We start from the raw sequence: 288,358 nt of genomic DNA, 5'->3' as shown, positions 1-288,358 counted from the left end.
AACATACAACAAGATATAGAGGTGCTTATGAATATGGACAAAGGCCCTATTCTTGACGTCGCAGAAAATTGCTTCATTCACTTAGACCAGTTCTTCAACTCCAATTCGAATCTAAACGAAGTCTCAGAGAAAATTAATATTCTATTTGATTTTTAATTAAAGTATTTAAGTATTTTAATCTTCCGAATAGGTCAATACTTACTACGATACACAGTACCCTATCATGTTACAAACCCCCACGACATTGTTCACAAGATCCACCTTAAACCTACTAATCCCCTAACAATATATTTTTCTTCCCCCATCTTCCTCACCTCCATACCTACCACATTTTATATCTCCTTCCCACAAGACTAATGTCTTTTACCACTGACAGATTTTATATTCATCAGTATTAAATTATTATCAGGTATAAATTACAAGTGACTCAAATATGTTCTCGACACTCTGGTTGACGCATATCACGTGTGTGTGTTTTAAATGACTCTTTATATTGGAAGCCTATCGGAGCCTTCTATTGAACGGATGCACAAAGACTACATATCGAAGAACCTTCTTTTATTCCTTGAATAATGAGAGACTTTATGTTTACTTCAATGTGTCACTGCGCCAGACTTAATTATTAAGCTGTTACTCTTCTGTTATGACACATGGTGTGAATAGTCATTTACAAATTGTGTCCTTGCTTATATATTGTGATCTTTTTATGGCTGATGATGACATTATGTATGTCGAAAACGGTCCCAAAGTTGAATAAAAGGTATTTGTAACATAAACACGTACCTAATTAGTATTGAAAAGGTTGAACCTAATAGATACCTTATCGTTCATCTCTCAGGTGGCAGATTCCCTATCTGTTGTTTTCCTAGGCTTTTCTTAAAATATTTCAATGATATTGGAAATTTATTGAACATCTCCCTTGGTAATTTATTCCAATCCCTAACTCCTCTTCCTATAAATGAATATTGGCCCCAATTTTTCCTCTTGTATTCCAACTTTATCCTCGTATTTTGGTCTTTCCTACTTTTAAAGACGTCACTCAGACTTATTCGTCTACTAATGTCATTCCACACCATTTCTCCGCTGACAGCTCGGAACATACCACTCAGTCGCGCAGCTAGTCTCCTTTCTCCCAGTTCTTCCTAGCCCAAACTTTGTAACATTTTTGCAACACTATTCTTTTTTCGGAAATCACCCAGAACAAATCGAGCTGCTTTTCTTTGGATATTTTCCGGTTCTTGAATCATCCTGGTGAGGGTCTCATACACTAGAACCATACTCTAGTTGGGGTATTACCAGAGACTTATAAGCCCTCTCTTTTACATCCTTACTACAACCCCTGAACACCCTCATAACCATGTGCAGAGATCTGTATCCTTTATTTACAATCCCATTTATGTGATTACCCCAATGAAGATCTTTCCTTATATTAACACCCAGATACTTAAAATGATCCCCGAAGGGAACTTTCACCCTATCAACGCAGTAATTAAAACTCAAAAACTTTTCCTATGTGTGAAACTCACAACCTGACTTTTAACCCCGTTTATCACCATACCTTTGCCTACTGTCCATCTCACAACATTATCGAGGTCATCTTGCAGCTGCTCACAATGTTGTAATTTATCTATCACTCTATACAGAATAACATCATCCGCAAAGACCATTACCTCTGATTCCACTCCTTTACTCAAATCGTTTTTATATATAAAAAACATAAAGGTCCAATAATACTGCCTTGAAGAATTCCCCACTTAATTATCACAGGGTCAGATAAGGCTTCGCCTACTCTAATACTTTGAATACTATTTTCTAGAAATATAACAACCCATTCAGTTACTCTTTTGTCTAGTCCAATTGCACTCATTTTTGCCAGTAGTCTCCCATGATCCACACTATCAAATGCTTTAGACAGGTCAATCGCGATACAGTCCATTTGACCTTTGAGCCAGATCTTGAGTAATCAGCCAAAATTCAGGTTTGGCTCGTGTTCTGAGAGATAACTGCAGAATACCTCCAATCTTTCTATCTAAAATTCCAGCAAGCGTTTGCGGACATCTCGGGCTAGTTTTCTGTATCCCACCCGATTGGCTGGGTCACGGTATTTTTTGCTATATTTTCATATATCGCGCTTTAATATGGATCAAATCCTAAAAGAGATCGGGAGTGGTGTAGTCTTGGGAGTCGTGGTTGTACTGAAACCTGGGCCGGACAGTAGTCGAAGGGTAAAAATTTTTTCTAAAACGAAGGGTGTTGAGTCAGCCTTTTCGCACGATTTTCTGAGTTGTGAAGCTATGTAAGCTCTAGGTCATTGACTTAGTAGTAAAGCTATGTAAGTTCTTATCAGGGTTCAAAGACCTCTCGGTGATGTTAAGAAGCGGAATAACAGCATAACTTTGCGTACGAGAGCAATCCTAACCACACAGACTCTATTTGAGAGGGCTAATTTGTCAGGGAATGATCTGGAGTGCTTTTGACCACTAGGTGGTGTTATGACGTCATACCCATACGGACAATGGCAACACTAACTTCATGAGCAGCCTGGAGTGTTTTGACTCATAGGTGAGGTAATGAATGATGAATGTAGTATGAATAATAAGACTGAGTTTATTGGTTTAGCACCAACAATGTATGCATACGAGACAGAAAGTTCACAATCTGTGTGAAAAACAAAAGGTTTGCGTTCTAGTGTAGTTAGACGTTTACAAATACAACACTATCGTAATGTTCTGGCTTTTAATAATGTTGCAATTGTGGACAGATGCGAATACTTTCACGCAGACATCAAGTTTTTACTATTGAAGAGAATAAATGTAAATTAATTGTATTTGGTAATGCATCATTCCCGCGTCCAGGTGAGGATACATGAGATCCAGACTAGCTCTTGATATAAATGATTCTATCTGATTAATGTTTCCGGGCTGTGAGTTCCACTTGAGAAAGTATGCCGATGGACTATGGTAAATCTCAACCTACGCAAAAGGACGTCTCCTACACGCTATCAGTCGGATACCATACTTGCATGTCGCCAAATTAATCGCAAATATATCAGGTCAATACAGTATTTCAACTGATTCACATGTGTCGCCAACGAAATCGCAAGTAAAAGTAAGTTATTATAGTCTTGCATCTAGTTCTTATACTAAGTAGGCATTAAAAGAATTATGAAGTTTCACTATTCAACATTTATTGACTATTCAGTCCAAATACTAAGGAAATGTTACCTAAAATCTCATTGAAAATGTCTCACACAACGTAGGTAGCTTCGTAATGTAGTAAAAATTTCGATCAGTTACTATTAAGTTGAGATAAAATAAAGAATAAGTTTGGAAAACTTGTAATAAGTAACTGAAATCTAGGCCATAATTATCGATTCATTAATACCTTGGCCTGTTGAAAATCTAAGTGATATATAAATAATGTTCCAAGAATCAATTGAAAAATTAAAAATATTAATTAAGTAAAACATACTAAATAACGTTGAAAGTATTAGATGCATCTAATTGGTTAAAAATGAAAAAAATTACATCATTCCAGATTATAGTCTTTTAACAGAATGTGGAACGCAGTGTAAATTGCCAAATAAACAATTCATTAAGATTTGGAAACTCTTCTCTCTGAGCTGAATTGCTCCTCAAAGTCATTTAAAGTTCTGTCATTCAACCTTTAACTCAAATATGACTAGTGCAACGAATGTCACTTTGGGCTAAACCTAATATCTGTGTCCATACACAGTAGAAAAACATATGGGAAAGCAATATCTGTTTTCTAAGGACTTCACTTAAATAATATGCTTGAATGTTCCCTTTATCTTCATGTTTCATAGAATCCGATCTCCATATAAGCAAACTCAGGTCCGCTCTAAGTCGTGATTGATTTCAAAATAATACTATCATATGGCTTATGTGGTTAATTCACATAATTATTACCTTAATCCATGGTTAAAATTTAATTTAATTGCGTATCTGGCTGAATGTAGCGTTGCCAAGTGTATTGCATTACATTTCTAACAAATTATACCACAAGTGGAAAACTGGCATGTTAGAAGACTCTACCTTCATCTAAAAATCCCTATATGAATGACTAAGTCACAAGTGATGTGTCAACATGCTCACATAAAGTCAGAAATTAGGTTATCATGTGTGAGAGTACTTGAAAATTGGCATAAATAACTCAGTGAAGGCCTAAATATTATCATTACTAGCCTCCTGGCTCATTTGATGTTCCTAAATACTCAAAACAACACTGTATTGACGGCACTGAGATCGCATCCTAACCTACTTTGAGTGTATCTGGGAATAAAAATAACAATTGAAAGCAGTAGGTTTCAATATATGTCTAAGAATGCATAATTTGCACATATCATCTCACAGAAGACTACTAAGACCAACCTCTCAAATAAAAATAAATATCACCATCACAACTTAACATCTGCTTATATTATTATTATTCTTATTCACCATTTACCATTCCAAATATCACATAATATCCATATCAATGCATTACAAGCACCCCATCTCATTAAATACGATGCATATGTGCCATAACCTTCACATATTATAACATTATTCCTACCGTCATAGTGTCAAAGAAAAGTGTATCATAATACTAAGCTGTACTACTATATTTCGTCGCAGACATTCCCTAAATACGATCTCTTAACTTGCTATTCCGATAAAGCCATCACACATGTATATTGACACTCATATTACACTTTAACACTCCACTAATAATGACTAAAAATATCTATTACCTTCTCTCACACCACATTGATAATGTTGCGAACGGCTTTCACTGGTATATTACGACTACATGTGGAATTGACAGTAACATCAGATGAATACCTACATCCATGTAATCTCACTTAGATATATTTATACGCACGCACAATGTCACAAAACATATCAACACATAGCCAAAAATGAAGGTTTCTACTTACGAAAAACGACTCATAGGGGACTTAACTTTGCTTATTGGACCCTATTTGCCATCTCGCTTCTGGTCATCGGAAATGGTAGGCCTCGCTCCATGGTTCTGCTTCAGGTAATTGGGTCCATCTCGTCTCCTCTCAGCTGACTTTCAATCCTCCTGGGTCATCAACGTCGTAAAGCGCCACCATAGTCGGAGTAGTTTTGCCTTGATCTTTTACATCATAGTGGTCTCTCGTACGTTTGGAACAGAATAATACAATGTATTAGTTAGTGTCGTCATCTTGCAATTAATCTTCGTTTTGTAACGCCTATGATATCAGAATAAAATGTGCTCTGGGACGATTAGTCTCAATATAGTAGTTCTAATTATGCTATTATTGGTAAAAACTCTCTCGCTTGAAGAGCGAATGTGATTTCTCCGTGTTTATTAGAAAAGCACTTGACAGCTGGTTGGACTCTGCTGTCTACGATGTGCAGTATCAGACAAATATAAGACTTCTAAGTCCAGCCGTGACGTATTGCTGTACCAGACTTGCTAACTCCTTTTGCTGGTCTTTAAATTTCGCGCAGTTATTTGATCTTTAAATTTGACGTTGAGCGGGCTGCCGCGGATTTTATCCTCCGTCAATATTTCATCTTTAAATCTGATAAGCTGATTTCTTTCTTTGCTCGACTCTGTCTTGCTTACGGTAGTGCAGAATGATGAAGAATGTTCTAATGGAAGTCTCTTTTTTTAATAATTGGTTTTTAATCTGCTTCTGTCATTCTTTTTTCACAGCCTTCTAAGTATGGTTCTTTCGGTGACTACCTGTTGAAAAGATTGTCATTTCGGTTCGTACCGATGTTAGTTGCTTTCACAATGTCATTTTAATGGCTTGAACTCCATTTTTGTTCCTACTCATGCAAATATAGAACGGTGAAATGGCACAGTAATAAACGGCAGTGGAAAACTGATAATCTTACAAGCGTGCAATGGAGATATAAAAATATATAGCTGTTTGTTATGCTGCTTGATTTTCTTTTATAACATATAAACAGAATACAATAAGTAATTGTAGTTTACGATGTTATAATATATTTTAATGAAGACACTTACATTGTTGAAAACATGATGTTTAAGTGTAAAAGGATAATGAATATTGAATTTTCACGACCGCATTGTAATCGAAACCAACTTTTACCTTATTAGGTCGTGTTACGTACATTTAGTACGTGTTGAAGAGATGTTAAGTACAGAACAAAAATGGCCAACCAGACACCAGTGGGATCCGAACCCACAACTTCCCGATTTCGCGTCGGTTGCTCTACCAGTTGAGCTATGGTGGCCTAGGCCATCTTTGTTCTGTTGGAAAGGATCTGAGCTACAGGTCTGGTACTACTACCATCACACTGTAGAGTGCGTCTAAGTTGCCCGTTGAGGGCCAAGTCAATGAATATTGAATTTTCACGACCGCATTGTAATCGAAACTAACTTTCAACTTATTAGGTCGTGTTACGTACATTTAGTACGTGTTGAAGAGATGTTAAGTACAGAACAAAAAATGGCCAACCAGACACTAGTGGGATCCGAACCTACAACTTCCCAATTTCGCGTCGGTTGCTCTACCAGTTGAGCTATGGTGGCCTAGGCCATCTTTGTTCTGTTGGAAAGGATCTGAGCTACAGGTCTGGTACTACTACCATCACACTGTAGAGTGCGTTTAAGTTGCCCGTTGAGGGCCAAGTCAATGAATACTGAATTTTCACGACCTCAACGGGTAACTTAAACGCACTCTACAGTGTGATGGTAGTAGTACCAGACCTGTAGCTCAGATCCTTTCCAACAGAACAAAGATGGCCTAGGCCACCATAGCTCAACTGGTAGAGCAACCGACGCGAAATCGGGAGGTTGTAGGTTCGGATCCCACTGGTGTCTGGTTGGCCATTCTTGTTCTGTACTTAACATCTCTTCAACACGTACTAAATGTACGTAACACGACCTAATAAGTTGAAAGTTGGTTTCGAGTAAAAGGGATAAGTTTATCTGACATACAAAGTTTCTACATTTGTATTAACACATTTTCTACATTTTAGATAAAAATATTGAAAATGGATGTAAATACAAAAAATCACAAAAAAGTATTAAATCATTAATCATTTTAAAATTATATCTTCATTTCTATATTGAAGATGTAGTATTATGTGAAATATGATAATCTCAACATATTTCATCTCATTTAACTTCCTTATTTAAAAAAGTATGCGTGTAAATACAAAAGAAAATATATTTTAACGGTTCTATATTGAATATATATGAACGCATTATACTAAACCTCTGATGCTGTTGATGATATGACATCAATTATTTTTTCTATCTTCATTCACATATTGAATATGTAACATTATGTTCTGCTTTATTTTGAAATATTGAATATGTATGTAAAACATAAACAGAAAATTATATAATTTCTATATTTGATTACATTATACAAAAATCTCTATTGATGCTGACGATAATGGTGACAATGACGAAGATAATGAATAATACATAAAAAGGAAAAGGTATATTTTTTTATCTTGCCACAATAGTTCAATTTCTTGCTATTAGTCATCACACATTCATTCCTCTTCTTGTATCCTTCCATTTATATTTTATTAATTTTATATGTCGAAAAATGCATCTAAAGGTGCATACAAATAGGATTCGAAAGGTTATATTCCTGATATGAAAGACTGAAATGAATAAAAGGTAAGTGTAAATGTAACATAATTCAAACAATAATAATATTTCACTTCATCCACCTAATAAATCTAGTAGAGCATGGCAAAAATTTTCTCCACTTTGCCTTATACACTTAGATCTAAAAGAAAGGAGAAATAATTCCTTCTCCTCCTAATATAACCTAGTAGCGTTTTACAACTTTTCTGTCCTCATAGTCTTTTTTTCCTTCTCCAACATGGAAAGTATTATTTCATATGTACGTTTGAAGCTTATGTTCCAGTTCGATGACTTGTCAATAACGAAAGTATAACAGACTTGTAAATGATATAAAAAAATTAACCAAAATGGTTGTGCTTTTTATCCATGAGTTTAATGATTTAATTCTTCTAGGCCTCACCTAATAGTTATGCTAAACAGGATCATAGATGACTTGTAAATAAGGTTAACATGTGTGATTACCTAACCGTCACATATAGGGCCTTTACCGTCTGATCTTAGAAAAAATAATCCGATGATGAGATGTACGTAAGGATAGAATGATGATATAATATTATAACCTGATTTTCTTACTAGAAACATGAACATATCATTCTTCACGATCTTTATGATCTCCCCTTAAAAGAAATAAACACATGAGGTGACTTATAGATGTGGGTAACAAGTGTATTTACCTTCTCTATTAACGATAACCTAACCACAATATCTCCTGTTTAAATATGCCTTCAATTACCGTATCATGTTAGAAGTGATAAACTTATAGACTTCATTCAGTGTATGATTGAAGTCAGAAAGGCACCCGACCGTAAAAGTGTAAAATCCACACGACACCTTCATGTATAGAAGAAAGTATTATTATCAATGTTTATCTCCTTTGCCGAATGGTTAGCGATGTGGTCTTGATGCACTGCCACCTCAGGTGAAATATTCTACGTTCGAACGAAGTCATTTATTTATTTATTTATTTATTTATTTATTTATTTATTTATTTATTTATTTATTTATTTATTTATTTATTTATTTATTTATTTATTTATTGGTGATAGAATATCAGAGTGAGTTAGTGGCTCAAGGAGGAACTGGCCTCTACAATCACAGCTTGGCAGCTTTCAGTTTCATTTAACAGATAAGGTATACATACAACAAAGAATGTTTAAAAAATTGGTTTACACCATAATATTATTTTACATGGAAAAAGAAGATATTCAAAATCAACAGGTGGAAAAATAAGAACACAGTGGTTGTCGATTTATTCTCCAACATACTGTTCAAGGTTGTACCTGCGTACTTCTTTTTTATATCTGTACATCTTACAGATTTGTTTCGATTCTGGAGGTAGATTGTTAAAGGCTTTGCTTGCCGAATAAGAAATACTTTTCACACCATATTTGGTAGTGTTAGGTGAATCTTTGTAAAACTGAATTGCGATCGTGTGTTATGGGAGTGAATATCTTAGTGCACCAATTACACCAATATTTATTCCTTTAGGTTTGAGATATGCTCATTCCAACTTAAGTTATTACCTAATGCCAGGCCTAAATATGAAAACTGCCTTACTCTTTCAATGGGCTCATTGCCAATTTTAACTAAATTACATGTATTGGTAATTTGTGTTTTATGAAATAACATGTTTTTTGTGAGGTGCTTATTAATCGAGTATTTTTGTTCAGCCATGATGTTAGTATGTCCAGATGTTTTGCATATAACCCATAATTTTTGTTCGCAACTGCTGTCATAAAATATAGCATCTGCAAACAGTAAAATCTTACCAGTAGACTTAATTTAACCTATAACATTTATAAACATTAGAAACAGTAATGGATCCAGCACTGACCCTTGTGGGACACCGTGTTTAACACTGTAGATGGGCCATTTAGTTTCATTGATATTAACATATTGCCTCCTATCCGTTAAGTAATTTTTATACCACATAAAGCCTATTCCTCTAATTCCTGCTTTTGCTACCTTTTTAAGTTGTAGGATATAGTTAACTGTGTCAAATGCATTCCTAAGATCAATGAAAAGTCCAGCTGCTATTTTATTATTATCTAATGCATTCTGTATAGGGGACACTATTTCAAAAGCAACTGAAATTGTACTATGTTTGGGTAGGAAGCTATAATGAAATTTGAAGAAATATATTTTTATTAGGAAATTCAAGACATTTTTTCATTACTACTGTACCCGCCCGTACACCAAAGTGGCTCCGGCAAGATATCTAAAGGGCGTTAACGCGTGGAAAATATAATAAAATAGGCGCTTAACTAACATTACCTTAATGGCATACGTAACTAAAATGAGAACACATTCAAATTAAAGTTCAAATTTATTCAACCGGTTTATTAAACCTTGATGATGATGGGAATGATGCATCTATAATCACAAATGAATTACATTAATTATTAACAATCGTTGTGGATTATTTATTGACTTGTAGTCGTGTGTGATAAATCCGAGTATTGTTTATCGCAAAGCGATTTGCCATGACGTGACGTGAACAGAAACATTGACCATAAACACTGAGGCTATATGACATTATTGGCAAATGAAATTAACATTCATGCAACAAGTCTGAGCGATCCCTATTCTAAAAGCACACAATTATTTCCCAACGAAATACCATGAAGGAAAATATACAAATGTTGAACAAACAACCGGATTTGAACCGAACCTCACTGGAATACAATTCCCCGCGCCGATGGGGTAGAACCATCGCCGACGCTAATTATAGTCAACCCATGTCACATAAAACAACATAAATAATCACATATTATGTACAATAAAGACGTGAGGCACCCCAATCTTCATTTTAGCAATGTGAAATACAAATGCCTGCGTTGGGAACCGAACTGACGATCTCTAGGATGAAAATATGCCACTGAGATCCCTAGCTAAATTATACTCAAATGAGTAACAATAGTAATCTAACAAATACTAGTACCAATCACCGTGTCATTTGTCAGCGAATACTTCATTTTGACGTGTTGAATATTTCCCATTATAAGCCGATTCCTACAGGCCTCCTTTTCTTCGCTCAAAGCTCCCCTCCTATAAAGGCGGTCACACACACTAAACACGTCTGGTTGCAAGGTCAAGCGCCTCAACCCCTACCACGTGCGGTCAATAGCCTTGCCCTCCATAAGCATAGCAAGCCATTTCTTTGAACAAACCACCTCTTCCCGAGGTACGTTCACAATAAACTGAGGCTTGTATGTTGGGTATTCAGCCCGAAGGCTGATTTGATCCTCTGCAGCTCCGCCAACAGCTGTCATAAATAGCCTAGGCGTCACTGAAGAGGCGTACTAGGGAAATGAGGAGTGAGGTAGTTTCCCGTTGGTTTCCTCTATCCCTCATTAATCAAACTGCATCGGCTTCAAATAAATCACCTCGATTCAACACATATATTTTTCATGGCTCAATCAGGACTTCAAATATTTCACATATCTTATAACACGACAACGGTATTTATTATACCAATATTTTCATTATTACTGTCATCATGATTATTATTATTGGTTTCATCATTACACCATCTACCTACGTGATTTACCTGGCAATTAGATCATACTGAGTCATCACACCGAACTTCTTCGTAATTACGATGTAATTAAATAACCCAGCTGTAATTAATTCATAATTAAACCCTAATCGATTTATGATTAACACATAATTATTTTATATTTAAATACAATAATGAATTAAATATTCACACGCTAATCAGCTCAATCAAATATTCACACTGTAATTAACTTCTATTTAAATATTCACACAGTGATTAACCCAATTAAATATTCATACGGTAATTAACTCACTCAAATATCCACACGATAATTAACTCTATTAAATTTCTACACGGTAATTAAATCAATTAAATCTTCACACGGTAATTAACTCAATTAAATATTCACACGGTAATTACTTATACGCAAATTGTAATTAAATTATGATAAATCTGATCAAATAATCCAGCTTTAATTGTAACACTTCCTAGTTAAATATTTCAAAGGAGGCCTGGGATATCAGTTCCGTATACATTTCTCGTGACTCTGGGACCTCACGTAGCATACTTATATTACTTACCAGTCATGCATTTAATAATACTGGATCAACTACAACATAGCTCGAATTACCCTGAATTAACTAAAATACTAGTCTCCTGACGCATTAACTAACCACAAATCTCCCAAATAAAGTAAATAATTAGGTCTTCTATAGCATGCAAACCTATTAGATTATTGTTTCCCTTATATACAATTGAATCACTCAGACCCGTTACTAATTAAATAAAATAATAAAAGCTACGTGCCCCATTTGGCACTACTACATTTAAATAAAGTCATCCCTAATATGATAGCGTCAGCTTATGATAAATAATTCGCGTCCTTCTAATCAGGCCATATAAGTATGAAAAATACGCATCTCCATCACATGACGACACCATGGTCAACTCGGGAAAACCATTTAAGGTTTTACTGCTGACCCATTGGCACCAAGGCGATCACTGGTAGTTCCATTCCTCCTTCAGACTGGAAGTCCATAGTTCCTGGTAGATGAAGTCGCTGGCAGTAATCCTGAGCAAACAACACGTCACTATTTATTTCAAAATCTGTTTAATCGCGTTCAGCGTGAACGTCCGGCACGTTTTCGGATATTACTTCGTAATCCGCGATTCAGTATCGAATTGCGTGTACCCGACACAGTCGTGCCGTAGTAATAATAATACGTTTCGCACTGAATGTTCGCGACACGTCAAAATTTTTTAAAAAATTAATAACCGGCGTCATGTACATCAAATCTATACAATATTTACATGAATTACACTATTTCACTTGAAATTTAAGTTTAAATTCACTTAAACAAAGGATCATTGGAAGCTTAGCTAAACAAAGCTCCGCCCTTGGTAAGCTGAGAGTACCCAATGAAGCGCGTCGCCCTCGGCAGTGCTTTTTACAAGGAGGCAATTTCTCCCACACCAAATTTGTATCTAGCCTATCCACGGCCTACTAGATGTCAAATAGCACGACCATCAGGTGACCAGTATTCACCTGATGTGATTGAGACATCTCCGTTCGATTATTCCTCGTAGGATCTCCTGTAATTAATTCAAGTTTGTCTTGCTTCCCCTTCCGTGCGAGGGTGAATTCCCGCTTCAAGGAGGCGTGATGACACAAAACAGATGGCCCCAGTATTTTTCCACGCAGAAATAACACAGTCTTCGTTCTCCATCCGAAAGTTACCGAGTAAGGGGATATTCGATACTCTAAATAAATGCCCCGATTATAGTTATCCATTTTAAATCGGAAGGCGACTCCAGATTTCTGATTTCATTAAATTTTGCATCGTAGATAATTAAGTTGGCTAGTCTGAATTAAGGATTGCTCCCATATTCCGTTTCGAAAAAGATTGCATAAGAAAGTACTTCAATGAGTGAAAGATACATTATACATACATACATTATAATTATAGACTGTTATGCCTTTCAGCGTTCAGTCTGCAAGCCTCTGTGAATTTACTAAACGTCGCCACAATCCTCGATTTGCAACTAGTGTTGTGGCGTCGTTTAGTTCTACACCTCTTATCTTTAAATCGCTAGACACCGAGTCTAACCATCGTCGTCTTGGTCTACCTCTACTTTTTTACCCTCCATAGCAGAGTATATTATTCTCCTAGGTCACCTATCCTCCTCAATTCACCTCACATGACCCCACCACCGAAGCCGTTTTATGCGTACAGCTTCATCCATCGAGTTCATTCCCAAATTAGTCTTTATTTCCTCATTCCGAGTAACCTCTTGCCATTGTTCCCACCTGTTTGTACCAGCAATCATTCTTGCTACTTTCATGTCTGTTACTTCTAACTTATGAATAAGATAGCCTGAGTCCACCCACCTTTCGCTCCTGTAAAGCAAAGTTGGTCTGAAAACAGACCGATGTAAAGATAGTTTCGTCTGGGAGCTCGCTTCCTTCTTACAGAATACCGTTGATCGCAACTGCGAGCTCACTGCATTAGCTTTACGACACCTTGATTCAATCTCACTTATTATATTAACATCCTGGGAGAACACACAACCTAAATACTTGAAATTATCGACCTGTTCTAGCTTTGTATCACCAATCTGACATTCAATTCTGTTGAATTTCCTACCTACTGACATCAATTTAGTCTTCGAGAGGCTAATTTTCATACCATACTCATTGCACCTATTTTCAAGTTCCAAGATATTACACTGCAGACTTTCGGCACAATCTGCCATTAAGACCAAGTCGTCAGCATAGGCCAGACTGCTTACTACATTTCCACCTAACTGAATCCCTCCCTGCCATTTTATACCTTTCAGCAGATAGTCCATGTAAACTATGAACAGCAAAGGTGAAAGATTACAACCTTGTCTAACCTGTAAGTACCCTGAACCAAGAACTCATTCTACCATCAATTCTCACTGAAGCCTAATTTTCAACATAAATACCTTCGATTGCTATTAATAATCTACATTTAATTCCATAGTCCCCCAGTATGGCGAACATCTTTTCCCTCGGTACCCTGTCATATGCTTTCTCTAGATCTGCGAAACATAAACACAACTGCCTATTCCCCACGTAGCAATTTTTAATTACCTGCCGCATACTGAAAATCTGATCCTGACAGCCTCTCTGTGGTATGAAACCACACTGGTTCTCATCCAACTTCCTCTCAACGACTGATCGCACCCTCCCTTCCAAGATGCCAGTGAATACTTTGCCTGGTATGCTAATCAATGGGATACCTCGATAGTTGTTGCAATCCTTCCTGTTCCCTTGCTTATAGATAGGTGCAATTACTGATTTTGCCCAATCTGAAGGTACCTTACCAACACTCCATGCTAATTTTACTACTCTATAAAGCCATTTCATCCCTGCCTTCCCACTATACTTCACCATTTCAGGTCTAATTTCATCTATTCCTGCTGCCTTATGACAATGGAGTTTATTTACCATCCTTTCAACTTCCACAAGCATAATTCCACCAACATCATTTTCCTCCTCCCCATGAGCTTGGCTGTTCACAACACCACCAGGATGATTTCCTTTCACATTGAGAAGATGTTCAAAATATTCCCTCCACCTCTCCAGTGATTCCCTGGGATCTATTATGAGTTTACCTGAATTACTCAAAACACTGTTCATTTCCTTTTTCCCTCCCTTCCTAAGTTTCTTTATTGCTGTCCAGAAAGGTTTCCTTGCTGCTTGACCTAGCCTTTCCAGGTTGTTACCAAAATCTTCCCATGACTTCTTTTTGGATTCAACAACTATTTGTTTCGCTCTGTTTCTTTCATCTACATACAAATCCCTGTCTGCCTCGGCCCTTGTTCCTTCTTTTTACGTTTACAAGCTGTTCTCACTTCATGATTCCACAAAGCTGTTCGCCTTTTCCCATCTTTACACACAGTTGTTCGTAGGCATTCCCTTGCTGTTTCTACTACAGCATCCCTGTATGCCACCCATACACTTTCTATATCCTGAACCTGCTTACTGTCTACAGTTCGAAACTTCTCACTAATCATATCCATGTACTTCTGTCTAATTTCCTCGCCCTGGAGATTTTCTACCCTTATTCGTTTGCAGACAGATTTAACTTTCTCTAACCTAGGCCTAGAGATACTTAGTTCACTACAGACTAGATAGTGGTCTGTGTCATCGAAAAATCCCCGGAATACTCGTACATTCCTAACAGATTTCCTGAATTCGAAGTCTGTTAAGATATAGTCTATTATGGATCTGGTACCCCTAGCCTCCCACATGTAGCGGTGAATAGCCTTATGCTTGAAGAATGTATTCGTAACAGCTAAACCCATACTAGCACAGAAGTCCAGCAAACGCTTCCCATTCCCATTAGCTTCCATATCTTCCCCATATTTATCAATCACCCTTTCGTATCCTTCAGTTCTATTCCCAACTCTCGCATTGAAATCGCCCATTAGCACTATTCTATCCTTGCTGTTCACCCTGACCACGATGTCACTCAATGCTTCATAAAACTTGTCAAGTTCATCCTCATCTGCACCCTCACATGGTGAATATACAGACACAATTCTAGTCCTAATTCCTCCAACTGACAGATCTACCCACATCATTCGCTCATTTACGTGCCTAACAGAAACTATGATGCATGCAATGGTATTCCTGATAAAGAGCCCTACCCCAGACTCTGCCCTTCCCTTTCTAACACCCGTCAAGTACACTTTATAATCTCCTATCTCTTCCTCCTTATCTCCCCTTACCCGAATATCATTTACTCCTAGCACATCCAGATGCATCCTCTTTGCTGACTCAGCCAGTTCTATTTTCTTTCTTCCATAAGCCCCATTAATATTGATAGCTCCCCATCGAATTTCATTTCGTTCGCCAAGTTGCTTCTAAGGAGTCCCTCGCCTGTCAAATGGGAATGGGACTCCGTTACTCCCATAGGTCCGAGGCTTGCTTAAAATGTTCTGAGCTCGGTAAATTCATGAAGCAGGATGCTACCCTACTTGCACATAGTCCAATTGGGGTTCTCTCCTCTAACGGGTTATGGACCACCGGTGGATTGCATAGTCCTAGCCGCCTGAGCACAAGGAGGGCCACGCCTCAGAATATGTCCGAGATGAACACTCCCATTCCATAGCAACTGGTATCCCGACTCTCAGGACCACTTACTAGGCCACTCAGCCGTTGCCCATGGTTCACGAACTAGGACGTGACTACAGTAACCCACAAACATGAACCACGAGTGAAGGATATAGAAAGAAAAACAATAAGGGCAGAATGCAACAGCAAGAGTGAAAGATATAGAAAGAAATATAATAAGGGCAGAATGCAACAGCAAGAGAACACTAATATAATTTTGTAAAATAAATGAGAATATGACTATAAGGGCACAAATATTAACAAAATTGGAAATGAGAGGAATAATCTCGTGGTTAATGGGTTGTATAAAAATAAAGCTTTAAGAGAAAAAATGACGAAAATTAATGTATTTTATGTAATTCAAATATGGAAGTGGCACATTTGATTAAGGACTGTAAAGAAACAAGAAATATTAGAGAGAAATACATAGAAAAGAAAGAGTTGGATAAAATTCTAAATGAACATGAACTTTACACACTTTAAAGGCTATTAAAGAGAAAAAGAAAAACCGGGGAAAATAACAAAATTATTTAATATTATTAGAGGTATTTGCAAAAAATGTAAAGAAAACAGAGATAATCACATGTAGTTACGGAAGAGGTATCCTGGACTCTACAACTTAGTTAAAATCCAGGAAATTCCTCATAAGGATAAGATATATTTAAGTAACTATTAAAGAATCTGTCTGTGGTATTCAACTATAATTGAATGCGGTATCAGTTACAAGTGAATTTCTTTTCGAAATTGAACAGAACCAGTGGGATGTGATAGCGATGGTTGCGATGTAATCAGAAAGAATGTTTTCCCTGCCACAATAACACAACACAATACACGACATGTACTCGCACATACCTACCTCAATTACCCCTCTTCATAAATTGCCGTGGACGAACCCATGCGTAGGAAAAGGGGAGCGAAAGGACAGAAAGGCAAGAACACGTAACCTCATGAATAAAAGAATGGATCAGAAGACAATGCGGTTTATTACCAACATACATAATATTAAATTGAAAACAAAAATGGGAAGATGTATTCAGTGGCTTAGTAAGTTTTGTTTTATACGGCGCCAGTGCATGCGATCGCTCTATTCACTTCCAAACGTCCACGTACAAATACAGACCCGTTTCAGAAAAATAATGTGACGTGGAACACGTTATCGAAGGAAACAAAAAGGGAACCACCGTAGGGATAATACAATCGTACAAATGCGGACCGCGCACATATCAACAGTTAGCATACCCGTGCTCCAAGCGAGCGTTCATTCGATGCTAGCGTGTCACAACAACAATGCCAAACCCATTTTCCCAAAGGAGCAGAAGCAAGAACTACTGTTGCCACAGTTACAATGCCAAAAACTAAGCACCGACAATGGACTAGGTAACGGCCTAGAAATATAAAATAGCACACCACCACAAATGCCCCAAACCGGCCAACTAAAATGAAAACAGAAAAGAAAAAGAAGGAAGCATTAAAATTAAGATTACGAGATACGGAGAGTACTATAAACCGTACAAAGGCAGACATCACAGGCACGCGCGCGCGCACACACACACACGTATGAACAAGGATAGAGACCAAATAGAAAATCGACCCAGACCATGCCGGCGTGTCAAGGCAAGGCACGCGACGTATACTTTCACGCAGGATTGCGACAGATATCATGGACTCAAGAGCTTAGTTCGAACACCATAGATACAATGCTGGACCGCCACAAAAACAGGCAAGTCTGATCGAAATATAATCGTAGCAATCATAACTTTTGTCGTAGGAAGTGCTGAAACAAAATAGCCCAGGAGGAGACTCTGCCTTTTCCATTCAGGCTTTCATGTTGTCCTCTTTACATTCAGACACTAACGATGTAATAGGCCTTTTCCCTGTCAGAAACATGAATTCAAATAACTCTATCTATTGATGTCTTAACCTTCATGGACGAGCTTCAATTTGATGTAGCCTACTTGATATCAGATAACCACAGCATGAATCGCAAAATGTTTGAGCTCTTGGGTGGTGGTACCCTAAAATCCTGCATTGAAAACCCAACTAATCCTTCCAGGTCACTATTTCTTCCGTTCGACTGTGTACATTTGCTAAAATGTGTAAGAAACAATTGGTTAAATAAATCCAGTCAATTTTGTCATTCCTAACACTGAGCAGACATTTCCCAAAATAGAAAGCATGCTACACTCTATTGCAAACCAATCTACTTTTTAGTACACACATGTTGAGGTAAAGTTATCTGATATTAGAGACCTGTTCCATTCTAAAGAAATATTATATTAAAACCGGCTCCAAACTTATCAATAAAGGCATTGTATCCCACCGCTAGAGAGAGAGAGAGAGAGAGAATGTTGCTATTCCTATGAGAATATTTGATACCAGAGACACAGTGGCACTGGATATGCTTAAAAGTGAGTGTGTCGCTATTTCTTAGGAGACTGTCTAGTTTTGAAAATTAGTTTCTAAGTGGTGGACAATTTCTAATGTTCAGCATCCAATAAAAGGAAAATACACACAAAATGATGATAATAGCCCAATTAATGGCCCTGGTGATGCTTGTCTTACTAGAAACTATTAAGACGTATGTTGATTTATGGTATGGCAGAACCTCACACAATGAGGGTAGATTTAGTAATGAAACATTCTTACCTTTTACACACACATTGACTGCAGTTGTTCAGTTATGCAGATATATTTTCTATAAATATAAATGGTCCTACATTCTAACAGGTAAACTACAGACAGACAGACAGACAGACAGTCTAGAGAACAGATTCGGAGCGTACAGACGGTTAAGTGGCTGCACATACAATGTCTCAATAGAACAAGTGCTAGAATCTGAACGAAGACTCAAGGTGATACGTTTGTTAAAACTTCATTCTGCAAAGTTGGGGGGAATTTATTCTCAAGGATCTGATAATTACTTTCAGCCATGGCCTTGGATGCCTTGGATGAAATATGTTTAGTGTCGATTTCTCTTGAGATACTAAAAATAATTGTATATGTTGCAAGTTACAGGAGCATGAAAGTTTCGTTAAAGTTAGAGAAAAGTGGAAAGTGCACACAGTGTAAGCAAGTATTACAATCTGAAGACGACTTAATCATCAATTGTGACAAGGAGAATCTTCTATCTTACTTCAGTGAACTCAACAGGGGTGGATTTAAGTGTCCTTCATCTTAATTGATATGTTTATTTTTCGACATTTATAGACTTGTTCAGGTACACATTAGCAGCAGGTTTGAACCTGCATTTTTTAACTTGAAAAATCAGAGAGATGCTTTGATTAAATTATGGATTCAGTTTATAGAGAGCAATGTAAGCAATGTAAGTGATGAATGCAGTTGTGGTATGCCTTTGATAAAAATTGTTAAGAAATGTGTGAGAGTGTGTGTAAACATATTTGTTAATAACTATTCAAAAGTGCTACATGATAAAAATGTTCCAGGGAACTGTCAAAGAAATTTGAGAATCAGGAAAATAAAAGGAAACTTACTGAGGAACTTGGAATTAAAGTGAACAAACGTAAGGCGTTAAAACTCAGCAGTAAATAAGGTAGGCCTAAAGCATATTTTACATTCATTTATTATTCTGTAGCATTTGCACCCATTTCCCTTGGCTGTCTTGATTACCCCCTTTCACCTTTAAACATCAGCTTCATTCATTCCAGGAATATTCCATCCCCACCTCCTCACCAATTCACTCTGCTCTGTAATATTCTTGTTAAAATGTTTGATTCTCTCAGACCAAAAGTTATGCTTTCATACCTCTCATGCATAGGAATAAATTGAGAAATTTTACACCATAATTTATTTTTTAATGTTCAAAATGACGTTAGAAAATTATTTAAACATTTTAAAAATATTTTCCCATTGTCCTGTGAAGTGAAATTGAAGAGAGAGCGTTATTTGACAAAATGAAATTTCTAAATAATCAACTTGCTGTTCCTTGTTTTATTTTTGGGTTGTTCATTTATTGTAGCAAAACATATGTACATCTATTCGCAGTCTTTGCTGAGCTGAGCTAGTGAGCAGACGTGCGTGGTTACGGTCCGGAAGTGCAGGAAAAGCAGTATGAGCGTAACAGTGCAGCAGTATAGGAGTGTGATAGGGCGATGGCACAACCGGGTCAAGTGGATCAAGACGGAGTGTAAATTAGGATTTAATAAAGAAATAGGACTGACAGAACTGTTGTTGGCGGCAGCTCTAGTGGCTACTCTATTAGTCATCGGAGGCGTCGGGATGAACACAGGCCCATAGACATGGGAGGACATGGGAAAAATCAAGCAAATTATCCGTGATGCTTCTCAGGCTGACCAGACGAAAGAAATGTTAGAGGCACAGTTCCAACAAATCACCGATAAGAAGGACAGCATAACCAAAGATCTAACAGAAATAAAGGCGAAGATAAGACAGGGAAGAAAGAGCTATAATAAATCAGAGGATAACGGCGCTAGAAGAACAAGTACAGGTACTTCAATGGCGAGATAGCAGAAGAACGGAGGAGGAGAAGAGAAGAAATATTATTTACGGACTGGATGAAACGGAAGGAGAATCTAAGATGGAGTTGTTGAGCTCAGTCTTTAACCTAATTAGAGAGAAATTAGGCATTGATTGTACTTAAAGGGAGCTGGATGATGTGTAAAGGGTGGGAAAGAATAGGGGAAGAAGACCTGTTAGAATTTTGTTTCCTTATTAATGGCAAGCGGAATTTTGAATAGTGCAGGGAACTTGAAGGGCAGCAGAATTTGGATAAAAAGGGATATGGACAGCAAAAGCCTCCAAGAGCAAAGAGTTCTACAATTCCATTTACGACAAGCAAGAAAATCGAATCTACGGGCATTTATAAGAGGAAACCGTTTGCATGTAATAGGAGATACCTAGGCGAGAACGTGGACGGTCAGTGATCTGGGTGATATGTTTAAAGAACGAAGTAAGCAGTTTGGGTCATCAGCGGAAGTGCATGGTGAAGGAGTGATGACGCAAGGGATTCCAGAGTATACGTGCGGTGTTGGTGTTGATAACCCTGGACAGGTGATTCAACGGTCTACGTCATATCTTCCATTGGAGTTAAATATCAGTGGGAGGAACGACGAGGCGAGCCGGATGTCAACAGCGGCGCCACGTGGAGGAGCTGAGGATACTTCCAGGCGTAGGTTAGTGAGTCTAAAAGACTTTTTTTCAGAAGAAGGGGATGGGTTCAGGTAGCAGATTAAAAATCACAGAGGAACTATCTGAGAAGGACGTTATTTGCTCTCCGGAGGGGAGTATAATGGAAGTGGAGAGATCTAGAATGACTAGAAGTAAATCAGGGAGTTTAGAACATAGAAGTAAAAAATAACTAGAGTTAAAGGTATCATGTGTTAATATTGAAGGAGCATGGGGCAAAATAGGTAACGAAGACTTTAAAGATCTACTGGAAGAAATGGACATCCTTGGGCTTGTAGAAACTTGGGCTGATTACAATAAAGACTTAAAGATAGAAGGGTGTATCGTATGGAGTCAATATGGATCAAGGAGATCCAATAGAGGAAGGATATCGGGCGGAATTTCAGTGGTAATCAAAAACAACTTAAAAGATAGAATACAGCTCTTCGAATCTGATTTTATGGAATTAATCTGGATAAGAATATTAGATAGGGTCAATTGGAGGAATGAAATATGTATAGCTTTTATATATAATCCACCTTTGAGCTCCCCATTTGCGCAGAATGAATTTTTTGAGAATTTAACGACAGAAATTAGAAGAATGAGAAGTACATATGATCAGGCAAGCATTATTATTATGGGCGATCTTAATGCGAGGATAGGGAGACAAGAAGCCAGTTTAAAGTCAACTTTAGGACGGGGTATTAGTAGTTAATAGAAATAGCCAGGATAAAGAATGTAACAGAAATGGAGAAAAACTACTAGAATTGTGCGCGGTAGAGGAGCTTTATATATTGAATGGGGGGTGGTTTGGAGATGAGAGTGGGAAACTAACCAATTTAGTAGAAAATGTGGGCAGTACAATTGACCTAGTGGTAACCTGTAGGGATAGTTCGCAAATTATCAAAGAGATAAGCATTAAGGATTGGGCAGAGGCACATCATATGCCAGTATCTATAAAATTAATGATTCAACATATAGGAGCGCAAGGGATCGTTTACGATAGCGTACAGGAGAGGAAAATACCTAGGTATCGTTGGAGAAAAGAATTAGGAAATGAACTCAGAGAGTACTTCAATGAAGAACATTTTGAGATTTGGAAAATAGGTATTGTAAAATTGATAGAAGAGAATAGAGTGGAAGATGCCCTAACCAGGATAGAGAATTTAATAGGAATGGCAGGAAAAGGTATGAGGCAAAATCTACGTAAAACGCAGATAAAAGGTGGATGGTATAATACATAATGTGTAAAGAAAAAGTCACTAGTTATGAAGGCACTTAGGAGATACAGGGTGGATGGTGGTCAAATAGCTAGAAAAGAATTTTGTAAAAAGGACAGAATACAGAGAATTGTTAAGAAAGACAAAGTCGGAATGGCAACAAAAGATGTCTGCAGACATAAATAAAAAATGTATGGACAATGACAGTAGGAAAGTGTGGGATAAAATAAATCAAATAACCAATAAGATGTCGGGTTCTGGGGGGACCAATATAAGTCATAGCACATGGGTCCAGTATTTCGAGAAATTATTGAATAAAGAAGACAAATGGAGAGCTTGGAGAGCTCATCATGAGGGGATTACTGTTCTGGGGGGTTTGAGTGTCACTCTGCCTGAATTAGATGAGGGAATTTCGACTCACGAAATAAGGATCATGTTACAACGAGCCAAAAAGGAATTATCAGGAGCTATTTCGGGTATCACATATGAATTTTGGAAAGAGGTGGGAGAACGAAGGGACATGTTGGAAATTTTGACAAAGATATTCAATAAAATCTTCGAGAAAGTAGTATTTCCAAAAGCTTGGAAAGAAGGCATAATATGCCCTATATACAAAAATAAAGGGGATAGATTAAATCCAGGAAACTATAGGGGAATTACCTTATTAGATACATTGGGGAAAGTATTACGGGTATACTAACAAATAGACTAAGGAACTGGGCGGAGAGGCATTCAATCCTGTCGAAATTTCAAAGTGGTTTCAGAAGAGGGAGAACAACACCAGATAATGTTCTTTATTGTGAGAACTCTTATTGACAAATATGTAAAGAAAAAGGTGGAAAGCTCTATATTACTTCAATAGATTTAGAAAAAGCATTCGATACTGTGAACAGCAGTCGTTACCAGATTGAGACAAGTAGGAGTGTCATGTAAAATGATAAGGGCTATAGAAAAGATATATGCTGAAGTAAAGGGTGCTGTGAGAGTCAAAGAAGGAGTAGTAGTATGAGAGATTATCTCTAAAATGGGTCTGAAACAGGGGTGAAAATTGTCACCGATTTTATTTCTATTGTTCATTAACGATATACTAGAATCTGAAGTTGAGGAAAGATTAGCACTGCCATGTTTAGAAAATCAGGATATTCCTGGTCTTGTCTTTGCTGACGACATACTCCTGTTCACACTAACGCCAGTTGCAATACAAAAAAGTATTGATGGTATCGAGAAGTACTGTAAAGAATGGAATATGAAAATTAACGCACATAAAACTAGAGTAATGGTGTGCAAAAACAGGAACAAATTAGCAAAAAAGGAATAATGGTATCTTGAAGGAGTAAATCTGGAAGTAGTCAACAAGTTAGAATATTTAGGAATTATCATATCAGGAAATGGAAATTCGTCTGAACACGTCAAGAGAGCAAAACTTATTGGTGCAGCAGCCCTAGCTAGTATAAGAATATTAGATAACAGGATGCCTACTATTGATTTTAGGGTACAAAGAAATGTATTCAACGCTGTGATTAAATCCAAAATGCTATACGGTGCAGAAGTATGGGGCACAGAAAAGGAAATAGTAATGCTCGATTCAGTCACTAGTAGATTTATTAAAATAATTACAGGCTTACCAATATGTACAAAGAATAGTGGAGTAAGATTAATGTGTACAGACATTAATATAAAAGTGGATATAATTAAGAGACTAATGAAATATTGGTTTAGGTTAAAAAGGGGAGGAGGGGGAGAAATTCTAGATATAGCTTACCAACACCAAATGAGGTATTGGGATGGGTACTGGGCGGGCAACTTAAAGAAAATACTAGAAGGAATTGGGATGGGGAACTATTGAGACAACGATTTAGAAGAAAGAAATGTCCGTGGGAGAGTGGCACAGAGGGTAGCAGATATAGAAATACAAAGGCTAAGAGTTGAGGGTAATAATAGGAGAACTCTGGAGGAAATCATGAATATATATCCAGGTATGAAAATTATACATGATAAATTAACCAAAAGAGAATACAGGGGAATGATATGGTGGTTGATGGGAGTTTATAAAAGTAAGGCATTTACAGAAGTTGGAAATACATGTTTATTGTGTGAAAAGGAGTTACGAAATGCACATTTTTGAGACAGTGTGGAAGTACAAGAGCATTACGGGTTAAATACTTAGAAGCGGAAGAGATAATAAAATGGAAAGAGAATCTGAGTACTATACTCTTGTCAAATTAATAAACAGGGAATGGAGAAGGCCAGGAAAATTATCGAAATTATTGACAATTGTAAAAAGCTTGTGGGAAAAAAATGAAAATGGTGAATGAGAGAAGGGGCATATGCTGCTGAAAAAAGAGAAACAGCGAAATCAGCACGAGTACACAAGGTTAAAAGGATATTATGGTATTCTTAAACTACACATACAGGAATGTATGCTAGTATTTCAGGATGAACCAAGTCTCGGCTCTCCTACCTCGGACGACCGAAGTTGGAAGAGGGAGACTCCAAATCGATCAGTTACCTGTACACTGAATAAGAAGTTTAAAATTGATTATAGTCAGTAGAAGAAAACATACGGAAAGTATTTATCTCTGAAGTATCATCTCTGTATGGGTTAATAATAAAGAAATTTTGTAACCATGTATGTACATAAAACAACTTTGATACACAGATACGGAATATTATAGAGTTTAAGTCACTAATAAGTACGGGCGAAAATAATTATAAGTTTAGTATTATGTTTCGTTTTTATATATGTTTAGTTTTGTTCCTTTGTTCCTTAGGTACTGTATATTCATAATTAGTAGATTCAGTTCATTGATATGTAAGCCGTACTGTATTCCTTCTAATGATGTTGTTTGTTGTTTGTCTGCCTGTTTTTTTTACTTTGGTTTTTGTTAGTTTGTTTTGGCTGCTGACGTACAGTAGAGTTGTAAGAAGGTGAGATAGGCCTGACCTATCTCAAGGTAAAGTGTTAATTCGGTACGTCTGCACGTATAGAGTAGAGTAAGGTAGTAAATAGTGTTAGGTTACAGGAAATAAGTTGTCAATGAGACAGCGAAAGATGAGCCGAGTTATGGAATCCGTCTCGGCAGTAGAATACAGACGTGTCAGCCTACATGTAGAGCTAGGCAATCCGCACACATGTGGGCTGTTACATGAAGGAGTGGTGAGGAAATAACATTAACAGCTTAAGGGGTCTATGACGTATCGGTTTCCGAGCCTCATGAGACATGTCTGGTCGTGACATCCCAGGGAAGGGTGGTAGGAGTTCCTCACCAGGGGTGATGTCGCGGCCAGACAGATTTAGGATAGAGTTAGTATATATTTAATGTAGTAAAGTAGTTTAGTTATAAGTAGAGGTGGTGTGTTGCATGTGGAGCTGGCGATCCACCCATGTGCAAGATGCTACATAGTAGATTTATAGGTAGTTAAGTAGTAAGTAGTTAGTCCTTAGCTATAAATAGTCTGGAAGTGTTTATTTTGAATTGCATATTTGGAACATTGTAACTTGGCGAAAGCCTGTTATGTTCAGTTCAATAAATACAATACAATACAATACAATACAATACAATACAATACAATACAATACAATACAATACAATACAATACAATACAATACAATACAATACAATACAATACAATATGATACGATACATCTAGTTGATTATATGTGATGGGTGGTGGTTGCCGACGTGTTTTCGTACGTGCAACAGTGGTTTTCTCCATGATATTACATTTCTAACGTTAAATTATCGCGTTTATAAGTGATAATTTCGCGTTAGCCAATCCCAGCAATCCGGCGGCCATGTTTTTATATATTACGGTCTGAGGATTGGAGTCGGTTTTGATTCGTTCCCGAATCGACCCAACTCTACCCTACGAATATGAAACTGTAGTATTTTATTTATTTATTTATTTATTTATTTATTTATTTATTTATTTATTTATTTATTTATTTATTTATTTATTTATTTATTTATTTATTTATTTATTTATTTATTTATTTATTTTGCGAGTCTTCTTCGTGCAGAGCGCTACTTTATGTCCAAGTAACTACTCATCTTCTATAACGACTTCCTATTTAATTTCAATCGGTATACATTTTTCAACCATCCGAAGCGCATAATCTTAAACAGAAAACAGCAGAGCGCATCGTATTCAACTGCCTCGGTAAATAATAATTTAGTCCGAGCGTGTGTGGGCAACAGCATACTTCCGATTTACCTCCCGGAGGCAAGTCAGTGCAGGTACAAGTACGCGAACCGTTTCGTGATACCTGAGCTCCCTCATGCTGCATCGGTAGACCTCGGTTATCTTCGAGATTCGTATTGGCAACCTTTGACCACCGCCGTCTCGATCTTCTTATACTGCTGCTTTATGCCACTAGTTTTACATTTTACATGTTTCAATCTGATCTTCTTAGAACAAAGGTATCCACTAACATGTTGTATCGAGTACAGTGTTCGGTTCTAGTCTTGTTATGTTTCAATCTAATTTTCTTAGAACAAAGGTATCCCCTGACATGTTGTACAGTGTTCGGTTCTACTTGTTTAGTGATCTGAACACATCGATCAATGTTCTGATCACATGTTAAGGTTAACGACATCGAGTGTAGTGTTCGATTCTAGTCTTGTTATGTTTCAATCTAATTTTCTTAGAACAAAGGTATCCCCTAACATGTTGTACAGTATTCGGTTCTACTTGTTTAGTGATCTGAACACTTCAATCAATGTTCTGATCACATGTTAAGGTTAACGACATCGAGTGCAGTGTTCAATTCTAGTCTTGTTATGTTTCAATCTGATCTTCTTAGAACAAAGGTATCCCCTAACATGTTGTACAGCGTTCGATTCTACTTATGTAGTGTTCTGAACACACCAGACAATGTTTTAATCACATGTTGAATTTAACGACATCGAGTGCAGTGTTCGATTCAAGTCTTGTTATGTTTCTTTCGTAATCCGCAAGTCTAAACATGCATATCGCTGCACACTCTTGCCTTCGCGATGCGTGTTCGATAAAGCTATGCCTTGACGGAGGAGTAGGAGGAGGAGGAGGAGGCGGAGGTGGAGGAGGAGGAAGAGCAGGAGGTAGAGGGGGTGTCGTATAGTCTCCTTCAAGATAGTAGATGAGAGGTTAGGTTAGCGAATGCACTAATGTTTAATGATGATAGCTAACGGAATTTCAAATTATCCGTCACCACAATTCAAAGGGGTAGCAGCACGGTGCTCTGTTGATTAAAGGTGGGATCTAGATAGAATTTCAAATTGCCGCCACCACATGTTAAATGTATGTAGCTAGAGATAGCAGCACGTTGCTCTGTTGAATAAAGATGGTAGATGATAGCTAACGGAAGTTCTTTTTTTCAAATTATCCGCCACATGTTAAATGTATGTAGCTAAAGATAGCAGTACGATGCTTTGTTGATTAAAGATGACGGATGACAAGTAACAGAACTTTTCAAATTGCCCGCTACTACAGAGAGCAGCACGGCGCTCTGTAGATTAAAGATGGCGGATGACAGCTGACGAAATTACCCGCATGATAGCAGCACAGTGCTCTATTGATTAAAGATGGCGGATGATAGCTGTCAAAAAAGCACGTGGCTTTGTTTACTAAACAAGAGCACGTGGAATTTGCCGCCACCACATTTCAAAAGTATCTAGCTAAAGATGGCAGCACGGTGCTCTCTTGATTAAAGATGGCGGAAGACAGCTGTCAAAAAGCACGTGAGTTTGTAAAGCACGTGGAATTTGCCACCGGCATAAAGAGGGCAGCACGGTGCTCTCTGGCGGTTGACAGCTGTCAGAAAAGCACATGGATTTGTTTCCAAACAAGAGCGTGTAGAATTTACTACCACCACATAGAGGGCAGCACGGCGCTCTCTGGATTAAAGATGACGGATGATAGCTGACAAAAAAGCGCATAGGTTTGTTTCCAAACAAGAGCATAAAGAATTTTTCAAATTGCCGCCACTACATTTCAAATGCATCTAGCTAAAGAGTGCAGCACTGAGGTTTGCGATGCAGGATGGCGGATGACAGCTGTGACGTGCCACATTTCCTGTACGCTATCGTAAACGATCTCTTGCGCTCCTATCTCTTGAATAATTAATTTTATAGATACTGGCATATGATTTGCCTCTGCCCAATCCTTAATGCTTATCTCTTTGATAATTTGCAAACTATCCCTACAGCATACAACTAGGTCAATTATACTGCCCCCATTTTCTACTATATAGGTTAGTTTTCCACTCTCATCTCCAAACCACCACCCATTCAATATATAAAGCTCCTCTACCGCGCATAACTCTAGTAGTTTTTCTCCATTTCTGTTACATTCTTTATCCTGGCTATTTCTATTAACTAGTAATACCCCGTCCTCAAGTTGACTATAAACTGGTTTCTTGTCCCCTATCCTCGCGTTAAGATCGCCCATAATAATAATGCTTGCCTGATCATGCGTACTTCTCATTCGTCTAATTTCTGTCGCTAAATTCTCAAAAAAATCATTCTGCGCAAATGGAGAGCTCAAAGGTGGATTATATATAAAAGCTATACATATTTCATTCCTCCAATTAACCCTATCTAATATTCTTATCCAGATCAATTCCTTAAACTCAGATTCTAACCGCTGTATTCTATCTTTTAAGTTGTTTTTGATAACCACTGAAATTCCGCCCGATATCCTTCTTCTATTGGATCTCCTTGATCCATATTGACTCCATACGATACACCCTTCTATCTATAAGTCTTTCTTGTAATCAGCCCAAGTTTCTACAAGCCCAAGGATGTCCATTTCTTCCAGTAGCTCTTTAAAGTCTTCGTTACCTATTTTGCTCCATACTCCTTCAATGTTAACACATGATACCTTTAACTCTAGTTATTTTTTACCTCTATGTTCTAAACTCCCTGACTTACTTCTAGTTATTCTAGATCTTTCCACTTCCATTATACTTCCCTCCGGAGAGCAAATAACGTCCTTCTCAGACATTTCTTCTGTGAGTTTTAATCTACTACCTGAACCCATCCCCTTCTTCTGAAAAAAGTCTTTTAGACTCACTGACCTACGCCTGGAAGTATCCTCAGCTCCTCCACGCGGCGCCGCTGTTGACATCCGGCTCGTCTCGTCGTTCCTCCCACTGTTATTTAACTCCGCTGGAAGATCTTTCCCAGCCAGAGTCTTGGTTCTGTCATCAGGTGTGGCGCTACTTCCTGGATTCGTGTCGACTCGACAGTCAGCTGTTTGTCCATCCTCTTCCACTAGGTGTTCGTCCCTCTGCCGTCTTCTGTTCCTCTGTAGAGTATGCAGATCGCTGTGGTCATCAGATTGTACGTTATCAGCCACTGTGCAGGCAGCTGACTGCCACATTCCTTCCTCTACAGGCCGTTGCACTTCTGGTTTGATGAACTCAACTGTCTATCCAATTCTCGTAGCTGTGCAATTGACCAGATACGCGACCAGTTACTGTCACCTACTATAAGACGTTTGCCTCTTATGTATGCTTTTAGTCCATAGTTCCTAGCTTTTACTAGGTGAAATCGCAAGACTCTCTGTTCCATGATTGTCTCTTTATCCATATCTCTTCTTACCCAAATCCTTTCTCCTTTCAAGTTCTTCCCATTGAGGATAATTTTGTTCGCCTTCAAAGCAGAAATCAATTTAACCTTAATAGATCTTTTCCCTTTGACTCTCCCCAGCCTATATATTTCATCAATATCTACTTCTTTACAATTTATCTTGATATGGTTATTTATAATATCCAACACTTTATTCGTTAGATCATTCGAATCCTCCTTTTCCTTCTCTTGAATGCCGTATATGAAAATATTTTTCCTCTTTGCGTCCTGGATAATCATTTTCAGTTGCCACTTTAATTTATCAGTTTCTCCTTCAATCTCCTTCATATTCGACTTCAATAATTCTGTTTCCCTAGAGTTTTCCACCACCTTTTCTGTCATAATTCTTCTCTCTTCTTTTATGCAGTCTTTCATTTCTGTCATGTCATTTCTCAGCTCGCGAATTAACTCCCTCGTTTGCTCAAACTGGCAAGCATCTCTGACTATTTCCCTAATCTTATCTATGTCCTCCCAGCTCAATGAACCCGTAGGTCCAGGGTTCATTTCTATGCCTCCTATTATCAGAAGAATTGCCACCACTGCTGCTACCATCATAGTTCCCTCAAGCCCAGATTTTCTTAAACGCACCTTATCACTTGGCGTACACACACACTTCACTCGCCCGTGCCATCGACCTATGGCCGCGCGATATTGCTCTAAAGCAATATTCATACTTCTCACTCAGCACTCACTGCACAATACAACCTCTCGCTTCGCTAGCTCGATTACAACTGTGCCACATTTCAAAGGTAAGTAGCTAAAGAGGGTGGCACGGTGCTCTCTGGATTAACGATGGCGGATGACAGCTGTCAAAAAAGCACGTGGCTTTGTTTCCAAACAAGAGCATAAAAATTTGCCGCCACTACATTTCAAAGGTATCTAGCTAAAGAGTGCAGCACTGAGGTTTGCGATGCAAGATGGCGGATGACAGCTGTGACGTACCACATTTCAAAGGTAAGTAGCTAAAGAGGGCAGCACTGTGCTTCTGGATTAAAGATGGCGGATGGCAGCTGTCAAAATAGCACGTGGCTTTGTTTCCAAACAAGAGCATAAAGAATTTGCCGCCTCTACATTTCAAAGGTATCTAGCTAAGGAGTGCAGCACTGAGGTTTCGGATGCAAGATGGCGGATGACAGCTGTGACGTACCACATTTCAAAGGTAAGTAGCTAAAGAGGGCAGCACTGTGCTCACTGGATTAAAGGTGGCGGATGTCAGCTGCACGTGGATTTGTTTATCTCACGCTAGTGAGGTTAAGTTGGTAGCACTAAGGTTTAGGCCCGCCAAGATGGCAGCACTGCGGATGACAGGTGGCGAATTTGCAGCTACTACGATAAAGAGGGCAGCACGGTGCTCTGTAGTTTAAATATGGCGGATGACAGCTGTCAAAAAGCACGTGGCTTTGTTTACCACGCGCTAGTTAGGTTAAGTTGGTACTACTGAGGTTTAGGCCCGTCAAGATGGCAGTACTGAGGTTAGCGATGCGTTGTTGTCTGTCAAAAAGCACGTGGCTGTCAAAAAACACGTGGCTTTGTTTACCTCGCGCTAGTTAGGTTAAGTTGGTACTACTGAGGTTTAGGCCCGTCAAGATGGCAGTACTGAGGTTAGCGATGCGTTGTTGTCGATGACAGCTGTCAAAAAGCACGTGGCTTTGTTTACAAATTCCAATTTCCCGCGGGTGGTGGAGGAGCCCTCTGGGAGGCCTCTGGCTGTGGTGGTGGTGGAGGAGGCCTCTGGGAGGTCTCTGGCTGTGGTGGTGGTGGAGGTGGCCTCTGGGAGCCGGTGGGGTTGGTGGCGCCCGAACCCGCTTATTACACTACTCATATATTTTAAATTTCATATTAATCTAAAACTAAGGTTGTCGTATTGGCTCCTCTAATTAATTGTAGAGACCTAGTCCAGGCGACCTGGGTTCGATTTCTAGTATCGGCAGTAATTTAGAAATCTATGAGGTCTGGAACGGTGTTGACCCAGCATCGTGAGGACAACTGAGAAGCTACAGTGAGCAGGGGTCACGGAGGCAAGGCAATACGGCTGAGGGATGTATCGTGCTGACCACACACCACCCAATATCTGCAAACCATGAGCTGGGCAGCAACCGTTATTGAAAGCCAAGGCCCTTCGGGGACTGTAGTGTTCTTGTTCTTAATGAACTTTAGAGTAATAATGGCTTAATTTAAATAGTTCAAAATTACACATTTTATTCAATAGCTCACCTTTTCTATTCATCACCTTAGTTTCTGATTGACATCACTTTATCGTGTTTTAGATATCACATGAGAAAAAATGCCACCTTCAGCAGCATGCAGATACTGCCAGTCACAAAGCGAAAGCAGCCATGAAGAGTAACATTAGACAGACTCTGCTCACACAAACTATATCTCCTACAACCCATAATGGTTTCTACGCTGATATGTGTAGAGCCCTATTTGCAGCAAATATCCTCTGGAATGCTGTGCATAATCCTGTTTTCTGAGATTTTTTACAGAAATACACCAAGCAGCACATCCCATCAGCATCTACATTAAAGAAAGCTACTTAGATATTTGTTACAATGGGGTCATTTTGTCAATCAGGGAGGATATTCAGGAGTCATGCATATCGTTATGTGTGGACGAAACCACCGACTCTGTGGGCACGTACATTGCTAACCTTATAGTAGGAAAACTGGAACCCAATCAGGCATCTACCGCTCACCTCCTTTGCTCTAAACAGCTTGAGAAAGTCAATAGTCAAAGCATTGCATACTTCATCAACAAGGGGTTGCAATTATTGTATCCTGGGAGTGTTGATGATTCTAAAGTCATTCTCCTTGTCTCCGATGCTGCTTCCCACATGATTGCCACTGCACCTCTCCTGAAAACTTTCTATCCTTCTTTAATTCATGTTACTTGCATGTCCCATGCCTTACATAGACTCGTAGAAACAGTTAGGGCCGAGTTTCCTGCAGTGAATACTCTTATTTCAACAATGAAGAAAGTGTTCTGTAAGGCTCCATCAAGAATAGCCATCTTTCGAGAGAAACTCCCCTCTATTCCCCTTCCACCGCAGCCAATCATCACCCGTTGGGGTTCCTGGATGGAAGCTGCCCTGTATTATGCAGAACATCTTGAGGAAAACATGACTGTGATAGGCAAATTGCCTTTAACAGACAACTCTGCATGAGTGTCGTCTGTCGAAGAGCTGTTAAATGATCGTTCCAGTGTTCAGAGAGACATTGCGTATATTCAGACAAATTTTTCATTTCTTCCAGTCACCATTACAAAAATGGAGGAAAAGGGAAACAGCCTCAAACAGAAATTTTCTCTAATTGAGAAAGCTGAGAATAACAGACAAAGTGCTAGGGGCAAGGTAGGGGATAAAATAAGAGACAAGTGGTCTATTGTACTGCAGAAGAACCCAGGTTATTCAGTACTGAAACGGGTACATCAGGTAATGGATGGGGAAAAGGTAGACTTACCAAGTGAAATTGAATTGAAAAATGTAGGTAAATTTCCCTATGCCCCTCTAACATCTGTGAGTGTGGAGCGCTCTTTTTCTGATTTCAAAATGATTTTAACAGACAAAAGATACCGCCTTACTGTGGAAAGTTTGGAGAAGATTATTGTTATGTACTGTAAAGCAAACTACGAATGAAAGTACTGTAGGAATGTTCCTCACAAATACTAAACACATACTCCATTCGCGTTTACACCGTTATTGGATGCCTACAGTGCTGTAATTGTGTACAGAGATTTTAGTATTAAGGTTTTAGATCAGTACTGATAATGATAAATCATATAGTCCATAAGTTTTTTGACACATGACTTTTTTATATTGTTTTTGATAAAGGTCTTCTTTATTCTGTCCTAATTTTGCAGGTATTTCGGTTAAGAATAGGGATACCACGTTTGTTAAAGTAAAAGAGTATAACGTTACACTTTAAGTGTATACTGTAATATTTTAAAGTCTATTTCCTGCCTATCCACACATTTTAAAAACATATTTCAAGTGCCTATTTTCTCTTTTAAAAGCCTATTTACTTGTTTTAAAAGCCTATTTTAGGTGCCTAAAACTAATTAGTTTAGAGCCTAAAATCCCAGGTCTACTCATAACCTACGGTCAACTATAACCATATTATAGACTAATTCATCTGTAAAATTTGTTTAATTCACTCAATTAATGACTCCAAGCCACTAACTAGTGCCTCTATCTATTGAAATTCTTCGGCCTAAGTATTCAATCAATTTATTTCCATCATAAATTATTACCATGAAAAAACAAACTGGTTACTGAACTCCAAATTCATCCAACTACATCTCACTTAATTGAACTCTTCTTACATCTCGTTATTATATACCGACATTAATTTAATCAACTTGTTCCTTTTATACATCTCGGTTTTTATATTTGATTATCACCATATTTCAAAAAATTATACGGATGACCATTATTACATCAATCACTTTAATTAGAGTGACCTTTGAAATAAATCCATGAATCATTGACAAATATTAAGTTCTTTCTGAATGTAAATTATTGAACCAGATACTGAATCACTAAATCATTAAACTTTCATAATGATTAAATTATTAAATTATTAGAACATTATTATTATTGTTGTTATTAAACATTATTAAATCATTACAAAATTTCAATAATTTAAATCAGGAAGCTGTTACAAATTATTAAATCATTCAAAATGTTACATCTGTTAAAATATTAAGTGTTAAAATTATTAACTCATTACATTTATTAAATCATTCATTAAATCATTCTTTTATATCGGCTCCCTCCTCCCATCTATATACGCTCAACACGGAACGCGACCGGGTCGATAACTACTCCTGATGCAAGTAAATTTAAGTTAACATTTTAAATTCCACTACGACATTTCTTCACATACACATAATCAGCTGTTTCACTAATACATAAATACACATGACCTTGTAGCGAAGGGACCGAAACTAATTTGGATCGCAACATTAGACCTATAATTTCCTATCTTACAATGGAATGCCGCGAATAATATTATTAAATCTGTAAGCCTCAATGTGCTGTATCTAAGTCATTCAATCGGAATTATATAATAAATGACATTTACTCTTTCATTTTATGACCCTAATATTGTAGGTTAAATCTCCCTTTAAAATATGCGCAGAGCAGTACGAACGCCTTATCTGGGACAGCAACTCATTTATTTATTTATTTATTTATTTATTTATTTATTTATTTATTTATTTATTTATTTATTTATTTATCTATTTATTTCACACGCACGGCATTCTTTCTGTCAACACAGGCTAATATCTCTCCGTTCTAATTAACTCCATATGTTCCTCTTTAAAATCATCTTCCATATAAATGAGATCCCCTTGGGCTATAATACCAATTATTCATGAGCATACAACGCTTTCAATACACAATATTTATCTCACAATTCACAAATCTACTGGTGCAATTCTTACCAGGATTCGCCATAACATATCGAGAAACACTTTACTTCATTTGCCGGCACTCTATTCAAATATCACGTTCCATAATATCACCGGTTCGTTACCTGTTACTAGCGTTCGTATGTTAAAGGTCTTACTTCAAAGATAATCTCAACTAAATCACAAAAATGAATTATATGACAGAATAACTATTCCCTCACAGCACATTTTCATTTAATGGTCAAACGCATGTTACTTATTGATGAGACGGACTCTCAATATCTACTGTAATGTGGATGACTGGTCATTGGTTCATATCTTCATGATGTCAATGAACTCTCTCTCGACGATTAAAATTATCCATGCAGCATGCCACAATCTACACACGTTTCTTATTCTACACATATTCACGCCCCCAAGGCATCAGTATTGAAATTTACTCCCTACATCTAGTTAACCCTTGCCACATTGAAAAATAAAAATTGAACTTAATTATTTCATGCAAGAAAAATTATTTACAAGTTTTAACTACAGCTTATCATGCATATGTGAAAATAATCTGAATCAGGAGGTACTTATCGAATCTGGCATTGTTCCATGGTCAGCCGTACAGCATTTTTGGCCCTCAGGTAGGCCCCATTATTTGATTCACACCATCATAACGTTAGCGTTATCGTGTAATTAAATGCCTTCCTCGACATCCATTTCTTCACTCTTGTTTGGTACAACATTGCACACGACATCACTCGCATTTTTACACTAAAATACCAAAGAAGAATATGAAGACGGAAGTGTTATGACAAACACAAACACCCAGTCTCCGAGCCAGAGGAATTAATCAGATGTGATTAAGTCCCCAACCCAGCTGGGAATCAAACCTGGGACCCTCTGAACCGAAGGCCTCAACGCTGACCACTCAGTCAATGAGTCCGATGTAACTTTCATTTTCTGATTAGTGTTAATAGAGGATAGTTGCCCAGTTGAACTTCCCCTCAAAACAATAATCACCACTACCATTATCTCAACTGAGAAGATATTACTATATTCTTCTTACTTTTGTTTCTTTTTCCTCCGGATTGAGAGAATTTTTATCATATTTGTTTACTACCATGGAGATATTCTTTCAACAATATATTCTGGGTGTCTTTCAGCTTCTTATATATGAGGCCGATGACCTTAGATGTTAGGTCCCTTTAAGCAAGCAGAAGCAAGCTTCTTATATAAGTTGAAGTCATATTGTGAAACTTGCAAATTTTCAATTTATTCACTAATATGACTCTTCTTTTCATACATGGATTTTCCTTCATCTATAAGAAGTGTCATACCTTTAAATATTTTTCAGTTGACTTCCTTACTCAACCATACTCCCCTGAGTTTTTCATGTGCTATTCTCCTCTGATGAACTGTTTTCTTGTGTTTAACAAGTTTTATTTTGAGGGATGCTAACAGAAGCATTGCGATCAGATGGCACCACAAAACCTTCGTACATCTGCAATGGTATTTTGTTATTTCGTCAGAGAATATGCATGTCCTGTTTGGTATTTATCATCCCATGCCAGACTGGTGGATGTGGCCATCAACGAGACATGCAGGATAGTGCCTGACTGCTTAAAGTCTACTCCAGTTGACAAACTCTGTCTTGCAGGGATTGTTCCACCTTGTATTTCAAGGAGAGAACTAGAGTGGAGCGACAAAGTACTCATTCCCTGCATGGCTATATACCTCCAGCCCAGAGACAGAAGTCAAGAAAAAGTTTCCTACGAACGTCTGAGGAATTAACTGGATTACCTGACACTACAAGAGTACAGCTTTAGAAAGCCAAGGTCGTCATCCCAGGACAGAAGACTGTTGCAGAACGTTTGCCACCTGAATGTCATGAAGATGGGTCTGTCTGGATGTCTTTGAACAGACCGAATATTGGAGTGGGCAGTGTAACGGACTCGTCACTTCACCGGCATCTACTGCAATGAAATTCGCCATGCACATAACCTTTATCTTTCTATTACTAATATGGACTCGCCCTCTTTTGATAAAACGCCGTATTTTATTCTGCAGCTGGGACTCAAATATCTGTGAATATATTCATTTGTACATCGCATACTCTGCACGGACTAAGTTTTGTCCATCTTCACTATCTGTTGTCAACTGACTACATCTGGCCTGCTGACGTCATACGATAATGTTTGGTTTGTTGCGCATGCTCCAGTAACATCTGGAATCTTCCAGACGTATTTTTCTTCAACTATTTCCCCTCTAATCTAGCGTATACGAACCAGGCCTTTCTCCGGATTAACTGAGATGGAATTTAGCCTGTGTGGAGGGTGGAACACTAGACGTCGTCTCCGTCATTTAGGAACCTTGTGCACATGAGTTCTCTTTCCGAGCTAGTACTACGAGCATCAAGATGAGGTATGACAAACAAATCATCGATTTTCTGTAAATATTAGCATCTTCAAAAGGAACAAATTTCCTCTGAAAATTTAATAGTAAGATTGGCATTTCCAGACCAAGATTCCATCTACTTTCAAACTATTTAATGTCTCCATTCATGAACTTAGTTGCAATTCTCTTTCGAGCTGGGCGTGTTCGGTATCCGGCACTTCGCGGGTCCTACATACGCTTGTTCGCGAACAGTGCCTCGCATTCATGTTTACAGTTGCTCATATTTCAATGTGACTGTTTTGGAACAGCTTTATTCAGATAATTGTGATTTCGGCCTGCTTGATTATCTTACTTAGTGTGAATTATTGCCGTGACTGGCTGGTAACTGATGAAGTTCTAATTCATATTTGGACTTCACTTCGAAGGACTTTGGTGTTGTGTAACATATTTTTAAATTCATATTTCTTGCTACTCTTGACTTTTCAATAGGTAGGCGGTTTTTCCTGCTTTCTCCTTTTCATTCCTGCTTCACTGTTCCTCATTTGGTTTCTTTCTTTCTTTCTCGTAGCTTATATTTTGTATAAAGTTCCGAATATTAAGGTTTTTGGTTGGGAAAACACCATAGTTGTATGTTTCTTGCTCTTTGTAAATATTTGTAATGAGTTTGGTCTAGGTATTTCAATATATGTCCTCAAAATTTATAATGCTTTCCTCTTATTTTATAATCTTGCCTTATCATGTTCCTAACTTGTTTTCACACTCCCTGTTTTTTCTAATTCTCATATGCACAATTTCCACTGCGCTATTTCATTAGTTGGACGTGAATGAAATTAATCATGGTACTAGGAAATTACCATCATTACCACGGCCTCTATTTATCAATCTGGCATAAATGGATGGTGTGAATGCCATTACATACTGATCCGGAAACTTCTGGATGTTGTGCATATTTATGGGGATCTTGCCTTAGTATAATTAATAATAATGATTATTATTCATTTGAACGTATGTATTTCCCATTGGGTTACAGCAGATCCAAAGTCAACCCAGCAAGCAACTTCAAATGTGACAGTGGCAAAGTACAAATTATTGCAGCATGTGCTCCAGTGTTCATTGTGTCCATCTTTCTCCACTGGAAATATTTTTAATGCAACACAGAATGCAGTTTATATTGCTAGGTTCTGGCCGAAAATGGTGTGAAGTGCTTCGATTTTAATGTGTATAGTTTGTTAGGTAGTTCAGTATGTATAAATGAACTGTGTAAATGATATTTTTATATAATAATAATAATAATAATAATAATAATAATAATAATAATAATAATAATAATAATAATAATAATAATAATAATAATAAACTGCTGTTGAATAAATGCATACTCTTGTGACTGAAGTACCAAAACTTTTATGAATTAATAACTTAATGGACTATTCCCTGGCTCTAGACGCAGAAATTCCTCTTTCACACCATCACTTGAAGATGAAGAAACATCATCTAACCAATCAATCACTGATGCACTAGCTGCCTCTGCGGATCCGTGGTAGAGTGTCGGCCCCCGGATCCCAAGATAGCGGGTTCAAACCCTGCAGAGGTAGTCGGATTTTTGAAGGGCGGAAAAAAGTCCATTCGATACTCCATATCGTACGATATCGGCATGTAAAAGATCTCTGGTGACACATTTGGTGTTTACCCGACAAAATTCATTAAATCTCAGCCATAGACGCCCAACAGAGATCCGGTTTACTCTGTCTGCCATCTAGTGGGCCTAGAGTAAAACGGAACGTCGAAATTGACGAGCAGACAGCCAGATGGCGTCAAATCGAAATGTCTGCACACACTAGCTGAGGCCAAACGATTATTATTATTATTATTATTATTATTATTATTATTATTATTATTATTATTATTATTATTATTATTATTATTATTATTATTATTATTATTATTTACTGATGCACTGCTGTTGATATTAACCTACTATCTGCATTTTTTACCTACACTTCCTACATCAAGACTGAAAGTCTGTCAAGATTGCCCCTCAGTGAGTGTTGAAGCCCACATCTGACTGAACGAGGGAAGTAGAAATGAAGAAATGGGACAAAGAAAGAGAGAGAGAGAGCCTATCCATTTTCTTTTTACAGTAATGTACAAAGATGTAGAGATTGTCCTTGGCTCCTGGAACCGAGGGACTGCCGATGATAACAGTTTTCCGGATATTAGGATGCCGTTTCATCATCACTTTCATAATATACCATAAGCAATGCCACAACAATCCTGTCTCATTGGCATTACACTTGTAACAGTCTTAAGTGAATAAGAGCTCCCTGGTAAACCTTTTCGGTCTGGTATTATTACCATTCGAATTCGTATCAACGGGCTTTTGCCAATGAACACTGTTATTTCCGAATTAGAGTGCAATATCTTGCCATCCTGGTATGGTATTCAACTATCTCATTTACTCGGTCTAGGTGGTGCTGCGCTCTTGTGCCTAGCCTTTGAACTCTCGAGGCCGCCTCAGGCAGTCTGCGCCAGCGCGCTGTGAGCAGCAGAGTAAGCCAAGCTTATCGGCGTGGGAACGCTCTGAGTGCTAGTCGAGCTGCCATGAAGAGTGGGTGTGTGACAACGACATTAAAGATATATAGCCTGCTAAACATACTCGTTACAGCGCCCCTGTCTGAAGCTCAGTGAACTACGGCCGCCATGACAGTTGTAGGCATGAGAACTTGACACTTTGAGACTCGCCAAGCCGCGTGTCACTTTAGCCTCAGTCGTATTATCAGTTCATGAGTAGATGTGGTTATTTTTGTTGCAAAAATCAAGTCCTATTTAAAAATAACGAGTCCAGACGTTTTGAAGGCACTGTTGACATTAATAATTAAACGACTTTTAATGAAATAAGCCCACAAAATCTGGCGGCCATTTGATTGGAAGAAGATGAACAGTAGTATGTTGTAAAAATACGAGTTTTTATTTTTCAAGATGCTCACGTCGTGCGCAGCATTTAACTGCACCAATAGCCATCAGAAAGGGATTAAAGTTACATTTCACAAGTATGTATGAACAATTAGGTATTTGCGAATTATTTCAGTATAGGCCTAAACATAATTTCATATCCCATAGGCCATTCTAATCATGACACATTATTTTCCTTCAAGGTTTACTTTGAACAATCCGCCTTTGTTAAAGAAATGTTTGATTGCAGTAAGGGGAGACCATTGGGAGCCAACCAATGCAAGCAGATTATATTCAGATCAGATTTCAGGTAAAAATTATTATTAGCCTACAGCAATATAAACTCTTATTAGGGGAAAGATGCTTAGCTCCTCCAATATGTGGAGCCTAACATGTAAAATAGAGAAATGAAATCTAGAAGTTAATCTCTTCATTTATGAATTAATGAATTTAACTTTAAGCTCCTGTTGTAACTGCTAGGTCTTTCACAGGATTAAAGTCAGTGATAATGAGGTGAATGCCTTAATGGCTTTTAGTGCCGGGATATCCCAGGACGGGTTCGGCTCGCCAGGTGCAGGTTTTTCTATTTGACACCCGTAGGTGACCTGCGCGTCGTGATGAGGATGAAAATGATGATGAAGACAACACATACATCCAGCCCCCGTGCCATTGGAATTAACCATTTAAGGTTAAAATCCCCGACCCGGCCGGGAATCGAACCCGGGACCCTCTGAACCGAAGGCTAGTACGCTGACCGTTCAGCCAACGAGTCGGACACCAGACACTTATCAAATAAGGGCAGGCGAAAATCTCTGATAAAATCCTGAACCTGGTAACTAGGTTTGACAGCAGCTTTAACCTAAGCAGGCATTTTAGCAACTGAGCCACCACAGTGACCACTTCAGTTATGATCAGAGAAACCAGTAAACTGAGATTCCAACAGGGATAGAACTGAAGTGCCATGACATATTTCTTTCATTACTGCTCTAACTGGCATCAAAGATTAGTAAAATACAGCATATAAACAATATCAATTCAAATCTATTTATGTTTTTCAGGTATGCTAATGACAGAAAATACCTGAAGGATAATGCTGTACCCTCAAAGTTTGACTTCCCTTCAAATCGAAGGAAACTAATCAATGGTAAAGCAGGACTATGTAGTTCCTCCTATAGTCAGTGGCGGCTCGTGAAAAAATCGTCCTACGTGCTACAAAAAAACCTAAATACGCTGTTTTCAATCTGCTTATTGCCATGATGAACAACTCACAAGTTACTTCAAACTTCTTAATAATAATAATAATAATAATAATAATAATAATAATAATAATAATAATAATAATAATAATAATAATAATTTCTCACAATTTATAACACAGAACAAACAAAAACATTAATTTGGAAGCAGATGAATACTTCGACAACTATCTACGAGATAAATAGTTATTTCGAGAAAGATTGTTTTTACTCACCTAATGGCGAAATACAAAGTCCATACGGCGATCTTTCTTGCTGCAAAACTTGTCGATCACCTTTTGGTTAAAGTTCTTTATTTCCGACATAAGCTTTTTCTCTACTGATAGCATCGCTAATGCATTCAACCGTTCCTGACACATAGTATTTCGAAGGAACGTTTTAATCCTTTTAAGACTCGAAAAGCATCTTTCCGGTTCGGAAGTAGTCATTGGAATCGTAATCAAAATCCTGAGCAATTCTGTTATCTGGGCGAAGGTATCCTGCAGTTTGTTCTTCAGGATCAGTTGAAGTAAAGGAACTGCACCGTCAATTTCTCTGAAATCAGTTCTTTCATACAGAACGCTGAGCTCAGTCATTAGTCTATTCTTGTCTGGGAGTCTGTATACGTCACACACAGTATTCACTGCTTTTACAGGGAACTGTTTTGAATATTCGCTAAAATTCATCGAATCTAACAAATTTGCAACCTCTAAATAAGAAAGAGACTCAAATCTACGATCTAACTCTTCAGTGATTCGATCACAAACATCCTTAGCATCAGCCGTCCTGTAGGATTCCGTTCTGCGTTTTTTGCTTTGTGGCATTTCTAAAGAAACTTCATTTGCTATTTTATCGACAGAATCCCTGACTAAAGCAACAGTCTTCTTAAAAATGCCAACAGCTTTTCCTATTTTTATTGCATCTGTCGATCTTGCTTGTAGCTGGGAGTACAAAATATCCACATGAGGCATAATTCTGTGAAAGAAGGACAGCCAAAATAAGAACTCTTCGTCCTCCAAATTGTGCCTGAGTCCACGTGCTTCTTGAACTGTCCTTACAGATTTCGACTGTTCCAGGTCCAGAAAGCATTGCAACAAAGCATCTTTGTGTTCATGCACGACATTGACGGTTCTAGACTTGAAGTTCCACCTTGTTGATGAACATCCTGGAATTCTTCGTGCTACCACTTTCTCCAAAGCTGCCAGACGTTGAGGAGATCTGGAAAAGAATGCAGGAAATGCAGATAGGCTGCAGAAAAATACGCGCGCAGCTTGATTTTGAGAGGCCGCGTGTTCTAATACGAGGTTGAGCTGGTGGGCGTAGCAGTGAATGTAATTGGCTAGGGGATAGTGAGCTTTGATTTTCTTTTGAACTCCACCTCTTTCACCACTCATCACGGATGCTCCATCGTAAGTTTGGGCGATAATTTTATCTGGATTAACCTGAAAAATGCTATTGACCTGCTGCAGTATGCACTCAGATATTGCATCTGCAGTTTGTCCATCTGGATTAAAGAATCCCCAAAATCTTTCAAGTGGTTGTCCATTTAATACGTATCTGAACACAATTGCTAACTGTAGCTCTTCAGAAACGTCAGTAGTTTCATCTGCTATAATAGCAGTGTACTTAGAGTTATGTATTTCCTCCAGTATCTTTTCACGGCAGACTTCCAGCATACAGTCTAGCAATTCATTCTGGATGGTTTTTGATGTGCCCTTAAATACCTTATTGGATTCCATGTGTTCCTTAATGGCACTGTCTAGACTGCTCATGAAATCAACTAATCCCAAGAACACTCCTGGATTTTCAGATACGGAAGACTCATCATGACCACGTAAAGCTAGTTCGAATGCCCCACAAAATTTTATACAGTCAATGATTTTAGACAAAATATACCTATTCTTCTCTATTTCTGCATTATGTCTCTGCAAATTGTCGTGATATGCCCTACTAAGTTGTGTTGCAATATTCACATTTCCTAGAGCACTTAGGTCCACTACATTATTGATGTGTTTTCTGTTCGACGAATGCTTCTTCATATACTCGTTCAAATGCCCCAGATCCTTCACACCTTTCGTACTCCAGATATCATTATTTCCAAATAAGACGCAAGGAAAACAAAACAAAGCATTTCTTATATCACAGCCACATATCCAACTGTTATTGTCGTAAACTTTACAGTTGAAATGCCTGATATAACTGGAATTTCGCCCTCTCGAAGACTTCTGAGTTAAATTTAAGACTGGAGTGGGACGACCTATTCTTTTTATGTTCACTTTTTCTTCTAATGTTCTCCTAGAAAATGGTTCTTTCATCAAACTGTCCACACTATTCATGCTGTATACTCACTTCCCAAATTGGATGATGGAAATATAAATCCTCACTAAGAATAATTTAATTTCACTTGATATACACTGTAGAGGATAAATAATTGGATAATTCTCCGTATGAACTTAAGCACCAACACAGTGATAGAAAAACACGCACCAACAATATAACCGCGAGATCAAACACCGCACAAAGCAACTGAAAGTGCTACCAACAGAATCATTGAGACCTCTTCTATTACCAGCATAAATACATTCTAATGCGGGATAACATTTAGGGTCAGTCCAAGATTCTTTTAATCACGTACGAATTCCTTATTTTTGACACAAAAGGAAGATGGATATTTTAATAAGCATTGGTTGGTTACCTTAATAACAACATTATGTTTGTGATAGATTGCCCCCAGTTACAGTTTGAGCCCAGACGATGCTACTCTCTGGTGGCAGAATCGCTTATCACGTTCAACATCACACGGCCGACTGGATACCTCACTGCGCTCCGCTAGCTAGAGCGACGCATCAAGTCGGCCGTGAACATCACGGTAGCAAGAGGCATCGAGCATTTCTACCCCCTTGCGGGAGAAAAAGTAACTATAGACGGGATCAGAGAAAGTTGATCCCGGTTGACGGTATACTCCACCGGCTACGGGGAGTGTTTCAAACTTGGCTGCGCCTGCGTATTGCTTCCTTCAGGCTACACGCCCGAGCTCATTTCTCGTGAGCACGAGCCAGGTTCCGCGGGAGAACGGCGCTAGTTGTTCGACAGATCTCGCCCTGATTTTCACAAAGCACAAATTCAAACTGTACTCAAAACAAAGAAAAGACACCAGAATAATTGTACTGAATATAATTAATTCCTTACACTTCCAAGCTACGTGCTGTAGCCCGGTAGCACGTATTGACCGGCCGCCACTGCCTATAGTGGTACTAATCACAGGTAACGTAGGCTCATGGTACTATCATGGGCACTAAATTTCATATTATTATATTGGTGGGTACTAATCACAAGTAATGTAGACTCATAGTATGTCACACATAATGGTTCCACTCACAGGTAACAAACCTGTGGTGTTTTGCACATAAGGTTTCTACTCACAAGCAATGCAGAACCATGGTGTTGCTCACATAGTGCTACTAATCATAGGCAATTTTGATCCATGCTGTATCACATTATGGTAATGCCCGCAGGCAACACAAATCCATCGTGTTCCTCACATAATGGAATTACTCTTGGGCAACGCAGACCCATGGTTTTCATCACAGTGGCACTTATCGCGGCGCCAGTCAAACCTGTGGTGTTTCTCACAAAGTGATGCCAACCACAGGCAACGTAGACCCATGGTGTTCCTTATAACGTGGTACTACTTATAGGTAACACAGTCCCATTCTGAACACAGTGGAACCGACTGGTGGAATGCATGCGATGACACTTATCACAAACAACACCCAGACCTGTAGAGCTTCTCGGATAATGGTACTGCTTCTTTGTAACGTAGACCTCGCAAGGTGGTACTAGTCGCAAGTAACGTCGACCCAGGGTGTTCTGCACATAATGGTACTAATCACAAGTAATCACATGGGTTTAATATCATCCCTTGGTCGCCCCCTTCAGTGGGCTCTTATGACAGGCAGGGGATACCATGGATGTATTCTAAATCTGCGTCCCAACCACAGGGGGAAATCTAAATCATGGTTCATTTGAGATATTGTATTAGTTTTAATTATCTGATTTGTACTTACTGAACTAGCCGTTAATAATCTGATGTTAAGTTCAACCCCTTATATTTGTATAGGCCTATTTGTGTGTGTATGTAGATACCAAAGTACAAAATATGGTGTATATTTGTACAATTATTTTAGTTTTAGTTTTTTTATTATGATCAGGAACTGTGTCAACTGTACTTGGAGATCCTACAGTAGGTAGGCACTTACAAAGCAGTATATCATTATGTCAGTTATAAAGTGATATTTACAACATAAATTGTGCTTATAATATTGTTTAAGGTATATTACTTTTGTATATTTGTGTTCAAAATCTACAAGAGGATTAGACATTTAATTCTACTATACTAGAAGTAGTTTGTTTGTTTGTTTACATTTTTATATAAGCTACAGCCGACACGGTATCATAGCAATTGTTCCTTAAGTATTATGGAGATGGCACTTATAATCTACTTTTGAATAGGCCTGCTTGTGTATATATAGAGACCACAGTGTAAAATATGGTGTATATTTGTACAATTATTTTAGTTAGGTTTTTTATAATGAGCATAAACTCTTCCATCTGTACTTAGAGGTTATAGGTGGTATAATAGAATACACAATTATGTCAATTATGAAGTGATATTTTTAATAGAATTTGTGTGTATAATATGGTTTATGGTGTATTAATTTTGTATATTTGCGTTCAGTACCTACAAGATGATCAGATATTTCATCCTATTGTAATAGTTTGAGGTCTTGTTAGTTTACATTTTTATATGGACTAACAGCTGACATATCCTAGCAAACTGTTCCCAAATGAACATATCTAATAGCTTTTCACGCCACTTACGAGTGAACTGGCGATGGTTGGCTTGTGTACCGTAACCCCCTACTTACTTTGAGCATTCAACATTATTTCATTAAATATTGTTAATTACAGGAATCTGGAGCTACCTTACAACCAACAGTCTATTGTCACATAACCACAGGAATTATTCACATTCGTTAAAAACTGTCATCACACAACTTCTACTGTACATTTTTATCATAACTAAGGTCGGTTTTATTGCATGAAACACAAAGAATAACGAATTTAACGTATACGTCTATACAAGTACCGTCACTCTGCCATGACACTTGTCGTTTGTTTTGCCTACAAGTGTCATGGCTGCCAGAAGTTCAAAGTGATTCAAAGATGGTCGGCAGATAGCAGTCTATATCTTTTATGTCGTTGGTGTGTGATGGAGCTTAGCTGCACGATGACGTGGGTTTGTAATGTGGACCCAGGTTGAAAACGTTCTTCGCTGGGCATTGTAGTAGAGTAGTATAATAGGACAGTTCGGCGGCCACTACTACCACCGGCTCCCAGAGGCCACCTCCACCACCACCACAGCCAGAGGCCTCCTCCACCACCACCACAGCCAGAGGCCTCCTAGAGGCCTCCTCCACCACCACCACAGCCAGAGGCCTTCCTAGAGGCCCGCTCCACCACCCGCGGGAAATTTGAATTGGTAAACAAAGCCACGTGGTTTTTGACAGCTATCATCGACAACAACGCATCGCTAACCTCAGTACTGCCATCTTGACGGGCCTAAACCTCAGTAGCACCAACTTAACCTAACTAGCGCGAGATTTGAATGGGTAAACAAATCCACGAGTTTTTGACAGCCACGTGCTTTTTGACAGACAACAACGTATCACAAACCTCAGTACTGCCATGACAGCTGTCAGAAAAAAGCACGCGAGTTTGTTTCCAAACAAGAGCACGTGGAATTTCCCGCCACCACAAAGAGGGCAGCACTGTGCTCAAAGATGGCTGCTGTCACGTGGAATTCTCTGCCACCACATTTCAAAGGTATCTAGCTAAAGAGGTCAGCACGTTGCTCAAAGATGGCTGCTGTCAAAAAGCATTTTTCAAATTATCCGCCACCACATTTCAAAGGTAAGTAGCTAAAGAGTGCAGCACTGTGCTCTATAGATTGAAGATAGCGGATGACAGCTGTCAAAAAAGCACGTGAATTTGTTTACCGATTCAAACCTCGCGCTAGTGAGGTTAAGTTGGTAGCACTAATGTTTAGGCCCGTTAAGATGGCAGCACTGCCGATGACAGGTGACGAATTTGCAGGTACTGCGATAAAGGGGGCAGCACGGTGCTCCCTGGATTAAATATGGCTGATGACAGCTGCACGTGGCTTTGTTTACCGATTCAAATCTCGCGCTAGTGAGGTTAAGTTGGTAGCACTGAGGTTTAGGTCCGTCAAGATGGCTGCACTGAGGTTTGCGATACGTTGTTGTCTGTCAAAAAGCACGTGGCTGTCAAAAACTCGTGGATTTGTTTACCCATTCAAATCTCGCGCTAGTTAGGTTAAGTTGGTGCTACTGAGGTTTAGGCCCGTCAAGATGGCAGTACTGAGGTTAGCGATGCGTTGTTGTCGATGATAGCTGTCAAAAACCACGTGGCTTTGTTTACCAATTCAAATTTCCCGCGGGTGGTGGAGCGGGCCTCTAGGAAGGCCTCTGGCTGTGGTGGTGGTGGAGGAGGCCTCTAGGAGGCCTCTGGCTGTGGTGGTGGTGGAGGAGGCCTCTGGCTGTGGTGGTGGTGGAGGTGGCCTCTGGGAGCCGGTGGTGGTGGTGGCCGCCGGAACTGTCCTATTATACTACTTAGTAGCCCATTGAGGTTGTGAAGTTTTCCTTCCTTTAATTTACGTCATCAACGCTGAGTTTCCTGCAATTTTCCTCAGTTTTCGTCAGGTGGAAAGTTGCGTCCTTCGGCCTCGTGTATGGGACATCTGGTATTCTACAAAAACTGTAAGTTCATCTGATCTTTCCTTGTGAAATCCATCAAGAGTGTTTTTTAAGGAAATAAATGATTCTTTGTTCTGCGGGACTCTAAATTGAACCTATGATACATCGCATCTCGACCATAATACTACTACTACTACTACTACTACTACTACTAATAATAATAATAATAATAATAATTTTGGTGTTGACATGAGTATTTGTTCGGCTAATAGCTTCAACCTGTTTGACCAAGTGACTTCATCTAAGCTTCTAGAAAATGCGCTTTATCGAAGGTTTTTCAAAATTTTAACTTCACTTTAATTAGTACAATTATAACCTTTGTGCAAACTGATTGTTTAAAATCGAGTTGTGAGTCAAGGGTGGTTCACGCAAGGACCCATTTTTAAACTGCCTATCCTTTTCTAAATTTTATTTCTCGTTTGGCTTTAAGGTTTAGTTTCACCTTATTCTTTTCTGCTTATGTTTTTGGCATTTATATTTATAATTTTGGGCCGGATCTGTTTCGTTTCGCCTTGGGCGGCCATATTGTTGGTTGTTGTTGCTATAGCAACGTGTTGTTGATGGGATTGTTGTGTAAGCTTGCAATGGTTAAGGTCCAGGTGTTGTGATTTTACTTCTTGCCTGTAAATTTTTTATGGAATTCTGGTTTTTCTGTTATTACTTTGCTCTAATTATATCCTTTATTAATTAATTAATATTTTGTGTGAGTTTTGGGGTGTATCTGTTCTCGCCTGGTAAATTATTTTTCGTCCTTGCGCTGACCAGCTTGGTGGAATTAAGAGTCAAGCCACGTAATGACATAAAGAATCCGAATGGAAAGTTACTTTCCCGAATTTCATATATTGTAATTATTGCTTATTAGTAGTAAGTTTCTAATTTAACCCTTTACTGAATACTGTTGCCCTCAGGCAACATATAACTTTTCACCTGTATAAATGGATACAGATTGTGGAAAGAGGTAGTTTTACGGCAGACCTTCAACTGTACAGTCATTTAAATATGTACACCAGCAATGCCTTGTTTGTTAGATAACATAAGACAAAACAGCCCTACAATAAAAGGTACACCTTCCACCCCGTCAACATCCACGCGTACCAACCACCGTTTATTTTACGGGGGCCCTCCCCATCACATTACCACAGGCTTCAGGAGTACCTCTGGCTTAACCTCCAAAGACATTACCGACCTATAGACGTGCAAGTTGTACTTGCGTCTTGCAGTACGTACATAACGTGCAGTAGAGTTCGGTCTTTGAATGTTAAAAGCTTAGCGTGAAATCGTGAAAAATCGTATATATAACCCATTATGACAATCCACATCACATACGAGTGTTAAACTATTATCCCCAGTTAAGAATTGCTACTAAATGTAAAACACTGAACGTACGTTGGACATTGAAGCTTGAAATTTTCTCCATCAAACGAAAACGAAAAATCATTCATGCAGTAAAGTGTTTAAATTTCTTGATAGGTGACCGATCACGTTTACGAGTGCAATGTAGGTTGAATCATATTAATTTCTTGGAGGACCACTACCTTTTATTTTATTTGTTTTCCTTTTGAGTTAACCTAATTTAATTGTATATTCATTTATTTATGCTTGCTAATTTCGGGTTACTGAAATTAATTGAACGGCATTTAGCAACTTATTTTATACCTTTGAGTTTCCCTTATTAATTTAACCACTTAAAGTTTTCTAATGACCTCCTTTGAGTTGTGCCAACCAATTTATCCTTATGAATTAAAGTTACTTTGTGTTACAAGAATGATGTTGATTTTCACTTCATTGGATCAATGGAGCACTGTCACTGTTTCTTTTTCTCGATATTTACCACGGCCTTAAGCTAATTCCTCCCGCTTCGTCAGGTAAGTGTTTGTTTTCCTCCTATTTGTTGGTTGCTGTGTTATTTTACTGTTGTTTGCTTTTACTTTTTGTATCTTTTGTCCCTCTTTTGTGTTCGCTTTAACTCCCTTCTGGGGCGAATACACTGCCAAACTTCTCACCTGGTGGCCTCACGTCTAGGTGTGTAAGGTTAATGCCAACCATCCGAAGGGTTATTTGGGTTGCCCTGAGGACGGTGCCGGTTTGAGTGGTAGGAGAGCATTGCTGTTTTTTGTTTCACTGTTGATCTGTGCCTCATATAAGTTGTTTCCGCTGAGGGCAGCGAAATTCCTCACCCTTTCCTTTGTTATATATACAGTGCAGTGCTGGGTTGATTTGAGGGTGAATGGAAATCAACAACAAAAACAACACTAATTGTAACCTAGAACTGTGAAAGGAAGTGCAAGTATCTTGGGTGATTCTTTTCTTAATTTTGTTTCATGTCTACAACTATGTTGCGTTCTGTTCCTTTCCCGTGTCATCTCCGTCGTGCTGAATTGGAATACGAGCTAACTGTTCGGGGCCTTGAACCTGTCCGTACTGTTACCGAATATGCTGCCTTGCTATCAGCTAACTTCCAGGTCCCTATTAAACTATCTGTAATTGACAGGAACCGAGTTGGTGAGTACCTCAATCTGATTTGTGACAATTTAAACAAATTTAATATAATTCCTGAAGAAGTTATCGAGCTGCCTTCATCGAAATCTGAGGGCCAGAGCAAGCAACCAGTCGGGACGAATTCAAGATTTACTATCGATCAAGCCCGATGTAGAACTAATATCGGAATGTGCTCGATTGTTGACGGTTGTTTCCGGTATTTCTGCTGAACTGGACCTGTTCTTAGTCGGCAGGGATATCGAGAATTGGTCGATTTCAGAAAGACATAATCCTGTTGTACCTACCTCCAATATTCCCTCAAACCATATTGTGTCCTCTCCCTAGAATCAAGGTTCATGCTGTGTATCACCCCCCTTTTTAGAAAGTTCGATGTCCAGGTTAAATACTGTTTCTTCTCCAAACTACTTAAAGGAAGTTTTTCGTAGAGTTTTTCTTGCTCTTGAAAGTTTAATTCCGCACCACTGCTTTAGGACGCAGTTCCTCCACGAAAACTTGCTTGCTTATGTTATGGATTTAAGGTTCTACCGTAAGGTTTTCAAAATCTGTGTTCCCGAAGAGGAAATGTTAGCTAGGATCCTAAAATGTATCTCTCCTTCATACCGCAACTACCTTTCATTATCTCAGTGTCCAAACAATTTCCAAGAATTAGAAGAAGCGTGTCCGTTTGCGGAGGACGTGACACAAGGGCATGCTTCGAGACCTGTCAATGTTCCCCCTCCTAAGGTACCCGCCTATCCAGTTGTTTCTCCAGCCATTAAAGAGGCGCATGGTCGTAAATGCTTCAATTGTGGGTCCAAGAATCATTTTAAAAACAATTGCCCGAATTCCAGACGTAATTCTAGTGGTTGTTATACCTGTGGATCGAAACAGCAACTTAAAAACAACTGCCCCTTTTCAATTCAAAATTGTGGCCGATGACCTGAAGCCAAGATGGTGTTTGACCACCCTAAACCCCAAAATTCAGAGACTTCCGAAAAGTCGATCTACCCGTCTTTGTGCAATAAGATTTCAGCTCGTGTCCCCTCCATTGGTACTTGCGATTTTGTTGAGGTTAATAATAAACCGGTGGATGCTCTGCTTGATACTGGTAGTGTGGTATGTTTAATTAAATCTGCTTGGTACTATCAGATGAAAACCTCTTGTAAACTGCCTGAATTGGAACCTGCAAACGTCAAACATGTTTCAGCCAATTGTCTGTTCTTGGAAATCTTGGGTTCGGTGAAGGTCAATTTAAAAATAGGTAATTTTACTTGGGAAATCAAGTTCTTGGTGACCCATAACTTTCCTGTAACGTGATTCTACGTGCCAATTTTCTGTCTAGTGCTGGACTTGTTTTGGATTTACAAAGTCGAAATTTCTTTTTCAAATTTTCTCCTAGTCTAAAATTTGACTTAATTAACATTCTATTGAAGGTCGCTATTGCTTCTTGTGTGGTTTACCCTCAGTATGATGATCCTAGCGACATTGATGGCCTTGACCTTAACCATTTACGGGATGCTGAAGCTAATCAAGTTTTCACTCTGTGCAAGGAGTTTCCGGAAGTTTTCACTAACAAATTAGGCTTGACCGATGTTCTGGAGTACGATATTGAGTTGTCGGACTACGAGCCTGTTCGATCACCACCTTACCGTCTTTCCCCACCCGAATGCTGGAATTGAAAAAAATTATCGAACAAATGGAGAGGGATGGTGTTATCAGACCCTCTACTTCACCATATGCTTCCCCAGTTTTCTTGATGCCCAAGCCTTCTGGCGGCTTTAGAGATGTTGTAGATTATCGTGACCTGAGCAGCAAGATTGTGCTTCAATCTATCCCGTTGCCGGACCTACATACTTGCTTTGGGTGGTTTCCGGGAGCAAAATGTTTCACTGTGTTAGACGTGAACCAAGTGTACTACCAAGTATCCTTATCCAAGAAATCTACTCCCCTTACTGCTTTCATAACGGATTGGGATCTGCGTGAGTTTTTAAGACTGCACTTTGACTTCTCGTGCGGTGCCGCAGTGTTAACTAGACTGTTACATTCCATTCTGTCGGACATACAATTTAAATTTGTATTCAACTAGTTGAATGATGATTTGGTAAATTTCTCCAATACCTTTGAGGAACATATGGACCACGTTAGGGAAGTAATGCAAGAGTTAAAGAATGCCGGACTGACGGTGAAGTTATCCAAGGTTGCATTCGCTAGACCTAGCATGCCCTGCCTAGGACATGTAGTTTCCTCTGAAGGAGTTTCAGTTTATCATTACGGGACTCAGGCCATCGTGCATTTCCCACCACCTAGGGATGTTAATCGTGTCGCCCGCTTCATCGGTATGGTGAAATTTTTCAGAAAATTTATCCCTAACTTTGCAGAAATTGCAGCTCCGTTGAACTATCTTAGGCGGAAAGAAGTTCACTTGGGATAGTCCCTAACAGGAAGCCTTGAATTCGTTGAAAGTTGCCCTGAGCAATGCCCCATTATTGGCAATTCCAGATTTTGAGAAGCGTTTCATTGTTCAAACGGATGGCTCTGGACGAGCTATTGCTTGTGTCCTCCTACAGGAACATGAAGATGGGCGTAGACCTGAAGCTTATGTATCCAGGGTCCTCAACAATCTGGAGAGTAAATACTCCATCTACGAGCTGCAATGTCTAGCTAGACTATTTGCGCTGGAAAAGTTAAGGCCCTTTATCGAACATGTTAACTTCGACCCGGAGACCGACAATCAGGCTCTTTCTTAGGTGTTAAATCGGCCCAGAAGGATAACTAGATGGGCACTTCGAATCTCATCTTTTAATTTCAATGTTCGGCATATCCGAGGTTCCGAGAATGGCATTGCCGATAGCTTGAGTAGGATGTTTGATGGGAATTGTGGTACTGACGTGAACCCTGATGTGGATGAAATTCAAATCAATGCCGTTGGTTATTGCCATCCTTACTGACCTTCCTCTCTTGTATCACGAATTTGGGGATCTTCGAAAAACTGATCCAGAATTGAAAAGCATCGTCGACATAATTAATAGTGGAACCAGAGTAAAACCTTACTCCTTATCTAAGGGCATTCTCTGTTTTAAGGATCGGAAGGACCATAACCCCAAAATTGTTGTCCCAAAAGTTTTGGTACCAGTCATCTTTAGGTATTATCATGCTCTCCGATTGGAGGTCTTTTAGGTAATTTCAAAACCAGACAGAAAATTAGGCAGTTCTTTGTCTGGAAGAAAATGGACAGTGACATCTGTGATATGATCAAATCCTGTAAATCTTGTGCCATTAGTACACCTAACATGAATAACCGTGTTGGATTATTGTCATCGTCACAAGCCTCCCGTCCCATGGAAAGGCTTTTCATCGATTTCGTACGTCCCCTCCCTCGTTCTTATCTAGGAAACACTCACATTTTTGTCTGTACACATACATTCTCCCAGTTTTGTTGGATCTTTCCCACCAGATCCACTAACTCTCGTACTTCTATCACCTGTATAAATTCTGTTTTATATCTCCCAACGTTACTACCACCCCGTACTATCCTAATCTTTCATATGCTGAGAGGTTGAATAGGAACCTAAAGTCTGCACTGATTGCGTATCATGATAATCAATCCAAATGGGATTCCTGTCTGCACTGGTTGGCCCATGCCTTCAACTCCGCTACTCATGAATCACATGGTAGGACACCTATGTCTCTCGTGTTCAGCTATACCCCATACTCCCCCATGTCTAATTTTCTGTGTATCGAAGATCTTCTACCTCAATTGTTAAAGCCTAATGACGTTAGAAGGATCTAGAATGAAGCCATGAAGAATTTATCTGGGTTGTATGAGGTCAGTGACATGCTGTTTGATTTATTGTAGCCTGAATTCAGTGCAACCTTGCCTGTATTGGTGCAATGGAACTATTTCTTTAAAATATTATCTTTGTGTATTTGAACCTTGTGCTTGTGTGGCGTGTAACTAGGTTACCATTTTGGGTGCTTAACCTCATCTACCTTTAAATTGTGCTTTTGGATTGATTCCCTGTCTACTCATGTGTTGTAATGTAAATTAACGGAATTATATCTTACCTGGTTCTACATGGATTTCCTTGTGCTGGATCCATCTATGATCGAGTGGCTCAGTCATTACTTGGCTATAGTGCGTTTGTGATTGAGTGAGTGGGAGTGTGTTTGCTTTCATTGTATGTGTGTAGGTGTGTGAGGCGCTTGGTGAGGGGTCTTAGTTGCACTCTGTGTCATTTTTGTATTGTGCGATTACTGGTTATGGTGAAGTATGGCTGGTCGGTGTTGGAGATGGTGTCCTGCTTGCCTAGTGCATGGACTGTGCGTCTTAAAGGTATTTCATTTTCTGACCACTTATGTCTTGTATTCATCTGACAAAGGGATAACATTCTCTTTTTCGGTCAACTGCTTCTGGTGCTTTATTCTGTGTGACCCATCGCTATCCCAATTTTCCTGTAAATGTCTTGGTGTGGCATTTATTGCCCTAACATATTCGATTTGAAGTTGTGTCGAAATTCTGTCTCTCCGTTCTTTATCTGAAGGTGTTTGGTTGGTGCACTACTGAGAGCATTGTGGTTGAATCTCCTGTCTTACAACTTGGTAAAATCAAAGTGGTTGGTTTTCATCGTTTGAGTTGTAGATTGTTAGTGATGAAGTGTAATTTACCTTATCTACTAATTGCTGTTTGGTGCTGAATGTGGGACTTCTTATCTGAGGGGTGTAACCCCTTTGAACCTAGATGGTATGGTTTAGTCCTCGGTCTGTGCCTTGTTTCCGTGGTGTAATATCTATTTAGTATTTTTTGATATTGTGTAATGGCTGGTAAGCACGTGTTGAGTGGACTCGTGCATCTGGCTAGTCACTATGGAATGGTGTTAGTGCGCCAGGTGTTAGGTTGTCAGGACACTTAGGTAGGGATATGAATTGTCCTTTAGTTTACTCTGTTGCAGTAGATTTGTCCATTTATTAGTTTGGTCTACAAATCTGGTTGAATAACCTTCCTTATTGGAAATTATGCTCCATTCTTAGTGGGTTCTGGTTTCTTCAACTTATGCTTTCCTGCTTGGTCTTTGTCACCATATCTTATAATTATAGGTTCATCTTAAGTATCCTGCCAGCCTACGACATTTTCCTTAGTGGATCCCTTGTATCGGTTGACTCTGTGTACTAGTCCTTACCATTCCGTGGTTTTTGTAGGTGAGTATGGGATCACCTAGGATCTCCATGTTGGTACCATAGCCACACTGCTGAAGAATGATGGGATCTTTTGGTTGTTCTTTCCTTCCTCATTGTTCTATCGAGCGTTTCCTATCGAACTGCTTCATTATCAACCCTCTATACCTTATTGGCCTATCCTGCCTGTGATCCCTTTTGGGACTATGTCTATCCTGTGTTTCTCATGGTGTTTATGGTGAATGGTTCGTAAGTTAGATTCCTTCTAGCTTTGAGTTTTTCCTTGCATGGTATCTTCGATGTGACTGTTATGGATGACCTACTGATCGCGAACCCTGCATCTTATAAACTACAGGAGTTTCGTAACATGACCGTCAACTCTACCATTGCTCGAATTTATGCTATCTTTTACCACGAGTTATTTTCAAGTTTCCTGGTTGTTTCAGTTGTATTCTTTGGGTCTGTTAGTAAGTGTAAGTTGAATCTCCTTGATTCTTTCCCTCGATTAAGTGGGTAACTATAGTATATGCATAAGTTGGTGATCCTATCCTAGTGAGTGTGTTTGTTAACTGTGCATTTCTGATCTTGGGCAAATTGATGAGTTCTCCACTCTGTAGTTATGTGTGCATTACCCATGAATACATATATGTAATTTGATGTTTCTTGCCCTGCTTATCTTACTCCAATTATTCTGTGTACGATTAGCTAATCTTGTTGTCTTATCCTGTGCTTTTCTATTTTGTCCATTTCAAAAATTTGTGGTACCACATGTTCCCGCAGCGTTATTACTCTTGTATGTCCCTGTGCCTTTAATTGTGAGACTACCAAATTGTGATCTGTGATCATCGGAACATTTCTGTTGCTTCTTCGTTCTTGTTTTACTGACATTTGTGCTATCTATTCTGGTTCTCTTGTGTAGTACTATGTGTATGTATGTATATGCCCTAATATGTTCTGGGTGACAAGTTTCTATGTACCCTTTTGATTGGTATGTATTCTTGTGGATTAAACTAATGTATTAGTTGTGGTCACCTTCCTTTGCTTCTTGATTGCTGTTGTATTGCCTCTTTCTTTCCTTCCGGGTCTACCCATGTCTGTGGTGCGCTCTGAGCCTCGGTTAGTTTATCGTTAGCTAATGTTATGTAAGTTTAATTTGTGGATCTGCTGATCCTTGTAAACATATACTCACCAACTTTATTCCTGTTTCTTTTAAACATGCCCTCCTCGTGATCTTTGCCGTCCCCTGGGCCAATTATAAGTTAGGTTAGCCTGTTTCTGCTAACTAACGACATGCGATGATGCATATCCTTAAAACCCAAGGAGATTTGTAAGTATGATATTAGGGTTAGGCATTAGTAGTGGTACTTAAAACCTGAAAAGATGGTAAAAGGTAAAGTTGTGCTATATGATTAGGATGTTACATCCGTGCTTCTGGGAAATAATCCGGATGCATGAACTAGCAAAGAAAAATAGTTTATTTAGGTCCTGCATTGGAATCTTTGAAACCTACGAAGGATTTTTAACCCCGCAAGTGAACTTGGTATGATATTTGAAAATTATACTCTGTGACACTTTGAATGTATACCGTGTGCAATCTGTGATTCGGAAAACTCTGGAAAAACTCTCTTGACCTCCAGTGAAATTTTACAACTGCAACTTCTTGGGTGGTTGATAAATGTGACTGGTTATCTAACTAATTTTGATCGCACCCCGTCTGCTATATTGAAAAGCAATGTGGAACTGTAATTGGTACTACAAATTTGGTCATGTGGAACATTGAAAGGGACGAATTTTATCCCGGTGGTCATTGTTCATTGGAATGCTTCAACTAAAACTAGTTTGCTTACAGACCACCACCTTGTTATAGAAATATGCATAAGAATATGTTGTGCATCAGGGAGGGAGGACTGTAACAGTCATAAGTGAATAAGAGCTCCCTGGTAAACCTTTTCGGTCTGGTATTATTACCATTGGAATTCGTATCAACGGGCTTTTGCCAATGAACACTTATTTCCGAATTAGAGTGCAATATCTTGCCATCCTGGTATGGTATTCGACTACCTCATTTACTCGGTCTAGGTGGTGCTGCGCTCTTGTGCCTAGCCTTTGAACTCTCGAGGCCGCCTCAGGCAGTATGCGCCAGCGCGCTGTGAGCGACAAAGTAAGCCAAGCTTGTCGGCATGGGAACGCTCTGAGTGCTAGTCGAGCTGCCATGAAGAGTGTGTGTGTGTGATGGAGCTTAGCTGGACGATGGCGTGGGTTTGTAATGTAGACCCTAGTTGAAACCGTTCTTCGCTGGGCATTGTAGCCCACTGAGGTTGTAAAGTTGCTCTTCCTTTAATTTACTTCATCAATGCTGAGTTTCCTGCAATTTTCCTCAGTTTTCGTCAAATGGAAAGTAGCGCCCTTTGGCTTCGTGTATGGCACATCTGGTATTCTGTAAAACCTACAAGTTCATCTGATCTTTCCTTGTGAATTCTATCAAGAGTGTGTTTTTTTAAGAAGAAGAAGAAGAAAAGGATTCTTTGTTCTGCGAGACTCTAGATTGAACCTATGATACATCGCGTCTCGACCATAATAATAATAATAATAATAATAATAATAATAATAATAATTTTGGTGTTGACATAAGTATTTTTTCGGCTAATAGCTTCAACCTGTTTGACCAAGTGAACTTCATCTAAGTTTCTAGAAAATGTGCTTTATCGACGGTTTTTCAAAATTTTAACTTCACTTTAATTAGTATAATTATAACCTTTGTGCAAACTGATTGTTTAAAATCGAGTTGTGAGTCAAGGATGGTTCACGCAAGGACCCATTTTAAACTGCCTAACTGAAAAATGTGGCAAATGCAGAAGAGTAGTTAAAATGGGATTCTGTGTCGTAAGTGTGATGAATGGTACCATTTTCGTTGTGCAAATATTGTAAATAGGTCTGATATTGAAGAAAGTGTGTGGCTGTGTCCCGAGTGTAAACAAACCGATAGTGAGGTAGAACAAGAAAGAGACTTACGAATCTATGCTTAAGATACTTATGTGCTCTGAAACTTGAATATGAAAGCTTAAAGGACAGAATAAAGAAACTGGAAGATAAAGAATACAGTGGAGAAGAGAGATCGCCGTGGACGGAAGTGACGCGTAGCCATTTTAGGCCTAATGTTAAACATATGGGAGAAACTACGTACAACTTAAAACGGGGAAAAAACTCTTTGCAGTGCCAATATAGATTTCAGTCATTGCAACAAGTTCCAGAAGAAGACACATAAAGTTATCCGAATAATTTTAAATCCAGTGGAGGTAACCTACAGAAGAAAAAACCAACCGGAAGTCAAGATCGCCAAAAATTCATCTCTACACAGACAGTCGAGGGCGGGGTATGGCAGAAGGCATCAAGGATGAGCTGCATAATCCAGAAACTGAGGTTTTAGGACTAATAAAACCAGGTGCCAAAACTGAAGACGACGTTTCAAGTTGTGATCCTGTGTTAGAGAAGGACAACTACGTGGTGATTGTGAGTGGTACAAATGACATTGCTGCAAATGAAGTTGAGGAACTAATTACGACCCTCAGAGGTAAGATTTCGAAACTATCTGACTCAAAAGTAACTGTAGTTAATGTGCCACCCAGGTATGACCTTATAGAAGACTCGTGTGTGAACAAAGCTGTACATGATGTAAATATAAAAATCAAGAGATTATGTAAGAGTTTTAGAAATGTCTACGTAGTAGATACTTTAGGTCTTGGCAGGCAAATTTCACTAGGCATGGGTTACATCTGAATGGTAATGGAAAAGCAACTCTCTGTAGACAAATTGCTACAATTATCAACAGAGATTTGCAAACTAATATGCACTTAAGAAAATCCATACCACTAAATTGGCATATACAGGGAAACTTGCCAGAAAACCCATATCCTTAAATCAAGATCTATGTACAAAGATCTGGGTTCCAGGGACGTTCTCAACTCATGAGTCAAATGTTACCCAATTACAACAGTCATGTTTTAGGGAGGAAGGGGGTCTGAGATTGCTCTTGGTAAACTGTCAGTGTAGAAAATAAACAAATAAAACTCAGTACATTGATGGAATCTTATGAGACTGATGTGGTGATAGGAGTAGAATCATGATTGAGAGAAGGGGTGGGTAATAGAGAAGTATTTCCAGAAGGGTATACAATCCATCGTAGAGACCGAGGAGATAAAAAGGGTGGGGGTGTGTGTGTTTATTCTGGTGAAGGAAACTTATTGTTCACATGAATGGTTTACCAATGAAAGGGATGAAATATTAGGGATAAAATTAGTTTGTGATAATATGAAGGAGGTGGGAATTACAGGAACATATAGGCCTGGAAGAGAGGAAAGAGGCATGGAAATATTTCAGAAAATAATAGATTATACTAATAGAAACAATAATAATGATATGGTAATAATTGGGGGAGATCTAAACTTGTCTGAAATTGAATGGAATGGAGCTGCAAGTGAAGCCCATGAACAGAAACTGGCAAATAAATTAATTTGGGAGGGAGGATTTACACAAGTAGTACAAGAACCGACTCGTCTCAACAACTTGCTAGATGTATTCCTGGTTAAACCATGGGAAATTGTTGATAAAACTGAGGTAATTGAAGGAATAGGTGACCATAAGGCTGTAATAATGGATGTAGGACTTGTACCAAAAATGCTTAATAAGAGGGTCACACAAGACAAGAAATTATACAGAAAAACTAAAGTTGATGAATTTGGGACTTACCTTAAATCACAATTCAGTTGTTGGATAAGTGAAGGGAGTAATGTGGATACACTTTGGGCTAAATTTAAAGGAATCATTTGGGAAGGAGAGAAGAGATTTGTACCTGTTAAGAAGGGTAAAATGATCTCAGACCCTCTTTATTATACAAGGGAAATAAGGAAATTAAAAAGAAAATGTAGAATAGTAAACAGGAAAATCAAAGAGGGCAGGGAGAATAGAGAAACTAGAAAGCAGCTAATGAGGGAACTGAATAGAGTGAAAAAGGAAGCGAAAGAGAAATATATGAATGGCATACTTCAAGAGGGTAATGACCACACAGTGAAGTGGAAAAAGATGTATGTATTCATATATTAGGAATCAAAAAGGAAAAGGAATCCAAATTCTGACAATGGTGGGAGAAGGGGGTGAACACTATTCAACGGATACTGAGAAAGCAAATCTATTTAGTAAGAAATTCAGAGGTTCAGTAGAAGATTGTCAGGAGTTGGAAACAGTAACAGAAGATAGAGAGGGAGAGACACATAGGGAAACAAGAAGCTTCTCATTCACAAATAAAGATATTTTCAGAGAAATCCACTGCTTCAGCAAGGAAAAGCAGCAGGAAGTGATCAAATTACTGGGGAGGTATTAAAGACAATGGGGTGGTACATAGTGCCTTATTTAAATTTTCTCTTTGATTATGTCATAAATAATAGTGTAATACCAAAAGATTGGAAGGAATCTATAATAATACCAATTTATAAAAGAAAGGGTGAAAAAAGGAAATCAGAGAACTACAGACCAATCAGCCTGACCAGTATAGTTTGTAAAATACTGGAGAGTTTAATATCAAAGTACATCAGAGGGATATGTGATGACATGGGCGCCCGCAGGATCTTTTCCAGGGGGGGGGGGCACATTAACAATTTTCTTGAATATAAAAACCAATATAACGTCAGCAACATTAAATTGTTTACAGAAACACCCAGTTATAACATATGCTAGATGACTGTCAGTAATTTCAGTTTATGAAATAATCTGGTATGATATTAAACAATTGAACATCAACATCTTTAGAATTCCAGGGGGGGCCAAGTGCCCCCCCTTGCGGGCGCCCATGTGTGATGATAAAAATTGGTTCATGAGGAGCCAGTATGGAATTAGAAAGAAATTTTCTTGTGAGACACAACTGGTGGGATTTCAGCAGGACATATCAGATCAGTTGGATTCAGGAGGCCAGTTAGATTGCATAGCCATAGATCTTTCCAAAGCCTTTGATAGAGTGGAGCATGGAATATTATTAAAGAAATTGGAGGGAATAGGATTGGACGTAAGGGTTATACGTTGGATAAGAACATTTCTAAATTCAAGGGTTCAGAAAGTCAAAGTAGGGAATAATATATCACAGGAAGAGAAAGTTTGGAATGGAATCGCACAGGGTAGTATAATCGGTCCGTTACTTTTCTTAATATACACAAATGATTTAGGGAAAAATATAACATCAAAAATAAGATCGTATGCAGATGATATAATTGTTTATAGGGAAATAAATAACATTGAGGATTATTCAGAATTACAAAGGGACCTTGAAAGTATCCAACAGTGGGTTGAAGAAAATAATATGAAGGTTAATGGAGGCAAATCAACTGTTACAACATTTACAAACACGAGCTTTAAAACTGAATTTGAATATACTTCGGATGAGGTAGTTATCCCAAAAGATGGCAAGTGCAAATATTTAGGTGTGAGATTTGAAAGTAATTTGCACTGGAAGGGTCATGTTGATGACATTGTTGGGAAAGCATACAGATCGTTACATGTCATAATGAGGCTACTTAAAGGATGCAACAAAGAATTAAAAGAAAAAAAGTTACTTAAGTACGGTTCGTCCATTATTGGAATATGCAAACAGTGTTTGGGATCCTCACCAAGAATACCTAATAAAAGAAATAGATAGCGTGCAGAGGAAAGCAGCAAGATTTCTAACAGGAGATTTCAGGAGAAACAGTAGTGTCTCAGAAATGCTAGAGGAACTTGGGTGGGAAACTTTAAGAGAAGGGAGAAAACTAGACTTATAGGATTACAGTAGAACCTCGATAATTCGAAATCGGTTAATTCAAAATCTCGCCTAATTCGAAGAAGCTCTCGTTCCCGAAAACATGAGATACAGTTTTGCATGTTATTTAAATTGTTTAATTCGAAATACGGATAATTGGTAATTCGAAGTACAATGTCGGCCCCATTACCGAAATTCAGACTTTTAATTTGAAACTGCTTTTAATTTTAAAACAATAGTATGTTACAGAGTAATTTCAACTCTAAATTTATTCGCTCCGCGTTTCGGAACGTGGAAGGGTAGCTTTCCGCACTTACACTCGCTTCGGTGGGTCTACAATGCGCTTCATGATTGCTAAGTTGAATGAAATCGAAATTCTTTTGTATTCAACCTTTTAAGGAATGCCGTAATATCACGCAACAGGCAGTGTGCGGAAAAACAGAATCCGCGAACACTGGTGATGCTGACAGTTGACGAAAAAACGTAGCTCATATAATAAATTCGTAGGCACCGAACAATATTGTCACTGCCGGTGAAACTGCATTGCTTTATTTTAATGCAAGCCCAAACGGTCTTATGGTTTTAAATGGGCCATAGTAGTGCGTTGCAATGCACATGTGTTGGAAACGAGAAACTTTATCCCCTCGTCATAGGAAAGTTCGATAAACCACAATGTTTTAAGAGCGTCGGACACTTTCCATGCCAGTACAAAGCATCAAAAAATGCAAACAGTACAGAAAAAAATGCATTTGCACAAGGGGACCGGCATAATTTATCCTCGTCTTTGAATTGTGTGATTTTTTTTCTTTCGTTGCGTGAGGTTATGTTTGTCAGTGATTTATCCAAGTGCATTATTTGAACACTGTAAATGCACCTTGTTGGATACATTTCGGAAGTAGTTTTTTCCAAGGCATTTGAAAGGTTTAAACTGTGAATCGAGGTGATTGCATGTATTAATGGGTCTTAGAATACTTCGTGACGCGGCAAGTGTTTACATTTATGAAGTACGAGAGAGGTGCCATGGTGGGAAATCGTACAAAGTTCGATTTTAAGGGCATCGGGTACTTCCTTTGTAAATACAAGGCATCTACAATGCATACAGTATAGTAATCCAATTAATAAAGCACTTGCACATAGGAGCCAGCATAGACTTCTCCTCGTCTTTGAATCGTGCTGGTTTTTTTTCCCTTTCTTTCTTTCTTTCGTTGCGTCAGGTTATGTTTGCCAGTGAGATATCAGAGTGCATTACTTGAATACTGTACATGCACCTTCTTGGAGTTCTTTTTTCATAGCATTTGAAGGGTATAAACTGTTGTGAATCAAGATTAACTGCATGCAGTAACGGGCCATAGAATATTTTGTAACGCGGCAAGGGTTGGTACTTCTGAATTGAGAATTAGCGGTTAATTCGAAATCACGTAATTCGAAGTCCGATTTTTGAGTCCCAACAACTTCGAATTAACGAGGTTTTAGTGTATATAGAGCCTATACAGGAGAAGAAGCATGGGGAGAAATCCGTGAGAGGCTTCAGTTGGAAAATAATTATATTGGCAGAACTGACCACAAGTATAAAATTAGAAGGAATTTTAGCAGAAGCGACTGGGGTAAATTTTCATTCATTGGGAAGGGCGTGAAGGAGTGGAACAATTTACCAGGGGTAGTGTTTGATCCTTTTCCAAAATCTGTACAGGTATTCAAGAAGAGACTAAACAGCAACAGGGAAAATAAATGAAATGTTAGAGGGCATTCGACCAGTGCAGGCTATTGTAAATAAAAAATGTGTGTTAAAAAGAATTAATTCCATCCCCTGGTCCATGGAGTTTGGACAGCCAAAGTAGGGGACTGCCTGTAGGGGTGAAGTACAGTGGGGACTTCGAGGGCCCTGGGACCGCTACGGTAGCTGCAAAGGCCCTTCAGGAACTCTGAAAAGTGGTGGCAAAAGGGGGCTCTGGTTAAGACGCAGCAGGTCGTTATGCTACTTAGGTTCCAAAATGGGTAAAAAAAAAGTAAATAAATGCAATGTAAATTTTAATCTTATACCAGTTGCATAGTATTATTTGAAGTAATTCCACAAACTGTATATGAGTTGACTATGTTTGTAAGTATAGGAAATATTATAAGTAGAATTTTGTAAACAATATAAATTTATTAAGGATGATCTGTTTGTTTAATAGAAAAAAATTGTTAGCATAAATTGTATATTCTTCTTCTTCTTCTTGTCCGTTTCACCCTCTTTGGGGTACGATAGATCAATCAATGGTCAGTGAGTCGTGTTTTCCTGTCCTCCCAGTACTTTTTCATTCTTTCAGATCTTGCTTTTCTCTCTTCTTCAGAAATTCTGTATAGTTGCTTGGGCTTCACCCTGTCCTGAAACCTCATTTTATCTTTGGTTATTTTCTTTGCAGATCCATCTACAAGCATCTCTTCTGTAATTTGGAATTCTCGTAGGTCCTTCTCAGTTTCCTTAAACCAGTTCGGCTTGGTTTTCTTATTACGGAAATAGTCGAAGATTCTTTTAGTTATCCTTTTCGGATCCATTCTTAGGATGTGGCCATAGAAGTCAATTCTCCTTTTCCTTATTGTGTCGGAAATCCTTTCTGATTTCCTATACAGAGTTTCATTGCGGATGTGTGAAAGTTCGTTATTATGAAATTTGGGGCCTAGAATTTTCCTTTCCTTCATCTCTAACTTTTCCATTGGACCATGCATAGTTATAGATAAGAGTTTCTGCAGCATACAGGGCTTCAGGCTTTACTACTGTATTATAATGTCTGATCTTGGAATTCCAGGAGAGGGATTTTTTATTATAGGTGTCTTTCGTAAGCTGGAAGGCTGTTTCTATTTTGGTTCGCCGAGATTCCATTGCTTTCTTCTTCCATTGCTTTCTTGTATTCTAGAAAAAAAAAATTTCTTCTCTTGTTAATTTAAAATTTAGTGCTTGACAATAATGTATTTTAGTGTACCATTTGCCACCGAGGTAGACACCTCATTTGCAAATAAAGAGATTTTGATTTGATTTGATTTGATTCTAAATTTTATTTCTTGTTGGGCTTTGAGGTTTAGTTTTACCTTATTCTTTTCTGCTTACGTTTTTGGCATTTATATTTTTAATTTTGAGCCGGATCTGTTTCGTTTTGGCTTGGGCGGACATGTTGTTGGTTGTTGTTGCTACAGCAACATGTTGTTGATGGGATTGTTGTGGAAGCTTGCAATGGTTCAGGTCCAGGTGTAGTGATTTTACTTCCTGCCTGTGAATTTTTTATGGAATTCTGGTTTTTCTGTTATTACTTTGCTCTAATAATATCCTTTAATTAATTAATTAATATTTTGTGTGAGTTTTTGGGGCGTATCTGTACTCGCCTGGTAAATTATTTTTCGTCCTTGCGCTGACCAGCTTGGTGGAATTAAGAGTCAAGCCACGTAATGACTTAAAGAATCCGAATGGAAAGTTACTTTACTGAACTTCATATCTTGTAATTATTGCTTATTAGTAGTAAGTTTCTAATTTAGAATTTCTTGATAAGTGACCGGTCACGTTTACGAGTGCAATTTAGGCTGAATCTTATAAAGTAATTTCTTGGAGGGCAACTCACCTCTTAATATATTTGTTTTCCTTTTTAGTTACGGTAACCTAATTTATTTGAACATTCATTTATTTATGTTTGCTAACTTCGGGTTACTGTAATTAATTGAACATTTTTAGCAACTTATTTTATACCTTTGAGTTTCCTTTATTAACTTAACCACTTAAAAGTTTCTTAATGACCTCCTTTGAGTTGTACCAACCAATTTATCCTTATGAATTAAAGTTACTTTGTGTTACAAGAATGATGTTGATTTTCTTTTCATTGGATCAATGGAGCACTGTCACTGTTTCTTTTTCTTGATTTTGACCAAGGTCTTAAGCTAATTCCTCCCGCTTCCCCCGGTAAGTGTTTGTTTTCCTCCTATTTGCTGGTTGCTGTGTTGTTTTACTGTTGTTTGTTTTTACCTTTTGTCTTTTGCCCCTCTCTTGTGTTCGCTTTAACTCCCTTCTGGGGCGAATACACTACCAACCCTCTCACCTGGTGGCCTCACCTCCAGGTGTGTAAGGTTAATGCTCATCTTCCAAAGGGTTATTTGGGTTGTCCTGAAAATGGTGCCGATTTGACACTTTTGTTTTGGTTTTATATTGTGCTCCTTCACCATTCCCTCAAACTTGTGAACATATTCTTTTGGTGCTCCACCGTCAATGATTTCTTTTTTTGCCAGTTATATCTAATTGTTGTATACCATGTCAAGTCTTCAAACCACTTAACGAACCATCTGAAAAGGCACCCAACTCTGTTCGTTCAATTATCTTGTGCAATTCTTTAGTCTTTTCTACAATCATAGGTTTTGAGATAGGTACTTCCTCCAACCGTTTAATAGTTTTTTTTTTTGATTTTCCACATGTGGCATCCAGAGGCCTGGTGCAGATTTGTTTGAAGTCCATAGGTAACCTGCACATCGGGGTGTGAGATGATGGTGATGAGGTAGTGAGAGGGTGAAACCCAGTATCACCACTTAGCTTACTCTTGACAAATAATATCAAAGCATTTGCTCAGGGCTTAATATCTCCATCCGATGGATGAATCACTATCTATCCATATAAACATTGTGGAGAGGTTTGAAACTGAACCCAGGCTTTTGGCATGCGATCTAGTGATTAGAAATATTATACCACCACCTTCCCTACCCCAATGGCCAACATTCTGATGGTGAAAATATTTTTCCACCAATGGAACTCTTGAACTATCTAATGAGTGTCAATCCTTATAAAAACTAATACCTTATTGATCATGACCAACAGGCGGGCTACCATTTAAACAAAACAACATCAAGTTGCTCCAGTTTACGTTTCCATAAAACATGACATACAATGATTGCCTTGTTTGATTCTGTGGTTAAATGGAATTACAGTCTCATATTTCTGCTTACATACATCATAGATAGTAGACAATCCAATGCCGTCATCATTCATTAATTGTTATAGTTTTTGCCAAGCTCAAGTCTATGACATGTCAAGTATTTCTTTTACTGTTAACACTACTATTTTCCTCTTCATATTTTCTCCTTCTGTGATACTACAGTAGTGCTCAGATAACAAAACAACATAGAATACATTGAGCAAAAAACTGTAATGACAAAGAAAATACAGTACTTAGTTACATTGCACCATCTGGTGGGCACTTGTAGAGTTGCAAGAAGTTTTCAAATTATTGCTGCCAGATGATGGGAGAGATAAAACAGTTTCTACTGGAACATGCATGTGGATACATTCTCTGTCAAAGACCAGTCAGCTATTCAGTACTTGTTATCCAACATCTGTAGAAATGCATGATATTAAAGCTCACAACCACCATTTAAATAGGCCCAAAAGCTTTACAAAATGAAAATAAAAATTAAACAACCACTAAATACAAACTTAAGACACATTTATTGAACCGATGCAAACTTTCACAGTTGGCAGTGAACAGAATGTTGTTGTCTTCCAGGCAATTGTGCTATGGGCACAGTTTCACAAATGTCAACATCATATCTACAACTATGCTTGTCAAGATCTACTGTATGGTAGGTGAACAATGGCACTCCTCAAATACAACCAAAGCCAAATAACCTGGAAACCAGAAAACTTCCAAACATATTTCATTTCAGTAAGTTATCATACAAAAGTATGTCTATATGACTTTCCCCTCAAATGTTGGATCTATTATGTAGCGATGTTAACAATTGTTATTAATTATTCTGATATCACTACTGTTCTTGATGGCAAATAAATTGCCTTGCAGAATCACTTTTAATTGTTTTGGAAATGGCTGTCCTCAACAACTGACTTCTAGGACAAGAACCTTCAGTTTTTGGTCCACAACATAAACTGAAAAAGAGAGAGCGCACGTGCGCGCACATTTTTGCATGTTTCTAAAAATAATGTTCTGTTGTGTTAAGAAAATGCACTTTACGGATGATGGAGAGAATTTTCATGTTCATGACTGTGTATTCACGCCATGTGAATAATAAATGGTTATACAGTACAGATTCTAAGCTATAGTTTTGTGCTCTGATGCGTTCTTGCAAGTACATGAGGTTGATTTTGCTGTATGGGAATGGAAGCTGAGGACTTGAAATCATAAGCTGGAGGTAATGGACAAGAAATTATAATTTCTGGTAAAAAAAAAGAGGTAATCATGGTAGGAGAAAATTCATAACAAAGAGATAAAGATCAAATCAGGAATAAACATACTTTACCAAATTAACCTATTATGATATGAATCAGCTGTTGCAGTAGGGTCATATGGGGCCAATGCAGAAAAACAGGTTATGCAGGAGAATAATGGACTTCATCATGAAGGATAAAGGAAGCAAAGGAAGTTCTAGGAGATAAAGACAATGGCTACATAAAGCTTTTAATTATACCAAAGCCAAAAATTCAGATGCAGAAAAACCACTGTGCCAGTTGCAAACAGAGTAATATGGAGGTGTTTACTTCATTCACAGAGCCTTACAGACTGAATGCCAAAAGGCACAACAATATTTTCAAAGAGGTGTATCATATGAATATGTATATATGTATGTTTACTCTTTTCAATTGTAATGTGTAAATCCATAAGTCAAAAGATATAAAATTCCCATTTTTACACAAAATTAAAAAAAAAAAGAGTTCAGCAGAATAACAAGTCCAAATACCATCAGACTATTTATAACGTATGCTATACTGTCAGGCCAGAGATAAACATCTGAACTTCTTGCTGTCAGAATGGAAAATAAATAAAAGTTTCACAAGAGAAAACCATAACAACTCAAGATCTGAAAAATAATCATTGTGGTCAGTAGCCTATATAAATAGAAAGCAAATCTGCAATCTTTAAAATGTTTTATTTCAAAAAGATAGGTTTTGGATTTTCTACGTTTTTTTATGAGACTGTTGAATTACAAAATTCATGAAGGCATGATGTACAGATTTTTCAATTTAATTATTTGTCTTGCTGGGTCCTCTCTTTTCCAGGTTTATTTAAAAATATCAAAATCCAAGTAACGATTTTAGATGAGCAACACGATAATTCCTGTACTCTTTTAGGAAGAACTCCAACTAATCTTAAAGCTAAAGGTATTTATCGCATTCCTTCTTCCCCTGACACTTTTTTACAAGGTGATGCTTCGCATGATTACATGTAATATAAATGTACCGAACCTAAAACAATATTTACAAATGGTAAATAAAATTGCCACTGAACCTTCGATGTATACTCAGATGAACTGAAACAAGATTGTAGTTTTACAAAACTGTTGATATCATGATCATAACCACAGGACTTTCAGGCGTTTTTACAAGTAATCTCAATCAAAGGATGTAAATTTCAAAAATTCCCCACACAGGTATTGGGCAAAATTCGAACTGCAGCTGCCTCGGCGAGTAGTCAGTGACGAATGAGATACACGTGTTTTACTTGAAGCTTTTAAATACGTGCAATCCATCACAGTTTTTACACTCATTCTTGGTAAATTTCTGAAACAAACATGCACAAGTTTAGAGAACGTAAATCAAAATGGTGTTAACTGAACGTTCAAATGTCCAATTGTACAATTAGCGGTAAGGGTGTGATTCAACAATTATTGGAACAAAATGTAAGATTTTTAATGGTTTAACTTCAAAGAATTCTCATCAGACATGAACTTCTCAAATGAAATTCTCCTTCATTATGAAATGACCAACTCTAATAAATGATATGAGAAGAAGAGTATATCTGGAATTGTGGTGTACAAAATAAAATAAAATTAGTCATGCTGATATGTTAGAACTTGCTTTAATATTAAATGTAGCACAAAATATATGGTAAGTTCTCTTAGTTTCTCAAGGTATGCTATTTGAGATGCTAGTGAATCTGGCATTAATTTCATTTAAGACTAAAATGTAATTCCTTATTAAAGTGTTTGACCTACAGTGACTTAATTGACCCAAAGGAAAAACCATATTACAGCAGGAGTGGAATGCTCTTACACCTTCAAGATGACATTATCTTGCTAAAAATACAGCCTACAAGAACCAAGTACAACTGGTCTCAGAAAGCCACTGACATAATGGATTCTCATAATGGTAGTCTGGATAAACATAGAGATGATTTGCTGTAAAATCCAATTCTGGACATTGACAAAGCATATGACTATGTATCGTGCATGCATTTATGGGAACTAGCTGATATACCCATGCTTCACTATGTAATTCTACATTGTATACAGAATTCTAGGTTAAGTAGTGTACACGTTGCGGGTAAGACTGTATTAAATTGAATAGCTCTTAAGATTACCCCCAGAAACACAACGGGGAAGTCACCATACATCACTTCTCATGTGAAGACCAGATTAGGGAATTTTCATTGTAATGGCAGGCCCTACTGCCTATTATCAGTCACAATGAAGTTGGGCAGTTTTCATTGTAACGGAAGACAGTCACTCTCCACCTGCCTTTTTACATCCTCAGTAAGACTGTCTTTGTGATTTTCCCCAACTGAAATCAACATAGGTCAGTACAATGACCAGTACCATGACGTCAGTAGGAATGTCGTCATTAAAAGCAATGTTATCATATGAAATATTCGATCAAATGAAAAACTACTCATTTTCTCACTTTCAACGAGCAGTACTACGCAGCTGATCTAACAGTCCAAAGTTCCAGAGCTGGAATAACCAGGTTGCAGACAGTCGTAAACATTCCTCTGCCATTATTCCGTTAAGTGTGTACACTGCTTATTCCAATCAGTGCCTCAGAGTAGGGATCGAATAGCTGGAATACTATGATGAACCGGTATGTTACATACTAGTAACATCAGAAAATTCATGAACCAGAGGAATGGCACGCTAAAGAAGAAAGTTATCTAGTTCCCCAGCTACTTCTTACCAATGTTCAGGCACGCTGTAATACTGGATACAAAGCAGTCATCCCTCTGTTGGAAATGAGTGGCAGCAGAAGAGAGAAAGCACATCACAGCAAACAATGGTCAATGTAATGTTATTTTTGATCAATTTTGTGAGCTTTCAATATTGTAGGTCTTCAAATTTAGTGTTCTTCCAAATCTGTGGTATTAGGCACCTTCCCCTAATCTAGCACATCATCCAGTGTGAATAAAATTATTTATAGCTTAGACTTTAGTACCTGTACTACTAGACTGTAGTACACCAATTTACATTAAATTTTGTTCACCTATTTTCTTGTGGCTCAGCATTGATACGGACTTAGCAATAAAAATTCAAATTCATGAATATCTCTGTTAATCATGGCTGGTAGGGGTCTACTGTAAAAATGTAGAAGATATAAATGATCTGAAATTTAATTCTCTATAACTTTCATTATGCAGTATTTATCGATAGGACCACTAATAACATAAATGTTTGAGAATTAAATTTTAGGCCTTCCCCTATAAAACGCCATTTCACTCAGCATGAATAAAATTATTTATAGCCTAGATTGCAGTGGCTCTTTCCCCGACTTCACATACCGATTTTAATGAATTTATCTTCAGCCATTTTCTCGTGATGCCTGTACATACATACATACATACATACATACATACATACATACATACATACGTACACACATTTGGATAGACAGAGACAGAAATGACGGAAGATTTATAAGTGCATTTCCTCGTTACTGTGGACATGACCAATATATAAATACCATTCTTTTTAAATTCTGAGCATTTTATTTTATATATATAGAATTTTCAGACATAAAGAAGTGCCCGATGACATCATGGCACGAGTACAACGATTATATGATGAAACCGAGAGTTGTGTCTAGATCCAGGATGGAATGTCAGGTTGGTTCGAAATGATGAGTGGAGTCCAGCAAGGAAGTTGTCTTCCACTACTCCTCTTCATAATCATAATGGATGAAGTTCTAAAAACAGTTAAAAGAAAGGATCCAACAACTAATGCCTGGTTTTTGCTGATGTTATAATGGTATGGGGTGGGACAGAAGCAGAAGTACGAGCTGGACTAGATCTTTGGTATGAAGCTTTTATAACCTCAGACAATACCATACATCAAGAGATTAGCAACAGAATACAGAAAGCTTCAAAATTCTATCATGCTGTACGTCAAATACTTTGGAATGAACATTTCCGTAAGTTTCCAAGATCAGTTTGTAAAAAATATATTTAGTACCCATATTGACGTATGGTCTGGAAGCAGCAACACTTACTGGATCTGAGAGTAAAGAGGAACTACAAGTTGCCATGGACTTAATCGTGGAGTGGGCAGAAGAAAATAAAATGGACCTTAATGCGAACAAAACTGAACTGGTTGTTTTCAAGAGGGGAGGAAAATTATCGAAGGATGATTATATCCCATGTAAAGGACAAAAGTTACGAATTAATAACCAATACAAATATCTAGGGATTACAATACAGGTAACAGGAACAACATTCACAATACACCTAAAGAAGAGAGCCATCGCATCTATACGAAGCATTAGTGATATTAAACACCTTCCACAGCTATCACTGGGGACAGCCATGGTTGTGTTTAATACGAAAGTTGTTCCAACAGCCATATATGGTCTAGAGCTAATATGGGAACATCTCTCGAAAAGACAACTACAAGAGCTGGAAAGTCTGAAGGCCAGATTCTTGAAGAGAGTTCTACATGTTTCTAAATGTACATCATCAAGGGTAGTATACATTCTTGCAAAGAAGACGTACTTCACTGAAGACATATTTAGACTGTTACTTTCAGCGACAAGGAGTTACACGGAGTTGCTACAGGAACTGCAATGAAAGAGGGCTATGATATGGGATGAGTTTTACTCAACTGATGTGATGATAAACAGGGATTGGACGTGCGGAGGGTATGAGGCATACAGAGACCAGGTTTGCCATACACTGGTTCCACCATAAGGTATGCTGAACCTTGGGATTTCACAAGCCGGGACCAGGCTGCGCATGTGTCTTCTGCGACCAATGATGTGATATATGCCATGCCATCGAATGTGTCCATAGAAAGGAACAACTATGTCAATAACTGATGATGTTTTGCATGCATTGATTGTATATTATCATTACTGATGTATATCTAATTGTATTTAAGTGTATATATTATGACCATTTGGTTGCAATAAATTTATTATTATAACCTTAGGTCTTAAAAAATCAGCAAAACCAAGACAGTTGGCTTGGTGATCAGACTGATGAGTAGAAATTCTCCAACTGTTCATCTAAGAATTGGAGATGAGGAGATGGAAATTGTAGACAACTTCCAATACTTAGGTAGTGTACTGTCCTCAGACAATACCATACATCAAGAGATTAGCAACTGAATACAGAAAGCTTCCAAATTTCATCATGCTGTATGTCAAATACTTTGGAATTAACATTTCCCTAAGTTTCCAAGATCAGATTGTACAAAATATATCTAGTACCTATACTGACATATGGTCTGGAAGCAGCAACACTTACTGGATCAACAAAGAGTCGTCTTCATGCAATAGAAATGAATCTCCATTCTTGTCTACAAAAAATAAAAATGGATAAAATAAGGAAATGTGGATATTTGACAGCAACTTGGATTGGAAAGAAGCTGGCTGGAGACCCTAGAAGTGAAAAGATCACAATGGTATGGTCACATGAAAAGAATGGACCTCACAGGACACTTCGAGCATACTTTGACCGCAGTGTTCCTAGGAAGAGACCAAGAGGAAGACCTTGTGAAACTTGGTAGAAGCATATTTTCAAGGACCTTGAAAGTAGAGATGTAAATTGGCGTTGTATATATGAACAACATCTGTGGATGGACAGGACAACTGGAGGAGGCTCGTACATAACTGCACCCGGCTTGCTAGAGCGAAGAAATTATGATGATGATTCAATACCACCACAAACCATACTGCCTTGTGCAGATGCAGTATATCTAGTATAATTACTGTCCTGCTGATTGCTGCTCACCAGTTCATTATCCGACAAGGATGCACCCATCATGTTCCTATACACAGAAGGATGATTCATTGAAAAAACACAACATTCTGCCATTTTATACCGATTATTGCACTACTGTAGCCAGTCGTGTGAAGGTATGTCAACATAGCCTTGGAGAGGGAGATGAGCAAGCAGGTCATACCATTATAAAATGGAATGAAGGTTGTAATAAACGCAGTAAATGAAGCACAACAGTCAATCGCAGGCATCTTTACAAAGCTTGGCTATTCTCTCCAGCATATGTGAATGACAAGATATCCAGAATGTTCTTTCATGTTCTCCAAACTACTCTCTACACACATTCTGCATAACAGAAATACTGCTACACACCAACGGAGTAATTTTGCAGCAAAGCACATTACAAACTTTTCATGTCAATAATTATTTATTTGATGTAGGCTTTTGGGCTCATGCCGGTGTGAAGAAAATAAGGTGAAATTTTGTAAAGTTTCGCAAAGAACTTTGCTCTGTGTCATCAGAAGAAAATCTCGACTGTTAATGAGAAGGGCTTCTCAAGGAATGAAATTAGAAATTAGAAGTTATAATAGAAGTGGTACATTCATTCGTCACCAGGTGGTTCACCGGACGCAGTACAGTGCTAGCGTTCGAAGTGTAAGCTGACAGAATCATCAGAATCAGTCTGAGAGGGAGTCGCATAACAAGAGGAGTACACACGTGTATTCCTTGAGAAGCCTTTCTCGTGAACAGTCGAGATTTTCTTCTGATGACGCAGAGCAAAGTTCTCTGCGAAACATTAAGAATTTCACCTAATTCGCTTAACACGGCATAAGCCCAAAAGCCTATATCATGTCTATAAGTATGGGCTGTGAAAGCATCAATGGCAAAATTATTTATTTATTTATTTATTTATTTATTTATTTAGCATATGGCTTTTAATGCCAGGAGTGTCCAAGGACATGTTCGGCTCATCTGGTGCAGGTCTTTCTATTCGACGCCATGGTCAACCTGCATGTCAGGGTGTGAGATGATAATGATAACGATGACAAAATGATGAGGCAGGAAGGGTGAAACTTGGTGTCGACACTTAGCCTACTCTTGTCACGTAACATCAAGGGATAAGGCATAACATCCCCAACCAATGGATAAATCAGCAGACAACATAATATACCCTAACTCCATATAAACACTGTGGGAGGTTTGAAATTAGATCCAGGCTTTTGGCGTACAATCTAGTGATTAGAAATTATATACCACCTCCTCTCTTACCATGCTGGCCAACATTCTGATGGTGATAGCAAATTTTCTTTTCGAACAACAGGACTTGAATCGGCTAACCACAGTGTCAGACCGTATACGGTGAGAGTCTTCGGCCCCTTTGACTGTACTTTTAGGCCACACATCACACACATGCATTTTATAGACAACCTACAAACATCAGGCCATGCCAGTGTACAAGTACTATGGATGTTATCGAGTACATTCCGTAGAACCCGATGGCCTTATGCCATGGATTTGTGAGTAGTAGTGCTCTTGACTGAACTCATTAGCCATTCACAACAGTGGATGAAACATTCATACACATGGTCTACGCCAAATATATTGGATAAAGTGTAATCTTCCGATGACCACCTAGGTCCTTGTTAGCTCAGTTGGAAGTGCAAACTGGTTTGAATCCTCAGAGGTGCTATTTATTTGTCACAAATAAAGGTTTTCAGCGAGTGGATATTTATGTGGCCCTGAAAAGGGCCGTTTAATGACCAGGTCTGGTTGGGAACACTTATGGCTGGTGGAAGAGACTTGAGGTACATGAACACAAGTTAGCTAATGCAGTATGTGCTCTTGAATAATGCACATTTGGGCATGGCATTGAACTCAGACTCTGACATGCTGGAACATGTTAGGTGTAATGGATTTGCATGCCTCTGTAATTAGATTTCGAAGGCGCTCACCACCTCAAAGCCTCCCATTTGTCTCAAGTGTGGCAAGTTGTTGTTTGTCCAGTCCACGATCATAACCTTTGTTTTGCCAATACTGATCTCTAACTCCCCGCTCTCTCTTGTAAGCCGGTCCATGATAATCTCTATCTCCTTGGCGCTCGATGCTATGATGAGGGTATTGTCTGCATACCTCAAGTTGCTGATTATCTATCTTCCCAGTCTTCCAGCACCTTCCTCATAATGTGTTCTGAGTAAATGTTATAGAGCACAGGTGACAGGATGCACCCTTGTCTCACACCAGCCTTGGTCTTGAATGGTCCTAAGAGAGTATCGTTGACATGAACTTGTTAACGTAAACTGCCTTAACTTGATATTTGAGGTCTTCTGGAGTTCCCATGCCCTGCAGTATATCCCAGAGTGCATCCCATCTCACTTTGTCAAAGACTTTCTTGAAGTTGACGAAGCACAGAAACATCATGACAATGATTCCCTGGCTTTTTCAATAATGTCAGAGATGCCAAATTTCATGAAAGTTTCATGCAGCCTTTAGGGCACGAGGAGGGGAGGGGGTGGTGGCGCGGCGGCAGCGGCCGTATAATATTTTTTTTCGAGATCACACTAACTTATACATAATTGAAAAAATCAATGAACAACATACAATTTAATCAGATGTAACGTATTCAAGGACTAGTATATAAACAGTGTATGATTCTTACCTGATAGAGTAACAGATGATCTGCAGTACATATCTGAGTGGAGGTTGAAGGATCATTTCTATTGTTGAGTACTGCAGTTGCCCCCTTAGCAGCTTTTAGTTCCTGTATGGTAAAAGTACACTGGTGACATACTTTCTCTTTTGATATCATGTGCATCTTCTGAACTAACAGAGCACTTAACAGTTCGGTGTTCATATTAGTACGGAATTCAGTCTTGTTCTTCCTCACCAAGCCAAAAATTCTTTCCAATGGAGCATTGCTATGGGGTACTAGAAGAACAGTCATCATTACCTTACTCAGTGATGGGTACTTTCCTTATACTTGAAGCATCAGTGATCTCTGATATTTCGAACCAACGTCTGTCAGCACTTTCATCCTTGTCAAAAGGGAACCCATCAAATTGGAAACAACTAACCTCTTCAAGGATATTGGCACACATGTGACCATTAACTATTTGATCTGTATATGGCTTAGTACTGGGTTCCCAAAAGGATGAAACATACACACGCGTCCTTTAAAGTATGCGCAAGTTGGTGGCACTGGTCTGAGCTGTCGATATTCCATTGTTTTCCCGCAGTTCATTGACTAAATTTCTGGCGCCCGTTTTTCGTGAATATTAATGTGGCCGAGAGTTGAATACTCGGTAATTCACTTTGTGTTTGGATACAGATGCTAGAAATTTTTATTTACATGTTGGATTGTTCCTGTATGTGCTAAAAACACAGCGATTGAGCTAACAATGCATATTTTCCTAATATCTGTATTACTGTAACATACACTTTTGTGTACAACGTGCAGTAGTGGCTACATATACAACATAACCTCAACACAGGTAGATCTCAGGCAAATATTGATTATTTAGTCACTTTGGAGGTTTGTGTTCAAATATATGCCGTTTTATGTTATTATTATTATTATTAATAATAATAATTAATACGACCTGGATGATGCAAATTGCTCAGACTTGGAGTAGATTGTGAGTGATGATGAAGAGGTCCCAGAAAACGAATGTTATGATAGTGACAGTGGCTCAAGTAATGGTGATACTAGGAAAAATGAAAATAATTTAGGTGATTGGCCTATATGTAGGCCTACATCACGTGTCAATCAACTGGGCCCTTCTCAGCCCAAACATAAACTTTACGAACAGATTCTCAGCCTCTAGCAGATAGTTCACTGTATCAAGCTCAGGTTCATACAGTGAATGCTCCTACTGCACATAGCAGTATATGTTATGCTAGTAAGGACAATGAACACTGTGGTAAACCTCCAGTATTTTCAGGCACGTATAATTGTAATGCTGACTGTGAGACTCAGAAAACACCATATAAATTTTATCATAAACTTTTTCCAAACATCATTCTTGATTTGATGACCAGGGAAACCACAAGATACACTATTCAAAGTGGGGAGCACAATTTCACCACCTCTGTTTTAGAAATTCATACATTTTTGGCCATGAACATTGTTATGACATATGTAAAATATCCTGATTATAGAATGTACTGGACCTCCATTCCATCTCTAAGAATGAACTTAATTGCTGATGCAATGCCTCTAAAGAGATTTGAAAAACTGAAAAGATACTTGCACTTTATTGATAACGACTCGATTTCTCAGGACAACAAAGATAATAATAATAATAATAATAATAATAATAATAATAATAATAATAATAATAATAATAATTTGTATTTTAGGATCATGGGAAGCCACAAAAAGTTGACGGAAACGGAAATTGCAAAAATTGTAGACGACCTGGATGATGCAAATTGCTCTGACTTGGAGTAGATTGTGAGTGATGATGAAGAGGTGCCAGAAAACGAATGTTATGATAGTGATTTCCGACAAAAGAGTAGCGTTACAAAAATGTTGCAAAGTTTGGGTTGGGAAGAATTGAGAGAAAGAAGAAGAGCTGCTCGACTAAGTGGTATGTTCAACAATGATAAAGGTGTTTTAATTTATTCCACCTATTCAATACTTATATTATCACGTATAGTTGTTACATAATTAAATTCTTAGTTACATGGGACATGTTTCGCCCTCAATTAAGGGCATCTTCAGCCTAAATACAATAATCAAAAATACAACTAAATTAAAAGTGGACGTTAAATACAATCATCAAAAATACAACTAAAATAAAAAGTGGAAGTTAAAAGTTTAGTCTGTTCTTAAAATTCAGAACAATAAAATTGTGAAAAATGATAAAATGAAAAGATGCTAATGGCAAAACTGTCTTATGATTAAACTATAATCTTGTCAGAGACTAAAACTTCTATTAAAATTCGAATTAAAACAGTTCATATAAAATATTGGAAAATCAAAGTGGTAGTAATAAAAAGCCAACGACATGAGGGCGTGTACACAAGCATAAACTTGATTGTCATGGATACAATCTTTTTAAGGCCGTTGATGAAATTCGTAGTAAGTAAGGCAGAAGCATCTATTGAAAAATTGTAAGAGGCCGTTAGCACCGGTAGGTAATAAAATGGCTGAATCCTTGCCAGAAAATGTCAACAGATGCAGAAATAAGTTTTCTGTAAGAAAAGGAAAAGAAGAAATAAGAAATTGAACGTAAGGAGAGAATTCAGTCTTACATAATTTTGAAACAGATGAGGACTTACATGTAAGTGGAAGTTGTTATTTCTTAACTACTGTTGAGTTGGTTGCTGCCCGTCTGTTGGCTCTAAGTCTGGTGTTATAACTGTGCTGCAGAGGCGGTAGCGAACTCGGAGGGGAAGGAATAGGGGAGTGCGGAAGGGAGGAGAGGATGGGTGGAGTCAAATGTGACGAGGCTGACAAAGGGGCGGAGTCAACTGCATTGCTGGAAGTAGGCCTAATATCTGTAGGTATGGGAGGAGTATTAGGGTTTGAAGAATTAAATATATTAGGTATCCTAAATTTATTCGAACTAACTGACTTTAATAATTTCGGCATTAATTCATGTAACATACTTTTATTGTCCGTGGTTTCATTGAGATTCTTTTGCTTATTGTACGTCTGATCTAAATAGATGTATAAACTTTCTAATTCATTCAGCATTCTTCCTTTTTGTATGTTTCTAATTATCGTTAAGTCTTTCTCTATGGATTCAAATCTGTGGCCAGTCTCCCTCATATGCAAACTCATTGCTGAGTATTTCCTATGTTTTTCCGCGTTAACATGTTCCATGTATCTTGTCATAAAAATTTCTCCCAGTCTGTCCAACATATGAAAAATTACACTGAGTACATTTAAGTCTGTATACTCCCGATCCTAAATAACGATTCTTATCATAATTAACTTTTTTATGATTAAAGAATATGGACTGGTTAGTATTAGTAGTTTTAAAAGCTATATTAAAATTATGTTTCTTGAATACGCTAGTAATCTGGTGTATAGCTGGATTATTAAAAGTGAATGTAGCATACTCAGTTTTTTTGGTCTTTTCTGGTATCAGATTCGTAGATAATTTGTTCTTAATTTTATTGATTAATTTGTTGATCATTTCTATTTTGAAACCATTTTGTTTAGCGAGGTATCTAATATAATTCAATTCTTTCTTCAAATTCATGGGAGATAGAGGGATTCTAAATGCTCTATAAATTAGACTGTGAAAAGATGCTTGTTTATGTGAACTCGGGTGTAAAGAGGAATTGTTTATAGTTGTAGATGATTGTGTCGGTTTTCTAAATATTTGGAAATCAAAAGTGTTAACCTTACGCGTAACTGTTATATCTAGAAAATTCAATGAGTTATCGACTTCGTCCTCTTTCGTGAATTTCAAATTAGGTTCGATTTCATTTAATTTATTTAAGATTTCTTGACTATTAGTGACATCTTTGTTTATGATTACAAATGTATCATCTACATATCTCAACCATAAATCTATTCCTTTAATTTTAGCTATTATTTCATTGTGTTCGATTGAATCCATAAATATGTCGGCAAGGATGCCCGATATTGGGTCACCCATTGCTAATCCATTCTGTTTATAAATATTATTGTTAAATGTGAAGTAGTTATTGTCTAATACGAACTTTAACAATCTAGTGAATTCTTCTACTTCCATTTTACTAAGATTACTGTGTTTACAAATATTATCATGAATGATATTAACAGTTTTATCTGTCGGAATATTCGGGAACATATTCACTACGTCATACGAACACATCATCTGGTTTGGAAGTACGCCAAATCCAAGCAAAATGTCACACAAGTCAATGGAATTTCTTAATGGTTGTTTATTATTAAAAGTGTAATGTCTTTTCAAAAAATTGTGAATGTATTTGGAGACTTTATACGTGGGAGAATTACGGCAATTGATAATCGGACGAATCGGAATATCTTTTTTATGTATTTTGGGCATAGCTCTAGTTTCCGGGAGCCTAGGATTCATATTGACAAGTTTTAATTGTTCTTGTTCAGTAAAGAGAGATGTGGATCTTTTAAGTAAGGCTTTTAAGTTGCGTTGAATTTTAGTTAGCGGATTTTTTGTCACTAATGTGTATTTATTATTATCAAAAAAATCTTCAGTTTTTTTGATATATGTATCTTTATCCATCAAAACGATCGCACCCCCCTTGTCAGCCTTGGTTACTATAATATTGTTATCTTCAATTTTCGATTTCATGTTTTTTATTGTTTTCTGTTGTTTGGGATCAAAATTGGAATAAATTTCTTTAGCCAATCTGGGTAATTTCTTCTTTAACTCCAATCTTACTTCATCTTGTACATCGCGTGGGAGTTTTGATATGTTCGCCTCCGCTTCTGCAACTGTGTTAATGATATCTATTTCTCTATCTTTATTAGGCCAATTGTATTTTGGACCCCTTTTAAGTAGGTCATTCTCTCCTTCCGTAAATTTTACCTTGGTCAAGTTAACTACCGTGGGAGTGACATTGTCCGATGGGCCCTTAATTTGTTCTTGTTTCGTTTGTTTACTACGACGTATTTGTGTGTCTATTAAATGATTCAATTTCTTATTCAATGTATCCTGTTTCTTACTAAGTGCGTATGTTAATTTGTGTTCCATGTGTTGATAAAAAGACTGCCATTCTAATGGGGCTAAATCCTGTGTCACCGCTAAGTGAACGTTATATAATTGCAAATTCAATTTGGACTTCTTCCTGTAATAAGCCTTGATTTCATTTTTAAGCCATAATTCATTTACCTTATTTTGGGTTACATTATGGCTTGGATTGCTTATGTTCTTACGTTGTGTTGATTTTAGAAAAGTAGGTACAAGTTTTAGTCTCAGACATTGTTTAAGAAAAGCTAAATCTTTTCCTAACTTACAAATCTTCATTTTCAGATTGAGAAACTTATTTAATCTACATTTTGCCTGGTTGGCTGTCACATTACATGTTATAAACCTCATTTTAGGTCCGTATTGAAAATTTAACAGTTCAACAATGATAAAGGTGTTTTAATTTATTCCACCTATTCAATACTTATATTATCACGTATAGTTGTTACATAATTAAATTCTTAGTTACATGGGACATGTTTCGCCCTCAATTAAGGGCATCTTCAGCCTAAATACAATAATCAAAAATACAACTAAATTAAAAGTGGACGTTAAATACAATCATCAAAAATACAACTAAAATAAAAAGTGGAAGTTAAAAGTTTAGTCTGTTCTTAAAATTCAGAACAATAAAATTGTGAAAAATGATAAAATGAAAAGATGCTAATGGCAAAACTGTCTTATGATTAAACTATAATCTTGTCAGAGACTAAAACTTCTATTAAAATTCGAATTAAAACAGTTCATATAAAATATTGGAAAATCAAAGTGGTAGTAATAAAAAGCCAACGACATGAGGGCGTGTACACAAGCATAAACTTGATTGTCATGGATACAATCTTTTTAAGGCCGTTGATGAAATTCGTAGTAAGTAAGGCAGAAGCATCTATTGAAAAATTGTAAGAGGCCGTTAGCACCGGTAGGTAATAAAATGGCTGAATCCTTGCCAGAAAATGTCAACAGATGCAGAAATAAGTTTTCTGTAAGAAAAGGAAAAGAAGAAATAAGAAATTGAACGTAAGGAGAGAATTCAGTCTTACATAATTTTGAAACAGATGAGGACTTACATGTAAGTGGAAGTTGTTATTTCTTAACTACTGTTGAGTTGGTTGCTGCCCGTCTGTTGGCTCTAAGTCTGGTGTTATAACTGTGCTGCAGAGGCGGTAGCGAACTCGGAGGGGAAGGAATAGGGGAGTGCGGAAGGGAGGAGAGGATGGGTGGAGTCAAATGTGACGAGGCTGACAAAGGGGCGGAGTCAACTGCATTGCTGGAAGTAGGCCTAATATCTGTAGGTATGGGAGGAGTATTAGGGTTTGAAGAATTAAATATATTAGGTATCCTAAATTTATTCGAACTAACTGACTTTAATAATTTCGGCATTAATTCATGTAACATACTTTTATTGTCCGTGGTTTCATTGAGATTCTTTTGCTTATTGTACGTCTGATCTAAATAGATGTATAAACTTTCTAATTCATTCAGCATTCTTCCTTTTTGTATGTTTCTAATTATCGTTAAGTCTTTCTCTATGGATTCAAATCTGTGGCCAGTCTCCCTCATATGCAAACTCATTGCTGAGTATTTCCTATGTTTTTCCGCGTTAACATGTTCCATGTATCTTGTCATAAAATTTCTCCCAGTCTGTCCAACATATGAAAAATTACACTGAGTACATTTAAGTCTGTATACTCCCGATCCTAAATAACGATTCTTATCATAATTAACTTTTTTATGATTAAAGAATATGGACTGGTTAGTATTAGTAGTTTTAAAAGCTATATTAAAATTATGTTTCTTGAATACGCTAGTAATCTGGTGTATAGCTGGATTATTAAAAGTGAATGTAGCATACTCAGTTTTTTTGGTCTTTTCTGGTATCAGATTCGTAGATAATTTGTTCTTAATTTTATTGATTAATTTGTTGATCATTTCTATTTTGAAACCATTTTGTTTAGCGAGGTATCTAATATAATTCAATTCTTTCTTCAAATTCATGGGAGATAGAGGGATTCTAAATGCTCTATAAATTAGACTGTGAAAAGATGCTTGTTTATGTGAACTCGGGTGTAAAGAGGAATTGTTTATAGTTGTAGATGATTGTGTCGGTTTTCTAAATATTTGGAAATCAAAAGTGTTAACCTTACGCGTAACTGTTATATCTAGAAAATTCAATGAGTTATCGACTTCGTCCTCTTTCGTGAATTTCAAATTAGGTTCGATTTCATTTAATTTATTTAAGATTTCTTGACTATTAGTGACATCTTTGTTTATGATTACAAATGTATCATCTACATATCTCAACCATAAATCTATTCCTTTAATTTTAGCTATTATTTCATTGTGTTCGATTGAATCCATAAATATGTCGGCAAGGATGCCCGATATTGGGTCACCCATTGCTAATCCATTCTGTTTATAAATATTATTGTTAAATGTGAAGTAGTTATTGTCTAATACGAACTTTAACAATCTAGTGAATTCTTCTACTTCCATTTTACTAAGATTACTGTGTTTACAAATATTATCATGAATGATATTAACAGTTTTATCTGTCGGAATATTCGGGAACATATTCACTACGTCATACGAACACATCATCTGGTTTGGAAGTACGCCAAATCCAAGCAAAATGTCACACAAGTCAATGGAATTTCTTAATGGTTGTTTATTATTAAAAGTGTAATGTCTTTTCAAAAAATTGTGAATGTATTTGGAGACTTTATACGTGGGAGAATTACGGCAATTGATAATCGGACGAATCGGAATATCTTTTTTATGTATTTTGGGCATAGCTCTAGTTTCCGGGAGCCTAGGATTCATATTGACAAGTTTTAATTGTTCTTGTTCAGTAAAGAGAGATGTGGATCTTTTAAGTAAGGCTTTTAAGTTGCGTTGAATTTTAGTTAGCGGATTTTTTGTCACTAATGTGTATTTATTATTATCAAAAAAATCTTCAGTTTTTTTGATATATGTATCTTTATCCATCAAAACGATCGCACCCCCCTTGTCAGCCTTGGTTACTATAATATTGTTATCTTCAATTTTCGATTTCATGTTTTTTATTGTTTTCTGTTGTTTGGGATCAAAATTGGAATAAATTTCTTTAGCCAATCTGGGTAATTTCTTCTTTAACTCCAATCTTACTTCATCTTGTACATCGCGTGGGAGTTTTGATATGTTCGCCTCCGCTTCTGCAACTGTGTTAATGATATCTATTTCTCTATCTTTATTAGGCCAATTGTATTTTGGACCCCTTTTAAGTAGGTCATTCTCTCCTTCCGTAAATTTTACCTTGGTCAAGTTAACTACCGTGGGAGTGACATTGTCCGATGGGCCCTTAATTTGTTCTTGTTTCGTTTGTTTACTACGACGTATTTGTGTGTCTATTAAATGATTCAATTTCTTATTCAATGTATCCTGTTTCTTACTAAGTGCGTATGTTAATTTGTGTTCCATGTGTTGATAAAAAGACTGCCATTCTAATGGGGCTAAATCCTGTGTCACCGCTAAGTGAACGTTATATAATTGCAAATTCAATTTGGACTTCTTCCTGTAATAAGCCTTGATTTCATTTTTAAGCCATAATTCATTTACCTTATTTTGGGTTACATTATGGCTTGGATTGCTTATGTTCTTACGTTGTGTTGATTTTAGAAAAGTAGGTACAAGTTTTAGTCTCAGACATTGTTTAAGAAAAGCTAAATCTTTTCCTAACTTACAAATCTTCATTTTCAGATTGAGAAACTTATTTAATCTACATTTTGCCTGGTTGGCTGTCACATTACATGTTATAAACCTCATTTTAGGTCCGTATTGAAAATTTAACAGTTCAACAATGATAAAGGTGTTTTAATTTATTCCACCTATTCAATACTTATATTATCACGTATAGTTGTTACATAATTAAATTCTTAGTTACATGGGACATGTTTCGCCCTCAATTAAGGGCATCTTCAGCCTAAATACAATAATCAAAAATACAACTAAATTAAAAGTGGACGTTAAATACAATCATCAAAAATACAACTAAAATAAAAAGTGGAAGTTAAAAGTTTAGTCTGTTCTTAAAATTCAGAACAATAAAATTGTGAAAAATGATAAAATGAAAAGATGCTAATGGCAAAACTGTCTTATGATTAAACTATAATCTTGTCAGAGACTAAAACTTCTATTAAAATTCGAATTAAAACAGTTCATATAAAATATTGGAAAATCAAAGTGGTAGTAATAAAAAGCCAACGACATGAGGGCGTGTACACAAGCATAAACTTGATTGTCATGGATACAATCTTTTTAAGGCCGTTGATGAAATTCGTAGTAAGTAAGGCAGAAGCATCTATTGAAAAATTGTAAGAGGCCGTTAGCACCGGTAGGTAATAAAATGGCTGAATCCTTGCCAGAAAATGTCAACAGATGCAGAAATAAGTTTTCTGTAAGAAAAGGAAAAGAAGAAATAAGAAATTGAACGTAAGGAGAGAATTCAGTCTTACATAATTTTGAAACAGATGAGGACTTACATGTAAGTGGAAGTTGTTATTTCTTAACTACTGTTGAGTTGGTTGCTGCCCGTCTGTTGGCTCTAAGTCTGGTGTTATAACTGTGCTGCAGAGGCGGTAGCGAACTCGGAGGGGAAGGAATAGGGGAGTGCGGAAGGGAGGAGAGGATGGGTGGAGTCAAATGTGACGAGGCTGACAAAGGGGCGGAGTCAACTGCATTGCTGGAAGTAGGCCTAATATCTGTAGGTATGGGAGGAGTATTAGGGTTTGAAGAATTAAATATATTAGGTATCCTAAATTTATTCGAACTAACTGACTTTAATAATTTCGGCATTAATTCATGTAACATACTTTTATTGTCCGTGGTTTCATTGAGATTCTTTTGCTTATTGTACGTCTGATCTAAATAGATGTATAAACTTTCTAATTCATTCAGCATTCTTCCTTTTTGTATGTTTCTAATTATCGTTAAGTCTTTCTCTATGGATTCAAATCTGTGGCCAGTCTCCCTCATATGCAAACTCATTGCTGAGTATTTCCTATGTTTTTCCGCGTTAACATGTTCCATGTATCTTGTCATAAAATTTCTCCCAGTCTGTCCAACATATGAAAAATTACACTGAGTACATTTAAGTCTGTATACTCCCGATCCTAAATAACGATTCTTATCATAATTAACTTTTTTATGATTAAAGAATATGGACTGGTTAGTATTAGTAGTTTTAAAAGCTATATTAAAATTATGTTTCTTGAATACGCTAGTAATCTGGTGTATAGCTGGATTATTAAAAGTGAATGTAGCATACTCAGTTTTTTTGGTCTTTTCTGGTATCAGATTCGTAGATAATTTGTTCTTAATTTTATTGATTAATTTGTTGATCATTTCTATTTTGAAACCATTTTGTTTAGCGAGGTATCTAATATAATTCAATTCTTTCTTCAAATTCATGGGAGATAGAGGGATTCTAAATGCTCTATAAATTAGACTGTGAAAAGATGCTTGTTTATGTGAACTCGGGTGTAAAGAGGAATTGTTTATAGTTGTAGATGATTGTGTCGGTTTTCTAAATATTTGGAAATCAAAAGTGTTAACCTTACGCGTAACTGTTATATCTAGAAAATTCAATGAGTTATCGACTTCGTCCTCTTTCGTGAATTTCAAATTAGGTTCGATTTCATTTAATTTATTTAAGATTTCTTGACTATTAGTGACATCTTTGTTTATGATTACAAATGTATCATCTACATATCTCAACCATAAATCTATTCCTTTAATTTTAGCTATTATTTCATTGTGTTCGATTGAATCCATAAATATGTCGGCAAGGATGCCCGATATTGGGTCACCCATTGCTAATCCATTCTGTTTATAAATATTATTGTTAAATGTGAAGTAGTTATTGTCTAATACGAACTTTAACAATCTAGTGAATTCTTCTACTTCCATTTTACTAAGATTACTGTGTTTACAAATATTATCATGAATGATATTAACAGTTTTATCTGTCGGAATATTCGGGAACATATTCACTACGTCATACGAACACATCATCTGGTTTGGAAGTACGCCAAATCCAAGCAAAATGTCACACAAGTCAATGGAATTTCTTAATGGTTGTTTATTATTAAAAGTGTAATGTCTTTTCAAAAAATTGTGAATGTATTTGGAGACTTTATACGTGGGAGAATTACGGCAATTGATAATCGGACGAATCGGAATATCTTTTTTATGTATTTTGGGCATAGCTCTAGTTTCCGGGAGCCTAGGATTCATATTGACAAGTTTTAATTGTTCTTGTTCAGTAAAGAGAGATGTGGATCTTTTAAGTAAGGCTTTTAAGTTGCGTTGAATTTTAGTTAGCGGATTTTTTGTCACTAATGTGTATTTATTATTATCAAAAAAATCTTCAGTTTTTTTGATATATGTATCTTTATCCATCAAAACGATCGCACCCCCCTTGTCAGCCTTGGTTACTATAATATTGTTATCTTCAATTTTCGATTTCATGTTTTTTATTGTTTTCTGTTGTTTGGGATCAAAATTGGAATAAATTTCTTTAGTCAATCTGGGTAATTTCTTCTTTAACTCCAATCTTACTTCATCTTGTACATCGCGTGGGAGTTTTGATATGTTCGCCTCCGCTTCTGCAACTGTGTTAATGATATCTATTTCTCTATCTTTATTAGGCCAATTGTATTTTGGACCCCTTTTAAGTAGGTCATTCTCTCCTTCCGTAAATTTTACCTTGGTCAAGTTAACTACCGTGGGAGTGACATTGTCCGATGGGCCCTTAATTTGTTCTTGTTTCGTTTGTTTACTACGACGTATTTGTGTGTCTATTAAATGATTCAATTTCTTATTCAATGTATCCTGTTTCTTACTAAGTGCGTATGTTAATTTGTGTTCCATGTGTTGATAAAAAGACTGCCATTCTAATGGGGCTAAATCCTGTGTCACCGCTAAGTGAACGTTATATAATTGCAAATTCAATTTGGACTTCTTCCTGTAATAAGCCTTGATTTCATTTTTAAGCCATAATTCATTTACCTTATTTTGGGTTACATTATGGCTTGGATTGCTTATGTTCTTACGTTGTGTTGATTTTAGAAAAGTAGGTACAAGTTTTAGTCTCAGACATTGTTTAAGAAAAGCTAAATCTTTTCCTAACTTACAAATCTTCATTTTCAGATTGAGAAACTTATTTAATCTACATTTTGCCTGGTTGGCTGTCACATTACATGTTATAAACCTCATTTTAGGTCCGTATTGAAAATTTAACAGTTCAACAATGATAAAGGTGTTTTAATTTATTCCACCTATTCAATACTTATATTATCACGTATAGTTGTTACATAATTAAATTCTTAGTTACATGGGACATGTTTCGCCCTCAATTAAGGGCATCTTCAGCCTAAATACAATAATCAAAAATACAACTAAATTAAAAGTGGACGTTAAATACAATCATCAAAAATACAACTAAAATAAAAAGTGGAAGTTAAAAGTTTAGTCTGTTCTTAAAATTCAGAACAATAAAATTGTGAAAAATGATAAAATGAAAAGATGCTAATGGCAAAACTGTCTTATGATTAAACTATAATCTTGTCAGAGACTAAAACTTCTATTAAAATTCGAATTAAAACAGTTCATATAAAATATTGGAAAATCAAAGTGGTAGTAATAAAAAGCCAACGACATGAGGGCGTGTACACAAGCATAAACTTGATTGTCATGGATACAATCTTTTTAAGGCCGTTGATGAAATTCGTAGTAAGTAAGGCAGAAGCATCTATTGAAAAATTGTAAGAGGCCGTTAGCACCGGTAGGTAATAAAATGGCTGAATCCTTGCCAGAAAATGTCAACAGATGCAGAAATAAGTTTTCTGTAAGAAAAGGAAAAGAAGAAATAAGAAATTGAACGTAAGGAGAGAATTCAGTCTTACATAATTTTGAAACAGATGAGGACTTACATGTAAGTGGAAGTTGTTATTTCTTAACTACTGTTGAGTTGGTTGCTGCCCGTCTGTTGGCTCTAAGTCTGGTGTTATAACTGTGCTGCAGAGGCGGTAGCGAACTCGGAGGGGAAGGAATAGGGGAGTGCGGAAGGGAGGAGAGGATGGGTGGAGTCAAATGTGACGAGGCTGACAAAGGGGCGGAGTCAACTGCATTGCTGGAAGTAGGCCTAATATCTGTAGGTATGGGAGGAGTATTAGGGTTTGAAGAATTAAATATATTAGGTATCCTAAATTTATTCGAACTAACTGACTTTAATAATTTCGGCATTAATTCATGTAACATACTTTTATTGTCCGTGGTTTCATTGAGATTCTTTTGCTTATTGTACGTCTGATCTAAATAGATGTATAAACTTTCTAATTCATTCAGCATTCTTCCTTTTTGTATGTTTCTAATTATCGTTAAGTCTTTCTCTATGGATTCAAATCTGTGGCCAGTCTCCCTCATATGCAAACTCATTGCTGAGTATTTCCTATGTTTTTCCGCGTTAACATGTTCCATGTATCTTGTCATAAAAATTTCTCCCAGTCTGTCCAACATATGAAAAATTACACTGAGTACATTTAAGTCTGTATACTCCCGATCCTAAATAACGATTCTTATCATAATTAACTTTTTTATGATTAAAGAATATGGACTGGTTAGTATTAGTAGTTTTAAAAGCTATATTAAAATTATGTTTCTTGAATACGCTAGTAATCTGGTGTATAGCTGGATTATTAAAAGTGAATGTAGCATACTCAGTTTTTTTGGTCTTTTCTGGTATCAGATTCGTAGATAATTTGTTCTTAATTTTATTGATTAATTTGTTGATCATTTCTATTTTGAAACCATTTTGTTTAGCGAGGTATCTAATATAATTCAATTCTTTCTTCAAATTCATGGGAGATAGAGGGATTCTAAATGCTCTATAAATTAGACTGTGAAAAGATGCTTGTTTATGTGAACTCGGGTGTAAAGAGGAATTGTTTATAGTTGTAGATGATTGTGTCGGTTTTCTAAATATTTGGAAATCAAAAGTGTTAACCTTACGCGTAACTGTTATATCTAGAAAATTCAATGAGTTATCGACTTCGTCCTCTTTCGTGAATTTCAAATTAGGTTCGATTTCATTTAATTTATTTAAGATTTCTTGACTATTAGTGACATCTTTGTTTATGATTACAAATGTATCATCTACATATCTCAACCATAAATCTATTCCTTTAATTTTAGCTATTATTTCATTGTGTTCGATTGAATCCATAAATATGTCGGCAAGGATGCCCGATATTGGGTCACCCATTGCTAATCCATTCTGTTTATAAATATTATTGTTAAATGTGAAGTAGTTATTGTCTAATACGAACTTTAACAATCTAGTGAATTCTTCTACTTCCATTTTACTAAGATTACTGTGTTTACAAATATTATCATGAATGATATTAACAGTTTTATCTGTCGGAATATTCGGGAACATATTCACTACGTCATACGAACACATCATCTGGTTTGGAAGTACGCCAAATCCAAGCAAAATGTCACACAAGTCAATGGAATTTCTTAATGGTTGTTTATTATTAAAAGTGTAATGTCTTTTCAAAAAATTGTGAATGTATTTGGAGACTTTATACGTGGGAGAATTACGGCAATTGATAATCGGACGAATCGGAATATCTTTTTTATGTATTTTGGGCATAGCTCTAGTTTCCGGGAGCCTAGGATTCATATTGACAAGTTTTAATTGTTCTTGTTCAGTAAAGAGAGATGTGGATCTTTTAAGTAAGGCTTTTAAGTTGCGTTGAATTTTAGTTAGCGGATTTTTTGTCACTAATGTGTATTTATTATTATCAAAAAAATCTTCAGTTTTTTTGATATATGTATCTTTATCCATCAAAACGATCGCACCCCCCTTGTCAGCCTTGGTTACTATAATATTGTTATCTTCAATTTTCGATTTCATGTTTTTTATTGTTTTCTGTTGTTTGGGATCAAAATTGGAATAAATTTCTTTAGCCAATCTGGGTAATTTCTTCTTTAACTCCAATCTTACTTCATCTTGTACATCGCGTGGGAGTTTTGATATGTTCGCCTCCGCTTCTGCAACTGTGTTAATGATATCTATTTCTCTATCTTTATTAGGCCAATTGTATTTTGGACCCCTTTTAAGTAGGTCATTCTCTCCTTCCGTAAATTTTACCTTGGTCAAGTTAACTACCGTGGGAGTGACATTGTCCGATGGGCCCTTAATTTGTTCTTGTTTCGTTTGTTTACTACGACGTATTTGTGTGTCTATTAAATGATTCAATTTCTTATTCAATGTATCCTGTTTCTTACTAAGTGCGTATGTTAATTTGTGTTCCATGTGTTGATAAAAAGACTGCCATTCTAATGGGGCTAAATCCTGTGTCACCGCTAAGTGAACGTTATATAATTGCAAATTCAATTTGGACTTCTTCCTGTAATAAGCCTTGATTTCATTTTTAAGCCATAATTCATTTACCTTATTTTGGGTTACATTATGGCTTGGATTGCTTATGTTCTTACGTTGTGTTGATTTTAGAAAAGTAGGTACAAGTTTTAGTCTCAGACATTGTTTAAGAAAAGCTAAATCTTTTCCTAACTTACAAATCTTCATTTTCAGATTGAGAAACTTATTTAATCTACATTTTGCCTGGTTGGCTGTCACATTACATGTTATAAACCTCATTTTAGGTCCGTATTGAAAATTTAACAGTTCAACAATGATAAAGGTGTTTTAATTTATTCCACCTATTCAATACTTATATTATCACGTATAGTTGTTACATAATTAAATTCTTAGTTACATGGGACATGTTTCGCCCTCAATTAAGGGCATCTTCAGCCTAAATACAATAATCAAAAATACAACTAAATTAAAAGTGGACGTTAAATACAATCATCAAAAATACAACTAAAATAAAAAGTGGAAGTTAAAAGTTTAGTCTGTTCTTAAAATTCAGAACAATAAAATTGTGAAAAATGATAAAATGAAAAGATGCTAATGGCAAAACTGTCTTATGATTAAACTATAATCTTGTCAGAGACTAAAACTTCTATTAAAATTCGAATTAAAACAGTTCATATAAAATATTGGAAAATCAAAGTGGTAGTAATAAAAAGCCAACGACATGAGGGCGTGTACACAAGCATAAACTTGATTGTCATGGATACAATCTTTTTAAGGCCGTTGATGAAATTCGTAGTAAGTAAGGCAGAAGCATCTATTGAAAAATTGTAAGAGGCCGTTAGCACCGGTAGGTAATAAAATGGCTGAATCCTTGCCAGAAAATGTCAACAGATGCAGAAATAAGTTTTCTGTAAGAAAAGGAAAAGAAGAAATAAGAAATTGAACGTAAGGAGAGAATTCAGTCTTACATAATTTTGAAACAGATGAGGACTTACATGTAAGTGGAAGTTGTTATTTCTTAACTACTGTTGAGTTGGTTGCTGCCCGTCTGTTGGCTCTAAGTCTGGTGTTATAACTGTGCTGCAGAGGCGGTAGCGAACTCGGAGGGGAAGGAATAGGGGAGTGCGGAAGGGAGGAGAGGATGGGTGGAGTCAAATGTGACGAGGCTGACAAAGGGGCGGAGTCAACTGCATTGCTGGAAGTAGGCCTAATATCTGTAGGTATGGGAGGAGTATTAGGGTTTGAAGAATTAAATATATTAGGTATCCTAAATTTATTCGAACTAACTGACTTTAATAATTTCGGCATTAATTCATGTAACATACTTTTATTGTCCGTGGTTTCATTGAGATTCTTTTGCTTATTGTACGTCTGATCTAAATAGATGTATAAACTTTCTAATTCATTCAGCATTCTTCCTTTTTGTATGTTTCTAATTATCGTTAAGTCTTTCTCTATGGATTCAAATCTGTGGCCAGTCTCCCTCATATGCAAACTCATTGCTGAGTATTTCCTATGTTTTTCCGCGTTAACATGTTCCATGTATCTTGTCATAAAATTTCTCCCAGTCTGTCCAACATATGAAAAATTACACTGAGTACATTTAAGTCTGTATACTCCCGATCCTAAATAACGATTCTTATCATAATTAACTTTTTTATGATTAAAGAATATGGACTGGTTAGTATTAGTAGTTTTAAAAGCTATATTAAAATTATGTTTCTTGAATACGCTAGTAATCTGGTGTATAGCTGGATTATTAAAAGTGAATGTAGCATACTCAGTTTTTTTGGTCTTTTCTGGTATCAGATTCGTAGATAATTTGTTCTTAATTTTATTGATTAATTTGTTGATCATTTCTATTTTGAAACCATTTTGTTTAGCGAGGTATCTAATATAATTCAATTCTTTCTTCAAATTCATGGGAGATAGAGGGATTCTAAATGCTCTATAAATTAGACTGTGAAAAGATGCTTGTTTATGTGAACTCGGGTGTAAAGAGGAATTGTTTATAGTTGTAGATGATTGTGTCGGTTTTCTAAATATTTGGAAATCAAAAGTGTTAACCTTACGCGTAACTGTTATATCTAGAAAATTCAATGAGTTATCGACTTCGTCCTCTTTCGTGAATTTCAAATTAGGTTCGATTTCATTTAATTTATTTAAGATTTCTTGACTATTAGTGACATCTTTGTTTATGATTACAAATGTATCATCTACATATCTCAACCATAAATCTATTCCTTTAATTTTAGCTATTATTTCATTGTGTTCGATTGAATCCATAAATATGTCGGCAAGGATGCCCGATATTGGGTCACCCATTGCTAATCCATTCTGTTTATAAATATTATTGTTAAATGTGAAGTAGTTATTGTCTAATACGAACTTTAACAATCTAGTGAATTCTTCTACTTCCATTTTACTAAGATTACTGTGTTTACAAATATTATCATGAATGATATTAACAGTTTTATCTGTCGGAATATTCGGGAACATATTCACTACGTCATACGAACACATCATCTGGTTTGGAAGTACGCCAAATCCAAGCAAAATGTCACACAAGTCAATGGAATTTCTTAATGGTTGTTTATTATTAAAAGTGTAATGTCTTTTCAAAAAATTGTGAATGTATTTGGAGACTTTATACGTGGGAGAATTACGGCAATTGATAATCGGACGAATCGGAATATCTTTTTTATGTATTTTGGGCATAGCTCTAGTTTCCGGGAGCCTAGGATTCATATTGACAAGTTTTAATTGTTCTTGTTCAGTAAAGAGAGATGTGGATCTTTTAAGTAAGGCTTTTAAGTTGCGTTGAATTTTAGTTAGCGGATTTTTTGTCACTAATGTGTATTTATTATTATCAAAAAAATCTTCAGTTTTTTTGATATATGTATCTTTATCCATCAAAACGATCGCACCCCCCTTGTCAGCCTTGGTTACTATAATATTGTTATCTTCAATTTTCGATTTCATGTTTTTTATTGTTTTCTGTTGTTTGGGATCAAAATTGGAATAAATTTCTTTAGCCAATCTGGGTAATTTCTTCTTTAACTCCAATCTTACTTCATCTTGTACATCGCGTGGGAGTTTTGATATGTTCGCCTCCGCTTCTGCAACTGTGTTAATGATATCTATTTCTCTATCTTTATTAGGCCAATTGTATTTTGGACCCCTTTTAAGTAGGTCATTCTCTCCTTCACTAAATTTTACCTTGGTCAAGTTAACTACCGTGGGAGTGACATTGTCCGATGGGCCCTTAATTTGTTCTTGTTTCGTTTGTTTACTACGACGTATTTGTGTGTCTATTAAATGATTCAATTTCTTATTCAATGTATCCTGTTTCTTACTAAGTGCGTATGTTAATTTGTGTTCCATGTGTTGATAAAAAGACTGCCATTCTAATGGGGCTAAATCCTGTGTCACCGCTAAGTGAACGTTATATAATTGCAAATTCAATTTGGACTTCTTCCTGTAATAAGCCTTGATTTCATTTTTAAGCCATAATTCATTTACCTTATTTTGGGTTACATTATGGCTTGGATTGCTTATGTTCTTACGTTGTGTTGATTTTAGAAAAGTAGGTACAAGTTTTAGTCTCAGACATTGTTTAAGAAAAGCTAAATCTTTTCCTAACTTACAAATCTTCATTTTCAGATTGAGAAACTTATTTAATCTACATTTTGCCTGGTTGGCTGTCACATTACATGTTATAAACCTCATTTTAGGTCCGTATTGAAAATTTAACAGTTCAACAATGATAAAGGTGTTTTAATTTATTCCACCTATTCAATACTTATATTATCACGTATAGTTGTTACATAATTAAATTCTTAGTTACATGGGACATGTTTCGCCCTCAATTAAGGGCATCTTCAGCCTAAATACAATAATCAAAAATACAACTAAATTAAAAGTGGACGTTAAATACAATCATCAAAAATACAACTAAAATAAAAAGTGGAAGTTAAAAGTTTAGTCTGTTCTTAAAATTCAGAACAATAAAATTGTGAAAAATGATAAAATGAAAAGATGCTAATGGCAAAACTGTCTTATGATTAAACTATAATCTTGTCAGAGACTAAAACTTCTATTAAAATTCGAATTAAAACAGTTCATATAAAATATTGGAAAATCAAAGTGGTAGTAATAAAAAGCCAACGACATGAGGGCGTGTACACAAGCATAAACTTGATTGTCATGGATACAATCTTTTTAAGGCCGTTGATGAAATTCGTAGTAAGTAAGGCAGAAGCATATGTTGGACAGACTGGGAGAAATTTTATGACAAGATACATGGAACATGTTAACGCGGAAAAACATAGGAAATACTCAGCAATGAGTTTGCATATGAGGGAGACTGGCCACAGATTTGAATCCATAGAGAAAGACTTAACGATAATTAGAAACATACAAAAAGGAAGAATGCTGAATGAATTAGAAAGTTTATACATCTATTTAGATCAGACGTACAATAAGCAAAAGAATCTCAATGAAACCACGGACAATAAAAGTATGTTACATGAATTAATGCCGAAATTATTAAAGTCAGTTAGTTCGAATAAATTTAGGATACCTAATATATTTAATTCTTCAAACCCTAATACTCCTCCCATACCTACAGATATTAGGCCTACTTCCAGCAATGCAGTTGACTCCGCCCCTTTGTCAGCCTCGTCACATTTGACTCCACCCATCCTCTCCTCCCTTCCGCACTCCCCTATTCCTTCCCCTCCGAGTTCGCTACCGCCTCTGCAGCACAGTTATAACACCAGACTTAGAGCCAACAGACGGGCAGCAACCAACTCAACAGTAGTTAAGAAATAACAACTTCCACTTACATGTAAGTCCTCATCTGTTTCAAAATTATGTAAGACTGAATTCTCTCCTTACGTTCAATTTCTTATTTCTTCTTTTCCTTTTCTTACAGAAAACTTATTTCTGCATCTGTTGACATTTTCTGGCAAGGATTCAGCCATTTTATTACCTACCGGTGCTAACGGCCTCTTACAATTTTTCAATAGATGCTTCTGCCTTACTTACTACGAATTTCATCAACGGCCTTAAAAAGATTGTATCCATGACAATCAAGTTTATGCTTGTGTACACGCCCTCATGTCGTTGGCTTTTTATTACTACCACTTTGATTTTCCAATATTTTATATGAACTGTTTTAATTCGAATTTTAATAGAAGTTTTAGTCTCTGACAAGATTATAGTTTAATCATAAGACAGTTTTGCCATTAGCATCTTTTCATTTTATCATTTTTCACAATTTTATTGTTCTGAATTTTAAGAACAGACTAAACTTTTAACTTCCACTTTTTATTTTAGTTGTATTTTTGATGATTGTATTTAACGTCCACTTTTAATTTAGTTGTATTTTTGATTATTGTATTTAGGCTGAAGATGCCCTTAATTGAGGGCGAAACATGTCCCATGTAACTAAGAATTTAATTATGTAACAACTATACGTGATAATATAAGTATTGAATAGGTGGAATAAATTAAAACACCTTTATCATTGTTGAACTGTTAAATTTTCAATACGGACCTAAAATGAGGTTTATAACATGTAATGTGACAGCCAACCAGGCAAAATGTAGATTAAATAAGTTTCTCAATCTGAAAATGAAGATTTGTAAGTTAGGAAAAGATTTAGCTTTTCTTAAACAATGTCTGAGACTAAAACTTGTACCTACTTTTCTAAAATCAACACAACGTAAGAACATAAGCAATCCAAGCCATAATGTAACCCAAAATAAGGTAAATGAATTATGGCTTAAAAATGAAATCAAGGCTTATTACAGGAAGAAGTCCAAATTGAATTTGCAATTATATAACGTTCACTTAGCGGTGACACAGGATTTAGCCCCATTAGAATGGCAGTCTTTTTATCAACACATGGAACACAAATTAACATACGCACTTAGTAAGAAACAGGATACATTGAATAAGAAATTGAATCATTTAATAGACACACAAATACGTCGTAGTAAACAAACGAAACAAGAACAAATTAAGGGCCCATCGGACAATGTCACTCCCACGGTAGTTAACTTGACCAAGGTAAAATTTACGGAAGGAGAGAATGACCTACTTAAAAGGGGTCCAAAATACAATTGGCCTAATAAAGATAGAGAAATAGATATCATTAACACAGTTGCAGAAGCGGAGGCGAACATATCAAAACTCCCACGCGATGTACAAGATGAAGTAAGATTGGAGTTAAAGAAGAAATTACCCAGATTGGCTAAAGAAATTTATTCCAATTTTGATCCCAAACAACAGAAAACAATAAAAAACATGAAATCGAAAATTGAAGATAACAATATTATAGTAACCAAGGCTGACAAGGGGGGTGCGATCGTTTTGATGGATAAAGATACATATATCAAAAAAACTGAAGATTTTTTTGATAATAATAAATACACATTAGTGACAAAAAATCCGCTAACTAAAATTCAACGCAACTTAAAAGCCTTACTTAAAAGATCCACATCTCTCTTTACTGAACAAGAACAATTAAAACTTGTCAATATGAATCCTAGGCTCCCGGAAACTAGAGCTATGCCCAAAATACATAAAAAAGATATTCCGATTCGTCCGATTATCAATTGCCGTAATTCTCCCACGTATAAAGTCTCCAAATACATTCACAATTTTTTGAAAAGACATTACACTTTTAATAATAAACAACCATTAAGAAATTCCATTGACTTGTGTGACATTTTGCTTGGATTTGGCGTACTTCCAAACCAGATGATGTGTTCGTATGACGTAGTGAATATGTTCCCGAATATTCCGACAGATAAAACTGTTAATATCATTCATGATAATATTTGTAAACACAGTAATCTTAGTAAAATGGAAGTAGAAGAATTCACTAGATTGTTAAAGTTCGTATTAGACAATAACTACTTCACATTTAACAATAATATTTATAAACAGAATGGATTAGCAATGGGTGACCCAATATCGGGCATCCTTGCCGACATATTTATGGATTCAATCGAACACAATGAAATAATAGCTAAAATTAAAGGAATAGATTTATGGTTGAGATATGTAGATGATACATTTGTAATCATAAACAAAGATGTCACTAATAGTCAAGAAATCTTAAATAAATTAAATGAAATCGAACCTAATTTGAAATTCACGAAAGAGGACGAAGTCGATAACTCATTGAATTTTCTAGATATAACAGTTACGCGTAAGGTTAACACTTTTGATTTCCAAATATTTAGAAAACCGACACAATCATCTACAACTATAAACAATTCCTCTTTACACCCGAGTTCACATAAACAAGCATCTTTTCACAGTCTAATTTATAGAGCATTTAGAATCCCTCTATCTCCCATGAATTTGAAGAAAGAATTGAATTATATTAGATACCTCGCTAAACAAAATGGTTTCAAAATAGAAATGATCAACAAATTAATCAATAAAATTAAGAACAAATTATCTACGAATCTGATACCAGAAAAGACCAAAAAAACTGAGTATGCTACATTCACTTTTAATAATCCAGCTATACACCAGATTACTAGCGTATTCAAGAAACATAATTTTAATATAGCTTTTAAAACTACTAATACTAACCAGTCCATATTCTTTAATCATAAAAAAGTTAATTATGATAAGAATCGTTATTTAGGATCGGGAGTATACAGACTTAAATGTACTCAGTGTAATTTTTCATATGTTGGACAGACTGGGAGAAATTTTATGACAAGATACATGGAACATGTTAACGCGGAAAAACATAGGAAATACTCAGCAATGAGTTTGCATATGAGGGAGACTGGCCACAGATTTGAATCCATAGAGAAAGACTTAACGATAATTAGAAACATACAAAAAGGAAGAATGCTGAATGAATTAGAAAGTTTATACATCTATTTAGATCAGACGTACAATAAGCAAAAGAATCTCAATGAAACCACGGACAATAAAAGTATGTTACATGAATTAATGCCGAAATTATTAAAGTCAGTTAGTTCGAATAAATTTAGGATACCTAATATATTTAATTCTTCAAACCCTAATACTCCTCCCATACCTACAGATATTAGGCCTACTTCCAGCAATGCAGTTGACTCCGCCCCTTTGTCAGCCTCGTCACATTTGACTCCACCCATCCTCTCCTCCCTTCCGCACTCCCCTATTCCTTGCCCTCCGAGTTCGCTACCGCCTCTGCAGCACAGTTATAACACCAGACTTAGAGCCAACAGACGGGCAGCAACCAACTCAACAGTAGTTAAGAAATAACAACTTCCACTTACATGTAAGTCCTCATCTGTTTCAAAATTATGTAAGACTGAATTCTCTCCTTACGTTCAATTTCTTATTTCTTCTTTTCCTTTTCTTACAGAAAACTTATTTCTGCATCTGTTGACATTTTCTGGCAAGGATTCAGCCATTTTATTACCTACCGGTGCTAACGGCCTCTTACAATTTTTCAATAGATGCTTCTGCCTTACTTACTACGAATTTCATCAACGGCCTTAAAAAGATTGTATCCATGACAATCAAGTTTATGCTTGTGTACACGCCCTCATGTCGTTGGCTTTTTATTACTACCACTTTGATTTTCCAATATTTTATATGAACTGTTTTAATTCGAATTTTAATAGAAGTTTTAGTCTCTGACAAGATTATAGTTTAATCATAAGACAGTTTTGCCATTAGCATCTTTTCATTTTATCATTTTTCACAATTTTATTGTTCTGAATTTTAAGAACAGACTAAACTTTTAACTTCCACTTTTTATTTTAGTTGTATTTTTGATGATTGTATTTAACGTCCACTTTTAATTTAGTTGTATTTTTGATTATTGTATTTAGGCTGAAGATGCCCTTAATTGAGGGCGAAACATGTCCCATGTAACTAAGAATTTAATTATGTAACAACTATACGTGATAATATAAGTATTGAATAGGTGGAATAAATTAAAACACCTTTATCATTGTTGAACTGTTAAATTTTCAATACGGACCTAAAATGAGGTTTATAACATGTAATGTGACAGCCAACCAGGCAAAATGTAGATTAAATAAGTTTCTCAATCTGAAAATGAAGATTTGTAAGTTAGGAAAAGATTTAGCTTTTCTTAAACAATGTCTGAGACTAAAACTTGTACCTACTTTTCTAAAATCAACACAACGTAAGAACATAAGCAATCCAAGCCATAATGTAACCCAAAATAAGGTAAATGAATTATGGCTTAAAAATGAAATCAAGGCTTATTACAGGAAGAAGTCCAAATTGAATTTGCAATTATATAACGTTCACTTAGCGGTGACACAGGATTTAGCCCCATTAGAATGGCAGTCTTTTTATCAACACATGGAACACAAATTAACATACGCACTTAGTAAGAAACAGGATACATTGAATAAGAAATTGAATCATTTAATAGACACACAAATACGTCGTAGTAAACAAACGAAACAAGAACAAATTAAGGGCCCATCGGACAATGTCACTCCCACGGTAGTTAACTTGACCAAGGTAAAATTTACGGAAGGAGAGAATGACCTACTTAAAAGGGGTCCAAAATACAATTGGCCTAATAAAGATAGAGAAATAGATATCATTAACACAGTTGCAGAAGCGGAGGCGAACATATCAAAACTCCCACGCGATGTACAAGATGAAGTAAGATTGGAGTTAAAGAAGAAATTACCCAGATTGGCTAAAGAAATTTATTCCAATTTTGATCCCAAACAACAGAAAACAATAAAAAACATGAAATCGAAAATTGAAGATAACAATATTATAGTAACCAAGGCTGACAAGGGGGGTGCGATCGTTTTGATGGATAAAGATACATATATCAAAAAAACTGAAGATTTTTTTGATAATAATAAATACACATTAGTGACAAAAAATCCGCTAACTAAAATTCAACGCAACTTAAAAGCCTTACTTAAAAGATCCACATCTCTCTTTACTGAACAAGAACAATTAAAACTTGTCAATATGAATCCTAGGCTCCCGGAAACTAGAGCTATGCCCAAAATACATAAAAAAGATATTCCGATTCGTCCGATTATCAATTGCCGTAATTCTCCCACGTATAAAGTCTCCAAATACATTCACAATTTTTTGAAAAGACATTACACTTTTAATAATAAACAACCATTAAGAAATTCCATTGACTTGTGTGACATTTTGCTTGGATTTGGCGTACTTCCAAACCAGATGATGTGTTCGTATGACGTAGTGAATATGTTCCCGAATATTCCGACAGATAAAACTGTTAATATCATTCATGATAATATTTGTAAACACAGTAATCTTAGTAAAATGGAAGTAGAAGAATTCACTAGATTGTTAAAGTTCGTATTAGACAATAACTACTTCACATTTAACAATAATATTTATAAACAGAATGGATTAGCAATGGGTGACCCAATATCGGGCATCCTTGCCGACATATTTATGGATTCAATCGAACACAATGAAATAATAGCTAAAATTAAAGGAATAGATTTATGGTTGAGATATGTAGATGATACATTTGTAATCATAAACAAAGATGTCACTAATAGTCAAGAAATCTTAAATAAATTAAATGAAATCGAACCTAATTTGAAATTCACGAAAGAGGACGAAGTCGATAACTCATTGAATTTTCTAGATATAACAGTTACGCGTAAGGTTAACACTTTTGATTTCCAAATATTTAGAAAACCGACACAATCATCTACAACTATAAACAATTCCTCTTTACACCCGAGTTCACATAAACAAGCATCTTTTCACAGTCTAATTTATAGAGCATTTAGAATCCCTCTATCTCCCATGAATTTGAAGAAAGAATTGAATTATATTAGATACCTCGCTAAACAAAATGGTTTCAAAATAGAAATGATCAACAAATTAATCAATAAAATTAAGAACAAATTATCTACGAATCTGATACCAGAAAAGACCAAAAAAACTGAGTATGCTACATTCACTTTTAATAATCCAGCTATACACCAGATTACTAGCGTATTCAAGAAACATAATTTTAATATAGCTTTTAAAACTACTAATACTAACCAGTCCATATTCTTTAATCATAAAAAAGTTAATTATGATAAGAATCGTTATTTAGGATCGGGAGTATACAGACTTAAATGTACTCAGTGTAATTTTTCATATGTTGGACAGACTGGGAGAAATTTTATGACAAGATACATGGAACATGTTAACGCGGAAAAACATAGGAAATACTCAGCAATGAGTTTGCATATGAGGGAGACTGGCCACAGATTTGAATCCATAGAGAAAGACTTAACGATAATTAGAAACATACAAAAAGGAAGAATGCTGAATGAATTAGAAAGTTTATACATCTATTTAGATCAGACGTACAATAAGCAAAAGAATCTCAATGAAACCACGGACAATAAAAGTATGTTACATGAATTAATGCCGAAATTATTAAAGTCAGTTAGTTCGAATAAATTTAGGATACCTAATATATTTAATTCTTCAAACCCTAATACTCCTCCCATACCTACAGATATTAGGCCTACTTCCAGCAATGCAGTTGACTCCGCCCCTTTGTCAGCCTCGTCACATTTGACTCCACCCATCCTCTCCTCCCTTCCGCACTCCCCTATTCCTTCCCCTCCGAGTTCGCTACCGCCTCTGCAGCACAGTTATAACACCAGACTTAGAGCCAACAGACGGGCAGCAACCAACTCAACAGTAGTTAAGAAATAACAACTTCCACTTACATGTAAGTCCTCATCTGTTTCAAAATTATGTAAGACTGAATTCTCTCCTTACGTTCAATTTCTTATTTCTTCTTTTCCTTTTCTTACAGAAAACTTATTTCTGCATCTGTTGACATTTTCTGGCAAGGATTCAGCCATTTTATTACCTACCGGTGCTAACGGCCTCTTACAATTTTTCAATAGATGCTTCTGCCTTACTTACTACGAATTTCATCAACGGCCTTAAAAAGATTGTATCCATGACAATCAAGTTTATGCTTGTGTACACGCCCTCATGTCGTTGGCTTTTTATTACTACCACTTTGATTTTCCAATATTTTATATGAACTGTTTTAATTCGAATTTTAATAGAAGTTTTAGTCTCTGACAAGATTATAGTTTAATCATAAGACAGTTTTGCCATTAGCATCTTTTCATTTTATCATTTTTCACAATTTTATTGTTCTGAATTTTAAGAACAGACTAAACTTTTAACTTCCACTTTTTATTTTAGTTGTATTTTTGATGATTGTATTTAACGTCTACTTTTAATTTAGTTGTATTTTTGATTATTGTATTTAGGCTGAAGATGCCCTTAATTGAGGGCGAAACATGTCCCATGTAACTAAGAATTTAATTATGTAACAACTATACGTGATAATATAAGTATTGAATAGGTGGAATAAATTAAAACACCTTTATCATTGTTGAACTGTTAAATTTTCAATACGGACCTAAAATGAGGTTTATAACATGTAATGTGACAGCCAACCAGGCAAAATGTAGATTAAATAAGTTTCTCAATCTGAAAATGAAGATTTGTAAGTTAGGAAAAGATTTAGCTTTTCTTAAACAATGTCTGAGACTAAAACTTGTACCTACTTTTCTAAAATCAACACAACGTAAGAACATAAGCAATCCAAGCCATAATGTAACCCAAAATAAGGTAAATGAATTATGGCTTAAAAATGAAATCAAGGCTTATTACAGGAAGAAGTCCAAATTGAATTTGCAATTATATAACGTTCACTTAGCGGTGACACAGGATTTAGCCCCATTAGAATGGCAGTCTTTTTATCAACACATGGAACACAAATTAACATACGCACTTAGTAAGAAACAGGATACATTGAATAAGAAATTGAATCATTTAATAGACACACAAATACGTCGTAGTAAACAAACGAAACAAGAACAAATTAAGGGCCCATCGGACAATGTCACTCCCACGGTAGTTAACTTGACCAAGGTAAAATTTACGGAAGGAGAGAATGACCTACTTAAAAGGGGTCCAAAATACAATTGGCCTAATAAAGATAGAGAAATAGATATCATTAACACAGTTGCAGAAGCGGAGGCGAACATATCAAAACTCCCACGCGATGTACAAGATGAAGTAAGATTGGAGTTAAAGAAGAAATTACCCAGATTGGCTAAAGAAATTTATTCCAATTTTGATCCCAAACAACAGAAAACAATAAAAAACATGAAATCGAAAATTGAAGATAACAATATTATAGTAACCAAGGCTGACAAGGGGGGTGCGATCGTTTTGATGGATAAAGATACATATATCAAAAAAACTGAAGATTTTTTTGATAATAATAAATACACATTAGTGACAAAAAATCCGCTAACTAAAATTCAACGCAACTTAAAAGCCTTACTTAAAAGATCCACATCTCTCTTTACTGAACAAGAACAATTAAAACTTGTCAATATGAATCCTAGGCTCCCGGAAACTAGAGCTATGCCCAAAATACATAAAAAAGATATTCCGATTCGTCCGATTATCAATTGCCGTAATTCTCCCACGTATAAAGTCTCCAAATACATTCACAATTTTTTGAAAAGACATTACACTTTTAATAATAAACAACCATTAAGAAATTCCATTGACTTGTGTGACATTTTGCTTGGATTTGGCGTACTTCCAAACCAGATGATGTGTTCGTATGACGTAGTGAATATGTTCCCGAATATTCCGACAGATAAAACTGTTAATATCATTCATGATAATATTTGTAAACACAGTAATCTTAGTAAAATGGAAGTAGAAGAATTCACTAGATTGTTAAAGTTCGTATTAGACAATAACTACTTCACATTTAACAATAATATTTATAAACAGAATGGATTAGCAATGGGTGACCCAATATCGGGCATCCTTGCCGACATATTTATGGATTCAATCGAACACAATGAAATAATAGCTAAAATTAAAGGAATAGATTTATGGTTGAGATATGTAGATGATACATTTGTAATCATAAACAAAGATGTCACTAATAGTCAAGAAATCTTAAATAAATTAAATGAAATCGAACCTAATTTGAAATTCACGAAAGAGGACGAAGTCGATAACTCATTGAATTTTCTAGATATAACAGTTACGCGTAAGGTTAACACTTTTGATTTCCAAATATTTAGAAAACCGACACAATCATCTACAACTATAAACAATTCCTCTTTACACCCGAGTTCACATAAACAAGCATCTTTTCACAGTCTAATTTATAGAGCATTTAGAATCCCTCTATCTCCCATGAATTTGAAGAAAGAATTGAATTATATTAGATACCTCGCTAAACAAAATGGTTTCAAAATAGAAATGATCAACAAATTAATCAATAAAATTAAGAACAAATTATCTACGAATCTGATACCAGAAAAGACCAAAAAAACTGAGTATGCTACATTCACTTTTAATAATCCAGCTATACACCAGATTACTAGCGTATTCAAGAAACATAATTTTAATATAGCTTTTAAAACTACTAATACTAACCAGTCCATATTCTTTAATCATAAAAAAGTTAATTATGATAAGAATCGTTATTTAGGATCGGGAGTATACAGACTTAAATGTACTCAGTGTAATTTTTCATATGTTGGACAGACTGGGAGAAATTTTATGACAAGATACATGGAACATGTTTAACGCGGAAAAACATAGGAAATACTCAGCAATGAGTTTGCATATGAGGGAGACTGGCCACAGATTTGAATCCATAGAGAAAGACTTAACGATAATTAGAAACATACAAAAAGGAAGAATGCTGAATGAATTAGAAAGTTTATACATCTATTTAGATCAGACGTACAATAAGCAAAAGAATCTCAATGAAACCACGGACAATAAAAGTATGTTACATGAATTAATGCCGAAATTATTAAAGTCAGTTAGTTCGAATAAATTTAGGATACCTAATATATTTAATTCTTCAAACCCTAATACTCCTCCCATACCTACAGATATTAGGCCTACTTCCAGCAATGCAGTTGACTCCGCCCCTTTGTCAGCCTCGTCACATTTGACTCCACCCATCCTCTCCTCCCTTCCGCACTCCCCTATTCCTTCCCCTCCGAGTTCGCTACCGCCTCTGCAGCACAGTTATAACACCAGACTTAGAGCCAACAGACGGGCAGCAACCAACTCAACAGTAGTTAAGAAATAACAACTTCCACTTACATGTAAGTCCTCATCTGTTTCAAAATTATGTAAGACTGAATTCTCTCCTTACGTTCAATTTCTTATTTCTTCTTTTCCTTTTCTTACAGAAAACTTATTTCTGCATCTGTTGACATTTTCCGGCAAGGATTCAGCCATTTTATTACCTACCGGTGCTAACGGCCTCTTACAATTTTTCAATAGATGCTTCTGCCTTACTTACTACGAATTTCATCAACGGCCTTAAAAAGATTGTATCCATGACAATCAAGTTTATGCTTGTGTACACGCCCTCATGTCGTTGGCTTTTTATTACTACCACTTTGATTTTCCAATATTTTATATGAACTGTTTTAATTCGAATTTTAATAGAAGTTTTAGTCTCTGACAAGATTATAGTTTAATCATAAGACAGTTTTGCCATTAGCATCTTTTCATTTTATCATTTTTCACAATTTTATTGTTCTGAATTTTAAGAACAGACTAAACTTTTAACTTCCACTTTTTATTTTAGTTGTATTTTTGATGATTGTATTTAACGTCCACTTTTAATTTAGTTGTATTTTTGATTATTGTATTTAGGCTGAAGATGCCCTTAATTGAGGGCGAAACATGTCCCATGTAACTAAGAATTTAATTATGTAACAACTATACGTGATAATATAAGTATTGAATAGGTGGAATAAATTAAAACACCTTTATCATTGTTGAACTGTTAAATTTTCAATACGGACCTAAAATGAGGTTTATAACATGTAATGTGACAGCCAACCAGGCAAAATGTAGATTAAATAAGTTTCTCAATCTGAAAATGAAGATTTGTAAGTTAGGAAAAGATTTAGCTTTTCTTAAACAATGTCTGAGACTAAAACTTGTACCTACTTTTCTAAAATCAACACAACGTAAGAACATAAGCAATCCAAGCCATAATGTAACCCAAAATAAGGTAAATGAATTATGGCTTAAAAATGAAATCAAGGCTTATTACAGGAAGAAGTCCAAATTGAATTTGCAATTATATAACGTTCACTTAGCGGTGACACAGGATTTAGCCCCATTAGAATGGCAGTCTTTTTATCAACACATGGAACACAAATTAACATACGCACTTAGTAAGAAACAGGATACATTGAATAAGAAATTGAATCATTTAATAGACACACAAATACGTCGTAGTAAACAAACGAAACAAGAACAAATTAAGGGCCCATCGGACAATGTCACTCCCACGGTAGTTAACTTGACCAAGGTAAAATTTACGGAAGGAGAGAATGACCTACTTAAAAGGGGTCCAAAATACAATTGGCCTAATAAAGATAGAGAAATAGATATCATTAACACAGTTGCAGAAGCGGAGGCGAACATATCAAAACTCCCACGCGATGTACAAGATGAAGTAAGATTGGAGTTAAAGAAGAAATTACCCAGATTGGCTAAAGAAATTTATTCCAATTTTGATCCCAAACAACAGAAAACAATAAAAAACATGAAATCGAAAATTGAAGATAACAATATTATAGTAACCAAGGCTGACAAGGGGGGTGCGATCGTTTTGATGGATAAAGATACATATATCAAAAAAACTGAAGATTTTTTTGATAATAATAAATACACATTAGTGACAAAAAATCCGCTAACTAAAATTCAACGCAACTTAAAAGCCTTACTTAAAAGATCCACATCTCTCTTTACTGAACAAGAACAATTAAAACTTGTCAATATGAATCCTAGGCTCCCGGAAACTAGAGCTATGCCCAAAATACATAAAAAAGATATTCCGATTCGTCCGATTATCAATTGCCGTAATTCTCCCACGTATAAAGTCTCCAAATACATTCACAATTTTTTGAAAAGACATTACACTTTTAATAATAAACAACCATTAAGAAATTCCATTGACTTGTGTGACATTTTGCTTGGATTTGGCGTACTTCCAAACCAGATGATGTGTTCGTATGACGTAGTGAATATGTTCCCGAATATTCCGACAGATAAAACTGTTAATATCATTCATGATAATATTTGTAAACACAGTAATCTTAGTAAAATGGAAGTAGAAGAATTCACTAGATTGTTAAAGTTCGTATTAGACAATAACTACTTCACATTTAACAATAATATTTATAAACAGAATGGATTAGCAATGGGTGACCCAATATCGGGCATCCTTGCCGACATATTTATGGATTCAATCGAACACAATGAAATAATAGCTAAAATTAAAGGAATAGATTTATGGTTGAGATATGTAGATGATACATTTGTAATCATAAACAAAGATGTCACTAATAGTCAAGAAATCTTAAATAAATTAAATGAAATCGAACCTAATTTGAAATTCACGAAAGAGGACGAAGTCGATAACTCATTGAATTTTCTAGATATAACAGTTACGCGTAAGGTTAACACTTTTGATTTCCAAATATTTAGAAAACCGACACAATCATCTACAACTATAAACAATTCCTCTTTACACCCGAGTTCACATAAACAAGCATCTTTTCACAGTCTAATTTATAGAGCATTTAGAATCCCTCTATCTCCCATGAATTTGAAGAAAGAATTGAATTATATTAGATACCTCGCTAAACAAAATGGTTTCAAAATAGAAATGATCAACAAATTAATCAATAAAATTAAGAACAAATTATCTACGAATCTGATACCAGAAAAGACCAAAAAAACTGAGTATGCTACATTCACTTTTAATAATCCAGCTATACACCAGATTACTAGCGTATTCAAGAAACATAATTTTAATATAGCTTTTAAAACTACTAATACTAACCAGTCCATATTCTTTAATCATAAAAAAGTTAATTATGATAAGAATCGTTATTTAGGATCGGGAGTATACAGACTTAAATGTACTCAGTGTAATTTTTCATATGTTGGACAGACTGGGAGAAATTTTATGACAAGATACATGGAACATGTTAACGCGGAAAAACATAGGAAATACTCAGCAATGAGTTTGCATATGAGGGAGACTGGCCACAGATTTGAATCCATAGAGAAAGACTTAACGATAATTAGAAACATACAAAAAGGAAGAATGCTGAATGAATTAGAAAGTTTATACATCTATTTAGATCAGACGTACAATAAGCAAAAGAATCTCAATGAAACCACGGACAATAAAAGTATGTTACATGAATTAATGCCGAAATTATTAAAGTCAGTTAGTTCGAATAAATTTAGGATACCTAATATATTTAATTCTTCAAACCCTAATACTCCTCCCATACCTACAGATATTAGGCCTACTTCCAGCAATGCAGTTGACTCCGCCCCTTTGTCAGCCTCGTCACATTTGACTCCACCCATCCTCTCCTCCCTTCCGCACTCCCCTATTCCTTCCCCTCCGAGTTCGCTACCGCCTCTGCAGCACAGTTATAACACCAGACTTAGAGCCAACAGACGGGCAGCAACCAACTCAACAGTAGTTAAGAAATAACAACTTCCACTTACATGTAAGTCCTCATCTGTTTCAAAATTATGTAAGACTGAATTCTCTCCTTACGTTCAATTTCTTATTTCTTCTTTTCCTTTTCTTACAGAAAACTTATTTCTGCATCTGTTGACATTTTCTGGCAAGGATTCAGCCATTTTATTACCTACCGGTGCTAACGGCCTCTTACAATTTTTCAATAGATGCTTCTGCCTTACTTACTACGAATTTCATCAACGGCCTTAAAAAGATTGTATCCATGACAATCAAGTTTATGCTTGTGTACACGCCCTCATGTCGTTGGCTTTTTATTACTACCACTTTGATTTTCCAATATTTTATATGAACTGTTTTAATTCGAATTTTAATAGAAGTTTTAGTCTCTGACAAGATTATAGTTTAATCATAAGACAGTTTTGCCATTAGCATCTTTTCATTTTATCATTTTTCACAATTTTATTGTTCTGAATTTTAAGAACAGACTAAACTTTTAACTTCCACTTTTTATTTTAGTTGTATTTTTGATGATTGTATTTAACGTCCACTTTTAATTTAGTTGTATTTTTGATTATTGTATTTAGGCTGAAGATGCCCTTAATTGAGGGCGAAACATGTCCCATGTAACTAAGAATTTAATTATGTAACAACTATACGTGATAATATAAGTATTGAATAGGTGGAATAAATTAAAACACCTTTATCATTGTTGAACTGTTAAATTTTCAATACGGACCTAAAATGAGGTTTATAACATGTAATGTGACAGCCAACCAGGCAAAATGTAGATTAAATAAGTTTCTCAATCTGAAAATGAAGATTTGTAAGTTAGGAAAAGATTTAGCTTTTCTTAAACAATGTCTGAGACTAAAACTTGTACCTACTTTTCTAAAATCAACACAACGTAAGAACATAAGCAATCCAAGCCATAATGTAACCCAAAATAAGGTAAATGAATTATGGCTTAAAAATGAAATCAAGGCTTATTACAGGAAGAAGTCCAAATTGAATTTGCAATTATATAACGTTCACTTAGCGGTGACACAGGATTTAGCCCCATTAGAATGGCAGTCTTTTTATCAACACATGGAACACAAATTAACATACGCACTTAGTAAGAAACAGGATACATTGAATAAGAAATTGAATCATTTAATAGACACACAAATACGTCGTAGTAAACAAACGAAACAAGAACAAATTAAGGGCCCATCGGACAATGTCACTCCCACGGTAGTTAACTTGACCAAGGTAAAATTTACGGAAGGAGAGAATGACCTACTTAAAAGGGGTCCAAAATACAATTGGCCTAATAAAGATAGAGAAATAGATATCATTAACACAGTTGCAGAAGCGGAGGCGAACATATCAAAACTCCCACGCGATGTACAAGATGAAGTAAGATTGGAGTTAAAGAAGAAATTACCCAGATTGGCTAAAGAAATTTATTCCAATTTTGATCCCAAACAACAGAAAACAATAAAAAACATGAAATCGAAAATTGAAGATAACAATATTATAGTAACCAAGGCTGACAAGGGGGGTGCGATCGTTTTGATGGATAAAGATACATATATCAAAAAAACTGAAGATTTTTTTGATAATAATAAATACACATTAGTGACAAAAAATCCGCTAACTAAAATTCAACGCAACTTAAAAGCCTTACTTAAAAGATCCACATCTCTCTTTACTGAACAAGAACAATTAAAACTTGTCAATATGAATCCTAGGCTCCCGGAAACTAGAGCTATGCCCAAAATACATAAAAAAGATATTCCGATTCGTCCGATTATCAATTGCCGTAATTCTCCCACGTATAAAGTCTCCAAATACATTCACAATTTTTTGAAAAGACATTACACTTTTAATAATAAACAACCATTAAGAAATTCCATTGACTTGTGTGACATTTTGCTTGGATTTGGCGTACTTCCAAACCAGATGATGTGTTCGTATGACGTAGTGAATATGTTCCCGAATATTCCGACAGATAAAACTGTTAATATCATTCATGATAATATTTGTAAACACAGTAATCTTAGTAAAATGGAAGTAGAAGAATTCACTAGATTGTTAAAGTTCGTATTAGACAATAACTACTTCACATTTAACAATAATATTTATAAACAGAATGGATTAGCAATGGGTGACCCAATATCGGGCATCCTTGCCGACATATTTATGGATTCAATCGAACACAATGAAATAATAGCTAAAATTAAAGGAATAGATTTATGGTTGAGATATGTAGATGATACATTTGTAATCATAAACAAAGATGTCACTAATAGTCAAGAAATCTTAAATAAATTAAATGAAATCGAACCTAATTTGAAATTCACGAAAGAGGACGAAGTCGATAACTCATTGAATTTTCTAGATATAACAGTTACGCGTAAGGTTAACACTTTTGATTTCCAAATATTTAGAAAACCGACACAATCATCTACAACTATAAACAATTCCTCTTTACACCCGAGTTCACATAAACAAGCATCTTTTCACAGTCTAATTTATAGAGCATTTAGAATCCCTCTATCTCCCATGAATTTGAAGAAAGAATTGAATTATATTAGATACCTCGCTAAACAAAATGGTTTCAAAATAGAAATGATCAACAAATTAATCAATAAAATTAAGAACAAATTATCTACGAATCTGATACCAGAAAAGACCAAAAAAACTGAGTATGCTACATTCACTTTTAATAATCCAGCTATACACCAGATTACTAGCGTATTCAAGAAACATAATTTTAATATAGCTTTTAAAACTACTAATACTAACCAGTCCATATTCTTTAATCATAAAAAAGTTAATTATGATAAGAATCGTTATTTAGGATCGGGAGTATACAGACTTAAATGTACTCAGTGTAATTTTTCATATGTTGGACAGACTGGGAGAAATTTTATGACAAGATACATGGAACATGTTAACGCGGAAAAACATAGGAAATACTCAGCAATGAGTTTGCATATGAGGGAGACTGGCCACAGATTTGAATCCATAGAGAAAGACTTAACGATAATTAGAAACATACAAAAAGGAAGAATGCTGAATGAATTAGAAAGTTTATACATCTATTTAGATCAGACGTACAATAAGCAAAAGAATCTCAATGAAACCACGGACAATAAAAGTATGTTACATGAATTAATGCCGAAATTATTAAAGTCAGTTAGTTCGAATAAATTTAGGATACCTAATATATTTAATTCTTCAAACCCTAATACTCCTCCCATACCTACAGATATTAGGCCTACTTCCAGCAATGCAGTTGACTCCGCCCCTTTGTCAGCCTCGTCACATTTGACTCCACCCATCCTCTCCTCCCTTCCGCACTCCCCTATTCCTTCCCCTCCGAGTTCGCTACCGCCTCTGCAGCACAGTTATAACACCAGACTTAGAGCCAACAGACGGGCAGCAACCAACTCAACAGTAGTTAAGAAATAACAACTTCCACTTACATGTAAGTCCTCATCTGTTTCAAAATTATGTAAGACTGAATTCTCTCCTTACGTTCAATTTCTTATTTCTTCTTTTCCTTTTCTTACAGAAAACTTATTTCTGCATCTGTTGACATTTTCTGGCAAGGATTCAGCCATTTTATTACCTACCGGTGCTAACGGCCTCTTACAATTTTTCAATAGATGCTTCTGCCTTACTTACTACGAATTTCATCAACGGCCTTAAAAAGATTGTATCCATGACAATCAAGTTTATGCTTGTGTACACGCCCTCATGTCGTTGGCTTTTTATTACTACCACTTTGATTTTCCAATATTTTATATGAACTGTTTTAATTCGAATTTTAATAGAAGTTTTAGTCTCTGGCAAGATTATAGTTTAATCATAAGACAGTTTTGCCATTAGCATCTTTTCATTTTATCATTTTTCACAATTTTATTGTTCTGAATTTTAAGAACAGACTAAACTTTTAACTTCCACTTTTTATTTTAGTTGTATTTTTGATGATTGTATTTAACGTCCACTTTTAATTTAGTTGTATTTTTGATTATTGTATTTAGGCTGAAGATGCCCTTAATTGAGGGCGAAACATGTCCCATGTAACTAAGAATTTAATTATGTAACAACTATACGTGATAATATAAGTATTGAATAGGTGGAATAAATTAAAACACCTTTATCATTGTTGAACTGTTAAATTTTCAATACGGACCTAAAATGAGGTTTATAACATGTAATGTGACAGCCAACCAGGCAAAATGTAGATTAAATAAGTTTCTCAATCTGAAAATGAAGATTTGTAAGTTAGGAAAAGATTTAGCTTTTCTTAAACAATGTCTGAGACTAAAACTTGTACCTACTTTTCTAAAATCAACACAACGTAAGAACATAAGCAATCCAAGCCATAATGTAACCCAAAATAAGGTAAATGAATTATGGCTTAAAAATGAAATCAAGGCTTATTACAGGAAGAAGTCCAAATTGAATTTGCAATTATATAACGTTCACTTAGCGGTGACACAGGATTTAGCCCCATTAGAATGGCAGTCTTTTTATCAACACATGGAACACAAATTAACATACGCACTTAGTAAGAAACAGGATACATTGAATAAGAAATTGAATCATTTAATAGACACACAAATACGTCGTAGTAAACAAACGAAACAAGAACAAATTAAGGGCCCATCGGACAATGTCACTCCCACGGTAGTTAACTTGACCAAGGTAAAATTTACGGAAGGAGAGAATGACCTACTTAAAAGGGGTCCAAAATACAATTGGCCTAATAAAGATAGAGAAATAGATATCATTAACACAGTTGCAGAAGCGGAGGCGAACATATCAAAACTCCCACGCGATGTACAAGATGAAGTAAGATTGGAGTTAAAGAAGAAATTACCCAGATTGGCTAAAGAAATTTATTCCAATTTTGATCCCAAACAACAGAAAACAATAAAAAACATGAAATCGAAAATTGAAGATAACAATATTATAGTAACCAAGGCTGACAAGGGGGGTGCGATCGTTTTGATGGATAAAGATACATATATCAAAAAAACTGAAGATTTTTTTGATAATAATAAATACACATTAGTGACAAAAAATCCGCTAACTAAAATTCAACGCAACTTAAAAGCCTTACTTAAAAGATCCACATCTCTCTTTACTGAACAAGAACAATTAAAACTTGTCAATATGAATCCTAGGCTCCCGGAAACTAGAGCTATGCCCAAAATACATAAAAAAGATATTCCGATTCGTCCGATTATCAATTGCCGTAATTCTCCCACGTATAAAGTCTCCAAATACATTCACAATTTTTTGAAAAGACATTACACTTTTAATAATAAACAACCATTAAGAAATTCCATTGACTTGTGTGACATTTTGCTTGGATTTGGCGTACTTCCAAACCAGATGATGTGTTCGTATGACGTAGTGAATATGTTCCCGAATATTCCGACAGATAAAACTGTTAATATCATTCATGATAATATTTGTAAACACAGTAATCTTAGTAAAATGGAAGTAGAAGAATTCACTAGATTGTTAAAGTTCGTATTAGACAATAACTACTTCACATTTAACAATAATATTTATAAACAGAATGGATTAGCAATGGGTGACCCAATATCGGGCATCCTTGCCGACATATTTATGGATTCAATCGAACACAATGAAATAATAGCTAAAATTAAAGGAATAGATTTATGGTTGAGATATGTAGATGATACATTTGTAATCATAAACAAAGATGTCACTAATAGTCAAGAAATCTTAAATAAATTAAATGAAATCGAACCTAATTTGAAATTCACGAAAGAGGACGAAGTCGATAACTCATTGAATTTTCTAGATATAACAGTTACGCGTAAGGTTAACACTTTTGATTTCCAAATATTTAGAAAACCGACACAATCATCTACAACTATAAACAATTCCTCTTTACACCCGAGTTCACATAAACAAGCATCTTTTCACAGTCTAATTTATAGAGCATTTAGAATCCCTCTATCTCCCATGAATTTGAAGAAAGAATTGAATTATATTAGATACCTCGCTAAACAAAATGGTTTCAAAATAGAAATGATCAACAAATTAATCAATAAAATTAAGAACAAATTATCTACGAATCTGATACCAGAAAAGACCAAAAAAACTGAGTATGCTACATTCACTTTTAATAATCCAGCTATACACCAGATTACTAGCGTATTCAAGAAACATAATTTTAATATAGCTTTTAAAACTACTAATACTAACCAGTCCATATTCTTTAATCATAAAAAAGTTAATTATGATAAGAATCGTTATTTAGGATCGGGAGTATACAGACTTAAATGTACTCAGTGTAATTTTTCATATGTTGGACAGACTGGGAGAAATTTTATGACAAGATACATGGAACATGTTAACGCGGAAAAACATAGGAAATACTCAGCAATGAGTTTGCATATGAGGGAGACTGGCCACAGATTTGAATCCATAGAGAAAGACTTAACGATAATTAGAAACATACAAAAAGGAAGAATGCTGAATGAATTAGAAAGTTTATACATCTATTTAGATCAGACGTACAATAAGCAAAAGAATCTCAATGAAACCACGGACAATAAAAGTATGTTACATGAATTAATGCCGAAATTATTAAAGTCAGTTAGTTCGAATAAATTTAGGATACCTAATATATTTAATTCTTCAAACCCTAATACTCCTCCCATACCTACAGATATTAGGCCTACTTCCAGCAATGCAGTTGACTCCGCCCCTTTGTCAGCCTCGTCACATTTGACTCCACCCATCCTCTCCTCCCTTCCGCACTCCCCTATTCCTTCCCCTCCGAGTTCGCTACCGCCTCTGCAGCACAGTTATAACACCAGACTTAGAGCCAACAGACGGGCAGCAACCAACTCAACAGTAGTTAAGAAATAACAACTTCCACTTACATGTAAGTCCTCATCTGTTTCAAAATTATGTAAGACTGAATTCTCTCCTTACGTTCAATTTCTTATTTCTTCTTTTCCTTTTCTTACAGAAAACTTATTTCTGCATCTGTTGACATTTTCTGGCAAGGATTCAGCCATTTTATTACCTACCGGTGCTAACGGCCTCTTACAATTTTTCAATAGATGCTTCTGCCTTACTTACTACGAATTTCATCAACGGCCTTAAAAAGATTGTATCCATGACAATCAAGTTTATGCTTGTGTACACGCCCTCATGTCGTTGGCTTTTTATTACTACCACTTTGATTTTCCAATATTTTATATGAACTGTTTTAATTCGAATTTTAATAGAAGTTTTAGTCTCTGACAAGATTATAGTTTAATCATAAGACAGTTTTGCCATTAGCATCTTTTCATTTTATCATTTTTCACAATTTTATTGTTCTGAATTTTAAGAACAGACTAAACTTTTAACTTCCACTTTTTATTTTAGTTGTATTTTTGATGATTGTATTTAACGTCCACTTTTAATTTAGTTGTATTTTTGATTATTGTATTTAGGCTGAAGATGCCCTTAATTGAGGGCGAAACATGTCCCATGTAACTAAGAATTTAATTATGTAACAACTATACGTGATAATATAAGTATTGAATAGGTGGAATAAATTAAAACACCTTTATCATTGTTGAACTGTTAAATTTTCAATACGGACCTAAAATGAGGTTTATAACATGTAATGTGACAGCCAACCAGGCAAAATGTAGATTAAATAAGTTTCTCAATCTGAAAATGAAGATTTGTAAGTTAGGAAAAGATTTAGCTTTTCTTAAACAATGTCTGAGACTAAAACTTGTACCTACTTTTCTAAAATCAACACAACGTAAGAACATAAGCAATCCAAGCCATAATGTAACCCAAAATAAGGTAAATGAATTATGGCTTAAAAATGAAATCAAGGCTTATTACAGGAAGAAGTCCAAATTGAATTTGCAATTATATAACGTTCACTTAGCGGTGACACAGGATTTAGCCCCATTAGAATGGCAGTCTTTTTATCAACACATGGAACACAAATTAACATACGCACTTAGTAAGAAACAGGATACATTGAATAAGAAATTGAATCATTTAATAGACACACAAATACGTCGTAGTAAACAAACGAAACAAGAACAAATTAAGGGCCCATCGGACAATGTCACTCCCACGGTAGTTAACTTGACCAAGGTAAAATTTACGGAAGGAGAGAATGACCTACTTAAAAGGGGTCCAAAATACAATTGGCCTAATAAAGATAGAGAAATAGATATCATTAACACAGTTGCAGAAGCGGAGGCGAACATATCAAAACTCCCACGCGATGTACAAGATGAAGTAAGATTGGAGTTAAAGAAGAAATTACCCAGATTGGCTAAAGAAATTTATTCCAATTTTGATCCCAAACAACAGAAAACAATAAAAAACATGAAATCGAAAATTGAAGATAACAATATTATAGTAACCAAGGCTGACAAGGGGGGTGCGATCGTTTTGATGGATAAAGATACATATATCAAAAAAACTGAAGATTTTTTTGATAATAATAAATACACATTAGTGACAAAAAATCCGCTAACTAAAATTCAACGCAACTTAAAAGCCTTACTTAAAAGATCCACATCTCTCTTTACTGAACAAGAACAATTAAAACTTGTCAATATGAATCCTAGGCTCCCGGAAACTAGAGCTATGCCCAAAATACATAAAAAAGATATTCCGATTCGTCCGATTATCAATTGCCGTAATTCTCCCACGTATAAAGTCTCCAAATACATTCACAATTTTTTGAAAAGACATTACACTTTTAATAATAAACAACCATTAAGAAATTCCATTGACTTGTGTGACATTTTGCTTGGATTTGGCGTACTTCCAAACCAGATGATGTGTTCGTATGACGTAGTGAATATGTTCCCGAATATTCCGACAGATAAAACTGTTAATATCATTCATGATAATATTTGTAAACACAGTAATCTTAGTAAAATGGAAGTAGAAGAATTCACTAGATTGTTAAAGTTCGTATTAGACAATAACTACTTCACATTTAACAATAATATTTATAAACAGAATGGATTAGCAATGGGTGACCCAATATCGGGCATCCTTGCCGACATATTTATGGATTCAATCGAACACAATGAAATAATAGCTAAAATTAAAGGAATAGATTTATGGTTGAGATATGTAGATGATACATTTGTAATCATAAACAAAGATGTCACTAATAGTCAAGAAATCTTAAATAAATTAAATGAAATCGAACCTAATTTGAAATTCACGAAAGAGGACGAAGTCGATAACTCATTGAATTTTCTAGATATAACAGTTACGCGTAAGGTTAACACTTTTGATTTCCAAATATTTAGAAAACCGACACAATCATCTACAACTATAAACAATTCCTCTTTACACCCGAGTTCACATAAACAAGCATCTTTTCACAGTCTAATTTATAGAGCATTTAGAATCCCTCTATCTCCCATGAATTTGAAGAAAGAATTGAATTATATTAGATACCTCGCTAAACAAAATGGTTTCAAAATAGAAATGATCAACAAATTAATCAATAAAATTAAGAACAAATTATCTACGAATCTGATACCAGAAAAGACCAAAAAAACTGAGTATGCTACATTCACTTTTAATAATCCAGCTATACACCAGATTACTAGCGTATTCAAGAAACATAATTTTAATATAGCTTTTAAAACTACTAATACTAACCAGTCCATATTCTTTAATCATAAAAAAGTTAATTATGATAAGAATCGTTATTTAGGATCGGGAGTATACAGACTTAAATGTACTCAGTGTAATTTTTCATATGTTGGACAGACTGGGAGAAATTTTATGACAAGATACATGGAACATGTTAACGCGGAAAAACATAGGAAATACTCAGCAATGAGTTTGCATATGAGGGAGACTGGCCACAGATTTGAATCCATAGAGAAAGACTTAACGATAATTAGAAACATACAAAAAGGAAGAATGCTGAATGAATTAGAAAGTTTATACATCTATTTAGATCAGACGTACAATAAGCAAAAGAATCTCAATGAAACCACGGACAATAAAAGTATGTTACATGAATTAATGCCGAAATTATTAAAGTCAGTTAGTTCGAATAAATTTAGGATACCTAATATATTTAATTCTTCAAACCCTAATACTCCTCCCATACCTACAGATATTAGGCCTACTTCCAGCAATGCAGTTGACTCCGCCCCTTTGTCAGCCTCGTCACATTTGACTCCACCCATCCTCTCCTCCCTTCCGCACTCCCCTATTCCTTCCCCTCCGAGTTCGCTACCGCCTCTGCAGCACAGTTATAACACCAGACTTAGAGCCAACAGACGGGCAGCAACCAACTCAACAGTAGTTAAGAAATAACAACTTCCACTTACATGTAAGTCCTCATCTGTTTCAAAATTATGTAAGACTGAATTCTCTCCTTACGTTCAATTTCTTATTTCTTCTTTTCCTTTTCTTACAGAAAACTTATTTCTGCATCTGTTGACATTTTCTGGCAAGGATTCAGCCATTTTATTACCTACCGGTGCTAACGGCCTCTTACAATTTTTCAATAGATGCTTCTGCCTTACTTACTACGAATTTCATCAACGGCCTTAAAAAGATTGTATCCATGACAATCAAGTTTATGCTTGTGTACACGCCCTCATGTCGTTGGCTTTTTATTACTACCACTTTGATTTTCCAATATTTTATATGAACTGTTTTAATTCGAATTTTAATAGAAGTTTTAGTCTCTGACAAGATTATAGTTTAATCATAAGACAGTTTTGCCATTAGCATCTTTTCATTTTATCATTTTTCACAATTTTATTGTTCTGAATTTTAAGAACAGACTAAACTTTTAACTTCCACTTTTTATTTTAGTTGTATTTTTGATGATTGTATTTAACGTCCACTTTTAATTTAGTTGTATTTTTGATTATTGTATTTAGGCTGAAGATGCCCTTAATTGAGGGCGAAACATGTCCCATGTAACTAAGAATTTAATTATGTAACAACTATACGTGATAATATAAGTATTGAATAGGTGGAATAAATTAAAACACCTTTATCATTGTTGAACTGTTAAATTTTCAATACGGACCTAAAATGAGGTTTATAACATGTAATGTGACAGCCAACCAGGCAAAATGTAGATTAAATAAGTTTCTCAATCTGAAAATGAAGATTTGTAAGTTAGGAAAAGATTTAGCTTTTCTTAAACAATGTCTGAGACTAAAACTTGTACCTACTTTTCTAAAATCAACACAACGTAAGAACATAAGCAATCCAAGCCATAATGTAACCCAAAATAAGGTAAATGAATTATGGCTTAAAAATGAAATCAAGGCTTATTACAGGAAGAAGTCCAAATTGAATTTGCAATTATATAACGTTCACTTAGCGGTGACACAGGATTTAGCCCCATTAGAATGGCAGTCTTTTTATCAACACATGGAACACAAATTAACATACGCACTTAGTAAGAAACAGGATACATTGAATAAGAAATTGAATCATTTAATAGACACACAAATACGTCGTAGTAAACAAACGAAACAAGAACAAATTAAGGGCCCATCGGACAATGTCACTCCCACGGTAGTTAACTTGACCAAGGTAAAATTTACGGAAGGAGAGAATGACCTACTTAAAAGGGGTCCAAAATACAATTGGCCTAATAAAGATAGAGAAATAGATATCATTAACACAGTTGCAGAAGCGGAGGCGAACATATCAAAACTCCCACGCGATGTACAAGATGAAGTAAGATTGGAGTTAAAGAAGAAATTACCCAGATTGGCTAAAGAAATTTATTCCAATTTTGATCCCAAACAACAGAAAACAATAAAAAACATGAAATCGAAAATTGAAGATAACAATATTATAGTAACCAAGGCTGACAAGGGGGGTGCGATCGTTTTGATGGATAAAGATACATATATCAAAAAAACTGAAGATTTTTTTGATAATAATAAATACACATTAGTGACAAAAAATCCGCTAACTAAAATTCAACGCAACTTAAAAGCCTTACTTAAAAGATCCACATCTCTCTTTACTGAACAAGAACAATTAAAACTTGTCAATATGAATCCTAGGCTCCCGGAAACTAGAGCTATGCCCAAAATACATAAAAAAGATATTCCGATTCGTCCGATTATCAATTGCCGTAATTCTCCCACGTATAAAGTCTCCAAATACATTCACAATTTTTTGAAAAGACATTACACTTTTAATAATAAACAACCATTAAGAAATTCCATTGACTTGTGTGACATTTTGCTTGGATTTGGCGTACTTCCAAACCAGATGATGTGTTCGTATGACGTAGTGAATATGTTCCCGAATATTCCGACAGATAAAACTGTTAATATCATTCATGATAATATTTGTAAACACAGTAATCTTAGTAAAATGGAAGTAGAAGAATTCACTAGATTGTTAAAGTTCGTATTAGACAATAACTACTTCACATTTAACAATAATATTTATAAACAGAATGGATTAGCAATGGGTGACCCAATATCGGGCATCCTTGCCGACATATTTATGGATTCAATCGAACACAATGAAATAATAGCTAAAATTAAAGGAATAGATTTATGGTTGAGATATGTAGATGATACATTTGTAATCATAAACAAAGATGTCACTAATAGTCAAGAAATCTTAAATAAATTAAATGAAATCGAACCTAATTTGAAATTCACGAAAGAGGACGAAGTCGATAACTCATTGAATTTTCTAGATATAACAGTTACGCGTAAGGTTAACACTTTTGATTTCCAAATATTTAGAAAACCGACACAATCATCTACAACTATAAACAATTCCTCTTTACACCCGAGTTCACATAAACAAGCATCTTTTCACAGTCTAATTTATAGAGCATTTAGAATCCCTCTATCTCCCATGAATTTGAAGAAAGAATTGAATTATATTAGATACCTCGCTAAACAAAATGGTTTCAAAATAGAAATGATCAACAAATTAATCAATAAAATTAAGAACAAATTATCTACGAATCTGATACCAGAAAAGACCAAAAAAACTGAGTATGCTACATTCACTTTTAATAATCCAGCTATACACCAGATTACTAGCGTATTCAAGAAACATAATTTTAATATAGCTTTTAAAACTACTAATACTAACCAGTCCATATTCTTTAATCATAAAAAAGTTAATTATGATAAGAATCGTTATTTAGGATCGGGAGTATACAGACTTAAATGTACTCAGTGTAATTTTTCATATGTTGGACAGACTGGGAGAAATTTTTATGACAAGATACATGGAACATGTTAACGCGGAAAAACATAGGAAATACTCAGCAATGAGTTTGCATATGAGGGAGACTGGCCACAGATTTGAATCCATAGAGAAAGACTTAACGATAATTAGAAACATACAAAAAGGAAGAATGCTGAATGAATTAGAAAGTTTATACATCTATTTAGATCAGACGTACAATAAGCAAAAGAATCTCAATGAAACCACGGACAATAAAAGTATGTTACATGAATTAATGCCGAAATTATTAAAGTCAGTTAGTTCGAATAAATTTAGGATACCTAATATATTTAATTCTTCAAACCCTAATACTCCTCCCATACCTACAGATATTAGGCCTACTTCCAGCAATGCAGTTGACTCCGCCCCTTTGTCAGCCTCGTCACATTTGACTCCACCCATCCTCTCCTCCCTTCCGCACTCCCCTATTCCTTCCCCTCCGAGTTCGCTACCGCCTCTGCAGCACAGTTATAACACCAGACTTAGAGCCAACAGACGGGCAGCAACCAACTCAACAGTAGTTAAGAAATAACAACTTCCACTTACATGTAAGTCCTCATCTGTTTCAAAATTATGTAAGACTGAATTCTCTCCTTACGTTCAATTTCTTATTTCTTCTTTTCCTTTTCTTACAGAAAACTTATTTCTGCATCTGTTGACATTTTCTGGCAAGGATTCAGCCATTTTATTACCTACCGGTGCTAACGGCCTCTTACAATTTTTCAATAGATGCTTCTGCCTTACTTACTACGAATTTCATCAACGGCCTTAAAAAGATTGTATCCATGACAATCAAGTTTATGCTTGTGTACACGCCCTCATGTCGTTGGCTTTTTATTACTACCACTTTGATTTTCCAATATTTTATATGAACTGTTTTAATTCGAATTTTAATAGAAGTTTTAGTCTCTGACAAGATTATAGTTTAATCATAAGACAGTTTTGCCATTAGCATCTTTTCATTTTATCATTTTTCACAATTTTATTGTTCTGAATTTTAAGAACAGACTAAACTTTTAACTTCCACTTTTTATTTTAGTTGTATTTTTGATGATTGTATTTAACGTCCACTTTTAATTTAGTTGTATTTTTGATTATTGTATTTAGGCTGAAGATGCCCTTAATTGAGGGCGAAACATGTCCCATGTAACTAAGAATTTAATTATGTAACAACTATACGTGATAATATAAGTATTGAATAGGTGGAATAAATTAAAACACCTTTATCATTGTTGAACTGTTAAATTTTCAATACGGACCTAAAATGAGGTTTATAACATGTAATAAGTGGTATGTTCCGAGCTGTCAGCGGAGAGATGGCGTGGAATGACATTAGTAGACGAATAAGTTTGAGTGGCGTTTATAAAAGTAGGAAAGATCACGATATGAAGATAAAGTTGGAATTCAAGAGGACAAACTGGGGCAAATATTCATTTATAGGAAGGGGAGTTAGGGATTGGAATAACTTACCAAGGGAGACGTTCAATAAATTTCCAATTTCTTTGAAATCATTTAGAAAAAGGCTAGGAAAGCAACAGATAGGGAATCTGCCACGTGGGCGACTGCCCTAAATGCAGATCAGTATTCATTCATTCATAAAGGTTAGACCTGTGCTTGACATTCTGAATGAGATATTTTCTGAAATTGTTACAGAAACAGAATATCAAGCAATTGATGGAATGATTATTCCATTTAAAGGTAGGAGTAGAGCAAAGCAGTATATAAAATCCAAACCAAAAAAGTGGGGTTTCAAAGCATGGGTTCGGTCAGGTTCAGATGGCTTTTGTATCAAAATCTGAAATGTATCAGAGTAATACGGCTAGGAAGGAACAAGCAGAAAGAGCAGCTGATGACTTTGGTCCTGTTGGGAATACAGTAGTCAGGTTATATCAAGGACTTGAGGGAAAGAATCATAAACTATTCCTTGATAATCTCTTTACTTTTAAACCACTCCTTGTCTTTTTGAAGGATAAGGATATTTATGTCGTAGGTATTGTAAGGTCCAATAGGATTCAAGGAGCAGCAAAGAAATTGAAAGAAACTAAACAGCTTATGAAGGATGGAAGGAGTTCCATTTCTGTGACAACATTCAGTGACAATGTTACTGTTTTGCAATTGGGCTGACAACAACATTGTACATATGATATCAACATTCACTGGAAAAGAGCCTGTTGATAAAGTGAAAGGAAAAATCAAGCTTATGTTGAAATTGAAAGACCTCACGCAATAGCTTGTTATAATATACATGGGTGGTGTCGACATGACTGATAGAATGGTAGTTTACTATCCATATGCCATGAAAAGTAAAAAGTTTTACACCAGGGTGTTTTTTCATTTTTATAACGTGACTATTGTGAATGCATGGATTTTGTATGAAAGAGAGACACAAGACATGATTTCCTTTGTAGATTTCAAGGCCTATATTTCAAATTCAATCACTGAAACTTGCTTATTGAAAAAAGAAACGTGGAAGGTCATCATCCAAAATATATGAAAGTCCTCCATTGAAAATGAGATATCATTTAGGATGCTGTACAGAGGTGAGGACTGATGGCACTGATCACTACCCGGCAAAGAATGATTGCAAGAATCCACCAAGATGTCGTGACAAAAACTGCAAGCGGCGGACTAGGTACACATGTAAAACGTGCCAGGTTCCAGTATGTCCAGAGTGCATGGAGGCATTTCATACAGAATAATTCAATAAATGTATGCATTTCTTCATGTTGTTGAGTTTTGTGCAGATTCTCATAATACTTTCCTCGGGGTTTACATATTAGCCAAGTTCAAATAATAAAATGCTTGGACTTCTTGGTTATTTAATGGTATTCATTTTGGCTTTTACTCCAAGTGTATTTTGTGTTCAATTTTGTTGGTTATTTAATTGTATTCATGTTTTACTTTTTACTGTATGTGAATTTTGTGTTCAATTTTTTTGATACTCTTTGCACTATGTACACATATGTGGACATTTCACTTTTTCACTGTAATCAAGTCAAGACAAATAATAAGTGTGAAATAAGTTAAACAGAATGATTGTAAGGTACATTTGAACCTATCAAAAAGTTTGAAGTTGAAATTTAATTCTAAAGGCACAAAGTCACAGTGACAGTGTTTAAAAACTGGCTCATTTAACCGTTCTCCACTATTCGTAAACATTGTGGGACTTTGCCTAGCGCTGCGTGTGCCACGCAGCCACTCAGAGAATTGTGCACTGTTTTCTTTTGAGTGACTTGCATTTTACTTCTTCTGAGTTTTACAATGTCTACCCCCGTTCATTTATATCGCCTCTTCTACTGATCCGGAGTGTACTTAATCTTTTATTTCCTTTTCTTATGCATTGTTTTTCATGTTTTAATCGGCTGACGATGACCTGGACTAGGGTCGAAACAGGTACCATTTCTACTTATTATTAAATGGGAATGTAATTCACTACATTTCTTATTCTTTTGTATTGAATAGGTTGAATCTATTTATCAATTATTTCAATTTTCACTACAACCGTATCGAATCGGGAAACATTTTCTTGAACAAACGTCCCGCAGGGTCACTGCAGGCTAAAGGCAAGTTGTGTTCAACAGGAAAAGTCGTAAACAACTCCACGTTTGTTAATGAGCTTTCATCTTCCGAGGCTTTAGCAAAAATGGTTAAATTCTTGTTTGTGTTCCTCAGCTTAACTGTATCCGTATGTATTTTGCTAGCCACGTGTTTACGACAGTCGTCTCCGTCCACCATGCGCAACTGAAAAATCGCGGCTACACACACTATAAAACACGTGTGAAGGAGATTTTGAGGAACACAGTAAACTGGACCATTCTATTCCTAAATTTTAAAAACTATTTTTGGTTTCTTACTAGTGTCACTAGTCACGGTAACGTCACCACACGTATTATCCTGCACAAGAAATCGCTTCATTATTTCAAACTTTTTGCATTTTGTAACACACAATTAGCATATATCCTAGAAGAGCAATATATGTGAACTTGGCAACCAAAATCGCAATAAATACTTCAACAATCACACACGCACAGTGTTCACAATGAAACAAAATAACTCTCAATCTTTCATGGAAGTCTGATGATCATATGACGAACAAAGACAATGGGTGCCTATTTTTCTGGCACTGGAAGCACACAATGCGTTCGGCGCGTGAAAACTCGAAATATTCTTAAACGAGAGACAGGAAAGGGCAGGGGTATAAATGATTACTGAGAAATCCAAAAAGAATATTCTGAGAATTCAAGCTGTAATGGGATTCCTTTTGTATCCTTTTGAACGCTTCATACACTTACATTTTAAAATAAACAAAAAATCGTTATTTATGGTTTGTCATTCTTAAAGGCATAATTATGATGGGTGATTCGTAATTATTATGAATGAATCGTAATAGTTGGCATCTCAGTAATATGACCTATACTCAAGATATTTTCTCTTGTGCCCTTCCCTGGGACAAAGCCTTGCTGTCCCTCGGTGATCTGTGGTAGCAGGAAATTCTTGAGCCGCTCACTAACGATGAGGAGGAGGAGGACCATGCTGGCCTGTCGTAACACCACAGTGCAGCAATTGCTACTACCTGTGGATGCTCCCTTCTTGTAGATGTGGATGAACATCAACTGGCATCATTCATCTGGCCACTTACCCATCTCCCAGACCTTCCTGCAGAGGTCCAACAGCACATCTACTCCAGCTTCTCCCATTGCTTTGAGGGTTTCTGCGGCGATACCGTCTGCTCCAGGCGACTTGTTTCGCCGCAGATGTCTTATTGCATTTTCCACGTCTGACCTCATAACTGCTCTCTCTCTCTCTCTCTCTCTCTCTCTCTCTCTTCCGCTGGAGTATTTTAGTTTCTTGTGGCTCGTGCTGCATCACCTTTATAAAGTTTCTCACAGTAACACCTCCACACTTTGGCTATGCCTTCAGGATCCATTTTCTTCTCCCCAATTGCATCAAAGATGACTTGGGTTGTTGCTTTAAACTCCCTGGACAAGTACTTCACTGTTCTGTAGAGCTCCCTGGATTCATGTTGGTCAGTATGGTTTTCCAATTCTTGACAGATGTTTCTGAGGTGAGTATTCTTGACCTTCTTGGACCCTGCCTTAATTCTTCTGTTCAGTTCCCTCAACCTAGCTTCATTGTCTTCATGGGCTTCTCATTCTGACCTGAACATTCTTCTTTCTTCAACCAGTATCAGAGTATCATTCGTCATCCAGTGCTTTCTCTTCCTGGCTGGAATCGGTTCACATTTCTTAGCTGCTTCTTCGATCTAGCTTCTCACTTGCATCCATGACTCGTTGGTGTCTTTAGTTACGTGAGGTATTGCCACAGTTTGGAAATGTAGTTGAAGCTCTGTTGGGTTCAAGACACAGATCCTTGCTGCCTGCTTCATCTTCCAGCAACTGCATATGCTACACATCTATATGACACAGTACATGAAGTATCAAAATATTCAAAATTCTCTCACCATTTTACATACACATCTAATAGAATAAAATCAAATATTTTAGAAACTCTAGAAATTGGCAGACATCAATTAATAGATCTTTAACACATGGTCAATTATAAAATTGAACATTAATATTTAAAAACAATATTAAACTTTAGCAGCTACCTGGCAGAAAGCAATTGAAGAAGAAAGCATGGAAATAAGTTTAACAAAAAGTGAGGTAATGATATAAAAAGAAGGATGTTAGGTGTAATGGGAACATTCTTAAAGAAGTAGATTGTTTTAAATACCTAGGAAGTAAGCTAACTGGGAAAGAAAACATCAAGGAAAAAATTTCGGAGAGGATAGTAAATTGTTCAAAATTTTATTATTGTGTATCAGACATAGACCCCGAAAGAGGTGGAGAGATTCAGTGTAGGAGTGCATAGAGAAGAGGGGAGGAAAACCAGATGTACTTAAAAAAGGAGAAGAGTGGTGGAGAGACAGGCAGCGATGGGGGTCCTTGATTCACAACCCGACCCGGGAAGCTGGAAACTGGAAATTAAGATGAAGATGATGACATTATTAGAAATTGGAAATTACCTACGAAAGCAAAAATTATGATATATAAATCATATGATTTGCCAATATTGACGTATGGATCAGAATGTTGGACTTGGAAAAAAAAAAAAAAAGAACCCTGAGTAGATAATAAGTGACAGAGATCCGCTTTCTGTGAAGGATCTTGGGTAAAACGAGGAGGGACAAGATAAGAAATGAAATGATATGAAACACGCTACAGATCAACCACCTAAAAGAAACTATGGAGAGAAATAGGCTAAAATAGTTCAGCCGCGTCAAAAGAATGGGACAAGAAATATAACAAACAAGAGCTTAGGAATGGACAGAATCTGGAAGAAGACCAATTGGAAGACCATGAACAAGATGGAGGGATCAGGTGGAGGACGACATAAATCGGAGACAGTGATGAACGATAGACTATGGGAAAAAAGAGAAGATTGGAAGAGGCTCCATGAACGACCTACATAAGCAGAAACGTATCAGCAGGAAGAAACAGACGAAGCTACTGTATATTTCACAGATGACATCCACGCATAACTAACCCAATATAGATGTTATAAATTCATAATGCACATAGCCCCTCAGGGATTTTTACCTGTATCCGAGGGCTGGTTCGAGATCCACTCAGCCTAGGTGATTACAATTGAGGAGTTATCTGACGGTGAGATGGCGGTCCCGGTCTAGAAAGCCAAGAATAATGGCCAAGAGGATCCGTCGTGCTGACCACATGACACTTTGTAATCTGCAGGTCTTCGGGCTGGGCAGCGGTCTCTTGGTAGGCCATGGCCATTCAGAGCTGTGGCTCCATGGGATTTGGATACATAGCCCCTACTCTTAAATGAAATAGGTTAATACTCTTTGGAAAAAAGTCAGAGAGAGAGAGTGGTGGGGGGGGAATAAGAAAGGACCACATATAATAGGAGGCAGCCGGGCTGAGTGGCTCGAACGGTTAAGGCGCTGGCCTTCTAACCCCAACTTGGCAGGTTCGATCCTGGCTCAGTCCGGTGGTATTTGAAGGTGCTCAAATACGACAGCCTCGTGTCAGTAGATTTACTGGCACGTAAAAGAACTCCTGCAGGACTAAATTCCGGCACCTCGGCGTCTCCGAAGACCTTAAAAAGTTGTTAGTGGGACATAAAACAAATAACATTATTATTATTATTATTATTATTATTATTATTATTATTATTATTATAGGAGACAAGGTCAAACATGGAAACCCAAAGGTCACGGACAATCTCCACATCTTCAAACAGATAAGCTCTCCCCTCAACAATCCCTGTTCTTCTACATCCATCTCTTCTCAACCCCCCGATGAGCTCAATTCTGCTTCCCAGCTTCATCAAGAGGGCGGGCATCAACACTAATTGAGGGACCATCTTGATAGATCCTCGGTCATGTGGGATAAGTGCAGGATAACAAGAAAGCCAGATAAGTACAGGAAAAACCGGGCGAGTTGGCCGTGCGCGTAGAGGCGTGCGGCTGTGAGCTTGCATCCGGGAGATAGTAGGTTCGAATCCCACTATCGGCAGCCCTGAAAATGGTTTTCCGTGGTTTCCCATTTTCACACCAGGCAAATGCTGGGGCTGTACCTTAATTAAGGCCACGGCCGCTTCCTTCCAACTCCTAAGCCTTTCCTATCCCATCGTCGCCATAAGACCTATCTGTGTCGGTGCGACGTAAAGCCCCTAGCAAAAAAAAAAAGGTACAGGAAAAGGGAAGAAACATATGACTGTCCTTGACCTTTTCTGTTTCCATGTTTGTCCTCTTCTCTTATTTCTGTTGCTCCCTATTCACAATGACCTGCCACTGGGTTCATACTTCTTCTTCCTTCTTGTTTCATGGAGGCTCCTTGCACCACGTGGTTCCTAACTCTGATGAGCTTTCTTCTTAGCCCAGTATTCCTTCATCTTTGAACTGTGGGTTGCTTTCCTTTCCTGAGTCCACTTCACTATCATACCAGGACACAATGTTTTAGCTGTCAGTCACAGGTAAAGGTCAGATGTTCTGATCAGCTTTCTAAATTTATCCCTGCTTAATATATTCTTGGGATCAATTTTAAGAATTTCTAGGTCTTTTCGAACCAGTTTCGTCCATTAAGCATTTGCCCCCTTCCCTCTAGGAATGGTGTTTGAGATTCTTGAGGTCAGTCTCTTGTTGTCCATTCTGACTATGTGATCACAGAAGATAAGTCTCCTCTTTCTCATGGCTGATGATAAGCTCTTTAAAAGTTGGTAAAGCTCATTGTTACGCCTGATTCAGTATTCATCTCCTTCTTTAATAACACCCATGATTTTCCCCAGGATCTTTCATACTTTCAGTTACAAATTCCCGAGTTGTCACTTTTTGATCATGTTCAAGCATTCTGAGGCAAACAGTACTGAAGGTTTTAGTATGCTTTCAGTGTGTCTAAGTTCAAGGTGAAGGGAAAGGGATTTGGACTTGTAAACATTCTTACAGAGATGGAAAGCTCTCTCCAATTTGGTACACCTACTTTCATGGCTAGATCATCACTAATGTTCGATGTTATCCATTCTGCGAGGTATCTGTAGGAGTCAGTCTTCTTTATTACTGTGGCAAAAGGGGCTCTGGTTAAGACGCAGCAGGTCGTTATGCTACTTAGGTTCCAAAATGGGTAAAAAAATAAATAAATGCAATGTAAATTTTAATCTTATACCAGTTGTAAAGTATTATTTGAAGTGATTCCACACACTGTATATGAGTTGACTATGTTTTGTAAGTACAGCAGATATTATAAGTAGAATTTTGTAAACAATATAAATTTATTAAGGATGAACTGTGTGTTTAATAGAAAAAATTGTTAGCGAAAAATTTGTGTAATATTGTATTCTAGGAAAATTTTCTTCTTTCCTTGTTAATTTAAAATTTAGTGCTTGACAATAATGTATTTTAGTGTACCATTTGCCACCGAGATAGACACCTCATTTGCAAATAAAGAGATTTTGATTTGATTTGATCCCCGTGTGGGATTGAGTTGGGTGCATCTCTGATGTTGGAACTCCGTTTGATTAATGGCTATCCTCAACCCCACTTTAGCTGCTATTTGACTGAGGGAGGAGAGCTGGTGTGTAGCTTCCTCCATACTTGAGGTGGGAGGTCATCTGTGAAGGCCAGGCAATTGATGTTTAACTTGACCTGCTTGGAACCGATTCTCAACCCTGAGTTGTCTGATACAGTTGAGTTCATCCTATTATACGTGTTCCTTTCTTATTCTCCCTCCTCTCTGACTTGATCTGACATTTGTTTGTTCCTTTCCTATATTTATACTCTTTTGAAATAGTTGTGTATCGGGTAGAGCAACAATTGAATGTCATAATTTCATCACCTAACGATGGATTCCAGACTCTGAAACGCGCTGTTAAGAAGATTAAAAAATATTGTGACTGGTAATGGATTTAATTATTTATAGAGAATTACTTCATAGGCACAGACAAGGACTAAACAAAACATGGTTATATTTGAAAGTGTAAAGCTATCTGAAGAAATATAAAACATTTTTGTAAAAAAAAGTCCTAGATAAATTACTAACAACTTAATTAGAGAAAGAGGAAAAATCACTTACCACCAACACATTAAATTCATCCTCAGTGGTGACACAGTTGTTCTCTACCAAGTCATCCTTATTGTCTGTGTTCCTGTCAGCGCTTCCTTTCGGTTGTAACATTAACCTCATTTTGTTAATTTTCACAACCTGTAATTTTTTCAATAATGTTCTGTAAGTTCTCCCCTTCTTCAGCCTCTCACCAAGCACAACTCCATCAAAAAATTTGTTCCAGCATTTTTCTGGAGTAGAGCACTTTATTTTCTACCATGACTGAATGTAACAATATACAACTAGTTTCATATTTTTCAACATTTCTGGAACACTTTTCAATTCATTAGTGTCTTGCTGCAGATATCTCAGAAAAACAAAAGAGCTTTCCTTGGTAAGTTTTTGTCTTTAAAGATGATTTAACACTGGAGACAAACTCATTGTTGAACCATTGGCTAAAGAAATTAAAAGACATCCAGGAATTTCCTTGGTAGATGGGAATGTCCTCTAAAGCCCTAGGGTTTTTGAGATGCACACAACACTTAGACGGTGAGTGCCTGCAGCATTACTACAGACTAAAATAGTTATTTGGCGTTTGTTTATTTTGTGTCCAAGCATAGTGTTTCCTTCTTTTGAAGAATGAGATTCTTTTAGTACCATTTTAAAACGGAATCCAGTTTCATCTGCATTACAAATTTTATCCTTTGTGTACCCTTGCAAAAACTCATTGCATTTAGTTTTAAAAACATCCCCAGCATCTGGGTCTGCAGATATTTTCTTACCACAAACATATACGCTTTTCTTGAATAACTGGGCTGGATAAGGCCAATCCTTTTTCCTGTTATTAAGTAAACCACAAAAATACAGCCTCATTTACTTTATCATTTTGTGATATTTTCAATGTTTGTGTTAGGAATCTTTGAAGCAAATTCTTCAAGTTTATTCTTCATTTTAATCTAGTCTGACAGAGAACTGTTAAAAAAATCTCCTTTTTTAATTCTTCTGAGTGCCTCCAATTTTTCCTGCTACAGTTTCACTGACATGACATACTACTGAGATAATAAAAAGAAAGTTTTCCTCTCAAAACTTGATAAATATTACACTTTTAAAAAACAACCACTGAGCAAGATGGTTTAGGTTACTTAGCTGTGAGCTTACATTTGAGAGATGGTGAGTTCGAACCCCACTGCCAGCAGCCTTGAAGATGGTTTTCTGTGGTTTCCCATTTTCACACCAGGAAAAAGCTGGGGAAGAGCATCAATTAAGGCTAAGGTTACTGCTATCCCAATCCTAGACCTTTCCTAACCCATCATTGCCATAAGATCTATCTATGTCAGTGCGATGCAAATAATAATAATAATAATAATAATAATAATAATAATAATAATAATAATAATAATAATAATAATAATAATAAAAACCCGTGTGGGGATTAACCGGTTACCTCCATCGGGCGCGTCCCATTGGAATTGGGGAAGCTCGCTGGCTCTGCCGCCAGCAGAGTCAGAGGGTAGTAGGGAAATAAAATACCACCGTGAAAAAAAAACAAAACTGGTCCCTTGCCAGGGTTACGGCGAAGACTGGTAAATGACCAGAAGCCAGAAAACATCTTGAGGCAACCTCTAGGGCTAACAACCCTAGTTGTAAAAGGATGGGTACCCGTCCAAAGCAAAGTCAAGTCAAAAAGCATGATGGCACAACATTTCAAGAAACATACCCCAGGGGGTAAATCTTCGGATAAATCCCTCGTCGTGAATGCCATGGCGCACGAGTCTCGTTCGGATTCTGGGGGAGACTCGACATCATGCAAGAGACGAGTCGGAGCGTCTCGGTGTACCCCGAAGAGTCAAAAACTCAGGCCAAAATCTAAAACCTTTCTAGCAACTTTCAACATAAATTCACTTACACAAACTGGCAAGCTGAAAACCCTCACCAAAGCTCTTCACGAAAATCAGATATCCATAATGGCCCTACAGGAAACAAGGTACCCAGATGAAGAGATTTTTGAATCCGAAGGCTACCGATTTTTCAAGAGCAAAGCGCAAAGAAGAATCCTCAATGGAGCTGTGATGCTTGGAACCGCGTTTGCTGTTAGAACCAAGATCCTTCAATCGGTTGCAAATTTCGAACCTGTGAATGACAGATTGTCTATACTCACAATTAAATGCGTGAACTAAACCTACGCCCTAGTTAACGCACATGCTCCTACAAACGATAAGAACAAGTCTGATCCAGACGAAGTTGATAATTTCTGGGACCTACTGGATGAAAAATTAAACAAAATCCCCAAACACCATGTCAAGCTTCTTTTGGGCGACTTCAATGCCCAACTAGGTCATGAACAGAAGTACAAGAGAGTTATAGGAAATTACCCTGCTCACAAAAGAGCCAATCCCAACGGCAAAAGACTGGTGTCCATTTGCGAAAATCACAACCTGCAGGTCATGTCGACCCACTTTCGCCATCTACCCAGAAAGCAAATGACTTGGCGTTCTCCCGTCCAAGCTCTCGGAGAGTTCGAAATTGATCATGTTGCAATCTCCAGGAGAAACAGCCCTGAGATTATGAATGTCAAGGTAAAGAAAGGCATCAATGTGGCCTCAGATCATTATATGTCTCTTATCAAATTCAAACCCATCCCGCAAACACAAGGAAGACAACCAAACAGATCACACGCTTCGACAATGATAAACTTCGGCAAAGGGTCGAGGAGTTCCAGGAGAAGGCTAGACCAAATGACACTGACTTTAACAACGCCAAAAGTCTCCTTGTTGAGGCCGCCAAAGACGTTGCAGAAATCAAGAGAGGCAAAAAGCATGCCTGGTGGAATGGTACCTGCGAATCAGTCCTCCAAGAAAGACTCAATGCGTGGAAACAGTACTACTCTACGAAATCAGAAAATGATTGGGAAACCTACAAAACCCAACGTGCCCAAGCAGCTAGCGTGTTCAGAACTGAGAAACGTAAATACGAAAAATCTCTCATTGAAAAGATAGAACAAAACTTTAGGAAGAATGAAAGCAGAGAGTACTACAGAGCCTTCAAACGCAAACTCACTGGCTATAAACCACCATCTCTATGCTTTGAGCGAAAGGACGGCACACTGGCGACATCAAATGAAGAAAATTGCAGCATTCTGGCAGATTACTTCAAGAATTTACTTAATTGCTCTAAACCTCAAAGCGCCATTGAGACCAAGGAACCCTTACTCAGGTACCCAGATTCCAGACCACCCGACAGAGATGAAATCAAGCGCCACATTGCCCGTCTCAAAAATAACAAAGCACCGGGGGAAGACTCAGTAGTAGCAGAACTATGGAAATATGTCCCAGAGGAATCACTTGATATCTTGCAAAAGCAAATAGAAGAAATTTGGAACAAGGAGACCCTACCCGAAGATTGGAAAATAGCTTTGATCCATCCATTACACAAAAAAGGCAGCATGAAGAACATCAACAACTACAGAGGAATATCTTTGCTACCCGTGACTTACAAAATTCTATCACTTGCCATCCTGGAGCGTTTGGAAGCACAAGTTGAACATCAAATAGGTGAATACCAAGGAGGGTTCAGAAAAGGTTGCTCAACAGCTGAACAGATCCAAAATCTCAAAACGATCATCAGATATTGTACACTAAGGTCCAAGCAGTATGTGTCTGTCTTTGTGGACTTTAAGAAAGCGTACGACTCCATTGACCGGGAAGTCCTGCTAAACATCTTAAATGAATTTGGAGTTGATTTGAAACTGCTGGCATTAATTAGAACCACCCTGACCGATACAAAATCCAAGGTGAAGTTCCACGGATGTCTCTCGCATTCCTTTGACATCAAAACAGGAGTCCGACAAGGTGATGGGCTATCCCCGATACTCTTCAACTGTGTTCTTGAAAAGATCATCAGAACCTGGCGGGTGGGATTACAGGAAACCAACTACAGTCCATTGAGAATAGGAACCAAATCCAAGGGGATCACAACAGACTGCTTAGCATTTGCCGATGATATTGCTGTTCTCTCAAACGACATAGAAACCACTAGAGCTCAAGTTGAAATTTTAAAGAAAATTGCCGAACAAACTGGTTTGCAGATATCGTTTGAGAAAACAGAAGTAATGACTAACATCAAAGAGGCTCCACCAAAACTCCATACAAAATACGGGGACATCACCCGAGTAGACAAATTCAAATACCTGGGTGAGATCATCATGAAAAATGGACTGGACAAAGAAGCACTTCAGGAGCGAGTACGCAAACTGGAAATAGCCTACCAAACATCCCGCACAATCTACAACAAAAAATGCCTTTCCCAAAACACCAAGATACGTCACTATGAAACAGTTCTGAAGCCACTAGTTCTATATGCAGCCGAAACCCTGTCTCTAAATGCCAACGAAGGACTCCTTGAAGAACTGGAGAAAAGAGAACGCAAAATTGTGAGAGGAATCTTGGGATCAAAGTACAGAAATGGAATCCATCAAAAGAGATCCAACAAGGAAGTCTACAGCAAAATAGAGAAAATTACCGACACAATCAGAAAAAGACGGGCACGATTTTACGGTCATCTGAAAAGAATGAACGGAAGAAAGTTAACTAAAGAAATATTTCACTTTTTTGATTCAAACCCCAAAACCACAATTCCCTGGTTTAGAAATACCAAAGAAGACCTGCAAATGCTACATATCTCAGCTGAAGACGCCCTTAACAGAGATCTCTTCCGCAAGAAAATATTGACGAACGGGCTAAACCGAGACGAGCAGCCGAAGAGAAGATACGGTGCCCCTTGGACAGAGGAGTGTAAGCTGGCCCACTCGCAAAGAATGAGGGAAATTTGGGCTCTAAAGAAGGCCAAGTTCAGTGTCAAATGCAACAAGACTTAACGTGGTCCTTGACAGCCCCAGCGAATTAAATAATAATAATAATAATAATAATAATAATAATAATAATAATAATAATAATAATAATAATAATAATAATAATAATAATAATAATAATAATAACAATAACAATGAGGAAGCAACTGGCCATTTCAACTAAATGATATTTTGGTTAACAGATGTTTTGCTGCATTGTAATGCTTAGAGTTGTGATGTAATAGGATTATATCAATGGCTACTTGCATTTAATTTAAACAGTTAGGTACTGAAATATGCTTTATTTATTGAAATACTATGTATAACCCTAGAAAGTTCTACAATATGCATATATCAATTAAATGAGACCTTTTACGTGGTATGTCATGCATAATAAACATTTTCAAGCTGGTCCATAGGAAATCTCAGTTAACCATAAAAAGCAGTTTTCCAGCACTAGTCTGGTGCCATTACTGTTGGATAAGAGGGATTCTACTTCATCAATAATATACCGGTTATTCACATTATCTGGCACTATACATCATATAAGCCCAAAAGCCTTGTAGGAGTCTCACAAGGAAGGACATGAGATGGTTGGCTCACAGTGGTCAGGCCTGTTGGTCACTGAGCTACATTATAACATAATGGGAACATTCTGACATACTGTACTATTTATTGAATTCTTAAGATGAAAAGAGAAACATGAATGTCATATATACCACCCACCCATCTACAACATGAAACAAATGCAAGTATAATTACCTCTCATCAGAGTTCCCCTCTTAAATACTGGAGCTCAGCTTCCTTCAATTTGATTTCTTCAATTCTGTCCAATATTTTCCTCGCAGCATTCACATTGGGTAAGCCATGGTCATCAACATCTGAATACAGAAAAATTAAATCAAATACTCAACAGAATGGCATTAAATGTTTTCGATATCAAACAATTCATAACAAAAACAGTACACTTCTTGAAGCAGATATAAATACAGTATACAGTACTGGAATTCCAACTGTTAAAAAGGCAACAATTATTTATAACACAGGGCATTAGAATGGCATACTAAGATAGCTATAAATAAGATGCTAACGCACGACTGCTAAGTAGTAAAATTTGGGAAATAATTTCTGAGAAAAATAGAGTGAGAGTTTATACACATTTAATGTTAGAAATTCAAAATTTAAGGGAAGTTCTACTAAAAAGTAGACTACAGGCATTAAAGATAAAGAAAAGAAATGAACAGCTGAGATGTACTCTGAAGTCTTACTATAGCTAATACACTGCATAGTGTTTCCAGAATGTGACCTAACAGTTCTTGCACAGTTTTAGAATGTATATATGAATAGCCTACTGTGTTAATGAAAGGGCTACTTTGGTTTCTAAACAGCAAGCCATAGGCTACTGTTATAATTTTAATCCTTCCAGCTTACAGTCAACCGAGTGCGCAGCTGTAAGCTTGCATCCGGGAGACAGTGGGTTCGAACCCCTCCGTCGGCAACCCTGAAGATGTTTTTCCATGGTTTCCCCATTTTTATACCAGGCAAATGCTGGGGCAGTACCTTAATTAAGGCCACAGTCGCTTCTGTCCCATTCCTAGGCCTTTCCTATCCCATTGTCACCATAAGACCTACCTGTGTCGGTGCAACGTAAAGCAAAATAGCTTACAGTCAATATTTTCTTAGATTCTGGTAGCACCTCAGGGCTGAGAGTGCTCATGAAATACACCTGAGAATGCTGTGGCATACTAAGTTTACAACACTGGGAAGTCCACTCTTTGGGAGACAGATCTTTCCACCCTTGACTGCATTAGTAACATCATAATGTTGGGAAGAAAATGCATCAACAAAAACAGAAAAATCAATTGTAGTAAAGATTTATCATCACTGTTAAACCAAACGGGAGGGGGGAGCGATTGTACTGAGTGAACAGAATTTATGCCAAGGATATTAAATTATTGTAGAGAGGATTATCTTCATATTTTAAATGTTCTCTAGAAAATGAAAATGTGGTATTAAGCAGTATGTACTTGAAACATAAATTGCAAAACAACCTCGTTGATTGTCCCTGTCTCCCAAAATCCCTGTCATCTCAAATTTTGGTGAATGATTTAGACCGACTCTCATTAATAACACGTACAGGTGCATCATGCTTTGATGAACATCTAAACTAGTGAGGGTGAAAATTTTTTTTTTTGCAGGGCCATGAATGTGTACGTTACTTTATTTACAATTCAAGCAAGAGGTAACAGCTTGATGACATAACGTGACCAACAATACAGACCAAACCACACAATAAATGCCAAGTACCAAGGGCAGCCACACAGCTGTGTATTCTTGATTGTATATGATTGTATAGGTGATGAATATTATCCTGCAGTGTAGAGTTCGAAGCCTCTTGCATGTGTTGTCACAATGTGCAAGGTTAGTAGATGGTCATACAGACTAGGTCAGAAGTCGTCACATCATATCCCAAACGTACTCAATGGGAGAGAGGTCTGGGGCTGTGCTGGCCAGGACGGCTGTTTAACTACGAAGGACACAATGCGTAGTGACAGCAGTATGTAGATGAGAATTATCCTGCTGAAAGAGTGTATCACCTTCCTGGTGTAGGAACGGCAGTAGGACGGGTCGAACAACGTCCTGGATGTGGTGGGTACGGTTTAACAAACTCTCCACGAACATCAAAGGTGAATTGAAATTGTAGCTTATTAATTCCCACACCATGATGCAAGGAACTGGGCCCATACACTGGGAGCAAATGCACGCTGAAAATGATACTCAACAGACTTTTGCATGAAAACAAAACGTGCACTCATCGCTAAACACAAAACAGAGCGCCATACCATACTCCAGGAGATCCTTGCCTACCACCAGAGAGGACATGCACGACAGTTTTGTGGAAGAAGAACCCAGGTCAAAGGCAAACGTGTTTGTAATCCTGCTGCAAGTAGACTGTTCACAATGGTATGTGTGTACATCGCTGATGTCACATTCACTTGGATCTCTGCTGTAGGACCTTTTCACCTGACCACTGTTAATAACATAGTCAAACTGCAGATGGATCATAACTAATGTGTGCATAAATCTGTCAATATGTCCATCCTGCCTTGCCAAATCTCATGACGAATTCCCTGTAATTGCATAACAGGGGAACATAACCGTCTTTAAGGTATGGCTATAGCTTGACTGCTACACACACATAGACATTATTCAACCTTCCAGACACACTACTGCCTGGTGTATCACTGGACGCAACGGAATGAAGTAAACGGTACTAAGCCATCCATTGAAATGCTCATCAGTTTAACTGCAATCCTCCAGCATTCAAGTGGAGGGTGTTGGATTTTTCCCCCAGCAGTGTAAATAATTAAAGTCAGTTCAAGTGAAAAGTATAGTGTATTCTTAGAATCTATCCCCAATGGTGTCTAAAATGTGCTGGCTGCAGAATGAGCAAGATGGCTAGCTGTCTGCAGGATGTGTGAAGATCTTATATGATACACAACTTTGAATCTCACAAAACTATTGCTTCTGAAGGCCTATATGAATGATTTTATTCAAAATAATATGAGGTAGTTTAGACAGGAATATAGAATCAGCAGGGTTTTTTTAATAACAAAAATTAAAAGCAGAGCCTTTACTACCATGTCTGACTTATCAAACCCCCCGTTTTACTTTTTAAGGTAATGCACCACTTGGTATATGATAATTATTTTATATTCAATTGCTATCCTATATGATTTTAAGTTCACATAGTTGTAACACGAGAATAAATTGCCCTGCTGACGACATGCACTACAGCTATGAAACAAGAGTTCTGCATTCTGGAGACGAGTGGGTTCGAAACCCACTATCAGCTGTCCTCAGAATAGTTTCCCATTTTCACTTCCGGCAAATGCCAGGACAGATCTTATTCAAAGACCACAGCCGATTCCTTCCATCTCCTTACCAATTTCATTCGTCATCGTTCATTTAATTTTCAATAGCTGAACTGAGGTTGGCATCCAGCCGTAAAAGCATGCCATATAATTTCATCTCACCTCATCCCTGACCCTGTATCAGGAAACAGGACTAAGAGGAAAACATAGCTTGAATGACATGAACAGAAAAAAGAAGTATTTTTTAAAACCAGAACTAAAAATAGATATTGTATTCAAAATGTAATGTCAAAAGAGTATTCAGTCATTCATCGATGTACTGAGCCAAACAAACATTATATTTGGAAGAATTTTAATAAAAATTTCCCTGCCACCATTAATTCAAATGGTGATTTGTTTTACTGAAAAAGTTTATATTATTTTTAGTACATAAAATGTGTACTCTCCCAAGACAGCAGTATACTAAGAAAATTCAATACAAGACATAGTGAAGCTAATGTAGTTGCAATCAGCGGTATTCAGTAAGAAAGAAATGAGCACCCAGACAAAATTTAGGTATTCTGATGTAATTAGCTTCAACTAGATGAATGCAGATAATTCTTACAAAAAGGCCGACCGTGATGTTTCAGGAATAGCCAAATTTGAGTTGTTAAAGAAGAAAACCTGCTGCTGAAATTTGTCATAAATTTCAGCATGCATATGGAAATGTAGAACTAGCAGCAGGACTATAAGGAGATGGGTGAAACATCTCAAAGATGGAAACATCAGAGCATTCATGATCAGTCTCATAATGGTTGCCTCCAATAAACGCAATATGGAAGGAGTTGCCAATATCATTAAAGAAGATAACTGTACATGTCAATATAGATACTTGCACTACTGCACACAGCAGTCACGAAATGATTGCAAGCTATGGTACTCGAAAAGTTTGTAACAGCTGAGTTCCATGTTTATTGACAGTAGACCATAAAATTCAGAGAAATACTTTGGTGATACTGAAATGAAGGATATTATTTTTATTGAATATTGTGACAGGTGATGAAAGCTGGTTTCTCATTATGAACTGAAAATAAAACAGCAGATCGTGGAAAGGCACCATTGGAATTTGCCAACAAAATAGAAAAGGCAAAGACAGTGCAGACTTCTGGGAAAGTTATGGAAACTGTTTTCTGGTTAAAGATTCTTGAAACCACAAATGCTTGCCATTATGTTCAAACATCTGACAGCTACAGCATGCACTGCACAATTAATGCCCTGGAAAGACGAACATTCTTCAACATGATGGACACTGTTAACTTTGCTCAGTTCACAAAGGAGGAAGCCGAGAAAATAGGGTGGTAACATCTGCTGCACCGTGCCTATAATCCTTATATGATACCCCCTGACTATCACCTTTTCAGTTTTGTGAAGGAAGAGATGTGAAGCTAATGCTATGAGAGACATACAGAAAGCAATGCATCAGTTTCTGCAGGCTTTGAAGAGAGTCCTACCATACGGGTATTTTCAAGCTTGCAGAACAGCGAGGGAAATATGTGCAAAGAGTCGGAGATAATGTTGAAAAGTGAAGAAATATCTTTAGATTTTTAACAAATCTTGGTTCATGATAAACACTCACTCACTATTTTTAGAACAATCCAATTAAACAATTGATGTTAGGAATTCATTAATAACATCCAGATATAAAAATCAGTCTCAATACACGATGTCCTAAGTGAGAATAAATGCACTCAGGTTAAAATACTTACCTACATAATAGACCAGTTCACACAAATCATAGCAGTCTCGATCCTCTCTCAAAATTTGCCTCAAGCATTCATAGAAGGATAATATTATTTGTTTCTGGTGCTTTATGAAAAAATCTGGAAAATAACAATAAGACCTTATAATGTTAATGTATAAGAAAAGAAGAGGTATTTCACTACTTTAATAATACTATAACTAAACTATACTATACAAAACAGAGTTTGTATTTTGTACTACAAGAGAAAAACACTCAAAACACTTTGAGGTTGTGTGTCTTTTTCATGTTTCATTATCTCTGCATGATATGTTCAAACTGTTTTGAAAAACCTATAAAATTCAAAACTGACTCAAAATGTAAAATTTTTTTGAGAAAAAGGATTTCTTTGTTTTCTATTAAATAAATACGGTTTTATATAATGTACCATGATCTAAAGTTAGGATAAACATTTTTAAAATTCTTGGAATGAATGTTTTTAGAATTTTATACTCAAAATGGATCTTTTTTAGGCCAATATTCAAAATTAAATCAAATTGGAGTTCATAATTTCTGACATTCTGAGTCAGTTACAAAGCCACTCCAAAACTTCACTAAGATTGATTCCAGAGGTAGTTAAGTTTGCTAAAGATCGCTTTAACTATACCCATTTTAACATGTACATCAGAATGCTTTTTCTTTTGCCATGAAAAGATTTTTAAAATTTGCGCTGTACCATGACGCAAAGAAAATTGAACGATAATGTAATCATGCATGTCCATAATCAAGAAACAAAAATAAACTGAACCTCAAAACTGTGATGAACATTTTCATTGAACGATCAACTGTTTGTTGGAACACACTCTTTATGAGTGAGAATTAGAAATTCTCCAAAGATTTTCAATTTCACTTTTATTATTATACCAATAAAAACAGCCAAATCTTACGTAATTTGCTGTTTTTTAAAACTCAGTTTGGTATCATTCTACGAGACAACTAGATTATTAAGTTTTTTGCCTTTAGAGACACAATTTGTATTTCTTCAGCTTCCATCCTTGTAATTCACATATGTTTAAAATGTAATATCTCATACTTTTTCATGATTAAAACATACCTTTACCTTTTATGTGGATTTTATGTTGATTGTATGCGGATTTATGTGGATTATTGTTTGTAGTCATTCATTATTGTTGAAAAAGTGTTTAATAAAACAATAGTTTATGTTTTCCATTAAGTATTGCTCATTTAGAAACACCTAAAACTGCATTTTCAAGAAGGTTACATTTCAACATTTTTCAGGGCCTTCCCCCTTTTTGAACTGTGAGTTTGAACAATTTGCTTTACGTTACACCGATGCAGATAGGTCTTATTGCGATGATGGGATAGGAAAGGACTGTGAGGGTAAGGAAGCAAGTTGCTTTATGTTGCACCAGCACAGATAGGTCCTATGGCGACGATAGGATAGAAAAGGGATAAGAGTGAAAAGGAAGTGGCTGTGGCCTTAATTACGGTACAGCCCTTGAATTTGCCTGGTGTGAAAATGGGAAACCACTCAAACCCATCCTCAGGGCTGCCGACAGTGGGGTTTGAACCCAATATATCCTGAATGTGAGCTTATAACTACATGACCCAAGCTGCGCAGCCATCGCTAGTTGGACTATGAGTTAGAGCACCCCCACTAACTTTCAAAATCTGGTGCCCCTAACTTCAATCAACGTCAGCTATAGGAAGAAGGAAGACAGGGATGAACCAACGGGTTAGCTCCACATTATCCACCTGGAGATGGTCTTCACAAGCTTTATTCACCATATTATTTCCTGCATGTACTTTTCAAGATATTCTACAACTGTATTTTCTATTTTAATTTCAATTTACAAAATTATTAATCAGGCTATCAGAGCTAGACTAGATCCACAGCTATTGACAGAATGACAGTGAAGACATGGAATTTTGTTACTCTTAAATTACACCTTAATTATCAATGTAACCTAATGACATTAAAATTATATGAAGGAACAGAGAGAGAGAGAGAGAGAGATGCAGAATGAATGCTAAGTATGAGAATACAGAACTTTCCTGGCCTCCAGTAGTTAAATATCACATGGTATATTAATTTTGTTAAATAGAGGATTGTTATTATTAATAGAAATTAAGGACAAGAGGCAACTTTGCTTTTGCTATTTACTTTACGTCGCACCAACACAGATATGTCTTATGGCGATGATGGGATAGGAAAGACCTAGGAATGGGAAGGAAGCGGCCGTGTCCTTAATTAAGGTACAGCCCCAGCATTTGCCTGGTGTGAAAATGGCAAACCATAGAAAACCATCTTCAGGGCTGCCGACAGTGGGGTTCGAACCCACTATCTCCCGATTACTGGATACTGGCCGCACTTAAGCGACTGCAGCTATCGAGCTCAGTAAGAGGCATATTTGGACATCAATACTGAGCACGTGGGTATGCAAAAACTGTCTGAAAATTGTTATTGTTTGTGGAAGCATGGGCAATTGTAGTTGTCAGGCAAACAATTAGGAAGTATGGAGTATCAACATTCTCTTGGAGTGAATACAAAAATACCAAAACACATCTTAAAAAAAAAAAAAAAAAGCAAACCGTAAGTTCCTGTGAAAAGAATCGCTCAACTCTGCCTTCATTTGGTATGACAACAAAAGTGTCTTGATGAAAGCTGCTGATGTGGAATGTTATCAGACCCTTATTTCATAAATGGTTTACTTTTTTCACTCATTCTCCTCATTCTTGCATTGGCCTTCATCAGGGCATGTGAATGCTGAATTTGGCTGAAAGCTTGGCTTTATTATTAAATAAATAAATAAATATATATAGTGGCTTTAATCCAGTTCATTTATTTCTTTATGTTAATACAATATGCCACAAAAACATACATTCATTAACAAGTAGATATTATTTTATTTCTTTCTTCAGCTTATCCCAGTTATTTCTAGGGTTGCTGGAGCCACCTAGGTTAGTTTTGTACAGGGGTTTAAGATAAGATGCCTTCTCGAAGCCACATTACATTTGATATGTAAATCTGAACCCAGGATCAGCTGGAATTCGAACCTCAGCCTTCTGCGAGAACAGTAGGCAGCTAAGCCACCGAGTTAATAACACCCCCACAACCACAACTATTACACCTTCATCTTTTGATGTTTTAATTGCCATTCTACTGAGTTTCTTAATAATAATTAATGTTAATGTTTCTACGTCCCACTAACTACATTTACGGTTTTCGGAGATGCTGAGGTGCCAAAATTTAGTCCTGCAGTTCTTTTACGTGCCAATGAATATAACGACATGAGGCTGACATATCTGAGCACCTTCAAATACCACCGGACTGAGCTAGGATCGAAACTGCCAAGCTGGGGTCAGAAAGCCAGTGCCTCAACCGTCTGAGCCACTCGGCCCAGCTACCGAGTTTCTTTGAAATTGGTCTGGTCCAACTCGAAACAGTTCCCTTGTTAGTGGTATGCTTAACAACACACACAGGCATTTGAAGGAATTAAAACTTCTCCTCACCTTTCCTTTTACCACTATACAGAATAGCTTCATTCAAAGTCTTCAAAGGAGTTGCCCCTTCAGCAACTACATAAACAGGAGGGTTGCTGCCATTTGGATCTTGAATTTTGTACACAGAATTTTTATAAGACCTGGCTATGACTCCAGCTCGATCCTTCAATTGTTTCTCAAGGCTCTGGAAGGAAACATTAAATTAAAAAATATCTTGTGTGTTTATCTCCAACAAATACCCAACAGTACTCTATTCATCAGCAAAACTCTACTAAAATTGGTTCTTTAAAGAAGGGTGTCTGTAGAAATAAATTTCAACAAAGACTGTTGTAAATAAAGTAGGTATATATAGGTATATACAGTGGAAACCGGTTATAATGACTCCGAAGGGATCACCAATTAACGTTCGTTATAGGTGATAGTCTTACAAATCGGTTTCATCACCTTTTTTGTTGCTAAAAATGTCTTAGTCGAAGTTTTAGGCTGCACACTTACATGGTTAATTAACAAAATAAAGTTAAAACTACAAAAAATGTAAATGAAATATGTACTGTACTTCAAATACAGTACATAGCTGCCAACTTTTAGAAATAAAAAATTGGAAGATTTTTTAATTAGATTTCATCACATATATTGCGCCATGGTCTAAGTGAAAAAAGGACAGGATAAAAGGCATACATATCTACAGTTACAATGTAAATGACCATTAAATTTAAAATCTTAAACTAAAAAAAAACAAACATAAAAAATGGTTACAAGAAAATGTACCTAATCACTCATTTACGACACATACATAGGAATAATAATACAGTCGAGCCTCGATATCTCGAACCTCCATTACTCAAATTTTCAGTATCTCGAAGTAACATAAATTTTTTGGCCATTTGTCCTATTCTTCACGTGTATTTATTTCTCTATTACTCGAAATTCGATTATACAAATTTTTAGATTAGGCACAAAGACACGACACCACATTCTGTCCTGCACAAAGTCACAACACTACCAATCAGAGAGTGAAACTGACCTCCAACATTCTTTCTTTTGAGTATTGAATAGGTTGAACCTCCTTTCCAGTTATTTAATTTTTAACATCAATAATTTCAATACGGAACAATGAAATTTTTATCTTTAAATGCAGTTTCATGTTGTCAATATGGTTTTAAATTGTGATCAATTTGAAGTAGATAAACTTATATGATTCTTGATTTTCCCACGAATTTATATCAGCTGATGATGATGCAGAGGGGCGTCGAAACTAGTTCTGATTGAAATATATGTCGTAATTACATCTAAACAACAGATTTTATGTATTGAATAAGGTGGACCCTAATTATAATAAATGTTGTAATCTTGGTTCAATACGGACAAACAATGAAGTTTATTAATTTAACTGTAGGACAATTGCCATCCTGAAGCCCCAGCCATAAAGCACACATGCTGCTGTAGTGAGCAGGAAGCATGATGCACAAAGGCGATGGACAACACACTTGTGAAATAATGCATCAAATAAACACGCTTGAAAATGAGGTTGGTAAATTACACAACACATGCAAATTTATCCTTTATTCTAGGACCATACTAGAGGTTATATTGGTAAAAAATAGGAAGAATTAAAAATGAATCAGAAAATCGGAAGACGAGTTAAAAAACGTAAAGTTTCCGGGCAAATCGGAAGGGTTGGCAGGTATGACAGTATTTATGGAATGGGACTGAGAGGAATATTTCCTCTAATGTTTAAAAAGTATGTACAGCAATAATATATCAGCAAAATATAAAATAATAAGTGAGGAAAGTTAGCAACAACATAAATTGATCAGTAATGTCGCACACAGTATAGCTAATAAATTAGATGTTCTCTCTGTCCTTTCAAATTGTAGAAATTGTTGAGTATGATACACAGAATTCTTTGGTGATGCTGATGTTTGTTTACCCAGTTTGTAATCCCATTATTATTTGTGACATTACTTCAATATTAAACACTTCCCTTTCTTTTGTGACATCTTCACAGCAATGCTTGCCCTGATTATTTAACAGACATACTGACTTGAAATGTACAATCTACTGAAAACAAGAGTTTGAAAATAAGCTTTACATTTTTGTCAGCAATCCCCAACGTGAAACAAACAAAAATCAACGTTCTAATCAATACATTTCTCTGAAAATGTTACAAAAATACACCATTTTATACAATATGTCATAATAAGTGATGTCGTACTAAGCGATTTTTTAAATACAGTGTTTAAACAGGATTTAGATAGGACCGTTAGATTTTGCTGTTATATTCAATACGTCGTTAAAAATGATGTCGCAATAAACAGTTTTGACTGTATCATCTTAGGGATGAAGGCTTTCATGGTCTATTAAATTACTAGTAAGTTCTTTTTCCACGCTGGACTGTGTTGTTTTATGTACCATATGTACAAGTTGCCAACATTTCAAACACCGTACACTGTAGTACGTACTCTTTATCATGGTGACTTGTGTACTTTTCGTCAAATAGCTAAAATCACCTATGACCAGGCGAGTTAGCCGTGCAGTTAGGGGCGCGCAGCTGTGAGCTTGCATCCGGCAGATAATGGGTTCAAACTCCACTGTCAGTAGCCCTGAAGATAGTTTTCCATGGTTTTCCAATTTCACACCAGGCAAATGCTGGGGCTGTATCTTAATTAAGGCCACGGCTGCATCCTCCCCACTCCTAGGCCTTTCCTACTGCATCGTCACCATAAGACCTATGTGTGTCGGTGCAACATAAAGCAAATTCTAAAAATAAAAATCATCTATGAAGGTGGTCGCTGTGTCTCGCTTCATATTGTATCTCCACCCCCGTGCTCCTGAGAGCCCCTAGGGCATCTTTGCAACAACTGGAAATTGCCTCTCTGGCCTCTGTGCGAGAGATATGTTCCAGAAGTTCTAAAGATGTGCCCAGGGCTCACAGAAGCTTGAAGGTGGAGATGCAATATAAGGAGAGGCAGAGTAACCACCTTCATAGTGATTATAGTGTCCTGGGGACAACAATCACCTTGGATCGAGTAGCAATATATCAGTTACTTTGACAGCCTGCCATTCTAGAAAATATCTTCTAAGGCTCCCCCTTAGACTCCAGGTGAATAATAGGATGGTTATTAACATATATGCTATGGCCATTTCTTCGTCCATTGTACCACAGAATACACATATCAATATAGATATCAAAATCACATAGACTCTCTGACAGACTTCTTTTCTGTTTCTTATTTCCACTTGAAAAAAATAATCGCACACACATATACTGGGTGGTTTACCACCCCTTGCAAATCTAATTTTATGCAACCTGTCGTGTTTATTAGAATTCTGAAATACATAGGGAAACGGCAGGAAGCACAAGTGCCACTATTAATTCATTATGAGTACCCCAAAAAATCGTTGGATAGGAAAGGGCTAGTGGTAGGAAGGAAGCAGCTGTGGCCTTAAGGCACAGCCCCAGCATTTGCCTGGTGTGTAAATGAGAAACCAAGGAAAACCATCTTCAGGGCTGCCAATGGTGTGGTTCGAACCCACTCTCTCCTGGATGCAAGGCGACAGCTACGAGATCTGAAAGTGATCAGTGCTCGAGGTTTGGGAGGTTAGAATCCCACGCAAGTATTTTCCTTTTTAATAAATACCTAATGTTATTGGTTTTTACATCCCACTAAATACTTTTAAGGCTTTCAGAGATGCCAATGTGTTGGAATTTAGTCCTGTAGGAGTTATTTTATGTGCCAGTAAATATACCGACACGAGGTTGACGTATTTGAGCACCTTGAAATACCACCGGACTGAGAAAGTATCGAACATGCCAAGTCGGGGTCAGAAGGCCATCGCACAGTGGGTCAAAATCGAAATCTAGGACAATTTTTTTTTTCATAATTAAAAAAATCAAAATTTATTACTTCTACAGCATTCTCATATAATTCCCGTGCACTATTCTGGGATATCAACGCATCTTAGTGAAATCTGTCACCACTGTTCGAGCTGGAATCTTATCTCCTGCGCTGTGCGTGCGTATCTTGCAGTCTGAATTGGAAAGTGAATGTAAGTGGCTGTGGTTTGGTTGTCTTTGAGGTTAGTGTGATGCTTTAAGATGAAACATGCAGCTGAAGGTATTATCTTTATATTTGTAATGGGTTTCAGTTATTAATGGGTGAAATTGTTACGTAATTTTAGCTACATTTGCATCATGTAATATTTAACTATTATTTTTAAAATTATATTTTCACTTAGAGTTTTAGTATGTCGCGTCACTCTGCATCACTGTCTACTTAATGTTAAAATGTAGATTAAGTCTTGTAGTTTATGCCTGTTATAAGAATTTTGCATCTTTTTTGCAACTTAGTTATTTTACGTTTTAGAAGATGCTGCGCAACCAGTTCTCACACGTTTACAACTGTTTGAAGCACTGGGTTTGAAGATTGTGTCAAAAGTGTAACTTCATGACTTTGTCAAAAGTAAATTAGGGATAGACAATTGTTCTGAAGAGACAACTGAATGCCTACAAGGAGATTTAAAGGATTTTGTTTATAATTTTACCAGGCGGTGGAAGCAGGTTCATAGAAGTAAAGCAAAATTCAAATCAAAATATTCTGATTGGTTAAAAGAGAAGATAACATTTTCAAAAATTGTGTATGATTCTAAATTAATAGAAAATTTAAATCCTCCTACTCCATCCGCATCGAAAGTTGGAAGGCCTAGAAAGCTTTTTCATGAAAGTAGTGAAAAATCGAAGAGACGAAAAATTCAACCGCTACTCTCTGCACATTCAGAACAACAACTTATTCATGTCACACAAGTATCATTGCACTTGTCTGGAAAACGAGATGCTGCAAAAATGGTTAAAGAAACTCGTTTAAGTCTCCACATAGAGCTACTAAACTATTAAAAAATCCTATATATCACCAGCTGGAAAACCTGTACCACTTACCGGTGAGGAGGCTCTATCATTCCTTGTACATAACAATTACGGCAAAAGCTAATATATGAATATGCGACTTGAATGCAAAAATAGGAACTGTAATATGTTCCCACCTTACCACATCATTAGAGAAACAAAACAGAAATGCTATTCACCAAGTGAATCAATAACAATAACAGAAACATCAGCCACAATAACATTGCAATCACTGGTCGACCATACAATTGAGCGCCTTGCAGTAGTTCAAGAAGATGTTTTGAAACAGTCTACTTCTAGCAATGATACAGTTCATATAATATTAAAATGGGGGTGTGATGGTTCAAGCGGACATAGTCAGTATAAGCAGAAATTTACAGATGATGACGGCAGCGACACTGATATTTTTGTAGTTTCATTTGTTCCATTACAAATGTATTCTTTAAATGTAGAAAGCAACAATGAAAAGAAAATTTTATGGCAGAACCCACGACCTTCTTCAACACGATTTTGCACACCTCTTAAATTATTGTTTGAAAAGGAGACTGTTGAACTGACTAGGTGAGAGGTTCAATTAGTTGAAACTGAAATAACGTCCCTCCAACCAAGTAAAATAGAAATTGATGATCAATACATATATATTAATCAAACTCTATTGCTGACCATGGTGGATGGAAAAGTCTGCAATTGTATTACAGGTTCATCAGCACAGAGGTGTTATGTGTGTAGTGCTGGTCCCAGAGAAATGAATAACACACTCACAAAAACAGTTTGTCCTGAAGAGAGCTATACATTTGGATTATCTACCATCCATTGTTGGATCAATTTTTTTTTTAATGCCTGCTACATATATCTTACAAAATAGAAATTAATAAAGCAATAGGGGATGAAGATAAGACAAAAATAGAAAACAGAAAGAAAGTAATACAGAATAAATTTCGATCAGAAATGGGTCTGCATGTTGACAAATCAAGATCTGGAGGCGTCGGAAATTCGAATGATGGCAACACTGCTCGCCGTTTTCTTTGAGGATCCAGTCTTGTCATCCAAAATTACAGGTATAAACGAAGAGCTAATCAGATGTTTTTCTACAATTTTGTGTAATCTTTCTTGTCAGTTCCCTATAATATACACCCGCTTTCAAAACCTACACCCAGGATACAGCAAAATTGTATCTAAATCTGTATCCATGGTATTATATGCCAGTTATTGTGCATAAAGTATTAATTCATGGTGCAGATATAACTGATCTTTGTTTTATACCTATCAGGCAATTGTCAGAAGAACCCCAAGAAACACGTAACAAAGATTTGAGAAAATACATATTTGGACATTCTAGGAAATCCTCATGAAAACATACAAATGAGAACATATTACATATGCTGCTGATATCTTCAGACCCAGTAATATCTCATAAAACCAAAATTCAACTTAAAACGAGAAGAGCATTATCCAGTGAAGTATTACTACTCCTGAAAGAACCAGATATACCGACTCATCATGAACAACATGAGGCAGTGAATGATGATGATGCTTCAGATGACACATGATGAGTCATCAAGGTCAGGGTCATCGAGTGATTAGTGATAGTGAGTGAAGTGCTGTCTGCAATTATCCACAATTGCAGTCTTCCAAATTAAAGGTAAACTGAGTACAATCTATTGTAGTTTATTGTAGTTTAGGCTCTATCCAACTCCTAGTCATAGACAATTTCTTGCATGTGTAGATGTAGATGTAGCTTAAAAAAGGTTTTAACTGATGTTTATTATGAAGTAAACAAATTATATGCGTTGCTTTCACTCTAAATTAATGATTAAAACGTAAAAATAATTTTGTCCCCCTAGATTTCGATTTTGACCCACTGTGCATCGCCTCGTCTGCCTGAGACGCTTGGCTCGGCAATATCCCGCCCCCCCCCTTTTTTTTTGGAGCCAGTTGCCAGGAATGTGGCAAGGTTGCATAGTTAATAGTTTCCACAGACCAATTTGTTTATTTTGCCCTGAGAAGAGTTATTGGTATGGGGGAATATGGTATGGAGCTGTGTTGGAAGAAGCTAGGAAACATGCGACAAGATTTCAGTTACCCACGTTGTTTAATGCAGTATCTGCTCGTGATGTTGTTAAGAGACCATCTGCCAAGTTGCAACATCTCCGGCATAACAGATCAGCATGCCCCGTTGATCGGCTGCCTAAGATGACCAGGATTGCCCAGCTCCTGTGCATACACCAGTTGTTTTATATGGCCCCACAGAAAAAAAAAATTCAGGAGCATACGATCAGGCGATCTGGTGGGCCAGGGGACAGGTTGCCCGCTTCCTATCCATTTTTCAGGATACGCTGGACGACCACCACCGTGTGCGAGCTCTGTCATGTTGAAACCATATGCTGCAAGGAGTGACACGTTCCAAGAACAGTGGTAGTTGATCTTCTTCTTCTACATCATCATCATCATCATGCTCATTTTCGTTAGCATTCGGTCCAGTAGTCTTTGAGTCTATTAATCTCAAATTTACCAATATCTACTTTTATATCTATATATAAAATAACATGTCCTGACTGACTGACTCATCATCGCCCAGCTAAAACTACTGGACATAAAGAAATGAAATTTTGAGGATACATTTATATTACAATGTAGGTGCTCGCTCAGGGAGGATTTTTGGATATTCCGTCGCTAAGGAGGTGAAAAGGAAAATCCCAATAGGAGGGGTGAAAATGAAAAAGGGGTTGAATGCCTTTAATGAGGATACTTATATCTCAGAAACTGAATACATTACAGACCTGAAAATTTGTATTTGGGATCTCCTTTAAAAATAAAGAAACACGTATTTTTTTGTTTTTGGAAAATGCAATTATTTTTCGTTTTCGTTTGGTGAAGAAAATTTCACGCTTTAATGTTCAACTTACGTTCAGTGTTTTAGATTTACCAGCAATTCTTAACTGGGGCTAATGGCTTAACACTCGTATGAGATGTGGATTGCCATAACAGGGTATATATACGATTTTTCACGATTTCACGCCAAGCTTTTAACATTCAAAGACCGAACATTACTGCCTACTGGCCATGGATACGTATTGCAGGGCGCAAGTATACTTGCACGACCGTAGGTCGGTAATGTCTTTGAGGTTGAGCCAGAGGTACTCCTGAAGCCTGTGGTAATGTGATGGGGAGGGCCCACGTAAAATAAACGGTGGTTGGTACGCGTGGATGCTGACAAGGTGGAAGGAGTACCTTTGGTTGTAGGGCTGTTTTGTCTTATGTTATGTAAAAAAACAAGGCATCACTGGTATATGTCTTTAAATGACTGTACAGTTAAAGGTGTGCCGGAAAACTACCTCTCTCCACAATCTGTATCCATTTATACAGGTGAAAAGTTGTATGTTTGTTGCCTGAGGGCAACAGTATGCAGTAACGGGTTAATGGTTGGGGGTGAAAAAAAAAAGGGGGGGGGGTGATTTTTTTAAATGGAAGTATCTATATCTCAAAACTTTAAAAGTTTACAGACGTAAAAATTGGTATTTAGAATCTCCGTTTAAAATAAAGAACACATATTTTTTTGTTTTTGGAAAATCCCAATAGGAGGGGTGAAAAAGTGGTTGAATGCCTTTAATGAGGATACTTATATCTCAGAAACTGAAGATATTACACACCTGAAAATTGGTATTTGGGATCTCATTTAAAAATAAAGAAACACATATTTTTTGGTTTTGGAAAATCCAATTAATGGGGGTTAGATGGGAGTGAATGTTTAGAAAGATTATAACTACAGTATATCTCAGGAACGTAAAATGTTACAAACGAAAAAATTGGTATTTGGAATCTCCTGTAAAAGTAAAAAATATAGGTGATTTGTTTTTGGAAACTCCACTTAAGGGGAACTAAAAAGGGGGTGAAATTTTAAAATGAGCATTTCTACAGTATATCTCAAAAACGTAACATGTTACAGAAGTGAAAAATGGTATTTTTTATCTCTATTACAAATAAAGAAACATGTATTTTTTGTTTTCGGAAAAAGCCACTTGGGTGGGGGTGGGGTTAAAAGTGACTGAAAATGGGGATGAATTCTTCTAATTAAGATACTGATATCTCAAAAACGTAAGATGTTACAGATGTGAAATTTGGTATTTGAAATCTCCTTTAAAATGAAAGAAATACATAGTTTTTGTTTTTGGAAATCCACTTAAGGGGGGGGGGGAAGGGAAATTGAAAAATTAGTTGAAATATTTGTATGAAGATACTATTATCTCAAAAATGAAAGATTTTGCAGACGTGAAAATTGGTATTTGGAATCTGTTTAAAAGTAAAGAAACACATATTCTCAGAAAATCCAATTAAGGGGGACGGAGGTGAAAGAATTGAAAAATTAATTGAAATAATTGTATGTGGATATTTACATCTAATAAAAACTAAAGTTGTTACAGACGTGAAAATTGGTATTTGGATCTCCTTTAAAAACAAAGAAAAACGTGTTTCGGGGGAAATCACCTTGGGGGCAGGGGTGAAAAGGAGTTGAATTCCTTTTATGAGGACACATATCTCAGAAACTGAAGATGTTAGAGTCATGATAATTGATATTAAGAAGATCCTTTACTATTAAAGAAACAAGTATTTTTTGGCAAAAAATTCACTTGGGGGGGAGTGTGAAAGGAAGTGAAAAAAGTGAGTTATTTTTTTTAATGGGGATACTCATATCTCAAAACTGAAGGTAACAGGCGTGAACATTGGTATTTGGAATCTCCTTGAAACATAAAGAAACAGGCCTTCTTTATTCTTGGGGGGGGGGGGAAGGAGGAGAGGAGAGGGGGGGGGGGGGGGGTAAATCAACTTAACGGCGGTGGGGTGCAAAAGGAGTTGAGACCAATTGATATTACTGTTCATAATGTACTTATTATGATCATAAACCGATCATTTTTAATCTTTCCTGGGTTCGTTTTCAAGAGCCATTTGCCCTTTGGAGAACTTAGTTAGTTTACAGTAGATTCTCCTGGCATATAAATAAAAATTTGAAATAAACAATAGGAATGATATTGACCCGTGCAATTGTTCACCCCTGTAATAAGGTCAATAATGCATGAAGTATATAATTCGCATCGCCAGAAATCCCGCGCACTTGCCTATGCGTGACAATGAGGCTGGTCACATTGTCAGCAATGACAAAGGCAGCAGATGTAATTTACCACCAAGTAGCGGTCTTGCATCTTGCTGTGGGGTCCAGAACATCAATAATAATAATAATAATAATAATAATAATAATAATAATAATAATAATAATAATAATAATAATGTTCTGGACCGTCGTCAAAATGTGCGGACCACACTGGAAACGGGTCCTGGCCGGGTAATGACTACGATTGCAGTCCGGCCGCAAGTTCAGTACCGCCAAGGCACCCAAGACGACACCATGCCGGATCTCCTCAAGGATTTGATCCATATTAAAAATGCTTATAGGGAAAGATGGCAAATGCTTATAGGGAAAGATGGCAAAGATTTAGGGACCCAACTGACCAGGTGGAATACCTGGACCTAGCCCGGGAAGTACGAAATCGATTGCTGGAAAGAAAGATTGAAAAATGGGAGGAACTTTGCTGTAATCTCTCAGAAAACGAGTTAGATAACGAATTTTGACAGATGTTCTTCAGAAAACGAGTCAGGTCATGAATTTCGGCCGATTATATATAAAATGTTAAGCATTCAATTATAAATTTCATTATAATACTGTAGCGAAGCACGGGTATCTTGCTAGTACATAAATAAATGTCTTGTGCCTCACAGTTCAATGCTATTGAAACACTTCAGCACACATCATTTTAATATCATTAGCACAACTGTGACCATCATCACAATATTTACTATGATGATCACAATACTGATCTTTTATTTTCTTGGAATAAGTGAAGTATAATTTTAATGCTTAGGCAAAGCTAATACAGCAGTCCTTGAATTGCAATCATGGTATTCTGCAAGAACAAGGTCAGCGTTCAGACAAAATCATCTGTATGTAGTTCTTGATTTCAGACTGACTTTGCTGTACAGGGGTAAACTTTCAGTAGACTCGCCTCTTATTCATAAGCTGGAAGTAACAGGCAGTGGAATATACAGGTGGGAACAATGGCAGGAGGCTACTAGGAATGAGGAGATAAAGGCTAATTTAGGAATGAACTTGGTGGATTATTATTAAGCATATGGAATTTACAAAATGGACCAATATATACAATATTATACAAAAGAAAACCCAGCAAAGAATACATGGTAAGTAGGCAACAATTATACATGGATATCTAAACTGTTTATCCATTGCACTAGGGATAATGAGACATCAGCAAAGTCTTTTCGGTCTCCACCATAAGCACGCAGAGGGTATTTGTCCATTATATGATGCATGGTCTGGACTAAAGCACCACAATCACATGCTGGAGAGTCCCTGAAGCCCCACTGGTGAAGGAAGAATGCAGATCTTCCACAATTAGTGCGAAACCTGTATAGTGATGCCCACGTTCTTCTTGGCAAACTGAAACCAGCTGGGGTGATTTGGATTAAAGAGGCTTGGCCACTCCGGAGCTGTACAAAACCATTGCTCTTTGCATTCCTCTTTTAAATTGAAACCAGCATCCATTAGATTCTTAGCTGGAGGAAGCTGTGCATATAAACTGCTTTTGTTTTTGTACTGGATTTTATATCCTACTAACTACTTGTATGGTTTTCAGAGATGCCGAGATGCCGGAAGTTTGTCCCGCAAGAGTACTTTTACATGCCAGTAAATTTACTGACACAAGGCTGGCGTATTTGGACACCTTCAATCAATACCATTGGACTAAACCAGGATCGAACTTGGTAAGTTGGGCACAGAAGGCCATCGCTTGTATACAAACTGGCTGTGGTGGTGAGGTCATGTAAGAAGAATGGAAGAGAACAGATTATCTTTTTTCTTTTTATGTCGCACCGACTCCAACAAGAACTTTCAAAATTATGTCATTTCTGTGTTTGTTCCTTTGTAACATCTCCATCACACGTGATACGTATAACCTTGTCATTCATGACAGCCTGTTAATACAGAAGGTTGGTTTTCACTTTATAATTAATAAACCTGCATACATAATAAGCAATAAGAAATAAGAAATAAATCTATATAAAAAAAGTTGTAGGGGGTCCGCTGTCTGTAATTTCTTCTGTTTTGCCAATTTTTCAGATATTTATCCCTTTTAGGTCAAGTCAAGACCGAATCGGTGGTTTTTACTTTTCGTGTCTGTTTGTCTGTTCCACCATCACGTTGAAACGGCTGGATAGATCTCAACCCAACTTCATATTTAGAGTACACTCATCCCGGGGTTGGTTTCAATATGCATATCATTTTAAAATCTTTGAATAGACAGGGGTTTTTTCTCTTATACTATTGATTTTCTGTAAACTTCATGGACCATACGTGAAACGTCTCATCATTATAAAAAACTTTCGTTATGTTTATAATTTACCTTACTCTTCACATGACGGAGAAATTTTCTATTTTCTGTGGGTATCATGCTCTGCATTGAGTGACCGACAGACCGACAACAAACCTACAGGTTACCATGGCAACATCTCTGACTGCTTGCCAGCAGGGAAAAAACGTATTGCCATTTTCCTCATCACGCTTTTAAATTAGTGGTTGTTCCTTGGGTAGAAGGCAAGAGAGGCGTCAATCGGCCTATCTGCGGGATACTGGCAGAATATCGTTGGATGTTATAACCGCCCTCAAATAGACTAAGTAATAACATCATTAGTCATCTTCTTAACGGTTTACCTAAGAATCACTGCGCCTAAATTTCTCCTCTGTTACTGCTTTATTATATCCATAACTCACACCAGCATAATTTATTGAGGGGCATTTGATTTTCCAATACATTCACTTGGCATTTACATATTTGTCGTTATCCGGCTGTCCTCAGTTATAATCCATTTTCTATTAATTTCAACTTTCCTAACTGTATTGTTTTCTTCCTTAATTACTCCGTATGTACGCGAGTGCTAGAATTGACTGGATATATTTCCACCAAACTTCATATTTAGAATCCACCTGTCCTTGATAGGTTTTAAGGCAAATATTGTTTCTAAATCCCTGAACTGACTGGGGGTTTATACAAAACCGAAACCGTGATTTTGCACTCCCACAAAATATACACAACCAAAATGGAAATTACCTGCCTTAATGGAAATTAATTTCTAAACCTTTTTTCTCATGGGCATCATTTCAATATGACGATTAATAAGGGATAAGGGAGATATCATTAACGGACCGTTTTTCGGTACAAGTCCCATCAGACTTAACTCAAGAGCGGGTGCGTGTAAAGTGTATGTCTTACAACTTGAAAACTACTGAAGATATTTGAAGCAAACTTTATATTTAGCATCCACCTGTCCAAAGGTAGGTTTTAAAGGTCAATAACATTTCATGTTCCCGGAATGGACTGGTGGTTTATAGGGAACTGAAATGGTGATTTTATTCTTCCACAATATATACAGTACAAGACCAACTTGACTGGAAATCGAACAAACGTGCACTTTTTTTAATGTGCATTTTTTTGTCAGGAGGATTAATAAGGGAGATATCATGAATGGTCAGTTTTGCAGGTTAAGTCCAGTGGACATAGACCAAAAGGTGTTGTACGTGGAGCAGATTCCTTATCTATCTGTATAAATAAAATCGCAACGACTATGTGCCTCTATTGACTATTTTGGTGAAATTTTCGCACAGCTAACCGTTTAAGGGGTAATAATGACCATCTACATATTGTTTTGGTTTAGTTTCCTGAAAGTCCTAATTTTACCCTCCTCACTCAAAATCCAGATTGCGGCATAATCTGCCAGACGAAAAAAGAAAATTGAAATTTTACAAAATTATACGTTTTAGCCTGTAACGGATGGAAAACTTCCGAGATCGTTAAATTTTTCACTTTTTATCCCCGAAGAATATTGAAATATGGAGGCAATTTTAATGATGGTGCAGACCTTCGGGAAGTCCTATCACATAACGGATTGCACAATCTCCGTTCAATTTGGAATGATCTACAACCTTGGTCTTATGACTTTTTTGTTGTGTCTGTATCTCTTTTATGTTTCATTTTTCTCTATTAACCGATGTTAAGTAAATTTGGACTTTTCACATGCATAATTCATACTTTCAATCACTTATAGGAAATATAGAATCATCAAACTCTTCAAGGAAATTGGCCCACCCAGTAGCCATATGTGAACCAAATGCTATATATGTAGCTGTCACATAATTATCCGAAAAGTAATGCAATGTGAGATAATCTTACAAAAACTTTACCCTGTTCAATGTTTCTAACTCAATCTGACTCAAGAATAGATGAGATATCATAGGACCAGCCATTTAGGCCACTAAATCCGGCGTCTTATGGTACAATCCTTTGTCGATATGACGTACGTTTAGCAGCAGTTAATCTGTAAATGAAGGTCTGCAATATTGTAGATACGCATGTACTTTCGTATGTCGATCTATATATATTCATTGAGGTCGATTTGAAGCGATCGAGAAAGGGTGTGTCTGCTATTGTAATCAGTACTCCCCACACCGACTTTGACTAGCAGTAGTAATGGAGCCCTTCTCCAACTCCTGTGTAACTGGCAATAGTAAGGAAGGCCTACCATTGTAATGAATAGTTCACTTCTCGATTTGACTTGCAGAAGGTAACTGAGCATGCAGTTTTGTTTAAAACTCCCCTACCCAATTGTGTTTGGCAGTAGGCAAGGGTGCCCGCAATAATAAACAAATGTCATCATCTAAAATATTACTGGCATTAGGCATAGTAGCCTGCTATTTTGATGGAAACTCACCAACTTGGTGTGACTGGCAGTAGGAAAAGGGGCCTGACATTATAATGATAACTGCACAACTCAATTTCTTCTGATAGTAGGGTAGTTGCCTGCCATTATAATAGAAACTCCTCAACTGTTATCTGCCTGGAAGTAGGAAAGGGGGCTGCCATTGTAACGAAAACTCCCCAAATCGATTGTGACCGCGCAGTAGGCAAGTGAGCCTGCCGTTATATCACAAATCCGCAAGATACACTTTGCATTGGAAAGAGCGTATGGGGACCTTCCCATGCTGTTTCTCGGATAACGCTAAGAGACATGCAATTTTAAAACAATCTTATTTACTGCATGTACAGTATTTACTTCGATATTCAAATACAATGTAGAATACCGCAGCGAAGCACGGGTACATTTGCTAGCTGACAATAAAATATATTAAATAGTATTACATTAGTCTTGGGACTAGTTTCAGCCACTTCTGAGTGGCTCAGATGGTTGAGGCACTGGCCTTCTCACTCCAACTTGGCAGGTTCGATCCCTGGCTCAGTCCGGTGGTATTAGAAGGTGCTCAAATACGTCAGCCGTTTGTCGGTAGATTTACTGGCACGTGAAATAACTCATGCGGGACTAAATTCCGGCAGCTCGGTGTCTCCAAAAAACATAAAAGTAGTGGGACGTACAGCAAATATTATTATTATTATTATTATTATTATTATTATTAGTTTCAGCCACTTAGTGGGCATCATCAGCCAAATAAAAATTAAGCAGATCATATGATAACAACTAAAACATATGTATATAAGAGAAAGACAATGTTGTAGGAAGGATTATAACATCAAAAGTTATGGGTGTGACTTTCATGACATAATATGATGCTATCTTTGAACTGAATTAGGCAAATTAAAGTGGATCTCAGGCAATGAAGTAAATCTGGAAATGATAGCCAGAATTACGAATGAACAAACGAACAGGAAAGAAAATAAAAAGGAGAAAATTTATTTACAAGACTCACTTCCAGTGCACTGCACCACGGAACAGAATGAAATTTATAGCTTATACACCTGTATATAGTAAAAACTGTTTATTATGACAGGGTTTCTAATGTGATGTATTGGATATAACGGCGAAATGTAATCATCCTGTCTAAATCCTACATAAACACTGTATTTTAAAATTAGCTTAGTACAACGTATCATATAAAATGGCATATTTTTATCACATTTTTGGAGAAATGTATCAAGTATAACATCCCATTTGATTTTTGTTTGCTGACAACAATGTAAAGCTTACTTTCAAACTCTTGTTTCTAGTGGATTGTAGATTTCAATTATGACTCTCTGTTAAATAGTCCTCTGTTAAATATAGTCATCGCTGTGAGGATGTCGCAAACAAAAGGGAAAGTGCTTAATATTGAAGAAAAGTCACAAATAATATGGTGATTACGAAATGGGGAAACAAATGTCAGCACCATATCACACTCTACGACTTCTACAATTGGAAGGACAGAGAGAACATCTCATTTATTAGCCAAGACAGTGTGCTACTTCTTTCCTCACTTCATTTTATATTCTGATGACATATTACTGCTGTACATACTGTGTACACATTACAGGAAAGATTCCACTCCACGGTACTTATTTCACTTATGTTTTTTAAAGTACTTAATTCTGTTAATTAACCAAGTGTGCACTTAAAACTTACAGATAAGACATTTTTAGCAACAAAAAATAAATAAATAAAAGGTTGTGCAGCTAGCACCTATAATATCACATGAAATTAATTTCATTTTGGTCTGTACTGATGATTTATCACTAACACCAAGGATGAGATGGTCCACCTATTCAATACTGAATATAATATGTTAATATATTTTATTACATCAGGACTAGTTTCCACCCTTGTATTGGGCATCTTCAACTTTAAATTATAAATGTAACTTGAAAACACCAACAACTAATCTAACACTACTGACTTCTTGAAACACTGATGGAAAATGTTGTGGTTACATATGAGTCCATTAAAATTGATCTCTCACACATTTGCCCAACATTTTTGTGTCACTTTTTCTTTTAAGAAAACACAAAATTACTTCACTACACTGTTTCACCCCCTAGCTGCTTGAATAACATTATTAACCCCTCAGCGTGGTGGATTTAAATGCCCAGTCGTCTTTGTGTTTTGCGAGGAGTTCTGAGCGCAGTATTTAAAATTTCTCAGATTCGTGCAAAGCTCTATTCAAAACAACACAACTTTGGTACTATTTTATGTATTTCAACAAAATTTTCACATACATGTTTAGAAAACTTAATTCTTTTGAAAAATATGATGTTATCTTACCTTAACAGTTGAGTTTGGTGTGGAATATCTTGAAGCATCCCGCAACGCAGAGACCCGCTTCGCAGTCTGGACCCAAAACACTGTCTCACCCCGGATTTTCTGTTTGTAGCACACGACACATCATTTGATTGGCCTACTCTTTACCTCAGTTGGTGCGACGGGGCACATTTTTGTCCGAAGAATGACATCCAGGCACTTTTCTTTCAAATGAATCTGACTGTTCCACAAGCAGTGCCTGGAAGACATCCACCCTAAATTTCAAGTGATCTATTCTAGTTTCAGGCGAATTTCTCTGGCAAATAATCAATGCGTTTAGAATTGCAACATTTATTAACCTCCTGAATAACTTGATGTACCACTTCATCATCTTTATCCTCTCCAAAAGGTAGCCATGAAGTAGCTGATATTTCAGATCGACTCCACCCATGTGATCATTATAGTCGATATACAAAATAGTTGGTCCGTTATTGGACATTATAAATTTTCCAGCTAATTCCTAGTTGCCAGCGTTTTGCCTCAGTGTGCTAGGTTGGGCTCATCAGTTGGTTAATAGCACACTTACCAAGATGCATGGCTAGTGCATACTGTGGAGACCACTGCGTATGCTATCATCATCATCATCATCATTGTAGAGTTCCAGTTTCCTGGGTACTGTTTATGAGCCTCTTCCACTTCCTCCTGTCCATATACAACTTGTCATGGAGAACATCATCCTCTGTCTATCCCCTGGTAAGTACACTAGATCAACCTTGATCATGTCCATCGATCAAGTTTTATGTCTTCCTGCAGGTCTTTTCCCCTCCACCTGTCTTTCCAAACTTATTCTGGCTGTTCTCGTAGGCTCCATCCTCATCACATGCCCATATCACCGTAATCTGGATGTGCCGATTCGGTCTAATAGGGATGTCTTTATTCTGGCTTCTTTCCTCACCTCCTCATTTCTTAACTTGTTCATCTTGGTCTTCTGGATGGTGAATCTAAGAAATTTCATCTCTGATGCTTGCAGTCTTCATGAATCTCTTTTTGTGAGGGTGCACGCTTCAATACCATCGGTCAATACTGGTATGAAATAGCGGTTAAACATCATCAGTTTGGCCAGTTTAGGAATCATTTCATCCCATAAAAGTGTTCTTACTTGTTGGTAGAATTCTGATCCCTTTTGCACTCTGTTTGTAATTTGCTTTCTGATCAAATTATCACTGGAGATTGCACTTCCAAGGTAAGAAAAACTATCCACACACTATAGCTGGTGGTCTCCTAGTTTTACATTTGCTTGATGCCCTTCTCTGTCGACTGCCGTCACGACTGTCTTGGTTTCGCTGATGTTGAGGTTATATTCCTGGAACTGGGATTTCCATACGTTGAGCCTTGTCTGTACTTCCTCTTCTGTTTCACCCCAAATCATGATTACATCGGCAAATGCCACTGCATTCAGTTCACCTAACTTTTCCTTGATGTTCTTTATCATATTGTCCATAACAGTGATGAACAGTAGTGAGAACAGTGCACTTCCTTGTTGAACTCCACTCTTGTTCTCAAACCATGATGATCGACCTTCCCCAATTTGTACACAGCTAGTAGTCTTTGTACAACATCTGAATTTTCCTTACCAGTCCTTCTGGCACATTTCTTTTCCTCAGGCACTCTCAGATCTTATCTCTTATAACACTATTATAGGCCTTTTCTATATCCAGGAATACAATGACCAGGTTCTTGCCTTTCTCCCAATACTTTTCCATCAGCATGCGAGTGCTAAAAATTAGATCTATTGTTGATCTGTTACTTCTGAATCCATATAGCTCCTCCTCTAACTGTGGTTCAGTGATGGTTTTCAATCTCCTTTCTATGATCTTCTCTAGAATTTTTAGCCCATGAGACAGCAATGTTATTCCTCTATAGTTGGTGGGTCTGTCTGCTGCCTTTCTTAAACATGGGAATTATAATGCCCTTGCTCCAATCTGAAGGTATTTTGTCCATATGGCATTTAGTACTATGTGCAGCCAATGTATACCCAGGATGCCTGCTGCCTTTATTATGTCTGCATTCACTTCATCTGCACCTGAAGATTTTTCCTTTAGGCATAGATTTTAAGGCTGTCTCAGTTTCTGCCCAGGTGATGGGAGGTTCCTCATTGTAGGCTTGGATTTCTGATTCTGTATTTTGTTCTTGAACTGGTCTATTCAGTAGGTGGTCGAAATGGTTCTTCAGGACTTCTCTCATGTCACTTTCTGTCCTAACCAGATTTCCATTTTCATCTTCAAGTGTCTATGGTATTCATTGGTTTCCTTTTACCTCTGATAACTACAGTAGTTTCTTATTGCCTCTGCTGTCTTCCTCCAGTTTCTTGTTTCAGTATAATTGTTCGAGGTTTCTGATCTTTGCCTCATCTCTAGTATGATCCGGTTTTATTTTTCTCCTGATCCCTTTCTTTCCGCAAGAGATTTCTTTCCCTGACTGCTGCTCTCACTCTTTCATTCCACCATGGTGTTCCCTTCTCCCTTGTTTTCATACTTGTCTTTCCACAAAATTCAGCTGCTTCCTTAACCAATGTGTCCCTTAGTCTGGTCCATTCTGTCTCTCCATTTCTCCTTTCATCTCTTGGTAACAGGGTTTTTATCCGGTTCTGATACTCAGTTCTCTTATCTGTTTTCTGGAGTTCCCATACTTTGATTTTTGGCATTTTCCTGTTCTGTACTTTTGGCACACAGAAGTTTCTCAGGTCCGCTACTAATACATGGTGGTCACTGTCAAAGCTCTCGCTGGGTATTACTCAGACATCTGTTACCATTCTGCTCCTTTCTTCATCTGAGATGACATAATCAATTACAGTTTTTGTAGTCCATCTCAACTGTATCGTGTTATCTTATAGCTCTGTCTCTTCTTGAACCAACTATTTTTCACCACCAACCCATTGCTCATACAGAAGTCAAGGAGATGTTCACTTTCTATATTTCTTCCATCATATCCATGAGGTCCCATTACATTCTCATATCCTGTTCTATCTGTCCCAATCTGTGCATTCAGATCTCCTATAATGATTACTCTCTCTTTACTAATAACTTTTTCCAAATCATCAAGAAACTGGTTCATATAATCTTAACAACATCCAGTTTGAGATGCATACACTTGTACCAAAGTTAGTTTTTCTTTCCCTAAATGCACAGTCACCTTTATTATTCTCTCACTATATATAATTTCCATTTATTTTGGAAAGACCTCCTGTATTTACAGGCTGCCGCTAAGAACAAGGTAAAACATATCAATTTTATGTACATATGTATTAATAAAAGAACATTCAAAATTAGCTGTAGAGGTGGTGCCTTATGATCTTGATGGAGGCTCGGAGGACGAGGGTCGCGATTTCCGGGATGAGCTTCATTGGGAGTTGGAAGCGCTTCCATGTGGCGACGAAGTGACGAGGTATGGTACCGCATGCTCCGACCATTATCCCTATTATTTCAATTTCCTCATCTCTTTGTCATTTCCATGCCAATACAGTGTACACTGTTTTCTTAATTTCTTCATTCCTTTACCTCTTCATTTGGCTTCACCCAGCCCCAGTATCATTAATTTGCTGTTTTCCATGAGGTCCACTAGTTCTTCAAATTTTCCAGTGAGACTGAGTAAGTTGATGTTCCCAATCTGTGTTCGTCTCCTCCGGGATTTTTGCAAGACCCTGTCTATCATCAGGCCATAAACCATCATCCCTGACATGAGTCTGCTCATGCTGGCATCTTAATATAGTTGATAAATGCATTCCAAGGCTGTTATGTGTTTTGAAAGCAACTACAAATAAGCTCTTTTACTGGGCTTGCGAGGCCTAACGTAACTGAGGATTTTCTTTTGGGGTTTACTCCCTTAGCCTTTGAGGATCCCTCCTCATCCCATAAGGAAGTGAGTTCCATCTGTACTACCCCCAGGGGAATGGGTTGCCTCCTCCGCCAGCTCCACCGTAGAGAATCATATTCTCGCTTTTGCTGCCGTTGAGGTCTTCACTTGTTACCCTGAGCTGGGACCCTTTACCAGATGTTGCACACCGGGACAGTGTGCTCTGGGATTCACATATGCAGGGGCGCCAATCCCTGGGCAGGACTGCCTCTAAGAGGGTCCGTACCCGTTACCTGCGTAGGTTATATTGGTATTATAAATTTACTCATTCGGGACATATACTTCAGGTTTCCTATGGGAATCGACATCTATATCATCATTATAGTCGGCAACAGAAACAGGCTCTTCTTTTTCCTGACCACGCTTTGTTTCTTTGTGACGGTTTCTGCCCCATGGAATGTAGAAATCATTGTGTCATCTTTCTTTTCATGCCACTTTAGGATGGAAGCCTGGTCGGAATGCAGAGCTATAATATTTCCCCCTTCTTTAGTTTTGTGTTGATCACATCCTTCTGTTGAGGCGCAAAGTTCCCATACAGTCAGTTTTCAATTATTTTAATTTATGAGCCAAAGCAGGTGAATTATAAAAATTATTCATCCACAACGTGTATCCTTTCTTGAGAAGTGCCTCCACAAGCGATAAAATAATAGCATAAGTTTTTGTTGTGTCTGTTGATGTTGTGGCCGGAATTGGGACAGCTGTGTAGGGAAACTATTGGAGCCTCTAATTTGTTTATGCTTTAAGCAATTTCAAGCCATGGTTGTTGTGAGAGTTCTATAAGGTTTTATTTTTATTATCATCGTGTGTTAAATTTTTTAATGTAACCTGTGAATGAAGTTACATTTCGTTAGCAGAGTGGGCTGGGCTGAAGGTAACTAGATTGACATGGCTGGACTGAAAGTATATGGAAGTTTGTTGGCAGCCGGCCGGTGTCAGCAGCAACATTAGTCAGCGAAACCAGAGATCAAGATGGAGTACTTCGATGCATAATGGACATTCCAGTTGAGAGCGGCATTAAGATGTTGTAGTGTGTTGTGTGGATGTGACGTGTGGACCAACCTCCAGTTAATTTAAAGAATAAAATTTATTGTTTTCCAGTTTAGCTCAAGTTCAGGAGGTGGAGGATGTGACCGGAGTTGGGACAGCCGTGTAGGGAAACTACTGGAGCCTCTTTAATTTGTGAAAAACTCATGTATTGCTTTAAAAATTACTTATATGAGATATTACATTTGGAGAAATTATGTTTTTGAAATTACGAACATTGCAAGAATTACGTTTGAAGAAATTTGGTATTTAAATTTTTTTTAAATTATGAACATTTTGAACAGTGCAAGAATTTATTATGTTTGAAGAAATTTGGTGTTTAAATTATTATGCAGCTTTGATTGTACAAAATTATTATTATTATTATTTCAAATCGTGCATTTAGCTTTTGAAGCAGCGTGTACATACACATGCCAGTTTTAGAAGGATTTTTCTAGTTGCTTCCTGTTGCGCCAGAAAGACCTAGATCATCGAGAATGAAGAGACCCCATTGGTCAGAATAATGAGGATTTTAATTGGTGAATGTGAGTGTCAGGAGTAAATTTGATTGCCTGATTGGCTACCTGGTGGTTGCACCATTTTTCCGGTTTCTCGCTCCTTTGTGAGAGCGAAGTTTGTTTCCGCGTCGTTTGCTACTGACCAGCCTGGAGGGCGGAAGCGCGTTGGCCTCTGTCCCGTCATAGGATACCAACCTCGGTGTGAGCACTACTTCTCCCTTGTTTTGGACTTAATCTAAATTAAATGTAAATTTTCTTTTGCGTAGGAGTTTACCCACGACATTCACATTCGCCTATTAATCATTGAAATTACTTAGCTTTTCAGCTAAGCTTTAATATCTAGCATTTGGTGGCAATTCCCTTTTCTTTTGTTTAAGAAAATTGTAACTAACATGTAACTTAAATTTCTCCGTGAGGTTGCTTCCCGTTGTGCCGTGTCGCTTAACTCACGCCCCGAAACCGATATTTCTTTCTGGAAGTGTTTTAGGTAAGAATACTAGGTTTCGGTGCCTCTGTGTTTTTTTAAAAATAATCTCTCCCTTTCTTTGCTGTGTTAACATCTGTTCATACCCCTTTCTGTAATCTCATTGATGTTATTATGTTACATATATTTTCCAGTCTCAAAATAATTTGAAATTGACATCACTTGTAACGAAGATCCGCAAATTTACCTTCTTTGCAAATGAATTTGTTTATTTCGTATTGCTGTTTGGTGTTGATTTTGTTCATCTATTTAATCGCCGTTTTGGTAGTTCAATTAATTAAAATTTTCTAAGGGTGATGGTGATTACTGTCCACGTTTCTTTCCCCACACTGCAAAAGTAACCATCTACCCTCTTACGGATTTCCATGCCACTTCCCATGTCCTTTCTTAGCTGTCATGTTTGTCAACCTGTTTGTTTATGCTTTAAGCAATTTCAAGCCGTGGTCATTGTGAGAGTTCTAAAAGGTTTTATTGTTTTTGAATACATAACTTTTATTTTTATTATCACTGTGTTTAAAATTTTTGTTAATGTAACCTGTAAATGAAGTTACACATGTATGTATTGTTTCTAATACGGTATATTTGCCTGTGTATTGTACCGGGAACGCCGCTACGAGAGAAGTCCGAAGTATGTTTGTTGAACTTCGCGCGAGGTGGAAGGTAGGCAGCCCGCCGAATGCAGTGACGTACCCAGCGAGTGACGTGGCCGCCGTAAGCTAGCTATCCGCGACCACATATGGTAATGTTCCAGCTTACCCTCAAAAGTACATTTTGCGCTACTTTATCGCTATTTCGACACTGCCATCTTAAAAACCTTTACAATGGACGTAATCTGTCAAGATTTCAAGAAAATCCACCGAGTATTATAGAAGTTATAAGGGCAGATAATACCCGGGTTCTAGACACTTCCACGCGGACGGGTATAAAAGGAGGACCACCCGACCTACGAATTCAATATCTGTCACTCCGCCGCCTCTGCGACACGGGTGACAGGAGGAGTATTGTACGTGTTGAACTTCTAGTTGACAGTCTTCGAAATCCAAGTATTGGAACTTCGGTATTTTCTCTAAGTGTTGTGTCGGGACTTTGTCATATTCTTGAAGTGCCTGATCGGGACTTTGTTATTTTCTGCAAGAATCGTGTTGGAACTTTGTCATATTGACACATTGGAACTTTGTTATTTTTTGTGTGTCGTGATTGGACTTTGATATTTTCTAAAAGTGCCATATAGGAACTTCGTTATTTTTCTGAAACATCTCATTGGAACTTAGTTATTTTCGCCAAGTGTCGCGGTAAGACTTTATTATTTTCTTAAGGTGACATACTGGAACATTGTTGTCGGAACTTTATTTTCTTCGAGTGTCGTGTTGGGACTTTAATATTTTGACCCATCAGAATTTTATTTTCTTCGAGTGTCGTGTTGGGACTTTAATATTTTGACACATCGGAACTTTATTTTCTTCGAGTGTCGTGTTGGGACTTCAATATTTTTACACATTGGAACTTTGTTATTTCTACACATTGGAACTTTTTTTTTTTTTTTTGAAGTGCCACATAGGGACTTAGTTATCCGACGACGATTGAAAGGACTTTGAATTTTCACAAGCGTTGTGTACCACACTGAACTTACGTTTCAAACTTATTCGAACTTGTATTTTGTGGATCAATTTCTGGAACATTGAAGTTTTCCGAGCATGTAGGATGAACTTGTGCCCTACCGACATAAACTTTCGTGTGAACGATATGACTTGTTTTCCCAAGTGCCTCATTGAACTTACGTCTTGTAAAAACTGTGGAACTTAGGGGACGTTCAATATTATGTTTAATTGTGAAATATGCAATATTTCCCAAGTCCTGCACGGGGACTTGTGTTTTGATTCTTATCCTCATTAAAGACTGTGACAATTCAGAATACGCATGTCGCATTCCCAGAAAGCCTAGAACTGTCCAGTATTTTGAATGAATCCATAATTTATGAAATCAGACTTTTTCTTTCAAATATTATTTTCTTTAATGGCTATTCACTTCGCCTATTGACGGAACAAGACAGTTTCCGAGTGCTATTTATTCAGTTCATTGCCAATGTGTTTTAAATCTTCAGAACTATGCATTTAGAACTGTAGTGACAGTAATCCTCTAGAACATTCTGACTTACAGTAAGCTTGTGTTAAGAACTTGCATTTCTACCGGTACAAAGTCAAAATCATCTTGTTCTTCGAGTGATTATTCCAGAACGTTTTGATTTAATATCTAGAGTGCAGTAACCATAATTAAAAGGTCATATCTGTTCAGACAGTGCCATGAATGTGTGGAGTGCCGTGCAGAAAACTCAAGTGTGAATTACGTCCCAAATCGAACCCTGGAACGTGTGCAAATCTTCGAGACATTCCAGAACTGCAAGTAATCAACTTCATTTACCGTATCAAAATTTAATCACTAAGTTTTACAATATTTAAAATTCTTCCACCGTTTTGATACTTTTTTTGCAATTTTTTTATTTGTCAACAGTACATGTTTCGTTTCTTATTTAGGAACATTCTCAGCTGTTATTGTAGCTTAGGTGAATTGCTAAGCAGTCTAATTCCCTCCATGGGAACTTAGAATTTCCAGTCAGAATTGCTAGGCGGGCATTAATTCCATGTGGAGTTTTATCTCCCGTATGCCTCTTAAATAGGCTTCTGATAAGTTCACCTGCATACACCCCCAGCGTCAGTGGGTAGGGTCTGACACATCCCACTCTGAAGAGTCTAGTGTCAGACCTAAGACGAAACGCTGGTTAATAGAGCAAACGCCTGAAAAGCCATACATCTAATTTTGATCTGATTTTTGATATACTGTATTGGTGGAAAAATATCTAATTCCCTCCATGGGAACTTAGAATTTCCAGTCGAAATTGCTAGGCGGGCATTAATTCCATGTGGAGTTTTATCTCCTGTATGCAGTCAGACTGTGCCTCTTAAATAGGCTTCTGATAAGTTCACCTGCATACACCCCCAGCGTCAGTGGGTAGGGTCTGACACATCCCACTCTGAAGAGTCTAGTGTCAGACCTAAGATGAAATGCTGGTTAATAGAGCAAACGCCTGAAAAGCCATACATCTAATTTTTATCTGATGCATTGCTTTCTCGAAGCGAGCTAGGATGTCATTAAGCTTTTATTCAAATGAAGAAATCAGCTTGTTTACAGACTTTAAGAGACATTACAAATAATAGTATCTAATCACCAAGTGTTATTTAATAATATAACTTGTTGTAGTACACGCAAATTGTAGTTAAACTTGCTGATTTGTTAGGTGGTATATGGAGCTCTCTCACATGCAATTCCTTACTGCTGCCGAGACTTTGGTAAACCTGATTTATTATTACATGTTTCTACAAAGGCAGGCTGTCAACCTGAATTTTCAACACAGTGATTTCATTCTGTTTTGAATTGTTATAAAACTGAATTTTTTTAGACTAAGAAGTCCGCAACCTCGCTATGTGCACTTATTGTTCGTTTCCATCTGTATCATTTGTTTTCATTTCTTTTCTTCTTAGGCTTAACACGCTTTTTAGATTCAATTATGTTTTTGTATTAAACCTTTTCTTCACTGAATTTTCTCGCAAGTTGTTTATTGCTCCATCTGATGATGTAAATGTTCTATATTGTGCTGTTTTTAATTCCGTCATGTCTCTTTTGTTTTTCATTTGTTCGGCACATTTTCAGTATGTATGATGTAGATTACTTTAAGCCCCCCACCCCCTATTTCACTGAAGATGGCTCAAACGAGTCAAAACATGTTTCAATTTTATTACTCCATCTAATGATGAAATTATGTGATGTATTGAATTCATTATCTCCCCAAACTACAATGTCATCAGCAAAGAGCATAGACTTTACTTGCTCACCCATCATCTTCTCCTTGATATTATGTAGAATTCTATCCAAGACGATAATGAAGAGTCTTAAGCCTGTCTCAACTCTGAACCATTCAGTATGACCCACTTTGGTTCTAACACAGCTTTTGCAATTTTGATACAATGCTATTACCATCTGCATTGTTTCATTCCCAATCTGTGCCTCTGTCAATGTTTTCCATACCAAATTCCTTGGGACACTGCCATATGCCTTTTCAATATCTAGAAACGTTACTACCTTGTCCTTTATATATTTCCAATACCTCTCCATCATTTGCCGCAATGTAAATATTGGAACAAATGTGGACCTGCTTCTTCTGAATCCATACTGGTGTTCTGCCAATTTTCCTTCTACTCTGTCTCTTATTCATTTATCTAAGATTCTTTCCAGGATCTTGGCTGTATGAGGTATCAGTGTCACTCTTTTGTAATTTCCACTGACTGTGGTGCTTAATTTGCCCCAGGGGTCAAATATACATTACAACTCTTTCCAAATATTTGAGAGAATGTTTAGACAGGTGAAAATTTTTATTCACAAATGTTCAAATGGAATGAATATAACTTAAAATATGTGATTTAATTTCATTGGTCTGAGCAATTACCTGAGCTGCTTCCATCCAACCATAAGAAACCGCTTCCAAATTTGGTGGCACAAAAGTGGAAGAAGGGACCAAAATGAACAATTTCTTCACAGGTAATTCCTCTTCTGTAATATTTTGAATATCCATGTAATCCTGAATTCGTTCTTTAAGCCCTGAAAAGTCACAATAAATTGTCATGAAACAAATATTTGTATATAATTTATTAATGACTGCTTCATTTACTTCACTCATTATTACTCAATGGCTTTCTTTTAACTTATAAAACTATAATAAACAAAAACATATTTATTACCAGTACTGTAATTAATCTGTAAAGAACCAGAAAACATACTGTAAGTCCATTCTTTATGAAACTATAATCTCTGCCTGAAGACCGACAAGATGTCTTCTGTCATTTTGTTTCCATCTAATATGAATTTAAGGTATGGGTCATCTGGTAGCTGTTAACAATCCCAAATCAAATGTCTTTTGTATCTATTCATTAAATGCAATGAAGACCTAAAGCCCACCGAGCAAGTGGCTGCGCAGCTTGGGTCAGGTAGTTATCAGCTTGCATTCGGGAGATAGTGGGTTCGAACCCCACTGTCGGAAGCCCTGAAGATGGTTTTCCATTTTCACACCAGGTAAATGCTGGGACTGTACCTTAAAGGCCATGGTCGCTTCCTTCCCCACTCCTAGCCCTTTTCCTATTCCATCGTCGCCATAAGACCTATCTCTGTCAGTGCGATGTAAAGCAAATTGTAAAAAAATAACCCACTAGGTCCACCATGAGTTTCAGTATGATTTAGCTTGTTTACCAATTATACAGAACAACAAAAGTGTTACCAGTATTGGGTTTATCTTAAGTCTCCTGAAATTCCATATCAATTTCAGGAAGATTAATATTACCACATATATTTGCGGCTTATTTACCTTCTTCCTTCTAGAAAGAACTTGGAGAATTAAGAGTACGTGAAGCATTATCCAACCCTGTAATAATTAAGAGGGGAATTCCAGTAGGCAGTATTATTGAACCTTTTTTTCTTATATATAAATGATATGAGTAAAGATCTGGAATCAGAGATACGGCTTTTTGCATATGATGTTCTTCTGTGTAGAGTAATAAATAAGTTACAAGATAGTGAGCAACTGCAAAATGACCTCTATAATGTTGTTAGATGGACAGCAGACAATGGTATGGTGATAAACAGGGTTAAAAGTCCAGTTGTGACTTTCACAAATAGGAAAAGTCCTCTCAGTTTTAATTTCTGCATTGATGGGGTGAAAGTTCCTCTTGGGGATCATTGTAAGTACCTAGGTGTTAATATAGGAAAAATCTTCATTGGGGTATTCACATAAATGGGATTGTAAATAAAGAGTACAGATCACTGCACATGGTTATGAGGGTATTAGGGGTTGTAGTAAGAATGTACAGGAGAGGGCATATAAGTCTCTGGTAAGACCCCATCTAGAGTATGGTTCTAATGTATGGGACTCTCACCAGGATTACTTGATTCAAGAACTGGAAAAAATCCAAAGAAAAGCAGCTCGATTTTTTCTGGGTGATTTCCATAAAAAGAGTAGCGTTACAAAAATGTAGCAAAGTGGGCTGGGAAGACTTGGGAGATAGGAGACAGGCTGCTCGACTAACAAGGGAACATCAGCAATGGTTAAGTCGCTGATCGTGATGAAACTTGGAAAACACATTGAGGTGCACGTAAAAAAGATGTCAGCATCAATTTTGGGTGTTGACATTCATTAGGGCATTAAGGGGCCTAAAATTTGTGAGATTTCAAGTTCTGCACGAACAGCAATGAATACCTGCTGGCCAATGCTTAGACGGCACACTGTCTGCCTTGTGCAGTATCTCTGCACTTCCTCCCCTCCGCCCTCCTTCTGGTTCGCCACCGCACGTTTCCCTTCTCCCCATGCCCGCCCGTCTGCTTAGCTGTCGAACAGAACCGGTGCTACACTTTGCGTACTCTATCAGCCTTCCTCATAGCTCTCCTTTGTAATATCCACATTGTATTCGTCAGTTTACATTTTCTGAAATGTTTATGAAAACATTTGCGACGATTCCTTAAGCGCAATGTCATTGAGTGTGTCAAAAATTATTTTTCATCTTCAAGCAAATCTTGGAAGTCATGGTGAAGAAGGTCCGCTGAACTTTCGGGAACTGCAACTTTATGATGTGACTGAGGGTGAATGTTAAGCAGTGAACTGTTTTCAAATAGGTTTTGACGCTCACGGGGTGATGTCACACTGCGTGACATAAGCCGTAATAACATGAATTGAAGCGTGGTCTTTTGCGCTGCATGTTTTAGTTAGGTTAGTTAGGTTTAGTATTCAGCACTGGACCGTCTGATACGTTTGATACCAATAACTCTCTCGTTTTTTTTTTTTTTAAATAAACATTTGTGTTCTCCGTTGTTTCTGTAAATAAATATACATATAACAACATGTTTTATAATTATGTTTATTTTGTTTTTCAGAGCTTATAAGTTGCTGTCTTGAAGGTGACAGTCTCTATTTGGAGGACATTGCAAGTTGACGTACAGGTTTGATCAGTCATAGGAAAACTAAAAGGATATTGAATATATTGATCAAGAACCGGCACAAAGCCAAGACAGTGCCAATTTGACAGACACCGCAGACTTACAGTATAAAACAAAAGTAGTCAACTACTGGAGGAGTGGAAAACAGAAAAACCTGAAGTTTGCAACTGTGCAAAAAAAATTCTGTTGTTTGCATAGTGAGGCACAGCTCTCTGCCTGGAAAGAGGTAGTGGATGAAGGAGGCTCTCTCCGAGATAAATTTGGTCTTATTGCGATGGATTGCAAGGAAAAATTTGACGTGGAGTTCCGTACATCCACCATCCATGACTTTAAAGCGTCCTCAGGCAGGTTGTACGACTTCAAAAACAAATTTGGAATCACATCCCGAAAAATTACTGTCATGAAAAATGAAAAAACTTGATAGGGAAACTGAGGTTATGGTGGAAGCCAAAATGTTTGTGAAAACGTAAGAGAAAAAATACAGTTACACAGCACATCACATGTTTTTAACAGCGACCAAAGTGGTTTTAATTTGGAAATATACACCAGCAGAATGTTAGCGCATTGAGGAGAAAAGTCTATTAGCACAGTGGTCTAACCAATTCCCTCTACTATGCACAGCTACACGATTATGCCTACAGGGTCAGCAGAAGGTTACTCTCCCCGTTGCTGATAGTTTTAAAGGAAAGAAATGGTGTTTTTGGTTCCCTTGTTAAGAAAATAATATTTTAAGTTCAGAGCTGGTATAATGACATCTTGAAACCAAGTTTACCCGATGGACAAAGCATTTTATTATTAGATTCTTTCCCTGGCCACAATGCACTTGTTCATGGCATGGAAGTAGAAGTTATGACGATTCCAGCCGGTGCTACAGTAGTTTGTCAGCCATTTGACGTGTATGGGTTTTTGGATTTGGAAAACGGTAGGTTATTTATTATCATTATGTGTGAAACAGAACGTTATTTAAAGGATTTGAATAATTATAGCACGAAAAGAAGCAAAGTATAGCGCCGGTCCCATTCAACAGCTAAGCAGCCGGCAAGCACGGGGAGAAGGGAAACGTGCGGTGGCGAACCAGTTGGAGGGGGGAGGGAAGGAGGTGCAGAGGTGTGTCTCCAGGCAGGCAGTGTGCCAGCTTACCATTGGCCAGCAGGTATTCATCGCTGATCGCGTGGAACTTGAAGTGTCACAACTTTTAGGCCCCTTAGTTAACGCCCTAATGAATGTCGGCACCCAAAATTGATGCCGACATATTTTTTACCTGTACCTCAAAGTGTTTCTCAAATTTTATCGTGATCGGCGACTTAACCATTATAATACCAATATAATTAGCACACGAGGGCGAAACGCAGGCAACCAAGAATGAGTTAGCTGGAAAATTTATAATGTCCAATAACGGACCATTATATTGGTATTATAAATTTACTCATTCAGGACAAATATTTTAGCGTCCCTATGGAAATCAACATCTACATCACATGACTTAACCATTGCCGATGTTCCCTTGTAAGTGATATGTATTACAAGTTATGAATCTATGTTGTATGTTGTATTGAAAAGGTGGTAATTTCAAATAAAAGTTTTAAATAAATAATAAGTGGTATGTTCCGAGCTGTCCGTGAAGAGATGGCATGGAATGACATTAGGCGACAAATAAGTTTGAGTGGTGTCTTTAAAAGTAGGAAAGATCACAATATGAAGATAAAGTTGGAATTCAAGAGGACAAATTGGGGCAAATATCTGTTTATAGGAAGGGGAGTTAAGGATTGGAATAACTTACCAAGGGAGATGTTCAATAAATTTCCAATTTCTTTTGAAATCATTTAGGAAAAGGCCAGGAAATCAACAGATAGGGAATATGCTACCTGGGCAACTGCCCTCAATGCAGATCAGTAGTGACTGATTGATTGGTTGGTTGGTTGGTTGGTTGGTTGGTTGGTTGGTTGGTTGGTTGGTTGGTTGGTTGCTTGGTTGATTTTCCATGTAATAAACATTAATTAAAACTGCTGAAAATATTTTCATCACTTCTTCCAATAATATCTGTTTTATATCAGAAAATACTGTAACACAAGGTTTAACTTACAGGGTCTTTTATTTTCATGCCCTTTGTGGCACTTCACTTTCTTTTTACCAATATCTTCAATCTCTGAAGGCTCAAACCTCTTCCTTTTGCCTTTCGAATTAGTGATGAGAGGATGGTTGCACAGTTGTACTTCCTCTTAAAACAATGATCACCACTACAGAATAATATGTACCAATGAAGAGTCTCCATCACTGGGTGATCTAAGAATCCCTAATACACTGACTGACAGAGCAAATGCAACACCAAGGAGGAGTGGTTCGAAAGGGATGAAAGTTGGGGAAAAAACAGAGACGGCACGGACGAATAATTGATGTTTATTTCAAACCGATATGCAGGTTACACAATGCGCACGGCATCGACTCAGTAGGATGTAGGACCACCGCGAGCGGCGATGCACGCAGAAACACGTCGAGGTACAGAGTCAATAAGAGTGCGGATGGTGTCCTGAGGGATGGTTCTCCATTCTCTGTCAACCATTTGCCACAGTTGGTCGTCCGTACGAGGCTGGGGCAGAGTTTGCAAACGGCGTCCAATGAGATCCCACACGTGTTCGATTGGTGAGAGATCCGGAGAGTACGCTGGCCACGGAAGCATCTGTACACCTCGTAGAGCCTGTTGGGAGATGCGAGCAGTGTGTGGGCGGGCATTATCCTGCTGAAACAGAGCATTGGGCAGCCCCTGAAGGTACGGGAGTGCCACCGGCCGCAGCACATGCTGCACGTAGCGGTGGGCATTTAACGTGCCTTGAATACGCACTAGAGGTGACGTGGAATCATACGCAATAGCGCCCCAAACCATGATGCCGCGTTGTCTAGCGGTAGGGCGCTCCACAGTTACTGGCGGATTTGACCTTTCTCCATGCCGACGCCACACTCGTCTGCGGTGACTATCAGTGACAGAACAGAAGCGTGACTCATCGGAGAACACGACGTTCCGCCATTCCCTCATCCAAGTTGCTCTAGCCCGGCACCATGCGAGGCGTGCACGTCTATGCCGTGGAGTCAATGGTAGTCTTCTGAGCGGACGCCGGGAGTGCAGGCCTCCTTCAACCAATCGACGGGAAATTGTTCTGGTCGATATTGGAACAGCCAGGGTGTCTTGCACATGCTGAAGAATGGCGGTTGACGTGGCGTGCGGGGCTGCCACCGCTTGGCGGTGGATGCGCCGATCCTCGCGTGCTGACGTCACTCGGGCTGCGCCTGGACTCCTCGCACGTGCCACATGTCCCTGCGCCAACCATCTTCGCTACAGGCGCTGCACCGTGGACACATCCCTATGGGTATCGGCTGCGATTTGACGAAGCGACCAACCTGCCCTTCTCAGCCCGATCACCATACCCCTCGTAAAGTCGTCTGTCTGCTGGAAATGCCTCCGTTGACGGCGGCCTGGCATTCTTAGCTATACACGTGTCCTGTGGCACACGACAACACGTTCTACAATGACTGTCGGCTGAGAAATCACGGTACGAAGTGGGCCATTCGCCAACGCCGTGTCCCATTTATCGTTCGCTACGTGCGCAGCACAGCGGCGCATTTCACATCATGAGCATACCTCAGTGACGTCAGTCTACCCTGCAATTGGCATAAAGTTCTGACCACTCCTTCTTGGTGTTGCATTTGCTCTGTCAGTCAGTGTACTTTGCCACAATCATCTGGAAGTCTCTATGAAAGCATTTGTCATGCGTAGAGATGCCAACCTTCAAAGGTGGGTGTCCACGGTGGCATGGCCTGCTGCACATAAGGTTACGTTCAATGAAAAACCGTATAAAATGATATTCAGTCCATATAACACTAGTATCGTTAAATCTTGTAGTTAAAAGAATGATGAGAGTATTCTGCATCCCTGATGCATCCATACTCTTCATGTTTTCTACATTTCATATGGCAATGCCAATCATTGCTTCCCCCATGTTTTACTGAAAAATCACACTTGTATGTTTCACAAAACATGTCGTTCGGTGAAATTTTTATGGTCCAAAGCATGGAAACTCTTCTGTATACTATTTCTGGTAACAATGATTTGCTGCAGATCATTTTCCTCAAAGCCATCCGGCTCTTCATTGTTTTCATGTTTACATGACATGTTATTTAATGGCGTTCTTCACTTCACTGAACAAAAGCAGGCAATGGATGTTAAACCAGTGTAGCCATTACTAAGTCAGAAGTCAATAGAATAGAAATTGAGTACATATGATGTGAATTTGCATTCGGCAAAGAATGTCCCGCTCAGATTGTAGACATGCATCAATCTTTCACATTTTATTTCATGAACTGTTTTCTAAACAGTGAATCTCCAATGTATGAATCTATTTATTTTTCATGGAGAAATTATAAGGACCATTCTGAATTTGTACAATCCATAACAATCAATATCATTTCCATATCGCTGCAGTAAATGTGATAAAACTGTAGAAAGTAAGGGGAATCAGTAGTCGTTTTCATCTTTGCATGTACCTTGCTAGCACATGAATTTGACAACAGAGAATGAAATGGAAGTGTTTAAAATGCATCTTCACAGACATTCTGCAACCTAACACTGTAGCATAGCGGTAAATTTTCCAATCTGCACCCTGATTATGCCAAAAACACTACAACTGCCAACTAGAAATCCTTTCATGCTATTTCTTGACTCCTGTTCATTTAGCCTCCAGTTCTTTTAATCGCAATATTTTATCAACAACAGATCCATTTAAAATTTCATTGCTTTGCTTTGCTTGTGACAACATGGAAAACATTGACCAAAGCAATAGAGTCAAGGTCTTTATTTTTAACAAACTACTACTTAAGACACTCACTGATATGCTATAAGAGCAATCACATTTTGTTGGCATGCACAAGAAGTTCATTTAAATTTATTAAATGCTTCTGATAACATAATGTACCTTCAGTAGTCCTAAAGACAGAGAGAAAATTAAAACTTAGTGCAGCCTCCCTGCAGGTCTGGAAAAAATAAAATTATTTTCAGGTACCATATCTCACGGGTAAGAATTATACTAGATATTTTCTGCTGAGGCATGTTCATTCCTGTTATGAAAATCCTCATGGTGATACAGCCCTGACAGGCCTCGGTCTACCAAGTGGCCACTGTTCAATCTGAAGACCTGCAGGTAACGAGATGACACATGGTCAGCAACATAAAACTCTCTTGGCTGTTATTCTTGGATTTCTAAATCTGCGCTCCAATCTCACTGTCAGACAGCTCCTCAATTAGCATCAAGTAAGCTAAGAAGACCTCGAAGAACCCCTCTCAGATCCAGGAAAAAGTCCCTGACCTGGCTGGGAATCAAACCTAGGACCTCCTGGTAAGAGGCAGGCTCGCTACTCCATACTGTGGGATCAACACCCAAAGACACAGAGAAAAAACTACTTAGTGTAATCTCCCTGCAAGCCAGAAAGAAATCCAATTTGTTTTTTGGTCCTAAGTCTCATAGCAAAGAACTATAATAGAATTTTTCCACTGAAGTATGTTCATTTCCATTGTAAAGCAATATGATATTCCAGCAACAAACACTCTATAATAAAAAAACACCACCTTGGAGAACTATGCGCAAACTGAAGTGTTCAAGAAAGGTTTGTTACGTTGGTATGGTGCCGTATACCTCCTGTCTGCTTGTAACACTCTCAAAATAAATATTCAAGATGTACTTTGTATGTATGTTATACCTGACATGACAAGTCCCATTCCTTCCCATGCAAGATCCACATACAGTAATTCCAATATTCTTTCAAAACATCAATAATTAAATTGTTTAATTCAGTCTACAACTCATGCTCTTCTTCAGATATCACTACATAATAGAAAAAGGATTAACTTATCTCTGGGTGGTACCAATATATGGGAAGCTAGCATACCCAGATCAGCACTATATACATTTTCTGCACAATATTTTATATATTGACTTAATATAAAACAACACCAAAAATAACAATAATTGTGATTGTGATTCCCTTCAACGCAATTGATACCAAATAGCATGCACTTCCTTGATCAACACAGTCAATCTTTTAATGTTTTAAGTTAGAAATTCCATATGCAACAGGATGAGCATAAAAGCACTCTTCATCTCTCACAAAGTATGTAACAAAAGTTTCAACTTCAGTACATTTTTGTTTCACTTTGTTTGGCCTAACATAACAGCCTGCAGACAATTTAATTTTTCGGATGTCCATTGTATTTTACTCAAGCCAAGCCAAGAATAAGAAGGAGGAGGATGAGAAGAAGAAGAAATTATTATTATTATTATTATTATTATTATTATTATTATTATTATTGTACCAGGAGGTACACCTCAACCCAGCGCATTTAAATGAAGCGCCTTGAAGAATGCTATCTAACATACAAAACTTGAAACACCTAGTGCAAGAAGTTGGGACGTTGATCAACACTACTGATGTCACTACTGAAGTGATAAGAGTAATGTGTTATTTTAAGGTTTCCTAACTGACTGGATTTGTTTTGTTCTTTTGGATGTGCCACAGTTTGCAATAACTATTTCAAGAAGTTTCGACTTTCCTCCATAGATGTCTCTATTAAAGAACTTATGTCATGCACTCTGGTGCAAAGTGGAGTAACTAGAAATTTAAAGAAATTTTGTGTTTATACTGAATATATTATTCCTTATTTTGATATTTCTAAGGTTGCAACACTTCCAGCCCTTCCCGCCGACTTGGGATTTCAACCAATAGGAAAATTCATGTATTTATTTTTCTGCCAATCATAGGCTTCTTGTAACTGTTCGACTGTCCAATAAAAATGAGAGGGTGTGTCCAGATTTAGTCCAGAGCCTTCTCGAACATTCCTCTCGGGTATAAAAACTGATGCCTTTTCGAGCTAACTTGTCTTACTGATCGTCGCGTTACCGAGTGTGTGTGTGTTAAGAGAGGAGGGCAGGCAGAACATCAGATAAGGTAATGGCCACCAGTTTCTAATACAATAGTTATATCCGCAAGCCGACTTAAGGGGAAGGTTCCTATCTTTAACTATGTAACAGTCAATTTCCTAAAATATAAACTTTCTTCCTTCTCATGTAAAATTTCAAGTAAGTCAAAGTACTTAACTGAAAACCAGGGATAGAGAGTGCGTTACCCTCTCGCATTCCCCTTCAACTAATCTTCAGGTAACTATGATTTTGTAACTGTTTTTCTCTTGTAAATTGTAAATTAACTTGTCCATCTTGTCACCTCAGTAGTTTGGGATTAGCCTCTGCATCATCGGGCCACAAGCCCAAGTAGGGTTTTAACCTCTGGATTTCTAGGAGCGCCAAGTGGCCGCCTCCATACATTTTGTTTTTGGGGCCAGTAATTGAACCTGTTGATTTCCATAAAGGGCCAGTCGAATGGGTACTAGATACCCCTGTATAAACCAAAAAAGGCAATTGATATGTAAAATGTAGGTTGTGCCTAGAGAGGCCAGAAAGTGTAAGTTTTATTGAGCAATGATGCTCTACTCTCTAGTGTAAAAGGTAAAAGTTGCCTTCAGTAGGCAGTTAGGGTTTGGGAGTGCAGTCTCCTTGGTTGAATCATAGAGCATAGAGGCTTGTTTCATGTAATGTAATAGATACTTGTGTAATATTGAATGGTGCATTTGGAAGGCCATAACTTGTAACCGTTGGAGCAAAGTGCTCTTGAAAATTGTGTTTTGGGAGTTTTCTCTCCTTGTCTATCTAACTAAATGCAACATTTGTGATGTTGGGACCTTTGTAAATTATGAGCTTGAAGCTCAAATCATAACTTACCAATTCTTGGTTTTCCTACTTTTCTATTTTGTATAAAACTACCTCTGTACCTGAAATCTTGTTTTGTTAAAATTTCATATCTGAAAAGAAATATATCCTTTATTTTGAAGTTTTAAATTAATCTTTGACTATCGTAGATAGACCCATTCCCACCAGCACCTTCTTTCACAGAATACCCTGGAATTATTATTGTTGTTGTTATTATATGTCTTTGCTGGCGAGATGTAGTGTTTACAGTGCACTATGTCTTCTGGTATGGGCTAGAATAAATTTGTTACTTTCGCTGACCTGTCTCAGTCTCATCCTTGGCTTTGACAATATGAAAGTGACCAAGATATGTGTAATGGTAGTAATATGCAGCTATTCCCTGTTATGAACGATGTGGAAGTATCGCTCATAGGGTCAAGCTGGTGCATGCATTTCTGTGGGCTTGGCAGACTGAAATGTAATAGCAACTTCTGGCTCGGTGAGGAAAGCAATGGGGAACTATCTCACTCTTAGGCTGTCTATGACAGTTGTTGGCGGAACTGTGGAGGATCAAACCAGCCTTCGGGCTGAATACCCAACATACATACAACATACATCAATATAATAATAATAATAATAATAATAATAATAATTATTATTATTATTATTATTATTATAATTATATATTATATATATATATTATAATTATTATTATTATTATTATTATTATTATTATTATTATTATTATTATTATTATTATTATTATTATTATTATTATTATTATTAGCAGAAAATACAACCTTCCAACTTTGTGTTTATAACTACATTGAACTTTTTACAGGAACATAATTAACATCACTTATTGCACTGAAGATATAAAATTGATCCAGTCCTAATGCAGCAACAGGCTATTGTGCAGCTGTGTGTATACCACGTCAGAATTAAGAGAACTTTTGGGAAACACAGCACATGAATAATCTACTTGTTATCTGCCTACTAGATATGCTCCTGCATCAGCTGTAAAAAAAACTCTCATTTTCCACCGTTGTCCTAAAAATATTTTTGCTGATCTAAAAAGATCCCCCCTGGTCCAAGTGACAAGTTGATAGAAAAATTCCAAATCATCTGCTGCATTCTAAATAATTTTTGTTCAGTGCAAAAGAGTTAATGTGGTTATCTTCACACAAGGCTAATACATGATATAAGTGAAAATTAATTTTATATCAGTAATATACAGTAAAACCTCGTTAATTCAAAGTCGTTGACTCAAAAATCGGACTTCGAATTACGTGATTTCGAATTAACCGCCAATTTGCAATTCAGAAGTACCAACCCTTGCCGCGTTACAAAATATTCTATGGCCCGTTACTGCATGCAGTTAACCTTGATTCACAGTTTATACCCTTCAAATGCCATGAAAAAAAGAACTATTTCCAAAATGTATCCAAGAAGGTGCATTTACAGTATTCAAGTAATGCACTCTGATATCTCACTGGCAAACATAACCTCACGCAACAAAAGAAAAAAAAATCACACAATTCAAAGACGAGGATAAATTATGCCGGTCCCCCTGTGCAAATGCATTATTTTTTGGATTTCTGTACTGTTTGCATTTTTATATGCTTTGTACTGGCATGGAAAGTGCCTGACGCCCTTAAAACATTGTGGTTTATCGAACTTTCCTATGACGAGGGGATAAAGTTTCTCGCTTCCATCCCATGTGCATTGCAACGTACTACTATGACTCATTTAAAGCCATAAGACCGTTTGGGCTTGCATTAAAATAAAGCAATGCAGTTTCACCAGCAATGACAATATTGTTCGGTGCCTACGAATTTATTATCTGAGCTACGCTTTTTTGTCAACTGTCGGCATCGCCAGTGTTCGCGGATTCTGTTTTTCCGCCACACTGCCTGTTGTGTGATATTACGGCGTTCCTTAAAAGGGTTGAATACAAAAGAATTCTGATTTCATTCAACTTAGCAATCATGAAGCGCATTGTAGACCCACCGAAGTTAGTGTAAGTGTGGACAGCTACCCTTCCACGTTCCGGAACGCGCGTTCTATTATGACGCGGAGCGGGTAAATTTCGAGTTGAAATTACTCTGTAACATACTATTGTTTTAAAATGTAAAGGCAGTTTCGAATTAAAAATCTGAATTTCGGTAATAATTACGAATTATCCGTGTTTCGAATTAAACAATTTAAATAACATGCAAAACTGTATCTCATGTTTCCGGGAACGAGAGCTTCTTCGAATTAGGCGGGATTTTGAATTAACCGATTTCGAATTATCGAGGTTCTACTGTATATACATATTGTATCAGGAAAAGTCATAGGAAAAGGAGCATGAGACTTTATATAAGGGAGTGTTCAGTTCTTGGAAGCCGGTACAGAGAAAGGTATTCGCAGTGCGAAATAATTGATGTTATTTTTAAAAATATAAGTTTATTCAACTTGGAATAAATAATTTCTTCATTATTTCGCATTTGAAAATAGAAATTAAATTTAAATTTCTTCTGTTGGATTTAATGTTGCCTGCTTCCAGCAATATTACGAATTTTAGTGAGTGTTTGCAACAAATGAAATTCAAAAACTAATCATTCTTTCTATTAAGTTCATAGAGTTCGCAAAATAAATATCACTTCACTTGGAAAAGTAATTCTCCAAAAGTCTTTCTAGAATATTATCACTTAGAATTCCTAAAGTCTTTCTAGAATGTTACCACTTCAAATTCCTATAGTCTTTCTGAAGTTACTTGAAATTTCAACAGTCTTTCTAAAGTTGACACTTGAGAGAAAAAAACAGAATGTAAAATTGATCTTCTCGCAAAGTCTAACATTAATTTACGAGTACTGTTTAACACTTTGAAAATTACGTGAATTATATGGCTTCCAATTGGTAATGAAGTAATCACTGTATTTAAAGTTCAATCTTTCAGGAAATTGTAACTGGAAAATGCAGTTCAGCGAACAGCATTTGGAATTCCTCTGCAACTGATGTCATGATGTCCACAGTAGTACCACGAGCCATCTCCCACGATGTACCACGTTAAATCCCACGCTGTACCACGTTAATTCCCACGTTGTCTTGAACATCAGATTGATATGGTGAAGTCGACACACTGTCAGGGTTTCTGTGTCACTAATGAGTTTCGTGAACATGAGAAAGTTCAACTGACTGTTTTGCTCTATTAACCAGCGTTTCCTTTAAGTTACGAGTGTCGGACTAATATAATTTGACTAAGTGAAAATGTTAAATCACTAGTAGAAAGTAATTAGAAGCACAGTTCGAACCACAGTTTATCGTGCACAGTTTCAAAATTAGAAACACAGTTCAAAATAATTATGGCTTGATTAATTAGAAGCACAGTTCAAAATAATTATAGCTTGATTAATTAGAAGCACAGTTCAAGGCACAGTTTAACAAACACAGTTCGTACTGTTTACACATGTAATTCACATCACTGTCATTTAAAGCTCAATGTATGACGAATGTTTGGTTTCTAATAAAGTACGAGTTTAAATCATTATCGTGTTACCAAGTGTAAATTTACTTCACAACATAAAGTATGATGTAGTTTAAACGTCCCTAACTATTTGTTGCACACAGATAATATGGATTATTTCCCTTGAATAGAGTTAGTATTCCACTAAATTGTCATAAAATAACCTTAATATTCACTCTGTTATTCACTATCACTGTTCAAAGTAAGTCAAATACTAAGTTCGTGAATTCAAAATATTATAAGTCCTGAGCTAGTAACGTGAAATGTTTAAGTTCGTCTCGACGCACTGGAAATATTCTTAAGTTCCATAATACTGTATAACTTCTACAAATATGACAACGATTACGTCGAGAATAACACGCAACGAAGTTACTAGGTTCGAGACCCGTACACGGAGACCAGCATAACGATCTGTCATCTGTGAGTTGTAATTCGTAACTGTTTATACCTTGCCAGGTCCCGTCCTTTTATACAGAATGTCGAGGTCAGCTGCTTGTCTTCATGGAAAAATGCAATTTCTTGATAGCTGCATATCTCGAAAAGCTATAAACCGATTAACATGAAATTTTAGCATGTTGATATTTAAATAACGAGCTACACGATGATGTACTTCATTTCTCAATACCTCAAAGGGTTTGGAAGATATTAAAAACCTTCTGGTACTTTCTAGATGATCAGGTGAAGTTCACGTGATGATTGCATCATTACATGTAACCAATCTCATGATTAGACCTGTATTAAATTTGCTATAATATGCTTATATTGTGATTTTCTATATCCCACCTTTTCAATACAATTGGTTTTATGTTGTTAGATCATAATGCTACAACACTGTTTTATAGGGACATGTTTCGCTTGAATTTCAAGCATCCTCAGCCTATATAATCATCTCAAGGTTAAGACCTGTCGTATTTGATTAGTTTTGACAAATTTGTGCTTAATTATAATTCTAACAATAATGTAATAAAATATATAAACATAGGAATTTATGAACACATTAATGTTTAACAATATGAATGACTATACTAAAATTGGAATAACCATTAATTCTAAAGATATTGACATCCAAAACACAGTGTCTTCAAATGTTGAAAATTTGGCTAAAATTGTTTTCTCAAAATTCTAGTTTATTAAAAACAATTGTAATTTGACTTCTATGTTAAAGCTTGAGTCGTAATTATAGTTAAAACTTCTTGGTGTCTTAAGATTAAAATCTTGGATCCGTTTGGAATTCAGCTTCTTCTTTGAATTTTGAGGATTGCTACTGTAATTTAATAGTTTTGGACAGTAAAATGTTGAATTCGTTAGTTTCATCGAACTAGTCTTGTTTTTACGATCAGATTTTCCGTTGGTAGTAGATTGTATTTATGAAGTATTTAGTCAAAAGGGACGTCAATCCAAAATCTTGAGGAGTTGATTTGTTTCTTTCATAATATTTGAATGATGGTGCGTCTGTACCAAAGGAAATTTACGTGAATAATGTTGTATGTTATTGTAATTTTACAGTGATCTGATGGTATGTATTCACTTACCCCTTTGACTGCTACTACGAAACCTTGTGGACTTTGTTACATTACGGTGACTGTTATCTGTTGTGGTTCTACTCCTTCTGTTATACGTATGGAAAAGCTCTTGTGGAGGACGGGTAGGGGATTTAGGGGAAGAAATATTAGGCGAGGCGTTAGACATTGGCGTATCATGTGGTGAGGAGTCCTTATCTGTTGTCGGGGTGGGGGTAGGGTAGGAGACTGTAGGCGGTGCGTTGGGCCTTGGCATGTTGTATGGAGAGGAATCTTTATGTAACTAAGGTTAAGTTAAGAGTAAGTTCCCACCTTCCAATACTTATCAATTTCTATATAATAGACTTATTAATTACATAATATAATCCATATAACCTCTAGTACATGTTTCGTTCCGATATGGAACATCTTCAGCTAAAATTGGTAAAATGGCAAGACAATTAAAATACATTGATGTTAAGATGATACATAAGCTAAAAGATATGATAAAATGGCTCGAAAATTAAAACATATGATAAAGATGATGAGATAAAGTTCATTCATGTTGGTTAAAAACACAACAAGTCAGTTTTCAAGTGGCGAATTAAAAACAGCGATAAGGTTCTTCATGTTGGAGGCGTGTACATTTTGTCGATCTTTCACCTTGAACTCTTTCGACGTCACTAATATGTATTCTACGATCCCCACGAAAGAAACTTTAAATATAATTAAGAACAACTTAAAGACACACAGAAAACTTAGTAACCATGAAATAGAAGAATTTATGTTACTCCTAGAATTCACACTTAACAATAATTATTTTTCCTTCAATAACACAGTATACCAACAAAGTGGTCTTCCTATGGGATCTCCAGCGTCAGGTATCCTTGCTGAAATATACATGGATCACTTAGAAAAACATAAAATTTTAAATGATGAAAAAGGCATCATTATCTGGCTAAGGTTTGTCGACGACATCTTCGCAATTATAGATGAACAAATCAATAGTAGCACTGTTGGAATGTTGAAGTTTTCTCATAAAAAAAAAAAATGTCATGTATCATATCATGTACATATTTTAGGAATACAACATTGAGGTTATGTGTTGGTAATTCATATTAATTTAGTCAAGTGGTTTATCTTCATTTGTTTTATTCTTTGGACATTTTGAATTGCTATGTGTGTGTGTAAGTCAGTTGTAGTCAACAGCTCGTAATAAATGGATGTGTCATGAAGCTGGTGTTTCAATGGTATAAGTTTTGCCCTAAACGCGGTGTAAGCGAGCAGAAATGAAGATATTTTCAACAGGTTATGGGCCCAGAGCTCCAGAGCGCCAAAACGCCGCAGTAAATTTCGGTCAATATAAGTGGAAATGGAGCAACGAGAATTAACGTCGGACGAAGCAAGTTGTGACATTATTGACGGTAAAAATGGCGACCTCGTGGACCGGTGAAGAAACACTGAATAGGAATGTGGCCAAGCTTACAGTGGAGAACTATTTTTCGTGGGCATTAAAGGTGAAACAAGAGCTGTTGTTGAAAGATGTATGGGAATCAGTAATAGGGTATGAGGATACGCCAGGTTGTCAACTGCCTCAGACAGAAACGAGACGACGAGCGCGAAACAATGTGATCGCGTTAGCGGTTATTTTCAAATATGTCGGAGAAGATTTTGAAAGTGACATTGCAGATATTGAATCAGCGAAAAGGGCATGGGAAAAACTGGACGAGTTGTGCAATGACGGAGGGCTAGTGAATGGTGCTATGACCTTGAAACAGTTAACTCATTTTGTGAAGCCGAAGGACATGAGTGTTCAAGAATACTTCGCAAAAATAAATCAATTTTGGAGGAGAACTAGTAAAGCCGGATACGAATTCACAGATCAACAAGTTGCAGGAATGATCATCGGAAATCTTACAGAGGAATATGCAGCTTGTATACCTTCCTTGGAAGCTGATTTGGCGAAACTGACCATCTCGAAGGTGAAGGCGAGATTACTCACGGAGGAAAGCAGAAGGAAACTTCAGCAAAATGGAGGAAAGGCTTATGACACTGGAAAACGTGAGGAGGATGAAGCTCAAGCCATGGTTGTTCAACAGAAGCGAGATATCAAGAAAGAAGACGTGGGACGAGGAAAATATAGTTGCTACAATTGCGGTAAACAGGGACATGTATCTAAATATTGTCGCAGTACCCAAAAGTGCTTCAATTGTGGTAAGTCAGGACATTATTCAAAAGTATGTCCAACAATGAAGAGTGACGAACCATCGCAGGAGAGTAAATCAGTGAATGCGAGTGGAAAACTGGTAAGCTCAGAAATTATACATGTAGTAGATAAGGCGATGAGCATGGTCGTTTCTGTGGGAGCTGAGAAAATTAAAGATTGGTTGTTCGATTCAGGTGCGTCCCATCATATGTGTCCAACAAAGGAGATGTTTACAGACATGTTAACAAATGTAACTGGGAATGTGGAAATAGGAGATAACAGTAAGCTGGATATTAAAGGTATAGGTAAGGTAAAAGTAAAAATGTCCACAGGATGGACAATTACATTTACAGACGTGTTGTATGTACCAAACTTAGGTGCAAATTTAATATCAGTCGGTAAGTTAACCAGCAAAGGTTTCAAAGTAGGATTTGCAGGTGAGAAAGCAGTGGTTGTAGATAAGAATGGAGATGAAACATTGTTTGTTGCAAACAGGAGGAATGATGTGTATGTAGTACAAATAAAGGGGAGAAATGATATTGTAGCTGTGAGTGACTGTGATCAAATGATAGATCAAGAATGTAAAAACAATGTAGTATTTAAAAGTGTTGGGCAGGTTAGGTTGTGGCATGAGAGATACGGACATGCACATTTTGAAGCCTTGCTTAAATTGCCTATGTTAGAATTGAAAAGGAGTAATGACATTAATACTTGTTCTGTATGCATTCAGGGGAAACTAACTAACAAGGGAGTACCTAAGTCTTGTGAGCGTAAGGTAGAAAAACCACTTGATGTTGTGCACACTGATGTAATTGGAAAAATTAGTCCACCATCACTTGGGAAAGCTCAATATGTTGTAACCATGATTGATGAATACTCCAGATTTAATGTGGCTGTATGTATGAAAAATAAGGATGAAGTATTAGAGGTGTTTAATAGGTATCAGGCAAATGCAGAAAAGTTACATGGTGTAGGAATTAAGGTGGTGCAATCTGACAATGGTACAGAGTATACATGTAGCAGGTTTGAAGCACAATTGCAAAAATGTGGTATTACTCATAGGAGGTCAGTACCGTACACTCCACAACAAAATGGATTAGCAGAGAGGCAGAATAGAACGATGTTTGATACTGTTAGATGTCTATTGATCCAGTCAGGGTTACCAAAGGAATTCTGGGGAGAAGCGGTAATGACAGCAGTGTACTTGAGAAATAGGTGCCCATCCTCAGCAATAAATTTTCAGATACCGTATGAACTGTGGTTCAATAGGAAGTTGGATCAGGAAGAAATAGGTAGATTGAAAGTATTTGGATGTCTGGCATGGGCTGTGAGGGCAGACAGCAGGAAGTTAGATCCCAGAGCAGAGCCATGCGTTATGATAGGGTACGAGGCAGGTACTAAAGATGGATATAGGTTATGGAGTCTTGAAAGGGAAAGAGTAATAGTGAGGAGAAGTGTCGTATTTGAGGAGCAGATATTTCCCTTTAAGGTGAAAAGTCCTGGAATTGATATCAAGGAAAAGATAAATGTACCAAAGGCAGAGGGTAGTGAAACATACTTTGACATACTGTGCACTGAAGATCCAGAGATAAAATTAGGGACTGAGTTAGACACAGAGGACGGAGAGGAAACATTGGCTGTTGAGCCAACGACCGGAGAGGAACAACTAGAGGTTGAGTCTATAGCAATACAAGAGCCAGGTAATAGTCTGAGAAGGTCAATAAGACAGAGGAAAGGTAAGACTTGTGCAGATTGTAAGGCAGTGATGGAAGTTAGGCATGCAAATATAGTAGAACCTAGAACAGTTGAGGAGGCTATGTCAAGCCAAGAGTCTGGTAATTGGATGGAGGCCATGAAAGTGGAGATCAATGAGATGAGAAAGAAGGATGTTTGGGAAATTGTAAAAAGACCAGAAAATGTCAAGATAATTAGTTCTAAGTGGGTGTTTTCATTGAAATATGACAGTGAGGGTAACATTCAGAAACATAAAGCCAGGTTGGTTGCCCAAGGTTTTAAGAGACAGATGAACCTTAGTTTTGATGAAACATTTAGTCCTGTTATAAAGAGGAAAACAATGAGACTGTTAATAGGTATTGCAGTACGTAGAGGCTGGACTGTAGAACATCTAGATGTAACTAGTGCTTACTTAAATAGTGAAATCAGTTGTACTGTATACATGGAGCAACCAGAATTGTTTGTAGAAAAGGATGTCCAAAACTATGTATGTAAATTGAAGAAAAGCATCTATGGACTACCTAATTCGAGTAAAGACTGGAATGCTTGTGTTGATGCTATAATTAGAAGACTAGATTTTAAGAGATGTATCAAAGAACCATGTGTGTATGTAAAGGAGTGTTGTATTATTGGCTTGTATGTTGATGACATTATTGCAGTAGGTGACAAAGAGGTTGTTAAGTTGGTTAAAATAAGGTTGGCAGATGAGTTAGAGATTAAAGATCTAGGGAAAGCAACAAACTTATTGTCAATAAAAATAGAACAGACAAAAGAAGGGGTTATGTTGAGTCAAAGTTTATACATTGACAAATTACTTGCTGATTTTTCCATGAGGGACTGTAAACCGAGTAGGACTGTTTTACCAAGTGGGTATTCAGCAGCTGAAAATGATGAGCAGGAATTTGATTGTACCATTTATCGCAGTGCAGTAGGAAGTTTGCTATATTTGTCAAATAATACTAGACCTGACATTGCATTTGCGGTAAGTAAAGTTAGTCAGAATTGTCAAAAACCTACGATTAAAGATTGGAAAGAAGTGAAGCATATCATGAGATATTTATGTGGTACTAGAGATTTAAAGTTGTGTTTCAAAAATTGTGAGGAGTCGGTACAAGTGTTCTGTGATGCAGATTGGGCAGGAGATACTAAGTCTAGAAGATCAGTGAGTGGTTATGTAACCACTGTGGCAGGGGGAGCAGTATCATGGTATAGTAAGAAACAGAGTTGTATTGCTAGATCTACCATGGATGCTGAATACATGGCAATGGCAGAGGTATCTCGAGAAGTAACTTGGATGAAAGATTTGCTATCAGAGCTAGGGCTGGAAAGCTTTATGGATATACCTTGTAAAGTTTTTGCTGACAATGCAGCAGCAATTAAATTGAGTAAAAATGATTTTGTGAGTGAAAGGTCAAAACATATTGACATCATGTACCATGTATGTAGAGAACTGGTAGAAAAGGGGTTAATTGAGTTTGTATATGTAGCATCAGAGAGAAATGCTGCAGACTTGTTCACGAAGAATTTATCAAGCAACAAGCTTAAGAGTTTGTATAAGCTTATAGGTTTGCGATGAGAGGACAATTGATTGAGGTGTTGTATTTTTATTTTTTTTTGAGAAAAGGGGGGAGTGTTGGAATGTTGAAGTTTTCTCATAAAAAAAAAAATGTCATGTATCATATCATGTACATATTTTAGGAATACAACATTGAGGTTATGTGTTGGTAATTCATATTAATTTAGTCAAGTGGTTTATCTTCATTTGTTTTATTCTTTGGACATTTTGAATTGCTATGTGTGTGTGTAAGTCAGTTGTAGTCAACAGCTCGTAATAAATGGATGTGTCATGAAGCTGGTGTTTCAATGGTATAAGTTTTGCCCTAAACGCGGTGTAAGCGAGCAGAAATGAAGATATTTTCAACAAGCACTAATTTATTAGACCAAATCAACAGTTTGGACCCTTTCATAAAATTTACATTAGAAACTGAGAACAATAAAAAACTAAATTTCCTTGATTTAACAATCGAAAGGAAAGAAGAAAAGTTGGCCTTTACAATCTTTAGAAAACCGACTCAAACTATAAATACCATACGAAAAGATTCATACCATCCTGAGGCACATAAAAAGAGTTCCTTTTTAAGCATGTTAAACAGAGCCTTCAACATTCCCTTATCTAAAAACGACCTCCAAAAAGAAATTAATCTCATTTATAAAATAGCGATAAGCAACGGATACACAAAACACTACATAGATAGATTAGTGAATAAAATGAAGAATAAACCTCAAACGCAGCTAGTAAAAGAACATAAAAAGAAGAACTTCGCCACCTTTACTTATAATAACGGGAATATTTACCAGATTACTAACATTTTTAAGAAACTTAATTTCAATATTGCTTTCCGCACCAATAACAACAATCAACGGTTAATTTTCAATCACCAAAGCATTGCAAGTAATAACAAATATTTAAATTCCGGGATATATAGGCTTAAATGCTCAAATTGTGCCACTTCTTATATCGGACAAACAGGCCGCAATTTCTCAGTAAGATACCAAGAACATATTAATGCCGAAAAACACAGGAAGTACTCGGCCATGAGTCTTCACATGACCGAATATAAACACAATTTTACATCGATAGAAAGGGACTTAACCATTCTACAAACGCTAAACAAAGGTAAATTAATGAATATCCTTGAAAATATCTATATTGAAATTGATCAGAAGCGAAATCCCAACCAGAATGTTAACGAAATTACGGAAAACATAAATATATTATTAGAAGAGGCTACTAATTTAGACTCATCCAGAAAAACCATCAAAAAGAATCCCAACAAACAACCAACACACCTCCTTCCGAACAGCTCCACCTTACATAATTGTCCCCCTACCTTTCCGTCCGTTTCCCCTAGCCTATCACAACACCACTCCTCAGTAAGCTCCACCCTACACAACACTTCACCCGCTCTCCTCACGTCACTTACCTCTCCCTCCAATACTCCCCGCCCACCGCAAGCACCTCACACACGTACACAGGACTCAGTCAGTTAACAACACGGCGTAAGGGAGGACGTTAAATACGACAAGATTGTCTTTAAGGTAATCAACTCTATTATCCTTCTTTCTCGCGAACATACATTTTTAACAAGGTTTTCTCCTCAAAATATTTTCTATTTCACTTCTCCTTTTCTCGTTTCAGACACATTTTAATAATCCTACCAAACTCAACTTCAACTACGGTTATTTTATCAAGATTTCCCCGATAAATCACATATAAGAAAATCCTGTATTCTTCAATTTATCTTCAAGATCGACAAAATGTACACGCCTCCAACATGAAGAACCTTATCGCTGTTTTTAATTCGCCACTTGAAAACTGACTTGTTGTGTTTTTAACCAACATGAATGAACTTTATCTCATCATCTTTATCATATGTTTTAATTTTCGAGCCATTTTATCATATCTTTTAGCTTATGTATCATCTTAACATCAATGTATTTTAATTGTCTTGCCATTTTACCAATTTTAGCTGAAGATGTTCCATATCGGAACGAAACATGTACTAGAGGTTATATGGATTATATTATGTAATTAATAAGTCTATTATATAGAAATTGATAAGTATTGGAAGGTGGGAACTTACTCTTAACTTAACCTTAGTTGTGTTGAGCCAATACGGAATAAACATGAGATTTATAAGCTGTAATTTAGCCAACCAGGCAAAAAAACAATCAAATACCTATTTGAACTTAAAGATTAAATTGTCAAAAATTGGCAAAGACATAAATTTCCTAAAACAATGTTTACATCAAAAACTCGTTCCTAAATTTCTAAATTCAGTACAGAGAAAACCTTGTACAACAAAATGGCACAAAGCTACTCAGGAAAAAACTAACGACTTATGGCTCAAAAATGAAATTAAATTTCTATACAGAAAAAAGTCTTTTTTAAACTCTAAGTTATATAACGCTCATCTAGAAGCTTCCTCCCTTATGGCCCCTATTGAATGGGATTCCTTTTTGAAATATGGTGATACAAAAATTCAAAATATCTTGGATAAGAAACAAGAAATCTTGAACAAAAAACTTCACGGTCTTACTCTAAATCAAAAAAACATAAATCAGTCAAAAGAATCCTCCACTAACATTGAACCCAATTCAACCTTTCACCCCCCGACTAAGAATCTAACTGACGTTGTTTTCGAGGACAAAGAATTGCAGATTATCAACAAAGGACCCAAACATAATTGGTCTAATCCATACAACCAAAAGCAATACATAACAACCATTGCTGAAGTAGAACAGGTCATAGCTCAACTTCCAGTAGATCAACAACTCGAAACTAAATTCGAAGTCAAAAAGAAACTTGTAGAATTATTTAAAGATCAGAAAGTTAACACACCCCATTTACCTTCTACAGATATAAAAGGCCTAAAACAAAAAATAAAAGATAATGACCTTATAATCACAAAGGCGGATAAAGGCAATGTGTCAGTTATTATGCATAAAAAAGAATATATAGAAAAAACCGAAGCATTTTTTTCAGATAATACTTTCACAAAAATTAAAAAAGATCCGACTAACTCTGTCCAAAGAAAATTAAAACAAATACTTAAAAACATTAATTTCATCCTTAATGAGAACGAAATATCAAACCTAATTAATATGAATCCAAGACTACCAACAGCAAGGGCTTTGCCTAAGATACATAAACCTGACACACCCATTAGACCAATTATTAACTTTAGAAATAGCCCCACCTACAAAACCTCTAAATTTATCAATAGCTTCCTAAAGAAGTACTATACTTTCCAAAGCAGAACCACAATCAATAACTCAATAGAATTTTGTAAAATTATCAAGAACACAAAATTAAAATCATCTTTCACCTTGAACTCTTTCGACGTCACTAATATGTATTCTACGATCCCCACGAAAGAAACTTTAAATATAATTAAGAACAACTTAAAGACACACAGAAAACTTAGTAACCATGAAATAGAAGAATTTATGTTACTCCTAGAATTCACACTTAACAATAATTATTTTTCCTTCAATAACACAGTATACCAACAAAGTGGTCTTCCTATGGGATCTCCAGCGTCAGGTATCCTTGCTGAAATATACATGGATCACTTAGAAAAACATAAAATTTTAAATGATGAAAAAGGCATCATTATCTGGCTAAGGTTTGTCGACGACATCTTCGCAATTATAGATGAACAAATCAATAGTAGCACTAATTTATTAGACCAAATCAACAGTTTGGACCCTTTCATAAAATTTACATTAGAAACTGAGAACAATAAAAAACTAAATTTCCTTGATTTAACAATCGAAAGGAAAGAAGAAAAGTTGGCCTTTACAATCTTTAGAAAACCGACTCAAACTATAAATACCATACGAAAAGATTCATACCATCCTGAGGCACATAAAAAGAGTTCCTTTTTAAGCATGTTAAACAGAGCCTTCAACATTCCCTTATCTAAAAACGACCTCCAAAAAGAAATTAATCTCATTTATAAAATAGCGATAAGCAACGGATACACAAAACACTACATAGATAGATTAGTGAATAAAATGAAGAATAAACCTCAAACGCAGCTAGTAAAAGAACATAAAAAGAAGAACTTCGCCACCTTTACTTATCATAACGGGAATATTTACCAGATTACTAACATTTTTAAGAAACTTAATTTCAATATTGCTTTCCGCACCAATAACAACAATCAACGGTTAATTTTCAATCACCAAAGCATTGCAAGTAATAACAAATATTTAAATTCCGGGATATATAGGCTTAAATGCTCAAATTGTGCCACTTCTTATATCGGACAAACAGGCCGCAATTTCTCAGTAAGATACCAAGAACATATTAATGCCGAAAAACACAGGAAGTACTCGGCCATGAGTCTTCACATGACCGAATATAAACACAATTTTACATCGATAGAAAGGGACTTAACCATTCTACAAACGCTAAACAAAGGTAAATTAATGAATATCCTTGAAAATATCTATATTGAAATTGATCAGAAGCGAAATCCCAACCAGAATGTTAACGAAATTACGGAAAACATAAATATATTATTAGAAGAGGCTACTAATTTAGACTCATCCAGAAAAACCATCAAAAAGAATCCCAACAAACAACCAACACACCTCCTTCCGAACAGCTCCACCTTACATAATTGTCCCCCTACCTTTCCGTCCGTTTCCCCTAGCCTATCACAACACCACTCCTCGGTAAGCTCCACCCTACACAACACTTCACCCGCTCTCCTCACGTCACTTACCTCTCCCTCCAATACTCCCCGCCCACCGCAAGCACCTCACACACGTACACAGGACTCAGTCAGTTAACAACACGGCGTAAGGGAGGACGTTAAATACGACAAGATTGTCTTTAAGGTAATCAACTCTATTATCCTTCTTTCTCGCGAACATACATTTTTAACAAGGTTTTCTCCTCAAAATATTTTCTATTTCACTTCTCCTTTTCTCGTTTCAGACACATTTTAATAATCCTACCAAACTCAACTTCAACTACGGTTATTTTATCAAGATTTCCCCGATAAATCACATATAAGAAAATCCTGTATTCTTCAATTTATCTTCAAGATCGACAAAATGTACACGCCTCCAACATGAAGAACCTTATCGCTGTTTTTAATTCGCCACTTGAAAACTGACTTGTTGTGTTTTTAACCAACATGAATGAACTTTATCTCATCATCTTTATCATATGTTTTAATTTTCGAGCCATTTTATCATATCTTTTAGCTTATGTATCATCTTAACATCAATGTATTTTAATTGTCTTGCCATTTTACCAATTTTAGCTGAAGATGTTCCATATCGGAACGAAACATGTACTAGAGGTTATATGGATTATATTATGTAATTAATAAGTCTATTATATAGAAATTGATAAGTATTGGAAGGTGGGAACTTACTCTTAACTTAACCTTAGTTGTGTTGAGCCAATACGGAATAAACATGAGATTTATAAGCTGTAATTTAGCCAACCAGGCAAAAAAACAATCAAATACCTATTTGAACTTAAAGATTAAATTGTCAAAAATTGGCAAAGACATAAATTTCCTAAAACAATGTTTACATCAAAAACTCGTTCCTAAATTTCTAAATTCAGTACAGAGAAAACCTTGTACAACAAAATGGCACAAAGCTACTCAGGAAAAAACTAACGACTTATGGCTCAAAAATGAAATTAAATTTCTATACAGAAAAAAGTCTTTTTTAAACTCTAAGTTATATAACGCTCATCTAGAAGCTTCCTCCCTTATGGCCCCTATTGAATGGGATTCCTTTTTGAAATATGGTGATACAAAAATTCAAAATATCTTGGATAAGAAACAAGAAATCTTGAACAAAAAACTTCACGGTCTTACTCTAAATCAAAAAAACATAAATCAGTCAAAAGAATCCTCCACTAACATTGAACCCAATTCAACCTTTCACCCCCCGACTAAGAATCTAACTGACGTTGTTTTCGAGGACAAAGAATTGCAGATTATCAACAAAGGACCCAAACATAATTGGTCTAATCCATACAACCAAAAGCAATACATAACAACCATTGCTGAAGTAGAACAGGTCATAGCTCAACTTCCAGTAGATCAACAACTCGAAACTAAATTCGAAGTCAAAAAGAAACTTGTAGAATTATTTAAAGATCAGAAAGTTAACACACCCCATTTACCTTCTACAGATATAAAAGGCCTAAAACAAAAAATAAAAGATAATGACCTTATAATCACAAAGGCGGATAAAGGCAATGTGTCAGTTATTATGCATAAAAAAGAATATATAGAAAAAACCGAAGCATTTTTTTCAGATAATACTTTCACAAAAATTAAAAAAGATCCGACTAACTCTGTCCAAAGAAAATTAAAACAAATACTTAAAAACATTAATTTCATCCTTAATGAGAACGAAATATCAAACCTAATTAATATGAATCCAAGACTACCAACAGCAAGGGCTTTGCCTAAGATACATAAACCTGACACACCCATTAGACCAATTATTAACTTTAGAAATAGCCCCACCTACAAAACCTCTAAATTTATCAATAGCTTCCTAAAGAAGTACTATACTTTCCAAAGCAGAACCACAATCAATAACTCAATAGAATTTTGTAAAATTATCAAGAACACAAAATTAAAATCATCTTTCACCTTGAACTCTTTCGACGTCACTAATATGTATTCTACGATCCCCACGAAAGAAACTTTAAATATAATTAAGAACAACTTAAAGACACACAGAAAACTTAGTAACCATGAAATAGAAGAATTTATGTTACTCCTAGAATTCACACTTAACAATAATTATTTTTCCTTCAATAACACAGTATACCAACAAAGTGGTCTTCCTATGGGATCTCCAGCGTCAGGTATCCTTGCTGAAATATACATGGATCACTTAGAAAAACATAAAATTTTAAATGATGAAAAAGGCATCATTATCTGGCTAAGGTTTGTCGACGACATCTTCGCAATTATAGATGAACAAATCAATAGTAGCACTAATTTATTAGACCAAATCAACAGTTTGGACCCTTTCATAAAATTTACATTAGAAACTGAGAACAATAAAAAACTAAATTTCCTTGATTTAACAATCGAAAGGAAAGAAGAAAAGTTGGCCTTTACAATCTTTAGAAAACCGACTCAAACTATAAATACCATACGAAAAGATTCATACCATCCTGAGGCACATAAAAAGAGTTCCTTTTTAAGCATGTTAAACAGAGCCTTCAACATTCCCTTATCTAAAAACGACCTCCAAAAAGAAATTAATCTCATTTATAAAATAGCGATAAGCAACGGATACACAAAACACTACATAGATAGATTAGTGAATAAAATGAAGAATAAACCTCAAACGCAGCTAGTAAAAGAACATAAAAAGAAGAACTTCGCCACCTTTACTTATAATAACGGGAATATTTACCAGATTACTAACATTTTTAAGAAACTTAATTTCAATATTGCTTTCCGCACCAATAACAACAATCAACGGTTAATTTTCAATCACCAAAGCATTGCAAGTAATAACAAATATTTAAATTCCGGGATATATAGGCTTAAATGCTCAAATTGTGCCACTTCTTATATCGGACAAACAGGCCGCAATTTCTCAGTAAGATACCAAGAACATATTAATGCCGAAAAACACAGGAAGTACTCGGCCATGAGTCTTCACATGACCGAATATAAACACAATTTTACATCGATAGAAAGGGACTTAACCATTCTACAAACGCTAAACAAAGGTAAATTAATGAATATCCTTGAAAATATCTATATTGAAATTGATCAGAAGCGAAATCCCAACCAGAATGTTAACGAAATTACGGAAAACATAAATATATTATTAGAAGAGGCTACTAATTTAGACTCATCCAGAAAAACCATCAAAAAGAATCCCAACAAACAACCAACACACCTCCTTCCGAACAGCTCCACCTTACATAATTGTCCCCCTACCTTTCCGTCCGTTTCCCCTAGCCTATCACAACACCACTCCTCAGTAAGCTCCACCCTACACAACACTTCACCCGCTCTCCTCACGTCACTTACCTCTCCCTCCAATACTCCCCGCCCACCGCAAGCACCTCACACACGTACACAGGACTCAGTCAGTTAACAACACGGCGTAAGGGAGGACGTTAAATACGACAAGATTGTCTTTAAGGTAATCAACTCTATTATCCTTCTTTCTCGCGAACATACATTTTTAACAAGGTTTTCTCCTCAAAATATTTTCTATTTCACTTCTCCTTTTCTCGTTTCAGACACATTTTAATAATCCTACCAAACTCAACTTCAACTACGGTTATTTTATCAAGATTTCCCCGATAAATCACATATAAGAAAATCCTGTATTCTTCAATTTATCTTCAAGATCGACAAAATGTACACGCCTCCAACATGAAGAACCTTATCGCTGTTTTTAATTCGCCACTTGAAAACTGACTTGTTGTGTTTTTAACCAACATGAATGAACTTTATCTCATCATCTTTATCATATGTTTTAATTTTCGAGCCATTTTATCATATCTTTTAGCTTATGTATCATCTTAACATCAATGTATTTTAATTGTCTTGCCATTTTACCAATTTTAGCTGAAGATGTTCCATATCGGAACGAAACATGTACTAGAGGTTATATGGATTATATTATGTAATTAATAAGTCTATTATATAGAAATTGATAAGTATTGGAAGGTGGGAACTTACTCTTAACTTAACCTTAGTTGTGTTGAGCCAATACGGAATAAACATGAGATTTATAAGCTGTAATTTAGCCAACCAGGCAAAAAAACAATCAAATACCTATTTGAACTTAAAGATTAAATTGTCAAAAATTGGCAAAGACATAAATTTCCTAAAACAATGTTTACATCAAAAACTCGTTCCTAAATTTCTAAATTCAGTACAGAGAAAACCTTGTACAACAAAATGGCACAAAGCTACTCAGGAAAAAACTAACGACTTATGGCTCAAAAATGAAATTAAATTTCTATACAGAAAAAAGTCTTTTTTAAACTCTAAGTTATATAACGCTCATCTAGAAGCTTCCTCCCTTATGGCCCCTATTGAATGGGATTCCTTTTTGAAATATGGTGATACAAAAATTCAAAATATCTTGGATAAGAAACAAGAAATCTTGAACAAAAAACTTCACGGTCTTACTCTAAATCAAAAAAACATAAATCAGTCAAAAGAATCCTCCACTAACATTGAACCCAATTCAACCTTTCACCCCCCGACTAAGAATCTAACTGACGTTGTTTTCGAGGACAAAGAATTGCAGATTATCAACAAAGGACCCAAACATAATTGGTCTAATCCATACAACCAAAAGCAATACATAACAACCATTGCTGAAGTAGAACAGGTCATAGCTCAACTTCCAGTAGATCAACAACTCGAAACTAAATTCGAAGTCAAAAAGAAACTTGTAGAATTATTTAAAGATCAGAAAGTTAACACACCCCATTTACCTTCTACAGATATAAAAGGCCTAAAACAAAAAATAAAAGATAATGACCTTATAATCACAAAGGCGGATAAAGGCAATGTGTCAGTTATTATGCATAAAAAAGAATATATAGAAAAAACCGAAGCATTTTTTTCAGATAATACTTTCACAAAAATTAAAAAAGATCCGACTAACTCTGTCCAAAGAAAATTAAAACAAATACTTAAAAACATTAATTTCATCCTTAATGAGAACGAAATATCAAACCTAATTAATATGAATCCAAGACTACCAACAGCAAGGGCTTTGCCTAAGATACATAAACCTGACACACCCATTAGACCAATTATTAACTTTAGAAATAGCCCCACCTACAAAACCTCTAAATTTATCAATAGCTTCCTAAAGAAGTACTATACTTTCCAAAGCAGAACCACAATCAATAACTCAATAGAATTTTGTAAAATTATCAAGAACACAAAATTAAAATCATCTTTCACCTTGAACTCTTTCGACGTCACTAATATGTATTCTACGATCCCCACGAAAGAAACTTTAAATATAATTAAGAACAACTTAAAGACACACAGAAAACTTAGTAACCATGAAATAGAAGAATTTATGTTACTCCTAGAATTCACACTTAACAATAATTATTTTTCCTTCAATAACACAGTATACCAACAAAGTGGTCTTCCTATGGGATCTCCAGCGTCAGGTATCCTTGCTGAAATATACATGGATCACTTAGAAAAACATAAAATTTTAAATGATGAAAAAGGCATCATTATCTGGCTAAGGTTTGTCGACGACATCTTCGCAATTATAGATGAACAAATCAATAGTAGCACTAATTTATTAGACCAAATCAACAGTTTGGACCCTTTCATAAAATTTACATTAGAAACTGAGAACAATAAAAAACTAAATTTCCTTGATTTAACAATCGAAAGGAAAGAAGAAAAGTTGGCCTTTACAATCTTTAGAAAACCGACTCAAACTATAAATACCATACGAAAAGATTCATACCATCCTGAGGCACATAAAAAGAGTTCCTTTTTAAGCATGTTAAACAGAGCCTTCAACATTCCCTTATCTAAAAACGACCTCCAAAAAGAAATTAATCTCATTTATAAAATAGCGATAAGCAACGGATACACAAAACACTACATAGATAGATTAGTGAATAAAATGAAGAATAAACCTCAAACGCAGCTAGTAAAAGAACATAAAAAGAAGAACTTCGCCACCTTTACTTATCATAACGGGAATATTTACCAGATTACTAACATTTTTAAGAAACTTAATTTCAATATTGCTTTCCGCACCAATAACAACAATCAACGGTTAATTTTCAATCACCAAAGCATTGCAAGTAATAACAAATATTTAAATTCCGGGATATATAGGCTTAAATGCTCAAATTGTGCCACTTCTTATATCGGACAAACAGGCCGCAATTTCTCAGTAAGATACCAAGAACATATTAATGCCGAAAAACACAGGAAGTACTCGGCCATGAGTCTTCACATGACCGAATATAAACACAATTTTACATCGATAGAAAGGGACTTAACCATTCTACAAACGCTAAACAAAGGTAAATTAATGAATATCCTTGAAAATATCTATATTGAAATTGATCAGAAGCGAAATCCCAACCAGAATGTTAACGAAATTACGGAAAACATAAATATATTATTAGAAGAGGCTACTAATTTAGACTCATCCAGAAAAACCATCAAAAAGAATCCCAACAAACAACCAACACACCTCCTTCCGAACAGCTCCACCTTACATAATTGTCCCCCTACCTTTCCGTCCGTTTCCCCTAGCCTATCACAACACCACTCCTCGGTAAGCTCCACCCTACACAACACTTCACCCGCTCTCCTCACGTCACTTACCTCTCCCTCCAATACTCCCCGCCCACCGCAAGCACCTCACACACGTACACAGGACTCAGTCAGTTAACAACACGGCGTAAGGGAGGACGTTAAATACGACAAGATTGTCTTTAAGGTAATCAACTCTATTATCCTTCTTTCTCGCGAACATACATTTTTAACAAGGTTTTCTCCTCAAAATATTTTCTATTTCACTTCTCCTTTTCTCGTTTCAGACACATTTTAATAATCCTACCAAACTCAACTTCAACTACGGTTATTTTATCAAGATTTCCCCGATAAATCACATATAAGAAAATCCTGTATTCTTCAATTTATCTTCAAGATCGACAAAATGTACACGCCTCCAACATGAAGAACCTTATCGCTGTTTTTAATTCGCCACTTGAAAACTGACTTGTTGTGTTTTTAACCAACATGAATGAACTTTATCTCATCATCTTTATCATATGTTTTAATTTTCGAGCCATTTTATCATATCTTTTAGCTTATGTATCATCTTAACATCAATGTATTTTAATTGTCTTGCCATTTTACCAATTTTAGCTGAAGATGTTCCATATCGGAACGAAACATGTACTAGAGGTTATATGGATTATATTATGTAATTAATAAGTCTATTATATAGAAATTGATAAGTATTGGAAGGTGGGAACTTACTCTTAACTTAACCTTAGTTGTGTTGAGCCAATACGGAATAAACATGAGATTTATAAGCTGTAATTTAGCCAACCAGGCAAAAAAACAATCAAATACCTATTTGAACTTAAAGATTAAATTGTCAAAAATTGGCAAAGACATAAATTTCCTAAAACAATGTTTACATCAAAAACTCGTTCCTAAATTTCTAAATTCAGTACAGAGAAAACCTTGTACAACAAAATGGCACAAAGCTACTCAGGAAAAAACTAACGACTTATGGCTCAAAAATGAAATTAAATTTCTATACAGAAAAAAGTCTTTTTTAAACTCTAAGTTATATAACGCTCATCTAGAAGCTTCCTCCCTTATGGCCCCTATTGAATGGGATTCCTTTTTGAAATATGGTGATACAAAAATTCAAAATATCTTGGATAAGAAACAAGAAATCTTGAACAAAAAACTTCACGGTCTTACTCTAAATCAAAAAAACATAAATCAGTCAAAAGAATCCTCCACTAACATTGAACCCAATTCAACCTTTCACCCCCCGACTAAGAATCTAACTGACGTTGTTTTCGAGGACAAAGAATTGCAGATTATCAACAAAGGACCCAAACATAATTGGTCTAATCCATACAACCAAAAGCAATACATAACAACCATTGCTGAAGTAGAACAGGTCATAGCTCAACTTCCAGTAGATCAACAACTCGAAACTAAATTCGAAGTCAAAAAGAAACTTGTAGAATTATTTAAAGATCAGAAAGTTAACACACCCCATTTACCTTCTACAGATATAAAAGGCCTAAAACAAAAAATAAAAGATAATGACCTTATAATCACAAAGGCGGATAAAGGCAATGTGTCAGTTATTATGCATAAAAAAGAATATATAGAAAAAACCGAAGCATTTTTTTCAGATAATACTTTCACAAAAATTAAAAAAGATCCGACTAACTCTGTCCAAAGAAAATTAAAACAAATACTTAAAAACATTAATTTCATCCTTAATGAGAACGAAATATCAAACCTAATTAATATGAATCCAAGACTACCAACAGCAAGGGCTTTGCCTAAGATACATAAACCTGACACACCCATTAGACCAATTATTAACTTTAGAAATAGCCCCACCTACAAAACCTCTAAATTTATCAATAGCTTCCTAAAGAAGTACTATACTTTCCAAAGCAGAACCACAATCAATAACTCAATAGAATTTTGTAAAATTATCAAGAACACAAAATTAAAATCATCTTTCACCTTGAACTCTTTCGACGTCACTAATATGTATTCTACGATCCCCACGAAAGAAACTTTAAATATAATTAAGAACAACTTAAAGACACACAGAAAACTTAGTAACCATGAAATAGAAGAATTTATGTTACTCCTAGAATTCACACTTAACAATAATTATTTTTCCTTCAATAACACAGTATACCAACAAAGTGGTCTTCCTATGGGATCTCCAGCGTCAGGTATCCTTGCTGAAATATACATGGATCACTTAGAAAAACATAAAATTTTAAATGATGAAAAAGGCATCATTATCTGGCTAAGGTTTGTCGACGACATCTTCGCAATTATAGATGAACAAATCAATAGTAGCACTAATTTATTAGACCAAATCAACAGTTTGGACCCTTTCATAAAATTTACATTAGAAACTGAGAACAATAAAAAACTAAATTTCCTTGATTTAACAATCGAAAGGAAAGAAGAAAAGTTGGCCTTTACAATCTTTAGAAAACCGACTCAAACTATAAATACCATACGAAAAGATTCATACCATCCTGAGGCACATAAAAAGAGTTCCTTTTTAAGCATGTTAAACAGAGCCTTCAACATTCCCTTATCTAAAAACGACCTCCAAAAAGAAATTAATCTCATTTATAAAATAGCGATAAGCAACGGATACACAAAACACTACATAGATAGATTAGTGAATAAAATGAAGAATAAACCTCAAACGCAGCTAGTAAAAGAACATAAAAAGAAGAACTTCGCCACCTTTACTTATAATAACGGGAATATTTACCAGATTACTAACATTTTTAAGAAACTTAATTTCAATATTGCTTTCCGCACCAATAACAACAATCAACGGTTAATTTTCAATCACCAAAGCATTGCAAGTAATAACAAATATTTAAATTCCGGGATATATAGGCTTAAATGCTCAAATTGTGCCACTTCTTATATCGGACAAACAGGCCGCAATTTCTCAGTAAGATACCAAGAACATATTAATGCCGAAAAACACAGGAAGTACTCGGCCATGAGTCTTCACATGACCGAATATAAACACAATTTTACATCGATAGAAAGGGACTTAACCATTCTACAAACGCTAAACAAAGGTAAATTAATGAATATCCTTGAAAATATCTATATTGAAATTGATCAGAAGCGAAATCCCAACCAGAATGTTAACGAAATTACGGAAAACATAAATATATTATTAGAAGAGGCTACTAATTTAGACTCATCCAGAAAAACCATCAAAAAGAATCCCAACAAACAACCAACACACCTCCTTCCGAACAGCTCCACCTTACATAATTGTCCCCCTACCTTTCCGTCCGTTTCCCCTAGCCTATCACAACACCACTCCTCAGTAAGCTCCACCCTACACAACACTTCACCCGCTCTCCTCACGTCACTTACCTCTCCCTCCAATACTCCCCGCCCACCGCAAGCACCTCACACACGTACACAGGACTCAGTCAGTTAACAACACGGCGTAAGGGAGGACGTTAAATACGACAAGATTGTCTTTAAGGTAATCAACTCTATTATCCTTCTTTCTCGCGAACATACATTTTTAACAAGGTTTTCTCCTCAAAATATTTTCTATTTCACTTCTCCTTTTCTCGTTTCAGACACATTCTAATAATCCTACCAAACTCAACTTCAACTACGGTTATTTTATCAAGATTTCCCCGATAAATCACATATAAGAAAATCCTGTATTCTTCAATTTATCTTCAAGATCGACAAAATGTACACGCCTCCAACATGAAGAACCTTATCGCTGTTTTTAATTCGCCACTTGAAAACTGACTTGTTGTGTTTTTAACCAACATGAATGAACTTTATCTCATCATCTTTATCATATGTTTTAATTTTCGAGCCATTTTATCATATCTTTTAGCTTATGTATCATCTTAACATCAATGTATTTTAATTGTCTTGCCATTTTACCAATTTTAGCTGAAGATGTTCCATATCGGAACGAAACATGTACTAGAGGTTATATGGATTATATTATGTAATTAATAAGTCTATTATATAGAAATTGATAAGTATTGGAAGGTGGGAACTTACTCTTAACTTAACCTTAGTTGTGTTGAGCCAATACGGAATAAACATGAGATTTATAAGCTGGAATCTTTATGTGTTGAAGTAGTTTCTGTGGTGGGAGTTTTCAGATTAAAGATCTTAAAGAATTTATTATCTGATTTGAAAGTTTGTTATAATATTGGCAATTGCTCTATTAACGGACTTTTTATATCGATCGCTGCATTCAGGTTTTTTTCCTTATTAAAATATTGGTCCAAACAAATATATATATTTTCAAACTCCGTCATTAGCCTCCCCTTTTCAATCCTTTTGATTATTGTGAGGTCTTTGTCTATTGAAGTATATTGATGGCCGGTTTCTTTCATATGGTTACTCATTGCAGAATATTTATTATGTTTTAAGGCATTAAAGTGTTCCATGTATCTAGTAAGGAAGCTGCGGCCAGTTTGGCCAACATATGAAAATTTACACTGTGCGCATGATAGTCTGTATATTCTGGAGCCTTGAAATTTGTTATTGTTGGAGTTTACTATGTTATGATTAAAGAGTAAGTTTTTATTGGTGTTGTGTGTTTTGAAGGCTATTTGCATATCCCGTTTTTTCAGTGGGTTTGCTATTTGATGAATCGTTGGACTGGTGTAAGTAAAAGTTGCGTAATTTGATTTTTTAGTCTTTTCCAGTGCGAGATATGTGGCTAATTTGAGTTTTACTTTATTGATGATTCGATTTACCATTTCTATTTTGTATCCATTGACTAGTGCTAGTTCTTTTATAAAATTTATTTCTTTCGTGAAATTCGTGGATGATAAGGGTATTTTGTGAGCTCTGTAGACCATACTAAAAAAGGTCGCCTGTTTGTGGGATTTCGGGTGGAGTGAATCATTTCTTATTGTTATTGAAAGTGTGTGTCGGCTTTCTGAATATTATTGTCTTTTTCATTTTCTTTAGTAAATTTTATGTAACTGTCAATATTATTTAAGAAATCTAAGATTTTTTCGCTATTATTTTTCCGGTTATCTATTATTACGAACATGTCGTCTACAAATCTTAGCCAAGGGCTGATTCCTTCCATATTCGGTTTAATTATTCTATGTTCCATGTTATCCATATAAATATCTGCTAATATCCCTGAGCTGGGGTCACCCATAGCTAAACTCGACCCTTGGTAAATTTTGTTGTTAAAACTGAAATAGTTATTATTTAACACAAATTTAAGTAGTTTAATAAATTCATCAATTTCAAGCTTACTAAGCTTGCTATGTTTGGAGAGGTTTGAATTAATAATTTCCACAGTTTCTTTAATAAGGATGTTTAATACATATTAGTAATGTCAAACGAGCTCATCCTATGGTGGGGTTGTAAGTTGAAATTCTTTAGTTTTTCGCAAAAATTTTAATTGAGGAAGTATTATAGAAATAATGTTTTTCAGGAAACTTATGTATAAATAAAAGCGACTACATTAAAAAAATCAAAGAGTTCTTTTCTAATGAATCTTACACAATAGTAAATAAAGAACCAGTTTCTAGAATTCAACGAAATCTAAAAACAATCCTTAAAAATTCAACTTGTTTATTTACTGAGCAAGAACAACAAAAATGGTTAACATGAACCCGACAATACCTAAGGCAAGGCACTACCCAAGATACACAAAAACAACACACCCATTCGACCAATCATAAACAGCAGGAATAGCCCTACATATAAAATGCCAAATTTATACATCAGTTTCTTAAAAAACATTATAAGTTCTATAATACTTCCTCAATTAAAAATTCAATTAAAAGTTGCAAAAAACTAAAGAACTTCAACTTACAACCCCACCATAGGATGAGCTCGTTTGACATTACTAATATGTATTCAAACATCCCTATTAAAGAAACTGTGGAAATTATTAATTCAAACCTCTCCAAACATAGCAACCTAAGTAAGCTCAAAATAGATTAATTTATTAAACTACTTAAATTTGTGTTAAATAATAACTATTTCACTTTTAACAACAAAATTTACCAAGGGTCGAGTTTAGCTATGGGTGACCCCAGCTCAGGGATATTAGCAGATATTTATATGGACAACATGGAACATAGAATAATTAAACCGAATATGGAAGGACTCAGCCCTTGGCTAAGATTTGTAGACGACACGTTCGCAATAATAGATAACCGGAAAAATAATAGCGAAAAAATCTTAGGATTTCTTAAATAATATTGACAGTTACATAAAATTTATTAAGAAAACGAAAAAGACAATTCATTAAATTTCCTGGACGTTACCATAACACGCTTAAATTCTAAATTCAATTTTCAAATATTCAGAAAGCTGACACACACTTCAATAACAATAAGAAATGATTCACTCCACCCGAAATCCCACAAACAGGCAACCTTTTTTAGTATGGTCTACAAAGCTCACAAAATACCTTTATCATCCACGAATTTCACGAAAGAAATAAATTTTATAAAAGAACTAGCACTAGTCAATGGATACAAAATAGAAATGGTAAATCGAATCATCAATAAAGTAAAACTCAAATTAGCCACATATCTCGCACTGGAAAAGACTAAAAAATCAAATTACGCAACTTTTACTTACACCAGTCCAACGATTCATCAAATAGCAAACCCACTGAAAAAACGGGATATGCAAATAGCCTTCAAAACACACAACACCAATAAAAACTTACTCTTTAATCATAACATAGTAAACTCCAACAATAACAAATTTCAAGGCTCCAGAATATACAGACTATCATGCGCACAGTGTAAATTTTCATATGTTTGCCAAACTGGCTGCAGCTTCCTTACTAGATACATGGAACACTTTAATGCCTTAAAACATAATAAATATTCCGCAATGAGTAACCATATGAAAGAAACCGGCCATCAATATACTTCAATAGACAAAGACCTCACAATAATCAAAAGGATTGAAAAGGGGAGGCTAATGACGGAGTTTGAAAATATATATATTTGTTTGGACCAATATTTTAATAAGGAAAAAAACCTGAATGCAGCGATCGATATAAAAAGTCCGTTAATAGAGCAATTGCCAATATTATAACAAACTTTCAAATCAGATAATAAATACTTTAAGATCTTTAATCTGAAAACTCCCACCACAGAAACTACTTCAACACATAAAGATTCCTCTCCATACAACATGCCAAGGCCCAACGCACCGCCTACAGTCTCCTACCCTACCCCCACCCCGACAACAGATAAGGACTCCTCACCACATGATACGCCAATGTCTAACGCCTCGCCTAATATTTCTTCCCCTAAATCCCCTACCCGTCCTCCACAAGAGCTTTTCCATACGTATAACAGAAGGAGTAGAACCACAACAGATAACAGTCACCGTAATGTAACAAAGTCCACAAGGTTTCGTAGTAGCAGTCAAAGGGGTAAGTGAATACATACCATCAGATCACTGTAAAAGCACAATAACACACAACATTATTCACGTAAATTTCCATTGTTACAGACGCACCATCATTCAAATATTATGAAAGAAACAAATCAACTGCTCAAGATTTTGGATTGACGTCCCTTTTGACTAAATACTTCATAAATACAATCTACTACCAACGGAAAATCTGATCGTAAAAACAAGACTAGTTTGATGAAACTAACGAATTCAACATTTTACTGTCCAAAACTATTAAATTACAGTAGCAATCCTCAAAATTCAAAGAAGAAGCTGAATTCCAAACGGATCCAAGATTTTAATCTTAAGACACCAAGAAGTTTTAACTATAATTACGACTCAAGCTTTAACTAAGAAGTCAAATTATAATTGTTTTTAATAAACTAGAATTTTGAGAAAACAATTTTAGCCAAATTTTCAACATTTGAAGACACTGTGTTTTGGATGTCAATATCTTTAGAATTAACGGTTATTCCAATTTTAGTATAGTCATTCATATTGTTAAATTATTAATGTGTTCATAAATTCCTATGTTTATATATTTTATTACATTATTGTTAGAATTATAATTAAGCACAAATTTGTCAAAACTAATCAAATACGACAGGTCTTAACCTTGAGATGATTATATAGGCTGAGGATGCTTGAAATTCAAGCGAAACATGTCCCTATAAAACAGTGTTGTAGCATTATGATCTAACAACATAAAACCAATTGTATTGAAAAGGTGGGATATAGAAAATCACAATATTGTAAGCATATGATTGCATCATCCGCCTGCTTGTAGCTGGCTACATAGCTCACTCGCTTGCGGCTCCGTGCTGTCCTGTTACCTCATGCGTTCCACTCATGTATTTGAACTGTCCCATTGCAGACATTCTTTTAATTAAAAACTATGTTCCAGGCCATAGGCATTCCTGGTACAATATACTTGTATAAAATAACATGTCCTGACTGACTGATTCATCATTGCAGAGCCAAAAGTACTGGACATAAAGGAATGAAATTTTGGGATACACTTATATTAGAGTGCAGGTGCTGGCTAAGGGAGGATTTCTGGATATTCTGTTGCTAAGGGGATGAAAAGGGGGGTGAATTGTTTAAATGAGTATATCTGTATCTCCAAAACTTAAACGTTTACGGACAAAAAGTTGGTATTTGGAATCTCCTTTAAAAATAAAGAAACATGTATTTTTAGTTTCTGGAAAATTCCATTAAGGGGGCTGAAAAAAGGTGAAAAAGGGGTTGAATACCTTTTATGAGGATACTTATATCTCAAAAACTGAAGACATTACAGACATGAAAATTGGTATTTGGAATTACATTTCATAATAAACTCATATTTTTTTTGTTTTTGGAAAATCCAATTAATGAGGGGGTGAGCAGGAATGACAAAAGAGGATGAATTTTTAGAAAGACTATATCTACAGTATATCACAAAAACATAACATGTTACAGACGTAAAAACTGGTATTTGGAATCTCCTGTAAAAATAAACACAGATAACTTGTTTTCTGAAAATCCACTTAAGGGGAACTAAATAGCGGGTGAATTTTAAAAATGAGCATATCTACAGTATATCTCAAAAACTTAACATGTTACTGGAGTGAAAATTGGTATTTTAATCTATTTTAGAAATAAACAAACATGTATTTTTTTGTTTTTGGAAAACCACTTGGGGGGGGGGGGGTTAAAATGGACTGAAAATGTTGTTGTTAGGATACTGATATTTCAAAAACTGAAGATGTTACAGACATGAAAATTGGTAATTGGTATCTCCTTTAAAATTAAAGAAAAACGTAATTTTTGTTTTCTGAAAATCCACTTACAGTGAGGGTGATGAAAGAATTGAAAAATTAGTTGAATAATTTGTATGAGGATACTTATATCTCAAAAACTAAAGTTGTTACAGCCATGAAAAATGGTATTTGGAATCTCCTTTAAAAGTAAAGAAACACATATTCCTTTGATTTCGGAAAATCCAATTAAGGGGGATGAAAGAATTGAAAATTAATCGAATTATTTGTATGAGGATACTTATATCTCATAAAGACTTAAGTTCTTATAGAAGTGAAAATTGGTATTTACATCTCCATTAAAAATAAACACGGATTTGGGTGGAAAATCAACTGCGGCCAGGTGGGGGGAGGGGGGTAAAAAGGAGTTGAATTCCTTTTATGAGGACACATATATCTCAAAAACTGAAGATGTTACAGTCATGATAACTGGTGCTTGGAAGCTCCTTTATAAGCAAACAAACACATTTTTTGTTTTAGGAAAATTCACTTAAGGGGGAGGGTGAAAGAAAGTGAAATAATTGAATTCTTTTTATGAGGATACATATATCTAAAAAACTGAAGATTACAGATGTGAAAACTGGTATTTGGAATCTCCTTTAAACATTTTTGAGTGGGATCAATTTAATGGGGGTGGGGTGAAAAAGGATTTTAATTATTTTTATGAGGATACTTATATCTCAAAAATTGCAGATGTTTCAGATATGAAAATCTGTATTTGGAATCTTCTTTCAAAGTAAAGAAACACATATTATTTTGTTTTTGAAAATCCACTTACGGAGGGGGATGAATGAATTGAAAATTTAGTTGAATTCTTTGTATGAGGATACTTATATATCAAAAACTAAAGTTGTTACAGCCATGAAAAATGGTATTTGGAATCTCTTTTAAAAATAAAGAAACACGTACTTTTTTGTTTTTGGAAAATCGACTTAAGTGGAGGGGTTGAAAATAAGTAATGAAGGAGTTGAATTCTATTTAAGAGGATACTTATATCTCAAAAACTGAGCTGTTACAGATGTGAAAGTTGGTATTTTGAATCTCCTTTAAAAATAAAAAAACACACTTTTTTTTTTTGGAAAATTTACTTAAGGGGCTGAAAATATGTAAAAAGCGGGTGAATTTTTAAAATTAGTACCAGTATATCTACAGTATATGTTAAAAACTTAAGATGTTACAGACATGAAACTTGGTATTTGGGAAGTCCTTTAAAAATACAGGAGAACAATTTTATTCAGGAAAGCACTTAACGAGGTGAAAAGAAGTGAAAAAAGAGTTGAATAATTTTTTATGAGGTTCCTTATATCTCAAAACTGAAGATGTTACAGACGTGAAAATTGGTATTTGGAATCTCCTTTAAAAAATAAAGAAATGTTTTTTTGTTTTCGGAAAATCCATTGAGGTGGGGGTGAGGGTGGGGCAAGGACTGATAAAGAGGCTGAATTCTACTTATGGGGATACTTATATCTCAAAAACTGAAGATGTTACAGATATGGAAATTGGTATTTGGAATCTCCTTAAAAATAAAGAAACATGTTTTTTTCAACTTGAGAGAAGACTGTTTTTCACATGTACAGTTCTATGTTACATGGTCATCTTAGTTCCAAAAGGCAATACCACAAACGTGGTAAAGAGTTTCTGGGTAAATGAAAATGAATTTTTCGCTGAGTTTTTATATTTTAGGGATTTTCAGATAATGTCTTAGTACAGTATCAAGAAACGAATACTTTGATCACATTACAAAATCACGCGAGCAAAGCTGCGGTTAACTGCTAGTTTTCTATAGTTCTCCTGCAAATTATTTTTAAGGATACCACGAGTATGAGTTACCATGCAGTTTTATAGTATTGTAAATATTCATCAACATCAAGGTTTGAGTTTCTAAAAATGTAACTGAGGAAATGACAAATGAAGAACAGAAGTTATTGTGGGATAATAATGTTCAGTACACAAAGGTTGTGAGTCTGACTATACTGCATAGATTTATGAGGAAGCTTGTAGTTTTACTCTAATGCTGATGATATGATCAGAGCCAGAAAACTTCTCAGTTTTACATGGAATCTGAAACACAAGATGTGACTTTACAATCCAAAAATCCCAAGTGTGAAAAAAAAAAAAAAACTCTTCAATTGCACTTCTTCTTCTTCTTCTTCTTCTTCTTCTTACTAAAGTGATCCTATGCGGTCAGGGGTTCATATTTTTGGAGCTGTTTTCTGAAGGTTTTGTAAGTAGTCCCTTGATTGAGTTTTATTGAATTGTTGTTCAATTAACTGCACTGTGTCCTTATGATGCTGTCTTTTTATTTCTTAAGACTTGGGTAGTTTCTTTTCTCTGTTTTACTAGATTTTGATAGGATATTACTGATTTTTGGGACTGATGTAATAGCCATGCCTGATGTCTTTTCTTCACTGTTTCATCACATTCACTGTTCCACCATTGGTGTTTTTTACGTGGTTTAATTGGAGCCAGGTCTTCTGCAATTTGTTTAAGGTCTTGTTTAAGTCTTCAAGTTTATCTGTGATTTTTATTTTTCTAGTTGCTTTCTGGTAATTTTCGTTGTTGATTAACTGGGTAGGATCTACTTTTCTTTTAGTTTTAGGGGCTTGCTTTTGTTGTCTCCTCTGGGGAGCGAGTTAAATTTTAATTTTAAGTACATAGTGAAGTGAACCTGTGTCTATTCCTCGGAGGACTTCAAGGTTATAGATCTCTTTGTAGTGGTATTTGTCCATGCAGACGTGATCCAGTTGCCATTCTCCTTTAGTGTAGTTTCCATGTTGCACTATTATGCAAATATAGATATTTCAGTGAAAAGAAACATCCAGAAACATTTAAGTTATTTAAATTATACAAAGATCAAAATCATTCTTGTACAGACATGTAACTGAATTTATACCTTTGGGGATCATTGTAAATACCTAGGTATAAATATAAGGAAAGATCTTCATTGGGGTAATCACATAAATATAACTGTAAATAAAGGGTACAGATCTCTGCACATGGTTATGAGAGTATTTAGGGGTTGTAGTAAGGATGTAAAGGAGAGAGCATATTTGTCTCTGGTGAGACCTCAGCTTGAGTATGGTTCCAGTGTATGGGACTCTTACCAGGATTACTCGATTCAGGAACAGGAAAAAATCCAAAGAAAAGCAGCTCGATTTGTTCTGGGTGATTTCCGACAAGAGTAGTGTTACAAAAATATTGCAAAGTTTGGGCTGGGAAGACTTGGGAGAAAGGAGACGAGCTGCTCAACTAAGTGGTATGTTGCTGACGTATTTGAGCACCTTCAAATACCGCCGGACTGAGCCAGGATCGAATCTGCCAACTTGGGGTCAGAAAACCAGCGCCTTAACCGTCTGAGTCACTCAGCCCAAGTACACCCGAAATGATTATGTTAATCCAATGAACAGCCCTGGTAATGTTAACATAATGTTGACATATGGCATAACAGCACTTCACACAATGATAGTAAGTAACCTTAGTAATGAAACGTTCAGACACTGAAGATATAATAGGTTTTTACTCATTAAATAACATGAGTGCATAAACACTTTTGACTAAACATTGGTATTTAACGACGAGCTTCAGTTTGGCGCAGTCTGCTTGATAACAGATAACCACAGCATGAATCGGAAGGTGTTGGAAGTGTAAAACCCAACGTTACAAACCCAGCTAATCCCTCTAAGTCACTATTTCTTCTGTGTAACAGTATACAGATTGCTCCACCTGTCACACTTATAAGTTTTGTTATACTCCAAGATCCAACCACACATTTCCACAGGCAAAGCACAGATTAATGTAAAATACGCTTGCATCTAAATCACTCGACACTTTGAAGCACATAGACACTGACGGAATATCACAATATAAATTATATTCTATCCAAATTAATATTTTTTGACGAACACAAATAGTTTGGAAGTAGAGAAATGGCTTCTCTAACCTCAGGCTTATTCTATAAATGATGTATGTACGCTGCAGTTTTGTCATGGACTTCAAAATAATCACGATGTATATTCCAGATCCATTTCTCTCTTAATGTTCTATTCCGTGGGAAACTTAAGAATAGTTGTATGAGAGGCATTGCCATAGTTAGAATAAAACCTGGTCCACGTAGTGCACTCATGTTCTTTAATGGGTAAAAACACGATCAAAACAAGCACATTCTCACATTACTGCGTACAATTACAGATCCTATGTGTCCACCCACTCATATAAATACACTCGCACACCTTTATTCTACAAGGAAACTAACATTTATCATCAAATTTCATAAAATTACACCGACTATGTACGATAACAACAAACCAAAACAAGCCCACATTTCCAACAATTCCGGCTACTCTATTCGCCATCTTTGAATGATCGAGAGTAGCATTAAGGTCTGAGGATTGGAGTCGGTCTTGCTTCAACAGTGGTAATGAGTGCAGTGTTAATCATTATTTACAAATGATGCCCAAGGATGTAAATGTTATCAATCATGAGGAGTAAACATAATCTTCGAGGATATTCTGAAGAGACCACACTACCATAATGAAAGTGGAAATGGAAAAAAGGCACATACATCATCAATGAAAAAAACTTTAAACAGTAGGATATGACAATATGGAGATATGACAATATACTGAAGAAACATCAGAAGACCAAATTTGTACCAATACATGTAAGTTATCATAGCATTCTAGAATAGTGTTGGCTACTGAATGTATGATTCGAAGCAGTGTATCGATTCATTCAAGTCTCCGAGTGAATCGATTTACAGGAACGGCGAGCTCACGGCACATGATTCAGCTTACTCCCAGCAGACAGTGCTGAGTGGCGCACTCACTGGACGTTGACGGGGAGCCGAGCTTCCGCTGCAGCGAGACAGTGAATCATGGCACATCAAAAGAATCGTGAACGAGCGCGGCTCAGTGAGACACATGATACACATGGCTCCCTATCGGCTCACTGGACACGCGGAGAGCCGAGCTTCCGCTGCAGCTAGACAGTGAATCATGGCACATCGAAAGAATCGTGAACAAGCGTGGCTCAGTGAGACACATGATACACACGGCTCCTTATCGGCTCACTGGACACGCGGAGAGCCGAGCTTCCGCTGCAGCGAGACATACAGTGAGCCATGGCACATCGAAAGAATCGTGAACGAGCACGGCTGAGTGAGACACAAGATACACACGGCTCCTTATCGGCTCACTGCAGCGAGACATACAGTGAGCCATGCTACACTGAAAGAATCGTATGCTATAATGGACTCTCGAGCTCAGCTCATTTGAAAATAATACCCATTTGCATTCACTGTCCTCTTCTTACAGGGAGGTTTAAATAATAGATGGATTTATTTGCAGTGTTAAAAAGGTAGTCACAACATAATTCTGAAGTAGCTAGTAAGTAGGTAGGCTATTAGGTTATACTATTTATTATTTTAATGAATCTTAGTATTATAACTTAGTCGATATTTGACAATTAAACTCGACTCTAGCCTGCCCTATGACTATGAGTCATGCTCATGACCACTCAAAAGTACCTGTTTTATATTGGGAAGAACGGCTCAGTATTCTCTCAGTTCATATGTCACATCGTTGCACAAGACTTCAATCATATGTGGATAGACGCAATAACAGTATGTTGAATCAGAAAACCAGCGGGCTACTGTACATCTCGGGTAGCCTATACAAAATATGACTATTAAAAAAATCCTCAGCTGATAGAAAAATACTTTTTTAAAAAATGACTGAGCGAGTTGTTGTGCGGTTAATATTGCGTGGCTATGCGCTTGCATTCGGGGGATGGTGGGTTCGAATCCCACCGTCGGCAGCCGTTAAGATGGTTTTTCCGTAGTTTCCCCATTTTCACACCAGGAAATGCTGGGACTGTACCTTAATTCAGGCCATGGCTGCTACCTTCCTAATCCTAACCTTTCCCACCCTGCGTCGCGGGAAACCTTCGATGCATTAGAGTAACTAGCAGTTTTTTCTAAGAAAGGAGTTCATAGTATGAAGACCAGATGGCAGCTGTGAGCACTGAATGCTGTTGCTGCTGTCTTATCAGCACATACTACACAGATGCAGTAGGAGCGGTGACCAATGAGCCGTGAATCGGATCACTGTATCGATTCAGTAACGTGAACGGAATCAAATGAATCGATTCAGTAAAATGAATTGAATGTCCCATCACTATTCTAGAATTCTTATACCTAAGAACTAAAAGGGATACAAACCTTTATCACCTTCTCCTTTAGTAGGAAGTACCAGCCGGAGATAGCCATAAAAGAAATTTAAAGCCATTCCACTGCCATAGTCCAAAGGTTGCATTCTTTCCATTTGGATATTATCCATAAGTTGGCTTTTGTCCTAGTAAAGAATTAATGAAATGACACTAAACAATTTTCGAATTTCCTCAATTACATGCATTGCATTGAAAATGTCTCATAATGCCAAGGTTGAATGGGCCAATAAGTTGATACGTTGGAAGTTCGAAATGACATTCCTTTGGAGAAAAAAATTGGCATACAAGAAATGCTAAATACAGCGACCTAAGAACAAATGTAACAGGCAAAACAAAAAGCTAAGGAATTAATCAGTTCACAGAGATAAAGTGAGGACAAAAATCATTCACTCCACTTAGAACCGGAATGCATCAAACAATAAAAATATTTTTATTTACCTCTTAACTCCCTCCTTCAATTGAGTTAAAAACCATCACTGAGATATTTTACATCAATGACACTTCTTACTTTTTCAGTTCCGTTTGGGCCTGCTATGGACCACGTGGTTCTTATCTCTAGCAGCTTTCTTCTTTGACCAGTACTCCTTCATTCTTGCACTGTGAATGTCTTTTCGCTCCTGAGTCCATTTCACACCTCCTCCCAGATGTGCTGTTTTTTCTGTTAGTGACTGGAGGGAGTTTGATGTTCTGATCAACATTCTGTACTTATTCCTGTCATAGATTTCACTGGGAGCAAAGTCCAATTCTTGAAGGTCTTTTCTGACAAGTCTTGCCCACTTGGCATTAGTCGCTTTCCCTCTAGAGATGGTGTGGAAGATTCTGGAGGAGAGCCTCTGATTGTCCATTCACATGACATGACCATAGAAGTTCAATCTCTTCTTCCTCATAGATGTTGTAGTGCTCTCCAATTGTTGGTACAGTTCATTGTTGTGCCTGATTCTGTACTTGCCTCCTTCTTTAATAGGGCCCATGATTTTTCTCAGGATCTTCCTTTCCTTCAGCTCCAGTTTTCGAAGTTGCCCTTTTCTTACCATGTTTAGGCATTCTGAGGTGTATAGTACTGACGGTCTCACTACAGTAGTGTAAAGCCTGATTTTGAGGTTAAGGGAGAGGGATTTGGATTTGTACATACTCTTACATAGGTGGTAGGCGCTTTCCAATTTGATGCATCTGTTGTTCATGGCCTGATCTTCATTCATGTTTGGGGTTATCCATTCTCCTAGGTATTTGAAGGAGTTAGTCCTTTGTACTGCTTTGTCCCCCAGTGGGATTGATTTGGATGCATCTCTGATGTTGGTGATAAACTGTGTTTTGTTGATGGTGATCTTCAACCTTACTTTAGCTGCTATGTGGTCAAGAGAGGATACTGGATGGATAGCTTCCTCCACACTGGATGCCAGGAGTGTAAGGTTGTATGCGAAGGCTAAACAGTTGACTGTTAACTTGTTTCTCTTGTAGCCTATTCTCAATCCAGAGTCATCCTTTAGCATTTTCGTCCACTCACGAATGACTTTTTCAAGTAGGCAGTTAAAGAGGATTGGAGATAAGCCATCCCCTTGTCTAACACCTGTTGTGATCTCAAAGCTCTGGGACAGTTCCCCTCTGAATTTTATTCTGGCTGTATCAGTAAGAGTTGCTTTCACAAGATTTATTATTATTATTATTATTATTATTATTATTATTATTATTATTATTATCATCATTATTATCATTATTATCAGAAGCCGCCTTTTACTAGATTTCGGCCCCTTGATATTTCCCATGAATCTACTCAATGCAGTCATGGTTTTCGCTGCCTTATCTGTTACCCGCTGGATGTTGTCCCAATATGTAAGCTTAGTATCAAGCGTTACACCAAGATATTTTGTGCTCCTAGTTGTTTCGATGGCTATCTGGCCGATCTGCATCAGTACAACAGTATTAATCCTTTTCCTCGTCAGGAGGACAATTTCAGGCTTCTCATGTCGACTGTTCAATCGATACTGCTATACGGTTCGGAAATTTGGGCTGAATCGTTAAAAATTGCGAAATATTGGACAAGAATTGCGGCTGTACAACGGAGAGCAGCTTTACGGATTGCTTGCGCATATCGCACAGTATCAGAACCTGCGATTCTAGTAGTAACAGCAGTAGCTCCTATTGACTTGTTGGCCTTCGAAAGACAAAAAATTTGGCTCACACAAGAAGAGCTAGGAAGGAAAAGGGCAAAGGCTTTGGCTCTTAGTCGCAGAATGCAACGATGGCAAACAAGATGGAAAGATGACTCTAGAGGGAAATGGACGAAAAGACTGATACCTTCTCTGGGCGTATATGTTGGCCGAATTCATGGTGAAGTGAACTACTATCTCACACAGTTCTTGACAGGTCATGGATACTTCCGAAAATTTCTTCATAGGCTAGGGCTAACAACCAGTCCGGTGTGCATATACTGCGGTGATATCCATGACGTATTACATACTTTCTTTGTGTGTGTTCATTGGCTGCCACAAAGAAGATGCTTAGAAGTTATGCAGGGAGAACTGACGCCAGGAGGGATCGTGTCAGTAATGCTACGAAGTTAAGAATCTTGGGACCAGGTGGCAGTCTACGTAGAAAATATTCTGCGTCAGAAGAAGAAGCACCTGGACGATTACGACAGACAGTAAAGCAGAAGAAGGAAGATGAAGCACAAGATGAATTAAGCACGACATCCGTCCTGAAGTGATGCGAGAGCGGTTTCCGGGGCGGAGATAAACGTCGTGGGAAAAGGGAGTGTGGTTTTTAGTGGGTAAGAATCTCCACACACTTGTTGAGTGCGGACCCTCACAAGCGTCTTATGAAAGATTTTCCATACTCCCTCGCAAAAAAAAAAAAAAAAAAAAAAAAAATTTATTATTATTATTATTATTATTATTAACAAATACATCACAACTGGGAAATATCCCAGTGGCAATGATGACTTGCAGTAGTGTGATGATAAAGTTAAAACAAGCATTTCCATGGAAAGAAAATATTACAAAAAATACTACTAGTTTAACATTCTAAATCCGACATCATCTTACACAAATTCACACACTGTGCTTACCACTATGGCTTACAATACTATAGGTTGAGCTTACTACTAGCTTAACATTCATCATCATATGTAACTCGATCTGAGTATATATATATATATATATATATATATATAACTTTTTCCTGCATAAAGTGAGCAGTTCAACTCAGTTTATGGATGTGTTTGCGATGACTAAACAGAGCAATCCTGGCATAAAACATACACCCACAAAAATCACACTGACTGGATGCAGGAGGGCGGGGTTGTAATTGACGGAGTTTTCTTGCTTCTGGTTTAAGAACCAAAATTAAAAATAACAATGTTATAGTAACTAAAGCAGACAAAGGTGAAACTACAGTTCTTTTAAATAAACATGATTACATTAGCAAAACAGAAGAGTTTTTTTGGAAAAAAATTATGTACTAACTAACAAAGACCCTATAAATAAAATACAAAAGAATCTAAAGAACATACTTAAAAATTCTACTTTTTTAATAAACGAACAAGAGTATCAAAAAATGATTAATATGAATCCCAAATTACCAACAGCTAAAGCTTTACCTAAAATCCACAAAGCAAATATGCCTGTTAGACCTATAATCAATAGTAGAGGGAGTCCTACTTATAAAAATCTCAAAAATGTTTACACCAATTTTTAGAGAAACATTACAAATTTAATAGCGATTCAATCATAAACAACTCAATTGAATTTTGCAAAAAATTAAACAGTTTTAGCTTACAACCACATCACAGGATATGTTCCTATGATATAACCAATACGTATCCAAGCATACCTATTAAAGAAACCATTGAAATCATCAAATCTAATCTAACTAAACAGGGCAAGTTAAGTACGTACGAAATAGAAGAGTTTATAAATCTATTAAATTTTGTTTTAAACAACAATTATTTCACACTCAATGATAAAATTTACAAACAAATGTGTTTGGGGATGGGTGACCCCACATCAGGAATTTTAGCAAATATTTAACATGAATCATCTAGAGCACAGTAAAATAAAATCAAACACAAAAGGACTACGTTTATGGTTGAGATACGTAGATGATACCTTTGTTATAATAGATAGCAAACTTAATGACAGTGATAATATATTAAACTTTTTTAAATAATCTAGACCAAAGAGTAAAATTCACTAAGGAGGAAGAAAATAATAATTTGTTAAACTTTTTAGATATTACAGTAACACGAACAGAAAATAAATTTAACTTTCAGATTTATAGAAAGCCATCTTACGTTCCAATAGCTATTAAAAAAGATTCCCTACACCCAAAATCACAGAAACAAGACGCTTTTTTTAGTCTGATATACAGAGCCTTCAAAATGCCACTTTCTGATAATAGTTTAAAGAAAGAAATTCAATTTATAAAAAACTTAGCTTCAGTCAACGGTTATAAAATAGATATATCAGATGTAAGGCTTTTCAGGCGTTTGCTCTATTAACCAGCGTTTTGTCTTAGGTCTGACACTAGACTCGTCAGAGTGGGATGTGTCAGACCCTACCCACTGATGCCGGGTGTATGCAGATGAGCTTATCAGAAGCCAATATATGAGGCACAGTCTGATAACTGCATATGGGAGATAAATCTCCACACTGGAATTATTGCCCGCCTAGCAATTCCGAATGGAAAATTCTAAATTCCCGTGGAGGGAATCAGATATTTTTCACCAATAGAGCATGTCAAAAACATATCAGATGTACGGCTTTTCAGGCGTTTGCTCTATTAACCAGCGTTTCGTCTTAGGTCTGACACTAGACTCGTCAGAGTGGGATGTGTCAGACCCTACCCACTGATGCTGGGTGTATGCAGATGTTTATCTTGCAAAACCTAGTCTTACCAATAGGTTTAATAGAAATGCGAGTTAAGAAATGAGGCTCTGGCAATGCTGTAACAGCGTACAGCATGGCCAAGTACAGGTCGGATGAACTCGGCGCTCTGCCGGAGCTGTCTCATTAGCTCAGTGAGACGAGGTAATGCCATTAATACTGGCTGTGCGGACGCGCCAATCTTTGAGTCGCGTTCGCGCCAATTTATTTTTTCAGTTAATGTATCAAATTGTATCCAATGTACACCTCCACTATGCAATACACTATGTTCTGTCTTACTGTTACAGTTACCTTTATTTAAACATTCAAACGTAACATGAACTTCTTACAGACATAAATGACCACTTTGTTTTGTCCATGGCACAAATAAAGCCAATACATAGAACATAATAGTGGATACAGTATCATCATCATCATCATCATGCAGTACAAGGAAACACAATACAGTACAGTATGTAGGCTACACTGGATTGCCCATTATGCTACGCACAATAATTCCATAGTGTACGTGTGACGTCCAGTCTTATCTTAAGAGCAACGTTCAGTTCACAGCAGATGTTCAAAGCACCCACCTTGCATTTGCAAACACTTCGCCACACGCTGGAGCATACTTTACCGGACCCTATGCAACACACCTGCATCCACCATTGCCGATGCAGCATGCACGCGAGCTATTAGGTCTTTTACATCCATGGGTGGATTACTATAAACACGTTCCTTTAAGTGCCCCCACAAATAAAAATCTAGTGGATTAAGGTCCGGGGAACATGGAGGCCAGAACATTGGACCTCCATGACCAATTCATTTCCTGGAAATGCTTCATTTAACCAGTTACGCACAGTCATTCCAAAATGTGGCCGTGCACCATCATGCTGAAACTATAGCTGTCGCCGAACACCAAGTGGAACGTTTTCTAAAGCGTCAGGCAAAGTATTGCCCAGAAACGTACAATAGCGGGGCACGTTCAACTTGTCCGGCAACAGGTAAGGGCCTAAAAGCACTTCTCCCATGATTCCAGCCCACAGGTTTATGCCAAAGCGTGCCTGAAAGCCACGTTCACGGGTGACATGTGGGTTGTGGTCAAACCAATAATGGCTGTTGTGATGGTTGAAAATACCTTCCCGAGTGAAGCTACATTCGTCATTCCATATCACATTCTTTATAAAATGTTCATTATCTTCAACTTGTTGCAAAAGCCATTCACAGTACTGTACTCGCTGAATGTGGTCTTCTGGCCGCTAGTGTTGAGTTAATGTGTAATGATATGGATGCAGTTTTTCATTGTGCAACACGTCAACAACCAGTGTTTGAGATACCTGGAACTGCCTTGCAATATCACGGGTACTTCGCCGAGGTGATTGGTGAACGGCTTCAAGGATGTCGTCCTCTGCTTGTGGAGTACGTCTAGTCCTTGGATGACCTCTGTCCACTACTTGTGGACGAAGATTACCGGTTTCCCGCAGGTGTTGCTAAAGGCAACGAAAATCATTCTTATCAGGATGGCGTCTTTGAGGGTACTGTGCTGCATACTCACGAGCAGCAGCAGAAACTTGGTTATCAGATGCACCCAACACTAAAAGCATATTGCCGTATTCGCTGTTTATGTATTCCATCAGGAAGCCGCCCTACATACACTTGACAGGACCAGTTATGGTTACGCACTGCGTGGTTAGTCAACTCATGCATTCAGCTGAATGGATCACACTGTCATGTGTTCGACTACTGTCATGTGACGACAGGATGTCATGTTTACAAACGCAGTTACACGATGGGAACTAGGGACCTGATGTCACACACACACGCACACACACACACAAAACCGACGTAGATTCGAGCCGTAGCTCCATGGTGCGTGTGGGTTTGCTAACCCAGCCGTATACTCAATGAGCTGGGACGGCAGGTACGGTAGAGTGGGATGATGCACATTTCTCTATTACATTCCGATGCGCTGCAGGATGTGACAGTGTTGCCAGCTTCTCGTTTTTGACTTGTTTTCCAACAGCACCAGATCCGATTTGGTTATAGGAACTTTTGTCTTGCAATAGGATGAGGAATCACCTGCCAACCTGCAAGTGCGGCATTTTTTGTTCACCCTGTATACAAATTCACACATACCCTAAATATTTGAACAGCTTCTACCAGAGTGTAAGGGATATTTTGTGGAACCAAGATGTCCCAACGAAATGTAAGAAAGTATTATATTCAACCTATTATGAACCCATACTATCCTATGCAGCTGGATTGTGGACTACAACAAGACGAGAGGAAAGTAGAATACAGGTAGCGGAGATGAAATTCCTAAGAGGTATTGAGGGCAAGACCAGTAAGGATAGAATTAGAAATGAAGAGATAAGGAAAAGGACAGGAATCTTGAAACTTCAAGACAGGTTAGAAACAACAAAGCCTAAGTGGTATGGGCATATGATGAGAATGGGAGAAGAGAGAGTGACATGCTTGTGACAGTGTGTCCAGACAGTTGGTATGAGACACATTAAGGAAAAAGCAAGTTAACAGAGTGGAAGTGCAAATGATAAAAGCTATGTACAAAAATTGTGTTAGTAGTGTGAAGACTAGTATACGAAATACAAAATGGTTTAAAGTTGAAACTGGTCTCTGACAGGGAAGTGTACTGTCCCTCATACTATTCGTCATAGTCATGGATGAAATTCATAAGAACATTAAATGGAGATTGGGAAGACAGGCAACAAAAGCCATGTTGTTTGCAGATGATATAGTGATATGGGGTGAGGATAAAATGGAAGTGAAAATGTAAGTGCCATCCCTGACCCAGTCACTGACTGGAAAACAGGTTGTAGGTTTTCATATATTTCATATATTTCTCTGTACTATTGCTGCCTATCCACTCCCTCCAAGCCACTTATTTCTCTTTTAACTGCTTCCTTTACCCTGCTGTTCCACCAAGGAGTCTTCTTTTCTTTTTTCCTCCCTGATAGTCTTCCACAGGTGTTTACTGCACACTTTACAAATCCATTTCTGAAACATGTCCATTCCTCTTCCACACTGTTCACGTCATCTTTGGGAATTTCTTTCTTCAGATCCTCTTGAAATTTTTCCCTTATTTCTTTCTCTTTTAATTTTCATCCCCTTATGTTTCTTTCCCTTTTTTCTATTAACTTCGTTATTTTACCAAGTCTTAATTTGGCTACCACCACTTTATGGTCTCCTTCGAAATCTGCTCTTAGCAATGCTGTCACATATTCCAGTTGTCTACGTTTCTCCTTCTCCACCAGAATAAGTTCAACCATTCATTGTCTTTGTCTTTCTATCTCCCCAACCATATCTAGTTATTTTTTGTGAGTTCTTTTTTCTAAACGACGTATTGCCAACAATTAATCCATTCCTTCTACAAAAATCTATTACCAAATCTTCTTCTTCATCTTGGTTTCTATAACTACAGGGGGATGCATAACCCTGTATAAAATCCTTGATTCCACTCTCACGTCCAAGTCTAACTTTAATTATCCTGTCACTGATCTGGTCAATTTTGTCCACATATTGAGCTAGGTCTTCTCTCAATATAACACCAACACCATTAATGTAATCTATAACCTTTCTTCAATTCTTTTTGAACTTTCCCCTTCCATTTTGTCTCACTTATTCCCATCATTGCTATGTCTTTCTTCTCCATATACTCTATCAATTCTTCTACCTTGCCAATCAAAGTCATGACATTGATGATACTGATTCTTTTGATGTCTGGTAGTCCACTTCTCACAGTTCCCCCAGAGCACCGTGAACTGCGCGTCACTTCACGGTGACGCCCTAGCATTTTCTGAGACCTCAATTCACTCGCATTCATTTTATCGGCTGTTTGTACGATGGGTTCGCCACTCCCAAACGCATTTTATTACCTTCTGCCAGGTTCAAATTAGGCCACGCCTAACATGGAATCAGACGCCTTTTGTAGCCGCTCCTCTGGAGTACAGACGCTACGGGTTTGCCCCTTCCTCCATCTCCACCGTACCGAGGTCCATCTTCTCCGCTGTAGATGCCGTTCAGGTCTTCACCCATAAACCAGGGCAAGGACTCTCCATATTTATGACCCCTGGAGAGAGGGTGTCCTAGTATTTTAAAGCCCCCAGGAATTGGGTTGTATTGGGTATTTCAACCAGCCTACGTACTGTAGGGACGCCCTATCCGCCACCTGGGGACACGCTCTGTAGGGGTCAGGTTTCCCTGGTTACTTATTGGAAGTTAACCCTATCCACACAGGCTGAGGTTACAAATACACAAATTCACACATACCTTATATGATTCAGGTGTCTTAATACCTCAATTTACAGTAGGTTGAGCACTGTATTAAAACATAACACATCACATAGAAAAATACACACAATTTTCACAATGCTGGAGTCTATTCTTGAAGCATCTTAAATTTTTGAGAAACGGCTCTCAGACAGCTGCAGGTAATGTATTTCAATTCCCCGATTTACAGCGATCTACCTTTTACTTTATGCAGATGACCTGTTCTACTTATGTAACGTGGAGATGTTCTCAGAGATGTTTTACATTAATTATAAATCTGTAAATACAATGTCTCAGAGTTTACATCCAAGGACATGCGATCCTGGATGAAAATTCACTGCCGTGACTGGCTACAAAGATTTTGTGATAAGTGATAAGTGTCTTAACATTTTAATCTCTACCTAGAAAGGTTGGGTAAAAACTAATGGCAGCATTGTTTAAATGTAATCTCCTCCCAGATCTACCACCTTCTGTCACACTTGTGAAAGGCAATCTACATTGTCAGTTCATCCAACATTGACAATGCCACACAGTGACAGCTGTATGGCATGAACTATGGCTTTTCTTGTGTCGTAATGCTACCTGCAAAGAGATCATAAGTCCATAGACTCACAAAAGGTGAATATGATGCATGTTCCAGTACCTCCCTATGCTAGACACAGAGCAGATCCACCACAGCACTGCCATTGTGACACAAGGATGGGAGTCCTTGACAGCATGTGCTAGCTTTCTCCTTAGTGTGAGACAAAGATTGTGTTCAAAAATATGTCAGTAGCAGTTTAAATTGAAAGTCTTCCTGTGAGATACAGCATGGAGCAATATGACCCCATGGATGTCATACATTACAATAAACATCACTTTCACACCACCACGTTCAGCAGGGTGTACTTTTGTTGGCTGAGGTGATCCTGGTGCCACCATTCCTTAGATTGTCACTTCAAGCATGGGTCTTATGAGTGAGTCCAGATTTTGTCCAAAGTGACGATCCTTTTAAGTAAGTCTCCCCCTTAATTCTTGTAAAAGTTCAGCAAGAGTACAGTGGTGCAGTTTTCAGACTTCGATGATTTGATGAGGTATCCATCGTAATGAAATCCTGTGATATCCAAATATGGCGTGCGGAATATGGAACACAGTTATGTCGCTAACATCCACCTCCATGACTGTCATAATAATCCCACAAAAAATGTCTCACACATATATCTCACAAAGAATGTACAGCAGAATATGTGAATATTCAAACATTTTCATACCTGAGAAGCAAAAGGTCTTATGTCCATTTTGTTAAGAGTTTTCTGCAAAAGGCAGATGTCCAACATGCCCCTTTTCCCTCATAAAAGCACTCTCAACTACCGCCTCTATGTCACACTCTAAATTTGCAGGAAATGGCAACAGGACAACTGCCCTTCTTCCACAGATGCGTTTGATTATTCTGAACACAAAAATGGCCATAAATCAGAATCACAAAAAAACAGACGTACACCCATTTGCTTCTCAGGCATGGATTTGTGTAGATATCTAGAATTCTTTTAAATAGGAACAGTACTGTGATTTTAAAATATTTTGTTTTGTTATTTTATAATTACATGTAAGTTACATTTTATCTACCATATTAGTAAATGCCCTATGCCAGCTGCTCAGTGCCACGGTTTACAGTATTTGGTTAAGGCTTGAAGAACTCAAGCTGGGAATCACTTTTGGAAAATCTCTAATCTATTCAGTAGAATTCTCTACATATCCCACTGGCTGAGATTCTGAATATGATTGAAGACAAGCAAGCTTGTTGTTTTATTACATGACTGATAACAGTTTAATCACTGACCACAGGTCCTAAATTTTTACAAGGAATCTGGCCCACAGGAACGTGAACTCATTTTTAAAATCTCACGAGCATTGGTTAAGATTTTTAAAGTTAAAAATTTCATGATTGTTCCGTATTGAATAGAGAAATATACAATATTATATAGTAGGAAAGATCAACCTTTCAATACTCCGTTGTTAAGTTGAACCAAATAGAAGTTACAACCTGTTCATTTGGGACCGGTTTCAACACATTTGAAGTGTCATCATCAGCCAATTAGCAAAGCAGTGCAAAAATTAAGACATAAAGATCCAAAAACAACTAACACAATGATCACAGTAAAAAGAGTAAAAAGAACACCACTATTTCGTGCCGAAACAAATCTAGTTGAAGTTCATAAGCAGGTCTAGTACAAAATCCTGTTATGCTGCATTCACATATGAAGACGTATGAAGATGTTGTATTTGAGATCGATAACGAGATAAAGGATTTGTTCTAATATGCAGACTTGAAGGATAACTCGTTATTAAACTGAACTTATGATATGCAGTTACGTATAGTTGTTGCTAGGCAGGTCTTGTAGGCATTTGTTTCTCTGGCCGAAGAGTAAAAGGTGACATAATTGAAGTCTTAGGAAAACAGTGTAGGACTTAATTTCGACAATTCGAAGCGGATATATAAATTAGAAAATAATTTAAATCTTTAAAAAGAATAAAACCAAATAAAATATATAAAAAATAGGAAGAAATTTTAAAAGAAATTAAAATGTGAGGCTCAACTCAAAACAGCTTGCCGTGGTGATTGATAAATGAATGGGAGATAATAAATAGAGAAAAGGGTGGGTAATAATGAGGGTGGGAGGGAAAGGAAAATGGGGGGGTATCTAAGGAGGATCATTGGGGGTTGCAGAAGGGGGAAGTGGCATGAGAGGGTATTGTGTAAATTGTGAAAGATTGATCGCTTACTTGTTGACTTTAGGTTATTTAAAATGGAGATGAGAAAATCGAAAAGGGCATTGGGCTTCTCAGAAATATCATTCAGGTTAAGATTTGGACTGAAAAACTGGTCGAGATGTATAAAACAGTTTTCAGTGATGTCTAGGAGAGGGCCTTTATTTAGAGTGCTGAGAATTTCAATATCCTGGTCTATTGTAGTGAAAATATATTTTGTGTCATGTTTGTGTTGTCCCACTGCCGAAAATCTGTTGTATTTTATTGCATTAACGTGTTCAAAGTACCTAATTTTGAAGTTACGTCCAGTTTGACCTATGTAAGTAGAGTAAAACGGTATACGCCTGATTTAGAAAAGACACTTGTTTTATTTAAGGAGTTGGAGTTATGTAATAATTCAAGGTTTCTATTATTAGTTCGAAAAGAAATCACAGCATTGTGTTTTTTGAAGACATTAGCAATACTGTAGGCATTTATATTGAATGTGAATGTGGAGTAAGCAGCTGGTTTAGGATTATCTTTTAAGAGTGTTGTGTTAGGACGGTGTTTAAATTTGTTAATAATTTGTTCAATAAAATATCTATTATAACCATTAAATTTGGCAATGGAGCGGATGATATTTAGATCTTTATTTAAGTTTTCCTTTGACAGCGAAATTTTGAAGGCACCCTCTCATGCCACTTCCTCCTTCCGCAACACCCCAATGATCCTCCCTAGATATCCCCCCATTTTCCTTTCCCTCCCACCCTCATTATTACCCACCCTTTTCTATATTTACCGCCTCCCATTCATTTATCAATCACCACGGCAAGCTGTTTCAAGTTGAGCCTCACATTGTAATTTCTTTTAAAATTTCTTCCTATTTTTTATATATTGTATTTGGTTTTATTCTTTTTAAAGATTTAAATTATTTTCTAATTTATATATCCGCTTCGAATTGTCGAAATTAAGTCCTACACTGTTTTCCTAAGACTTCAATTATGTCACCTTTTACTCTTTGGCCAGAGAAACAAATGCCTACAAGACCTGCCTAGCAACAACTATACGTAACTGCATATCATAAGTTCAGTTTAATAACGAGTTATCCTTCAAGTCTGCATATTAGAACAAATCCTTTAACTCGTTATCGATCTCAAATACAACATCTTCATACGTCTTCATATGTGAATGCAGCATAACAGGATTTTGTACTAGACCTGCTTATGAACTTCAACTAGATTTGTTTCGGCACGAAATAGTGGTGTTCTTTTTACTCTTTTTACTGTGATCATTGTGTTAGTTGTTTTTGGATCTTTATGTCTTAATTTTTGCACTGCTTTGCTAATTGGCTGATGATGACACTTCAAATGTGTTGAAACCGGTCCCAAATGAACAGGTTGTAACTTCTATTTGGTTCAACTTAACAACGGAGTATTGAAAGGTGGATCCTTCCTACTATATAATATTGTACATTGGTTAAGATTCAAATCACAGCCACACTGGAGAGAAATAAATTAAGTTACAATGTTACTAAGGTGCCCAGGATGATTGAGAAGATGCAACAGAATCAGAAATACAAAACTAAGAGAACTGGTTAAAATTGGCATTCAATGAGGCAAAATAACATCCTAGAGATAAACAAAAGATCAGGATTGACTTATATGTTTTATACAGGGTGAATCGGAAACTTGTCTACATGCTTAAAGTATTGCAGTACGTTACAGAGTGAAATGATGAATGGTAGCCTACATAAAACATGAAACTTCATTTATTCACTTCACGTAAGAGCCACATGCCTTGCCACCCTGATTGGCTCAGATGATAAAAGCGCTATCGTTCTGAACCAAAGTTACTGGGTGTGGTCTTTATTCAGTCTGGTGATACTTGGATGTGTTCTAGGACACCAGACATTTGTTGAGAGATAGACCCGCATATAGAAGAACACCTGCAGAACAAAATTCTGGCACGTCAGCATCCCCCAAAACTGTACAATTTGTGGGACTTGAAGTCAATATTATTATATCAATTACATATACAGCAGATGAGAAGAAGCCCATTAGGACTACACAAAGTACTTAGAGGCATTCATTTGCCTTCCTTTGTGCCCATATTTCTTTCATTCTTTTACTGTGGGCTTCCTTTCCGTCTCCAGGCCAGGTTGTTCCAGTCTTCCTGTTTGGTCTTTCCTCTTGCTCAACTTGCCATCTGTGAATTTTGGATCTAAAGATTACCCTGTTTTGGGCATCTGCTGGTGTAATTCGTGCCTGTCTCAAACTGGTTTTGATTTCACCAATCCATTTCATTGTGTCTGTTTTGGCTTTATTCTCCTTTCGTAGAATTCAACTGTTTGTTTTGTAAGTCTGTCTGGATGCATGCATTTGTTTAATATGTCCACAGAAAACTTAACCTGCATTTTCTAATGTCACGGTAACAAACACACACATTATTATTATTATTATTATTATTATTATTATTATTATTATTATTATTACTACTACTACTACTACTACTACTAGCACCACCACCACCACCACCACCACCACCACCACCAAGGGCCGTAATTAATTCCGGAACCGAAAATTAAATTCTCCAAACTCAACATCTTCATATAATTTTTGGTTCTCGTCTCCCTGTGGAGACTGAATAGCCCCTGGGAAATTGGAGATTTCTAGAAGGTGAATTAAATCGGAATTCCCCTGTGGTTAACAACCGTAGTTGTAAATCAGAGCTTGCTCCACTCAAGGCTGACTACCTTCAAAAGTCAATTATGGAAAGATCTTTTAGAAAAAGAATTCCACCGTTCTGCCCAGTAAGAAAGCAGAAGATGGCTACATCGGATTCGGTGGGTAGCCACCTAAAAGACAGCAATGAGTCGGAGCGTTTGCAATCACAAAAATATACATCAGAAGACAAGAACAGGATCAAGCATAGCCAAATCAACTACACTGCGACACACAATATTAATTCTCTATTGAAAACAGGAAAACTTAAAAAGTTTTATTGATGAATTGAATAAACAGAAAATTTTGATAGTGGGGCTCCAAGAGATGAGAAATACAATGGAAGATCCATTTGAATCTCAAGGATACAGAATTTACACCGGAAAGTCTGGACAAAAGACTATGAAACAATGCCCGCAATTTGGAACAGGGATTGTAGTAAATATTAACATCAGAGACTCTACCACGGACTTTCAAGCCATCTCACCAAGAATTGCAACTTTAACTTTAAAAACAACAAATAAAATTTATACTGTCATAAATGCCCATGCCCTCACAAATGAGAAAAATTTTCTAACAAAGACCAGGAAAGAAGTGGAAAATGTTTAGGATCTCCTAGAACAGACAATAAATCAAATAAATAAAAACAATATTAAGATTATATTAGGGGATTTCAATACCCAACTGGGAAAGAAAAAACAATACGGAAATATAATTGGAAAATGGGCTCCACACAAATTTACAAATAAGAATGGTCAAAGACTTATTGAATTATGTAGAGAACACAAACCTCACTTCCAAATCCACATACTTCACAAAGGAGACCGAACAAACTTAAAAGTTGGAAACACCCTGACTGGAGAAAAGGGAAATGGCAGCTGGATCATGTCTGTATGGACAAATCCTTTCATAGAGAAATTTACAATGTTAAAGTGCTGAGAGGAATAGACACCAGTTCAGACCAATACATCTTCTTTTCTTCACGGGGCCTCTAAATATTAGTTCCTAATTAGCATCGACCTCCAAGATCTTTTGCTACCATGTTTTCCTTTATTCCCACCTAGATATATATGCTCCCTTCACAAAGCTGCAGGTTGTTCTTATTGGGTCTTCTTGGACTTTTTCTCTCTCTTCACCTGGTAGTCCTAGAGTGGAGAGTCTGATTCTACCCAGCGCCTCACATTCGAAAAGTATGTGTTCAGCTGATTCCTCTGCTTCATTGCATTTCCTACATATGTTGTCTCTTATTACTTCAATTCTATGTACGTGTTTTTTCAGATGGCAGTGTCCTGTCAACAATCCTACTACCCATCTTAGAAGTGAAGCTTCCACGGTGTGAAGACTTATTTAATTTAATTTCCGGGTTGAACCATGTTGTAGTTGTCTGCACATCACGTAAATTTTGCCGATGTTTCGAATACATTGCAGTATTCTTTGTCAAGGCGACTGAAATACCCCTACTCGATCCGAGGTAATCAGTCTCCCAGGCAGCAATTTACACTACTAGAGTGGCCCTGACTTTGGCCTTTCATATCCTAGCCTTTCTGGCTGACGTAAGCCCTGGCTGTCTCGTAAGTATTCTGGAAGGTATGTGTCACAGCCAGGTAGTGGTGGCTTGCCCGCGCTGTTATGTAATGCGGTTTCAGCTTGTGTGTTTATGTTGTGGTCCTTAGAAGAAAGATATAAAATCAATAATTCTTGGATGCGTATCAGCCATAGTTTAAGACATTCAGACCACAACATAAACACCCGGGCCGAAACCCCATCACATAACAGCGCGGGCAAGCCCCCACTACCTGGCTGTGACACATACCTTCCAGAATACTCACGAGACAGCCAGGGCTCACATCAGCCAGAAAGGCTAGGATATAAAAGGCCAAGGTCAGGGCCACTCTATTAGTGTAAATTGCTGCCTGGGAGACTGATTACCTCGGATCGAGTAGGGGTATTTCAGTCGCCTTGACAAAGAATACTGCAATGTATTCGAAACGTCGGCAAACTGTACATGATGTGCAGACAATTACAACATGGTTCAACCCAGAAATTAAATTAAATAATCCTACTACCCATCTTATATTTTCTCTGTCGAGTTTCAACAGTTCTTTAGTATGCTTCTTGTTTGGTCCTTTTATCAGTTCCTTTGCAAGCCTGCATCCTGGAGTATTTTTCCAGTTTACCAATTGTTTCTGTTGTACCCATTTTCCTATGTAGTGTCGGGCTTGTCCATAGGAAATCCCGCATGCAGGTTCTGGACCTACAAAATGTGTTTCTGTCCCTTTCCTGGCAAGTTTATCTGCCTTTCCATTCCCTTCTATACCTGCATGCCCTGGTACCCATATTATTTTGACAATGTTGTACTTTGAGAGCTTCAGGAGAAGTGAGTGGCAATACCAGACAATTCTGGATATTATCCGGACTGCCTCTAGTGCCTTAATGGCCGCTTGGCTGTCCGTAAAAATGAAAATATTCTTATTCCTAGAGATCATTTTCAGATTTTCTTCAAGACATGTTGTGATAGCTATTATTTCAGCTTGAAAGACAGTAGTGTGTTTGCCAAGGCTCATCTGTATTGATCTCTCAGGTCTCCGCCCGTTGATCCTTCCTCCTGTGCCATCCACATTCTTTGAGCCATCAGTCCACCACACTATATCTTCTTTTTAAGTATTCCATTTGTTGATATCCCAGTCTTCTTTTTTTATTATCTGGGTCTCAAACGGTTTTCCAAAGTTGTACTTTGGTATCATATGATCAGAAGGTATGTGTAGAACTTCCTCTGTTATTACTCAGTTAATTTTACAGTGTCCTAGATTGGGTCTTTGTGCATTCCAGCACTCTGATTGTTACAATCTATATGAACTCATTCTAGCCTGTCCTTTTATGAAATTGCATAATGATGGGAGATCTAGGAAAGTTTTCAAGGCTTCTGTCAGTGTAGTTCTCATAGCTACAGTTATGGCTATGCATGCAATTCTCTGTAGGCTATCCAATCTACTTCTGACTTACTTTCTGCCACCAGATGATTGCAGCATAGGCCATCAACGGTCTAATGATCATTGTATATATCCACATTACCATTGATGGTCTTAGGCCCCATGTCTTCCCAACGGCTCTTTTACATGCATACAGCAAGTTCTTGGCTCGGGTTATGTTCCTTTCTATATGTGGATTCCAGGTTAGATTTTTATCTAACACTACACCTAGGTGCAGTGCCTGTTCTTCCACATATATATATATATATATATATCTTGCCCAAAGAGCTTCAGTGATCTCTTTCTCTCTAATTTTCTCCTTCTTGTAAAAGGGACCAAAGTTATCTTGTTCAGGTTGACTGATAGATGTTCTTCCCAACAGCAGTTCTCCACAAGGTTGAGTGATCTTTGCTTGAGGTCCTGGATAACACTCATCACCTTACCTCATACCACAATCACTAGGTCATCTGCGTATCCTTGTGTACAGAAACCCTGTTCGTTGAGCATAGCTATGATTTTGTTCACCACGAGGTTCCACAGCAGAGGCGAAAGAACTCCTCCCTGAGCACAGCCTCAGGTGGCCCTAACCATCAGCGTTTCTTCAAACAGGGTTGCTTTTATCTTCCTTCCGTCTAACATGGATTTAATCCATTTGATGACCTTTTTACTCACCTTGCTCTTTTCCAATGCTTTTATCATAGTCACAGGTTGTATTGCTGAAGGCTCCTTCTATATCTAGAAATGCTGCTAGTGCAATTTCTTTATATTCTAGGCTTTCCTCTAGTTTACAAACCAAGTGGAGTGCTACTTCAGGGGTTCTGCCAGGTCTATATGCAAACTGATTTTCATGTAACGTTGAGTTCAGTTGCACCGTTCTTTTGATATATTTATCCAGAATTTTCTCCATTGCTTTCAGCATGAAGGAGGTTAAACATAATGGTCTGTATGCTTTGGCTTGGGCATAATTTACCCTTCCAGGCTTAGGTATGAATACTGCTTTAGCTTCAGAACATGATTTCGGCACGTACCCTAAAGCTAGACTAGCTCTGAAGAGGTCCATCAGGGCATTGACGAGTATCTCCCGTCCTTCCTGTAGGAGTATCGGAAGTATCTCATCTGCCCCCGGAGCCTTTATAGGGTGAAACGTGTCGACTGCCCATTTTACATAGTTGTGTTTTATTATTCTGTTGGCACAGTTCCAGTCTGCTCTTCGAGCTCCGGTCTCTGTTCCAACCGTTTCTTCTTCTGTCATCTCCTCAACCTCAGGAAAGTGACACGCCATTAGCACCTCCAGCGTGTCCTTCCCCGCCTGAGTAAACGACCCATCTGGTTTCTCCAGTGTCCTCACCTGATTTATATGGGTTGCTTTAAGAACATTCTGGAGCCTTGCTGTTTCAGTGTGCGATTCCACTTTCTCACAGAACAGTCTCAAAGATTTCCTTTTTTCTTTCCGTATCTCTAGGTTATACTCAGCGAGTTTCCTATGACATACATCCCACATACCATTTCTAGATGATATTCTATACAACATCCTAACCTCTTTTTTCATTCTGGCTAGTTTGTTGTTCCACCACCTTACTTTTTGGCATTTTTCTTTTCTTTTAGAGGACAGTTGTCATGGAATGAGTCTATAATGGTCTTCTAATAGTTCCACTGCCTCATCCAATTCTTACAAGACCACTACATAGTTAAAATCAAAATTAAATTCACACCATTAAAGAAGAAGAAATAAAAAACAACGAAAGAAAAAGGAATTACGATCCATACCAATTAATCAGAAATGACAAATATCAAGAATAATATCATATCATAAAATTAAGAGATGATTTTTTTTATTTTTTATTATTATTATTATTTTTTTTTTGCTAGTTGCTTTACGTCGCACCGACACAGATAGGTCTTATGGCGACGATGGGACAGGGAAGGGCTAGGAGTGGGAAGGAAGCGGCCGTCGCCTTAATTAAGGTACAGCCTGGTGTGAAAATGGGAAACCACGGAAAACCATTTTCAGGGCTGCCGACAGTGGGGTTCGAACCTACTATCTCCCGAATACTGGATACCGGCCGCACTTAAGCAACTGCAGCTATCGAAACAGATGATTTAGAAGAACTTATACCAATTCTCAAACAACAGGCTGAAAATGTAGCCCCCTTAAATCCACAGAAAAGACATGCTTGGTAGACACCAGAATGTGACAAATGTCATGGAAAAAGACACCAGGCATAGATAAAATTTCAAACTCATAAAAAAGAAAATGCCATCAACCTCAAAAATATTAGGAAAAAATTCACCCAAACCATTAGAAAAAAATTAAGAGACAATTTTAGAAAGATATAATCACCTCAATAGAAGAAAACTACCATAAAACCAATTCTAGAGATTACTATAAAATCTTTGGTAGACAACTAAAGATATTCAACCCCTCTACATTAATGTTGAAATGTGAAGATGGAAAAATGGAGCATAGTAACAAGGAAAATGCCAAAATCATGGCAAGAGCATTCAATAAACTTGTGAACTGTGAAGAGTCCAAAGAACTTTTAAAAATTAGACACCACCGTAAAAACCAAACCTCACTATCTAAACCCCCAACATTCCAAGAGGTGGAAACAGCAGTCGTGGAGATGAAAAACTACAAGGCATGCAGAGAAGATCAAGTTTTTCCAGAAATGTTGAAATATGCGTGACACAGTTCGAATCTCCCTACACGTGGCTCTATCAAAATTATGGACAACAGAACATTTTCCCAAACACTGGACAAGAGCTATCATTCACCCGCTTCACAAAAAAGGAGATAAGAGCAATCCAGATAACTACAGAGGTATATCTCCCTTGGACTGCTCATACAAAATATTTGCTAGAATCCTGTATGGCAGAATTAAAGAACAATTAGAGCAAGAATTAGGTGAATACCAAGGAGGTTTCAGACCTTGGAGAAGCTGTGCAGAACAAATTATCACGTTAAAATTAGTTCTGGTATATTACAGAAAACAAAACAAACCTCTCGCAATAACATTTGTAGACTTAAAGAAGGCATATGACTGTATTCACAGACCTTCAATATTGAAAATATTAAGAAATTTTGGACTGCACCAGAAACTAATCAAACTGACTGAACTCACCTTAACCAACACACAATCAAAAGTCAAGTTCAGAGGGGAATTTTCTAAACCATTACTCATAAAAACTGGTTTCAGACAGGGAGACTGTTTGTCACCACTGCTATTCAACTGTGCTTTGGAATATATAACGAGGAAATGGTATACGGATAACCCAAAAAACATCAAAATTGGAAAATCAAAAGACAACATAACCTTAAATTGTCTGGGATTTGCTGATGACCTTGCTCTCCTATCTAACAATGTTCAGGAAACTCTACACAACAAATTAAATCACTACAGGAAATAGCACAAAAAATTGGCCTCAATATATCCTTTGAGAAAACTGAAATCATGTTAACTGACCCACCACTTTCAAAGAAAATCGAAGTAGGAGAACAGAAAATCAAAACTGTAGACAAATTTAAATATTTAGGTGAAATTATTACATACAACCTTAACAAAAAGCAAATATGGCATAACAGAATAAACAAATTAACCAAAGCTCAATATGTCACCAAGAACACATACAACAGAAAAAACCTCTCAATAGCCACAAAATTAAAGCATTATAAAACAGTCCTACAACCAGAAATAACATATGCTAGTGAAACCATTTTCAAAACAGCTAATACTTCAGCAAGAGACAGGATACTCAAATCAGAAATAAGAATAATCAGAACATGTATAAACAAAAAATACCAAGAAAATGGACACTGGACACTAGTTTCTAATGAAACAGTCTACAAAAAAATAGAACTGGTAATGAGCACTATCATAAAAAAACTAATCTCATTCTTTGGTCACCTAAATTAGGACACCTGAAAATAGAATCAGCAGAATAATAATAATAGAAAAATTGTGGAACAGTAAGAGTAATATTAAGTGGATTACAAAAATCAAAGAAGATATGAAGGAACTACAAATCACAGTAGAGGATTTAAAAAACAAGACCTACAGAATCAAGACACTAAAAAACAGACACTTGACTACAGACCATGATTAATAGACAAACTATGAGAAGAGTGATTTTAGACGAGGAGAGAAAATCAAGATCCGAGAAAATGAAAAAGTACTGGGCTGAGAGAAAATCGAAAAATCCATTGTAGAATTGACTAAAGTGGTCCAATGAAGGCCATAAAATATAAAATAAATAAATAAATAAATAAATATTACTACCAAGAATAAAAATTGTTGATAAATTTAAGTGTTTAGGACATTATAAAACACTCACAGAGCCTGAAATAACTTATGCTAGTGAAACCATCTTTAAAACTACTAATACAACCAAAATAGAAAAATTACTTAAAACAGAAAGAAAAATAATTAGAACATGCATACATAAACAATATAAATTTAATGGACAATGGAGAACAGCATCAAATAAAACAGTTTATAAGGAAACCAAACTGGTATTGAGCACGATTAGGAAAAAACGTATATAAATCTTTGAAAATCTTATCAGAACACCTGAAACAATAATTAGAAGAAGAATAATTGAAAAATTATGGAATAGCAAAGCCAAGATTAAATGGATTACAAAAATTAAGGATGATATTAAAGAACTCCAAATAAAAAATAGATGATCTTAAGAACAAAATAGATAAAATTAAGGTACTTTAAAATAAACCCACCAGGATACACACCATGATTAATAAAAGGTCTGATGGAAGGGTGTTTTCAATTGAAGAAAGGAAGGCAGCGCCTCTTAGAATGAAGAAATATTGGGCTGGCAGAAAAGTAAAAAATCCCCTGCATAATTGACTAGAGTGATCTAATATGGTGGCAATGAACATGCAGCAGCAAGTTACAGTTGCAGCTGCAGTATGGCGATTGCATACCAGAATGACTGTCAGGCCGCAAGGCAGGGGCATTTCAATAAACCATTGCTGCCATTGGCTGTAGGAAAATGGAAAAAATTACTGCTAAACCTAAGTTAGGCCACAGAAGGCAAGAATTGTAAATGTGTTCACCACCAGCCCATAAAAATCAACCCACCAATGTACATGTGAGCTAAGTATCAGTCTGGTGCATCTCGTGCTTTCAGACATAAGAGGTTCCATCCCTTCAGACGGATTCAAGTCCACAAACTGAATAAGGATGACCCTAACCGGTAGCTAGAACATTAATTCAAAAATAATGAAGATCAACAGGCTGAAAGGAATTGCTGAAAGGGTAGAACTAGAGAACTCCTTTGAGAAGACAAAGTACTGTACATAACGAACATCAATGGATGGTTGCTAACTATGGGAAGACTGGACAGGTCAAGAAGTTCAAGTATCTGGTTGAAGTAATTCAACAGAATGGACTAGAAGAGAAAGCCATGAATGTCAGAATCTGAAAATTAGAGTGGGCATGTCAGCTGATGAAAAACATTTATAATAAGATGACGCTAGGCATAGGCGCCAAGCTTGCGTGTTAAAGTACAGCTGTTAACCAAAAGGATTCTATGCTTCCGAGACTTTGACCACCCAGCGTGATTGCATCGTATGGGTCACGTAGCTGTCGGATTGCATACGAGAGATGGTGGGCTTGAACCCTCCTGTTGGCAGCACTGTGTCGCATCAACACAGACCAGTCTTATGGCGACGATGGGATACAACAGGACTAAGACTGGGAAGGAAGAGATCATGGCCTTGATTAAGGTACAGCCCCATCATCTGCCTGGTATGAAAATCTGAAGCTATGGAAAACCATCTTCAGGGCTGCCAACAGTAGGGTTTGAACACACCATCCCCCTATTGCAAGCTCACAGCTATGTGACCCAGCCCATGTGGCCAACTCGTTCAGTGAAGATCGATAATAGGGATGAATTTACACAATTCGTCAAAAGCTATTTTGGAAATTAAAGCAAAACCAGAGCTCATTTGTTAACAGTTGAAGTGTTCCACATAATTTCCTAGAACAAAAATTAGGCCAACAAATATCTGAGAAACAAAGAAACCATACTTCTATACAGAAGGCCAATTGGAACATCTGTAAATACTGTATAGGAAAAAAATTTACTGACTGAATTATAATGTTTGTCCAATCCTTGTCCCGTTTCTCTACGGGGTCAGGTATGAATCTGTCATGTCCGAGTTTTTATGACTGGATGCCCTTCCTGAAATGAACGACGTGATATATGCTAATAGGGAGAGGGTGAAACCCGGTACCAGCACATAGCCTGCTCCTGTTGAATAGCACCAAGAGGTCAGCTCAAGGCGTAACACCTCCATCCGACGGACGAATCACCATTAACAGCTTCATATGCCCTGACTCCATATGAGAGGTTTGCAATTTAATCTAGGTTTTTGGCACGCAATCTAGTGATTAGAAATTGTATCCCACCACCTTCCCTACCGACCAACATTCTGATGGTGAATTTTTTTTTTTTTTTGACCAACAGGGCTCAACCAGCTAACCACGGTGTCAGATCGTTCAGACTTCAACGCATGAATGATCATGGCCACCAGACAGGCTTTAAAAAAACTATGAATTATAATAATTCAAATTAATTACCGTCAAATATATGTTTGTAACAAATTTGTATCTTTTCCTTGAATTTGTTTTGATGCTGACTATTGCTTGTGTTCACCTGGATAGCAATAATGGCAATAAGCCTGACAGTACAGATATATTCTCTTGCATCAAGTTTAACCTAAAAATATAATTTCAGTAAGATTTTGAAACAACTAACCCCTCCATCATTAGCATAGATAATTCACAACAACTTATATTAAAAAATATAATAAACATATCTTGGGCTGATGTAAGAACCATGACAAAGATAAAGAAAATAACAGATGTTTTTAAGTTTGAAATAAAAGGTAAATACAGTTTTTGTCTTTTATCTATGCTACAAACAGGAAACAATGCTTGAAAGAATTCTTGAAGTGGTGAAGCAATTTTTCTAAAAATATTCTAAAATATACTATTCCACCATTTCAAGTTTAATTTAAACAAAACTAAGAGCTTTAGGTCAAGAACAGGGAGAGCTTACCAATTTTAGAAGTTTGCTTGCAATATATGCAAATATAACCATCATAAATTGCAGTATCGGGGATCTATCCCATGGTAAACTGCCTGTTTTCATATAATACATCTGTAACAAATCAATCATACTGTTAAAATGAGCTTCTGAAGAAGAAAATAACAGCACAATACTCTCATAATCCCACAGTATGACAAAACTAGGAACAATTTACCAGAACAATAAGGAAGCTTATCCCAACTGCATACTGAGTGGATTGGCAAAAACTGAACAAGTCTTTCAGTAGTCGTCCCCAGTTTCCATCATATCGACCCATGATGTGAAGTCTTTCTTCAATCAAAAAAAATATTCTCATCAGAAGCTCTCCCACAGTTTCTATCAGGATGAAAAAGGCAGCAAGCGTAACTGCCGAAAGAAAAAAGATCAATGTAGTGACCAAGTTTTCTGCAGGGGAAAAAACAAAACAAAACAAAAAAGAAAGAAAACCACTACCACTTAAAATCACACAAGGGAATAAAGGTTAGGCTTTGGATGACATTACACATAACTGATATGTAGATGACCTAGCCGAAGCGTTGGGGTATTAATGGACGAAGAAAGTTAATTTATAACTGTTAGGTTCTTCAGTCTGCCAAAACTAATTTTGATAAATATATTTATTAACTATCTGAAAAAGAAAACATATGGTAACAGATTTTATTTTATGAAATACTTCCTCTCATGCAGAGGCTGCCTTGCGACAAAGTATACTTTTATATTCATTTTTAGAAGAGAAATAGATATATTTGAGAAATTTTGATGGTAACATAATTGTAACAATGATTTCTTAGAATAATCAATGACCCCCTTAAGCAATGATGGCAATCTCCCTTAATGTTGTAACTGGGTTTCCAAAAATTGACAGCAAAACCAAGAATTGTTCCCCTCGCTCCAATCATCAGATCCACTATGTTGATTTCCTTTAGCTGGTATTTCTATCTGCAGTAAGGAATTGTTGGTAAGTAAATGTTCCTCTTCTCAAGGTTGACATCTGAGGGCTGCGACTTATGGCTTTCAAAGCAAACAGTGGGGTCGATGATGTAACTTCTTTTTATTCTTGAAGGCAATGATGTCAATCCTTCTGTGGCTTCCGTTCAAATACCTGGAAACCATGGTCTTTCAGCATTGTCGCAATTAACCAGCGGATGTTATGATGACGCATATTCCTTTAAAAGTTCACCGTGAGGACAAGATCCCAGAACATGCGCAAGAGTTTCAATCTCCTTGAGGCAGCGCCTATGAAGGGAATCATTCTGAGATCTTCCTGGTACCAATCTAACTGCCGAAATGGGTACTATCATTTCAATTGCCTCACACCATTCACTACAAGACAGCCTTGATGATAAATTATGATTTTAATTAAGGTCATTTATCCAAGCATAATACTGTTACCATACATTTTCTTTTTCAGATAGTTTATAAATTTATTCATCAAAATTAGTTTTGGGAGACTGAGGAAACTAACAGTTACAAATTGAGTCGAAACTGAAAAGATATGGCTTCAGATATTACAAAAAAGAAAGGAAGTAACTTAGTTGCCACAACCCAAGATAAGATGAAGCTATGGGAACAGTAAGTGAATAAGCTCTCCAATGACGACCGAGTTGCAGATTACAGCACTGGTGAGACGGATATTGGAACAGGTATCCTCAGAGAGGACGTGATAAAGGTTATTCAAGAGATGAAGTCTGGCAAAGCTCCTGGACCCAAAGATGTTCATGCTGAGATATTAAAGGTTATGGGTAATGAAAACATTAAAGTTCTCACATACCTCTTCAACATGATCTACCAGACAGGCCTGATTCCCAAAGACTGGCTTAGGTCTACTTTCATTCCATTACCAAAGAAGTCTAATGCAAGGTGCTGCAAAAAAACATCAAATGATCAACATGATGATTAATGGAAGAATCTTCCAAAAGTGCAAAGAATTTATGGTGGGCAGGCAATTCAGATTCAGAAGTGGATATGGCACCAGGGATGCCTCGTTCCCGGTGCAAGTCCTTGTGCAGTGCTGCCAGGACATGAACAATGATATGTTTTTGTGCTTTATTGATTACGAGAAGGCATTTGACTGCATACAGCACACTAAAATGTTAGAACTCTTTCAACAAGTGGGACACAATAATAGCGATGTAAGAATCATTGCCAACCTCAACTCAAATCAACAAGCGATGGTGCCTTCTGAATCTCCACCCCCTGGTCATCATTTGGAATGGACAACCTGGAAGGCACTTAATCGTTTGAGGAGTGGAGTAGGTAAATCCAAGGATAACCTTAAAAAATGGGGTTATCTGAAAGATCAGTCAGACTTCTGCGATTGTGGGGAGCAACAAACTACCCAACACCTGTATGACTGCCAGTCCTGCCCTGTTCGTTGTACACTTCAAGACTTGATTCAAGCCACTGAAGAGGGAATTTCTGTTGCCCATTTCTGGGCAGACATTGTGTGAAACATGTTTTGTGACATAAAATGTATTCTGTTTTATTTGTATATAATACCTTATTTATATTTTTAAGTTTCTCAACACTCTGACACAAAATAAATAAAATAACAAGCGAACATTCAGGTAGACAACATGTTGTCTGTTGAAGTAAAAATTCAACGTGGCATTTGACAAGGCTGCATGCTGTCTCCAATGCTCTTCGACTTATATTCGGAGGCAATCATGTCGGAAGCTTTGGACGGGTTTCATCAAAGGACTGTCATCAATGGTGAAGTCATCAACCATTTTCGATATGTAGACAACACAGCCCTGATTGCCAGAAGAAATTAAGACCTCCAAGCATTGCTGAATCAGGTGAACACAGTTAGCAATGATTACAACTTGAGGACAAATGTTCAGAAAACAACATTTGTGGTTGCCAGCAAGGAAGTGATTGATACCACATTATCACTTGCTGATAAAGCCATCGAACGGGTCTGTTTGTATAAATATCTTGGGTGCTGCCTAAATGACAAATGGGACTGCAGCCAGGAAATCAAAGCTCACAGCGAGCAAGCCAGGGGTGTGTTTATCAAAATGAAGAATCTTCTGAATCACTGAGATCTTAGTCCGAGAATGAGATTATGTGCCCTCAAGTGTTACATTCTCTCTGTACTAATATATGGACATGAGGGGTGGATGTTAACCAAAACCTTGGAGGCATTTGAAATATGGCTATATCGTCACATGCTTCGTATACCATGGACCAAGAGGGTGAGAAATACCAACATCCTGGATTGGATGGGCAAGGAGATGGAGGAGCTCTACAATATCAAATGACAGGAACTCCAATATTTTGGCCACGTGACTAAAAACAGACCAACAGGTTGAGAAACACAAAGGTGTTGGATTAGATAGGCAAGGAGATGGAGGTGTTCTACAATATCAAGTGACAGAAACTCCAATATTTTGGCCAGTGACCCAAAACGACAAATATCGCCTCCAGCAGCTAATAACAGAAGGCATGATCGAAGGACCATGCAGACCAATTTGTAAGTGTGAACTTGACTCTGCATCTCTGTTTTGTAGGCAGCCTCGAAAGAAAGGATTGCAATGATGATTGCCAATCTCTGAGTGGTCATGGCACATAAAGAAGTCCTACCCAAGAATACAACACAAATGTAAAATACTTAAGAAAAATTACAACCCTGAGACATTGTTTAAAAGTTTCCTGTAAGACACAATTAATTTTTAAATTATTTACAACAAATGTTCTTCAAAAAGAAGGAAAAATGCTGAAGTAAAAACTGTATTCAACAGCATGTGCTATTCAGATTCCCACAGGTAGAGGTTGCCCAGTTGACAAAGCATTCCGAATGCAGTTACATTAAGTCTTACAATCATACAGTGGATGAGATTTCCACATATCAGTCATAACAGTTATACAGAAGATAGCAACAGAACCTCTTACAGCCACTAAGGCAACCATGTTCATAAACTAACTGTTCAGGCTGAACAGCTCACAGAACTGTGCAAATATGACTGTTATTGCACCTCTAGCTCCAACTATAAAACCCACTACTTCCGTAGATGTTAACTTACATTTTGCTTTTCAGTATGGAACAGCAGGTTGATAGGCTACGAACGTCCACTGCTTGGGTTTCAGAACCTCCATTCTAAGTGTAGGGTCAGTTATCAAACTTCTGAGTCAAACCATTTGGAATAGCTATCATATCCATCTACTTACAAGATACATTGAACATAAGTCCATGTACTTAATTTGTATTTTATACTGACGTTCCCCAAGGCGTCAGTGATCAAGGTCCAAACACAGTGATGGCTGGCATTTCTATGGGCTTCATGATGTTTGCAAGCACTCAAAATGTATGAAAGTGCTTCTATCTCACTGTGACAACAGTGACAGTGACTGCCGTCTTGAGTGATGATGCAGCCACAGGTTATGTCTGAATGCAGTGTGTTATCAATGCTTTGAAGGAATCCTCTTGACTTCTGCTCATAACTAGTATACTTCATGCTTACTACGAGCATCAGCCAGTATCCTGGTGAAGTTCACTAGAACAGCAGCTTCTGTTTACAGCCACAGTGAAAACATATGCTCGTAGATTCTCCAAGTTCTGTCAGCAGCAAAGAAACCAAATGACTTAAGACCAGCATGAGAGCATCAGTCGAAGAATAAAACTTCATCAGAGGAAGGGTTTGAATACAGACCTCCGAAATCACAGCATCGCACCAAAGCAAGTACATTACAGCAACACTGGCTGAAACCAACAGTGTGTTTGTGTTTGATGCTGATTTTGTGGCATGGCTCTCTATAGCCATTCTTAAGTCATGTGTAGATTTAGCAGCAGTACCGCACAAAGACCATTTGAATTCGCCCATGAAGCGAATTATCATATACCCAGTTCACATTGTTTCCAACCACCCTGTAAAATTAATGTTGTGGTTCTCGAGAAAGCACAGCTAAACAGTATAGAAGCCGTCATCACTGGTCATCGGCTTAGATGGGCAGGTCATGTCCATCGTATGAGTGACAGTGGACTCCCTCGGCAAATCCTGTACAGTGAACTGAGCACTGGCAAGAGGACTCATGGGGCTCCTCTGAAGCAATATAAAGATCAGTTTAAACAGACCATAATAAGAATAGATATAAACTCAAATACTTGCAGTGGATTGCATTCATTAGTGTGCTACCATCTCAGCTGCAGTTGTACAGTTTGAACAGGAATTTCGAAGACAGGAAAGAAAGAAAGAAAGAAAGAAAGAAAGAAAGAAAGAAAGGAGTGAAAGAAACTACGTCAAACCACTACCATGCCCCTCACCTTCCATCGGATGCAACGTGTAGCTGCAAGTTTTATTCAAGAATTGATCTGATAAGCAGCCTTCATCGAGTGGACCAATGAATTAAAGAACTGCAGGCGAGAAACAAACTCGGATACGAGATGATTTCTGTCTGACAGCACAAACTGAAAAGTCTGAAGAGATGGATCCTTTGCTCTCTACTGCTCTGGATGATATTTCCACTTACTACAAGGAGAATCAACTGAAACCTAACCCATCCAAGACTTAGGTTTATGCTTTCCACCTCAGAAACAGGGAAGCTCAATGGAACAGCAGCCTCTATTTATAGCTACAGTCAAAACATATGCTCGTAGATTCTCCGAGCTCTGATAGCAACAAAGAAACCACGTGACATAAGACAGGACGCTCAATATTAGATGGAAAGGAGTTCAGTTGGAACATTGTTTTACCCTAAAAGATGGAAAGGAGGTCAGTTGGAACATTTTTTTTACCCTAAAATATCTATAGGTAACTTTAGATTGCACCCCGTCTTACAAGACCTATTATTTGAACACCAAACAACAGGTCCCTACAAGAAATAACATTCTTTGTAAACTGACAGAGGCAAATTGAAGTGCCCATCCTCAGACAGTACATATGACCAATTTGTCTCTGTGTTACTCTGCTGCTGAGTATGCTAGCCCTCTCTGGAACTGGTCCACTCATGCCAAACAAGTTGATATTGCCTTGAATGAGTCATGCAGAAATATCACTGAATATCTAAAACCAACACCTGTCTACAAACTCTACTCTCTGGCTGGCATAGCTCCTCCTAACGTGTGCTTTGAGGTCATGGCCTAAACCGGAATTGTCCTTGGTCAGCAGTCTCCGAGGACTGACTCAAATCAAGGAAACGTTTTGTGCAGGCCACAACGGTACTCACTGCGAGACCTGAGGTAGCAAGGATAAGTTTATGGCAATCCACTATACCAGTGGCATCAGAGTGGGTGAAGGCCAAAGAAAGTCTTCCTCCAGACATGATACTAACTGGAAAATATGGAGATCCCCCAACAGACTTCCGAGTGGTGTTAGGAGGTGCAGAGCTAATTTTCATAAATGAGGGTACCTGGAAGGAACACAGCTCTGCTGGTGTGGGCAGACTCAAACAATGCAACACCAGTGCAGATGTGCACTCGCTGTGTAAATATTTTAAAATATTGTGTTTAAACTTTATTTACCACAAAGCTCTGATGTATATTTCTCATTGTGTAAAGTAATTACAGTTTGTTCAGTTGGCTCTAAATGTAACAAAGCAGTGAGATTGTGAGTGTGCTGTCGTGGTGATTATGGTTTTAAGAGGAAGTACAACTGAGCAACCATCCTCTGTAATACTAATCGGCTGGAAAATGGAAGGGATCCGACACATCGAAAAATGAAGGTATCGGGCAAAGAAAGGCAAGAGCCAGGAAGGGCATGAAAATGAAAGACTCTCTAGGCCTCCATATGTAATCACGTCTTGGTCAAAAAAGAACAAGAGTTGACCAAGGGAGGGTGGATAAGATATATGAAAGTGAGGAACCAGGCACAAGTGAGTGGAACCAATGCCAGGACTCAGCTAAGGGTCCCATGGTTGCCAACACACCCTCCCAAGTTAGGAGAGCCTGAGGCCCGTTTTAGTCTCATCTTATGACAGGCAGGGGATAACATGGATGTTATTCTACTGCCCTCATCCACAGGAGGTAAAACAGTGAGATAGACATAAATAAAATGTAAAAATGGAAACTTAAAATCCTGCACAGTGAACACTGTTTTATGCAACACTTGATGTTTTTATTATGTACTGGAATTGGGCCGCTCCCATTTTTTAAAATAATAATAATAATAATAATAATAATAATAATAATAATAATAATAATAATAATAATAATAATAATAATAATACCTGTGTGGGGATTTACCGGTTACCTCCATCGGGCGCGTCCCATTGGAATTGGGGAAGCTCGCTGGCTCTGCCGCCAGGAGAGTCAGAGGGTAGTAGGGAAATAAAATACCACCGTGAAAAAAAAACTGGTCCCTTGCCAGGGTTACGGCGAAGACTGGTAAATGACCAGAAGCCAGAAAACATCTTGAGGCAACCTCAAGGGCTAACAACCCTAGTTGTAAAAGGATGGGTACCCGTCCAAAGCAAAGTCAAGTCAAAAAGCATGATGGCACAACATTTCAAGAAACATACCCCAGGGGGTAAATCTTCGGATAAATCCCTCGTCGTGAACGCCACGGCGCACGAGTCTCGTTCGGATTCTGGGGGAGACTCGACATCATGCAAGAGACGAGTCGGAGCGATATGGTGTACCCCGAAGAGTCAAAAACTCAGGCCAAAATCTAAAACCTTTCTAGCAACTTTCCACATAAATTCACTTACACAAACTGGCAAGCTGAAAACCCTCACCAAAGCTCTTCACGAAAATCGGATATCCATAGTGGCCCTACAGGAAACAAGGTACCCAGATGAAGAGATTTTTTAATCTGAAGGCTACCGATTTTTCAAGAGCAAAGCGCAAAAAGGAATCCTCAATGGAGCTGTGATGCTTGGAATCGCGTTTGCTGTTAGACCCAAGATCCTTAAATCGGTTGCAAATTTCGAACCTGTGAATGACAGATTGTCTATACTCACAATTAAATGCGCGAACAAATCTACGCCCTAGTTAACGCACATGCTCCTACAAACGATAAGAACAAGTCTGATCCAGACGAAGTTGATAATTTCTGGGACCTACTGGATGAAAAATTGAACAAAATCCCCAAACACCATGTCAAGCTTCTTTTGGGTGACTTCAATGCCCAACTAGGTCGTGAGCAGAAGTACAAGAAAGTTATAGGAAATTACCCTGCTCACAAAAGAACCAATCCCAACGGCAAAAGACTGGTGACCATTTGCGAAAATCACAACCTGCAGGTCATGTCGACCCACTTTCGCCATCTACCCAGAAAGCAAATGACTTGGCATTCTCCCGTCCAAGCTCTCGGAGAGTTCCAAATTGATCATGTTGCGATCTCCAGGAGAAACAGCCCTGAAATTATGAATGTCAAGGTAATCAATGTGGCCTCAGATCATTATATGTCTCTTATCAAATTCAAACCAATTCCCACAAACACAAGGAAGACAACCAAACAGATCACACGCTTCGACAATGATAAACTTCGGCAAAGGGTCGAGGAGTTCCAGGAGAAGGCTAGACCAAATGACTGTGACTTTAACAACGCCAAAAGTCTCCTTGTTGAGGCCGCCAAAGACGTTGCAGAAATCAAGAGAAGCAAAAAGCTTGCCTGGTGGAATAGTACCTGCGAATCAGTCCTCCAAGAAAGACTCAATGCATGGAAACAGTACTACTCTACGAAATCAGAAAATGATTGAGAAACCTACAAAACCCAACGTGCCCAAGCAGCTAGGGTGTTCAGAACTGAGAAACGTAAATACGAATAATCTCTCATTGAAAAGATAGAACAAAACTTTAGGAAGAATGAAAGCAGAGAGTACTACAGAGCCTTCAAACGCAAACTCACTGGCTATAAACCACCATCTCTATGCTTTGAGCGAACGGACGGCACACTGGCGACGTCAAATGAAGAAAATTGCAGCATTCTGGCAGATTACTTCAAGAATTTACTTAATTGCTCTAAACCGCAAAGCGCCATTCAGACCAAGGAACCCTTACTCAGGTACCCAGATTTCAGACCACCCGACAGAGATGAAATCAAGCGCCACATTGCCCGTCTCAAAAATAACAAAGCGCCGGGGGAAGACTCAGTAATAGCAGAACTATGGAAATATGCCCCAGAAGAATCACTTGATATCTTGCAAAAGCAAATAGAAGAAATTTGGAACAAGGAGACCCTACCCGAAGATTGGAAAATAGCTTTGATCCATCCATTACACAAAAAAGGCAGCATGAAGAACATCAACAACTACAGAGGAATATATTTGCTACCCGTGACTTACAAAATTCTATCACTTGCCATCCTGGAGCGTTTGGAAGCACAAGTCGAACATCAAATAGGTGAATACCAAGGAGGGTTCAGAAAAGGTTGCTCAACAGCTGAACAGATCCAAAATCTCAAAACGATCATCAGATATTGTACACTAAGGTCCAAGCAGTATGTGTCTGTCTTTGTGGACTTTAAGAAAGCGTACGACTCCATTGACCGGGAAGTCCTGCTAAACATCTTAAATGAATTTGGAGTTGATTTGAAACTGCTGGCATTAATTAGAGCCACCCTGACCGATACAAAATCCAAGGTGAAGTTCCACGGTTGTCTCTCGCATTCCTTTGACATCAAAACAGGAGTCCGACAAGGTGATGGGCTATCCCCGATACTCTTCAACTGTGTTCTTGAAAAGATCATCAGAACCTGGGGGGTGAGATTACAGGAAACCAACTACAGTCCATTGAGAATAGGAACCAAATCCAAGGGGATCGCAACAGACTGCTTAGCATTTGCCGATGATATTGCTGTTCTCTCAACCGACATAGAAACCGCTAGAGCTCAAGTTGAAATATTAAAGGAAATTGCCGAACAAACTGGTTTGCAGATATCGTTTGAGAAAACAGAAGTAATGTCTAACATCAAAGAGGCTCCACCAAAACTCCATACAAAATACGGGGACATCACCCGAGTAGACAAATTCAAATACCTGGGTGAGATCATCATGAAAAATGGACTGGACAAAGAAGCACTTCAGGAGCGAGTACGCAAACTGGAAATAGCCTACCAAACATCCCGCACAATCTACAACAAAAAATGCCTTTCCCAAAATACCAAGATACGTCACTATGAAACAGTTCTGAAGCCAGTAGTTCTATATGCAGCCGAAACCCTGTCTCTAAATGACAACAAAGGACTACTTGAAGAACTGGAGAAAAGAGAACGCAAAATTGTGAGAGGAATCTTGGGATCAAAGTACAGAAATGGAATCCATCAAAAGAGATCCAACAATGAAGTCTACAGCAAAATAGAGAAAATTACCGACACAATCAGAAAAAGACGGGCATGATTTTACGGTCATCTGAAAAGAATGGACGGAAGAAAGTTAATTAAAGAAATCTTTCACTTTTTTGATTCAAACCCCAAAACCACAATTCCCTGGTTTAGAAATACCAAAGAAGACCTGCAAATGCTACATCTCAGCTGAAGACGCCCTTAACAGAGATCTCTTCCGCAAGAAAATATTGACGAACGGGCTAAACCGAGACGAGCAGCCGAAGAGAAGACACGGTGCCCCTTGGACAGAGGAGCGTAAGCAGGCCCACTCGCAAAGAATGAGGGAAATTTGGGCTCTAAAGAAGGCCAAGTTCAGTGTCAAATGCAACAAGACTTAATGTGGTCCTTGATGGCCCCAGCGAATTATATATTATAATAATAATAATAATAATAATAATAATAATAATAATAATAATATAATAATAATAATAATAATAATAATAATAATAATAATAATAATAATAATGACAACGATGATGAAAACCTACAACCTGTTTTCCAGTCATTGACCGGGTCAGGGATGGAATGAATGAAGCAGATATAGGCTATTAGTACGATGGGGTCGCCACTCCCAAAGTGATTTATTAGTGACTGATAGATGCTATGAAATGAGAATGGAGAGTGTTGCTGGAATGAAAGATGACAGGGAAAACCGGAGTAGCCGGAGAAAAACCTGTCCTGCCTCCGTTATGTCCAGCACAAATCTCACATGGAACGACCGGGATTTGAACCACGGTATCCAGCGGTGAGAGGCCGAGGTGCTGCTGTCTGAGCCATGGAGGCTTCAATAATAATAATAATAATAATAATAATAATAATAATAATAATAATAATTAGTACTGGTTTTCTATTACAAATGGTACTCTTTATGAAGTCTGTGGTTCGTGTTAAGAAATTCTAATCTTAATTAGGGCCTATTAATCAATGGCAGCTGAAGTGTCCTGTATTTTTATGCTTGTAATCTGGTCACGTAAGACTAAGAGAATGTCTCCATGTGAATTACAAGTCATGGATAATAGGACTTTTAAATTAAAATGCTGCCAGCCATAGAGACCTCGCAGTGAGAGAGCTCCTCTTGATCAACACAGTGAGTGGCCACACGGCACAGTCTCTGGATGTAAATGTTGGTTGTCAATTAACATGCCTGCAGGCCCTTGAGGTAGGGGTAATGTGTCTGACTCTTGACTGGAAACCCTGGGTCAATTCCCATCCAGTCCAAAGAATTAAATTCCAGACTGAGGGCTGGAACAGGGTTCCTGCAGCCTCATAAGACAAACTGAGAAGCTATCGCATATAAGAGGCAGAGAACCCGGAAAAGAAAGCCAGGCAATACAACAGAGGATGTTGTCACAGTGACCACATGGAACTTTAGTATCTGTAAGCCATCTGGCTGGGCAACATGCATCTTGGCAAACCAACGTCCTGTTCATCTTGAGTTTGTTAGTCTTTGGGTTGTTAAACTAACGGCATTAGCCTACATGAATTCTTCAATAACTGTTTATCTTTAATCTGCATGATGCTAGAATGCCTTACCTTAGCGATTACAACATAAAACTATAAACAAAATGTACTCACCAATATGAAACACAGAATCATAGAAAGTTGTAAAATCTTCAGAACGAAAGAGAGTAGAAAATTCTTCGCTGTTAACCATCTTCACCCAAGCTGCAACTGAATTTGATATTAAAAATTAGAAAACTCCTTGAAATTGTACCTAAATGAAAACAACAAATATTGCATAATACAGGAGAATGAAAAGTACATCATCATCATCATCATTATCATTATTACTATTAGTATTAATTTTTGTTTTGTTTTTTGGGGCATATGGCCTTTAGTGCCAGGAGTATCCAAGGACAGATTTAACTCATCTGTGCAGGTTTTTCTACTTGACTCCCACGGGCGACCTGCTTGTCTGGGTGTGAGATGACAACAACGATAATGATAATGAGGTATGGAAAGTGTGAAGATCAGTGTCAGCACGTAGCCTAATCCTCTCGAGTAACACCAAGGGGTCTGTTCAAGGCTTAACGTCTCCATCCAACAAATGACTCACCACCAACAGCATCATATGCCCTCACTTCATATGATACTGCGGAAAGGTTCGGAATTGAATCCAGGCTTTTGGTATGCAATTTAGTGATTACAAATTGTATACCATCACCTTTCCTACTCTACTGGCAAACTATATCTTTTGTCATCACCAATATATACACACTAACATACCTATAGAAGAATCAATAAAAATTATAGCAAAACATGTAAGAGAAAACAACTCAGCACAGGAAATAAAAGAAATAATCAACCTGTTAAAAACAACCTTAAACCAAAACACACTTATGTTCAACAACAAAATATATTATCAAAAGGAAGGATTGACCATGTGTTCAGCATTATCAGGAATAATAGCAAACATATTCCTAAATAAAATTGAGAACAAACTCTTAACCAACCAATGTTTCAAACTTATATTGCTCTGGAGCAGATATGTGATGACAACATATGCATTTATGATAATGAGATCATAAATGCCCTACTTGACACACTAAACTCTTAACAAAGTTCAATCAAGTTCACAATAGAACCAAAAATAAATGGAAAAGATCAACTTTTTAGACATCACAATCGGTAGAAATAAAGATAAACTGTATAAACTCTCATAGAAAACATAAGGAAACGCACTAAACATCACACACAACAGACAAAGATCCAACTGCAAACACATCGAAGGTTTTTGGTGGTGAAGTAGTTCAGTTCTGTAGGTGCTATCTCAGTAACGCAATGAACAGTTTGGGAACAAGAATGGTGCCTCCCTGAAGATTACGACTCACTAAGGAATTATAAAGCAGTCAGGCATTCCCTGGGCAACGGCAAAATGCTGGCTAATCTTTTCACAATGGAATCATCAACCTGGTCCTTTTCAGGATCACAGATAACCGTCATCTCAGTAAATATAGAAGGTATATCACAACCAAACGAGGAAATGCTACAAGATCTGTGCACGAAAACCAAGGGTACTGTACTGTGCATACAGGAGACGCATAGAAGCTACAAAATGTGTAGACCGAGAATAAATGGAATGAGAATAGCTTCCTTTTTTTTTCTTTTCTTTTTTTTTTTTTTCGCTAGTGCTTTAAGTCGCACCGACACAGACAGATCTTACACTAAAATACTAAAATTGGAATGATACAGAGAATGGCTATCAAACAACCCCATCACAAATATGGAAGTATTATATTGTCCAAATGGATAATCAATAGCCTCCACTGAGGCAAATGAACTTGAAGTTAACTCTGGAAATCAAAGGCTGTACAATCACTCCATATATAAGTAGGGCCCGGATTCATATGCACTAAAATCTCCAAAAATATGCATGCACATATGCACTAAAAGTGATGAAAATATGCACAAAAATATGCACTAAAAATAAAACAAAATACACTTACCAAGCGCATAATTTAATTTTAACTCAATGTTAAATTGACAAACATGTTTTATTCCTTGAAAAAATGATGCATGGCAGTAGGTTATCAACAGTTTTTCAATGTTCTCAGGGGACAATGACTTTCTGTTGTCGGACATAATTAATTTATACGCTGAAAATGATCGCTCTACGTCAACGGACGTAACTCGGCAATACTTGTACACTGTCGCTGACTGCTACGACTGAAGAACTGATGGTGTTTTGAATAAACTAAAGGGATCCGTGTAGGAGTGCACCACGAGTTTCTAGACCCTTAATAATGCACATAGATGAAACTGATATCTTTATATATGACAGTATGACTATCATCAAGACTTTTAACTACATCTGTCACTTGATTAAAGTTCTCCTGGTAGAACGATACTGCGGTTAACCAAGTTCCTCTTCTTGTGAGAACGGATTCCGGCAGAAGAGAAACCTAAGAGATGAGTGTTGTACAACTGTACACGAGTTGGTGCTCTTAGGAACAGTTGTTTCCCCACTTGAAATTACTTTGTTGACAGTTGGAAAGATGGTTCGTATTTCTTCTGCAATACGATGTAATCCATGCACCAAACATGTGACATGTATGAGATTTGGAAAAAATACTCAAAGAGACTGACCAGCTTTCAACATATACAAAGCTGCAATCTCTGACTAAAAGGCGCACTTTGTAACAATCACTCTCTGCTTTACTAGGCCACAGGAAGTCTCAGGGAATCGCTAACAAATCTTGCAACTGTAGCGTGGTTGATTTTTTCTAACACTTTGCACGAAACTAAATGAGGTTTGCCGGGTTCTTCCGTACGTAATTAACCCACTGTGAAGTTCGCAATGTATTGACCATTCAAACTTCTTAAGTATGGGGATCCACCTATTCAATACAAGAAATAGTGATAACTACAAAGTCATCAGTCATCACATATTCATTTTTATTTGCGACCGGTTTCAGCAATAGGGTATGCCATCATCAGCCTAGGAATTAAGACAAAGGCATTGGACACAGAGTACATTACATTTCTTAAAATTATTAACAATACTTTTTTTAAATGTACGTGCTTGAACTGAATTATTTTACATATGTACAAGGGTTTTTATCATTAAAATTGAATACAGAAAGGTGTACACCAAAATGTTTGTACAGTTAAAATTAAGTTCACTCCTCTTCTCCTGGAACTGATGATGAATTTTACGTACTTGACTTTGTGACTAACTTTTACATTTATGGTCTGCAGTGATGTTGGAATGTACAGTGAACTTACTATCCCATTCAAGTTAACAGAACTAAACAAGGCTATCAAGGAGAGCAAAACTGGGAAAGCAGCTGGTTTACACATCTGAATCGAGCAAATTAAGAATTTTGGTCCATCAACAAAATAATTGGATCTTGCAGCATTTCAGTACCTGCATGAGCTAGTGCTAGATCTTACAGCAGTTCCTCGTTTGGTTGTGATATACCTTCTATATTTACTGAGATGACGGTTAACTGTGATCCTGAAAAGGACCAAGTTGATGATTCCATTGTGAAAGGATTAGCCAGCGATTTTGCCATTGCCCAGGGAACGCCAAATACCGAAGATCTGGCAAAAGAGCAGAGCGATATCTATTCTGAAACATGGCAAGAAAGCAAATCATCCCAAGAACTACAGGCCAATTAGTCTTCTTAGATACCTCTACAAACTGTTTCAGTGTACAATTCTGAATAGAATCCTATCAGTAATTGACCTTCTAGTCATAAACGAGCAAGTAGGATTTCGTCTTAAGAAAAGCTGACAGGCCAACTTTTGAATCTCACTAAATTCACAGAGGATGGGTTTGAAACTCACTAGGTGACAGGGGCACTCTTTGTAGATCCAACAGCAGCATATGACACTGTCCATCACCGGTTACTCCATGTCCAGTTGTCCGATCTAATCAAGGATTTCTATCTAACTAGACTTACCAACACTCTCCTTCAACACTGCAGGTTTTTTGTTGACTTCTAAGTCTAGCACAGTCATTGGAGAACAAAGAAAAAGGGTCCACCTCAGGGGAGCTTCTTGGCTCCAGTTCTCTTCAATATCTATACCAACGACCAGCCATGGACCCGAAATACAATAAGTATCTTATAGGCTATGTATATGATCTAGCCTTTAGTACATAATGCTCAAGCTTTGAATCTGTGGAGAGAAATCTGACGGCTGCCCTTAGAAATCTGTAAAGGTACTACCATAAGAACCAACTCATGCCCAATCCCTCTAAGACACAGGTATGTGCCTTCCATCTAAGGAACAGGGAAGCTCATCGTGGGTTACGTATAAAATGGCCAGGTATCCAATTGCAGCACTGATACATTCCAAAATAACTGGGAGTAACCCTTGATATTTATTCGCAAACTAGCTGAGTCACAATGGAGCTCTCATCCTCAAACAATCCATATTTCAGCAATGGCACTTTGTTTTTTCTGCTGCTGAATATGCTTCCCCAGTTTTTTTTTTTAAATTTGCTTTACGTCGCACGGACACAGGAAAGGTCTGATGGCGACTATGAGAGAGGAAAAGGCTAGGAGTGAGAAGGAAGTGGCCCTGGCCTTTATTAAGATACAGCCCCAGCATTTGCCTGGTATGAAAATGGGAAACCACGGAAAACCATCTTCAGGACTGCCGACAGTGGGATTCGAACCCACTATCTCCTGGATGCAAGCTCACAACTGTGCGCTTCTAACCGCATGGCCAACTCGCCCGGTGTTCCACAGTCTGGTACAGTTCATCTCATGCCAAGCAGGTAGATGCAGTCCTCAATGAAACCTGCAGTTTGATTACAGGTTGCTTAAGCCTACTCTGACAGATAAGCTCTATTACCTGGTTGGAATAGCACCATCCTGTGTACATAGAGAGGTGGCTGCCAACAGGCAGAAGCTTAAAGTGGAATTGCACAGAGCCCACCCGCTGCATGGACAGTCCTCCTCAGGAACAGCTGAGATCCCCAAAGAACTTCCGGAGGACATCTGAGGTGCTTATCGCCTCACTGGAGAAGGCAAGGCTGGAGCTCTGCAAATGGATGTCAGCGGCTAAGCAGTTACCACCAGGATATAATGAAAGGTGGCTGGTGTGGAAGTCCCTGAACAGGCTATGATCAAGAGTGGGAAGATCCAGGGATAAATTGAAGAAATGGGGGTTTGGCACAAGGGATACAATCAATCAATCAATCAATCAATCAATCAATCAATCAATCAATCAATCAATCAATCAATCAATCAATCAATCAACTGCATTCAGGGCTCCCGCCCACATGGCAGATTCCCTATTGATTGTTTACCTAGCCTTTTCTTAAATATACTAAAAAACTTGGAAATTAATCAAACATTTCCCTTGATGAATTATCCCAGTCCCTTACTCTTTGTCCTATAAATGAATATTTGCCCCAATTTGTCCTCTTGAATTCCAACTTTATTTTCCGCTCAAGATTATTCCACTACTAATGTCATTCCACACCATCTCTCCATTGACATCTTGGAACATACTACTTATTTAGAATATATAGAGATTTGAGGATTTCCACCCAATAACTTGCAAAACATACCACTTAGCCAAGCATCTCATCTCCTCACTCTGAAGTCTTCCCAGCCAAAAGTTTGCAACATTTTTGTAACACTACTCTTTTAAGCTCATGAAAGAATTATCCCATAGAAGTCCACCTTTTCAATACAATTTGTGATTTATTAAAAATTTTATAACTTGCAACATTACACTATTGTCGGAAATCACCCAGAACAAATCATGCTGTTTTCCTTAGGATCCTTTCCAGTGTGGGGTTACGATGCAGTGGTAGCAGAGCGTGGTTTCCAGTGTCTGTTCCTTGACCTTGACTTTCATTCTTTTTGTCTCATGTGGGGATGCTGATTTGTTTTTGTTTTCTTGGGCATGATTGTTGCTGTTCTGCACTATGGAAGGATGGATTTCATAGTTGGTGCATGGATAAATGTTATTTATTTCTCCATCCATGTGATATTATTTTGCCTGTTTACTGATCCTTCTGATTTAATATTGTTCTTCAGGGTTGTTTTGGTTTTGTTTATTGAATTGTGATTGACCTTTCTTGGTCAGTTTCCTTGAGTTTATATTTTATTTTTGGGGTAGGACCTTACATTCCTATTTGTTCTTTTCATTTTGATCTACCCTTAATATGATATTTTACTCGTGAGTTTAGTCCTCCACTGGGAACTCGTGACAAATTTTTACGTTGCATTCAGCCAAAATAATATTAAAATTATATAATAATATAGAATTCACTATAATGTTTTTAAAACAAATTAATTCTAGATCCTGTCATTAAGTCTGTTCAAGCGAAATATTTTTGGTGCACTAAATCTTTATTTAGGTCTACCCCAATTTAATTTTTTGTTAAACACGTTCCCTCTTTTTTAAATTACTGATTTACTTCTTTATTTACCCCAAAACTAATTTTCTTGTATGCACATTCCTTTTAATTGTAATTGTTTAAAAAGTGTATAGGTGTATTATTCAGTAGTTAACTCTGCACCCCTCCAGTGGGTCACAACCTTTTTTTATGTGGGTGGGTTTCAGTTCACTACCTGACAGACTTATTGTTTCCTGGGTAAGTTTATTTCTGTGTTTTGATACATTTTCTGATCTCTTGTTTCATTACACTGTCCGTCCTCCTTTCTCGTGATTCCTATGATGGATGTTGTGAGTGTTGCATCATGGGTGAAATGTGGGGTTATGCTGCACCAGTTCTTGTATCAAGAAGTCCTGGTGTGGATCCCATACACTGTAACTATACTCTAATTAGGGTCTTACCAGAGACTTATATGCCCTCCCCTTTACATCCTTAATACAACCTATAAATACGCTCGTAATCTTGTGAAGAGATCTGCAACCTTTCTTTACAACCTTGTTAATGCGGCAATGAAGATCATTCCTTATATTAAATCCTAGGTACTTACAGTGATCCCATGATGTACTATCACCCCTCGACACAGTAATTAAAACTGAGAGGACTTTTCTTCTTGGTGAAACTTACAACTTGACTTTTCATCCCGTTCACCATCACACCATTGTCCGCTGTCCATCCCACAACACTGTCTAGGTCTTTTTGTAGTCACATATAATCCTGTAATTTATTTACTACTCTATACAGTATAACTACATCTGCAAATACTGTAGTCTTATCTGTGATTCCAGTTCTTTACTCATATTATTTATATACTGGGTAGTCCACCAGCCCCTTGCAATCTAGTTTTATGCATCCCGCTGTGTTTACTACAATTTTGATAGACATCAGCCCCTCTTCCTAAACCAGGATAATAAAACGAGATGTATGGCTACGGGCTAGATGACAGCAGGAATCGTGTGCACCATTATGAGTACCTTGAATGAACCCGTAAAACGAGCACAGATACCAAGAACACTTACCTTACAACAGGAGGTGCACACACATACCAGGGGCAGGTATTGTACAGTATACACTGGGAACTGCATGCTGCATGTCAAACCTTGCAGTAGCTCACATGACAAGGGCGTGGGGGGAGATGCGATAGTGGGCAATGTTCATAGGTTCGAATCGCACGCATTTTTTTAATTGCCAATAGCCTGAAAGTGGTAAGGTTGCATACCTGATACCTTCCACAGACTGATTTGTTTATATGGCCCCGTAAAAAAAACTTGGGAGGGATTTGGACCTCCTAAACCTCGAGCACTGGTTACATTCAGATCTCCGACTGTGCCCTGTCAAGGCTTGACATTCAGTGGGCAGTTCCCAGCCTATACAATACCTGTTCCTGGTCTGTGTGTGCACCTCCTGTTGTAAGGTTCATGTTCTCGTATCTGTGCTGGTTTTACGAGTTCATTCGAGGTACTCATAATGAATTAATAGCGACGCTCACTATTGCTGCTGTTTTCTAGCTCGTAACCACACATCTTGTTATATTACCCCAGTTTACGGAGAGGGGACTGATGTATTTCAGAACTGTAGTAAATGCAGCAGGTGCAGGAAACTAGAACGCAAGGGATGGGTGAAACCACCCGGTATATAAGAAAACATAAAGGTCCAATAATACTGCCCTGTGGGACTCACCTCTTAATCATTACAAGGTCAGATAACACTCCACCTACTCTAATTCTACGAGTTTTATTTTCTAGAAATGTAGCCACCCATTCAACCACTCTTTTGTCTAGTCTAATAGCCCTCGTTTGTCAGTTATCTCCCATGATCTACCCTGTCAAAAGCCTTGGATAGGTCAATAGTGATACAGTCCATTTGACCTACTGAATATAAATTATTTTCTATATCTTGCTGGAATCCTACAAGTAGAGCCTCACTGGAAAAACGTTTCTTAAACCAGAAATGTCTTCTATCAAACCAGTCAGTAATTTCACAAATGTGTCTAATATAATCACGAAGAATACTTTTCCAGAGCTTGCAAACAACACATGTCAAGTTGACTGGCTTGTAATTACCCGCTTTATGTTTATCACCCTTTCCCTTGTACACTGGAGCTAAAATTGCAACTCTCCATTCATTCCGTATTGCTCCTTGCTGCAAACGGTAATCAAATAATTATTTCAAATATGGCACTATATCCTATCCCATAGCCTTTAATATACCCTCAAGAATCTTATCAGCTGTTTTTCTGGCTTTCAACTTTTTTTATTATTATTATTATCATAGGTAAATTTCAATAACTCACCAGTATTAGTCATATCCTCTATATGGAGTTTATCTTTATATCCAACTACCTTTACATACTGCTGAGTGAATACTTCCCCTTCTGTTAAGTCCTCACATATACACTTCCCTTTTTCATCGATGATTCCTGGAAACTTGTTTCTACTAACACTACTAACTACCATAGAAAAAAACCAGTGAATACAGCCCTCCACATAGGTTTGGCCACATTCTAACATGCACTACACAGCACACTCTTGCCCTACCAGGGAATGGGAAAAGTGGCAGAGAAAGATCATACAATGCCATGAATGATAGGATAGATGACATGATTAACACAGCAGCTTAGCTACGGGCCTCGCAAAATTAGAATGTTGCAAAGGTTTTATTTCCCATTAACTACTTTTATAGTTTTTGGAAACATCGAGCTGGAAAAAAATTTGTCTCGCAGATGTTCTTCATGTAACAGCAAATCTATGAACATGAGGCCAGGTACTTCTTCAAATTTTTTTTTTTGTTCAAGATGGCGTCAGCGAAGGATGTAAGTGAAGATAGCTCCCGGTTCTCTTGCGAAATAATCGGGAATAAATGTGGTGTAAACAAGAAGCGAGTGAAGAATGGTATCCAGTGTGAAAAGTGTTTAATTTGGTACCATTTTGAGTGTATATGTAGTGCTGGTTTTGCTGAAAATGAAGATACTTGGACTTGTGTTAGCTGTGGCGAGAGCAATTTGAATAGCGGTAACAAACCTAGGCCTACAACGGTCAACACATCGCTGGCGTCTCATTATTTGGAGGATGGAGGTAATGATAATGTACTTGTAATTCTCTCTTTATTGCAACAGGATTTACAAGCATTAAAAGCCGAGAATGAGATTTTAAAGGAAAAGGTACGTTTACTGGAATCGAAAGTACCGGTACCAGTAAACACTCAGAACACAGGTGGCTCCGAGAATTTTAGCGCATGGTGTCAAGTTGCTTCAGATTCTAGGAGGAAAAGTGTACAATTTAATAAGGACAACTTTGTAATTGACACCAAAAATAGATTTTCATCCCTGAGGGAAGTAAGCGATACGCAAGGTATCCGTATAGGAAGCAGTCAAACGTATAGCGCAAAATCCGTTACGAGAAGCGGCAAAGTTAGGCCTAAAATCCCACACAGTGCACCGGCGAAAGTATCGAACGTTCTTATATTTGGTGATAGCCAGGCGAGGGGAATTGCGGAGAAAATGATCAATGAAGATATTGCAGCATCGGCAGTCATCTATCCTGGGGCCCCAATGAAGAAGGTATTGGAAAACACGGAGCAGGCGGCAAGAAATCTCGGAAGTCGTGATGCAGTAGTGATCATCGGCGGGACGAACGACATAGCTCACAACGACGCTAAGAATGTTATTTCTGAACTTAAACGTACACTAGGTAAGCTGACTCACACTAACATCTTTGTAGTGAACGTGCCCCACAGGCATGATCTGATTAGAGACTCGTGTGTGAACATTGAAGTGGACAAAGTTAATACAGATATGGTTAAAATTTGTAAACATTTTCGTAATACACAGGTAATTGATAGCAGCAGTTTCGAGAGACACTGTTACACAAAGCATGGCCTTCATCTAAACAATTCAGGTAAATGAAAGATAGCAAATATTGTTCTAGATTTTATTAATCATAAGATATGTACTGTAAAAAAGGCAACTCCCTTGAGTTATAATACTGACCAGGAAAACTAGTAGAAAGAGCCAGCTGTACTTCAAGCTGGCTCAGCCAACTAGTAAATGAAACTCAGGAAAGTAAGGAATTTCAAGTTACCCAACTGCAACAGTCAATTTTTAGGGAGGAAGGGGGTCAGAGATTGCTCTTGGTAAACTGTCAGTGTAGTAAATAAACAATTAAAATTCGGTACATTGATGGAATCTTATGAGACTGATGTGGTGATAGGAGTGGAATCGTGGTTGAGAGAAGGGGTGGGTAATAGAGAAGTATTTCCAGAAGGGTACACAGTCTATCGTAGAGACCAAGGAGATAAAAAGGGACGGGGGGTGTTTATTCTGGTGAAGGAAACATATTGTTCACATGAATGGTTTACCAATGAAAGGGATGAAATATTAGGGATAAAATTAATTTGTGATAATATGAAGGAGGTGGGAATTATAGGAACATACAGGCCAGGAAGCGAGGAAAGAGACATGGAAATATTTGAGAAAATAATAGATTATGCTCATAAAAATAATAATAATGATGTGGTAATAATTGGGAGAGATCTAAACTTGCCTGAGGTTGAATGGAATGGAGCTGCAAGTGAGGCCTATGAACAGAAACTGGCAAATAAGTTAATTTGGGAGGGAGGATTTACACAAGTAGTACAAGAACCGACTCGTCTCAATAACTTACTAGATGTATTCTTGGTTAAACCATGGGAAATTGTTGATAAAACTGAGCTAATTGAAGGAATAGGTGACCATAAGGCTGTAATAATGGATGTAGGACTGGTACTAAAAAGGCTTAATAAGACGGTCACACAAGACAAGAAATTGTACAGAAAAACTAAAGTTGATGAATTTGGGACTTACCTTAAATCACAATTCAGTTGTTGGATAAGTTAAGGGAGTAATGTGGATACACTTTGGGCTAAATTCAAAGAAATCGTTTGGGAAGGAGAGAAGAGATTTGTACCTGTTAAGAAGGGTAAAATGACCTCAGACCCTGTTTATTATACAAGGGAAATAAGGAAATTAAAAAGAAAATGTAGAATAGTAAACAGGAAAATCAAAGAAGGTAGGGAGAGTAGAGAAAGTAGAAAACAGCTAATGAGGGAACTGAATAGAGTAAAAAAGGAAGCAAAAGAGAATTATATGAATGGCATTCTTCAAGAGCGTAATGACCACAAAGGGAAATGGAAAAAGCTGTATTCATATATCAGGAATCAAAAAGGAAATGGAATCCAAATTCCTACAATGGTGGGAGAAGGGGGTGAACACTATTTAACAGATACTGAGAAAGCAAACCTCTTTAGTAGGGAATTTAGAGATTCAGTAGATGATTGTCAGGAGTTGGGCACCGAAACAGAAGTTACAGAGGGACAGACACAGAGGGAAACAAGAAGCTTCTCGTTCACAAATGAAGATATTTTCAGAGAAATCCAACTGCTTCAGCAAGGAAAAGCAGCAGGAAGTGATCAAATTACTGGGGAGGTGATAAAGACAATGGGGTGGTACATAGTGCCTTATTTACGATTTCTCTTTGACTATGTCATAAATAATAGCGTAATACCAAAGGAATGGAAGGAATCTATAATAATACCAATTTATAAAGGAAAGGGTGATAAAAGGAAACCAGAGAACTACAGACCAATCAGCCTGACCAGTATAGTTTGTAAAATACTGGAGAGTTTAATATCAAAGTACATCAGAGGGATATGTGATGATAAAAATTCGTTCATGAGGAGCCAGTATGGATTTAGAAAGAAATTTTCTTGTGAGGCACAACTGGTGGGATTTCAGCAGGACATATCAGATCAATTGGATTCAGGAGGCCAGTTAGATTGCATAGCCATAGATCTTTCCAAAGCCTTTGATAGAGTGGAACATGGAATATTATTAAAGAAATTGGAGGGAATAGGATTGGACATAAGGGTTACACGTTGGGTAAAAACATTTCTAAATTCAAGGGTTCAGAAAGTCAAAGTAGGAATTAATGTATCGCAGGAAGAGAAAGTTTGGAAGGGAATTGCACAGGGTAGTATAATCAGTCCGTTACTTTTCTTAATATACGTAAATGATTTAGGGAACAATATAACATCAAAAATAAGATTGTATGCAGATGACATAATTGTTTACAGGGAAATAAATACAATTGAGGATTGTTCAGAATTACAAAGGGACCTTGAGAATATCCAACAATGCGTTGAAGAGAATAACATGAAAGTTAATGGAGGCAAATCAACTGTTACAACATTTACAAACAGGAGTTTTAAAACTGAATTTGAATATACTTTGGATGGGGTAGTTATCCCAAAAGATGGCAAGTGCAAATACTTAGGTGTAAGATTTCAAAGTAAAGTAATTTGCATTGGAAGGGTCATGTCATAATGAGGCTTTTAAAGATAAAATCTTCATTGTTCCATATTGAAATTATTGATGTTAAAAATTAAATAATTGAAAAGGAGGTTCAACCTATTCAATACTTAAAAGAAGGAAATGCAGTAATTACATTCCTATTTAAATGGGACACTGTTTCAACCTTAGTCCAGGTCATCATCAGCCGTAAAAAGATGTACAATGTTTAACATAATGAGGCTACTTAAAGGATGCAACAAAGAATTAAAAGAGAAAAGTTACTTAAGTATGGTTTGTCCATTATTGGAATATGCAAACAGTGTTTGGGATCCTCACCAAGAATATCTCATAAAAGAAATAGATAGTGTGCAGAGGAAAGCAGCAAGATTTGTAACAGGGGATTTCAGGAGAAAGAGTAGTGTATCAGAAATGTTAAAGAAACTAGGGTGGGAAACTTTAAGTAAGAGAAGGGAGAAAACTAGACTTATAGGTTTATATAGAGCCTATACAGGAGAAGCAGCATGGGGAGATATCCGTGAGAGGCTTCAGTTGGAAAATAATTATATCGGCAGGACTGACCACAAATATAAAATTTGAAGGAATTTTAGCAGAAGCGATTGGGGTAAATTTTCATTCATTGGGAAGGGTGTGAAGGAGTGGAACAGTTTACCAGGGGTAGTGTTTGATCCTTTTCCAAAATCTGTACAGATATTCAAGAAGAGAATAAACAGCAACAGAGAAAAATAAATGAAATGTTAGAGGGCATTTGACCAGTGCAGGTTAATGTAAATAAAGAATGTGTGTGAATAAATTAATTCCATCCCCTGGTCTAAGGAGTTTGGACAGCCAAAGTAGGGGACTGCCTGTAGGGGTGAAGTACAGTGGGGACTTCGAGGGCCCTGGGACCGCTACGGTAGCTGTGAAGGCCCTTCAGGTACTCTGAAAAGTGGTGGCAAAAGGGGCTCTGGTTAAGACGCAGCAGGTCGTTATGCTACTTAGGTTCCAGAATGGGTAAAGAAAAGAAAAAGTAAATAAATGCAATGGAAATTTTAATCTTATACCAGTTGTACAGTATAATTTGAAGTAATTCCACATACTGTATATCAGATGACTATATTTGTAAGTAGTACAGGAGATATTATAAGTAGAATTTTGTAAACAATGTAAATTTATTAAGGATGAGCTGTGTGTTTAATAGAAAAAATTGTTAGCGTAAATTATATAATATTGTATTATAGGAAAATTTTATTCTCTTGTTAATTTAATATTTAGTGCTTGACAATAATGTATTTTAGTGTACCATTTGCCACCGAGGTAAACACCTCATTTGCAAATAAAGAGATTTTGATTTTGATTTTTGAAATATCACCAGACTGGGGACTAAGCCAATCACTTTGGGCATCAGAAATGATGTCTATCCATCAAACCCTTTCAAGAATTGAAAAACAAATGAATACATTTAGTCATAAAGATCCTTTAATGATAGGTATGTATAATAGCCTCCTGCTGCTGCTGCTGCTGCTGCAGCTGCTCATGATAATGATAATGATAATGATGAAAATATGTGATCTCCAATAAAACTAAACTTACATGCCAATAATGAACGCTAATTTAAAAGTGACAAAAAGGGATAAATACATTGTAATAAATAGAAGTTGTTGACAAAGACAACCAGAAACAGCCAGAGTGAAAAAGACAAGAAAATGAGCCTATATATCCTAATACACTTTTAGGAATAGATTTCTTTTCTAGAACCAATTCAGAGAAGCAAGTTTTGCATAGGATTATTCTGACATACAATGACAGACATTGTTCAAAAACAGATATGTTTGTGCAAATTATTTAGCTTGAAGCAAATACAGTAGAGACAATACACGACACTTACAGATTTCGCCTTGCTAAAATGGGAGACAATTCGACGGTGGCGTTCCTAGTGACTTGACCTGAACAAATCGCGCTAAATTCAAATATCAATGGAAATGTATATACGGAAATGGATAAATAAATTACGTCTAGAAAGAAAGTGGTATTGGGATATTAACTTCGAAGTTGCTAAAGCAATTCTGGGTAAATGAATGAAGAATTCTTTAAAAGGTGATTATTCAAAGACTGAAATTAGACATATAAACAAGGTGTGAAATGGACTGCTGTGAAATGGCTTGATCTTTCATTTATGCATTACTTTTTTAGCTTTAGCATACCTGCCTGAAATCTTACGGTTGGATTTGTCTTTTTTCCTCATTTAAAAACAATGTATCATCATATTAAGACATTTGTCAATAAAAATATCGGCACATTCCTTACACATATGATGCAATGAATTAACATTTAATAGCTGGACAATTTTCCTCTTAACATGAAGCCTACTAACAGAAAGAAAATCTATAAAATCCCGGCTTTAATCTGAGAAGAGGGATAAAAGAAAGAAAAGTTTGAAAATGTTGTCGATAGTGATGCTTTGAGGAATATTTACGTACAATTAGAGTAAAAATGTAACATACCCTTGGCTGTACAGTCGAGGATTTTTAAAGTCGCTGGCCTGGAAATGATCTGAACAGATCTTATAATTCTTATACAAGCGTAACGTCCCTTCTTTCTTGTACACTTTATCCAAATCGCTTCTGTGACATTTCAAAACCCACAGATCACACCTACAACAACACATCGGTATTGAAGGTTAACTGCTACACTATACAATAAAATATGCGTATTATATTTTAAGCCCGTTAAAACATGGGTCGAGCAGGTCAGAAGATTATGAAGTACTATAAAAATCTCTGTCACTGGAAGAATATATATGCAAACACAATATTACTTACATGTTCTTGTCACGAGGGAATCTGAAGAACGAGCGCGCATTTTTCTCTACTTCGTAATTACTGCAGCCAAACACAGCACATACCTTTCCCCTCATGTTGACAGGAGATATCAAGGAATGGAACACGCTACTATTTAATTATGTCAATTCACTGAAAACGCATAAATAACACCAAAAACTTCACACAAAAATACACGTGCTCTTATGACAGAATCAGTACCGTTCAGGTCTATCCGCTAGAGTGTGCTCCAATAGCTGTCCCTCGATATCTCGCTCAGTGTCGTGTATTGTCTCTACTGTATTTGCTTGAAGTGCAAGAACAGCTAAATGTATGGGAAGTAGTTGTGTCACCTTATGGAATGAAGTTCTCACCCCAAAAGAGTGAAGTGCTGGTAACAACACTAAAAAAGAACTGAACGTACAATGGCACGACATTAGGAAGGGAACCATTGAAAAGATCTGAAAAAGCTTTAAATACATGGGAAGTGTAACTGAAGAAAATGGAGGAAACAGGATTAAAAAATCAATGAAAGAGGAAGGTGTGCAAATGAATTCTTTAAGAGTCTGGTAGGACTGATATGGAACAGGGAAATACCACAGAGATGTAAAGGAATTATTTACCCTAGTGGCTTTACGTCGCACCGACACAGACAGGTCTTATGGCGACGATGGGATAGGAAAAGGCTAGGAGTGGGAAAGAAGTGGCCGTGGTCTTAATTAAGGTACAGCCCCAGCATTTGCCTGGTGTGAAAATGGGAAACCACGGAAAACCATCTTCAGGGCTGCCGACAGTGGGATTCAAACCCACTATCTCCCGGATGCAAGCTCACAGCTGCACGCCCCTAACTGCACGGCTAACTCGCCCGGTGGAATTATTTACAAGACTTATTTTGTGCCAATTTTGACATCTGGATCAGAAACATAGGTGATGAAGGAGAGGGATAAAAGTAGAATCGAAGCAGTGGAAATGAAGTTTTAAAGGTGTTGAGTAGGCCTAACGAGAATGGACACAGTAAGAAATGAAAGAGTTCAAGAATTGGTAAATGAGGTACTCCAACAGGAAAGGATAGAAAAATCAAGGTTAGAGTGGTATGGACATGTTAAGAGAATGGGAGAAGAGATGATACCAAGAAATGGAGCTGAAGGGAAGGAGACCTAGAGGAAGACCAAGGGACAGATGGCTGAAAGGTGTAAAAAAGAGCATCGAGGCAATGAGGAGAGAACTGGAAGACAGTGACAGATGGGAAGTAGTGGATGGACAGAAAATGATGGAGAGGTATATGTTCCAAGCAGACCTAGCCTGTGGCTGGAAACTGCTCCACATGATGATGATGATGACAATGACGATTGTAGTGGTGATGATGATGATTTCTTAAGTACAGGACTACATCCAATGATAATCAAAATATACAAAATACACATATACCCATATGGACCAAAAATCATGGTGAGCCATAGGGTCTATTAGAGAAGTGCAGTCATTCTATGTTAGATATGTTTGAAACATAAATAGATATTTTAAAAACATACCTATAATCACACAACCAATAAAAATTACAGCTGATCGCTCAGCCATTGCTCCTCTTGTTTTGGGCAGTCTATCAGGATATATAACATGCCCTTCAAGGGTTTCTCGAGCCACCTACAAAAGAAGAGAGAAATCCAATATGAAGAAAATGGTAAATCAAAAGTAATGGGAAAATTCTGTTATACTGCTTTAATAGGAGACAGCAGGTAGAAACTATCTTCTTTCTATCACACTGAACTGGTAAAGAAAATCAGAATTTTACACTCCCTCTGCCCATAACACCCTCATAATGTTCTTGTTTGCTTGTGATCCTATCCTCTTTGTGAATTTGTCTCTTCAATTTTCATTGCTTATATTAAGCCGGCTGGATTCCTTTTCACTCCTGACTTTGTCCTGTGTTCTTTGTCTCTTATCATCTGTACTAACCTTTATTTTCTTTTTCTCTTCCATTCCTTGAATTGTCTGGTTTTGTCTTTATTCTCCACTTCTCACGTCAAGATAGGAGAATTCTTGAAAAATAGCTTCTTGAGGAGTATAGCTGATCAGCCTCACAATGAAGCTAGGAAGCATACACAAGTTCTTTGAGGCCAAGAAGAAATCGATATGGGAAAAAAAGAAAACTAATAAGGAAAGAGCCCAATGTATGAAAATGAGTTAAAATATTGACCTCCTTTTTTTCTTATTTTATGGCAACAATGGGAAAGGAAAGGGCTAAGAGTGGGAAGAAAGTGACCATGGCCTTAATTAAGCCCGGTGTGAAAATGGGAAGCCATGGAATACCATTTTCCGGGCTGTTGACAGTGGGGTTCAAACCAACTGACTGCAAACTTACAGCTGTGGAACCCTAACTGCATGGCCAACTCGCTTGGTAATATTGTCCTCCTACATTTTCATGTTTGTCCTTGTTCTCCATTAAGTCACTCTTTTTGCCCACACTATCCATCCCTTGTGTGTGTTCCTATCCTCCTTTCTAGCTTCCTATCTTCGGCTGAATATATTTTAAAATATCTTGGAAGTAAATTTATGTATAGAAAAGATAAGCACATGAAAAGAACACAAATTAGGATAAACAGAATGATCACTGTCTTCAAACAGATGGGTACTCACCTCATCAATCCCAATTCTTCTATATCCATATCTTGTCAGCACCCAATGAGCTAATATCAGCTTTCCAGCTTTGTCAAAGGACAGTCATCCACAGGTGGTCAATGGATGACCGTTTAACTTGGGAGGGGAGTATACAGTAGCATACATCATACATTAGTCTTCCTGTCAACTTCAACTGTCGCTTATTATTATTATTATTATTATTATTATTATTATTATTATTATTATTATACATATATACATACATTATCATTATAGACTGTTATGCCTTTCAGCGTTCAGTCTGCAAGCCTCTGTGAATTTACTAAACGTCGCCACAATCCTCGAATTGCAACTAGTGTTGTGGCCTCATTTAGTTCTATACCTCTTATCTTTAAATCGTTAGAAACCGTCTAACCATCGTCGTCTAGGTCTACCTCTACTTCTCTTACGTCCATAACAGAGTCCATTATTCTCCTATCCTCCTCCATTCGCCTCACATGACCCCACCACCAAAGCCGGTTTATGCATACAGCTTCATCAATCGAGTTCATTCCTAAATTAGCCTTTATCTCCTCATTCCGAGTACCCTCCTGCCATTCGTCCCACCTGTTTGTACCAGCAATCATTCTTGCTACTTTCATGTCGGTTACTACTAACTTATGGATAAGATATCCTGAGTCCACCCAGCTTTCGCTCGCATAAAGCAAAGTTGGTCTGAAAACAGACCGATGTAAAGAGAGTTTTGTCTGGGAGCTGTTTCCTTCTTACAGAATACTGTTGATCGCAACTGCGAGCTCACTACATTAGCTTTATGACACCTTGATTCAATCTCACTTACTATATTACCATCCTGGGAGAACACACAACCTAAATACTTGAAATTATCAACCTGTTCTAGCTTTGTATCACCAATATGATATTCAATTCTGTTGAATTTCTTACCTAATGACATCAATTTAGTCTTTGAGAGGATAATTTTAATACCATACTCATTGAACCTATTTTCAAGTTCCAAGATATTCATCCTCATCTGCACCCTCACATGGTGAATACACGGAGACAATTCTAGTCCTAATACCTCCAACTGACAAATCTACCCACATCATTCACTCATTTACGTGCCTAACAGAAACTACGTTGCATGCAATGTTATTCCTGATAAACAGCCCTACCCCAGACTCTGCCCTTCCCTTTCTAATACCCGTCAAGTACACTTTATAATCTCCTGTCTCTTCCTCGTTATCTCCCCTTACCCGAATATCACTTACTCCAGATGCATCCTCTTTGCTGACTCAGCCAGTTCTACTTTCTTTCTTCCATAAGCCCCATTAATATTGATAGCTCCCCATCGAATTCCATTTTGTTCGCCAAGTTGTTTCCAAGGAGTCCCTCGCCTGTCAAATGGGAGTGGGACTCCGTTACTCCCATAGGTCCGAGGCTTGCTTAAAATGTTCTGAGCTCGGTAAATTCATGAAGCAGGATGCTACCCTACTTGCACATAGTCCAAGTGAGGATCTCTCCTCTAACGGGTTATGGACCACCAGTGAATTGTGTAGTCCTAGCCGCCTGAGCACAAGGAGGGCCATGACTCAGAATATGTCCGAGATGCCCACTCCCATTCCATAGCAACTGGTATCCCAACTCTCAGGGCGACTTACTAGGCCACTCAGCCGTTGCCCACGGTTCATGAACTAGGACATGATTACAGTAACCCATGTTGTTGTTGTTGTTGTCGTCGTCGTTGTTGCTATACTAACCTGGTCATAAAGAGAACTCATTGGAACTGAAGAAATGTTTTACTTATGTTCCCAAACAGTATATCTCCATGCTGCTCAACAATCTGAAACAAAATGCATCTCCATCAATCATTCTGTTACATTGTGTGATTGAAAATAATTATTTTGCACACTGTCAATATTAATGCCACTTTGTCTAGAAAATGTTATGCTTTTAATCAAGGGTCCCCTAATTTATAAAAACACACAACTGATTAGGCTAATACCAAACCTGCAATATCAAGATTAGGTAGCAAATAAAGAAAATAAAGGAAGAATTTATCTATTTCTTATCCCCCTTCATTCATATCACATAACATTTCTGCTGGGTGGTGTCATTTTAAATGTCATACAAAGTGGAAACCATGTCCGGCCCCGTGGTGTAGGGGGCACCGCATCTGCCTGTCACCCGGCGGCCCTGGGTTTGATTCCTGGCCGGGTCAGGGGTTTTTAATTGTAAATGATTAATATCTCTGGCCTGGCGACTGGGGGTTTGTGCCATCCTTAACATTTCTTTCCTCACATTCAACACTCTACATTTCCGCAATTCCAATTACACGCAGGTTCATAACATATGGTGCAAGTAGGGGCAAAAGATCTCCATAGGTCGACACCCCGAACATATAGATAGCATTGGAAAATTTTTAAAAAGTGGAAACCATTTCCTCCTATTCCTTGTGAAGACTCTAATACGCATCATCACAAGCTGACCAACGAGTAGACTAACGAAGTTCGATTATTTTTCCAGATGTTTCCAGAGTCTCTCTTAGAACACTCTATCAATGTGTTGGCAATGTTAAAATTACATAAAAGTTTCTTAAGGACACGAAAAAGTGCAGAAGAGTACGGGCAGCATTTGGCAGCACTAGTATCAATTAGGGGTAGGGAATGGCCAGTGCACAGTGTGAATTATGCCAATGGAATTGTAGTCTTGTGTACTAAATGATACTAATTTTACATCCCCTGAACTAGTTTTGCAGTTTTTCAGGAACATAGATGTGCCAGAATTTTGTCCCACAAGGCTGGCATATTTGAGCATCTTCAAATACCACTGGACTGAGTCAGGATCATACCTCTCAACTTGAACTCAAAGAGCCAGCGTTCTACCATATGAGCCACTCAGTGTGGCTCCAGTATACATTTTCTTTTTTTACAAGTTGCTTTACGTCGCACTGAGATAGATAAGTCTTGCGGTGACGATGGGATATGAAAGGGCTATGAGTGTGAAGAAAGCGGCCGTGGCCTTAATTAAGTTACAGCTGCAACATTTGCCTGGTGTGAAAATAGGAAACCACGGAAAACCATTTTCAGGGCTGCCGACAGTGGGGCTCGAACCCACTATCTCCCAATTACTGGATACTGGCCGCACTTAAGCGACTGCACCTATCGAGCTCGGTAACTTAATTCCCATGACCCTGAAAACTTCCTCATACTAGTGAAGAAATATGAATCAAGTAAAATGATTTTCCCCAATGAATGTTCTCACATGTGTTCTAAAATGTCCAGTGTTATTCAGAATAATGTAAATAAATTCATATGTGAAAGCACTCAAGCAAGGTGTCAAAGACAAGTTAGTGAAGACCTTAATGAATGAATATGTTAGTGTAGAAGGTATGTGTGACAATTGTTATGCCTTGTTGGCCCATAAATATTTTGCAGTCCTCAAGAAAGCTTTTGTAAATAAAACAAAGGGTTCCTACTCATCTCAGCACAAAAAGAAAAATGCCAAATTATAGAAAGTAACGCATATGTAATTTCATGTTCTAGTGCATTTGGATGTACATAATACAGTACATATATATAATTATGGTATGTGCATGGTTGTCAGCACATATGGTTGCCTGACCTGTAGTTGTATGCAAATTGTTACAGAAATCTGTCAAGATTAAACTTTAATTTGTGGAAAATAGCATGTGTACAGTAAGCTAAGTTATTTTTGAATGTACAATAGTTGTCACACTTCATGACATGTGAAAATTGTAGACGGTACACTATCACAAGAAAAATCCAGTAGTTTTGGTCTAGCTGTAGGCCTAAAATGGATGTTACTTTTCATGCCATATTTCGCGACTAATAAAATGTTATAACCCCAGATCAAACATTTTGTATTTGAAAAGCTACTCTATAATTCCTTTAAAACTTAAAACATTTTCGTGCAGGCTACAGGTGAAATATTGAGATCTCTGGTTCAGGTATTATGTTATACAACCTGTGTCTTGAAAAGTTTGCTGAATGGTCGCCTAGGTTGTACACCATGCTAGTTCGGACAAGGCGCTTGCGCATATGCATTGCGAGACATGACACCAAGTACCCCCTATCGGTCAACTCAACACAGTTAAATGGAGTTGAACGCTGCAACACATCGCACAGAGTCAGTGTGAGGACTCGTGTCATTGCAAAATGGAGTGCAAAACAGCAACGGAAACACGCGCAATGTTAGTGCAAGTTTACCACGTTCAAGCAGTGAGTAAAAAGTGCATTTTTGACTGGTTTAAACGCTTTTGAGACGGAAAGGAAGGTGTCGAGGATGAGGCACGTTCAGGTCGACCGACCACAAGCACATCTCCAGACAACATCAAATGAGTGCGACAGATGCTTGCGAATGATCGGTGACTGTCCTTATGAATGATAACAGATGAAGTGGGTGTAGACAAGGACCATTGTTCACGAACATTTGAAAAAGCAGAAGATTTGTACCCGGGTTGTACCGCACAACCTGACAGATGAGCAGAAGCAAACTCGGATGGAAACGTCGGGAGATTTCCGGAGGTGTTGAAAACCATCATTACAGGAAACGAGTCGTTGTGCTACCAGTATGATCCAGAGACCAAGAGACAGTCAATGGTGTGGTGTTCAGCATCTTCTCCGCCTCCCAAGAAAAGTCGGCGCACAAAGTCCAATATTAAGACAATGCTGATCACCTTTTTCGACAGCAATGATGTCATTCATCATGAATTTGTACCTGAGGGTACACCTGTCAATGCAGAATTCTACGAGGGAGTTTTGAAATGGCTATTGCAACGCATCAGACAGGTTCGGCCTGAACTGTACCAGAGTGGACAGTGGAAGCTCCTCCACGACAATGCCCGTCCACACACCACGATCCGCGTGACCCAGTTTCTCGCTGAACACCAGGTAACTGTTCTTCCACACCCTCCGTATTCTCTGGATTTGGTGCCGGCAGATTTTTTTTTTTTGTTCCCCCATCTTAAATTAGCCCTGAAAGGCTAACGGTTCGACAGTGTAGCAGGTATCCAACAACGCATCGCAAGGGCTCTCCAGGAGATTCCAAAAGAAGCATTTGCTGCCAGCTTCCAGCAGCTTTACAGTCAATGTCAAAAGTGTGTTGTAGTCAACAGAGATTACTTTGAAGGCCAGTAAAGGAGTTTTGTGTGTAACTTATGTTGTCTTTATTTCATGAGACCATTCACCGAACGTTTCATACACAGGCTGTAGCAGCCAAAAGGAGCAGTCGACAGCTGTTCGTTTTTACAATGCGAGCCGCTAGATAGTGCTAGTGGCACTGGCTCATCGGAAAGCTATGCACTTTTAAGAAAATTTCTGCTATTATCTTTATAACCTATTTGTTTTCACCATTAAGCTCTCACATGTCACACAAGTATTGATTTGAGGTTGTCCAAAAGTGAGATTAAAGTTGTTTTTAAAATACTGAAGATAATTCTCGTAATTTACTTCGGTATCTGGATGTTTTGCTTTGTACAAATCAAACACTTTTAGCAACCATGCAGAGAGTAGTTCTTGCTTCCTTCAGAAGCAACCTTATATTATTTATTGTTTCTCCTTGTATTTTGTAATTTTATAATAAAGCACGGACGGGGTGAGTGATTACTGCCCCCTCGCAGCTAACGCCTGTGCTGTTTCCACTACACGCGATTCCCTGCTGGCTATATAAGCGGGTCATGGAGGCAGCTAGGGGTCAGTTGGTCACGGGCGGCACAGCAACTAATCTGTCGGGCAGCACGGCATTGCCCGATCGAGTTGGACAGCGATGTCCCATCCTTGCGCAAGAGCCAGATAGAGGAGACTGGCACGACTGAAGAAGTACTTGCGCTGTGCACTGTCCAGGTACGGCCAAGCGGTGAGTCCCCACAAAACGGTGTTGCCATCGTGGCGGTCCCAGCCCGACGGAGTCACCATGAGGAGGTCCTTGAGGGCTGCTGCTATCTGGTGGACCGTGTAGTCTGGCGGGAGGGGAAGCCCCTTGTCATACGTCGCTGGTTGGAGTGCTTTTTTTTAATTTCCCCACTCTTGTCAGCCATATGGTATTGCCTAATAGTCCTACTTTTACAAAATCCCTTTCTAACACATTTATTTTTTACTCTGACAAAGACAGCTTCATAATCACATATACCATCTATCACTTCAGTTTCCCTATAAAGCTCATCTGATTTTATCAGCACCACATCTAGAATATTTTCCCCTCTAGTTGGTTCCATCACTTTTTGATTCAACTGTCCTTCCCACAATATCTTATTCACCATTTGTTGGTCATGCTTTCTGTCATTAGACTTCCCTTCCCAGTTAACGCCTGGCAAGTTCAGATCACCCACTACAATAACGTTCCTTTCGGTGTAGTTTCGATCTTTCCTACCTTTAAAAGCTCCGCTCCAGCTTATTCGTCTACTGTCATTCCACATCATGTCTCCAATGACAGCTTGGAATATACTGCTTAGTCGAGCCGCTATTCTCCTTACTCCCAGGTCTTCTCAACCCAAAGTTTGCAAAGTTTTGTCAGAAATCGCCCAGAACAAATTGTGCTACTTTACTTTGGATTTTTTCCAGTTCTCAAATCAACTAATCTTGATGCGTATGCATCACCACTCTAACTGGGGTCTTACCAAGGACTTATGCGCACTCTCTTTTACATACTTATTATTGGCCTCCTAACTGCAACCAATGGGGCTGATGACCATGTTCTTTTTTATCTTTCACTGCTGCAACCAACCAAATATATCTCACTTGAAAGGGTTAAGTGGCAATGTCACAGTTACGGGCTTCTCATCACAGCGGCTGCTGTTCGAAGCCCGCACGTGAGATTTTTTTACAAGGTTTCACCCTTGTGGGTTTGGAATCCATGTAAAGTCCCAAGACTATGATCATGGTATTGACAGTCGTGCAACAATACAAGCTTGCTAATGATTTTGTTCAGTCATGGTGACGTCTCTAATGCTGTCTACATTAACCTTTAACCGGGTATGAGGGATGCTGAGAACACCCCACGTGTAATATTCACTTGTTTTTTTCTGACAGAAATTGGCTACACTGTTGAGGAACTCAGTACCTTCTTGAATGAGCTTGGAGTTTAATATAACGTCATTCGCATTGTCTGAAGTTGTGTCTGTTATTGCCAACAATAGCATTTATAGGCAGGGGTGTCAGCACCCTGCATACCCAGTTACGTTACACATTGTGTCTAGTTAGTTTCTACTTCGCAAATTGAGCTGTCGCTTCTGTGTGGTGTTGGGAGTGTGTGAAATAAGTACTTCTTTAGATGAAGTGCAGGAATGGATCAGGAAGCTTCTAGATGAAGTTTCAGAAGACGATTCTGATGAATTACTGGAATCTGATGATTGTAAAACTGATAACTGTATATTTAGTGACCACCTTTCTGAAAGTGAACAGTTTGATGCTGATTGCCCTGATGACATCAATTTACGGTCAACTCCCCAAGGAACTCACTGATATCAAAGAAAGAGAAATAAACAGTACATTTTTCGCTTATTGTGACCCAATAACTGCAATGTCATACGTGCCAAAGAAAGGTAGGAACATTCTTATGATTTCAACCATGCATTCCAACAGTACAAAAATTGATCCTTCATCAGAGAAACTAAAAAAGGCAATGATCATAACCTTCTACAACCTTACTAAGGAGATGTTGACACAGTGGACAAAATGTCTGTAACATACTCCGAAGCCAGAAGGACCAAATAATGGTGGTATTTTTTCACATAGCCTACTGGATATTGCAGGCATTAATGCACAAGTAATTTTCTTGTCCAATAATGATTCATCCAAGTTGATCAGACGACAGTTCCTGACGGAGTTGGGCCAGGCTCTAGTACGTCCTCAAGTGGAAAAACGATCAGCAATAACTACTATTCGAAAGGAGTTTCGTTTGAATGCAGCAAAAGTAACCAATCCGCCCGAGGCAGCAATGACTCCTGAACGACAACCTCGCTCATCGGGAAGGTGTACAGTATGTCCCAGATCATCAGATAAGAAAACTAAATTTTTCTGCTGCAAATGTCATTAGTTCATGTGTCTGAATCACATGAAAAACATCTGTGCAGACTGTTGCAACAAAGAAACATGTTCAGATGGTGACGAAAAGGAAGGCCATTGTTGAAGGGTAGGCTACTTCCTTGTGTGTTAGCTTCAAGAAGTGAAATACTGTTTCTGGAGCTTTATAACTTGTTTTTTACATATTTGTGTGTGTAAATAATTGTCTGGAAGTAATGAGGAATTGAGCTTAAAAATGTACACGCAGTAAGAAACCAAAATATTCTGACTTAGGGACTGGAAATTAGCAAGGTATTTATTTTTCTAACTGTGGTGCCAAATATCTTATGATAATTTTAAGGTAGTAATAAAGATTGAATTTGGTATATCTGGTCTTTATTTAACATTTGTAAAAGAATAGTGCAAGTTTTAGTTGGGGTGTTGTGAGCACCCCACCTACCCACTTACTACTCTTACCCACATACCTAATTAAAGGTTAATTCGAGGCCTACTTCGGAGTCAGGTAATTCAGACGAATTAGTCCGAAAATTTATATTTTCCTTTATATGGTTTTTATTTTTTATTTTTTTTTAAAGCACGGGTTCGAATATCGCATACTTTAAGTTGCACAAATTTAATTCTCTCAAAGAAACAAATGAACCATTAATAATTTATAGATATAACGTAGTGTGAATAACCTAGTGTCAATATTCTTAAGACAAGTACAATTTGGTTCTAGTTCGCATCGGAGCTACTGCAAGCCCACGTATGACGTGCGGGCAACATAGATAAGTAGCAACACACAGCACACTGGCTCATACCAATATATATATATATATATATATATATATATATATATATATATATATATATTTTTACTGTAACAGTAGAAAAGCGAATTTCTTACCAACGATTTTATACGAAATTCAAATCAGGTAATCCTCGCGCGCTATTTAATTGAAGATCCATTAGAAACGACATAGGTAATGCTTCTTCACTGTACAATATTACTCTCATGAAACAAGATTATTTCATATGAGCCGCTATTATTTTAAAGGGGCTCTGGTAATCATTCAAGGATTTGTTCTATTTTTACATTTCGAAAATTGGTATTGTTTACATTCCTGACCCCATAATATGCAAATACAACCATCATTTGCTTGGTGGATTTTTTGTTTTTGCATCGTTTATAGTTAAAACTGTGTACAAGTCTGAAAATAGCATGTTTTTGTGTCTGATTCTATTTGGACCAGTCTCTGTTTAACATAGCGTCCGTCGAGAAGAAATTTATGTCGATATCTTCCTGTATTGATCCGCTATTGACCCAATAAAATGTACAGGTTAGAACAAAGTGCTTCGGAAGAAAAGCTTGTGCATTACCAAACTAACGCACTAACGGTGACAGGTGTTGCAAAAATAAAGTAATACCTACTTACATAGCCATCTAGAATTTGTCTTGAAAGTCATTTACTATAAACAAGCACAGTATTATGTACAGCACTTTACTTTCAAACACTGTAGTATGACCAAATATGACTGTTCTAGCCAGCCATGTGCTCCATAAATCGATCACGCATTCAAAGTAAACGTCATCGAGAATGATGCAACCGTCGCAAAAGTCATGGTGAAATTCATCAAAATGTATTATCTGAATGTGTATGATTCATATCTTATCTAATCTGCCAGTGACACTGTGGGTTACACAGATGATGTATGTTGATTACAGACTCTTTAGGGCCTACAATTCGTCATTACTAGGGCCGGATTCATATGCACTAAAAACTGAGGGCGCCCATGTCCGAGG

General features: G+C 37.0%; 1 protein-coding gene across 6 annotated transcripts; it reads right to left on the bottom strand.

Moving 5' to 3' along the window:
• Window positions 1-68,687: 68,687 nt before the first annotated feature.
• On the bottom strand, window positions 68,688-288,158 carry LOC136857568 (stimulator of interferon genes protein homolog). Of its 6 annotated transcripts, XR_010858546.2 has the most exons (13): window positions 287,991-288,158; window positions 280,294-280,376; window positions 277,450-277,561; window positions 260,494-260,589; window positions 248,832-249,022; window positions 248,627-248,728; window positions 223,977-224,109; window positions 176,408-176,559; window positions 148,956-149,130; window positions 145,450-145,563; window positions 140,592-140,710; window positions 136,142-136,227; window positions 69,905-71,016 (listed from the first exon to the last, which is right to left on the bottom strand). XR_010858546.2 is itself a non-coding variant. In XM_068225239.1 (12 exons), the coding sequence occupies exons 2-11, from the start codon at window positions 280,312-280,314 to the stop codon at window positions 140,598-140,600; spliced, it is 1,209 nt and encodes a 402-aa protein (XP_068081340.1). In that variant the 5' UTR covers window positions 280,315-280,376; window positions 287,991-288,158; the 3' UTR covers window positions 68,688-69,387; window positions 140,592-140,597. The 6 variants fall into 6 exon arrangements, 5 of the variants coding, with proteins under 5 accessions (XP_068081340.1, XP_066992434.2, XP_066992433.2 ...); XM_068225239.1 differs by lacking the exons at window positions 69,905-71,016; window positions 136,142-136,227 and adding an exon at window positions 68,688-69,387; XM_067136333.2 differs by lacking the exons at window positions 69,905-71,016; window positions 136,142-136,227 and adding an exon at window positions 68,689-69,129.
• Between the last annotated feature and the right edge of the window lie 200 nt (window positions 288,159-288,358).

Source organism: Anabrus simplex, chromosome 1, assembly GCF_040414725.1.
Source record: "Anabrus simplex isolate iqAnaSimp1 chromosome 1, ASM4041472v1, whole genome shotgun sequence".
Classification (NCBI taxonomy): domain Eukaryota; kingdom Metazoa; phylum Arthropoda; class Insecta; order Orthoptera; family Tettigoniidae; genus Anabrus; species Anabrus simplex.
The sequence above is the reverse complement of the archived record's forward strand: the minus strand, read 5'-3'. Positions and strand labels throughout refer to the sequence as shown.

Excerpts from the sequence above, each read along its gene's own strand:
- LOC136857568 (XM_068225239.1), bottom strand. The coding sequence starts at position 280,314 with ATGAGTTCTCTTTATGACCAG. Across the intron at positions 277,562-280,293 it reads TGAGTTCTCTTTATGACCAG|GTGGCTCGAGAAACCCTTGA; the intron begins GTTAGTATAGCA and ends CTTCTTTTGTAG. Across the intron at positions 260,590-277,449 it reads TATTGGTTGTGTGATTATAG|TTGCAGCTTGGGTGAAGATG; the intron begins GTATGTTTTTAA and ends TATCAAATTCAG.